Genomic DNA, 238138 nt, shown 5'->3' on the forward strand with positions numbered 1-238138 from the left:
TATTTAATACCTAAATGGCATATGATTCATCATGCGTTACCCCGGGGTACCGTAGTACCCCGGATTACCGCGTTGTGTAGCGCCACCTCACGTCCACTCGAGGACAGCCAGAGAAAAACGCATGCACTGTGTGTGCGTGTACATAGTAATTCCCATACCACTGCATGTTATACTATGTGTGCATGGCACGTTGAGAAACCCCTAGCGTGTGCTTTAGTGCAGTGCAGTGCAGTGGCTAGCGCGCGCTAGCTCCAGCACCAAAATAATTCCCTCTTTTTGGCACCCAGGGTACAACCTTTTAAAAAAAAAAAGAATAATTCAACAAAATGGCTGATTTTTATTTGGTACCCCAGGATACCATTTATGTCATATGTTGCACACTTAACTATACTATTGTATGGTGTTAGAACATTACTGTGACCTATAATTTCTGTCATTCGCCAGATCTGTCTTGAACTGGTATCAGGGAATTTCTACGTAATGATCTTAATTGTGCCAATGTTACGTTTGATGGTTGAGAGTACCATAGGATGTGTTGCTGACCCATCCAATTAAATCTTTCATTGAAAGAATTCATACACACACACACACACACACATTTGCAAATATGTTATTATGACAACTTAGTAAGTGATGTGTCAAGTGACATTACATGATATGATCCTCTTCTTGTTTCCCATTGCTAATTGATTTACATACAGTTGAGGGCATCGTGTGAATAGTGTTGACAATTTTTAAATGGGGGGCAGTGCTCAAAGAATTAAAGCAAAGGTGATCACATTTTGTACAAGTTATTAAAACATGTAAAGCACTACATGTATTTTCAATGCAGACGAGTTGCAATTAAGTCTTGCATAATTCAGAAAAAGGAAATTTTGACATGTGCCTTTTCATTTTCACTGAAATTTGTTCTTTGCTGTTGAAATATTTGTCATGCTCTATTAGACATTGTAAATCCAAGTTGCTGTCATGTTTGAACAGACAAGGGGCCGAATGCATAAAACAAGCAATTGCTCGTAAGCAATTGCTTCAAGCAAAAGCACAAGCTCGTCTAGCAAAAGGTCTAGCTCAAGCAATTGCTTAAATCCATATGCATAACCTTTTGCTAGTGCTTATACCTTTTGCTTGCCCCGCACAAGCAATTGCGTGCGTTTTCAACAAAAGGGGCGTCACGTCTGTGCGAACACAAGAACAAAGGCGAGTGTGGCAGCATGTACTTGAAAGGACATGTGTGTGCGGAAACATTTCCTGACATAGCAGAAGAGCTATGAAATGACACTCATAAATGCACACACAGACGCACAAACACATCTATAGACACACACGTACTGGCTGATTCCCATCACTGCTTATACAGTAGAAGCCTGGATCTGCCACACGCACGTGGAGAGAGGTCTCCTCCTCCACTGAAGTGAGACATCCTACCTGCTTTTCATCACATTTTGCTTGCTAACCACTGGACATCCCGTTGTTGAAACGACAAAGTTTCTTACACTAATTTAGGAGTAATTTCTTGAAGATTGATATCACTCCTGCGCAAGTGTGGTCTTTCTTTTATGAATATGAAAATGATACTTACACAAGGGAACGTCCCAGTTAAGCAAAAGCTCAAGCTCATTTTACAGAGCTTGGCAAATCGTGAGCAATTGCTAGCAAGAACAAGCAAAAGGTATGTTTTATGAATACGTTTTTAAGTAAATGCTTGGTCTCTAAGCAATTGCTTGCGGGCAGCAAGCAATTGCTTGTGCTTGCAGGCAAAAGCTTCTGCTCGCAAGCAATTGCTTGTTTTTATGCATACGGATTCGAGTAAAAGGCTAGCACAAGCAGTTGCTAGCGTTTATGCATTCGGCCCAAGGTGATAAACATGTTTTGAATGACAATTATTTCATCACATTTGAGAAAGCTGAAGAAGCAGTGTCTGTTCAGGGCTTTGCATTTTTATTGAAAATGTGCAAGTTCTGAGGGTAGATGTGAATTGTTTTGTCATTAATATGTACAGTACTTCTACAGATCTTCATATATGGTCACACTTTTGAAAAAAGCTCTGTTAGTGTAGCAATTTTACAGTTTGCTGTCTGTTAAAGGCAATGTTTTTCAGTCATTTTCTTTGTAAACACTAATTCATATTAGGATCAATTGTTCCAGCACATTACACAGAACATTAAACATATCTGTTCAATATGCCATAGAAAATAAAATTGTGTTACATACTTTCCTTTTTTCCCCTTTTTTTCCTTTTGTTATCCTAAAAATCTAAAAGCACCATGAGCATCTCTTTGATAGATTGTTGTGCTATAGAAGTGTACACCATTATTATTATTGTCATTATTAATTAATATTGTTGATATGTGTGTAAATTTTAAGTTGAAAGAAGTACTGGAATTTGTGTTTCATAAAGCAAACAATTTCTCTTTTGATTAATTTGGATTAGGTTTTGTCAGTAACATGCTGTCAAGGCTGTTATATTTGTGAGGGTTTAATTTTTTACGAATTTTGCAAATCACTGTCGGGCTGCGAATGCAACAACACACGAAAATATCACGAACAGACAGGCTTTAGTGCACTTGCAATTTAGTCTCGGTATCAAATCGAAAAACAACATTTTGCAATAATGTCTGTGTCCTCATTCGCAAAAATATCTGTACATGCAAAAATAACAGCTTTTACAGTAGACTTCAGAGGGCATGCTTATTGTAGGATGAGTCATCAGTAGGCAGCTGTAATGGAGTTCCAACTGATGTGGTATTTTTTCATCTTATAGATACCCTCGGTATGGAGCTATACATTCCCCCCTAAAAAAATAAAAAAAAATCAATGATAAAAATAATATAGTATATGAATATCACCTTGGGCCCATAATTTTAACTGTGCCCCTCATAGCAGTCATTATTTGTATACTATTGTATGGTGTTAGAACATTACTGTGACCTATAATTTCTGTCATTCGCCAGATCTGTCTTGAACTGGTATCAGGGAATTTCTACGTAATGATCTTAATTGTGCCAATGTTGAGTTTGATGGTTGAGAGTACCATAGGATGTGTTGCTGACCCATCCAATTAAATCTTTCATTGAAAGAATTCATACACACACACACACACACACACTTGCAAATATGTTATTATGACTTAGTAAGTGATGTGTCAAGTGACATTACATGATATGATCCTCTTCTTGTTTCCCATTGCTAATTGATTTACATACAGATGAGGGCATCGTGTGAATAGTGTTGACAATTTTTAAATGCGGGGCTGTGCTCAAAGAATTAAAGCAAAGGTGGTCACATTTTGTACAAGTTATTAAGACATGTAAAGCACTATTTTCAATGCAGACGAGTTGTCATCTTGCAATTAAGTCTTGCATAATTCAGAAAAAGGAAATTTTGACATGTGCCTTTTCATTTTCACTGAAATTTGTTCTTTGCTGTTGAAATATTTGTCATGCTCTATCAGACATTGTTAATCCAAGTTGCTGTCATGTTTGAACAGACAAGGTGATAAACATGTTTTGAATGACAATTATTTCATCACATTTGAGAAAGCTGAAGAAGCAGTGTCTCTTCAGGGTTTTGTATTTTTATTGAAAATGTGCAAGTTCTGAGGGTAGATGTGAATTGTTTTGTCATTAATATGTACAGTACTTCTACAGATCTTCATATATGGTCACACTTTTGAAAAAAGCTCTGTTAGTGTAGCAATTTTACAGTTTGCTGTCTGTTACAGGCAATGTTTTTCAGTCATTTTCTTTGTAAACACTAATTCATATTAGGATCAATTGTTCCAGCACATTACACAGAACATTAAACATATCTGTTCAATATGCCATAGAAAATAAAATTGTGTTACATACTTTCCTTTTTTTTCCTTTTTTTCCTTTTGTTATCCTAAAAGTCTAAAAGCACCATAAGCATCTCTTTGATAGATTGTTGTGCTATAGAAGTGTACACCATTATTATTATTGTCATTATTAATTAATTATATTGTTGATACACTGTATGTGTGTAAATTTTAAGTTGAAAGCAGTACTGGAATTTGTGTTTCATAAAGCAAACAATTTGTCTTATGATTAATTTGGATTAGGTTTTTTCAGTAACATGCTGTCAAGGCTGTTATATTTGTGAGGGTTTAATTTTTTACAAATTTTGCAAATCACTGTCGGGCTGCGAATGCAACAACACACAAAAATATCACGAACAGACAGGCTTTAGTGCACTTGCAATTTAGTCTCGGTATCAAATCATGAAAAACAACATTTTGCAATAATGTCTGTGTCCTCATTTGCAAAAATATCTGTACATGCAAAAATAACAGCTTTTACAGTAGACTTCAGAGGGCATGCTTATTGTAGGATGAGTCATCAGTAGGCAGCTGTAATGGAGTTGCAACTGATGTGGTATTTTTTTCATCTCATAGATACCCTCAGTATAGAGCTATACATTCCCCCTAAAAAAGTCAATGATAAAAATAATATAGTTTTGTTGTCGCCATGTAGGTCATTGTGTTATGCTTTAAACATGCACACTGCCACATGTTGTATTTTCCATGTGTTGTACAATTGAACAATTTGCTCCTGCTGTGCCGGGACATGCAACTTGATGGTGTTGTACAATTATGTCATGACACACCAAAGCCAAGGAAAGTTTGCCATGGGCTTTTCAAGATCAATCCAAAGAGGTACAGTATAAATGTTATTGTTCTAATTGTTTTAGAGGATTATTTTTCCCACAATAATGGGGAAGATTTTTTTTTTTAATTTATTTATTCTTTTTTTAGTGGTCCTTCTTGTATGTATGTATGTATGTGACTACATCATTTTAAAAAAGTGATTGTCACTTATGTAATTTTGTGTTTGATGTTAAAAATTGCCTTAAATTGCTACATGTTTGGATGTGAATAATACTTTATATTTTACTTTACAGCCATATTTTCTAATTCCTGAAATAAAACTTTGATTGCTTATTTGCAGATGAAAATGTTATTCTCGTTTATGTGGTTTCGTGGCTTCACTGTAAGGTTGATATATCTGGCAGTATCTCTGTACAGACTCTACTTTCACCTGCCACAATGCCCAAGAGTTGACATAATACACTGTCGATCCTCATCACCTATCTCATCATCCTTAAGAGGACCATGTGTTGATCTGTCACACATCTGCTGAAAATTCTTAATCCATTTAAGATATTCTACCCAGACATGACTGACAGCGAGTCATGATATTTGGCTGAAACTCCTCTGATATACACTTCCCTGGAGCTCTAGTACTGCAGCAATTAAAAAAAAAGAAAAAAAAAAAGAGCAAATCTCTGCTCCCTAATGAGAGCTACATGTATTTCAGAGATTTCATGCTGCTCAAAAACAAAATTACCCTAATACATGTGTACATGATGTACTTGGTATGTAACTTGAGCTCATGCAACCTCACACTCACTAGCACTCACTCTCTCTACCTCAAACTATTAATTATGACCTACTTGCATTTGTGGAGGGAAAAAAATTGTGTGTACAATGTACATGTATTGGTTCAGCATTGCAAACAGTGTAGTTTAACAATGGTCATAAAACCAACTGAGCTCATGACTGGGTAATATATGCATTTTCATGTGAGGACTTTGGCTGATCTCTATCATATTGGCAACAGTGCATAGTTCAAATTTTATGGGTAAAATTGAAATAGCATTTCACGGCCATCTGAATTAACCTAGTGGAGCCTGCATCTTGGTTACGCCATTATTTGCACAGGGGAACAAGAGGAAAAACTTGATCCCAATCCAGCTGACTCCTTTCAAAATTTGATACAAGCAAATTTGAGAAACTGCAGTGCAGCAGATACCTACAGTTTATTATGAAGATTTTGATCTTTTCCTTGGACCTCTTTTAATGTTTACAACCTATGTACATTATTCATATAATTTCACCAGTAAACTGCATGTACCAGAATTTTGATTGACTCTTGTCTGACTTAATAAGAAATCTTGAAATACAAAAACATAACATATTAAACCAAATTATGCATGTGGATATGTGAACACTACCTGATACAGTGAAAGGAAAACCACTACAACACACCTCCAGCAGCCAAACAGATTTTATTTGGGGGCAGATGAGAGGATAGCGTGAAAGTTACCTAGGTTAGTACAATTTTGAGCCATGTGTAGGTTGTCTTGTCTTATAATTGATCTTACAGGGCTCGAAATAAGATTTTTGAAAGTCAAGGCCATTTTTAAAGGGGCAATTGGGTCAAAGTGGCCTTAGATATCCCAAAATTTCAAGGGCATCAAAGCCATTCAAAGGGCACCAAGACCATTCTTATTTTAAAATGAAAAGTAGCGCAATATGTAAGGCACTTCAGTACCAGAATTGCAATAAAACACACACACATACACATACATACATATATATATATATATATATATATATATATATATATATATATATATAGTAAAATGTTGATTAGGTAATCCACGTGTTAAAAAGATAAGTAACAAAAGGGCGGCGAGACGCTCAAAAATTTGTGTGCAGAAATAAACCGTTGGCGATACAGCATGAACTTTGTTCCAGTTTTGTTACTTATGTATATATATATATATATATATATATATATATATATATATATATATATTTATATAATAGCAATATCATATTTAGGTAAATCTGAATAAATTCGCCGGTCTTTCGATTTGCGTGATGTGACAGAGAAACAAAAGGCCTAAGAGAAAAGGGGCATGACGGCTAAAAGAAAAAGGGTAGGTAAATTTATTGTCTTGAGAAAATGATTCTTCTGGTGGGTGTCACTGCCAACCACAGGACTGATGGCCAAGGCCATTGAAATTCGTGCTATGATCTTATCAGTATGAGCACAAACAAGATCACAAAATACTGTGCACTGCAGGCTAAACAAACAGGCAAGAAGGCAGGCTAATTGAGTTTTAAAGAAATTTACTAATAGATGATTCCATTTAGTAGAGAAGAGCTGCAAAAGACACATACAATGTCAAATAAAGCACATAGAATATACAGTTACAAACTGTTGCAGGAGTGCACTGTACGTATAATCACATTGAAATAACATATTGTAACATTGCACACAAAAATACACTGTCCTACACTGCTACCATTTGGTGGAGTATGTGCCACCAGTGGAGATGCATATAGAAGCACTGTTGAAAAAAAGATTTTCAGAAAATTCAGTAAAATTATTGGTAAACTGAAATTTATGACGTTTAGAATGTTGGTACCAGTATAATGTCTACATGGCTTTTCAGAGTGTACCTACGACAAGCTACTGCTAACATGTGACTTGGATGTTGTGTATCATTCCTCATGCTTTGTCTCGTTTTCATTTTTTTATAGGTTTTTTTTTTCCATAGGAAGCAGTGACATAGCCACATGACCACAAACAGCTTCTCAGAGCTCTCGTGTAGCATCTCATATCAAATATCTCTCTGGCATTTATTAAAGTTCTCCTAGTTTATCCATTATTTGCCAGCAACAGTTTTCAAAGCATGCTAATCTGTAGCTATGCTGTGATGACTTATGAGAAGAATAGCATTCTTTTTTTCTGCATATTACCCACAAGGCCAGGACAAAGACACCTCACAAATAAAACATAAACACTCGTCGGTGATCATGTTGTGGCAGGCTGAATAAATTGTGGTTCCGTTGTAATTTCCTGAGGAAGGAAACTTCTCCATTCTCCAAGTTTCTCCCCCTTCATAACTAATCTTGTTTGATGTGTGCCAACATGGAAAGCTGAAGACCAGCAGAAGAGTGCACAACAAGGAAGTTTCTGAGTGAAATTGGTAAAGAAAGCTGCAACAGTGTGACTATTAGTCGGGTATTGCAGTGTTCAATGAGCTCTCTGAAGTAGTTATTAATGGCAGGACTATGTTGTGATTTGAATTACACATTAGTGAAGCGATCTATTTATTTATTCATTTTTTACTTTAAATTGCCAAGAATTGTAAGTTTAGGCAAAAACACCTCTGGAAAGTGGCAAGGAAAATAAAAAAGAGTATGGTATTCTTTATATAGGTCAATAGCATTATTTCTCTCAGACCACATTAAAAACAAGTACACATATTTTGCCTTCACACAGAAATTTCTGGCTTTCTCTATGAAAACAAACTCTACAACATCTTATTACAGAAGACGGGTGAAGTAGAAAACAAACAAACAAACAAACAAACAGACATACAGGGCTTGTGTAAAAAACAAGGAAACATATTAAACAGTATTTGTACTGTACAACATTTTGAAAAGCACCTTCCACAGAACTGAATCTCTGCAACATACGCTACCTATCCATTCACGGTCCAAAGACTAATTGTCATATGCAACCACTCAAGTCTTGCTCCCAGAAGAGCAGCCCTGAATGAAGGAAAAGAATTCTAAGACACCCACACCCCACACACAGACAGTCCAAACTTTGTCATAAAAAGGGGCATTTACTTTACATACACAGTCAACTCTACATAAATCAACTGCACATGTAGCAAATAATCAGTTAAGTTGATTAAAACAAAAAGTCCCAATTTACATTCATAGCCATACATGTGTATTCCTCTGTAAATGCAGAAGTCAAACATTGCCTAAGTGGATGCGTTTTCCCCCGTCCCGTCAAGGTCAACTTACACGAATTTGACTGAACCTATACAACATCAAGCAATGTAGCAGCTGCAACCACAAGCAGCTTCAGAACAGAACCAAATTTTACCTTTACTACATCTCGTTACTCCTTACGTTTAGTGAAGATTTGGGGCATGGAACACAGCCAAGAATATAGAGTCATATGGGCTGCACAAAAAAAGAGAAAGAAAAGAAATTGCAAGAAGTAATAAGTGCTACAAGGCCGCCTGTGAAATACAAAAGGCTAGTATGAAACCTAATATAGCTGACTAGTAGCTCTACGTGTTGGTGAAATCAGATAGTATCACGACTTTTACTTTTTCAGACCTACTTTGAAGCTCTGGTGTTGTGTTTTAGCACTAGCACTGGGCTTTAAGATTCTAAAACAACAAGGTGAAAGGTCTTTGGTTATCTAATGGATTGCCCAACAACTCCAATGGGTGGTAATTCTGCACAATTTTTTTTTCCCCACATGTTTTACCATGCTGGGCTGATCAAAGTGTCATAAGACATGTCAACTTAAGTCTTAAAGGGACAATACAGTACTGGTTGAGGTGGGGATTCATGTTTTGAACATTCCTAAGTGAGATAATGAGAAACCTCTTATGAAATATGAAAGTGCATGTAATTTTAAGAAGGATTCAACGTTTATTTGATGAAAACTGGTTTTCAAATGGCTGAGATATCCAAAAAAAGTGATAATAATAAAAGGAGACAGGCCATGCCTTTTATTAGAATCTCTTTGTTTCACCTTGTTTTTGGATATCTCGGCCATTTCAAAACCGATCTTCATCAAATAAACTTTAATACCCCTTAGAATTGCATGCTCTTTGACATTTCATCGAATGGTTTCTGAATATCTTGCAAGACGTTGAAAGCTAAATCCTCACCTCCACCAGAACTGTACACACCCTTTGAAATAAAAAAAAAAAAAAATCAAAAATAAAAATCAGTAACTGAACTTAGCTAAGTGTAAAAGCTGACACTTTTGTATGATTTCTTTTTGTTTGTCACATGGCCAATTTCAATGAATTTCAACAGTTGCTTCTTTTTTTCCCCCCACAACAGTACTTTTGCACATCAACAAATAATTGCAAAATATTCCACACTAACTGTAGCCATAAATACTCTGATTTTCCATGTAAAAGAGTACTAGTATTCAGTGATATTGTTTGGAACATGACATGTTGACCTTTATACTATCACTAACATTTTGATGTTTCATGTGAAAACCTGATCAATTCATTGTTGTAAATATGTGGACGCTCTACATTTTCCAAATTGTAAGTTCAGAGGTTGATACATGTCAATCTTAAGATGTAACAATTCATGCATATAGATTGATGCTTAGAAAGTTTCACTAATCTCGCATCACTTCATGGAGAAGTAAGTATACCTTGATGTCTGTCTACTTTCGGGTGCAGAACCATGTCAAGACTATACCTGGATTCACTTTATATGTGACACTTTATCAAATAAAAAACACAAGTCATTTCAGTCTAACAAGATATTAATACATGCCTAAGGGCAAAGTGATTTAATCTAAACAACTTCAAATCTAATTCAACTGTATAGAGCCCTGATACAAAATAATTGCAAATATATATTTAGAACCATGTCTCTCTATTCTAGATGGAAGAAATTCAATATGTATACCTGTCTGTTGGTTGAACATCTCAGAATTTTGTGACTCTCTTAAATTTTCTCCATCTGCATAGCCTAGGTTGAAAGTTGAATAAAGTTTTAAAATACTTTCAGACATGGACTTAACTTTCTATCTCAAGTCTGTCCCGTAGGACCTTCTTGTGTGGACAATAAATGCATAAAAAACCACTACAATCATTCCAAAGAGAAATCTAAAAGTGCACACATTTGTATCTGTCAATCACCAATGCAGTTAGCAGGAGTGGATCCAGGAATTCTGTAAAGAGGGGCGCCTTTACAAAATTAAAGGGGGGTCGCACGCACCCCTCCCCCTTTTTTTTTTCTTTTGATTTCTTTTGTTTTCACAAAAAATAAAGGGGGGCGCCCAGTGCGGTCCTCCCTGGATCGGCCACTGGGTAGTTTACATGACCTGAGGTCCGTTTCATGAAGTCATCACAAAAAAGTCTTTATATAAATCTCAGAAATGGCCACAGTCGCTCATATGTAGCTATATGAGACTTTCAAATCCACTTCATGAAGTCTCTCATGAGTGTGTCTTACGAGCGAAAGGTCTCTGTTAAGGCTTTCATGAAACGGACCCCTGGTTGATACATCAGAAGCTAGGCTTCACCATTGTTAGTGGCATAAATCAAACCAATAATGTGTTCCTTCAATTCAAAAGGTTTGAGAAGACACTAATCATTACCTGGTCATAAATCACATCTTGAGCACACAAACTCAAGAATATTGTCTATGCAACACATAATGGAAGAAGATTGATGGGTGAGAATTACATGAGACCAATCAATTGCAGCTGAAATAAGATGGAAAAAAATGATGATAGTGACTATGTGATCTGTGGATAAAGTAAAATAAACTGATAACATAAGCCTTTTCGCCACTCGATAAGCTGACAATCTGGATATCCATTTTTATCAATCACTAAAAATTTCACCCAATCTGAACACAAACAGCATGTATACTCAAACCAGATATAATATGGCTGCTAGTAAGACTGTAATATACACACAGGAAATGCAAAAATCTATTGCTCTCATATCATTCAGTATTCTTTGCCCTGTGGGAGATAGAGAAAATATCATTTTTATCATTTGCCTTCTGTAAAGTGTGTGGACACACACACACACACACACACACACACGACACACATATGCAATGACTGTTTCTCTCTCTCACTCTTTCTCATCAACCTTACTATTGAAACTAACAGTTCTTTACAGATATGTATACAGATATGTATCACGACTGCCTCACATTCTGGTTGAAACATCAATAGAATGTCATGTTAGAGGCTGTGAAAAATCTTTCACTCTGCTGTAATCTGTCTACAAGATAGACTTTAAATTTTGTACAAGATATACAACCCAGAAGATCATCAACTCCTTTTTCTGGTTGATGAACAAATCACAATACACAAAAGTGTGAGGTATATGGTGATAAGAAATTTGTATCTACATCAGTTTACTTTACTCTACAATTAAAGTTGGCAAGGTGAACAGTTTTCACTGATTAATACACGACCACAAAAGAATTACATTCAAAAAGTACAGAACTATGATAAAACAATGCTCTACACATGAAGACTACAAAAACTTACTTTCAGTGACCGCAATAAAGTATGTTGTGTTCATCAATACATGACAAATAAAACATGTTCAAAGTGTACCACATAAATTTGTCTTCATAAAAACCCAAAGGCAGGGCAGGGATATCTGATGAAGTAGAACACCATGCAAACTGGCTCACTACACATTTTCTGCTTCCAGCTAACTATTCAGTAAGTGTAGATAGTACTTCATACATTACACTATGAAGGCTGTTGTGAAGGCTCAAGTGCTGCCTTTCTACCCAGGACCGTTGCTATGACAACATGGGACTCGCTTCTGATGTCGATGCAAAGGAGACCGCACTCAGAGAGTCGGGAGAAAGAGTCTACAATGAAACCAATCACAAAATGTATCATAAGTCAATCTTTAGCAATAATATTAAAGAATACCACTGTTAGTCTGTTTTTTTTTCATATTTTGTCTTTCTTTGTTTCCTCTTGAATACCAGGTAATATTACAAGACCACATTACATTTGTACTTCAAGAAGTGCATGCTAAACAAATGCTGCTCATCATGTTTAGTTAGCAGTACTGTAAAAGTGGACATTTTCGTGCAATTCGTTCAACCCGAAACTAGCAGGAAAATAAAAGCACGCAGATATTTTTGCTTGCCATATGTTCCAGTAGTTGATGTCTTGATTCTGCCGAATTAACTACACATAAAACTCTTCTTACCCCACCAAGCGCAAAAAATTAGTCGTGCGAAAATATCCACTTTTACAGTATTTGTTTTGCAAGCACTTCTTGGCATACATGTTTAGTGGGATGGGAGATGGCAGCTTTTATGTGGTCCACCCTGTATGGAAGACATTCTAATTAATGCCATCACTCTCAATCATTAGTTACCCCATTCTTGTTCATGTATTAAGACATATACAAGAAATATCTATGCCTTAGATTCTACAGTCTGTTGCCATATTCCAAGAGGCCAAAATACCTATGGTTTGCTGCCATTCCTTGAGGCTGAAGGCCAAAGGGAACACAGCACCAGATCGCAGATATTTCCCGCATTATGTAAAAACGTGGAGGGGGCAACAATTTTATCATTTAGTATGATGACTGGACACTACATCGAGATCATTGGTATTTTTTTTTTTGTGTCAATTTCTTCTCGCGACAGATGTTATCACCACTTAACTCGTTGAGAACGAGTCCCGAGTATACTCGGGCAGGTGTCTATGGGAAATACGTGGTGTAGCAAAATCAAACTGTCCTCAACAGGTTAAGCCATGTTTGCCATCCACACAAGACTGATCAATGCATGTATGTGCACACTGAAGTCAAATTGTAACATGCGAAGTACAACGCGGGCAATGACCTCATCCACATAATACAGGGTTATATTGCGTGGCTGATTGAAAAATCAGAGTACAAAATTTGCCATCACTAAATGATAAATGCACAGCTTGGCTGCTTGTTTGCTTCATTATGTGTGGCATAATAGTATGTATCTTCAACCTTGGAGAAGAATGTGAAAAATTGGTACAATGGACATGCATATCTTGCACACATTACTCTCAAATTATGTTGATACTCCTTTAAACCACCGGATCAACAAACATGGTCATCTAAAAGAGGACCAATGCATTACAAGTTTACAGATGAATAATCAGCTCTACAGAAACACAAGAACACATGATAAAGTATTCTCACCCTGGCGTTGGTAAGAGGTGGTTGGTTTTCCGAGACACCAGAACTGCTGGTTTCAGTCGATCTAACACTGATAGCACTGATCTGTTGGAGGAAAATTGATAATTTACATTCATGTTTCTCTGTCCCAGACACACATAAGGATAAAAAAAAAACACACACAATAAACAAAACATTCATATGCTCTTCCACGAATTGACCTCTGTCATATCGACCTAACCGTATCTATAAAACAAATACCCCTCTATGTTCAAGCTGACTTTGACTGACAGAGTAATGATCAAATAAACCGGATGGTAGATGTTTCTTTACATTTTTAGCTTTGAATACTTACTTTAAATGAAATGGATTGTTTTCCTTGAGATTGAAGAAACATTGTTACTTGACTGTGCTTGCAAAATTGCATCAAAGATAAATCAGAAGTGCCTTCAGATTTAATGTGAATTGTATTAAGTTCACCACCTTCCACCAAATCGACACAAAATGTTTTGATAACAATTGTTTTGTTTTTTTTCACTATAGAGTTTGGGTCATATTGCTGCTCTAGCTAATTCTATAGAACTATGCAGATTGATACAAGAGAAAAAGTTCCTTAGTAAATTTCAATTTCCATGCAATCATTGACTGATGCAAAGTCCTAACATATAAACTGTGTTCTTTTTATTATTATAATTTGTTCAAATTTCATCTTTTAAAAAAATCTTAATAGGATACCTAAAAAAAAAAAAACCAACAACTTCTAGTTGAAGTCAATGGTTCCAATGATCTACAACTTCCAAATTAAGTATGAGGTAAATAGTTTCAAATAACGACAAAGGGCCCAAGGGACCTCCCTTGATACTTACCTGTGAGGTGAAGGAACCAGCTAAGGCTATGAGAGAGGGCGTGTCCTCTTTCTCCTTGCGTCCCAATCTAGGTATGGAGTAGGGTACCGTCTTTGTATCCCCACCCCCTTCCACTGTCGAGACCCCAGACTGAGTGGACACTGGACTCACTGACCGCTGGACATTAGTTTGATCAATGCTCTGCAAGCTCGATCTACATCAGGTTTTTTAAGAAATGAAGAGAAAAAAAAGGACATAGCACCTAATGCTTTTGGTGATTATCCTACAACTGCCAGTTCTCTGATTTAGTGATCAGATGTCTAAAATTTGAGAGAAATAGAGAAACACCTTATTTTGGTAAATACAGCAAATGCAAGGCTCGACACTAACTTGTTTCTTTTGGTGGCCTGGCAATGAAATTTGGTGCCCTGATCTTTTCTTAGAAACTTGTGGCCCAGCATCTATTTCTGGTGGCCCGCGGCCATCAGGCCACCGCTAATGTCAGATGGAAATGTTACAGAAAGCACCACTCATGTACATTGTACTTCGCAGTCTGGGTTCCTGCGATGAATCACGTAATGTTTGAATTATATGCCTCTATGAATTCAGAGTTCATCATTTGTTTGGTTCTTTATGCACGAAACATGGACCTTTGAAGTTTAATAAGACATGATTTCTAGAACTTTGCTACTGTTTGTTCAAACTTCAGCATCAATACAACTTCACCATGTACACATGACTTTGAATTATCTAATAGATGGATTCCTCCAAATTTCCAAGAACATCAAGATTTTTTCAGATTTAAATGAAGGAAGAATTGGGTAATAATCAGCATGCACTCTTCATACTGTGTTGACAACACAATATTGTATATTTGAGAATTGCATTTCCATTATACATCCTACTACAAGAATGATACAGAGTTCAGCTGAAATGACTTGCCAAATCCTGAGATCTGGCCATCGGGTCAACTACAATGAGGCAACTCACTGGTCAAGCGAGGTGGACGAGAGGCGAGGGTGATGAAGGCCAGAGATGCTATCCAGCGCTATCTCATCCTGCTCCGTTCTCATCATCATTGGGTGTGTCCGCTCCTGATGCTGCAACTGACCAGCAATGAGGTGCTCCTCCAACTCTCGTCTTGACATCAGCTGTGCCTCTTTCAGGTTGGCACTACTCATAACATTCAAACAGATTGTGGATGCATATTTTCAAGTATTTCAGTATTGGTCCTATGAAGCATGTCTAAAGTCTGTACTACTATTTTATTCACAGTTTATATTGATTGTAGATGCATACTTGTAACAGTTGCAAGTTAATTTTTGCCTTACATTAAAGCCAGGCCAAATCAGTAACATGGAACATAAAATGTAAACTTTACCAGAGATTGCATCCACTCATCTGTTGTAAAAGAACAATTCTTGGAATCCTGATACTGTCAAGGTTTCAATAATTGGTACCAGCTAATGCCTTTAAGAACTTTATAATCACATCTTACTGTAACAGTGGATATTTTCACGTGAGTGATTTTTCACACTCTGCAGAGTTGAGATAAATTTTCCATAAAAATTCCATACTTGTACATACAACAAGTAAAAATATTTATCTGATTTTAGTTTCGTGCCAGTTCCTGATAATGCAAAATGCGTGACATTTCCACATCGCAAAAATTTCCATTTTTACAATAGCAAAATATTGTATATTAAAGGACTGCACAAACTTTGTGACTATACCAAGATGATCATGAGCAATGAAAATGACTAGAAATTAAATAATGGTGAGACACACAACAAATGTATCTATAGGGGAAAACAAACCCCCTCCATCACTCTGTGCTGTCCAAACATGCCCACCACTTGCACTGCTTCTAACTGACGCATCAGTTAGAAGCAGTGCATGACGGTAGAACAGCTTTGGACAACACAAGCGGAGTTACTTGCACCCAAACACACAAATACATATACTGGTAATTTATATCTAATCAACTTCTACGTACAGGCCCTACTGAAGTTCCAACCAGACAAGACTACATGGATAGAAATTTGCCCATATACACTAACAACCCATGCATACTATAGGACAGGTTCCCAAAAGGGTGATCATTGACTACAAAGGTTTAAAGCTTATCATCTGTTATCATTCAGTGAAAGAGGTTAGGAATGTAGATACATACTACAAAGATTGCACAACTTTTCCATCCTTCTGAATGACAGTATGAGCCTGTGTTGTATAAGTGACAATAGGAGCCCATTTATCAAACCATTAAGGTAGAGACATATGAAGCATACATACACTTGGTCAGTCAGGTGCATAATCATGGTCTCCAGAGACTGAATTCTCCGTCGACTCTCAGCCAGCTGTTGTTCCCTCTGATTCACCACGTCTTCCAAGTAACCCTGCAGAAGAGAACAAGACCAAGCAGATTAAATATCAGTCCCACATCCAGAACACAGTCGTCCAACTAAGGACAGTAGATGGAAGTCTTGTTTTCTCAGGCTGTGGTCTATACCTTGTGTGTGTACACAAGTGAGTGTGTATCTTGATTTGACAATATTACGTTACTTAGACGTGTGGATTATTGAACTAGTGTTGAGTATTGTGATCAGGTTCTTGGAAGGTGCACTTAAGAATGACTTGTGAAACACAGTAAAAATATTGCAAAGTGTGCATGCATATTATTTGAGAGGTCTCTTATGGTGTGTCCTCTCACTCAAAGTGTCAAATTCCAAGTCTTTTTTTTTTTTCTTTTTAGTCTCACATTTTACAAGATACAGCAATAATACACAACTACTGTAAAACGAGGAATGTTTGCATGCATTTTAATTTCGTGAATTCCGCGAGAGCCAAGATTCGCAAAAATAAAAACGCATGCAAAAGTTCTTGTCTACACTATATGCATTGAATGTTAGAGGCAACTTGCAAAAATATCATAACTGTCATGGCTTTGTTTTATATTTATTCATATTTTAAGTATGTATATTGAAGAAGCTGGGTCACATCTGCTTAACAGAAAAAAAGAAAAATAATGATAATGAATAAATACACAAATGAAATATACATACAGCGTGTCCCACAAAAAATGCTAATGGCACTCTAGATGAGTATAGCATTAAAATCACAACATGATATTGTTTATATCTTTACAACCGTAAACTACAATTCATTTTCTACAAATGGATGACATTTTATGAGATATAGTCTAATAATCACAAAGATATGAGCATTTTTTCATTACACATCAGGACACCGCTCCATCCAAGTTTTGTATTAAGTAGTATGTGTAGTCAGGTTCAGCTAACAAAATTTGTTATCTATTCAAGTGGGGCCAATAATATCTATTCACGTTCAGCCACGGGCGTAAATCTTTTCTTTTGTTCAGGACTTGGGGATGACCTATTCATTCATCCCTCCCTGATGCGTTCAGCGAAACATGACGAAATCTGATCGAAATCTGAAAAGGGTACAAGATGAATTCGAGGCAGAATTCAATCAACGAGCACCATGCAAGGCGACAATATTCAGAAATGTGCTCAAATACAGGGAAACGGGTACAAGCAAAAACCTTAAAGGGAAGATAAACCCCAAGAACAATGTGGATTGAGTGAAAGCAGCAACATCAGTAGAACACATCAGTGAAAGTTTGAAGAAAATCGGACAATCGATGCAAAAGTTATGAATTTTTAAAGTTTTGGTGTTGGAACCGCTGGATGAGGAGACTACTAGAGGTTATGACGTATGAGTGGACTACAATATCAAGAAAATATAAAGAAAATACTACAAAAATCCATTTTTCATGAAAATTACAAATTCCATCAACTTGATATTGACATATGTTAAGGGTAGCAATTATTCCCCCTGCTTTCTGAAAGCGGTTGTTCCACTGCTCTTTCATAATTCTAGAAAAGTGAATTTTTGTTGAATATCCTTTATATTTTCTTTGTATTGTTGTCCACTCATACGTCATATCCTCTAGTAGTCTCCTCATCCAGCGGTTCCAACACCAAAACTTTAAAAATTCATAACTTTTGCATCGATTGTCCGATTTTTCTCAAACTTTCACTGATGTGTTCTACTAATGTTGCTGCTTTCACTCAATCCACATTGCTCTTTGGGTTTACCTTCCCTTTAACAAGGGCAGATCGGGGAGAAGAGTAAAAGTTAGAACACAAGAAAACATTGACATGGTCCACGTGAGGCAAAGCCTCATTCAAGAACCGCGACAAAGTTGCAGGAGAAGCAGCGTTCCACACGTAATTTGACTACGTACTTTATTCAACATAATAACGAAACTTGGATTGAGAGGTTTTCTGATGAGTCCTGAAAGAAGGCTCATATCTCTGTGTTCAATGGACAATATCGCATAAAATTTAAGCCAGTAGTATAAAATGAATGCTAGCTTGCGATTATAAAATCATATACAATATGATTTGGTAATTTTCAAATTATACTCATTTAGAAAGCCATTAGCATTTTTTGTGGGACACCCTGTATATACATCTAAAAGCAATCTCATAATAAGACTGATAAGGATTGGAAACAAAGAGTTAGATGAAAGTGTAAGATATAGACTCACTCTGTGCTTTATGTCAGTGGTTATATAATGGGGTTACCTTTTGGGCTGCTGCAACCTTATACTGTGCCTGGAGCTGGGTCAACTTGTCCGAGGGTGAGGACTCGTCCAGCTGGTTTGGCTGAGAAGGAGCAAACAGGCGTTGCTCTTGCAGCAGGTTGTCCTGGCTTTCCTCATCACTAATAAACCATAAAGTATTCAAATATACACACATCATTCTGACAGTTTTCTTTTTGTAGCATTTCCACTCTTCAGCAGCAGGTCAATAACATTTGATGCAAGCTAAGAGTCTTGTACCTGATGAGGGGAATACTTAGTACCAGAGCAAACATAAGCCACTCACTCATTTATTCATCTGTTCTTTATACAGAGTAACCCATTGACTATGATAAAGGTGATCTTTCCTTGGATCCTGAATCTCAGCTAACACATGCATATAAAATACATGTACTGCACATACCTTGATATCTGAACAAAGGTGTACAGATGCTAGATATGTTTTTCTTTTTTTAATCACACATAAAAGATAGGAAGAAACAATAAAATGATTCTTACAAGCATTACATGAACATTGAATACTATCACAAATATTCATACATTTTTAATATGCACTTGCAAGTTGCGTATATCATTAAATATATCAAACCAATCCTAGTTCAAGTACATGGAATAAACAGCATTCAGAATGCATCTACCAAGTGCCTAAAAGACAGTTTGTTTTGGGTTGTTACTCTTTTTGAGGTGTTTGTTTTTTAATGAGGAGCTGGTTTTATTTTGGCATAAATATCCTGTTCTTTCTAGGATTAAAATGATGTTGGTATTACTTGACACATAAATAGTTCAAGTTACAAAGACTTAGTATCTTTAAAAGAGCTGCACATTAGCTGACAATGCTGGCTAAGGCAATGAACTTTTCATGAAGCTCACTGCCATGGGATATGTTGGCAGTGATTGTAGGTTTACACAATGCATTTTCTTGTTAAAAGCTCTTGGCTGCAGCTTTTTAAAAGACAGGATACTTGAACAATGCACCTGAGCACAGTAACAGCCATACAAATTAAACACTGAAAATGAAAAGCTGTCACCATTTGCAGCTGACACGGAATTCCACCAAACATTTGACATGTTACAGATTATGATACATTTAAATTCACACTGAAACTCCCCTTTTTATGATTGCTCATTAGGTTACTGCTTTAAGAAAGTCGTAATTGTATGTTCTTGCTTATACATACATGCATAGAGAGGCTATCTTGTGATATTATGTGTTTCTCAGGACTGACTATTATCATTATTATTGTGGGTCAAAAGTCACAACAGCACAGATTTTCAAGCAGCTTCCTGCTTGAAAAGAAGAAGTGGAGGAACACAAAACCTCACCTGATTTGAAACCTAAGGTAAGGAGTGTAGTCAATCACACTAGCTACTCCTGTTTCAAGTTTCTCTCCCTTCACACAACAACTGCAAAAACAATGGATGTTAGAGACACAGGGTTTATATGCATGATATAAGAATACAATTGTAAGTAAATGCATGTTATTGAACTGAAGAACAGACTATCTCATGCATGCAATCCCTGGGACAAATGTCTGCTCTTGGGACAACTTTCAAAGCTCCTTGCACCACTATCCAAAATATGTGAGGCAAAAAGAAATATTGCATACCAATACATATGATGTATAATTTGAAAAAAAAAAAAAAAGAAGAAGAAAGAAATACAGCCACTTTTAATGTTAATTGTGCATACATCTGACAAACGTGACTGAGAGATTGGTTTAGTGGACTTTGGTCTTGACAGTATCTAAAGTTTATTATTATTATTATTATTATTATTATTATTATTATTATTATTATTATCATTATTATTATTATTATTATTATTATTATTATTATTATTATTATTATTATTATTATTATTATTATTATTATTATTATTATTATTATCATTATTATTATTATTATTATTATTATCTATAAAAAAAAAACAATAGCTGTGAGGGCTGAAGATAAACTTTGATATTTCTTAGGTATTGTAATGTCAGTTAAAGGACAAGTTCACCTTCATAAACATAAGGATTGAGAGAATGCAGCAATGTTAGTAGAACACATCATTGAAAGTTTGAGGAAAATTGGACAATCGATGCAAAAGTTAATGAATTTTTAAAATTTTTGTGTTGGAACCGCTGGATGATGAGACTACTAAGGCTCGTGATGTCATACGAGTACAACAGTATAAAGAAAATGTAAAGAAAATTCAAACATATTTTCATGTTTTTCGCATAATAAAAGAGCACTTGACTTGCCTCTTTCTAAAGGCAATGGAAATAATATTACTCATAACATAATACATGTCAGTAACGAGTCGAGGGAATGTGTACTTAACTGACATTACAATACCTAAGAAATATCAAAGTTTATCTTCAGCCCTCTCAGCTATTGTTTTTTTTTCTATAGATAATAATAATAAACTTTAGATACCGTCAAGACCAAAGTCCAATAAACCAATCTCTCAGTCATGTTTGTCAGATGTATGTACAATTCAGAGAATTTTTTTTTTTTTTTTTGGGGGGGGGTGGAGGTTAGGGACTCTGAGTGATACCTTGTAGGGTGCACAGGCTATGAGTTCTCTGTCCATAAGCACAGTTTCTTTAATCTATAAATAGGTATCCGCTCACCTGAAATCTATGCAATCAAGATTCAGTAGTGCCTTTACCAAGACTGGTGCCTCCTCACTTCTCATGAATGATCCTTCACCATAGAAAGCTCTGCAAACCAGAAATGACCATTAACCAGACTTTATATCAGAAGAAATGATAGGGTAGACAGGGAATGGTCCTTGATGCTATATCAAATGGCACTCTTGTTTGTGTCAATTCATGTAAAGCTCAAAGTTTATTCACACATGGTACTTTCATCACTTTCCACACTATGCATAAATTTGTTTGACGAACATACATACAGATACTTCTGTCATCTGTCCCTCTATATCTCACTTCACTCAGCTTGACTGACTTAAACCCAGGTGCGTAAAACAGGCATCTGCACTCAGCTTATGGAGTTTCACCAAATGTTTCCCCTAGTTTTTGGTATCTTTGACCGGCGAGACATGAAACCTAAAATCTAAACAACATACACTTTAAACTTGTGTGAGGCCTTTTAGTTTCATCATTTGTACCTTAGACATGCTCACATTTTTGTTAATGACTTTATGCCGTTAACTTCCTGATGTTCCAAAACTGATTTATTCTTTATATGACAGCATCTTTGGTACCTTGGAGTACCAACTAAAATTCACCACTTTGTTGATTTATTTTCCCCACTGTATCCAGGGTTACCCCAAAACGGTGAAAGCAATCTAGAGTGCTTTATGTGGAAAAAAAAAAAATTGTTGAGTTAATGATCTTTACCCAACACCAAATGAATGCTAAAATACATCAAATAAATGCTGCAATATTTTTTTTTCTCTCTTTCTCTGCTTACAGGTACCAAACAGTGTAATGCTAATGCCATGCCACTACGATGGTAGCTTAGCTCAGTTCAGCTGCAGCACTCAGCAGCCGCATTCAGCAGCAGCACCAGTACCCCTGCACTATACATTACAAGTCCTCAGCTGAAAATAAGTACTAATGGGCAGAGTGCGTGGGTTAAAATGATCTCTTTCTGAAGCACTGTTAAAACTTTAATAAACATTTTCATTGAAACAAAAAAAAATGTTGAAATATAATATATCATTATCATTATGATTATTGCATTGTTTACTAATAACAGAGATGAATTGGCATTGGGATCATTCTCCCAATAGTTAAAATTTGGCCACCATGATAGCAGTGTGTAACTGTACATCTTTTGAACGTGAGATGGTGCTACACAACACCTTAACCTGAGGTATGACAGTACTCTGGTTTATACTGCATGCAAACTCATACAATTATATCAGGAAATATTAGCGTATCTCTTTCTTTGCATGTATACTGTTATGTATGGTGCAATATAAAAACTGAAAAGTCTGTACCTCTGGTTAAGACTTTGTCTAACTTTGGAGAGTAATCAAAGAAAACAGTTATATCTCATAAAAAAATTTGTCTAATTTGAAGGAGAAATCAAATTGACCAGTCTATAGCTAATGTACAGATTTTGTCTAATTTGAGAAAGAAGTAAGTCAAATTGAACAGTCTATATCTCACAAAATTACCAGTAGTTTGTTTGTGTGTCGACGATAATTATTTGATCTCGTTCTAGTTAGCGCTGTTCTCAGTACCACAGCTAACTTACCGAAGAGCTTTGCCATTCTGAAGAGATGTCATCAAGTGCTTTCCTAGCTTCTTTTCCATCAAAGCCAGCCGCAACCACGCTCTACCCTGAAACATTGACAAAAATTACACTTGTTAAACATTTTTTAATCAGCAACTTTTTTTGCTGAGTCTGAATGTTTCTAGTGGGGCAGTTTGGGGAACTGACTCAATTCAATGATGTTATCTAAAAGTTGGTTGATATGAAACATAGAAACTGTTTGGCAGTTTACGTTTTAACTGGGACCTACGCTCAACAAGCTCGCTTCTAAGTAGGTTCCTTCATATTTCTTTAGCATTCATTCACAGATTCCAAACTTAACAGATCGACCACTATTATGTTTTATATATTTGCAATATCTTATGTATGTCATGCATTTCATTTAATTTTCTAATATTTGATGTAATTTTTCATCGAGAAATATGAAAATAAATTGAAATTGAAATTGAAATTGACTTAACTTAGAGGTTGGACAAAGGACAAGAGTACGAACTATACAGACCTAATTAGAGAAAACAATAATAGAAGACTGACCAATTCTCGTGATGATTGTATAACATGTAAATAGTCTCATGTATCCCCCCCTTTTTTTTTTTTCTAGTAGCATATAGATTTCCAGGCGAACTATCAAAAAAACTAGAAATGTCGCTTTGGCGACTGGTATGCCTCCGCCATAATGCATGATTTTCCCAACCGGTGTAGATAGTACATGTGGACACTGTGTGATTACATTTTCACAAAATTGGCAAAATATTGGAATGACAAGTTTGTCACAAATGTGTTGAATGTTCACCTTCCTTGACGTAGGTTTAATTGGATGAATAGGAGAGCATGTATCTAGGGATTTAAGGACTTTAACTTGACTTTGACCCATTCATACATTTAGGCATTGAGTAATTTTCAAGGTACAGGTGTGGAGAAAAAGTGCAATTTCTGAATTGAATAGTAAATTGTTACCATTTTCATCTAGCCCTTGACCCTAAAATTCATAAGATAATTACTTTCAGGTAGAACATGCATAATATGTACTAAGTTTCAAGGTAACTTGAGCCACTTCCGAGATATGGAGGAAAAAGTTAGTTCAGCACTTTCACTTGATCTTTGACCTTTTGACCTTTGAGGCAAAAAGAGAAAAAAAAAACTTTCCAGAGAATTTCTATTAGGTTACACATGCATACACCAAGTGTAAAAAAATAACCCTGCTGGCATTGCATAAATATGAGGGTAATAGTAAAATTTTGAAGTCTTGCACTTGACCTTTGACCCCTGACCATTGACCCCATGAACCCTACATTCTTTAGATAATCACTTCCAGTCAGTATATGTATATACTATGTTCCATGAAGATACCTTGAACAATTTTCCAAGGTACGGAGAAAAAAAAGAAGTTTCAATATTTTTACTTGACCTTTTGACCTTTGACCTTTGACCTCATGACCCAAACTTTCACCAGAGAATCTTAATTGGGTAATACATGTATACACTAAGTTTCAAGAAAATCTCTTCAGGCATTCAATAGATATGGTGGAAATAGTGAAATTTTATGTATTTGACCCTGACCTTTTGACCTTTGACCTTTGAACTCATGACCCAAACTTTCACCAGAGAATCTTAATTGGGTAAAACATGTATACACTAAGTTTCAAGAAAATTATTCAGGCATTCAATAGATATGGTGGAAATAGTGACATTTTATGTATTTGACCTTGACCATATGACCTTTGACCTTGAGCATGTGCACTAAAAAGTTGATAGGCACAACTTCACCCCCTAATACACATACATGCCAAGTTTCATTAGGATACCTCAACAGGTTTCGATAGTTACCTTGTCCACAAAATTCATTACGGACGGACGGAAGGACGGACGGACGGACGGACGGACGGAAGGACGGACGGACGGACGGACGGACGGACAACCCGAAAACATAATGCCTCCGGCACCACTTCGTGGCGGAGGCATAAAAATCATATTGTTATGTTATGTTATGTTCTTATGTTATGTAACTTCCTTTTAGTGTGAAACATCCTTTTAGTGTGAAACATAGGCTATGTTAGGATAGCCATCTTATCCATTAAATGTTGACTTCGACAATCTTTTGCAAGACAGTATGCTCAGTTTTGAACGATATTAATCATATATGGCATCAATTTGATGTGTGACGAGCTTGAATGTGTGCTCGTTTATGACATTAACAAGTTTGAAAGTACTTGTTCAATCGTTCGTCAATTTGACATTAGTATGGGAGAGTATGGAAGGAAACCCTTACTTAACAGGATAGGATTGATAGTGAATTTATTCTATGTTGATTCTTCAATATGAAGTACATGGGCCCCTCATAACATACAGTAGACGCTATTAATACCTTGAGTATACCTGTTGACCTTCCACCATATTAATGAGATATTCAGTAGCATGTTCCATTAAATTTGAAGTTATTTCAGCATACTCTTTTCGTGAAAGATTTGATCAAGTATAGTTCAGCGTGCATGGATGGATGACATTTGACTCAATTTGATTGTTTCTAGTAATATACATGTGACATGAATACATACAAGTTTGAAAGTACTTGTCATGAACGATCCCAAGTAGCGAAACATCCGCTACACAACATTACATCGTATTCCTTAGCACAATTGTTCTATTCACAGATTCTTGAATGTTTTAGTGAATTTCAGTATTCAAATGGAAGTGATATGTCCTTCAAAATAAGTTCATTGTTCCAGCTATTTCTCTACTCTTACTTGATGACTAAAATTTACAATCAGGGGACTCAAACGTAACATTTATTCCTCTATGAATGTCCTGCAGGTAAAACTAAATCCATAGATAAATGACAACAATATTTAGAAAGTTCTGTTGAAAGGTTTTCTAAGTTGCTAAATATTTGATGTCCAGACACTACAGAAATGACAATATCATGTCATCTCCTTTGTCATCATCATCGTCTCCATGATATAAACATCATCCATTCCTCCCCTAATATCTGAACGTTATAAATTCCTCTACAATTACAAGTATATCACTCTGTCTCTCAGCAGTTGCCCCACATTCTATCCATTCTATGGTCTTTTGCAAAAAATACCTTAGCTTTGGGTGAGCGCACATCCTCCATTTGAATGATGTTGTTGATACAGCTCTCATTCCCACTACTACATACTGCTCTGATGAAATGCCAGAAATCTCTTGGCTCCTCAAGTCCAAACCATGAAATCTGACCTGGAAAGTAATTGATACAGACAATTCAATTAAATTGACACAAATACTTCAATGCATAATACAGAGCAATTAAAAAATACATAAATAAAGATATATGCACAAAAAGTTACACCTTTTATGACCAATATGAAACATAATTATGCTTAAGTACCTGTAGAACTATGATACTGAAACAAATTTACAGAAGTATAACTGCTTGTAAGTGAGTACTCTCAGTCAAAGATTCTTACTATACTCTGTGTTGAAGGGTTGGAAGCATTTAAAAAAAAAAAAAAAAAAAGTTAATGAGTCCATGCTTCACAGAACATTGATTCTCATCAGTAACATTGGGTGATTTCAAGTTCGGTGCTAGTGCTAGTGCTAGTGCTATCTCAGCACTAGCACCGGCGATAAAACCGAACTTGAAATCACGTCGGTGTTGGGAGTTGACCTCAAAATTATGACGTATTTCCGGTAGTTGGTGCTGGGCTCGGTGTTGAATGTTGTCTGCTGAACCCAGCTCCGCCGTTTGTGTTAGTGATTTACGTGCTTTTTCCCCATTGACTAACACTAACCCCTAGGGATTATCATTTTCTTCATTTCAAGTTCGGTGCTGGTGTTAGCGTTGCCGTGCGAGATCCGTATTCACTTCCATAATAGATGCACGTTTTACATGCAAAGTCTATGCTAATGCAGTGGTTGCCCACGTAAACGTATATGAACACTCCAGACATGGCTATATAAATCTGAGCCTGGGAGCAAAATTAAGACAGTTGTATTTTGGGAAATGGATGAAATTTGTAGCATTTTAATCCATCTTCCTTACTATATGTCTTAAACTAAGCAGTTTTGGCAACATCTTTTAATATTTGACTGTAATCACGCGCCATCACTTTTTTCGTTGCGCAATTCCAGCAGAGCTCGCGGTGCTGTGATTCCAACACCTAGTGCTGGTGATCGATAATTTTGATCGGTATCGCCTCGTTAATCTGACCGTCGGTGTTGGAGCTCGATTTAACGCTGTTATTTGGCGGCTAGCACTAGCACTAGCACTAGCACCGAACTTGAAATCACCCATTGTTACTTACCCTTTAGCCTATGGCTGAGGATATGTTCCATGATAGTAGCAAGGTTCTTGAATTCTGGGCAGGAGTCATCGATGGCTTGGTATTGTGACTTTCCAATTAATGATTTGATGGCCAATCTGGAAAGCAAGATCACTGTATGAGAACATTTTATCTGCCATTCAATACTTCATTTAATATTGTATGATACGTCATATATACATATATTTTGCAAGGGATTCTATTTTCACAAATTTTGCTGGTCGCGAAATTTTACAGCGCACAAGCCATGCAAGCTGGGGGATTTTCAGAGCAAGCTTGCAAATGCACGGGCGCTCTATTGCATGGCTTGCAAGCTGTCTGCCTTGGATGCCATGGGACGCTTGCATGAAAGGCACCTGTAGAACATGTACCTACAAAGTGATTAGTGTGCTGACAAATTTGAGTGTACCCATCTACTCTGTCAGTGTGGAATGGCAATTTGGAATAAACGCACAAAATCAGATCAGGTTAGTTTTTATTTTATTTTTCTCTAAAATGTCAGATTTCACAGTTTTAAGGGGATGGGGCTGATTCGTACGTGGAGAGGTGAGAACCACAGGAAAAAAGCACCAAAGATTGTGACACAGATCAGGCCAATGTATGCAGCAGCCTTGCATTGAGTGAACCCGCTACACACTAGCATGTACTAGCAAGTAGCAACCATGTGTGGGTGCACATTGGCTGATCAAAACTCATTTGTTGTCAAAAAGCGCAGACAAATTTTTTTTTCTCATTTTTTTCATCATGAAAAGTGGACATGTGTGTGTAAACTAGTGTAAACGAAAGATCGTTGTGCGACGCGAACTTACAACAATTTATATAAGTTTACCCATAACTACGGTAGGGCCGGTATTAAATAAAACTACACAGTTTAGATCCTAGACTATACATTCCTACTGTTTATGTCAGATGTGGGCTGGATGAGCTGAGAAGTGAACAGGGATGAGCACTGCACTGATTGATTGACATGATTGACGGGGCCTCATGACATGGAGCATGGTTGGGATGCGGCGCGGCGAGGAGGAGGGATCCGAAGTTATAATTATGAGCAGACCAGAAGCCCCCCTCCCTTCCTTCCCCCCCCCCCCCCATGAGCATGAGCGAGCGGGTTTCCTGACTGCTGGAGTAAATTTTAGAACTCAAGACTCTAACCAGTTAACTAAACGTCAGCTATTTTTTGATTCTACAGAACTACGCCACAATGTAATGTTACAGGTTTGTAGGCCCTACAAGCTAACCACAAGCACAATAACTAGAAAAGTAGGATTAAAAAAGAACCCTAATTAGAAGACTAGGCCCAGATATTATCTAATTGTTTTATTGATACGATATTTATCCTTTAACGTTAGATCTACGTTACGTTTTGTGTGTTTGTGGGACTTACCTTCCAACGCACAAGAGATTTTGACGATGGACTGACATCTGATACTTTATTTCCTCCATTTTTGCACCGTTTATACTTGTAAAGTTCATCCTGGATGATCTTTTGCTTCAGAACGTATTATTAGACCCTACTTTGCTTCGTCCATCCACGATCCTACCTCCTCCGTCGACATGGACAGTGTAATACCAATGAATACGGCGGTGTCCAGCTGAGCCACTGTACTCTACCTTACCTACTAGACCTACCTAGAATCCTATTTTGCTGTAGCAGCAGCTAGCATGCAGCAGCATAGCAGAGAAGGGAATACACCGGACTGAGAGAGCAGCGATGCGATGCGCGCGATCGCGAAAGCATAGCAGAGCATGCAGGGCACGATGAGCTAGCACTGTACTACTGGGCACGAGCAACAACAACAACAGAGGTGCCTGCAATCTCGACCAGCCAGATATTCGGCCTGCCTCTCAAAGTACTACGGACTCCGAGTACTGAGTTGTACTCTGAAACCGGTCTTCTGGAAACATGCACGTACACAATGTATTATAAGTTCATTTATGGCCTGGAAGGTTGGAATCCCTTTCAAGGTTACAGTAGGCCCTATCCTGTATAGACTTTCAACGACGGTCATTGTCTGTATAAATTAATTTCACCTTTCTTTCACAACATCAAAATGCAATTATTTGAATGTTCATAGATTTTGAGATTACAAGGTACATCTAAAGGACCATAATATTGGGGGGGGGGGGTGGTCATTTCACAAGGGATCTTAAGATGAGTTTGAAGTTAAAATCAACTTATTGAATTATGGTATGTCATTGGTTTGTCTGTTCAGTTTTGTTTAGTGTTGTCAGAAACCACTTCAGATTGTTAATAATCAAAATTTACAGGGTTTTTGTGACTTATATGATTTTGTAAATAAATGGCTTCATGAAATCAAGGATTCTCCCAAATTTTCATTTGCATTTAAAAGTTAGAATGTCCTTGAAGACACACACAGCAGATCATCACCTTAAACTGATATAGATCCTTTGTGGGACATCCCCCTGTTCACCAAGTCAAGACGCCTTACCACATGCCATCGATCAATCAGTACTGTCTGATCACATGCCGTAGGAATTTTGCCATGCTATCACGACTCAAAAGGGGACAGAACTGCCATTGCAAGTTGGACTCAGGGATTGACTTCCAGACTTTTGAGTACTCACTCTGTGTCATATTGTGGGTAGGCCTATTGATATCACAAACTTTGGGGTTATGGGTTTTTTTTTTCAACAAAATCACAAATATCTGAGATTGTGAGTAAAGCATGATTATAAATACCACTTGAATATACTTTGCACATTTTCCAAACGTTTTATGCCAAAACCCAAACCTTGGAAGACTGTGAAGAAAATTCAGAAAATCCATTTTGCCTTGATCAAGAATTACACAACCCACGGCCATATGAACAATTCCACAACAAGGGCGATTTGTTCGCCGCCGTCGAGGCTCTTTTGGGTGTGTTTACCTATGGACGAATGGTCTGGTTTGCAATTGCAGTGACCTCAGACATTAGCTGACCCGGATGTCGAAAGAAGTTGCTCTAGATTCACAAAACTGTATCATCAATGGGCTGTTGTTCGCCGCGGAAAAGTTGATAATTTCTCATCTCTTTTGCGGGTAATGAGTCATTAATGCGATCTGAAAATCGGCGTTGCAATGTAGACGGTTTGAACGTATGTTTGTTCCGTTTTACAGGATCAAATTTCCCGTTATTGTGAGTATTTCAAGTACCAAAATATACAGAATTGGAAACGAAGGTCCTTCACGCACACTGGTCTGTACAGACTGTGTAGTAGAATAGTGTGGTGGCCTGCTGCCTGTGTGTTGTGTGTGTGTGTGTGTGTGTGTGTGTCTGTGTCTGTGTGTATGTGTTTGTGTCTGCTGCGTGCATGGAAAGCGGTGTGCAAGGAGCCCGGACGAGTACGAATGCAGTAAAAGTTACTTAGAGACAAGATGTTGAAGAGTTATATTTATAGGGCTCTAATTAAGATAGGCCCCTCAGATTCAATATGAAAAGTAAGTTGCCAGTTGTTTTGACCATCACTGTCAGTTAAGGAGTTTGACGAATTGCCATTTCGGCGCTCTGCGCATGCGCATTCGTATCTGCTAACGTTAGTGCTAACAATACATGTGAATTGAAAACCAGGTAACAAAGATCTAGCGTGTTATTTGTTAGAGTCTAATGTAACGATAATCAATCTGTTGCAGGCAATTGTGCACTTTACGGCCCTATATTAGGGAGTTTTCGATTGGGTGAACGAGAAGGACGTGCCGCTGAGCGCAACCGTACGTCAAGGCGTCACGTCTGTACGTTGAGCCGCTGCTAAAACACATTTCGATTTCGGGCGTCACGTCTCGTAGCGTGGCGTGTGCAGGAGGCAACCTGTGCCTTGGGTGCATTATGCATTATTTGTGACTTGTTTCTGTACTTGTAGTATTTATTTTGTCTTTGACTACATGTCGAATAAGTATCCTGAGCATGGTAAGACTACACGGTAAATGCACTGCACCAGCCTAAGCACCGAGATGTGATTGCGTACAGCATTACGTGTAAATGCATGTGTGGGACTACGGTATGCAGTTGCAAAGTGCGAGACAGTGAAAGCGGGCAAATAAATTGGGTAACAGAGGCTGTAGTTTGTATGTCAGCGCTGCTGATGTGACGTATGAAGATCATAAGCTTTCATGTAATTAGAATATCAATATTCTCTCGAAAGAAAAAGGAAAACAAGTGAACTGAGCACGGATTTCCCGAGAGTCATCGTACTCTTTCGAACGATTTTCGTCTATCGCGAGAGGAGTGTGACGTCATAGATAAGGTGGGTTGAGCGCGGCGCAACCCATTTGGGTGGACGGTGATAACCGGGGTGAACGCGTTCGAAATTTGTGCGATGAGCCGAGGGTCGACACTCGCGCATGCGCAGTACGTAAAAACTGCGTCATAACAGGGTGACGCCTGGCTCAACGTGCAAATCGAAAAGTCCCTAATATCGGTGCGAGATTTTACCCTAATCGAGCAGTGCATGCGAATTTGAATACCTATCAGGCACCGTGGGTTCGACAGTGTGTCTTCCGGCACTGTACTCATATATGGTACTGTGTGCATGTGTGTGAGATTTCGCGTAGGGATGCAGTGTGTATGTACTGTATGAATGTGTCAACGTGTGTGTGTGTGTGATGAAAGCACTTACGGTACGCCACATGGTTGCTCTAACGCCCTTCCCTGCGCGGCGGCGCGGCGTGATCGAGCGCGAGCAGACCCTAGACAAACAGGGTGCTGTGCATTGGCACACAACGGAACGCAAAGAGTGGTAAACTTCCGTGCTTCAATCATGATTTTAAATGAATGAATTCTGCTTTTATCTGTAGCAGGGGATCACTAATTAACCTATTGCAGAGGAAATATGTCCACTCGCGGCGTTGGCGAAATTATTCTGTGAAATAATAATTAAAAAAACAAAATCTTATCCCGATTCGTCAGTCTGTTGGTGTTTCTTTTGTCTACATATTTACCATTTAACGAGCCCGACCAGACGCCGTGCGAAGTGTGAATAGCTACCGATTTACAGGCAGCCACCACAAGGACACACACACACAAACCTCGCCCGCGTGGTTGGTTTGCGCGATTTGTGATGGGGTCAGATCGGGATGGATGAAGGAGGCATACAGTAAACTATTATTCACGTAACTTGTGGCGAGCTGGCGCAAGCTAGGATATCCAAAAATGGAATCTGTTGTATCACAGACTACTGCCAACTTTCTCACACTTTGCCCCATGATCATGGCAATTTTCTGCGATGAAACATTATGTAAACCTCGATAATCCTGCCCCGGAGAGCAAAGGCACGCAAAATCGCGATCGCTCAGTTCGATGTGATCAGCTCCGCAGCAGAAGTGCAGTGAGTGAGGGTGGCTTTTAGTGACCTTATCACTTAAATAGCATACCAGTTTTGACGAAATTAGTTCGCAAAAGCTGAAAACGAAACTTTGAGTTTGAAAATACTTGATGTTGTCGATTCGCGTGATGTCTCCGTTGTGCGGAGGGCGCCATTTTGGGAAATGTTCTGCTAGACCTTTGAACTTTGACTCCGTAGGGGTACCCTTCGAAACGTTTTTATGCCTCCGCCACAAAGTGGTGCCGGAGGCATTATGTTTTCGGGTTGTCCGTCCGTCCGTCCGTAATGAATTTTGTGGACAAGGTAACTATCAAAACCTGTCGAGGTATCCTAATGAAACTTGGCATGTATGTGTATTAGGGGGTGAAGTTGTGCCTATCAACTTTTGGGTGCACGTGCTCAAGGTCAAAGGTCAAGGTCAAATACATAAAATTTCACTATTTCCACCATATCTATTGAATGCCTGTTCAGAGATATTTTCTTGAAACTTAGTGTATACATGTATTACCCAATTAAAATTCTCTGGTGAAAGTTTGGGTCATGAGGTCAAAGGTCAAAGGTCAAAAGGTCAGGGTCAAATACATAAAATATCACTATTTCCACCATATCTATTGAATGCCTGAAGATATTTTCTTGAAACTTAGTGTATGCATGTATTACCCAATTAAGATTCTCTGGTGAAAGTTTAGGTCATGAGGTCAAAGGTCAAAGGTCAAAAGGTCAAGTAAAATATTAAAACTTCTTTTTTTTCTCCGTACCTTGGAAAATTGTTCAAGGTATCTTCATTGAACATAGTATGTACATGTACTGACTGGAATTGATTATCTAGAGAATGTAGGGTTCATGGGCTCAAAGGTCAGGGGTCAAAGGTCAAGTGCAACACTTCAAACTTTAACTATTTTCCTCATTTATGCAATGCCCGTAGGGTTATTTTTTTTTTTTACACTTGGTGTATGCATGTGTAACCTAATAGAAATTCTCTGGAAAGTTTTTTTTTCTTCTTTTTTTCCCTCAAACGTCAAAAGGTCAAAGATCAAGTGAAAGTGCTGAACTAACTTTTTCCTCCATATCTCGGAAGTGGCTCAAGTTATCTTGAAACTTAGTACATATTATGCATGTTCTACATGAAAGTGATTATCTTATGAATTTTAGGGTCAAGGGCCAGATGAAAATGGTAACAATTTACTATTCAATTCAGAAATTCACACCAATTCTCCACACCTGTACCTTGAAAATTACTCAATGCCTAAATGTATGAATGGGTCAAAGTCAAGTTAAAGTCCTTAAATCCCTAGATACATGCTCTCCTATTCATCCAATTAAACCTAGGTCAAGGAAGGTGAACATTCAACACATTTATGACAAATTTGTTATTTCAATATTTTGCCAATTTTGTGAAAATGTAGTCACACATTGTCCACATGTACTATCTAGACCTATTGGGAAAATCATGCATTATGGCGGAGGCATACCAGTCGCCAAAGCGACATTTCTAGTTCGAAATGCATCGTGTACTCGAGACATTGCGCTTTCGAATGATACCACTTGCAGCATACATTGAAACTTTGTTCATTTTTGCCTTGCAAGTTGAAAGATTATTTTGATGAGACTTTTGCACCCATTTTTACGTCAATAATTCTGTTGGAAATCATCCAAAATCTATATCTAGAAAGCGGATAAGTAGTATGTTTGACAGTCTGAAGTTTTCTGAGCATGTTGTGCTGTGCGTGTAGTATCTGCACTAAGCTGCGATTTTCCGATGGAAAAAATTGTCCATGTGCCGATTTTAATGTTGTCGTCCATCTTGGGATATATTGCACCGGCGGTGTGCATATGCGGTCTGAAAACGAAGTGGTCGGGCCGCTACTAGTAGCTCCATGCTGAACTGTTGCACAGAGGATTGCAAAAGTACAGTGGAAGTGGCCATAAAGCCTAGTAGTACAGTAGTAGCCCCAATTGACTCCTGGACGTTGCGTTGTGGCTATCAATTTTCTAGACATAAACAATAAAATGCACAAAATTCCAGCCATAGGCTGGCTACAGTGGCTATAGACAAATTGAAGACGTTTGAAGTGGCTATAGACAAATTGAAGACGTTTACTCTGAATGATGGATGGTCTGAAATTATTCCTGTTCGTTTCCAAGGACGAGTCTTGGAAACAAAAGCACATGTTTTTCGTTTTGTTAATCTTTGCTACATACTGTACATAATGGCTTGTAGACAAAAATACACTGTCATAAAAACATGAGCAAATTTTAATATAGTCTGTAACTTATCTTATTTCCAGTTTTGATCAAACTTCTACCATACTGTTCTTTTTGTAACTCGGCAAAAGGCTCAAGTGAGCTATTGCGATCATTCATTGTCTGTCGGGCATGAACTTTTTTATGCCTCCGCCACGAAGTGGTGCCGGAGGCATTATGTTTTCGGGTTGTCCATCTGTCCGTAATGAATTTTGTGGACAGCGTAACTAAAAAACCTTTTGAGGTATCCTAATGAAACTTGGCATGTATGTGTATTGGGTGGTGAAGTTGTGCCTATCAACTTTTGGGTGCACATGCTCAAGGTCAAAGGTCAAAAGGTCAAGGTGAAATACGTAAAATGTCACTATTTCCACCATATCTATGTAATGCCTGAAGATATTTTCTTGAAACTTAGTGTATCCATGTATTACCCAATAAAGATTCTCTGGTGAAAGTTTGGGGTCATGAGGTCAAAGGTCAAAAGGTCAAGTAAAAATATTAAAACTTCACTTTCTTTCTCTGTACCTTATAAAGGAAATTGTTCAAGGTATCTTCATGGAACATACATGTAGCATATATTGCTCTTGTTTAGTTATGAATATCATTTCTGACATCTGTCATATGGCTGCCACTTATGTTATACAAGACCTAGGGGGTAAACACCAAACTGAAACTTACAGCAGCATCACCAGGATGTAAATGTTGATGTTTCACTGTGCATATTTGAAATACACTTCCATGAGTTGATTTTAGCTACACAATTTGAGGAGGCAGTTTATTAACAATAATAACAAAGTGTCCAAAACTACATCTTTTTTATTGTATACCCCATGTACCAGAGCAAAAGAAAGCATTGCAGTTGACTCAATTTTATCATCTATGTATACGATGTACTATCTCTTCCACGTACATGCGTCCATGTACAAATGTACAAGTCCAGTCAACTTCGCTTACCTCGACGTCGGTTTAGCCGAATATCACTTACCTCGGGGGCAAAATGAAAGTCCCGATTGTTCTGTGGAGTTTCCGTGTATTAAAACCCGCGTAGCTCCAAAAAACTTAACTCAAAGTTCGGTTACCTCAAAGGGAAATCTAATGTCCCGATCCTAATCAACTTATTGTTTTTCCCAGCATGTTGCTCAAATCGAAATTGCAAACATCACTCAGCATTTCCGATTAAGCGCGCGTGGACAGCGAAGACATGTCACAAATCTTTTCACACTTGATTGTAAATATTCTGAGACCAGAACGACAGTGCACCCAAAGAAATACCCAGTACACAGCTGACAAGAAAAATCCTGCACACCTACATTGTACCTACACACGTACACAGTATGCACATAGCACCCATGCTAATGGAGTGCTAACGATAGCACTATGCTCTGCCCCAGCATTTTCTTTTTTTTTTATCACTGTGTTGGTATTCTGATTTGCGATCGTGATAGTTATGCCTTGTGCGTAGATTTCTTAACCGTCATGGCGCACCTGCTTTAAGTGTTTGTTACGTGTTGATAGTTATATCTTTGGCATTAATCAGGGTCCACTGTCCAAACATCAATCTCCTGCTTAGTGCTTTTCTAACATTTTTCCTTTCACGAAGTTTGTTTCATTAGTTTTCCCCTGAGAATGCAAGCACTGAATACCTTTTTTTTTTCAGGGAGGCGATTGTGAATGTATTGTGGTACACTGTATATGATCTGGAAGTACAGGCCTAGCATAATAAAGAATAGATATGATTTAACAACAGCTTATTCTGATAAATTTAGATGTTACGGAATGATACGCTGTACGATTTTCAGACAAAAAAAAAATATCATTAACTTTACCCCTGTTTTGACTTGAATCTTATTTGAGTTTTCGGTAATTAATTTTTTTCTTTTCTAGCACAATCGTATAGGCCCCCTAGAATTGTTTCTCTTTTATGCGAACAATCCTCTTCGGTAAATGTTTATGATTACAGTAATAGCACTGTACTCAGAAGTTGTAGCCGAATCTGATCGTGCAGTATTACTCACTACTGTTTTTTTTTTTTTTCTTTTTCAACCAAGTACAGTAGCCCATCCTTTGTGTGCTGCACTTATTACTGATTGCAGCTGTATTATTACATGTTAATGCATCTGGTTTTGTTTGAATTTGCGTTGAACTGTTTGCTGTGAGTCGCCCCACTATGCAACCGTTATTCTCCCAAACACACATCTGTGCACGCATACACATACACTGTATGATGTTCGCCACGTGCATGGTGCGTTGCCGTTCTCTACATATGATATTGCGCCAATTTCTCATCCATATAACCACGTGTTCATCTTGTCAAAACAGCATAGCTAGCTAGGCACTGCTTGCTGACTGTGAGTGCTGCTGGTAAACACACAGAAGACCGATGCGTAGCGGTGAGACATTGCCGTCGCTCCCTGTAGCTCTAGATGTTCTTGGTGAGCTACATGTACACCCACAGTTGTGTGAAATATTAAAAGTTTGCAAAGCTAAGAATGTGATTCTTGTGATTCTTGTGTAACTGTCTGCTTGGTAAATTTAGTTTGTGTTTCCACGGGTTTCTCCACATGACGTGTACGAGTATTACGCAAATGCATACACAGTATTCTGTAGACACACCATGGTCATCCACGCGCAATGTACATTCAGCACGCATGTTCTGCAACCCCGTCTTGCACTCGATTACGTACCGGTACACGTGTATTTTCTTTCTTTTTTTTATGGTGATACATGTAGGTTATTTAACTGTCTACCAGAAAATAGTATTGAAAGAAGAACATCAATTTCCATTCAGTTCATTCATATTAAAGTCAATTCAATTCCAATTGACAAGCATGCAAACAATCGGTAGGCACTATAACAGATACCATGTTGAACATTGATAAACGTCCGATATGTCAAAGAAAATTTGATGTACGCGGACCTCGAAGTTCGCGTACATCAAACCATTTTCTTCAGTCCCGCCTTATTCGAGGTATGCAAGGTTGACTGTATGTTGTAATTGAATGATTTTTTTGAGAAAAAAAAAAATTACCATAGCTGTGTTTGAAACAATGGAAACACAACATTTATTTGAGTCAACATTTATTGAGTCTTCCATCTCTCCGGTATTGTAAAAATGCACATATTGCAAATTGTATCATCAGATGCGTATGAAATGTAGCAGCCGTCAGTCATGCAGAAGCCCACTACATTGCTGTTTAATGGGATTTCTTGTGATTGAAAATCTCTGTTTTATTACCAAAAGCTATGCTTGCTAGGACTGAACACACATGTAATCAAGTTTTATTGATCAGTGATGTTGATCAATAAGTTCACATACAACTGTAGATCATCGGATGAATCATTCATTTTCATGTTGTTGGTGAATTGCATGATGTGCTATTCATTATCCAATGTGTGCATTCTTAGATGAGTTTGTTAAAAGAGTTGTTGTCATCTCAAGTATTTGAACCTTGTCAAATACTGAAAGAGAGCAAAATGTATACGTGTACTTTCCTGTACTATTTTCAGCTTTCAGTTTTCCTCCCTAAATTGCCTCTTCCTGCACAGCAATTGTTTCATAAGAATAGTGACTATAATTGTTCCTAGGAAAGTGCTGATATTTTTTTTTTTCCTGTCCTTTCCACCAGACATTGATGTAACCGCTGTGGAATTCCCCTCGGTTTGCTGGACCATCTGCTCCTAAGAGTGTGCTCTTCAAACTGGCGACGTCACGTGTGCCGAGTCCTCCTCCGCCAGAAGTCATGTCGTGTCCAGTGGCAGAGAACTGGTGTTACACCCAGGTGAGACAACTCTCATAAAACACTTGTTTTTTATACCCCCGCCACACGTAGTGTGAAGGGGGTATATAATAGGAATCACCGTGATGTCGGTCGGGCAGTTGGGCGGTCGGTCGGTCTGTTGCAAAATCTTGCGTCGCGAACTCCTTCTACAGTTTTGAAGCAATTTAAATGAAACTTAGGGTAAATGATGATATTGAGGTATAGATGTGCAAGACATGTTTTTTGTGTTTGTCTGGTGTAAAGGACAATGCGTTGCCATGGTAACCATAATTTTACCAAAACCTTGTGGATTGAATAACTTCGTATTTAAGCAATCAATTTCAAAATTGGTATCTATGATGATCTATAGGTGTAGTTATGCAAGACACTCGTTGTGTTTGTACTTGACAAAGCATTGCCATGGTAACCGCATGTTTTCTCGAAATCTTGTGGAGTGAACAACTTCCACAGTTTTGAAGCAATTGAAATCAAATTTGGTAGGCATTATGGCCTTGAGGCATACATGTGCAACACATAATTTTTGTGTTTGTCAGACAAAGCGTTGCCATGGTAACCATAATTTTACCAAAACCTTGTGGATTGAATAACTTCCACATCATTCAAGCAATTAAGGTCAAATTTAGTATGTATGATGATCGGGAGGTGTAGTTATGCAAGACACCAATGTGTTAATATAAGAAAAATGTGTTGCCTTGGTAACCACTCATTTTTGTATCAAATTGAACCGTTTAATCCATGAAGGTGAAATTTGGTGTGTATGATGCTCTTTAAGTGTAGTTTTGCAAAGTGTCCTTTGTATTTGTATCGGACAATGCGTTGCCATGGTAACCACATTTAAAAAAAAAAAAATCCTGTGGAGTAAACTTCTTCCACAGTTTTCAAGCAATTGAAATCAAATTTGGTAGGCATTATGGCCCTGAGGTATAGATGTGGAACACATAATTTTTGTGTTTTGTCACACAAACTGTTGCCATGGTAACCACAATTTTACCAAAACCTTGCAGATCAAATAACTTTTCCATCATTCAAGCAATTAAAGTCAAATTTAGTATGTATCATGATCTAGAAGTGTAGTTTTGCAAGACACCAATGTGTTAGTTTAAGGAAAATGTGTTGCCATGGTAACCACTCATTTTTGTATCAAAATAAACCATTCAACCTATGAAGGTCAAATTTGGTGTGTATGTTGGTTTTTAAGTGTAGTGATGCTGGGGGAAAGCATGTTTCCATTTGCTGTAAGTTTTATACTCGATGTCAACTCTGTAATTGTACAGTAAACTAAAATTATTCTGTTTCCATTTCTACAAGTGCACAAACTTGGTATTAACGTCATTGTCCTCATGACATCACATACTAAAAAGCAACACTAGGGGCGGGGGTATTAATCACCTTCAGTGATAATTCTAGTTTTTTAATGAAACATTCCTGTCACTGGGCCACAGGGGATAAACCTTAATCGGGTCTTCAAACATGTTTGAAGTGACTATGTCATAGTAAGTGATGAACATTAGTTTGATGATAGTGCAGTTATTGCAACATCTGCCCTTTCATTTTTACCATCCAATGAGTAGCAGGAGGCGTATTGAGCCTGCAGAATAAAGCTTATTTAAATGGGAAAGATTACCATGTTCCTACTTTCCTAATGAATAGTAATTTTATCTCTAACTCACAAATTTGCATCTTTCCTTCCATTCTATAGCCTATACTCGTCAAATGTAAGATGTATTATTTCCTTGGACTGCTTTGTACAGTTGTATGCCCAAAAAAGAAATAGTAAATCAGTGACACACATTGTACAATGTATGTATGTATGCTTGTATGTATGTTTTTAGGATGAAAGATACAATGTATGTTCACTTTTATGCAGGAAGCAATGTAAACATATTGAAGTCAGCCGATATCTAAAAAAAGGAAGCAAACAAAGCCCTATGCTTATTTGAAAGTGCCCTAAAATTTATGAGTGCCCATTGTTTAAATCCTAATGTTTCAGGTGAGCTTATTTTGGCTGTGGCATTTGTATTTACTAAGTACTATGTACTAAGTTATCAAATTGTTTGCTGGTACATGAATAGTGAAAACTTAAAATGTATCAAATTTGCTATGCTGTATCAAATTGTCTGCTGGTAGATGAATTGTGTGACTATGAATTTTGTCAAATTATGTCATGAGTCACCAAAAACCCTTGGTTGTTTACCTGGTACCTGGATGTCTTTTGTCTGAATCAGTAAGTCTTTAGAGGACTTAACTTACCACCATGAGAATGTTTTGTACAATTATGGTAGTGTTTGTTCTAGCAGCTGATTAATGAAAACCAAACTTGATATTTGACAAGTAATGGGCGAAATAGGATTATTTGATTGCTAGTTTTTGACCATACAAAAGTAGCATGGCTATTATGTTCAATCTAATGTAATGGATAAGAAAAAGATGCTCATGTACATGTACATGTATGCTACTTGCCATATGCTACCCAAGAGTGGAAATTTTTTGTGGTATAGACAATTTCACACATTTTGTGCGTCAAGAAAGTACATAGCACAAAAATAAAAGTGGGCAAATGTCTTTGCTTGTTTTATGTAATGATATTATATCTCTTTTATTCTGCGGAATCGAAAACACACAAGATTTATTTTGCCCGTCATAACCGTAACTGGGCCCCTACATGTAGATGAGGGGCCTGGGAGGGCCCCCCCCCCCCCCCTCCAGATCTCGGCTGTCGACAGTGCGATCGCGACGAAAATTGGCACACACATTGCCTGTGACTTAATCTAAAGTACCATGAAGTTAATTTTTTTTTTTTTGATTATCATTTATGCTAAATTATGATGCATGAAATCAGACAATTCGGTATAAATCACTAAGTAAAGCTCAAAACAGGCACATTTTCGTGTAAATATTCTTTTTAGTGTCCTTTTAGTGTCCAAATGTAAGAGACAAAAATTGTGCCATCAGAAAAAAATTTCTGAAGTATTTTATTGTTTTTGAATTTCTTATGTATTTCTTTGTTTTTTCGATGAAATTTGTCCGCGACATTGTTCCGAACAAGAAAATACAGTGTATGTTATTAATTGATTTTAATCAATAAAACCCCAAAATAATCATGCTTTTAAATATAAAATTTGCCTGTAGGCACAGTTTGCATTGAAATTGTACACAAATTCACGTGTTTGAGCAATTTTTGGTCTGACATGCACGTACATATTTACGCGCAACTTCGGAACCGCGTGCCCGGGCATCGCAAATTTGGTGTCAAATGATGCAGGAGACTCGAAAGAAAAAAGTCATGAAACATCGCGGCGATAGCTTTTCACGATAGCGATACATCGCACAGAACGTCGAGGGGAGAGGCCTAGTTAGGTTAAGTCTTAACAATTTGTCTTAGCCATTTACTTACAAGTCTAAGAAAGCTGCCCTAATGATATTCTATAAACTTTAGGGCATTTTTTTTTTCAAGTTTACGAGCTAAGCAAAATCTTGAACAGCATCCCCGCTGTAAAAAAAGTCTAGATCATGTATTTTATGTGTTTAAAGGTGCATAGTCCCAGTAGTGTAGAGGGCGCTGTTGATGATACTGCCGATCACCGTTAGCACTGATACGAAGATTGCCGAAGTTGAGCTGTCATCAAGAGTAAAGCGCGTAGGTGTTGCTAAGTAACGTTGCCTTCATTGTCTTCTCTGCGCATTACGCAGTCTGTAGTAATGCCAGGGTGCGTACATATGTGCTTCTTATTATGACATCACAAAAGAAGTTTGCTAAAGCTGTCATCCCCCTCAGCCGCATCATGAGCCGAACTTGGATCGGACTTCTTTGGACTCGGGGAAGTGGGCCACAGCGTAAGTGCCTAGAGAAGTCGATAGCATAGGTCTCTATAGGAAACTTGCACCGTGCGCCCGCGTACGCATTTGACTATAACACCGGGACCATGCACCTTTAAGTAAAAGTCACAACAACCCCTAGCCACCCATTGATAGGCCTGTGCTCCATGGTTAAAAATTAAAATTAAAAAATGATCAAATAAATGCTAGTGGTAGAAACCTAAATAGAGGTTAACCAGTCAAGCTAAGATAATGAATGTGAAAGAAAATGTTACGTACTAGTCACAGCAAAATCATGCTGTATAAACTTATTTTTGAGAGGGTTTAATTTTTCGCAATTTCACGAATCACTGTCGGACCGTGAATTTAGTAGCATGCAAAAATGTCATCATGCACTCAGGTAATAGTGCTCTTATGAATGCCTCTGTCAATTCGCGAAAACAACATCCCGCAAAAAAGTCTATGACCTTCTCATTCACGAAAATATCAGTATGCGAGAATAACAGCGTATACAGTACAGATTACATTGGTATTATAATTGATACTTCTTCCCTGTCGAATGGGTGGCTAATTCTTCCAGTTAGTGCTTAAGATCTTTTGGGGTTATGGTTGCGGACATTTGAGTCAAGACTCACTGCAATCGCATCACACCACATTATCACACCGAGTGAACATCACTAAATCATTTACCTGACTTGATACACAAAACTACACATACGATTGCTGCACAAAGGGTCTGTACAGAGTGCAACACAGCGTACAGTACCATGTACACTGTACATGTACGTGTACGCTACACAAACAGTATGAAGACGGCCACGGATAAGTCAGATCATCACCGCGCACTGTTCCTAACATGCGGAACAGATACCTGCACACAAGACACTAATTCTGAACTCATTTCATTGTGGATGAACTCGTCTTTGCTAAATATTGTCAGATTTTATGTTGAAAGCAGTGGATTAAAGCTAAGCAACTGCCATTGATCTTTTAATGAAAATTTCCTACAGCAACTCACGTTAAAACAACTCATAGCTCACTGTTAGGGCAAATTTCTTGGACAAATGTAAATACAGAATACTGATGGCACGCCTTTGAGAAAATTTGCTTACCCAGCAAGCCGAAATATGTCTTAAGATGGCCAAAAGTCTTAGCCAAGTTATGATAGTGATAATGATAAGGTCTTCCTTATCCAGGGTAGCCTCTTCAGTGTTGACACTGTTCTACCAGAGGGCCCTGCCACTATTATTACCCTAGCATTGCCAGGTACCTATTTATACACCTGGGTCGAGAGGGACATTGTAGGTAAAAACATCTTGTCCTAGGACGAAAGCACTGGGTGGGCATTGAACTCAGGTCCTCCGACAGCGCCCACAGTTCTTAGCCTAATCCTGAGACAAATTCTTAGCCAAATCTTATGGAACAAGCACTTTGGCCAAAAATAAGAATAATGGCTTAGATTTTCTGACTTGTGCATGCTTATCCCGTTTCTTGAATACCGGTCCTGGTATTGAATAGAAGCTTTATCAATGTGTATATTAGTATTTTAGTGATTACCATGTCGTATTTGAGTGGTTACCATGTCAGACATATATATTGTAGTTCACTGCAGCTAGAAGAGTGCTGGTACAATGTTGTACATGTAGGTCTCAATTGTACTTTTTGAGCATTCAGATTTTGAGAAACTTGACATGCTGTTTTTATCCACTGTGGGCACACATGCTGGACTGTACAGTTCCATTGGCAGGAATATATGCTGATTGACAAATGTAAACAGCCCCGAGTGCAATATTGGATTTTGAAGGAGTCTGATATTAGGTTTTGAGAGAGTGAGGTATTTCGACGGGAGATCTCTTTGGCTGATATTTGGTTTTGAGGGAATTCAATCTGCGGTATTGGGAACAAGGCAAGTGCTCAAGTTGCAGCAGTGTCTGAGAAAATGCAGGACGTTGGCATCGACTGCTGGCTAGACTTCATAAACAGCCTATTAACATTGACAGCAAAGCCCTCCGACCTCGTTGGGCAGCAGACTCACAATTACATTGCAAGTCTGCATAAAATGAGGAGACTCCTGACTTCAACATACAACTATACAGTACATGATGTACAGGAATACTATCCCACATTTGTCATACAATCCAGTGTCTTTATTCTGAGGTATGCTGAATAAGCTGCAAGCCTTCTACATTATTTTTTTCTACATCACTCACAAATTTGTTCATTCCAGATTTCTAGTTCAATAATATCTTCATGATTAACAGAAGGACTCTTATGTAAACATATTTAGGAACATGGTCATGCTAATCAAGTACCAGTAATTGTGAGTCTAAAAGTAAAGTTCAATCACTCTATCTACAAAAGTTTGTAATAAATGTGTTTCCCAAATCATGTGTAGCTAATAGTGGTCTACAATCATGAACAGTTTATCTCTAAAATGTGATAGAGAAGATGATAGCTTGACCTAATGTAGTGATCATTATTACCAATGCCATGGTGCATGTATTAGGCGGAGGTACAATGTACATGTACATATATGCATGTGACTGTACAAAGTGTAGTAATACAGAGAAGTATATCAAGAGTTGTGTGGATTGTTGAGCCACAGTCGAGATTTATGTTTGTGGAATGTTGTACAATCAGCGAGGAGACTAATTTTAGTATCTGACCATTTTGTGACTCTCAACATGTTTAGAAATAAATGCATTTTTGGAGTGTGATTACAAAAGAGTTGTTTGTCAGTCTGAAACTCTTTTGTAAGCATTAGAACCATCATGTATGAAAGCAGATTGTGAGTGGAAGATCGAAGTCCAATTATTATTTAGTATGATTCCAGAAGAAGTCTTGTTGAACCACATGTACAATGTTGCCATTCATGGTAATTATTGGTTCGCATGTACTGTACATTCTAGGAAAACAAGGGGGTGATGGCCTAGGGCAACTGAACATTTTTATGCAGTTTATACACACATCTCACAACCCATGAGTCCAAGTGCATTAATTTTAAATGCACTTTTTAAAAATTAATCTTTTGTAACATGTTATACTACAGAAAGATATTTCCTTTGGTGAAAGTATCATCTAGAAATGTACTGTATTAAATTATCACAACATTCACCTAGACATGATACAAAGTTTTGAACATGGAGTACAATACACACAACAACTTTATTCCCATAGAGTGTACAAAATTGTATCTGTCCAGGTCAAATGCAAAGTCTGCAATTGTAAAGAGTTGCTGTTTACATATTAACCATGTAAGTTTTCTTCAATTTGTTTTTGTTTTTGATTCTCAGAATGCTGGTCATGAAGTTTTCAAACTGTATCAAAGAGTAAATTTGCCAGACATTTGATTGCCTACTGTTACATTCACAGTACAGCTTTCATTATTTAATTTTTTACTATTGATATTGATTTTACAAATAACAGCTTGGGACTATGGGTACTTGCAAAAACTGTCAAAAAGATATGGACTCCTGCAAGAACATCTTTCTGTCATAGCTCCATTTTTGAATAAAGACCATTTGATATTACAGCAAGGAACCATTCAAAGGGAAATCATGATAATGCTTCAGATGTTTTAATGCTCTGCAGTGATTTTTTTTTTCATGTAGTTGTTAACTACAACAAACCAACTATAGTAAAAGGGATTCTGTGGTGTTGATGCTGTACAGTGGATTAATGACCCATATGACAAGATATTCATAGAGGACATCTTAGAATGCAGACTTACAGCTTGCCATCACAGATCCTTCAGACATTTCATTATACTGTCTAAGCTGTTGAATCGCGAATTTAACAACACGTGAAAATGTTGCGTTGCACTACAGGTAATACTGTATTTATGATACCATTGGTGTCAATTCGCGAAAACAACATCTCGCGGAAATGTCTCTGACCTCATTCGCGAAAATGTCTGTACGCGATAATAACAGCTTATACAGTACCTCACTGAGACATTTATAGTGCATTTATTGATTGGCAATCTGTGCAATTTACTGACATCTACAGGTGAAGGTGGTGAAGTTCTCATACATGTGGACAATCAACAACTTCAGCTTCTGTCGAGAAGAAATGGGAGAAGTTCTCAAGAGTTCAACATTTTCATCAGGTGCTAATGACAAGTTAAAATGGTAGGTATCCTCATTTCTTTGAGGAATTATCAGACAAGTAAATGACATGCAGCAAGATACTGAGGTGGATCATTGGTGTAGGATCAAGTACTATGTTATACAAATGATGATTCCAGTGAAGGCTATCTTTAATATGTGCAATAGCAATAACAGGAACAATTTGCGCTCTCTGTCTCTCAGCAACACTGTGAAAGCAAGTGGATAATACATGTGGGTAATTCCGTGAAGTTGGGGCACAAAGTGTTACATTTTAGCATAACTCAATACTAATTATGCTATACATATATTCTTTATAGGCTTTACATTTGTATTGAGACCATACATTTTCCTGGAAATTTTGTGCCATTCAGACTCAATTTTGATGAAGTTATTTTTAAAAAATGTAACGGTGTCCTGTAGCATCGTGACGTGTCCATGTAGCATCGTGATAGTTAAAATCTGGTCCTAGAAGACAAATTAATGCAATTAGCTTGACCAAAATTTGATATAATATGCATAATTACTAGATTAGTCAGATAGCTAAATATCTTAACTCTGTTTTCCACAGTTTTACTTTTACAAGAAAATTACACAATGTGTCACTATGCTACACGGTGTCCACCAAATGTAACAAGAAAAGGACACCGCGTAGCATCGTGATACATTTTGTAATTTTCTTTTAGAATTAAAACTGTGTACAGGAAATTCGAGATATTTAGCTATCTGACTAATCTAGTAAATATGCATATTGCATCAAATTTTGGTCAAGCTAATTGCCATAATTTGTCTCTTAGGACCAAATGTTAAAATTTCACGATGCTACATGGACACGTCACGATGCTACAGGACACCGTTACATATTGTTTAATAACTTCATCAAAATTGAGTCTGAATGGCACAAAATTTCCAGGAAAATGTGTGGCCTCAATGCAAATGTAAAGCTTACAAACAATAAATGTATAGCATAATTAATATTGAGTTATGCTGAAATGTATTTTTCAAATATCACGATGCTACATGGACACTGCCCCAACTTCATGGAATTACCCATGTACATCATTTGAGAATGACATGCTGGACACAATTGCTGTTGTGTGCAATATTGAAGTCTTCTTGTTTTATCATTCTGTTCATATGCAGAGATATTTTCTGACAGAGGCATGATAAGTGCATATATGTTATTAGATGAACATTAGAACCAGCACAGACATAGAATTATGGGACCAATCAAAGTAGATTTGAATAGACCTTGCTGAAAACTTGTGGTAGCATCCATTCTTTGAGGTGATACTGAGACAAATCAATGTCACAATAGTACTTCTGTGGTTCCCCAGAAGTGTACCTGTGCTTTAAATTGATGACTCACCTTGTAAGCATGGGATGCGTTTAGCTTCCACATACATGACTAATACAACATTTTGCATTGTGGTGAATGGAAGAGACCATGAGCATTCAAGGGGGGGGGGGATATTTGTATACATCTGAGGACATTTTTGTTTTTCATTTGCCAAGCAAGAAAAAAAAAAAATCATGTAATTTGATATTTGACACCTACATATACTCTTGTATGCTCATCAAAGTCCACATAAAACGTAACAGAATGTTTTGTGTTAAATTGTTAGATGTGAGGTGTAAGAGATTGTGATACATATATGTATATTTTTCCAGGTGTTTGAGAGTAAACCCCAAGGGTCTGGACGAGGAGAGCAAAGACTACTTGTCCCTTTACCTACTCCTGGTGTCCTGCAACAAAGCTGAAGTCCGGGCCAAGTTTAAGTTTTCCATCCTCAATGCCAAGCGGGAGGAGACCAAGGCCATGGGTGAGTTGTCACTTCAATTTATCAATTGCCACATGTCTAAAAGGGGATGGGATACGGAAGGACAGCATCATAACAGTCAAGCTTTTCATAGCTTATGACGATCCACACAAAATGTATTAATAACATATCTCATGTACAAACTATGTGCATATTTGTGTGTTGTTATGTATTTTGTGAATAAATCAAATCAAATCAAATCAAATCAAATGACCTGTTTGATATCGAAATTCAGCAACCATTACACTGACCATCAGGAAAATTTATACCAATTTGGGAGATATTATCTTCATTGCACAGACACATGTGGACATCATCAAAGGTTTCCCGCAACTATGTTTATCTTTTATTAGTGACGCAAGTTAAAGAGATGGTACAGTTTTGGTTGAGATGGGGTTTCAGGTTTCTAACTTTTTTTTGACGATGATTTTTTTTTTGGAGATAATTAGAAACCTCTTATGAAATATGAAAGAGCATATTAAGATGAATTCAAAGTTCATTTGATGGAGAATGGCTTTGAAGTAGCTGAGATATCCAAAACAAAGCAATCCTATTAAAAGGTGGGACCCACCGTTTAATGAGGATCACTTTGTTTTACTTTGATTTTGGATATCTCGGCCATTTCAAAACTGATTTTCATCAAATATACTTTAAATCCCCCTAAGTATTATTTGCTCTTTAACGTTTCATAAAGTGGTTTACAAGTATCATGCAAAAAAAAATAAAAGCTGAATCCTCACCTCAACCAAAACTATACCATCCCTTTAAAAGTTCTACCCTGGAGGCAATTTGACGTTCACATTATCGGGAGAATGAAGATGAAGATTGTTTCTCATTTCTTTCGTTTATCTTGCAGAGAGTCAACGGGCATATAAGTTTGTGCAAGGAAAGGACTGGGGCTTCAAGAAGTTCATTCGCAGGGACTTTCTCATGGATGAGGCCAATGGTCTGCTCCCTGACGATAAACTGACACTCTTCTGCGAGGTGAGTAGTGGACAGTCCACCAGTGTGTGGTGTGTCAAGCCATGCTTGATTGGAATGCATCCCAAATGAGTGCTACCTTTGGCAAACAACACTTTTATGTTGTCGTGACAGCCTAGTGGTCCCTGTTAGGACCACATCATCACTCTGCAGATGTTTGTTTTGATTAATTTCTCATTTCTTCTCTCCTATTTTATGACAACACATTGAATTATTACTTTCTCTCCCACATTCCTTCTTCCACAGCAGTCCTTGTTAGGACTAACCTCCCGTTTTCCATTCATTCGGAATGTTTGAATCTGCATTCCTTTCCGCGCTTGCTATCATTTATCAGCTTTATTCTGTCATTCTATTTTTTCAAACATTGTTGAAAAATTCACATCTTCATTACTTCTCTCTCTTATCTCCATGGTCTTCCAACCTTCTCTCTCTCCCCCTCCCCCCTTTTTCTGGGGGGTGTTTCATCAATTTTGTCAGCGCCGACAAGTTGTCCGTCACTGACAATTTCAGGAAAATCCTTGGTTTTGATTGGCTAAGAAGCTCTGGTCACTGACTGTTACTATGGTGATTGTCGGAGAATGACAACTTGTCAGCGCTGAATAAATTGATGAAACACCCCCCTGGTCCATCTTTCTCCACCCACCAACTTCCAAACCCTTTACTTGATTCTCACTCTCATTCTTCCTCACAACTGTCCCTGTCTCTTATCAGCCTGTCTCCCTCAGTGCCTCAACAGCTTCCAGCTCACTGCTGCCTTTTGACAGTCACTATTTGCCTCCCTATGTCGCTTCCCTCGGTGTATTTTTTCACAAACCAGACTAAAGTGCAAGTGTATTTTTCTCTGTGAACATGAAAGCAAAGCTGCATTTTCAAATAAACAAAGAATAATTACTGTCACAAAGGAGCAGTAGAATGGTAGATTTTACACATTTCTATGCAGTGCATATGAATTTTGGGTCACTCTAAAGCTCATGCAATGGAGCATATGTAGTCTCTTCCAACTTCAGTAGTCTAATTCAGTTGTTGACAAAAACAGATAAATGGTAAAACACTTCCAGAAGTAGTGGAAAAATAGATGACAATAAAGAATGAGTATCTATATTAAGTCCTGAAATGCTTCAGGCTTTGAGGAGGGGTTTTTTTGTTTTTATTTTTGTTTTTTGTTTTTCACCAAAGCTGCCATTTGTTTGTGCTCCATGCTCTCCCTTGTCTGAATCAAATTGCATGAAAGAATGTCCAAAGGCAAGTTAGTTTTTATTTGTGTATACTTTGGGCAAGAAAGAAGATGTGTGATGCAGCATTTATCAGTGACACAAGTTAGCAATTTTGAAACAACTGTGTAAACTCATTGCATTTCGCTATGTATTTAGCTATGATCCTGATGTATTTGTAACATTTATTGTGTTTTGCATGTAGGTCAGCGTTGTTGCTGATACGGTCAACATTTCAGGGCAGTCCAACCAGTCACAGCTGAAGGTTCCAGATTGCAGATTAGCAGATGACCTGAGTGCATTGCTCGAAAGATCGGCTTTCAGTGACGTCACCCTCTGTGTCAATGGTCGAGAATTCAAGGCCCACTCAGCAATACTTGCAGGTTGGTTTTTAGCTCACCTCAACCTTTACATTTTCATCTTCTTCTCTAAAACCCTGAAAGGGATTTTCACCAAATTTAGCAGGTGGGGGGGGGGGGGGGGGGGGAGAGAATCTCCCTTTCTTTTGCAGAGTAGGTTCTATAACCCTTCAATTTCCAGCTCTTTTTTTTAGACCCTTCCAAATTACAGCACCCTTGTGATGACCCTTTCATTTTGCAGAATAGTTTCTATAGCCCTTTCAATCCCAGCTCTTTTGTAGCCCCTTTCAAATTATAGTAATTTTCTAGTTGCTGGAGTTTGCTGTATTCATCGTTGGTATTAGTCTGCCAGGATGCATGAAAGGTGAACTTGCAATATTCAGTGAGCCCTAGATCCAGTGGGCTTGTCTGAGATTCATGGGCCTTGCACTTGGTAGACCAATAACACTGTCTGCATAGTGCCTTCACAGCCAAGCCACAATACTTCAAGTGTGTTGTATTTGATGGTAAGAATTTTGTTGATCTTGAAGAAATCACAAACGAGTAAGCACCTGTATGATTTGTGGCATACATTACTCTGTTGTAATTATCTCATTTGTACCTCATAATATTTGTTTTATTGGTAGTGTCCTCGTGCACTCTTTGTCTGGCATTGTCATTCCTCTGTAGCGCCATGAGCATTTTTGTTTGACAGAACATGGGCTCTGTAAGAAGTTACTGTTGTTATCGTCATGATATTATCATAATCATTAGACAATTTAAAATGCACACAGTGTAGCACCCATCTGTTTTTGTTTTGGTATTGCTAAAATTGGATTGAGAGACCACAATGCACTAACATGAAATGAGCTCCAAATATCATCACACAGGATTAACCCTTTAAGTTTTTTGATGATAATTTACACAGAAATGAGAATTTAGATATGATACATTAGTGTGCTTTGCCATACATGCTCACAGTAGTGTTAAAAGCAGATCAATTGAAATCGCATCAAATGACATTGTATGTTGTTGTCATTCTAGCGAGATCACCGGTCTTCAGTGCCATGTTCGAGCATGAAATGGAGGAAAAGAAGCTTGGCCGGGTGGAGATCACAGATGTCGATCACGAAGTCATCAAGGAGATCTTGAGGTTTATCTACACAGGGAAAGCCCCGAACCTGGAAAAGATGGCCGATGACCTTCTCGCTGCAGCTGATAAGGTAGAGTTTTGCGAAATGAAATTTTCAACAAAGTATGCAGGTACAGCTGTATCATGGAAGTGAGGATCTGCCTAACTGTGAATGTCTCTCCCTCTCGACCTGACATGAAATCATTTTTCACAGTTAGGCAAATCGTCACTACCATGATCTGCCTAACTGTGAATGCCTCCCCTTTCAACCTGACACAAAATCGTCCCAGAACTTCTCAGCCCCACGTAATTGCACAGAAGTAACACTTTTCATGGAAGTGTCACAGTTGATGAGCATAAATCTTGCAGAGAATTGTAAGTGATTTACCAAACATTCCTCCTGATGCCATTTCCAGCAAGTTTGCTCAGCATTTTATCAGCAATTACCAGATGGTAATTTCTCTTACATTCTCTTAAATTCTCTTACATAATCTGTAGACTCTTATTTTCACAAAGCAGAGATAGAGGACTTTCATATTGTTTTATTATTACCCAATAGATTTTGTCACACAATCTCATGTTGAATGAACAGAAAGTGTGAGAAGAGTTCATGTCAAAATTTTATTTGCAACTCTTTGTTGGACAAGAATTGGGTAGTTTTACATTTTGTATCAGTCTTTTGGGGTATTATGATAATCTGTAGTAATACTGTATATGGCATTGTTGAACATAGAGGACTCTTTACGATGTGGCATAAATGTTCATGTGTAAACTGGTTTAAAGAGAGGTTAAATTGATATGTAGCTAGACAAATTGTTACAATAATGTGGAAATAACAAAACAAAACTTGTGTCTACTCTTCTATGGTACACAGTATGCTCTGGATCGACTGAAAGTTATGTGTGAAGAGGCTCTGTGCTCCAACCTGACAATAGACAGTGTAGCTGACATCCTGGTTCTAGCTGATCTTCACAGTGCCAACCAACTGAAGGCTGTAGCCATCGACTACACCAACAGGTATGCCTCATGGCGGTTACTCTGTAGGGATAGACACTAGCATAAGGATATCAACTTGTGCCGTATCAGTTCAGTTCAGTTTATTTTCATTCATCATAAAATACATAAAAATACAAAGACACATACAACTACAAACTTAGAAAAACTACATATCAAGCTAATTTAGGGGTTTCCTTGTCATATGATAAATATGTGTGGAAGAAAGTGCAAACTAAGCTCTCCATGCAGTCATTACGCATTCTTACAGTCGACTTTAACAAGTATATGTATTGAGTTTGATTATGTTTTGTTTTGTTTTTTGTTAAGCATGGGCAAATGTGTATCCAGGGGGGCATTTCATGAAGGAACTTGTCGGATAAAATATCTGACAAGTCAATTATATCCGACAAGTTTTGAGAAATTCTTTAGTCTGATTGGCTGATTTCTCTGAACTTGTCAGATACAATTGACTTGTCGGACATTTTATCCGACAAGTTCCTTCATAAAATGCCCCCCTGAATGTCTTTTTTTTTCAGTAAATTTAATTGAACCATCAGTGTCAAGCAGGATGTATATCAATATTCTTTTAGCACTATACTCACATTTGAAGTACTGATTTTAACTCGCTAGTGTGTACCAAAAGCAATGTTGCTTGGTTTGGGGAATGGATATAGCTATCAGATGGCTGCATTGTGACTTTCTTTGTATGTTTGCTACTCCCCCACAGCCATGCAACGGAAGTCATGGAGACAAGTGGATGGAAAACAATGGTCCACAGTCATCCAATATTGGTGGCTGATGCATTCCGTGCGCTTGCCACATCACAAAGTCCACCTTTTATGGGGTTGCCTCGAAAGAGACTCAAGCAGAATTGAACTGGAGCTGCACTTCACAATCGGACACTGTAGCAGCAGAGACTCTTATCGCCAAGTTGAACTTGCTGTGTGAGAAAGCAACTGAGAAATAGAACTTCTGAAACATTGTAGGATTATCATCTGTAGCCTGATACAATTGGTTTGAGTTGTTAAAACTGCCAGCCCTGAAGTAACGTCCACATCGATGGTGTTATTTGCCACAGAAGACCTTCATAACTGTCAGTCTGCAGACAAGGGGAAAATTACTGTGGATTTTTTCATTGACCCCCAATATGCTTGAATACCATCCTGTGACACTGTTTGCTGTGCTGGACCTCTGCCATCTGCCTGCTAAGACTTTGGGATGACCATAGCGCAGGACATTGTTCTGATTGAATGCCAGTGAGGTCTTTCACCTGGACAAGCGCATCCATCTGATGCTTTTCAGTGTATTGCCTGGACAAGGAAGCTATCTGAGGAGCCAATATATGGGGACAAGATATAGAAGACCAATTATGCACAGGGTCAGTTAGATCTCAAGGAGACCAGAGATGTGTGCTTGTGGCATTGTTGTATTTTTTTTTTTTCATTTTAATTTTTCAGGAAAGGATAGTGTATGGATTGAGACCACAGTTTACACAAGTATTACAACAACAGAAGACAGAAAATACAGCCTGTGTGATAGCAATGTTTGTGTTTGTTGATTTGTTTCTTACAACGGCATTAGTTTGTCCATGTGTGGTATTCTCAAAACTATGGGGCTAGAAGTAAGATGGATGCATCTTCTTACACAGTTTGTGGTGCTAAGCTCTAACTAGTTTCTTTTTTTTTTTCTTTGAGTGACTTCTTTTGATTATTACTGCAATCATCTTTGTAGTCAAATTGTCTCAGTCAGCAGGAAGGGAACTCATGATGTTTGGTTTTTCATGATTTAATTGTCTTTTCAGAGAAATTAAATACCAACAACAAATAAGCACGACAATTTGCCAAACAGCATTAAACCTTACCATCCTATATTCATGCTCAGAAGCAATAGACGGGTGAATATTTTGAGCAAGAACCCATCCTGGCCGATTTTATCTTTGTCATTGATTTACAGATGCCATTTCTTAAGTTTTTGACTCATTTTACACAAAACAATAGAAGTTCAATAAAGAACTCAAAAGGTAGGCTCTCATAGCATCAAGATGTTAGCATAAAGGGATGTGTGCTGGAAATGAAGCTTTGGACAAAGACAGACCTGCCCTTTATTTTTTTTAAGGACCATGTTTCATAAAGATGTTTGCAGTCCTGTGTAATGAAAGTTCAGTGATTGTAGTTACCATGATGGTGATAACTGAATTGGTCAAAGTTGATTGTTGAAGCTGCTGGCATGGAAACTGCAATGATTGTGAGTTGCAGCTATATGACAGTGCTTATGCAACGGGGCCCAGGTAGAGGTTGGAGTGATGAAAGCCCTTCTTGATTGAATTCAGCTCAGGCCTTTCAGATATGTGTTGGTCGCCATGATCTGTCATGTTCAATTTCTCATTTTATTCAAAGCTAAAAGTGACAGGTGAATTACTTGTTTAGGTGTTTTTGTCATCTCATATCAGATATGATCATTTTACAATCCACAGAGCTTAAATAAATAACCTTTTGACAAAGATTAGTTGGGTGGGTTTTTTTTTTCCCCGTGAAATTTCTGAGAGTATTCAATAATTCTTCATTAACTCTGTTGTGTTATTTGTCTGCTATATGAAAATTGTAGACATAAATTTTAGACTGTATAGGTTCTTGACAATAGAAGCATAGACTCTTAGTTTAAAGATTTGTCAGTGAAAACAGGAACTTTCAAGGTTGTCCTCAATTGGTAAACTTAACCTTACATCTGTAGTAATTGTCAATATTGTGAAATTATATTTCACCTGTTTGATGGAAAATCCTTTTTGTACATTTTGTGCATTGCAGATTACAGCACTGAGTGTCCACTGTTGAAGTCTATCATGTAATGTACAGGACATTGTGACATAGACTTTTCTACTATTTGGTATTTGTATGTGTAGATATTGGAATAGTTATTTATTTGATAGAGTGAGCTCTGAAAAAGAAAATAAGAGTCTTGTCGCTGTGTATCTCTGCAGGAGTACAAAAAAATCCTTCCATTGCAGTTCATGCATAGAAATGTTAAGATTGTGCTCTGTGAATACAAGTTCATGTTATCTGCAAAATAATCTCACCAGCTTTGTTCTGCCAAACAGTTTTAATAATCTTATATATGGAAAGTGAGCTTAGCTAGAGATCTTATAGGAAGAGCTGCTTGCAATTTATCAGCAAATAAAGTGATTCTATGATACATTAATGTCATAATATGCATGGATCAGAATTAGGCAAAATGACCTTAACATTTAGGGAGAGACATGCTTGGGTCCAATTATAAAACAAATGGTTGCAAACCTATGGTTGTAATGCCATGTGGTTTCAAGTGTTGACAAATATTCATGATAAAGTCTCATGTGCTAATTTGATATGGAGGTAAATATATGCAAAATAGTTAACTTTTCTCTATTACAAAGAGATCAGTCAAGCCAATGAGTGTGGAAGCCACATTATGCTGTCAGTTGTGATTCTCACATTTGCAGGCATCGTCACCACACCCCCATGACTGCCACCGATCCTCTGCAACACACACATCATCTACACATCAATGAATGTGAGAAACTGACTTTTGACAAATATTTTGTGAAAACTAATCAGAGACAGATCACCAGCATGTAATTCGTAAACATGCAGTTTTCTGTCGGATAAAGAGTTGACTTAAACTAGAAGTAAAATGAAATTATTCTTGACCCCAACCAACCTACCAATAGCTGTCTTTCTCTTTATTCAATGCCAGTCACATAAACTACTGAGTGCTCAATCTTTTTTCCTCAGTCCTCTGTCTGTTCTGTTATTGTTCCAGAGTGTGTCAACTTGTGTGCAGCAAGAAATACGGTACTTCCGTGTTGTTGGCTAGAAGGGCTTATGTATACATGTACAAAGCATGTCTGGTAATATCAACTGGATTGTACATGGTTTCTGTGTATCAGAAGTCCAAAAAAAAAAAAGTATCTACAGAATGTCCAAAAGGTTCGTGAGTAATAATGGAAAGAAAGAATTGGTTCTGAGTTCAGAATTACAGGGGGTTGCTCATTTCAAGTTCAGCAAAGTTCTTCCCTTTTGTAATCAGCAGTGGGAACAAACAGATCAATCAAGTCAAATCTTATGGAATTTTTGTCCAGATCTCAATTATTTAGATAAATTCTGAGGGATCACCAGTGATCTTTGTGAGGGATTGTGGTATGCTTGTTTCTAAGTCCTCCTTTAAGATGGATGGAAGAAGATGGGCATAAAATAGGGATGAGGGTTTGAGGCTATTCATATTCCACAAAAGCTGCATTCATTTCATTTTACATTGCTCCTTCGCTGTTGATGCTGTATGTGCATGTACATATAGAGATCATTGCATGCAGATACAATACACAAACTGATCTGAAAGAATGCTGGACACTACTTGGTTCCCTGGAAGTGGATTGGAAACTCTTTGGGCTGTGTTTCCTCAAGGCTCCTTACTGCACATTTGTAAGATACTCAATAAAAAAAAAAAAAATGCTACATAACGTAGAATAACAGAATGCCTACCTGTCTGTTTCGTCCGATTTCCTTCTATTATCAAATGATGTGTACCCAATATATGATAATTTATGAATGATTTTGAGAATGTGTGGAGAAGATACAATGCAATAGAATGAATGATACATGTACAGAACAAGGTTAGGTGAGAGGTACAGAGAGTGAGAGAGAAAGATAGTTTGTACATGTAATCAACTGACATATCAAGTCATGTACCCTGTATGCCAAAAACAGATAGTGCCGCTGTATGTATGACATGTGATCTGAATATGCTTGTTTTCTGCAAGAGTCTTTGTGTAACATAACAGAAAGAACATCTTGTGATTCAGTTTTCACTTTGTCAAGTCCTTCATGAGTATGTGAATTTGTGTATTTGCATTGGGATAATGCAGCGTGATAATGATTGTATATGTACATGTACAATTTTTGCATGCTTACTTGGACTTATTTGCAATGTGAGGTGCACAGTAGGTAATCCACATCAAAAACATTGATATATACAGACAATGTTTTGTAAAACAGGAGAGACAAATTTTCCTTAATTTCACAGGATTGATTTAGCAGAGAAGCGATGTCACTTTTAATTGTCTCTAAGCCTTACCAATGCCATGATCTTGCACTGTCATTTTTCATCAAAATGAAACGTCTACATTCATTGTACAGTAAGTTAATTGTATGATACAGTTTCACAGATATTACTCGTAAATGATCTACATAAATACTGGTCGGTGATTGGTCATAATGCATTCACTTGACTAATGCAGTGAGGATCGAAATCATTATACATTGTACATGTAATATTGCAAGCAGTGGCGTCAAATAATCAAATAATATAATTCCTGAATTGGACTGTCTGCATACGGGGCTAGAATAAAATGTGTATTTATGTAGATGATATAGTAATATCAGTATAATGTCATGTCCGTGGTTGTAATATAGCCCTTGACAATTCCTTGGGAGTTATATTACACCTCTAACAAGGCAATATACATCTGAAAATCACTGGCTTAATACGTCCTGGGGCCTGTTTCATAAAACATGTTATCAGTGACAACTGCCACATTTCTATGACAAATTTGCTCTCAGCCAATCAGATGCAAGGATTTCAGTAGCTTGTCACATCTATGACAACTTGTCACTGATGACAAGTTTATGAAACGGGCCTCAGATTTATTATGTGCTTTAAGCCACCTCAAGTAGGGCTCGTATGAGAATGTCTTACGTAACCATATTAAAAAATGTTGGTTCGCAAGATCTATGATCCATTATCATTGACGCTGCACCGGTGACACGTGCGGATAGATTATTTTAGTAGATTAATGATTCGCCCCTGCCCTTTGGCCTTCCCAGCCAAGATAAACTGATCGTGATGTAAAACATAATTATGAATAACGAAACAAATCTGCAGCACTCCTCTCGACTCCAAAGGGACAACACAACTTCAACCCACACTCTGATCACGGTTAGTAGGAATACATTGTACTATTGTAGCAAATCGTAAATGTTCTTAAAATTCAACAACGAAACAAACACAGAGAGGCGAAGCTAAATGAATCCACATGAGAATTTTGATATACTAAAGACGCTCTATTCAACATAATTCTTTCAATACAACGTTTTTCGGCATTATCGTCACACACACACACACATACTTGTATGCGTTGAAAATGAAATAACTTCTACTTCTATGGTGCTTCTCATCAAAGCCTGTTCAGCAACTGGAAGCCTGTTCAGCAACTGGATAACCATAATAAATTGCTGAGATTAGCGTTTTCCCGTAATATTTTCAGTAGGCGCTTCCTCAGTGAGATATGAGCACATTCGAAAACTAATTTACTACATTTTGGCGTTATTTTTACTTTGGGGACACAGGGAAATTCCCTTGTCCATGTGCGCGCTTTGCGTAGCTGTTCACGCGCCAGTTTACGCACACTGCGCTCAAGTTTTCGAGCGCTACTATATTAGTATTCACTGAAGCAGAATTATTTTCAAACTCACTGGCACTTGTGTTGGCATGTGCACGTTTTACTTCACTGACAACTTGCTCTTTTTGACCAGCTTCCTTGATATGAACTTGGACTGAACATGTTACTCTACATTACGTTTTCGCATCTAGCGTTGCTCTTCGAAAGTAAGTAGGTTCTTCACCTGTGATCCGGCCTCGATCTTTAATCTTCTAATGATCATGTTGGGGAGGGTTAGCTTTGTGAATGAACCTTTTTTCCATTTTCCCGTGTTGATGGAAGCGTCGTTTTAATTTGATCTTTAATGGTGTGTTTTCCAGTGTTTACCCATGGTTTACCTAAACGCGAACGTATTATCCGTATAGCATTCCACTGCAGCTGCCCATCGCGGATTTCTTTCTAGTTATTCAGAAATTGTCTAAAATCGTCCAATCTTTATATGGTTTCATTTTGTGTCGAAATAGTCAGTGTTACTTTCGGCGCGTCGGGGAGAAAATTGATTCTGCGCACCACTCCAAGCCCCTCTAATACCAGCTTGGTTATCGACCACGGCTTGGTGGCAGAGCACGCTAAACGGGTGGTGGTAAAGAGATCGAGACGTGGCAACAGTGATGAGGTCGTAGCCGGATTGGATCCTCATCAAGTCGCAGCCCCCGGAATCTATGTGAGTTAATTCTATCGTCGAAAATTCTATGAGGAATCCCGTGGACGATTACTTCATAAGCATGCAAGCATAGTAATAAGACTAAAAATTAGGTATATTGCCTAAACTGCATATAAATGAGAAATGTTTAACTAAAGCTTTCACAGTGTCTTTTCTTTTTCTTTTTTCTTTTTTGGTTATTTTCTTTGAAATTGTATTCGTTTCTTCTTAGAAAGTTTATTATTAGGTACTCAAAAGTCATGTTTCGGGGACAGTACCACTATAAGACAAGCTTTGAAACGAGGCTTCCGAATTGTAGGCTACACAGAAATACAGTGTAGAAATAATTAGCATTATAGTTATCATGACGTCATTAATTGCACCATGCATGTTCACACGTCTGCTCATGTCAGAGCATTCCCGAACCTCCAGCGAATGAGGGTAACAAAGGAGATGGAAACAGTTTCTTCTGGGACTGGACCATCTTCTACTGCTCCATCATCATCGCCTCCTCTTCCCTCATCACCTTCTGCCTCGTCAAGAACTGCCTCTGCGACGGTCTCGCCGACGACTGCCAGAAAATCCCCTGCTGCAACAGCTGCTGCTGCTGCTGCTGATAAAAGATATAGAAAGAGTATACAGGGAGAGAGAGAGTCAAAAGAACGATGCAGGATCGAGAGTGAGGGCCTGTCAGACAGGCAAGACACGCAGGCAAAGACAGAAATAATTATAATGATTGAATTATCAGGAGGAACGTCAAGCATTCATAGATCAAGGCCAGGAAACATCATAGAGGAATAAAAAAACAGATTTCCAATTTGTATTATACTAAACAGTATAGCATTCGATAGCAATCTCCTAGATTACGTAATACAGTCTGCCAAAAATGTGGAGAGCGTTTGTCATTGTTGTTGCTCCATTACTTTTTATTGATAAATGTGTAATTGTCATTGGCATTTCTGGGCCCTGACCAATTTTCGCTGGTTGGGGAGGGCAGATTTAAGAATGCAGTTGTAAATAATAGTTTGTATACCTTTAAATCTGTGTAAATAACGAGAGAAAGAACACTTGCATAAAACGCGCGACCAGTGGTGAACCACTTTATAATGGAGAAAATATGCGAGGAAAATGGTGTTACAAACTTTTTGTATAATAATCTGTACTGTTACGAGGAATAGGATCATCAGATACAAAACGATCATTCTTCAAGCTCTTTCGAATACGCTGTTATTTCGTACCATCGAATGACGTTTTGAGCCAATAATTTCAAAATACTTTGCTGGGTAAACATCAACTAATTATTTCGGTTTGCTGACAATGAGAAGCTATAAGCTCTCCTCTAATTGTACACATCGTAATCATGACGTCAGAAGAAAAAAGACGAATACGGTAATCCGAAATATTGAATAGAAAATCTTTACTAGTTATTAACTTGTCTTTTCGCGCCATGTTGAAAATAGTATCTCACCGGAATAATAAGTTTTAAAAGGAAGACACATAGAACACGAACGAGAGAGCGTATCCATCTAGCAGAAAAAGCCTTGCACCGGACTATGATTCTCGAATGAAGTAAAATCAAACGAACAAGCCTAGCAAGAAAGGTGTAAGTATGATCGAAACTTTGAATACCTGTCACTTATCACGCCTTGAATTGTTTTCCAACTGTAATCATTCATTTTTTTTTTCTTTGTCAAAACGAAAGCATCTCAAACGATTTGTGCAGAGCGTAAGAATCTATGGCAAGCAGGAGGTTTAATAATTTGTCATACAGTAAATATGTGAATCGGATCTTTTAATGTTGGAAATGAAATTAAAAGATGGTTTGTATATTTGTTTAATTTCTTTATACAGTGTAGTGTAAAAAGGGAATGGAAGGATATTTTCACATTGGTATAATGTCCCATTGTAATTGGATATCAATATATTACCTTGTTGAATAAGTTTCTGATATGACCCCCCCCCCACACACACACACACACACACACACTACATATAGGTTTAGAACATCCGCAGGTGACCCGTTAACTCGAATCGATAGTTTTGATTTTAGTATGGAAAATCAAATATCTGGAATATATTTGGTTCTTATTCATTTATTATGTCACATTTATATTGTGATTTAACATTTTGTATCAACAATGTTCAAAATTTTAATGGTTTTTACAAAATCAAAACAACGGGTTTTGCTAGGCCTCTATGTTTTTGTGTTGTGAATTGTTTTCTACAAACATATATAAGACCAGTCTTTCAAAGAGGTTTGAAAACTGATATTATTAGAAAGAAAACATTATTGTCCTCTTGTAAACGAAATATTTGCCTATACCTGTATAAACTGTTGATGCCTACATTCTCATATGACAAAAAGTGTTGGTATAAAGATTATAATTATGTCGTGTGTCATGCCTGTGCTTGTTGCCTGTGTTTTAGTGTTTTCAAATCCACCATGTATCAAATATATTTCATATCGTTGTGGTGTGAATTGTTTTTGATTCTTTGACCAGAGTTATTTTTTTTTTCTTGTCCTATCACATACTATATATAGTGAATAAACGCAATGATATAAACAAGAAAGGTGCTTTACAGGCAGGATAAATGTACGTGTCTGTTATGTGTCTATACCGTCTTAGCATATTATATTTTGAAGCATTACTTTCATTAATGGATGGAGAATATGAATTCTCGGAATACATTGACAATGTAGCCTACTGATCCCGCAACCACACACTCCTCACCTTGTTATTTCATCCTTCTGTCCCATTGTTTGTTATATGAGCATGACATGGGAATCTGACGAAGAATAGCAATAAGTGGCAAAAGACTCTGAATGCACAGGTTTATTTAGATTATTGCTAAAACGTATCAATGCTAATATTTTTGCATATAATATTATCCATACGCCCTAAAATCCAGGGTGCTCACAGAGTCGAAAGTGAGGGGATTGTAAACTGAGAAACTGTGGAAACTGGAGAACGATAAAATCACCACTGTGCTTAACGATAACCGGTAAACCATATCGCTGCACGGAAGTCGCACGGTGTCTGGTCGGGCTACTGGGCTCACACCTATAAATAAAATGGAATGTCCCAGACCCCTTCACAAATTCGTACCAAAGGTACCAAAATAAATGAAGAAAAAAATTAATTAAAGATCTAAAAAATAAAAAAAAATCTAAAAAAAAAATGACAGCTTTTCTCATGGAATTTTTTCAATTCAATTCAATTTGTTTATTTCCATTTCAATCACAATAAAAACAACATGAAGCATTCGGTGTTACAGATGAACATAAAAAACAATGACATGTAAAAGAAACCACAACAACATCATAATTACAGTCATTAATTGTTCCAGATTACAACAGGCAACAAGTAAAATGGAAAATGGTGTACACATAAAAAGCCAATAAGGCCTGTAGAGGCGCGTACACCGTTGTTACAAATCATGCAGAATTGGAATCTAAGTTGTTTTCAAAAATCATAAATCAGTTTTATACAGAAGATACACAAAAGAACATCAGACAAAAAACAAAACAAAAACGAAATGAACATAAAAAGAATTGTTAAATACATCAATGTAATCTTAATAAAAAGGAAAAAGATGTCTTTTATACTGCTTCTTAAATAAATCATTATGTTGCTTATTATAATTATCTGGGTTAATTGCATTCCAAAAAAACTGGTCCTATATGACGAAGAGTTTGTTTTAATTTCGTACTAGGACATTTCCATTGATGAACTTTATTGCAGCTCCGTGTGTTATGAGTGTGTTTTGAATTTAATGTGAACATATTCATGATGTAAGGAGAGAGTGTATCTGTGTGGAAGCGTTGCATCAAAGAAATTATTAAGTTTATTTATATCATGCAGCTTAAGTGTATTCAATCGTTTAAATAACTGAGAGGTGTGAGCTAAATGTGGAGATTTTGTAACATTACGAATTGCTTTCTTTTGTAATTTGAATAACTTATCAAGTCCGGAATTAAAAGTGTTTCCCCATACGACATTACAATACAAGAAATGGGGTAATATAAAAGAATTGTAAAGAGAAAATAAAACAAAAGATGGTAATTCAAACTTCAAACGATTTAAAACACCTATATTTTACAAACTGCGCAACTTTTCTGCATACATTTTCTATGTGTTCATGCCAGTCAATATTTTCATCCAGAATAATACCTAAAAACTGAACTGATTTACATCGAGTTATTGGCTTTCCATATATTTTCATGTCATTTATGAATTGCACATTGCCTTTCTCCTTTTGAAATAACACATAATTAGTTTTATCTACATTTAATGAAAGTTTATTGCACTGAAACCATTTCACAATTTTAAACACATTTTTATTTACAATATCATATAAAGTATCTAGATTACTATGTGAAGCAAGAATAATGGTGTCATCAGTATACACAATGAAATCAAAATCAGGGCAAGAATTAACAATATCATTGATATAAAGCAAAAAAAGCAAAGGACCTAAAATCGACCCCTGTGGGATCCCGGTGGAAATCGTTTTAAAATCAGAAGAAACAGAATAAAAAACAGTATATTGCATTCTACCAGAGAGATAAAACAAACAAATACCTCTAATACCATAATACTCTAATTTCTTTAATAAAATAAAATGAGAAAGAGAATCAAAAGCCTTTGAAAGGTCCATAAATATTCCAATTACACTTTTATTAACATTTATTTCTTATTCGGTCTTGTATTTCAGTAATAGCCATTTCAGTTGAAAAACATTTTCGGAAACCATACTGACTCGGATATAAAACATTTCTGGACAATAAAAACTTATAAAATCTATTATACATTACTCTTTCAAGGATTTTAGAAAAAACAGGGTAAAATTGAAATGGGTCGATAATTACTAAAAACTTGAGAATCACCTTTTTTAAAAACGGGAATCACTATGGCTATTTTCAACTTATCAGGTACAATACCGTTAGAAAAAGATTGATTAAAAATATAAATTAATGGTTCAATTATTGCATTGATTACCCTTTTAACTACTTCACCATCAACATCATCAAATCCTGAACTTTTCCCGGATTTAATTTCTGCCCATATATCCAGGATTTCCTTTTCTGTTACAGGCTTCAAAAACAAACTTTCATTTGTGGGTCTATTCATATATTCAGAGAAAGCATACTGGTATTCATTTTCAGAAAAATTCTCATTCATTTTCAAACCAATATCAACAAAATATTCATTAAAATTATCTGCTATAATATCAGGGTCATTATCATCTATCTTAAATGAATTACATAAAATTTGATTACTCTGTTTACGTCCAAGTACATCATTTATTAACGACCATGTCTGCACGGATTTCGCACGGTGTCTGGTCGGGCTACTGTTCACTACAAAGAAATGAGGGAGTGAGCCCTCTCGTCTTGAATCCAGACCCAAAAGCGCCACTAAGTGGTATCGATTCATATTCTGTTATTTCAACTTTGGGATATCTTGTAAATACGAATATTAATGATTTCAAATAAGTCATGAACCTCTCCCTCCGGCTTAAAAATGTATACAAGATGCCTATATAAGATGTATAGATATACATAACATATGCATTGAGAATATTAGTATGATATATTATTTACAACACATTTAGCAAGTTATCTCAATAACCATAATATAATTTTTTTTTTGATAAATATAAATGAGTTGTTGTTACTAATTAAGTGAACCACATTACTCGGGTGATTATCCTGTTTGGTACTGATTTAATTTTGTAGGGGAAGTGTCCAGTCTGACGTCTTCCCTATACTTATCATCAAAATTAAGCAAGGAAAGAATGTGATGAAAGAACGTACAACCCTAAGAGGACCTACTCGCGCGACTCTACACGTAAACAGGTGGAAGTACGCCATGCAGATGGAGCCCAACGGCGGCCATTTTAGGAAGCAAACCGCTGGATTATCGCGAGCGCCGAAATACGTGACCTACAAGGAGTGAATTCTGCCTCCCCTTCATTTTCTCTCTTTAAAGGGGGCAAATAGCGGTTTAAGACCTCAAATTCCCATTTAGAAGCATCATTTATACCTAAAGATAAAAAGAAATGAAGAAATGTCCATTATTTTCGAATCTGTAGTCCCTCAAAGTTCGAGCTACTGCCACGCCTTTCTCTCCATCTTTTCCTCTCTCTCTCCCTCTCTTTCGCCAATGTCCTTTTGGCCTTATGAAACATCTTTGGGGAGGGGGGGGGGGGCGTGTCCCTTGGATTTTTTTTTCTGAGGATCATCCCCCCTGTATTTTCAAACTTCGTATTCTTATTTTTCTTTTCTTTTTTTAGCACTCTTGATAGACCTTGTCACGATGATATGCAATGCGAACACGTTGAAGATTACAAATATTTGGTTGAAAATTCTCAAATATTCCACCAAAAGTGTGCATCCCTGGTTGAATTTTAAAGGGACTGTACAGTACTGATTGAGGTGAGGATTCATGTTTTGAACATTCTTAAGTGAGATAATGAGAAACCTCTTATGAAATATGAAAGAGCATGTAATTTCAAGAAGGATTGAACGTTTATTTCATGAAAATTGGTTTTCAAATGGCTGAGATATCCAAAAAAAGTGATAATAATAAAAGGCGACAGGTCACAACTTTATTAGGATGTCTTTGTTTCACCTTGTTTTTGGATATCTCAGACATTTCAAAACCGATTTTAATCAAATAAACTTTTGCTACCCCTTAGAATTGCATGCTCTTTTACGTCTCATAGAGTGGTTTCTGAATATCTCGCAAAATGTTAAAAGCTAAATCCTCACCTCGACCAGAACTGTACACACCCTTTAATTTTGAAAATGCATAGGCTACCTCCCCGGCCCCTTCGGTCCACCTCTATGAAGACGCGCATGTCGATCTTGGATGAAGAGGTCGCGAATGATAACGAATTTAGCCACATTTTCCCTACTCATTTCCTCTCTTTTTTAAAATCAAAAATTGCAAATATTCCCCCTAAATGTGCACTAAAACTCTGAGAATACAAAAGCTCCCTCATGTGGGAGGGAGACATCGTCTAAGCCCCCCCCCCCCCCCCGGGCCCCACTGTCGACTTCCAACACACATAACAGAGTGCACCGGGAAGACCGACAACGTCAAGAGGTGACAGATACCATGATTCAGTCAATCACTGTCCCAGAATCTCTTTGAGTAAAAACAATATCATTCCACCAAAGTGGGCACCCCAAAGATTGTTGCATTCTTCTTGAGAAATGCAAAAGCTCCGACGGTACATAGAGGGGGCAGTGGCGTATAAACAAGTCCTCAGATTAGACCTGTTATGATTTGCGGCCGAGAGACGATCTCAATGTATTACGGCCAAGAAAGGCGCGATAATGTCCGTTCAACGCCCCTCCCCCCCCACACACACACACAAACACGGGTGCTGTTCGTTATTCTGAAGCTTCGTTATTCCGAAGCTTCGTTATTCCGAAGGTTCGTTGACCCGAAACACACAAAACATTGATTTGTGGCGTTATTCCAAAGGTTCGTTAATCCGAAAATGAAATAGGGTTCGCTATTCCGAAGGCTCGTTTATCCGAAAATGAAATATAGGGTTCGTTATTCCGAAGGTTCGTTGATCCGAAAATGAAATAGGGTCCGTAACGAACCTTTGGAATAGCGAGCTTTGTTTCATTTTCGGATTAACGAACCTTATTTAATTATCGGATTAATGAAACTTCGGAATAACAAACCTTATCACATTTTCGGATTAACGAACCTTCGGAATAACGAATCTTCGGAATAACGAACCTTCGGACTAAAGAACCTTCGGAATAACGAACTGTAACCCCCTCCCCCCACACACACACACACACATCACTATACTTAAACACATGACCACTTTACCCACGAATATTTTTCTATTAGGGCAAGAATAATCGACATTTTTGTTACAATAACAAGACACGTTGTTTTTAGGGATCAGTAATGTGACAATGTATAAGGTGATGTCCGTGCATCATCACACTAAAAAAAAAAAAAAAATCATAATACCATGCACTACATTCGTTTGGTCCATGTTAATTCTAATTCCAATTCAAATTTAGATTCAGGTTTTATTTTCACTTTTCAACAAAATGTAAGAAGAAATATGTGAAATTTGACATGCGTGTCGTTGAAAACACAGCGACCCGGTCTATGCAGAGATACCTTATGTTCATGTCTATAATTATGATTAGTACAAAAAAAGAGACATATTTATTCACAAATTTAAAAAGTGCAACACAGCGAAGAAGATCAAGATGTCTACACTAGCCCATCCACGGTATCCCCCCCCCCCCACATCAACAAAAAAGAAAGAAAGGAAGATAACCCCCAAAAAGAAGAAATAGAATAGTTTTCTGCAGCTTTTCTGGAAACGACTGTACAGAAAGGAAAATTGTATTGACCGCCTATGATTTCTATTGGTTGTTCTAGGGAAAATCATGGTATATTAGCCTACATCGTTGACCAAGAGAAGAGTTGTGAGGGAGGGAGAGAGAGCGGAGTGTGTGGGGGGGGGGGGGGGAGGGGGCTCTGAAGTTGTGAGCACCCTCATGCATATCACACAATGATACATCGACGATGGTTTAGGTATACTCCCTATATATCATTAGGAGTTAGCTCAAATTTTGAGGTACTAGGACGAGGGATTCATTTATATTTCGTTCTCAGGCAGGAATGATACTTATAAATGCCGTAATGAGGTCCGAAGTTCTTCTTTTACCCTGTATGCCTCCCTAAAAGGGAGAAAATGAAAGGGAGGCAGATACCTCTCCATTGAGGGTCACGTAAAAATCTCCCGCTATCGATCGCTTTGCTTCCTAAAATGGCGCTCGCACCTGCCCGTCAGCGTACTACGCAAAATCGACAGAGTAGACCCTCTTAATAATTATGATAAGGGTTGTACGCTCTCTGGTTGTGATGTTGTAAGCCTTCTTGCGTCAAAGATTAGGGTCATTGCTAGCGTCTTGAACGCGGAGAAATCGAATTGTAAAGGCCGTGTCACACCTCTCCGGGCAAGCTAGGCGGGCTTGTGGCGAGGAGGTATTTTCCAGCACGCAGGAGATTTTCCGCGGGCGAACAAGAATGTAAAGTTTCGCACTTGTTTCTTACCTAGTAGACGCATACTACTTAGCTTCTACTTGCGTAGCTTGTGACCTGCGTGAGAGCTTTGAAACCGATCCGTTTTCTGTTACGAGCGACTTATGGGTACTGAGAAGTACTTGCGTTTGCCTGCGAGGTATGCTGCCGGTAAGGGTCTCCTACTGGTGTTCTGGGTGTATACCACTGCGATCGAACCCCCACGACTCACTCGGAACAAGTCTTGAGCATGCTCAAGGCCTTGTCATACCGTATCTGGAGAAGTTTTGCGGCTTGACTTATGGGGAAACAAATTTGCTATCCGGAGCTCTCCGCAGTTGCTCCTCACCTGACAGTACATGTACCTAGCGCGTATCTCGCCTGTAGTTGCCCGGAGGTGCGCACGCAAGTCCGATTTGCCAGCAGCCAAGTTTTGAGCATGACCAAAACTTTTTTTTTTCCGGGTGAGTCGCAGGGATGCCCGGAGAGGTCCACGCAGAACGCCAGTAGGAGGCCCTTAGCGGCAGCACTTCGCAGGCAACTCCCACGCGGCCACGCAGGTACTTCGCAGTCCCCGTATGCAGCCAAGATAATGACATTCCGTGGGACTTTTGCCATTCCTTCAGAGGAATTCCTTCACTGAGATGTCACCCCCCTCGCGACTGGTACAGAGGTCACACAGTATACCCGCAAGCTATACAAGTAGAATTTAAGTAGAACGCGTCCAGCAAGTAAGACACATGCACTGACTCGCCCAAATCCTTGTCCGCCCTCAGAAATTGTCCGGTATGCTGGAAAATCCCTACACGCAACAAGCCCGCGTAGCTTGTCCGAAAAGGTGTGACAGGGCCTAAACGTGGTTGCGGGTAAAAATATTTGCGTGCGCACCTCCGTGCGACTACGGATGAGATACGTGCTAGGTACTGTCATGTGCGGATCATCTACGGGGACCTCCGGGTAGTAAAAATTGTTCCTTGCAAGTCGCACGCAAGGCTTGCCCGGAAAGGTGTGACACGGCCTTTTCGCTCTGCAGGCCAAAAACGGAGATAATGGAGGGCGGTTGTCAAGATTCGTGAATTTTTCACAGATCGCCGTGAACGCAGTCATGAATAGAGGGGGGGGGGGGGGGGGGGGGGGAATGAGGGGAGGGGGGGGGGGGGGGAGAAGGGGCACCACCGGCGCCACGTTTTCAAAAGTGTATGTGTGCGTGTATGTGCTGGGGGGCACTTTAGGCACCGCCTGCAAGGTTTCTAGTGTCTAGTGCCACTTCCGCACTTCCGCGGTTAAAAAAAAAAAAAAAAAAAAAGGGGGGGGGGCAAAGTGGTGACACCTTATGTATTCCTTTGTATGGTGCAAAAAAAAAAGTGTGTGTGTGTGGGGGGGGGGGGGGGAGGGGGGTTGGGGTTCTGTAGAGTTCTGTGCCCCCCGGTTCAGCCGGCCTCGCGCAGTGCAATTATACAGTGTTCGATGGACGTCTATATCTATCATCAAATCGTTTTGTCCTGGAAATGAAGCCTGAACTACATTTTTCCACATGTAGAATTTCTTTTTTTTTAATGATTTTTGGTGATTTTTCACATGCCTCCAGGTTATTTTGTTCTGTATTTGGGACCTAGCAACGCTGGTACGGACGTGTTGGATGGGCCACAATGGGCATCGCACTACCCGAGGGTTGGGCAAGATGAGAACATTGTGCTACAAATAGCCGTTTTCTTACGCCATTAAGGACGATAAAAGGACTAATTCATAATTATATTAGTCATTTACTTACTTCTCGTCTTTTCTCTTCCATAAAAGACAATAAAAGACGAACACTAGCTCATGACTGCATTCCGGTGGCAAACCTTTGGATACAATAAAGTTCACCACCAGCAGAAGGCTCCGAGTTCGACTCACCATTTAGTTCGGTGGTACGACTGCACATAGCGCCAGCTTGAGTTGAGTTATTGTAAATACTAGTAAGCAGCCATCCCTTTACATTGTATTTACTACACACATACGTTGTACATACACTGACTGCCTCAGCACGGCGCTACCACTGCGGAGTACGATCCAACGACGGGCTTACAGTATGTAAATGCGCTATGGAATGAATCACCCCGTGTGCTGTATTGCAGAAACTCGTGAGGAATTGGTGTCACTGCTGCACAGATATCGAATTTTACAAATTACCTATCAAATCAACGGCGTATGATGACAACTTATTAAGTGTCTTTCTTTGGCTGAGGATTTTGGAGGCGTACAGGTCCGTAAGTCATCGGTAAATTCTACGCTTTCGTGAATAGTGAGATGCCGCTGTACCTGTTGTATATTAGCGGTTTGAGTGTGTTCTGTCTACGGAGAGCTACTGGCATAGAAGACTCACATGAAGGGTCGGTCGCTGCCTGTGTGTAAGAAAGAAAAAGGGAAAACATTCGTCCTCGGACTCGGGGAGCATGGTATCTTGTTCGCGCTGTAGCAGCAGCACGAGCTGGATGAATATCTGCCAGTGGCGGTGCAAATGCCGGGCCGAGTATTTATTGATAAACGGCTGTTTTAATTAATGAGTTGAGTCTACTTTGTCAGAGTCGTTTGATTATAGAAACTTAACCAGGCCTATGAGTATAGGCTATATATCACGTTACAGGTACAATGACTATGCCGTTACTGTTAGATCTAGGCCATAGTCTACATTTGTATGTTCTGTGCCTATGCGCCTATGGACCTAGTGTCTGATTTGCTTTATAGTTCTGTGTCTTTGCTGTGTTGTTTTGTGTTTAGTAGCATTTTCCATATTATTATTATGCCAAACACTGCTTTCCATAATTTCCTTTCCTCTTCTGAGTTTTTTTTTTCTTTTTTTTCCACAAAAAAGGTAAAATATTGTAATGAGAGTCCTTGGTCAGCTGTCAGTACGTTTAAATTTATTTGCCTGCTTAAAAGTATATCTTCTGCGGTTCTGGCCAGTCTTGCTCTTTCATTGTTGGATGGGTAGACTCAGACCACAACTTCCACAAGGAGCGAGGTGGAGGTGACTATGAGCAAGCTGTCCATTATTCGACCATGACGGCGTTCAAAATTCGACCACCCACCTGGGGACCATTTCATGAAAGTTGTCAGCCCAGACAAGTTGTCAGTCTCTGACAATCACCATGGTAACAGTCAGTGACCAGAGCTTCTCAGCCAATCAAATCCACAGATTTTGCTGAAATTTTCAGAGACTCACAACTTGTCAGTGCTGACTAAATTGATGAAACACCACCCTGGTACATGTAAAAACCTTAACCGCACCTGCAACCCCAGCACATACCGTGTTACTAGTTATAGCGCCCTGCGCCGGGGTTAGTGAAACCTAATTATGCATTTGTGTGCGGTTGAATTTTGGCACAGGAAGGTCGAACCTTGGCATTTTGCTTTATCTACTGCTATTAGGACTAACCCGACTGGACGGCGTATCATACACTGGGAACAGCAACAGGGTTGTGTTAGTATAAATTAGTTAAGAAGGTGACTAATTTCATGGGACGGACTAATATAGGGTCCTAAATAGATTCATGCTGTCACACCATAGCCCATCACATTGTCACTGATTATGGGATAGTGTCATATATTAATGCCGATAGCAGGGTCGGCAGAACTGAACCGGTATTTAAAGGCCTTTGTTTTTGTGCTGAAGATTTTTTTGTTTTTTGTTATGTGTGTTTGTATGTGTGGGTGGATGTGTGTGAGGGTGTGTGTGCAAATGAAGAAGATTGTGAAAAATGTGGTTATAAGAAGGGTGAAAGAATATAAAGAGAAAGGATAGGGAAAGGGGAACAGGAAATGAATGAAATCATACTAAGTACGTTAAATTAACTTACTAGGTAAACCTCGAAAAATGAAACAAAAGGTTTACAAAATAGAATGAAGGCACATCGTGTACTCTTAAATGAAAACAAATGATAATGGAAGGAAAGAAAGAAGAGACATATCTTGCATTATAAAGGAAAACAGGGTAGAGATGGATATGTTGAAAAAGAAGAGTGAGAAGCAAAGAAGAAATATAGATTGAAAACAAAGCACTAGGTAGACTAATAGAATGAGAGATGAATCAAAACTGGGTGAAAGCAAAGGTGAATAGGGAGGAAAGAAAGAATCATACAGGTTGAAAAGGAAATAAAGAAAATGGATACATCGGAATGAAACATAAGAAAAAGGTATTGAAAGGGAAAGAAAGGAAAGGTAGATAGAGGGAAAGATAACTCTGAAGAAACAAAGAACAATTAGGCAGAAAGAATGATTGAATGGGAAATTGAGAAAGACAAGAGGAAACCCACAAAGAAATTAAATAGGAAGGAAAGGGAAATTTAGGAATATACTGAAATAAAAGAAGAAAAGATAGAAAATAAAGAGAAAGATATAAAGGGCTGCACACATGCACGCCCAACCGCTCTGTAGAGAAGCAACAATCACTGCCACAAGACTTAACTGAGGAAAAGGGAAAAACTAATTTTAGCCTTCCAAAGACAATAGAAAAGCTGCTGTGATCACTATATAAATCAGATCAAATGATCGAACACACACACACACACACACAACGACGAAAAACAAACAAACAGGGATTTTGTTCTGATCAAAATTTTATCACTTTCTACATTATTTTGGATAAGAAACTTTGTTATTTCTTCATGTTTTTGTGGGTTACTGTACCTAACAATTTATTTGTGTTTTTATGCCTCCGCCCGAAGGGTGCCAGAGGCATTATGTTTTTTGGATTGTCTGTCCGTACGTCTGTCCCCATTTGTTTATGCGATAACTTGAGTAATACTGAGTGGAATTTTACCAAACTTGTTCCAAATGTAAAATATGATGGGCCAATAACTCGATTAGATTTTGGGTGAAATCAGCCAAAGGTCAAAGGTTAAGGTCAAAATATGTTTACGCAATAACTTAAAACTGGATTAAGCAAATTTCACCAAACTTTGTCCAAGGGTGACATATTATGTGGCAATAACTTGATTAGTTTTTGAGTGAAATCGGCCAGAGGTCAAAGGTGAAGGTTAAATCCTAAAATTTATCCATTCATGTGATAACTCAAGACTGGATGAAGCAAATTTCACCAAACTTGGTCCAAGGATGAAGTGTGATGGGGCAATTAAGTAAGTAGTTTTTTTAGTGAATTCGGTGAGAAGTCAGAGGTCAAATGCTTAAAATTTTACTATTTCCCCCATATCTATGCAATGCCTGAAACTTAGTGTATTCATGTACTACCAAATAAAGATTCTCCAAAGAGAGTTTCAGGTCAAAGGTCAAACATCAAACGTCAGGTGAAAATATTTTACTTTCACTTTTTCTTCCATATCCCGCAAATGGTTCAAGTTATCTTCGTGGAACTTGGTACATATGCATGTACTGACTGGCAGGGATTATCTCAGGAACTAAGTGGCCATGGGTCAAAGCTCAGAGGTCAAAGGCAAGGCCAACTCCTCAGAATTTTACTATTTCCCTCATATTTACAGGTATGCAATGCTTGCAAGATTTTTCTTGAAACTAAAAATATAATTTGTTTATTACCTAATGGAGATTCTCTAGGACATTTCCTACCAAAAGCTCAAAGCTCAAAGCTCAAGTGAAAGTGCTCTATTTTACTTTTTCCTTCATATCTTTAAAGTGACTCAAGGTATTATGAAACTTAGTACATATCTATGCATGTTCTACCTGACAACAATTCTCTTGGGAATTTTAGGTTCATAGGATCAATGGTCAAGGGTCAAAAGCCAGGCTGGAATGCATTTTGTTTAGTACTGAAATTACACTTTTTCTTCATTGCCAATTATGTGATACTCATCACACATTGTCAAGACATTGTAGTATAGACCTATTAGGAAAACCATGCATTATGGTGGAGGCATACCAGTCACCATAGCGACATTTTTTTCTATCTTAAATTTTTTCAGAATGATGCAAAGTGCTGTGGTGAATTGGAATGATATTGTAGTGCATAATATGAAGAAGAAGTCAAGAATGACTGAGCATGTGTGTGAAATACATGTAAACCTCTTGTAAGAAGAAGCATGCATGTTTGTGTATTAAGTTCATGCACCCTTTGTAATCGCTGAGTATTATTATGTCTTCCTTCACACACTATTCTGGGTATTACATGAGATGGTGCTACATGCACATGTAATTATATGCTAATATTGTGTGATGTGTGCAGGGCCGAGTTATTGTAGGATTGCAAGTGTCGCCACGGTAGTAACTAGATCATGCTTAACTGTGCTTTCTATTTGAGACTAAATGTCTTCAGAATTGGCGTGGAAACAACGCAATACGTAGGTTAAAATAAGAGATAAACATATCAGTTGATTGCCGAACATATCATCGCCTGTGACATTGATTAATTTAGGGGCTTTGCAAATCGCATTGCTCATTGGCACATTGCTATGTCCCATACAATTGTACATTATGATTAAGTGTGTTGGTGAGGCTGGTGATTCTTCCAGTAGGAAAGACAATAATTTTGTTGTGTTGGCATATCAATAGACAGCTAGAGCAAACTCAATAATATTGACAATTAATAAATAAAATCCACAGTTAATGCATTTCAAAGAGAGAGAGAGAGAGAGAGAGAGAGAAAGATAAGACTGCAGGCTAATATGTTAATGCTGGATGCACATTACAGTTTGCATGTCAACTCTTGATAAGTATGCGAATGTTGTGTGCTTACCAAATGAGCAAAGTCTTGCCAAAAAGAGCTACTAACTTTTGCTGTTTAGTCTTGCTAAGCCCCTTTGTTGTATTCTGTTGATTCTGTCCTTATGGATGCAACATGAAATGTAGACGTACCAATATTATATAATAATTTGGCAAATTCCCTGAAGGTCAAAAGTCACTGTTCTCTGGCAAAACATGTCAGTTTTTAGGCCATAGTTTTTGCCAATAAATAATGGTATTTTCTGTGATCAAGTGAGATAGTGGAGGTACGGTATCCTACATGTAGTTGACGCATAAAATGACAAAAGGTTTAAAGGCATAATTTACCATTTGCACATGAAACAAAAACTCAGCATCGATGCTTTAGAATAGTCCTAAAATGCGAGTAAGGGATAGAAACAACCACTGTAAAAATTTGGATCCGTATAATCAATGTTAAGTGTTGTTAAATACACAAAAGGTAAACAATAGTTATAATAAGAATGTTTCCCGACTAAACCGTATACAGTTACGGTTTATTGAGAAAAACACTAATATCTCCTTGTATTTTAAGCTTTATTGCAAAAATTTTATATGGTAGGATGTTTTGTGACACAACAGACCTACACATATGCATCAGATGTGATATCTTGAACATTTTTGAAATCACTGCTCCCAAAGGTAAACAGGACCTTTAAGTCTTCATCTCTGTACTGGTATCAAAATAGATTATTTCTTTCTCAGTCACAGTGTTTGTAGTTCTTTGTAGCCTTCATTAAGACTGGTTTAAAGATTTTTATGAAAATTGATGGCATATTTGTACTCAAGTTTCTGTATGGTCTTTTAACTTGACTTTTTATTCAGAAATGTGGCTTTGAAGGAAAATGAATACAGTTAGCTTTATGAATCCTCCGTAGTACACTTGTGTGTGACGATATATGAAAATTAGCAGGAAAATTTGTAATATTTGTCCAAGGACAGACTGCAATGAATTTGTCCTCAGAGAATACCAATTATTGCATGGTTTAAGCATTCTTGTTTGTATCAAAAGACCACCACCAGGAACAACAAAGGCATGATAGTTATGTGAGTGGTTTAGAGCCATACATATGTGTGGAATGTGGATTTGGGAATTTCCTAGCTACAAGTGTGTATATCATAAACAAAGAAAAGGGGGGGGGGGACCATACTGTCCTGTGGTAATAGCAAACAGTGTTTGCTTTGTGTTTACATTTAGGTGTCAGATCGGTAGATGGGAAGGCATAATCTTGTGTATTTCAGAGGCTGAATGTTGCCGAATGGCTTTTGTTATGCCAGCATACCGGGTATTTTAGCCCTTTCCTAACCACCATCAGCTCTACAAGCTTCTGCAATGAATGGGGTTTTGCCTTTGCAAATTAATTAAAAGTATTCACAATGCCATACAACGTGTAGTACATCATAAGTGGAGGCTATGATGATGACACTAATGTCTTTCATGTTTCATAAATGTTAAATTTGAGTAAGGATTGGAAAAAAGGGAAATGGTTTACCACATACCAAACACAAGCTAAGGCCCCTTGTTGGTGCTTTATATTGAGACAGATATCAATTAAATCTGATAATGTAGTGAATGTCGTGTTCAACCCTGTGAAATCATGGGCTATTTACCTCCAAATTCTTGAGCTATAGAATGCAGTACAGGCAGTTGATATGTTGCTACCTGAGATCTGTGATCAATGCTTTCTCAAAATATTGTGTTATATTAAAGAAGCAGTATCTGTGTCATTGTTAGAGCACAGTTTTGTTAATTGTTTGTGTTTTACAGCTCACATGGATGATGGTGAGTGTTTGTCAGTTGATTCTTATGGCTGGGCAGAGTGTAGAAAGTTTACAGTTGAAGGTTTTCCCTGCCCTATGACTAGACTGAGCACTTTGGCAAACAGTCTGCTCAACCATTCACTGCCACTTTTGTTTGCCACACAATGTCTGCATCCAGACAGAGAGAGAGAGAGAGAGAGATGATGTAATACAGGTGAGCTGATTGTCAAAGGATGAAGAAGGATAACAGTCTTTTGTCTATTAGTTGCCTTCTCTCGATTGACAGATACTGTGGAAATGGTTTATTTTCATTCATCAACAAAGTAGTGTTTACAGGCCAAACACTGAATACTTGATAAGGTGCAGATAAGGTGTAAATAAAATGTATTATATTATACTTTGTTTATGTTTATGATGTCTTTGTATATCATATATAAATAACAACTTTTACATTTAATATTTATTGAAATTAGTATTCTGCACTCTTTTGGACATATCTCCATTGCTTTTCCCTAGTTTATTTTTTTTTTACAAACCAAACTGATAACAATTTTTAATATTTTGTTGATGCAATGTTGAATTGTTCTTGTTTTGTATGAGCCTGTATGTTATCTTGATTATGTAATTTCACATTAAAAAAAAAAAATCATTTGCAAGTCAGCCTCTGGCTGCGATCAATAATTTGTTAAATAAAGATACCATTAATGATGATAATAACTTATTCATAAAGGAGAGACTTTAATTCATAAAGATGAGTTGCGTTGTGTCAGTGCAACTGTATACAAGTACAGATAAATTATTTTATCATTAATATTTTTTGTAAAGTTAACATGTTGATTGATGTCATGTCATCATGCACACCTGGCATGGGATTTTGATAATATTGCCATCTAATCATGGAGTAGTTCCATGAGTGGAACCTTGAACCTTGAAGATTTATAAAAACATCTATAGATTATACTGGCTACAGAGTTTCAGAATTTTTTATTGTGCTTGGGATAATGAAAGCTAAGAATGTTTTCAAAATTCACAACAAATCACAATGAACAAGAATAATACCATAGCAGCTTCACACGAAATGCATGATTGGGTGCTCAAGGCAGCAGAACAATTTTTATGTCGATGTAGGGCAATTTGTCAATCAGTTGCAATGAAAACATCTCAATGGAAGAATTTCATGTATTTGAATAAAAGCAGTATGTATGCATAAATTCTACACAGGTGGACATGACATTAAAGCAAGTGGTGGTATTGTAATTTTTATATTAATTGCTACATTGCTGGAATATGTGAGCCTCCTGTCTGCACATGAGAAAAACAAAACAAAAAGGAAATGCTTGCAGTTCTGCATTGGGAGATTACTGGTATGTACTGAGTTATAAGAAGTGGAGATGAATATGTATAAATACACCAGTTGACTTGTAATAAAAGGACCCCAGGGAACATGAAAATAATTTTTATTGGGACTGGGGATGAGGGTGGGGTGCAAAGGGTCATTCAGGGGTGGCCATGCAGCTTACAGTGTACATTGTAGGTTTTTAGAATATAACAGCATGAATCACATTGTGCAGTGCACTGTCCTGTAAATTGTGACAAGTCACTTGTAAAGGTTTGGTAAAGCAAGCGTTCAGGGAGGTTTATTGATTGGTGATGTGACTTTCAGGAATTCCTTTGGTCTGAGCTCATTGGAGCAGTGAATGTCCCAATCAATAGTCCTTGATTGTCCTTCCAGCTGATCATACTGGCTGGCACTGGCTGGAAAAGGCATGCAGGTGTAGAGTAAATGTCTTGTAAACATACTTCTTTACTTCACCATGCACTGGCTGATTCTTTTATTTATGAGACTGTATTGATCTGCTTGATATCAGTGATACAATGATGACAGTAGATAAGAAAGAATGACATAAGACATCGTTATGTTTAATGGTTGCACTGATGCATAGTGCTACAAAATGCTTTCCCTGGGATTCTATGGCTAGAATGGAATCAGAACCCTGTGAGGAGGAGGAGGAGGAGGAGGAGGAGAAAGAGAAGAAGAAGAAGAAGAAGAAGAAGAAGAAGAAGAAGAAGAAGAAACAACAACAACAACAACAACAACAACAACAACAACAACCCATCTGACATCTTGGTGGTTGGTGATGTACATACATGTACACTGTTGTACCAGGGAGGTGGGAAGTCCCACCTCCCTGGTTGTACATATCTGCACTGGATACACCTCCCTGATATGGACCATAGATTTGACTGTAATTTAGTGTGAAGTCATTCATCATGATTTCTGATATGATTTTTCGTGCATGATAATAAACAGTAAGGATAAGAACATTAATGAAAGCTGCACACTAATTGGGAGTTTTGTTGCAATAATGACTATGATGGCAACTTGATTGATGTGCTGGAGGTACACATGATTGGTTGTCCGTCCCTAGGTCCATCCATATGCCTCATAATATGCAGTATAATACAGCTTATAGGCATCTCATACTACTGTGTGCCCTGTCAAATTGCTTCAGGTTACAAAGTCTATTGTAAGTACTGGTAAGCATATTCTGTGCAGACAGGAGTCTAGCTTTTGGACCCAACATTACTACCATCATATTGTGGATTTGAAGTTAAAGGACAAGTCCACCTTCATAGACGTGTGAATTGAGTGAAGGCAACAATAGTAGTAGAACACGCCAATGAAAGTTTGGGGAAAATTAGACCGTCCGTTCTAAAGTTATGAATTTTTTAAGTATCTGCGCAGTCGCTACTGGATGTCAGAGAAGACTACCACAGAGTATGTTGTCACATGCGTACAATGATATAACGAAAATAAAAAGAGAATTTCACAAAACTTGACTTTTTGAATAAAGTGCACATTTCTTCGACTTGTTACTGACATACGTTAAGGGTAATATTATTCCCCCTGCCTTCTGAAAGAGAGAAGTCGAGTGTTCTTTTGTTATGCGAGAAAAGTAAAAATATGTTGAATTTTCTTTAATCTTCCTTTATATTGTTGTACTCGTGTGACATCACAAGCCATAGTAGTCTTCTCATCCAGCCTTTAGTAAGCAGAAACTTTAAAAATTCATAACTTTTGAACGGATTATCCGATTTTCCTCAAACTCTCACTGATATGTTCTATTAATATTGCTGCATTCACTCTTCCCACATGTCTATGAAGGTGAACTTGTCCTTTAAAAAAAAAAAAAGAAAGGTGGGGGGGGGGGGTGAAGAAGGAGACCATAAAGGTAAAGAGAAGAAAATAAGCAGAGAGGGAGAACAAGAAGTGAAGCTAGGAAGAAAGAGTGGAAGAAGGAGAAAGGAATCGCTCCAATTCGTTCAATTTTCTGCTCTGTCTGCTGCAGACGTGGGAGACAACACGCTTTCTCCCAGGCTCAAATTGGAAACATATTTCCAGTTAGCTGGACTTGATCTAATGAGAGGGGTAGAAAGTTTAGCTTCCCACACCCGCTGGTGGCTACGTACATGGCCCCTTTCTGAAAGACATGACGACGGGTCTTGCCCTTATTTGTGGCAGGTGCTGCGGTGCCAAGGTTATATCTTGTGACTTTCGTCTGAAGGACGCAATTTGACATAATTTAATTTATTTGATGCCAAAACCGATTAATTAAAAAATTCTAGTTGTGATTCATGGTCAAATATATGATTGACTGTGAACTGGACTGTGTTCTGAAACCAAACACGACACACCATAACAAGGAGCTTATAGTACAGTGTAAAAGAGGTGTGGACTATCAGCAGAATGACAATTTTAAAGAGAATATTGCTTTTTTTATCATTTACAACTTGATGTACTGACACTATGTCTTGAATTATATTGTTTACTGCACAAATAAATGTGTAGGTGTGTTTTATATTGCATTTTCCTTCAAGACATGTTTCATCTGATAAATGAAAGGACCAATGAGATGTATGGCAAAATGATAATTTTATTCAACACTATAAAACCTGTAAATTCATTGATTGGTAAAATACAAATATGCAGCTATTAAGTGAGGACATGTGATGCAAATAAAAACAGTAGTGCAGTTTACATGTGTACATAAAGGGAAAACTGAAGCATAAGTTGAAAAAAAAATAACCCACTTTGTTGACTGTGCAACTAAAAATGTCAACAGTGATACAAGTACTGTATCAATATTTACCTTTTTAAAGTCTGTGCTTAGCCTATTAGTACCTTATGGAAACAATGGTTTTGTTGTCAATGCTAAAAGTTTTCATCATAAACTCTGAAATGATAGCCATTGTAAAGCAGTCCAAACTTCAAATAAACCTTATCAAGGGTAACGTCACCTGATGCTGAAGTCGGTTTGGGGATTGTACTTGAGCCCATGTCCTGCCTCTTAATTTGGCCTCTCTTCAAGACTTGATGATATTTTACTTCAAGACTAAACACTGTTTGCTTTCATAGACTGTGCAGTACATGCAATGCATGAACTATACCTGAGAAAAATATAAATAATAATAAAAAAAAAAGAGGAAGACATCATGTTTCATTGCCATTTTGTTAAAGCGTGATCCATAGTTGCATTTGCATTTTAGTGAAACTTCATATTTTGTAATTGGAACTTATTTTAAATAGCTTCGCCGTTATACACAAATGTTCTCAGATAGCATGTACTTACTAAATTTTTTACAAGCTAATTGTCCCCGCCGAACGAGTTCGAGCAGGGGACTATGAAACGGGCTCCGTACGTGTGTGTGTGTGTCCTTGTGTGTGTGCGTCCGTGTGTGATCAAAATGTTCAGTTTGCTACTTCTCTGTCATTTATGAGCCAATTTTGATTCTGTTTGCATTATATGATAGCACTACATGGGAGCTTTGAAATTTCTACACAGAATTTCAGTTGTGACCTTTGACCTTGACCTTTGACCTATATTGTACATTTTGCTACAAAATGCTACTCCTTCGCCATTTCTAACCCGATTTCAATTCCGTTTGTTTATGTGATGGCACTAGGTGAGGGCTTCAGAACTTCTACACAGAATTTTGACCTTTGACTTCTTTGACCTTTGACCATGATTTTTTACCTATATTGTACATTTTGCTACAAAATGCTACTCCTTTGCCATTTCTAACCCAATTTCGATTCCGTTTGCTTTATGTGATGGCACTAGGTGAGGGCTTCAAAACTTCTACACTGAATTTTGACCTTTGACTTCTTTGACCTTTCACCTTGATTTTTGACCTATATTGTACATTGGCTACAAAATGCTACTCCTTCGCCATTTCTAACCCGATTTCGATTCCGTTTGCTTTATGTGATGGCACTAGGTGAGGGCTTTGAAACTTCTACACAGAATTTTGACCTTTGACTTCTTTGACCTTTGACCTTGATTTTTGACCTATATTGTACATTTTGCTACAAAATGCTACTTCCGGCGGGGACATATATTACGCACCGCGTAATTTCTACTTTTTCTTGTTTCATTTAAAATGATGTGTTCTTCAGACTGTTTGGGTTAGTTGTTGGCAATTGAGGTATAGAAAGAGACTGATCAGCTCAAAGACAACAACAAAAAAAAAAAGACCCGTAACTTATCGCAATATGATGTAGATCAGCATAGCTTATCCAAAATTTCATTTAAGAGAGCTGCCTTCAAGGCAGCTGTATCAGAACTGGGGGGTGCATAGAGGCTTGATAAGGGAATGCAATGATCATATCTCATGTTGATAAGACCTAGAAGCGGAGATTCAGCATTTTCTTTGATGCTGTCAAGGGTCATGTTTGTTTCGTGGTATTGCCTTCACCAATAACAACTAGACATGTTCGTGTCATTGCCACTGTAAAAATTGTGCGAGAACCATGTGTTGGTGGTAAAGGAATTGTGCGTGTACATGTAGGTCCTCTGCTGTCTCTTATTGGAATAATTGTCATGGATGAGATAGAGAAGTGTTTCAGGTAAAATCTGATAACTTTTATTTTTCCTGTCAGTGTTTGCATTGTGTGTGTGTGTGTGTGTGTGTGCTGTTTTTTTTTTTTTTTTATGCAGCATAATTGAATGTGCTTCCTCACTTCACACACAGAAAGATGATCTTATGAAAGAGCTTACTGACACACCCTGGAAACAAATTTTGACTCAGGACTTCATAGAAACAGGGAATTTCCTTTATGGTAAAACCACCACCATGATGAAACTACCATATTTAACTATTTTATCTGTTTTTTTTACCCCATTTATTCTGCAGCCCAAATTTGGAGCCTCCCTTGAACCATTTTGAAGACCCTTTCAAAGAAGTGGTCTCTTGTCTATTCTATACTGCTCAGGCTGCCGACCCTAAACAGGCCACGGCTAGCTGCGTTTTTGTGGTAATCGAGTATGCCTTAAAACGGCGCATGCTTTTAAATTTCTTACTGAACTGCATACGTGATTTTGCACAAAAGTGTGCAAAGTTATGCAGCATTTATCAGCTGCATTTGGTCACACCAGCTTGTTTATGTTCGCTGGCAATGACCTACAGTGGTTTTCTTCTGGATCGGCAAAAAGCTGCTTCTTGAAACCCTGTAGCATTTATACCGCAGCCAACCCTCTTCGAGGCTGCTATAGGAGGCTCTGAAACCACCCCTTCACATGGTTTCAGAACCTGATCGGATCGGAGCTCCTTTTCCAAATTCTGTATGTTTAGAGTGAGCAGAAAGGCTACTTGAGGAGGCTTCAGAACTTGCTTTTTTTCTCAGTATACATACGGTATATGAAATATTGAAGGAAAACATTATCGAGGTTAAAGGGACTGTACAGTACTGGTTGCGGTGGGGATTCATGTTTTGAACATTCCTAAGTGAGATAATGAAAAGCCTCTTATGAAATATGAAAGAGCATGTAATTTTAAGAAGGATTCAACGTTTATTTGATGAAAATTGGTTTTCAAATGGCTGAGATATCCAAAAAAGTGCTAATAATAAAAGGCGACATGCCACAACTTTATCTCTTTGTTTCATCTTGTTTTTGGATATCTCAGCCATTTCAAAACCGATTTTCATCGAATAAACTTTTGATACCCCTTAGAACTGCATGCTCTTAGACATCTCATAGAGTGGTTTCTGAATATCTCGCAAAACGTTAAAAGCTAAATCCTCACCTCGACCAGAACTGATGATTTCTGTATATTTGTATTCTAATTTTCTAAAGTAGTGTTAAAAAAATCACTTATCATTCACAAATATGATGGAACGGTTTTTGTTTTTGCCTATGAAAATAATGATCAATGTTATGGCATATTGTTTGAATACATACATTGTACATGTATGCACATGCCTTTCAGCAATGCCCTTTATATGGATTTGCGACAATGGTTCTTATTTTTTCTTCTCCATTGTTCAAGCTCAATCGTCTGCTCAAAAGGAAGGCTTGAAAGAAACTATTTGTGGTGGTGCATTATGCGTTGCATTTGGCAAGAGAGCTAGCATTACATTCTAGGGTAGATTGTGAGGCAGATTCTTTTGGTGAATTCCTCCAGGCTTGGATTTACCTCTCCCAAAATTCCATATATGAGAATATGAAACAAAAAAAGACAAATATGTACTGAATGCTCTTGTTTACTTTCCTTCAGTATAACTTCCAAAATGAGATTGTCATTGAGGTCATATCTCTCAAGTCTAAAGACAAATCCACATATGAGGATATTGCATTCCTTGATGTGCTTACAGGCTTTGAGATGGATTATTTCAAGCCAGTTAATGGTTTCCCTCTCAAGTGGGATAGAGGTAAAATGGCTTCACACAGAGTGATTTAAGTTTGGATATGGGTCATATATGCTTTCATGGTCATAGCAAATGTTGTTTAGATTTTATTTTCAATATCATGATAGAACACAATAATACATAGTATCAAAGTTGAAGTGGAACAAGAAACTCTGTAATGCAGATTTAAGCATGGAGTAGATGAAACAAGTTTTGTGTTGAAATTGTTCAGTGAAACCATGGACCTAGTAGGTCCATGGTGAAACCAAGGAGCTTTAAACACCTCCTTGGTGAAACAAGAAGTACACTGTAGCTGAGTGAAAATTTGAGCAAATCTGGACAAAAGAAAAGTAACATTGCAATCATTCGAATGTCCCCAGAAATAGAAAATATATGACCATGGTACTCTTTACTTTTGGTCTGAAATTTTTTTAACTTCATTTTTTTTTCTTGAAGATAAGTAAACAAAGATTGCCACAGTGCAATAATCATTCACGTACCATGAAGGTGTATACATTGTACATGTTTATGAATATACTCTCATATTGAAGAGTATTAAGGGTATCAGTTTTTGATTGACAACTCAAGGAGTCTGAGACACAGCTGTTGATTGTCTGTGAGTAGACTCAATGTTGTGTCCCAACACTTCTATATCAAATTGCAATATATTCATGGCTTCAACTTGATACGATGCTAGAGATTTTTACATTCAAATATGTTAAACTGGTTAGTGATCATATAAATGATCTCTCCTATCTCCATGATTTTTCCTCTTCTATCTCCATGATTTTCCAACAATCAACTCCTCCCTCTTCCTCTTCCCTTCTATTTCATCTTTCTCCTAACGATGTCCGATCATCCTACTTGATTCTCACTCTATTCTTCCTTACCACTCTCTCTGTTCCTTTCTCTACCGTCTCCACTAGTGCCACTTCAACTTCTAGCTCATTACTGTCCCCAACTCTTCACTTTTTGCCCTCCCTACAACCCCCATATGTCGCTTCCCTCTTCAGTTCTCCTCTTTCTAGGCTCTTCTGCCAAACAACGATCCGGTTAAGGGACAAGTTCACCTTCATAAACATAAGGATTGAGAGAATGCAGCAATATTAGTAGAACACATTAGTGAAAGTTTGAGGAAAATTGGACAATTGATGCAAAAGTTGTGAATTTTTAAAATGTTTGTGTTGGAACCGCTGGATGAGGAGACTACTAAGGCTTGTGATGTCATATGAGTACAACAGTATAAAGAAAATGTAAAGAAAATTCAACATATTTTCACTTTTTTCGCATAATAGAAGAGCACTTGACTTGCCTCTTTCTAAAGGCAATGGGAATAACATTACCCATAACATATGTCAGTAACGAGTCGAGGGAATGTGTACTCTTTTCAAAAGATGAAATTTTGTGAAATTCTCTTTATATATTCCTTATATTGTTGTACGCATGTGACATCGTACACTGCAGTAGTCTTCTCATCCAGCAGTGAATGCACAAAAACTTCAAAAAATCATAACTTTTGAACGGATTGTCCGATTTTCCTCAAACTATCAATGATGTGTTCTACTAATATTGCTACATTCTCTCAATCCTTATGTTAAAGGTAGGGAATCCCATTTGCATGCCTTAAATGAAGACTTGTATAAATACAGTGCTATGTTGAAGAGAGTATCATTTTAGAAACTCCCATAAAGTATTGAAAGTGAAAGGTAACATTTAGTACATTTTATTGACCGTTAGATTTTGAATTGAATTTTTTTCGGGGCTCACCGTAAATTCCAATACATTACTAGGCTACCTTTGCAGACCCATGCAATGCATGTGTGTCCATCATGTATATTGTGTGAAGAAAGTTCATCAAAACTTACAAACATTTCTATTTTCTTGCCACACACTCTATATGTTATTACATTAGCTCTTATACTTTTAGATTTGTGTTTATAGATAAAAAAAAATACAGAAGACTGCAACAAAAAGGTTAAGTGTGGCTGACACACAGAACTACTGAGTAGTTGAGTTTTGTGCATTATTCAAACTGTAGATAATTGTTGACTTCCAAATTTCTCAGTAGTGGCCTAAACAAGTCCCCTGAGGTTCATATTTAATGTTTTGCTGCATTTTGGGAGGTCTGTAAAAGGTATCCCCTACCTTTAATGAAGGTGAACTTGTCCTTAAAGGACTACATACACATGGTGTCACCGCAAATCTTTCTCCCTCATTTACAAATGTACTTCTCCATGCAAACCTTCAAACAACACACATATAAATGTGCTTGTGAATTCTCATAGCATTGTTTAAATGCATCTTGTAAACCATGCACATGCATGCATGCAGTCCTCTTTATAAAAGGCAACTAGGTGAAGTCATTTCTTGCTGCAGAGTGCATAGACCTATAAAATCTTGAAACAAGGCATTTTCAATGATATACGGTATCCTATGGCCTGTATATCAGGTAAGGTCAGACAGCATCAATATTGATGTTATATAACACCCCCTTGGTGTTTCATCTAACAAGCCTTCCATATAGCTGCTCAGACCTGTCAAACCCAGTTGTCCCCGCATAACAGCTTACGACTGGAAGTTTTGGGGCCATAGGGGTTAATTTGTTCTGGCTGCCTTAGCACACACCAGTGGTATCCCCTCAGTGTGCTACCCAAGGGGTGGGCATCCATCAATGTGCCAGACAAGTGAAGGGCACAGGAAATCAGATACATATTAACTGACTGCCCAGGGGGGATAGGAGAGAATCATTTGGTCCCAGCTGATAGACCTGTAAGACGATATGCAATTACACAAAATTTGCTACATGGGAAGACATGTGAATGTGATGAATAATCCAAAAAGTGCTTCAAACTTTGGAAATTCCTCCTTATAACATGTCGGTTGTAACAAATGGAGTGAATCTGATTTTCAGTATACAGCTGTATGTATGCCCAATCGTATTTGTACATTTTAATGCAAACTTGAGAGATAGAGACTGAAAATATTTTTACATATTCCAATAAGTGAGAGAGCAGTTGCACCAGACAATGTATTGACCAGTATAAAGTCAATACAATTAATACACTGTTCATGTTTTACATCTATTTCATCTTCTACAGGGTCTAGGGCAATTACCCCCTGGGCAATTACCCCAGACTCCCCTAACCCTAACCCTAATCCTAATCCTGAACCTAAACCTAATCCTAACCCTAATCTTTACTCTATCCTTATCACTAACCAGTATTTGGGGGGGGGGGGGGGTAATTGCCCTGAAATGCATAGATACGTACAATACATTTCTCTTGTGTGAGCCTAAATGTAGTCATGTTATCAAAACTGATATCCTTTCTTCATGATATAATTGCCTGACTTACACTGTATCTACATTTACTGTATATGAATTGTCATACCAAGTAATATGTAATCAATATCAATGATATGGCCATCTTATTGAGATTATGAGGAAATTGATGAAAAACAGATTTTTTTAATAACCATTTTACATTAGATTTTTACCATTTTATGTGAGATTCAAAATGACCAAAAAAAAAAACAAAAACAAAAACACGTTCCTGGTCTTCCTTCTCTCTGAATGATTTGATTTTGTGTTTAGATAGATCATGGACCCTACCGTGGTAGGGTCCATGGATAGATCATTTGATTTAGGAGGCAGTGATAAAATGACTCTTGGACCAAATATTAATTTGATTTTGAAAACCTTTATATTATCAAAGAAATTAAACCTTTTTAGAAGTTAAAGTTGTTTTTTTTCTTACGATGTAGAAGAAGTGAAAACTTCTGATTTCATACAACTAACTATGCAACATTTATCAATAAAATTATAGACACTCAGTGAGCAGCTTGAGAAAAAGGAAAGATGGTATTTTTTAACTTTTATGATGGGAGAAATACAGGGTGGCTTAAAAGCTGCTTTCTGAAGCACAAATAAAAGTATAAAATGTGCAGCAGTCATGAATGGTGATGGAGGTAGTGAGTCTACACAGAACACAATGAGATGTCTAGTCTAAGTGTTTAAGTTGTGCTGGTAATACTTGTGCCGGTAACATTTGTGCCAACTAGGACATCAGCCAGATTTTTCTGCAGACTGGAGTATGTGATTGCCATTATTTGTGCAGTTGAATTCAGATGAGTCATGTAGATTGTTGTGCATGCAAAGTAGCTGCAGCTTTTGTTTTGTTTTTTGCTGTATCTTCATTTTGATGGAAAAATATACACTGTTCATGCAGTTATGTAGGTTCTTTCATTTCCCAGAGAAGACTAGAAAATATGCTATGAAGATGTAATGATAAAGAGTGTAAAAAAATAAACAACCAAAGCTTCAGCTTCTCAAACAAAAATATCTCTATCAATGAAGCTACTGCATCATACATTTATTTGTGTGATTTCAATTTTGTCACTTCGATTATCGAAAGAAAATTAACCCGTTCCTTACGGGAACCTGGTGGCCTGTGTATTATGTTTAATGAGGATTTCAGAATTTAGCAGGGAACAGCTTAAAAAAAATAAATGCTATAAGTTGATGTATCCTTGGCAGAATGACTAATGATAAAAAAAAAAAAAAAAAAGAATCAAAGGAATAGAAGGGAAAACCAGCCAGTCATACACAAAAAAAGTGACATTTCATGAAAGGCCAGTATAAAGATACTCCTGTCGTATAGAAATGCAGAAATTGTCAGGTGCTTTGAATTTACAATGACTGTGTGAGAGAGTTGTTGAAAGATGAATGGCGCCCTCTTTGTCAGCTTCTGCTGTTGACTGCCATGGCTGAGACAGTCTGCTCTGCATGTGTGGAATGTATGGACTTCACATTGCAGTGGGATTCGTCGCAGTGGATGATCATGAATTTATGAAGTCCTTTCTGTACAGAGCTATGCAATTACCAGTGTATTTGACTTTTATTGAATCCATATGATGCTATACACGTTATATGTATGTCTTTTGGTCCTACTATTATCAGTTGGAATATCTTTTTTATTTAAATCATAAACTGACATTTTCAGATGTGTTGTTTTCACTTCATCATTCTCTTTTCTTCACTGCCCCTCCTCCCTCAGGGCAAAATCTGATAATGATATATATTCTCATTCGTTTCTCTTCGTATTTCTTTTTCAAAAGGGGGATTTATTTTTGCCAGCATTGGTTTGTCTGTTTGTCTGTTTGCAAACTAACTCAAAAAGTTGTGAATGCATCTTAAAGCTTTTTAGATAATGATGTCATTGCTTCATCTGATATGCATACTTTATTCATTTTTTTTTTTTTTTTGGGGGGGGGGGCAATGTTGCAAGTTGACTAATTGTAAATAGAAAAACAATTCTCTTATCACTGTGTTCATTAGTTGGGTTTTGACATTATAGCTGTCTTTATGTAATTTATGCATATTCAGTCAGTATTGCCCTTGTTCTGTGGCATTAGTTTGATATCACAAGGTAGGTTGTGGCTTACTGCCGATGATGTGGTCGTGTTTATTAATCCAAATGCCATGTAGCGGTAATGGGACTACAAGATGTGTGTGTGTGTGTGTGTGTGTGTGTGTGTGTGTGTGATATGTGTGCTACAAGAAACCCAAGTGTCTGTAGCTGGGCCGGCTGAATTGATAGTAAGTCCCACCGACAGCTTGCTAATCTTGGAGAAAATCATATCTAATGAACCATCAAATATCAAGCGCATGACTCATATTCGGCCTAACTGGTCACGTAGAGCGCACTGAGTATGTGCCGTTGGAATATAAAGTTTATGTCAACAGTGGAAAACAGTCCATGAAAAAAAGATATCAATACAAAAATTGCATAGATATGCTGACACTGCCAGGTATCACTTGTTTTTTCGTCCTTTAAAAGGCTGAAAATTCCTGAGGGCATTGATTCCAATTTCGTGTTTTGTTTTGCTTTAATTTTTTTTTCTGCAATAGGGACAAAAGCAATTCTACTTGGAATTATTACATACTGCATACACATGATATTTACAGATGGTCATTTTCAAACGTGAGTGACACGACAATCTGAGAGTTAGAAGGGCACATATCTTCCCACCTGGAGGTTATGAATGGATCATGACTACCATTTTAGGTTCAGTGTAGGACTGGCATGTACCATTACCAGTTGGATTTGAATTCTCCAATTAACAAGTAAATTATGATTAAAAAACGATGCGTGAGTGACACGACAAATTTCGGACATGGGTTTCTGACCATTAACGGTTACAGCTGGATTCGTGCCAAAGTAGTGCTCCAAGAGAACCATGAGTACTAGTGCATGTACATCAATAGTGTACCTATCTAACATATATAGTCACAAGCAATCCCTCCATCTCTGTTGTAAATGGTTCACCCTTACGTGCCGTGAGTGACACGACATCCAAAACGTGAGTGACACGACAAGTGCAAAAATTCCACAATTATCTCAACAATGTAACTTTTTTTGGTATTATGTTCATGGTAACTCTGCACTAATAAACAATTTCTATTCTAATGAAAACTAATGCACACATTGTAAGACTTCAACAAATGTTCAGTATGTAATTTTGCACTATGAAGGATTTGTTTTACTTTATTTCTTCTACACAATCCTTTCTAGGATGAGAAAAGTCTGTTTAGAAAAAATCGTTTGTTTGCTTCCACATCGGCTTGAAGCTACTAAAAGTGTTTAGTTGTTGTTTTTTCTTGTTGTTGGTTCATTGTGGGAGAAGGACTACTGCTGTGACTTCATTCTGTTCTAAAAATGGCTCTCCTTTGCTGCACTCAAAGCAATTTTGATGGATTCTTGTCTTTTCAGAAATTTCATACTCCTAGCACTAGCCTCTTAACAGATCACTTAGTAAAGTCTGACCACAGTAATCACTTTTCTGGATTGCTAAAAAAATCAAGACAATAGACTGCATGGCACATGAATGTCTTTGCTTGTTCAGTACAAAATGATTTCTAAAAGTACAAAACACTTGATTCTTTTGCAAAGTAATAGTAATTCAGGACGTAAATGTTGCTATGATACAACATTATATTTCTACAAACCAAAATACAGTTGCTAGAAGGAACAAACTGTAGATTCTGAGGAAGGGGTATTTCCAGTCACATTCCTTTTCAATCCACATTATTTGAATGATGAAACATAAAATTATCATGTAAATAACTGGATTGAATAGTAAATTGATAATGTCTTTTGTATGCCCCAAACACAACTTGCAGAGAGTGTCATGTTTGAGCACATCTCTCTTATCTGACAAAATGTGTCGAGATGGCTACCAGTCATGACATGGTCAGATATTCACAATCTGAGTTGGAATGTGTTTCACATGCAAGTCAGACAGCAACTGACCATAACAGGGATGTTTCTGTTTCTCTTCTCAAACAATGTTTCAACTCACAATCTTGCCAACAAAGTGTAATCGCTCAGCATGATATGCTGTGGCTGTTACATACAGAGTTGTAGGTTACAGCAATTGACTGAGAGTTTCATGGTAAAAATATGTAGATCTACAAGCTTGTATAGAAGATCGTAATGGATGCAGAAGATTGGTCAAAACCTTGTTGAATGGTGCACTTATTGCTGATGAAATTTAGTCCCACATCAATGTTTGATAGATTATGCAAGGGCTCGGGCATTCATTATGACAGATATCAATATTGCAGTGTAGAATCCAAACTATTACTCTCAATCATAACTTTACCTTTAAATACTTTTTCTACGAATGTGTAATGTCTGCAGCATGGCGATGTAAGTAATGTCCATAGCACTTTTTTTTTTTAAATTGAATTATGCAGGTTTTTAAAGAACTGTGTGGATGTGTTGTGTGATATCACATTTTAGCTTTGCATTTGAATTTACAACAAAATTTGACCAAAACACTGTTTTTCTACCAAAACTTGTATGTCAAAAATAGGATAGACATGGCACTTTAAAAGGGGTTGAAATTTGAATATTTGTATATATATATATATATATATATATATATATATATATATATATTATTATCATATTTTATCAGATACCAAGGAGGATTAATCAGCTGAAAGTCATTTTATAGTGAAAATTTCTACTTTAGAAGATCTACCTTGTACATGCAAATTTTGCCAAGTATGAATATTTTCAGCAAAAGACACACTATTTCAATAGCTGAAAAATGCTGTTTTTTTCCCCCCAAATTGGACCAAAAATTGTCGGTTTGCTATGACCCTTCCTAAATACTATCCACTGTGAAACAAAGTTGTTTCTGGATATTTGTTCATTACTTTTGTTTTTTATTCTAGGGATTTTTTTTTTTTTTTTTTGGGGGGGGGGGGATGCCCACATGTAAAAGATATGGTGCCGATTTCAAACACAAACACACTGTAACATGCAGATGAACTCATCATAACCAGACTATTCCTGTTGCAATGGGCAAATTGGAAAATAAATAGGAAAAGCTACAGGAGGCCTACTCTTACCAGGGATGTATATTCATAGTTTCCATTTAGTATAATGTTTTAATGATTAGTCTCTGTCCTGATTTGTGTACAATATGATATCGTGAGTGACACGACATTGTGAGTGACACGACAGAACTTTGACTGTGGATTCTGGCTTTACATATTACAAATTGGACAAAGTTACTACACATGAAATAAGGTATGGTGAAACTGTATTTGGTCCTGTATTGGGGTAATTTGATTTTCAAAATACACAGCTCTAGAAAACTTTTTATGTTTAAAACGTGAGTGACACGACAACCATTTTTGAAAACTTTGAAGCCCTCATTTGTTCTCAAAATGATTTCTGAGAATATGTAATGCTATTCAGGGGATAAATACAATACTAAGGTTTTATCTTATCAACAAATACTCTTCAAATACAAATATTTTATCATGATTTGCAGTATGTGAATTTTGATGCAAAAATACACATTTTATGACATTAAATTACCCAAGTACTAAATTTGCTATATTATGAGATATAATAAATTATTTTACGTAATCTTTATGGAAGAATATGGTCTAAGATATCTAGTTTCAAAAAATATTGAAGCCTACTGATTTCTTCCAAGTTTTAATTTTCACCCTCATGTCCACTTTTGTTTGAAAATGGCCAGATCGAAGTAATTTAATTTTGTTCTGTCTATACTGCTGTAGGTGAGCCTCTCCTAAAAAAAAAAGAAAAAGATATTTAAAGAAAATACAAATACAGTCAAACCTGTGTAAGGGAAACAACAAAAGTGGCTGCTATAGACAGGTGGCCGCTATAGGCAGGTTGGTGGCCATTTTTTTTTAATTCATACACTTGCATTTTTTAATAGCAGAAATATTGTAACGTTATTCATAAAAAACAACAACCAGCAAATAAGTTTGCATGTGCAGCTATTATGGGGATTTTTGTTGTACAATTCACTATATTTTATTTCATTTTATTTGCCTGCTTCTGTTCTTTTGATTTTAAAAACTACATTTCGGGCCTGAGGAACTGCTCTGTTTCGAACTGGTTTGCATGAATGGGGTTCACAAGAACTGAGTTCGATGGAGATTGATAATGTGTGAAGCATAACAACAAACAATACCCACACAAGTACCATATTGTCCTTATTCAAAGGAACTTAAACACTAACAGTTTTAGTCGGCATTGTAGTAAAATTCTAAGATGTTATTAAGAGCTGTCTTTGCCTTTGTAGCATCTATTCAGGGCGGTATTACTGAAGCCTAGATCTAATCTAGTCCAGTTAGTGGTAAGATGGCTTTTCGTGGCAAAGAGCTGCATTAATTTTGTCAGTGGTGTCTGTGTGATTGTTTGTGACTGAGCTAGGACTCTGTAGAATTCACGCAATGAACATAAAAGACATCGTATTTATGGCTGATTTAACGATTCCGCTAATTTTTTTGTGGCAGCTTTACGCAGGTAGATATTTCCCACGGGATACAAAATGAGTGGCCGCTGGCCACGTTAGGCAGGTGGCCGCTATATAAAGGGTCCATAATACAGTAATTTAGTCTGGGGGATTTTTCAGTGACCACTATAAGCAGATGGCCGCTATAGAGAGATGGCCGCTAAGACAGCTTTGACTGTATTAGCAATATTTACTATATATTTTTCCCTGGCTCACAAAAAAGTGTGATAGGATTCATGTAGGTGAAATTTGTCATGTTCAGTTGCACCGGACGGGTGCAATTAGCTCACTGTTTTCATTTTGACCTGACCTCGCTTTCCTCTTGAATGAACATGTTTCGCACGAAAACCGCTAGGAAAGTGTTGCAGCAAAACTGCTGTAACTTTACTATTTATTCATATTTTTTGATAATCCAAACGGTTATGAAAAGTAAAAACCTCATTTTAACCTGCCATAATGTTACCTTTTTTAAATAACGACAATAAAATATTCCAAAATGGAGCATAACTTCACTCTCAAAACGGAAAATAATTGTCAGATATCGTTGCTAAAATTTCACATTTTGACTTTGTGAACAACAAAAAACTTTCAAGTATGTTACTTAGTATGTATTTCTTTCCGGAACTCTAAAATATCACATTCGAGAAGTCATGCGTCCGGATATGTCTGGAAATAATCGAAAGTGGTGCACTTTTTCTACCTTCGTTCCGAGCACAAAATTTCATAGTCATTCGCACACGGGAAGACAGGGTACAGTCCCACGTACCCACATCTTTTCTCACGTCACCTGTACTTCAGTGCCATATGGCACTGCTGTACTCTGATCGTAACTCGTACTGGGAATTCATAGTTGTAATGTTACTTACTAGTGCAGTAAAATCTGCGTAAAGTCCGAATAATCCAATGTCATGAATTTGCAACTGGTATCATAGCTGATAGATATTCAAATATTTGCTACATTCTTTTTAATAGGCCAGTTCTGATAACGAAAGTGCTTGTTTTTGAGGTGGCGAAGTCCCCTGCAGCGCACTGCTACATTGTACTTATCGACACCCCGCGTCGCTCTCTCATAGCGTGCATGTGCAGTGTACTAGGCATCCGCAGCAGCCACCTCGCATCGCACAGTAACAGTACGCTGCATTGTATCGACCAATCAGCTCGCTGGATCGAAGCAGCGTGGGAAAGTCCTTTCATTGCGCAAGCGCAAATCAGTTTTTCTTAGAATATGACGTCATTATTCTCGTTTGCTGCTCCGAGATTTCTGACTAGATACCTCATTTATTTTCACTTGTAACTTCAAAAATAGGTCTTCGGCAAAGCGAACAGGGCTACATTAACGTCCGCACATGTCTTATGAATATGTATGTCAAGTTTCATGAATATTAAGTGGTGCATCCAGATGTGTCTGGAAATAATCGGACGGTAGTTTTCCGAGACAGCGAAACATGAAATGTTGAATAACTTAAAAAGTTCTCAATCGTTTCTCGTGATTTTTCGTATGTAGATAGAAATCATGATTTTCCATTGATACTGAAAGTTTGAGCGATTTTGGTCAATATATAGCGGAGATATGAGAAGGTGAAATTTTGGTGAAAATGAGAACGCCCTATTCGCACTACCTCGATGATGGTTGAAAATTCAAAACGTTTCGTGGGTTTCGGGGGAGTTAATTATAGTCGTCCGCTGCGACTGTGTTCTTCTGCAGCACACACACAGGAAATGCAGCTTTCAATATAATGAATAAAAGTTTGATTTCTATCTAGTAAAGGACTGCTACTTGTATGGTGGTAAGAAGAATTCTATAAAAATAGAAATTGGAACAAGAAAGTAAAATATAAAAGTCCTACTTAATATCACAAACTGGGATGTATAAATATACATTAAAATCATTATCATTTTTTATCATTATTGTAAGTAGTTCCTCTACTATTTTAGTGTGGATTTGCAGTGGAAATCAAAACAGTTGGGCTGATGGAGATATTTAGAGCGAATCAGACCTAGCATGCACTAGGACATGCTGCTACATGGACCCCTTCTTATGTATCTGCCATATTCAGAATGTCCAAATAAAACAGATTTGCACATTGAGTGCAGGTACAGAAGTCTCCACTTAATTGGGTAGTGTCTGGCAGAGCATAAATTTCTTATCTGATTAAGCGGAGTACTTGATTAACCGGAAAACGGATTAATTAATTCACAACACAGATACCACATACTAATCACACACTTCTCTGCATCAGAAACACAGCACAATACAGCCACAGCTCATGTAAAGTCATACAACAGCCTCAGTTAGTTTCTACAATGTCATTTTGCAAACAATCTGCATGCAGCCCCGAGCCCTCATCAAGCCACATGCACACTGCTAAACACCTGTTATTTGAAACTAGATTCAAATGCATAATTATGCAGCCAAATGCTACAACAAATTCTGCTGCGTTCCTGTGTGTGTGTCATTGTGACCGTAAATTTGTTTTCAATTAATGGCCTGAAGAAAGGTTAAGAGTTTCAATGGAGTAAGACCCCGCTTCAGTGTAAACGCGCAAAAGGCCAAATGCGAGGCCAAAATTGGCCTCGCATTTGGCCTCGCTCTGGAGGTGGTCTTGGCCGTGGCCGAGCCGCGGCTGAGCCCGGCCTCTTCTTGGTGTAAACGCAAACTGGGCCAAATGCGCGGCCAATTTTAGTCTGGCTTCCAGACCCTCTGCCCGTACTATTTCGCTATTCACGATATTGACCCCCTCAACGTGGAAAACTAGTATAGTTTAAGGTGGTTTTGTCCTGCAAAGGATTTTTCCTTCGGCAAAGGCCTTTGCCCAAACGGGGACTTCGTCGCCACAGAATCCAGTTGGCAAAGGGTCTGAAAACCAGGCTATACCAAATTGCGTTTGTTTACAAGCAGAGCGCCACTACGACAAAATATTGAAAGGTTTGAATTAAAAGCGCGGCCGAGCCCAGCAGTGTAAACGGACAAAATTGCGAGGCTCGGCCGCGGCCGAGCCGCTGCCGAGCCCGGCCCCGCACTGTAAATGGGGTCTTAGTTTATTCTTTGTTTTTCTTTTGAGCTAGCCAAAGCTCGTAGGCACATGTATAGTGATTAGTGTGTTACTGTATGTGTGTGTGTGGTGCTGGTGCAGTTTGTACACGGCATACTGTAAAAGTGGATATTTTCGCGAGGGTGATTTTTCGCACTTGGCTTGGTAAGATGGATTTTGCTTGTTTTTAATTCTGCGGAATCAGGACAATAACTACTGTAACATATGGCATGCAAAATATTTGCACACTTTTATTTTCGCGCTAGCGTCTGGTTGCGCAAAATGTGTGAAAATTTCCACTTTTACAGTAATCAGAGACTCCAACTCTCCCACTTTTGACGGGAGATCTCCCGCCGAAAGCCCATTTTTGCAAAATCTCCCGTTCTCCCGCTTGAGATTTGATTTCTCCCGCCCTGGCTCTGTGTCTCCCGCTTGAAATTATTTCTTACTTTGTGTCATAGTATGTTGAAAAATGAGCCTTAGATAGCACAAGAGAGCATCTAGAACCCCAGAGTTTCCCCGGCCGCAAGGAACTTTGTGCTCGTGATGTGCGCTTCACGCCGCACATCAAATTTGAGTCTCCCTATTGCTAGGGGTTTCAGGCGGGAGAATCTCCAGATCAGAAGGTGCTTGGGGTTGGAGTCTCTGAGTAATGCATCAACTTGTACCAGTGATACAGTGAATAGATCTTACGTTGTGCATTTAACAACCCAAGGTCTCTATCAACTTTCAGCAACTTACAGTTTCTTCAAAATTTATATTTACACAAATTCTAAGGGCTTTTTGCGGGAAACTATGGAAACAAACCAGGTTAATCTGGAAAATCCCTACCCATTTATCTGGAGTGTCTACAAGATTAGCCAGGTAATATAACATGCATCAGGAACTGTTTTTTTTTTTTTTTTCCAGGTTGAAAGTCGATAAAGTGGAGTACCCGATGAAGTGGAGATTACTGTATGTGGAAAATGGGTGAAATAATGCAATCACGAGTTGTCTCATGATTTCACTGCTGTTCCTGGCTTATTCTGTCTAGCATATGGATCCTTTGAAGAGATAGTTTGTGCTAACTGGCTGTGGAAACTTGTGTGCAACTATGTGTAACAGCTATGCAGTAGTCATTGTTGTTTGAGTATAAGACTAGGTCTCGATCTACTTAAGATCAATGTGAGAGGTCCAGTCCATCGTGCACATATACAATTTTACTATTCTGACACTAAATACAGAGAATCATGAATGACTATTGAACCTGTGCAAAAGAGAGCACATGCAATATGCACTCATGATCTTTTTTGATTGACAGTACACTAGCTTTACATTTTACAGTTTTTGAATATTTTGTAATAAAGATGGTGCCATAATCACGCCATTAAACAGCGCCCTCTTAAGTCCCAGGTCTGTGTCCCTTTAAAACTCTGCACCCATTGCTGAAATTTAGGTGAAATATTCACATATCTAAATATCTTTATCAAAGCTTGGGTTAAATCTCAACAGCTCTTTTTCAAATTTACATACAAAGAGATTGGAGGCTGAAATGTCAGTCTACAAAAATTCTCTCTTCAGAAATTGTACTACACTGTATGAAGAAAATATTTCTTCTGCTGTGTGTTAACCCGTTGGGGACAAACTAATTTTGCTATAACACACATTTCCCATAGACACCTGCCTGAGTATTCTCGGGACTCATCTTCAATGGGTACAGAGGAGCTACAGACAGTCGGAAGTACCTGTTTTTAACCAGTGGTTTCAACTTGAATTTCCTGGGATGAAAAAAATCACATGACATTCTTGAAATAAGCACTTTGACATGATCATTATAAATCATACAAATTATTGAAATATTTTGATTGAGGATTGGAGTCCTTAGCGATTGTACGGGATGATTAAAACTTTATTGTACATTTGATCTGTAAATAATCAATAGAAGTTAGTGTGATCTGCAGTTTGACCCATGTCCTGCAAATTGTACAGTGCACTCCCATTTGTAACAAACACAGTTATAATGAAAATCTTTTTAAAACAAAGTAAAGATTCAGTCCCCAAAAGTTTTATCCATCTATCTTTAGATATGTTAATGTTTGGCTGTAATGAACTTTTGACATAATAAAAGAAAACTGCCAGTCCCGAGGACTTTGTTATAACAGGAGTCACCTGTGCTTTAGTTCAAAGTGGAATACCCCTTTGGAAATTGAAAATACATGACTCAACTGAAGTAAGAAACAACTAATAGTCATAGAGATCTGATGTCATCTGATGCCAAAAACTGTTGTTTTTACCATAAACACATTGTCATGATTTCTCTTAACTCAGTAAAGTCTAATCACGCACAGCTTAGCTGAGAAGCAAAGAATGGTGAATGATACCAAGGAAAAGTACAGTGAGCAAGTTTCATTTTTTAATGTCTGTTTCAACTATGTAGGTATTCACTATTTGTACTTTGCTGGTAGATAATGGTATATTTTTCTATTCAAAATAATCAGTAGCCTTTGATTATATGCCTACAAGGTCCTACCAGAGGCATGATGTGTCTTTGGGATGTTCGTCTGTCTCACCATATATGCAGGTGATTATTTCATGTTGCCTCAAGGAATTGAGACTGATGCAAGACATTGTTTTACATGTATGAATTGAAAAAAAAAACCTTTGGTAATTTCCGTCATATTTTATGGCTCATTATGATGATTTCTACCTTATCCATCAAATACTTCTTACAAAGTTACATATATTTGTGTGTGTCTGTGTACCATAATTTGTATGATTAACCCAAATAAATGATAAGTAATGCTATGGTAGCATTGTAGGGTGCTGCAGATATCTATGCAGGGAATAATTTTCCAACTCAAATTTGATTAGCAATTTCAGCTGATGAACAATATTTCACATGCTATCCTGTACATTTCTATGGAAGAAAACTGCTACACAAAAGATAGTTTGAGTAGCAGTGGTGTAAAAGTGCATAGCAAATTGCGATGCGATACCAGGAAAATTATTCCCAGCTATGAATATGACAAGTCATTTGCTTGAATTTTAATGAGATGCATTCATTTAGTTATCTTTTTCTATGTGCGATGTGATAGAGACCTTGGATACATGGTATCTTTGAACTGAGCAAATTCTGGAGTGACTTGCTGCAACAGAAAAAGCTGCATCAAATGTGTTATAAGTTTTACAATTGCATTGCTTTGTAGTAACTTTCACCTGCTGCAGTTGTAAACATTGTCAGAGAAATTGGTCATCATCTACTAGTTGTCCATATCAAGAGTCTATTAAAACTCCAAAACTACTTTGTAAATGAGATCACTCTAGGATCTTTGAAAGAGGTGTATAATCAGAAAATAACATCAAGAAAAACAAAATTCTACAATGCATTGATTTAATATATTGATACACATATGGTGCAATGGTACACATGACCTTTTCCTGCTCATTAGGGCAATGTGGAACTAATCATGTACATGGCTGTCTTGTTTTCCATTGTCTGAAGAACAGCTATCCTTGTCATACAACATATATTGCAGTTGGGCTATTTTAAAGCCATATTTATGTTTTCTTTATGTTTGAATGATCCCTAGAATGCTATTTAAGCTGAAGTACTAATATTTAAATAATTATGCCTTTGGTATTCAGATATTAGATTTTGCTTAGATATTAAACAAAAATATACATGTTCCTCAGGGATCAATTATCCCTTCACTATTTAGATAGAAAATAAATCCAATTTTGTCTGCAATGTTTCGGCAACAGTATTGGCATATAATGAATGCAAGGGGGCAAAAACGTATAACTGTTTGAATTTCGCATCCCTCAGGGTAGCTCTTGCTATTAAAGATAAGATGCCTCACGATGGCTGCACAACCTTAGCATAAATGTGGGACCCATGTGTATGTGTGTGTGTGTATGTGTGTGTGTGTGTGTGTGTGTGTGTGCATGTGTGTGTGTGTGTGTGTGCATGTGTATGTGTATGTGTATGGATGTCTGGACTCAGGCATGATGGGAGGCAGAGCAAGCCTTTATGGTATAACCTTACCACCAGTCTCACACATTGGTTGTCAGTGGTAAAACATGGCAGAAAAAAAAAAATCTATAGAAGAAGTAAAAAAGAGATGCTCTTGAGAGAGTAGATACCGCAGACCACCACAAGAGCACTCTAAGAATATCGAGAAGTAAAGAGAGGATGAGGAAGACATGAAAGCTATATAAGTTGAATGAGGGTGAGAGGATTGTAGCCATAGGGTAAGAAGGCTGGATCTGTATCACTTGACCTAGATGCTCTCATTTTCACACTCTACTCACGGGTATCCAGCATACATTTTTATCACCATCTCTAGGCAACATCAAAAGCCAAAAAATTTTTTCAAGCACTTGCCAGAAATAAGCCTCTCAGGGCAAGAAAGGTGTCAGTCCGTTACATACAAAGGGGAGAGATAACCCACTGTCTAAACAGCGACAATCGAGTCGGGCTGGATAACCAAGAGGGTATAGTATTACTGTGCATCATAAGCTGGCAAAATGGCACACTCTATGTCGATATGCAGTTCATCTCCCTTCACTTTTGACCAGCGTCCATTTCTCTGTCCTTGTGTGTTGTCGTGAGGAGGTGGCATTGCAGAGCAAACCCATTAGCCATCATCAGATTCTGTGTGTTTGTACACCATTCTTCTATCATTCAGTGGTGACTAAGTATGCCATGCATTACATTTTGTTCTCTTTGAATAATATCAGTTGTGTTTCTTGCTACAACTGACACCAGCCGGGGCGGCATGTTATCCCAAAGGATAGTGCAAGTACTATGGGGTTTCTTCCTTCCATACTTCTTCAAGAAGGTCCAAAAAAATCTCTATGATGGATACAACGATTGACTAGTCTGAATAGAGAGTAAGCAGCTGTGAATTCATAGCTTCTTTTTGAGTAGAAATTTGCAAGCAAAAGAAAACAGAATTACAAACCCTGTGAAGCAAGAAGCAAATGCAGGTGATATCTGAGACAAAACTTGATACATTGAATGGCAGCAAGTTACTGGGTACTGTAAAAGTGAAAATCTCCACGGTGTGGACATTTTCACACATTTCACGTGACCAGAAACCAGCGCGAAAATAAGTGCACGCGAATATCATTGGCATGTCATACGTTCCATGGATAGATGTCTTGATTTGATGGAATTAAAAACATGCGAAGTTCACCTCACCCAGCCAAGGACAAAAAATTACTGGCACAAAAAATAACCACGTTTACAATATGTAAAATACTTGCATCTTATAGTGAGGGTGCCTCAAAATATCACTTAAAATAGGATGATATCTACTTGTGTTTTCTGGTTTGCAGTGTGAATAAAATCTCAATGAAGTGACATTTTTGTGACTTTATTTTCAAAACTACCATCAAGAAATAGCTTCTGAAGATGACCTTTTTGCACAAAGACGTCTAACTCCAGCCACCATGAAATTATAACACATAATGACAGTATTATATAAGCTGTGTCATTGTTATCAAGACTTATGCATACCAGATTCCAGATGTGACATAATGTATTTCTCTTGTAACATTGATACTTAAGACATAAATTGATTCACCTCATTTGTTTTCTATCCCTCCTAAATTTTTTTCTTTCATTGGGTTTTACATTCAAAGCTTATTCTCTCTGTAAGACAAATTCTCCTTGCAGCTCCAAATGGTCATTGAGATGAAGGATATCCCTGAAGATACTAGGCCGAAGGCAATTACTCTGTACCCTATCCCCAGAGATGTTGGGGGGGGGGGGGAGGAGATGGGGGAAAGGAGATGGTATTGAGGCACTTAGGCAGAATCCAATTAGTCTTCATTATGTGACATGTCCATCAAAATTTGCATGGAAATTAAATCCAGCACCCATGTGTGACAGGCCGGTGCGAGCTTCCTAAATGTGCTCTAAGTGAGGGATATTATCCAAGAAACTTTCCTCGGGGAATTAGTTAAAAGTGACAAGGAGATGTTTATGAAGAGTATGGTATAAAATTCAGGCCATAAATGCTCTCCTTAAGACTGTACTTTTATCCCCAAGGGGTTTAGTAAAAAAAAAAAAAAAAAAAAAAAATTGAAGCGGTATGTTTTTGTATCAGAGATTTAGCAACTGCCACCCGTTACCCAACTCTGAAAGTTATTATTGCTTGGTTATTTACAAGGCAAATTAAACAGATGTGAAGAATATAAGCCATTCTTTTTGAGTTCATTACTGAGGGGCATTTGGTAAAGATGCTTATATAAATTGATTGGACACTTGTAAGCTGCTGACACCATCACCTGATCTCATTTGCATATTTGGTTGTAACATGTGTTACTGTGTCATGATAGCATGTGGGATTGAAAAATTTGATAACTTTTATGTGATGATTAATTTTGATGGAACTTCACTGTTTGTCATGAAGTTAGTCATGTGGTAGAACATTTACTGTAAAAGTGGAAATTTTAGTGGTGTTAAAATTTCCGTGCATTTTATGCAACCAGAAACTAGCGGAAAAATAAAAGCATGCAAATATTTTTGTTTGCCATATGTTCCAGTTGTTGATATCTTGATTCTGAGGAATCAAAAACACTAAAAACTCATCTTACCTAGCCGAGCGCAAAAAATTACTCATTACTTTCTTTGGAGTAAATTCTTGGCCGTGTCTCCGACCATAAGACAAATTGTATTCAACTCCTCTGTTTCATATGACATACACAGATATATGTGCATAGAAACATTTAAAAGCATGTCTGCTTGTGAGTTTATTGAGATATGAAGCATGTTTTAATACTTAAACATACCAGAATCATTTTTGTCATGGGACATGATCAATGAAGATTTTGTTGTTGTTGTAGCCATTTATGAGAGTGATTCAGTGAAATAGTACAGCTAGAGGTCCATAGCAATCAGTGATTTTTATCCATGTGTTCATTCCGCAGTTTGTTTTGTTATTGCTAGGATCTATATTTTGCTTTACACTGTGCATTGAATGTCATTAATTTTTCATTAACCCCAAAAAGACAACAAAAAAAAACCCAACTTAATATTAACTTAAAGATTGGTGTAGATCTATGGACAATGTCAGTTATATGGTTGATAATGCTGCACCATCAAATTAATGCTTCCCGCACAGTAAATAACCTCATATTTGTAAAAGACTTGACAGTGAAGATGAATATAAGTGAGTAAAGAGAGGGAGGTGGTGACTGCTGATGATGAAGAGAGAGCAGAGAGGGAGAGGGAGGGAGGAGGGAGCCAAGGGGAGATAGGAATATGTGGATGAGCAATGATTATATTGTGCAGATTGCCGATTCAAACACGTCATAGCTTGAGCAGGTTGTGCACACGGCACGTAAGCTGGTTTCCCAGCCGCTCCTATTTGCATAGATGCACTGGGCATGCATAATTGATCTGTGCCAACCTTGTGTTTGTGTGCAGGGATGGAACGAGGTGAAACTGCTCACAGATACACACGGATACACACCTATGTCAAAACATGCTCACCCGTGTCCCGCTCAACACACTGCAGGAGGCCATCCCTGCATTCGGCCAGCATCGTTATGCATCTACACCCATTGCTGCAGAGCGAACGTCAGACAATATAATTTTCATCTGATTTACATAGCTGTATTAGTGCCCCCCTCTCTCTCTGTCTCTCTCCCCTCCTCGGGCTCCCCTCCTCCCAGCTCACTGTCTCCCCCTCGTCTCCCTCTTTCGATGAAATTGGATGATGACGAAAACGGTGCGGGAATAGTGAATGAGGTGAGTCGCTGCATATAGCCCCTTGAAGCGTAGAATGTAATGTGGAGCGTTGCACCTGTATGGCAGATGCCTGTGTGTAGCCCAGTGTGTGCGCCTGCTTAGCATTTATTAGGGTAGACCGTGCATCTTGAGTGGGGGGTCGGATATTTTCTCCCTCGCTGTCCAGAGAAGCATCCATCTCCACTTCCAAGATCACATGAGGTATAAGAATTAAAATTGCCCTGTGAACCGTGCCTCCTATCCATTTCATATTATTGCTTTTTAAGGTGCTTCATTTGGTGCGTTTTTGTGTGAGTGGTGGTGTGTGATTTGGATTGCACCCCACACCCTCCCCACCAAAGCTGCCTTCCTCATTATCTTTACGTGGAGAGGACTCACTCCTGCCAACTGACTAACAGGTTGTTTTCTGTGCATAACATTGGTGGCCGGTGTGCCTAGCGGTGTGTGTTAGACAACAGATAGAGATTCCCCTCTCCAGCTGGGATGAGCTGCTGGCGTGTGCGATTCTGTTTCTCGCTCGGACTGTGGCATCTCATCTGAGGACACTGTTCATGGATTCCAGTATTTGAGAGATATTTCAGTATTAGCAGGTGGGGCCTCCATACTGTATACGTGCATGTTTTGATTTGTAGTCATGGAACGTCGTGAGAAGGAATTGGGATTGTGTGAATATTGTGTGCATGGTTTACAGCCGCAGACATACACGATGCCATCAAAATGTTCACATACATTGTACATGGACATATGTCATGTCTTTCCCCTTCCAGATTAGGTGGCGTCTGAATGGTCACCATTGCATCGTGTTGTGTACAGTCCCTGTTTCTTTTAATGTACAGCGTATACATTAGTGTGCATGCAATGATGTGCGTATCAGCAACATGTAAGAAGTTTAGCATTATATATTCATGTGCACGTAGAATGAACCCTACACCAGTTAGTGACTTGGTAGCAGCATGTATTTGATGACATGATTTACAATCTCATTTCATAATCCTTGTTTTGTGGAAGAAAATCTGTGATAACTGGTTTGCCATGTGATTCTTGAAAATTTTGTAAACATATAGACAATGACCAGGACCTACCAGGCTCCTGTTAATTAAAGTAAAGTTAAGAAGTGCTGTTTGAAGCCTTACATTCCAAAAAAAAAAAAAAAAAAAAAAAAAAAAACACCAAACAATACAAAATAGATTGAAACAAGAACAAGACACCTTAAAGTTTTGTCTGAGGATTGTTGCTTGGAGTGATGATCATGTGTGATATATTTATGCCAAGTGAATAAAAGAAAGAGATTATTCATTCAGAGGGGCAAGTATGTGCTGTGACAGATTTTTTTATCAGTTGTCACCCTCTGTTCAAATGTATTTGATCACAACTACGATCTACATTTGTAACAAACATGTTAAAAAAGCAACCAGCGATGGCCTGGTGGTAGTGTTGCTGCCCGGAAAGCAATGGATGACAGGTTCGAATCCTTATGGTTCCTTTTTCTGACATGTTTGTTAAAAATGTAGATCAGCAGTTGCAATGTTAAATATGCAATGTACATTTGTTCTGAAGGTGACAATTCATTTGAAAAAAAAAAGAAAAAAAAAAAGAAAAGCCCCTTTCATTTCTGCCAGCTATTGGTACATTTGTCAGTATTAAAGATATATATAAAGGTGTCCCTCAAATTTTATGTTCATTATGTTTAGCATTAGGCAGCTTACACCTGAAAGAGGTTGATTTGGATTGTCTTGAAGAACTGAATATTTTGATGCTGCACCATATTAGGTGTCACTCCAGGCTAGCTGTGGTCTGATGCTGTTCCAAATCATTCACTAAACCCCTGTCAATACCGCCAGCAACCATGCTGTGAAACATACCAATGGTAGTCGGGGAGTGGTTGTTTGAGGGTTAAGGAGTGACTTACTCCATTACAGTCTAGATGTCACCTCACACAGCTTCATTAGCCTGAGAGATAGTCAACTCTCCCTTTCAATATTTGACTTTAAGGCTCCACTTTGAGTAGCTGAGTCAATGTTGACTACCACTGGCAATGTGGCTGTTTAATTTTGGATTTAGGGCAGTTTTTCAAAGACGCTGTAATGAGATTCCACTGCTGTAACAACATGGAGGTGTGTACCATCAAGCAGTCAGGTATTACCCCTCCATTTAACTCTAGGTTGTTCAGGTTTAATCTTCCTTCATTACAAACTTACATAGAATTATGTGGTAAGTACAGGAAGGTGGAAAGAAATGGTGGTCTCTTTTGGCAAGACTTGCTTCACTGCTTCTACTAATTGTGTGCACTGAAAAAGAATATTGTAGGAGTAGTTTTACCACATTGTGAATGCTTATGGCATAATTTCCTTCATTAAAGATCACAGCATTAGCATGATGTATGTAATGAAGATCCTTTCCAAAATGTAAACAGACATATTTAAAGGGGGTGGGGTGTCAGCTGTGAAATGATCAAAGTGGCAGACAATTACACCTACAGCCTTGTATTCCATCTTCCTATGACTTGTTTCTTTTTTTCTCTCTCTCTTCTTTATAACATTCTTTTTCATTTTAAATTTATCTTTGTACTTTTCTTTCCTTCATATCATTTCTAGTCTGTTCCCTTGTTTTTACCCCTTCTTTGTCTTGTAGATCCCATCCTTTTCTACCCGTTTTTTTTTTCTTCTTAATTTGAATTCAGTTATTATATGCTTTCTTTTATTATCTTTTCCTTTGTTTTCCTCATTTTGCTCCTTGTTTTCCTGCTTTCATCTTGCTTGTATTTCACCATCAGGATGCACTTTAATTTTGAAGGTTGTTCAGCTGCCACAAAATTCCTTCAACTCGTCGATTGATAACTAGCAAGAGTGGTTAACAAACTATCCACTATAAATGAGTGTGTGAGCTGTCTTCATTAGATAGAGAAGTAGTGGGGAGACAAGACATACATGCATTCATACAGACAGACAGACAGACAGAACTAAACATGGAGCATCACTGGAAGTTAACTGTATAATATGTTTATACTACATAATATTAGATACAAGACTGCATTTCTTGATACATCTTTAGTCCATACCAGATGAGTAAACTTCATAACTTTGTAATTTTTGTGTCAGTAGATGAACAATTCTGAAATTGGATGAGATGGGATCCTCTGTATCAGTTTTGTATCTTGCATTGGGCATACATCTATGATGTAGTATTCACTATGCTACATCATCACATGCTTTAGTGGCCCAATGTGTTCCTTCATGGTAGCAACACATATTAATGTGTCGTTGTAATATCCTCCGGCAACACACAGTTCTCCCAGTTATAATACCTATGAAGCCCATACCAATCAAATTTACTCTAAACCATGTGATTGCCTTTTAGTGAGCGATATGTGTCAATCTTAATAAAAGGTCCATGAATAACACAATGGCTGTCCAACGACTACAACACAAAATTCATTCTATGGTAATGAAAGCCATTCACACAATACTGAAAGTACATTCACCCTGGATGACTAATACAAGATGCCCCACATGTGGTGGATGCTATTCTGTAAATGGGGAAAACTCATTAGCATTGTGTGCTTGATTTCTGACACCTCTGTTACTTTCTGATGAAAGTATTGAAGCTGACGGGGACAGAGATATAAAGTGTGCGAGAAAATTAAACAGTGTCATATGCTAGATAGTGATCATTCTACTAACACGAGTGAGTGTGTCACACTAAATTTGTCTGGATACATGTAAGAATGTGTTTGACATCACACATCTGCCACTTGATATATGCTGTAAATGTAGATGGAATGAGAGAGATAAAAAATTATATAAAGTTAAAGAGAGAAAGAAAAAAAATGGAGTAAACAGGATGGAGAAATTTGTTGTATTGATCCATATATGGATATTGTCAATTTGCTGATGTCATTGATTTCTCTTACCCTGCTGCTTGCATGTTGGAGATGCTTCTCAGATGGAGAGAAAATGAGGTTGTAGAGGAATGCTGCTCAAGTGACATGAATTCACAAGCCTGGCAAGCTGGTGTAAGAAGATAAGAAAAAGGGATAAAAGGAGGGACTTAAATGTGGTGGAAGACGTGCGCGGAAAGCGTGTGCAACTGCCTGATATTCATGCAGTATTGATCCAGTGCATGAGTCAGCACCGAGTGTGTTCATGCTCGGAGCGGATTCTCTTTCCAAAATCTTGCGAACACTTTGAGGTGTCTGCAGCATTGGTTTCCACACATGACAGGATAATGCCATGCGTTCAGGGGTCGGAAGCCCTGTGTTTTATTTCCAGCTTTATGAGGTGCTTTGCTAACCCCTTTAGTGGAAGGGGAAACCACACACGGACAGGTTTCTTGAATAGCCTGAGGGAGGAGTATCAATGCACTTATTTATCACCTTGGAATCTATACCTGTAGTGTACTGCAGTACGCCAAAAAGAGCTTTGTCTTAGCCAAACCTGGACAGTTCACAAAAGGTTGTAATGAATATTTTAAAGGTTATAACCATCAATGGAGTAAAAATTTGGTGACCTGATTGAGTTTGTTTGTATTTGATGATTTCTTCCTTAAGCTGAAAGAGAAAATATGACTTCGAAACAAAAAAGCGATTCTTGCTCTTATACGCTAATGTTTTTGGACCATAAGAGCAGAAGTTACACTCTAGCTGCATATGGTTACACAAAATGTTCAAAGTAATAGTTGATGTGGTTAAATTAATGTTTCAAAATTATGAGATGTGCTTTGTCATTTTCAGAGATTTGGCATAGATATAAAACACAGATAGGAGTCATAAATTGTATATTGGAACATACTGAGAAAATTTTCTTTTAAGGAGCAGTCTTTAAGTATAATGCAGTAAAATGCCTTGTGGATGTAAAATTTCTTTCTTTTATGAATATTTATCTGTGGTATTTTATTTATCCAGAGAAAACATGGGAAACACAAAGTCCTATTCATTATTTCCAAGAGGAAGTATGATTTTAAGAGCTCTGAATACTGTGAAATCTCAGTGCTGACTTATTCACATCCTTAAAAATATACTTGCTCTCATAAATAAAATGCATCACTGTATAAGCTGTTATTTTCGTGAGGGTTTAATTTTCGCAAATTTCGCGAATCACTATTGGATCACAAATTTAACAACACATGAAAATGTTGCCATACGCTATGGTAGCAATGCATTCATGATAGCTTCAGTGTTGATTTGTGAAAACAACATCTCACGAAAATGTCTATGACCTCCTAATTTGGGAAAATATCTGTATTCGAAAATAACAGCTTATATAGTATATGGCAGCTGCTGATTCAAAGGAAATCCTTCTAGCTCGGTCTTCCAAGCAGTTTGCCATTTCCCCTTCACATTACTAGCCAGGAAATGTCTAATAGTTTGGTGCATATAATCCTGGTAGAAACAATAAGGAACTCTGTGTAAGGAGGGATGTAATTACTGGTGCCAAGACTTGGCCATAAACTTGCCATTAGAGAAGCAAGAGCAATTGTGCAATATGAGTTTTTGGTCATCACCAAAATGGATCTGAGGTTTGGAAAAAAAATGGTTTGAGGTAGATGTATTTTGACAATAATCACATCCCCGGGATTAAGGCGGAGACAGACAGGCTGCACGATAGGCAGAACTGATGGGTATTCGAGAGCCATTTTCAGCGTTCTGACAGGCTGTTTGACTTCTGGAGGATGCCTGCCATATAGTTGAGATACATACTGTATTGTACATTGATCACGTACAGTTTATAATGTTTTGCATTGTTGTATACAAGGACCTATTTCATGTGCAGTCATTGAAATGTCCTGATAAACATGCCTTGTCTTCCCATGACTTTTGTTGCTTAGTCCTCAGGTCATAGATGTGTGTGGTGGGATTGATTACAATTGCAGATAACATACAGATAATAAACCGTCAACAGAATTTCCAAGGTTTTGTGGTATCACTGACATTAATGCCTTTGTCTATGTAGTCTTTCAAGCTCTTTAATGATACATGAAAGGAATACATCTGTTGTAAGTGGCAAACTTTTATGAGCTCAATATAACCAGATTAACTAGTGCAGAATAAAGTTCATATGTGATACATGTACTGCACACAATGAACCGACACACTCCCCTGCCCCTCCCCTCCCCCACCCCCAATAGGGAGCTTTAGATTTTAGACGCGCGGACGTTCAAAGGAAAAAAACATGTTCTGAGCTTGCGCAGTAGCGCGCGTAAAGTCAATCTATTTTTAGCTTGCGTCGCCTGAGTTGTTTACTACGCGTACTGGGCTATTTTCACGTCCGCACAGTTTGCGACGTAGAGAGCTTCTTTATGCACTGATCATATGGGGGCGCGATTGTATTTTTTATGCGTTGCGTCCCAGCGTAATCTAAAGCTACTTTTCCACACGACGCAGGGAGAGGAGAACGTCCAGCGCAAGCGTCGGCTCAAACGTCCGCGCGTCAAAATCTAAAGCTCCCTAATATCATACCCCTCCCCCACCCCCAATATCATTCTTCTGATATGTTTGTATGATATGGTAATTGTTAGGTTTGAGAGTACTGGTAGTAAGATTCATATGTGTTGTGCTTGCTGAAATGGAATGGCAACAAAACTAATTTCTCGACCCCTTGTCTCTCTGTTGACTTGCTGTTTGTAGGAGAGTAGCGATGTCGTCTTACGACCAGCTTCTCTATCAGGTGGAGTCCCTAAAGGCAGAGAATTCACATCTCAAAAAGGTGAGTTCAGTAGTTTCATGGAGATCTAGCCAACATGATATTTGATTCCACATGAAAGCCATGAAAACTGAAATGATGTCTTTATTTTTTCTTGTTAGTAATACCACTTTTTCTGTACTTCTTAAAGAAATGTTTTGCTCACTATTGATATACAGTATGTGAAGGATGAGATGTCTTACCACTTCATCAGACTGAGGCCAAAAATGCTGTGTTCTCTTTAGAACTTTCAGGAAATTCAATTTTCAAGTCTATGAGTGAAAAATAAAGCAACGAAATTGACAGCTGCATACAAGACCTGATCACAAGAATGCTGTATCATAGTCATGGTTTGATCTTTCGATAATTGTGAATATATTGGTTTCTTTTTAACAAACAAACAACAAAATGAATGCAATTTGCATCACTTTTGTTCCAAGTGAAATAGACCTTGTAAGACTATTCATCAAGAAGTAAAAGATGGTTTAAAGAAATAAAGATATGCTCAGTTTTTTTTCCTCTGTTCCTTATTATCACTAATTCATCCAAGCAAGAAAAAGAATTTAAGCAATGAAATATCTCGAGACATACATGCACCCACTTAAGTTATTAAGTAATGCTCTCCCATGACTGGTGAAATTTTTTATCTTTTCAGTTGTCAAGAATGTGTAGACACCAGATTCTATTTTTTACCATCCAAATTGCCATTGTATAATGTGCTGTGGCTGGCACTTCTTTGCACAAAAGAATTGTGCTGGGAAACAGCCGGTGTGCAAGACATTTCATGACATGATGGCTGGCTGGCCTGCCCACACATCACACGCTTGTCATGTGATGAATGGTTCACATGATTGATCCCATCCAATTTGTGACGTCCACTACCCGGTTACCGTTCCCCCGGCAACCGAGCAAAATTCGGAACATGCAATCAACTGCAGGAACTGCAGCGTTCGATTCTTCGCGTCTCCCAGGAAAGGTTATCAATGATGTTTCATTGTAACAGATGATGGAGCCAAAAGGAAGACTGGTTTGTATGGAGCACGATGTGATTTCTATCAAGGGGCCAACACAGGATTTCTGCAAGTTTCTCATGTATTGGCCATAATAGGCAGTAGTTAGAAGGTGCTCTAGATTTAGGTTTTAGATAAAACACCACCTATTCTTTTCTCCATTTCTTTCCAACCATTTCAACCTGATTTAGTGAGATAGCATGATTCTGGCACAATACTCATTCAACAGCATGAATGGGGGTTATGTATCATTTCTTTTCCAAGGATGGCTGTGGAAACATTTCTCCTTACATACATGTTATGTGGTATCGTGACTTTGCATGTAGAAAGTAAGTCTGGAGAATTCAAGAAATAATCAGAGAGCACAACCCACACAGCATTTCTGACTCTACACGAAAAATTGCTGCTGAAAAGGATAGTTTTTCCCATAGGTAATTTGTAGGGTTAAAGAACTTGGTCTTTTACTCAGAGACTCTCAGCATAACAGTCACAGTGTAGAAAATCAAATCATGATCACAGAAGCATATCTACAAAGTGGAGATTTTTCATTCAAGTATACCAGCACATTGGTGTTCTATGTCTTTATATATCATCATTAGATTTCAGTGATAAAACTATATGGAAGTATCATGATACATACTGAAATCAAAGTGCTTTATGTCACTGTGTGTTCATGATAGAAACCAGATATCAGTGTGAACAAAAAATGGAAGCAACAAGTCTTTTTCCCTGGGGTTTCTTTCTTTCTTCCAAATTCTGTTTCAATAGTCTCGGTTGTGAGCAGTCCCCCCCCCCCCCCCCCACCCACCCACACACACACACTCAAAAACGTCCCACAGTCCCTGTTCTGTGTGGAATCATTGACAGTCTGGTTCTAGCTTATACTTCCAAATCAAACTTACAGTTAGCATTCAAATTTTCACTTGTCGTGATGTGCCTTTCTGTCAGGTAAAAGTAAAGTAGACCAAGGCTGTATGTTCTGTTAGGTTCCATAAAGTATTCTTGGGTTTTCCCTGACCTTCAGAAGTGTGTGACAAGTTTCCTTTGATTAAAAGTTTCTACAAGGTTAATTTCTGTCAGCTAGAAATCTGGCACAAGTGTTGTGCTTTTGTTCATGTTAATATTAAAATGTAACATTGTCATTTCATGTCTGCGACTTTGTTCATTTCTGTTAGCATTTAATCTTGACCCAATACTGTAAAACGGGAAATGTTCGCATGCATGAATCTTTCCCAAATTTTGCGAGGAGCGAAGATTCACGAAAGTAAAATGCACGCAAAAGTTCAACAAATCCCTGTATTATTACTAGTATTAAGTAGTATACTTGTAAGGTTTTAATAGTTGCCAACTCCTGAAAGTTTCATGCTGCGAAAAAAGCCGTTGGCTCCAGTTTGCGAAAGTCTCATGCTGAGAATGTTTCAGGTTTTACAGTACCTAAAGCTGAAACTGTTAAGCACTTATTCAATTTGTGAACATGAACCCAGAAGATTATCCCCCTAACATGTATTCCCATGGGGCTTTTTAGCTGAGAGTGTAGAGGTGATGAGGTGACAGCATGTTAAAAGGCACACCATGCTGGGAATTTGGGTCATGGGGGTTTTGTGTGTGTTGTGAGCTTGGGAATACCTGCACATTGTGACATGTACCTCGATCCAGACTTCCACAACTTAGATTATTTGCTACACAGTAACTTGGTAAAGTTTGAAGTGTTTGTCCAGGTTGTAGTCAATTAAACCAGGGCCTTGTTGCATGACAGTTGAGATCAAACTCTACAATAGAAAATCAAGAATAAGTCTCTGAATACTCAGTTCTGATTGGCTAGTACTTGACTTATGTTTGATGTTCTGATGTATGTTTGATTGCATCTTTTTACGCAAAATGGCCCAGTTACCAGAAATAAAGCCACACTGCTCTAAGTCTCTTACACATTAAACAACATCAGTGAATACAGAGTTGCAAGCTATATATTTTCAGATCTATTTTTTTTTTCTTCTTAAGAATGAGTTAATAGGCCCTATAGATTTCTAATATTTTTTTTATTTGGTAAAGCATGAGCACTATTAAAGTATATGCAATTTTCTCATTTTGAAACCAAAATATGTTTGTCTGTTGTTTTTAAATGTGCATTAATTTATTTTATTTTATTTATTTTTTTTTTTTTGATCTGCAGAGGTTGGCAGCCCTGTGAATACAAATTGAAACTAAGATGCCTTTATTTGAAGGGTGAAAAGGTCAACATTGGACAGTTTGGGGGGGGGGGATAACAGGCGAAACAGTTTGTATCATTACACAGACTTGGGGATTATGAATTGCCACTAACATTTAAGATGGGAAAAATGTTTAGAATTAAATTTGATCATCATGCAAAAATGACATTACATAGTTCACATTTAGCCCTAGGCCTCAGGTGATGAAGCACAGTATGATCATCAGTGTTTCTCGTACGCATGATATACATTTTACAGCTACACCCTATGAAGATAAATCAACAAGTGTTGCTGATTTTGTTTTTCCTCTGTGCTCCTGTGTATGTATCTATATTGACTTTGTATGTTTGTATGTGTGTAGTTGTATTTTACTACACATGTGTCTTTTTTTTCTTTGTGTTTGTGTGGCAATGCAATCGTATATTTCCACATTTCTCACTAGAGCTGAGGAGGTTGCAATAGTAACCATGCTGATAGTTCTTGTGATGATGACCGAAGATGACATGTTTTGCTCTTGCTGGCATCCAGGTTACCCCCTCCTGTGTAACTATGACCTCAAAAACACCGGCTGTGTGTTGTGTGTAGAAATGAGCCAAATGATTGGTCGAAGCAGACATGTCATCCAAAAGAGTCATCCATCTTTTAGCGTTGGTCTTTTTTTCTTTCATTTTGTAGTTTCTTTGTTCCTTATTTTGCAAAGCACTTCACATGTTGAACTCGAGTGATGTGAACATCAATATTGATTTTTGGATACCAAACTAAAAAGCAACAAGGAGCATTTGAACTGAGCGAAGGCCATTCAAAGGAGGAGCCAGTGGAGGAGAAATTGCTCTCCTCTTCTAACCCCCCCCCCCCCCCCCAATGATGCTGGAAATATGCTTATATACTGAAAATCTATAACTACAAAGAGTGCTGGTATAAAGGGACCAAAAATCTTCCAATCTGAAGACAAAGGAATTTGAGATGACTTCCTACATTCCAATTCATGAATCATTAAAAAAAAAAAAGAAATCTCTTCTCTGTTGGTGATTGGACAGACTTTTCACTCAGTGCAGGAAAGGGAAGATAGGAAGAGGAAATTACTAAAAGCTGCAGCTGACAGCGGACATTGCTTTATGCAATCTCTCCGCCAACTTGCCATATTAAAAAAAAAAAAAAAAAAAAGATTTAAAAATCCAATATCGCCCTTGTGCATGCGTGATGTAGTAGTTTGAGAGCGGATTGTACCGGTGCCTGATATGTGTGGATTAAATTTAGGATGTTATACGATCCTACAATGGTTTTTCTCCCTTTGCTCTTAAAACCATGGAGCATCGAGAGAATCAAGTTACCCACCAAGCCCACGGCCATTGCTTCCTCTGGTTGAAATATAGGGCCCAGCTCTGTCTGCCGAGAAACTGGGGGGGGGGGGGGGGGGGAGGGGGGAGGGCTGGAGGGGGAAAGAGAAAAGTCGAGCGAGCATGATATCAAAACCATGTTTACTGGTGCCTGATGCCAGCAAGCTATCCCTTACAAATCTTAATCATTGCAAATTCCTAGACAGTGACATATTTATGGATCCAACATGTGATAAAAAAGAAGAGACTTTGTCATACATCCTCAATTCAGAGACAAAGAGGATGTGATTAGTTGTTGTCAGCATATGTCTGAAACAGAATTACAGTTGGAAAAAAGTAATAATTTATATGATTATGGTGTTTTTTCTTTTTTTTTTTTTGGTAATCCAATCTACTAAACAGACTCACTTTGGTTTATCATTATATCTTCTTAAGAATAAGCAATACATTGTGTTCACACAAAATACATAACATGTACAAAATGCCTTTAGTTCAAATCTCACCCCTCCCCCCCCCCCAAAAAAAAAAAAGAAGAAATCTACATTGAAAATTGTACATGAATGGTCACTATGCTGATATTGTTGATGTAAAAGAGCAGAAAGAGAGAGAGAGAGAGAGGAACATGAAGGAAACTTTAAAAAGTTAATGATAGTTGAAATTGCAGATTTCGAAGAAAATATTAGGAGTTCTTAGCATCAATATGGAATTGGAACTAATTTAGTGATGAGTTATTCACACTATGAAGCTACATAATTGGTAAAAGAAAAATATGAAGTGCTGTTCGTGGTTCTGAAGAATCTTGCAACTTTTTAACCCTGTTTTCTTCTAGCGCAGAGTCCTCAGGTCAGTGCAAAGGTGGTTATTGTTTCATGAAAATAAGAAGAAATTGGATTGGGGCTTTTCATAATGGGCTGCAGCAGCTTTCTGAACATGAAATATCATGTTCAAGCTAATATAGAACATTGAGCATTTCACCAAATTTACATAAAGAATAAAGGTATAAAACTTCAAAGTTTCATATAATTTGTTCAAAACAGTGATATACATTCACAGTTACAAGCGGAAATTAGACAAAACACTTCACAAATCGTCAAGTGTGTTCTGAAAAAAAAAAGAGTTGTTTTTTGGTTGATAAAGTAGCTATTATATCCCTCTTTCCCTTTAGAATCATCTGATTACAAATTGAACAAAAATTTGGTGTGAAGGATATGAGCCTGTCATGATGCCATTTCGAGGAAGGAAATTGATATGAAAATCAGTGAGGTACATTATTTGTAAAGGATTTTCCTTTAAAGAATGGAGCACAAGAAAGCAATCATACCCTTAATTCATTAGCAAAATCTGCCAAAAGGGATTTTACGACCATTTGAAGATCAGTAAAAGTGCAGTGTGACTTTCAACTCTTGTAGAGTGCAAGTTTTGTTTACGTGAATTGCATGCATTGATGTGCTTCCGCAATCTGAGATGAAATCTGTCGTTAAGGAAACCTACTTTAATTTCTTGCCTTCATGGTATCAGACCGTCTGAAACTGCAGAACTTGTTAGTGTCTTGGGTGGCTGTTTGTGCTTTTGTTATTGATTCATTTCAATTTTACCCCACATGTGTTAATGCTCTTTATGTATTTGTTGATATGGGAGACTGTTGTGTTTACTTGCCCAAATGACGGCAGGCCAATAGGCAAGGAGAGAGAGATATAGCCGCATTGTAACATATTGATTCATGACTCACGGCTTCAATTTTCCTGCATCTGGGTCATCCAATTCTCAATTGTCTCAACCCAGATACTACCCTGGTTTAAATTACCTACTATATTCTCTCCATCTCTCTCTTTCTCTGCATCTTTCTAGCCTTTTCTCTTTCTCTATCTCTCCCTTTCTCTTTATATTCATGTTAGCCCTTTATCTATTTCCCTATGTCTCATACTCTATACCTCTTGCTATATTCCGCTGTCTTTCAGGTTGCGGATCTACTTCTATCCCTCACTCTCATTTAAGAGCTCTCCAGCCAAACTGATGCGATAGTTTAAGGATGAATATTCAGTTGACGAGTGACAGTTGATTGAGTAGGAAGCATGAGATGTTGGAGTGGGGACCAGCTGTCGTGGCTGCCATTGGAGAGACGTGTGTCTTCATGAATCTATGTATTGGTTATTACAGTCTGGAGACCTGTGCAGAGTTTTTGCGTGTGCTTAAGGGTGAAATTTCACTCTCGTTTGAATATGTGATCAAGCAGACTGCACAATGAAAAGTTCATTAAAACTAGCATGGAATTGTGATTTGAAGTGTCACATACTTAGCAGAATAGTAATTATGGTCATAATCACATATACATCAGATGAGCTGATGATGTCACAGCTCACAGGTCTCCTATTCACTTGCACAGGGAAAAAAAATCCTCACTAGATTTCCTTTTATTTTGTCATGAGTTGCTCAAGAGGGGAAAAACTAATGATCATATTCTTTGCATGAAATTCTTCTTGTCCAACATTGATTTAACAATATAGTGACATTTTGAATAAGGATTATGGTTGCATAACTACTGATGATATTGTAAGTAAAATGCAGTAGGTGAGTTTTGAGGTGTGGTCATCGTAGCTCCTCTTCCAATTTACAAATTTGATTTTGTTACACAGATTTCAAAGGAACATTGAACATTTTTAAGTTCCATAACTACTGTGTCTTATTTTCATGTTTTAAATGATACCTTTGTCTTTCCATTCAGCGTTCATTTTTGTTTTTAACAGTTCTACTTGAACACGGAAAGCAGCGTCCCTTTAATTTTTGCTGAATGATTTTTCATCCACATAGGGCAGAGACTTGGCAACGGCTTTACCGTTATGGAAATATCATTGAGTGAAATGTGTGGTACATTTCCAGACATTTGCGTCATTAGGTGATACTTGATACTAGTACATCATTTGAGTATGGAGTAGTTAATACCACTGCCATTCTATTCTTATTTGTATCATGATTTCAGTTGAACTTCAATTGAAGGGTCAGGGAAATAATTTGCATATAGGATTCCTTGGAAGATGACATGAGTAAATAGAGAATATGATGGCAATGTTTATCGACTCAAGATTGGAATGATTGTAGTGCTGTCCATCTTTATACTTTCTGTGGGTTGGGGCTTTCATGTACATAGCTGCATTTCATGGTAACAAAGTTCCATGAAAAAAAGGGTCACCAAATCTCTGACATATATGAGGCTGATGATAATGAAAGGCATAATGTGCTATGCTGTTGGTTGGTTGCCTCCTTTCTCCAGGAACTCCAAGACAACTCCAGCCAGCTGAACAAGTTGGAGACAGAATCCTTCACCATGAAAGACGGCATGAGCCACCATCACTCAGGCAAGCAGGAGGAGGAGCTTCTCGCTCAGGCTGCCATGCACGGCGTTGGCATGGCAACCACCACGTCTTCAGCGGGATCAGGAGCAGGGGCCAGCTTCCAGTCAAGCAGTGAGTGACTGTATTCTCCCTGAGTTGTGTTTAGACATCCCCTGATGTTCAGAAAGTGATGGTATCCCAAACTAGTCCATTTCCTTTCCCTTAGGGCAACACTGTCATTCAAAGATGAGGATGCATGGGGACAACAAAGATTTTTGGGGGCATGTTCATGCTATCAAAGGATTCTTAAAGCCTAAATATTACTTGGCAACAAAGGGATGCTGTATGAAATCAATGACTACATGATTTGATCACATGCATGTAGCATGCTTATACATCCGTATAATGATTATTTAACTTGCATGAGATTGTTTTGATATCACTGAGTGGAAAGACAGAGATTTTCCTAGTACAATTTTGGAGTACACTGATGATTTCATTCACGATTTATCCAGTACAGTTTTGGAGTACACTGATGATTTTATTCACACAATGTAAGTTGGGAAAATTTAAGCATTTTACAAACTTGCATTCCGGCAGCATTTTCTAGATGACAAATATGTCTCCCCCCTCCCCCCCCCCCCCCCCCCCCGGAAAAAAAAAACCACACAAAACAACAACCAAGAATCAAACATTAAATTCTATTCAAGTAGAAAAGATTTTCGCAGAGGAAGAGGTTATGGTTTGCTATAAAGTGATCCCCCCCCCCTCCCCCTTAATGATCTTATGCATAGTTCAGTATTTCGGTGATAGGCCTAGCATTGTGTCACAGGGAGTGGGCAGTTTTATGTTGTTTTGATGGTTCTTGTCAGACTTTCTTAGACCCCATTTTACAGTGGGCAAAAGGCCGGCCTTCATTTTGATGTAAACGCACGAAAATGGAGATGCAGTACCAAAAGCTTTTTCAGGGTATCAACGCATATTGTGGTATTAGGGATTGTTGTGATGGTTTTTTGTCACAAAGAAATCATTTTCAGTGAATCATTTGCCAAAATCTTATCCTTAAAGCTATTACTTTACCTGTAAACTACATTTCCCTGTTGTGGTATGGCTGCCAGCTGTCATATCAGGTGACACGACATTTGCTTCTGGGACAGTTGCTCCAGTCTAATTTTCTCCAAGGACTTAGGGCTAGGGTTAGGGTTAGGGTTATGTGTGTGGGTAGAATTTATGTTTGGCATAGCATGCAAATATTTCATAATGATAATAGTAATGATAATAATAATTGCATTTATATGGTACTTTATATTGGTGTTTCCAAGCGCACTGGTGCTATTCATACAAAAAGACTAGAAAACACAATAACAGGACAACGCAAAAACCGAAATTACAGTCAAAGAAAAAGAAGAAGAAGAAAAAGCAATACAGGTGATATAGTGATACAATTATTAATATTAAATTGGTTAGTCAAATACCGGTTAGTGATTGGCTAAACACAGTCACGTGATGGAGGAACATTGGTTATGTTCGCCCATGGGAGAACATTTTTGTAATGTTCTCCCATGAGAAAACATTTTGTTGTCAGGAACATGTACCAAACGTTCCACCCTCAGGGTTTGAAATGCTATTTCGGGAGGCTATAACTTATAACCTCTCTCAATAGCATTTCAAACCCTTGGGTAAAACATTTGGTATGTTCCCTCCCCCGCCAGTCATCATCTATACAATAACTGACTCTGTGCACCTCCAGAAAAAAAAAAAAAAAACTGATTAAACAGATGAGGTTTGAGAAGGATTTTAAATGATTCATTAGATGAGGCATTCTGAATATGAAGAGGAAATTTATTCCAAAGGGTGGGGGCAAAGGAGGAGAAGGGTCGGCTTCATGGGAACAATTGTTGTGGGGCAAATGTTGTGGAATTGTCATATCATCATAGGGGGAAAATATAAGGTCCTGCAGTGGTTTTTATTGTTATGCACCGAAGTTATATTAAGTCTTTAAAAGTAGACAGTCATTGGGAGTAGGAGGGCATGTTGGAGGGTTACCATGCCTGAAGTGAGAAGGGTGCATGGAGCGTGTCTCTGGTCATATCTTGTATGTCACTCAGTTTCTTGTCATATGCTTCTGCTCCATGTTTATTATCAAGAAAGTCACTTTATTAGAGGCTCCATACCATCAGTCACAAAGGGCAGAGCATTTTGTATAGAACCTTGTTTAAGAATATTTGAAGGCCACAATTCATGTTTGCATCTTCTGATGTGATAATGTGATGTTTTTACACAATGATGCACACTGCCACTGGTCTGATGGTCCTTGACCAGTACAAAATCACCTATGCCAGTTTCATTTTAGTGCTTGATTTATTTGTTATTGAGAGAATCATATCTTATACTGACATGGTTCAGTATGAAATGTATGGAAGAAAAAAAAAACTGAAAAAAAAAACAGTTAGATGTATTGTATATCATTTAATGCGACGGTAAGCTTGATTTGCTTTCTAGCCATAACACCAAAATGTACATTATAAATGAAAAAATTACTGGCTTTTAAATGCAAAAGTAATACTTTCAGAAGGGAGAGCTAGTGAAATAGCTTAAGTGAATTTGCTTAAGCCAATGGGCAAGCTGAAATTTTTGGTTTCAAGATGGGTATCTAGAAGCAAATGTCACATTTGGGCAAGCCACTAGCAACTGCATGAAATCGCTGAAAGATGAAAGAAGTTGTAGCTTTATAGAGAGCATACAGAGTACAGTTTTCGTGTGTATGTGGTATATTGCAAGATTCCGCAGCAGACCGGCTTCACGTTCATGATGAAGCAACTGCTTGCCAGAATCTGTGTGCAAATACGCCCAATTGGGAGGAATGATGTCCCCAAGTTGCCGCCAAATGTGGGTCAGCAGATATTACAATGTAGACGCCATGTCTGCGTGGTGGCGCATGACGGAGAAAGGGAAGGGCCTCTCTCTCTCCCTTCTCCAATGTGGATTTGATGGCTCTTTGATGTTTATGAGACTATGAATAATTTGGGGCGAGTTTGACGTTGCTCGCATATGTGATGAAGTAACGACAGCAAAGCATTTTCAGACAGTTCCTTGCAGAAGAAAAAAAAAAAGCAGTGTAAGAGGTCATGCATCATGAGACAGCCTGCTGTAATTAGTTTGGCTAATTAACCCTCTCCAAGCTACTACCTGTGAATGCCACGGTTGTATCATGCAATGGAGTTGTCATTGGCAATGGCAGGAGTGATATTCAGCTTGTGATATTCAGCTTACACCAAGATATCATCAATATGTTAAAGCAATGGTCCTGTTCCTGTTTATGTGGCGTATCAGAATGTTATTTGCTAGTATTTGCAGAATACTTGATGAAATTGTGTTGAGGAAGGATAGTATCAACATCCATGATGGTTCGTTTCACATTACAGTGTAAAATAGATGAGAAAATTACGAATTTAGTACATAGTAATTTGCTGCAAGAAGGCAAAATCTTTCCAACATCTATCAGGATGACCGTTACCTACAGAGCGCCACCTGCCGTTTCCATTGCAATACGATACTGTCTTTGCGTTTTGCGAGCCAAACTCCAGCCACCACTCCTTCCATTCCACGAAGCGACAGGCCCTCCTGACCCCTTGACCGAAACACATCTATTTTTAGGCCTTCCTAAGGTTACACTCTGCGAGCTCCCCAAGGACTCTCGGCAGAATCTCTCTCCCCTTCTCCCAACTCTCGCCGTTCAGGCCTACACACACCACTTCTCCCAACTCTCGCCGTTCAGGCCTACACACACCAGAGAGACACACACAATACCCAATGCCCAGCCACTTGCTTCATTCAAAGTGTACGGTGGAACACACACCGGTATCGTAACCCCATTGAACGTGTTGGGTCGCCGATACCAGTACCCCTACCTACCTGGTTATGGAAATGATCCAAATGTCTAGTCATGTACAGCTCCATCCATTGAATACTATGTATTCACGGTTGTGCCATTGGGTACTAAACTTTGTGAGTCCGAAGAAAGTAATTGAATGATTATGGCACCGACTGTAGATATTTCACGTATGTCTGTACTTGAGAACCACCGGCATCAACGATTTTATCATATTCTATTCGAACATGAAAGTTTGAAGACTAGATACACGTGTACTAGCTACTACACACATAGAGAAAAAAAGATCCTAGATGGATTTCGATTGAATTTTTGATGTTCAAATCGCCAGCGCAGAGATACGTTTATACATGTATTTACATGACTGTCTTGACACAGGCTTGATCAGCGCATGTGAGGCACTATTGAATAATCGCGACCATAGTCACCCTATAATTCTTTCGGACACAATTCCCAAAAGTAGGAAAAAAACTCGGTAACTTCCGATTTTTTTTTTTTTTGTGAAGACATTTCAGAAAGTATCCAAACAGATAGACGACGCCAATGATATTTGAAACGCTACACCTATATTGCAGGCTGCAGCTTCACACACAACATGAAACGATATAGTTTGCATCAAGATTTCAACCTCCAAATGAGCCAAAATACATTAGTATAGACACTACATCTTTATAGAAATTAATTGTGAAGTTACAGCCCCCCCCCCCCCCAAAAAAAAAAAAAATGCTGGGGTGAAATTCAGGCAATCTATCGTCCGCTCATTTATTATCATTTTTTAAATCAAAATTTACAGCATACACTCACCTCCCGTTACAACTGCCGAAAAAAAAAAAAAAGCTAACGAGCGGATATTTGTTTACGTGAATGACCCACACATATTACGGGCAGGTATCACGGAGTACCTCCTTGGTATCACCAGGGAGGTGCTCACCTCCCTGGTATCACAACGTTTTGTACGTGAAGTATTTATAGAATATAATAAAGACAACACTTGGTTTCTTATCATCAAACGATTATTATAGATTTAGTGTTAATTTACTGTTACGGAACTATTGTGGCAAAGTCTGTATTGTCAATCACGTCATGAATAATATGACTTACCTGCTTGACAAATGGTTCATTCTGCTTTATTCTGCTTAGCGCGTGTAAACAAAATAAGAAAACACGTACCGAACGCGATGTGATGAATCATTTGAATCAAAAATATTTTAATCAGAATTATTTTTGGTACAACCCCCTCAGTGACTTGGTTACATATTTATGTTGTATTATACTTCATGGAAACTTCTAGTTAGAATGCTATACAGTATATAATATCAATTGTCAGGTTTTTGTCACCTATGGGATCGTATGTTTTGTTCAGTTTTGTTATAATTATAGTGGCCGAGATTTCACTGATTTCACTGTGCATAGCATACAAACTGACTTGCCCATGCCATGGATCGAGGTACGAGAGCTCCATCGCCGATATTGACAGAATGGAGTTATGGTTCACATTACACAAATCTTACTGAGCGTTATATTGTTATAAACAATGTATACGTTGGAGGCGATGTGATAGAACCATATACAAGTTTCGGTACGGAGGAATCAACAATGTTTTAATCAAATAATTTTTAGTAAGACCCCCTGAAAGACATTTTATTTGATTCTATATTTAGGTTCATTAATTATTCTTTATGGAAATGTCGTGTTACCATTTCAAATCAATGATAGCTTTTGTTACCAATCGTATAATTCGAGGCCGAGATTTTTGTTTACGTGAATGACCCATATTACGGGCAGGTATCGTACGTAGTACCTCCTTGGTATCACAACGTATACGTGAAGTATTTATAGAATATAATAAAGACAACACTTGGTTTCTTATCATCAAACGATGATTATAGATTTAGTGTTAATTTAATGTTACGGAACTATTTTGGCAAAGTCCATCACCCCTTCGAGAGTGAATATTTTCACTCGATCTTTTTTTTTTTTTTTTTTTTTTTTTTTTTTTTTTAGAGAGAGAGAGCCTATTATATGTTTGATAATAATGTGAGTAATGCGACATAATTGTCATTTGAAAATCAACGACACTGCAATTACCGGTAGGCCTGCAGGCAGTACTTGAGTTTCTGAAATTCAAAGTTTTTTTCTTAATCATGTCTTCTTAAAGATGGAAATAAAGAAATTAATAACTATTATATTGAATTGAATTAGAGAAGGAAAATATACACCATTTATTGGCTGGTTCCTTGATTTGGACTGCCAAATCGGTATGTTTAGCAACTAAGGGTCATCTCTATAGGTATGTTGATATTTCAATCTCACTGCTGCTTCTGAACTGTATGAAATTCATGTCCGAAATCATGCGACAAAATAGTAACAATACACGTTTGTATGAATGAAATCACTTTTTCTTATAGCTGTGTCTGATACACATACAGTCACTTCCCCGTTACAACTGCCGAAAAAAAAAAAATAAAAATAAGAGCGGGGATTTGTTTACGTGAATGATCCATATTACGACTAGGTATCATACGAAACGGTTTGTACGTGAAGTATTCATGGAATATAATAAAGACAACACTTGTTTTCTTATCATCAAACGATGGTTATAAACAAAATAAGTAAACACGTACCGAACGCGATGTGATGAATCATTTGAATCAAAAATATTTTAAACAGAATTATTTTTGGTACAACCCCCTCAGTGACTTGGTTACATATTTATGTTGTATTATACTTCATGGAAACTTCTGGTTAGGATGCTATACAGTATATAATATCAATTGTCAGGTTTTTGTCACCGATGGGATCGTATGTTTTGTTCAGAATAATTATAGTGGCCGAAATTTCACTGATTTCACTGTGCATAGCATGCAAACTGACTTGCCCATGTTTAGTGGATCGAGCTACAATAGAGCTCCGATGTATACCTATATACAAGTAAATTCGACAGGATCATGCTGGAACATTCAACTCCCTAGCAGTTATCATGATGTACATCTCTCAAACACCCCACAGTGAAATTCGACTGCAAAACTCGAAATATATTGACAGAATGGAGTCATGGTTCATATTACACAAATCTTACTGAGCGTTGTATACTATATTGTTATAAACAACGTATACATTGGAGGCGATGTGATGATCCATAAAAGTTTCGGTACGGAGAAATCAACAATGTTTTAATCAAACAATTTTTAGTAAGACACCCTGAAAGACATTTTATATGATTCTGTATTTAGGTTTACATTATTCTATAATAATATGGAAATGTCGTGTTACAATTTCAAATCAATGATAGCTTTTTATGATACCTATATACTCACGTATGAAACAAGGTGTCTTGGCTCATCTGCAGGTTGAAATCTTGGCTGTATATGGAAGAGTGCTGTTCGTTATTCCGAGGGTTCTTTATTCCGAAGGTTCGTTATTCCGAAGGTTCCTTAATCCGAAACACACAAATTCCCTATACCTAGAGGTTGGTTAATCTGAAAATGAAAAAGGGTTCGTTAATCCGAACATTTTCCTAGCGATATTTGGAAGGTTCGCTATTCCGAAGATTTTGTTAATCCGAAAATGAAATTCGGAATAACAAACCTTCGGAATAACGAAACTTCGGACTGAAGAGCCTTCGGAATAACGAGCCTTCGGAATAACGCACTTTCGGAATAACGTGCTGTAACCGTATGGAAGACGATGCCGTCAAGCGAAAACTCTTGTCAATTTATCTCCACAAGCAAAATCTATAACATGCAGTGACCATCATACATTATCACAAACTGTACAGTGTTTGACAGTGTTCATACAGAGATGTGTATACATGTGTATTTCAGTGTTGTAAATTTTGAACACCGCTTGTATATTCGCGTGTCTTTTCCCATTCTTCAGAATAGAACTGGAAATTTGAGTAATTTCGAGACAGTTTTACATATATATATATATATATATATATATATATATATATATATATATCTGTATATATAATAAATACTTGTATACATGTACCTACGTAAACCACACCACATATTTTTTTTTTTCAATCACAATGCTGAGAGTGCTAAACAATGTATCTTGTTTGATATGGAAAGGTAAGTAGTTAAGAAACAAACCTTATAATAAATAACGATAAATCTGTTGATCTTATATACAAAAACATTGTAATATTAAAAAAAATGCGTGTATTATGGTAAATAATTTTCACATATATGTAGTATAAAAATATAACGATAGGCCTACAGACTGCAGCAATTCTCTTTAAATAATAGCAAGACTCTTTTGGGCTATTTTGGAGGGGAAAACTATAAAGTATCAACATGGAGACAATTCGCAAACCATAATACAGATGAGACATTGGTGTGAACTATAGATACATGTATCATTTTATAGATTTTGTATACATCACATCCACCTCATTTTGGGCATACACAGATACATAGATGTCAATATATTCCTGAAAATACGCCTGTCCGGAGATCAGGAGGTCGTAGGTTTGAATTCTTCTCGATTATGTACATCCGTGATTTATTTTGTCAAAGATACTTCAAAAACACTGATCACATTTCTAATGCTTATAAACGTCGATGTATAAAAGGCAATTTCTCAATCGGATGCAGTAAGACGAGGGCTGAAAATGTGCGGCAGTACACCTCCCCGACCATGGATTACATTCAAATCTTTTCCGACAATTCTGATGTAAAAACTGAAACAAAACACCACGGTAAGCCTGAAACTAAGGTCAGAAAGAGAGAGAGAGAGAGAGAGAGAGGGAGGGGATATCTTTCCATTCACAGTTCCTTGCTGAAACATGAGGTCGACAAAGCTGTGAACTTGACGAACATAACAAAACAAGGTTGATCTTGTCAAGGATTATAAACTCGGTTCTAGTTTAGTTCAGTCTAGGTTTATTCACCATCATTCCAGTACAATGAAGTGCAATAAAAAGACACTAAAAAATAATTGAATTAAAAAATAAATAAATAAGAACAAAACAAGAAGAGTTGATCTTGAAGGTGAACCCTATATATATATTTTCATATGCTTTATATTCCCTGGAAGAGCATTTCAATTGTGGTTAATCAAGTTCCCTCGATTGTTTACAGTTAGTTAGTTTCTCATCAGTGTATAAAGTTTATCTTGCAAGTGCTCTGGATCGGCATCTCGCTTTATAATTATCCCTCTTGAAGCTAACCGAGCTAACCAGTATCAACGATTTTTGCACATTATGACCTCGGACAGAACCGGAGATGGTGACATCGGACCGTACATACCAACATTTCAAGGGAAATGTAAGTACAATTACAAAACGAAGTGTCAATCACTTTTCAAAATGAATATTTCTGTGATTATTCTTATCAACTCGTATAACAGCTAATGAGGCCAACGTGGTTGCGTGAAGTAATTAATGCACTTAACTTTTTTTTTTCATCAGTCACAAACACGCAGTTCGTGGTATTAAAAAAAATCGAGGCTAACTCCTGGAATTGGTATTGCCGCTTGAAATTGTTGCCTTTGTTGTTACCGTTTTTTATACCATTGTAATGATTATCATGAATACTGTACTATTATCATCATCACAAATAACTTCATTCTCTGTATAAGTTGTCATCAGAAACCTCCTGAGAACCTCTGTTTTGATTGAGGAGAAAATATGTTTTGTCAAGATTATTTTGACGATGCTCATAACGTCAGAGTACGTGGAATCCGTTCCAGTTAGTGCTAATGCTATCGACCACGTTATCTGATATCATTGGCTCCCAGCCATTAGCCTCTTCACGATTCGCGAGATATAGGCATATATAGCACACATACAAAAAAAAAAAAAAAAAAAAACACCAATGACCAGTAACAAGAACAACAACGATGGCGAGACATAATACTAATAATGTGAATATTATACAAAAATGAATTACACTGAGAATACTGAGCAGTAACATGTGAATTATCATTATCTTCGGTTCGACAGTGTTCTTCCCAGTCGTATTCAATATACGTGTATCACCTATAATAATTCCACGTCAAGCATATCGCTGTGCTTGAAAGCGCAGATTTAAACTTCTCTCTGCCATTATTTCAAAGAGGTGCGAACATTGCCTGTTTGTTAATATCAAAATTTACATACTTACCGATGTAATAGATTATTTATAAGAAACTTACGGTCGATCCACATATTTGCAAAGAAAATTCATACAGGGATAATTCACAGGGATAATACATTGTATGAGAAAAGGAAGAGAGAAAATATACCTTCGACATAAAAAAGGAAATGTCTGAAAATCAAGCTTATCCGAGGTACTAAAAAGGACAGATTACGAACATCTTGTGGGAATTTACCAGCAGGCCTGTACAGCGTTTTGCACTACCAAAGAAATTATTAACCAGCATACATGTAAACATGTGTGTATACAATGTGTGAACTAATGATTGATCGTCGAGTCAATGTTTTTACTGTTTGAACATCACAGTACAGTGTAAATTAGGCCCTACGTCCGTGTGACGGGGGATGGGCATTCAGGGTAATATCTTTGGAGTGACTGTTGCGTAGTGTATACTGAGTATAATATTATTATTTTGCATCGTAATTTGTTGTTTTGTTGAATATGACAAGGGCAATAATAAACAAACATACAGCCGAAATAAAATAAACATGAAAAATAAGTGAAAACGCGCTGGCATTCATTACCCATCTATACACGCCTATAGGGAGATTCACACGTATACAAATTACTGGGTAACAAAACGAGAAATTTGTAACCCGCTAGTAAACTGAGTTCTTTGCACGAGTGGACAAAAACCCAACAAATAAGCGCGGTCAGCAGCGCAATGCTAAACCCAAGAAATCTTGCTGTTACTATTAGCGCGCTAATCTTTGGCCCGCAGATACGTGTGAACGGTCAACCACAAAAACTCGAATCTTTCATATCCCATCATTCATAGCGCACGCCACAACAGTTTGCGCTCGACAATGTATGTGAGGTTCAAGAACAATGCTTGTAGTTTTATCAATTTATCGATAGGCAATTAGCGGGTTACTAGTATTTCTGTGAGGGAGAAAGGCTGCAAAAATAAAAACAGACAAATAAAGAAACAGACAAAAAACCCAACAAACTCTAGTTTCCGAGCGCATGTATACTCTACTAACCAATTAATTTGGAGCGTGTCAATTAACGGTTTCAATAAAAAACAAAGAAAACAAAACAAAACAAAATAAAAACTCGAGTTTCGGGGAGCTTGGTAACCCGCTATATTATGGTACGTACAAACGCGGCTACTAAGTAACACTCGTAGGCCTTATACGTACAATTTCCTTCATAATACCCTATCAGTACAATGATACAACATGCGCTTGTTCACCCGGATCGTTCGCATTCATTAATATCATGCATGTATTGATATTGTGTTTACTATTTTTCCATTCTGTAGAATACCTACGCGCCATTAGCCGGATCTACTACCCATCATTCATTTCATAGCGGGATGATGACAGGAAGCATTTTTTTTTTTTTTTTTTGACACAGTTCTCCGATGGAACCGTCAAAATAATTATTATAAACTGTTTAGAAGTTCGGTGGTCTGATTTCATTTTCAGAGGTCCCGAGAAACCACTAAAGTGCCATTTGAGATGTAGAGTATCCATCCAGCCTACTTCTTGTTATGATGAAAGTGTAAAAGGAAAAGACATTGGTTGCATTCATAACCGACAATCTATGAAAAATTATACACACATTGTTCCCAGGATGAATCCCTTTGAGAAAATCTGAAGATTATTTTTTTTTTCTCAGAAGGGATTCATCCGGGGAACATAACCATAACATCCTAAAAAGTTTATCTTTCCATTCTGTAGAATATCTACGCGCCATTAGCCGGATCCACACGTATAACAACATGGCGGGATGACGACCCAGGATGACGATTGAACTCCAAATCTCGAGATGTTTCCCCCTCTTCACGCGTTTGCATATACCGACAATATTTACGCAGCTGTCACACAGTAGTGTGATGTTGTCATTTACCCGTTATTGTGATGCTCGCTTGAATGATGGAGTATAAAATCTGGAGATTAGTAAAGTATTTTCGGTCAACCGTTTACGCGGTCACCGGGAGCAAATCAGCGCACTATTTCAGAAATCAAGTGCAAGATTTTTTTTTTCTTTTTTTTTTTTCTTTTTTTTTGGTACCGTCGCGATGCTGATCGCGCAAATTAGTGGGATTTTGTGTGCACATGTGCAAAAATCTCGAAATTACGATGGCCATGTAAATCTCGAGATTTGTATCCAGCTTTTTGGCATACGCGCGAACCCTAATAGTGGCTCTTGTGTTTGTGGGGATATAGTTGTGTGCAAAACTTAGAACAATGTACAGTACACTGTATTAAAAAAAAAAAAAAAAAAATACGACCTAATAGTACACCATGATCTAGTCTACTGCCGATTCCACAGCAGAGTAGATTACCAAAGAAACTGTTCACACAGTTTGAACAACCACCGTGGATACTCGCTTTGATGCCATCAACGTCGTTCCCCAATGTTCAACTCTTCAGACAGGTGGGCTGTGGGTAGCAGCGGGCCAGATGGAATGACAGGCCTCGGGCTGGGCATGGTTTTCGCCAGGAACGTTCAGGCTGTGAAGGGGCTCGGCCGAACTTCGGAGAGGTGGAGGAAGAAACTTTTCAGGAGCAAGACAGATGGATAAAGCGACTGTCTCTGGCGATATTTCGTGGCCGGGCATAGAAAATCGGCATGTCCGAACCTCTCCAATTCTTTTGGTGTTTTTTTTTTTTGTTTTTTTGTTTTTTTTTTGTTTTGGTTGAACACATCTGCCTGTGTAATAAAGAACAAAACAGAAACATTTTCATATATAATTTTATTACCATGGTTCCATGAATAGACATTTTCTTCAACTAGTATACGATTCAATCGCACATCCCCTAGTTTATGTACCAGAGTAAAATGATATTCACACAATGCCTTCCATTCTGACTAATAAGAAATTCGCGGAAAAATAAGCGTCATATAGGCCGATATAGGCCTTACGTGTTTTCACAATCTACAGACAAAAAACAAAAACAAAACAAAATAAAACAAAAACAAAAATACACATGCACACACACACACACACAATGCGAAAAAGAACAGGTCATGTTTGTTTATATATTTACTAGAATAACATTACCTTTGGTGACTGGCTTCTAATGCGCATTCCTGTCTTTTCTCGCTTTGCTCCTGAGATCTATAAAAAATTGATACAGTGGAATTAAAGATTCATTCTTTTTTCACGCGTGAACGTATATTGAAAGAGTAACGTCGGGTATAATACAACGTATCTCATTGACTACCATGATTCATCGCAATATCCCGCGTTCCCTGTTAATGGAATCAATTGAGTTTTCACAGCTTAATTCCGAGACAAACTTGAGTTTTATTTATTTATTTATTATTTTTGGTGTCCTGTTCGTATCGCTTACAAAAACGTTCAATTCGAATTTTGATGGCCCGAAAAAAGAAATGTATCGTGGCCTACCAATGAAAGGAAGCATTTTTTTTTTTTCGACACAGTTCTCCGATGGAACCGTCAAAATAATTATATAAACTGTTTAGAAGTTTGGTGGTCTGATTTCATTTTCAGAGGTCCCGAGAAACCACTAAAGTGCCATTTGAGATGTAGAGTATCCATAGCCTACTTCTTGTTATGATGAAAGTGTAAAAGGAAAAGACATTGGTTGCATTCATAACCGACAATCTATGAAAAATTATACACACATTGTTCCCAGGATGAATCCCTTTTGAGAAAAAAAATACATCTGAAGATTATTTTTTTTTTTCTTCTCAGAAGGGATTCATCCGGGGAACATAATCATAACATCCTAAAAAGTTTTAGAACGTGACATCAAGCTGCTCCCACTGACTGTGATAACAAATTATGAAATGGAAATGGAATTATGCAACCTGCAAATCATCTTATAGCTTGTCAAATTAAAAAAAAAAACATCATATTTCCATCTATTATAACTTTCATAATTATTCAGCACACTTCAAAGAAAAGGGCACATCAAAGCAAACAGCAATTCATCATGATGGATCTATGTACAATATGTATACGATCTACATAGATGGACAAAACTGACACAGTGAATGAACAACCTACAGTCTTCTACGGCATATAGCGTCTCAGTCAATTTAATAATAACAAACAGTAATTGAAGAGCTTTGAAAACAAAAGCAGACAAATCAAAATACATATAAAAAAGTATATAGGATACTACGCAGAGAAAATTGAATGAAAATGATACGCAAACACACGCACATAATCATGATGCATCGGACCACTGAACCTCCGCCAAACGGCCATGTTAGTCGTTATGTTGCAGGTATTGTATACTTCATTTTTATGATTATGATATGACAGATTAATTACATCATAAGGCTGAGCTATGTATTATGATGTAGAAACGGTTATTATAAATAGGGGCTACTCAAAGGTAGGGAAAAGAAAATGACACGACGAGGGTGTAATGCTGCCGCGCCATTGTGTTCCCCTGTTTCTGATACTACCTAGTAGTACAGTGTAGATCATCCCCTTCCAAATCTCATGTAAACTATACTCGACAGAAATTATAATCACCCCTCCCCATTCTCTTTGGGCACATATTATTCACTTTTAGAATTAATAACGAACATTCCTTCATTTTTGACTAACGAATCTCCTTTTTGGAATAACGAGCTTTATTTCGTTTTCGGATCGATACACATAATCTTGAGAATACTATGGACGCTTCAGAATAAGGAAATTTATTTCATTTTCAGATCAACGAACCCTCGGCATAAGGGACCCTACTTCATTCTCGTTTGGCCGATTACTCCTTGCGAAATTCATTATTTAGAAATCTATTTTTCTGAACTTTTTACACGCAAAAAACCTTGAAAATCAAGGTGAAAAAATAAACTAATCAAGTCTTTTGTGGGTCATCCTACATACATCTTTTCTAGCAGGCACAGGATATTCTTCACGAGATAAACTTCAAGCTCTCACATCATGCACTTATACGGATAAAGATGGGTCGGACTGACTAACTTCTACACTCAATGCCTGTATACTCACTTTTTCACTCAGGACATCGCGAGCTGGGGTCGGTAGATCCAGGTGTCGCGTCGGTTCATTTCTACGGGATGAAGGCATGCATCTTGTCCAGTTTCAATAATCGCGATCCCTTCGTTGTCCCTTACGCCTCATTTCGAAAGGTTCTATATTCTTTTGCGAAATTTCTGGGTCGGAGACGTATGTATACCTCGTCTTGCAAAACCTAATTGTTTTAGTTGCTCTCGAGTCGCGTCGGAATCCGTAGAGCTCTATACGCAGCATCACACCGAGGAAAGGAGACTGTGCCCTCAAGTAAACAAACGAAACGACGCGACGGCTGATATACATGTACATGTATAGCGCAGTGCGGTCACAGAACTCCACACACACGCGACGTGCAAACAGTTCTGCAAATGTGCCATGAACCCCCATGATTACGCAATATTCCCACGCCGCGCCGTCTCTCTCCCAAATTCACGGAGGTGAAAAGGTCAACCTCCCAGACCAAGCCGTGCGGTACACATCGCTCTCGTGTGCGGAAGATAACGGTTGAAAAAGCCCAAGCCCAATGTAGTCAAATTCAAACGGTAGAGGGAGGTAAGGTCGTATCACAGGGAAAGTGTGGGACCCACACTTTTAATCGGACGACGTATTTTTGCATTTCTCAGCCATTTCTAGACCAATTTTTGTCAAACAAACTTTGAATTCCCCATAAATTTCAATGCTCTTTCATATTCCATAAGTAGTTTCTCATTATCTTGCCAAAAAATTTCATCCCGACGTGCCATCATCAACCAGAACAGGACCTCCCCTTTAATACCAAATATTTAAAAAAAAAAAACCTCACAATTACCAGGCACAAACAATATTGTAACAATTTTTCCTCATTGACACGTGTTTGCAAAATATTAGGTTATCTTGTTCTGCATTTTTAAAACGTTGCATGATTTTTCATTTTTGTTTCAAATGTACTGCCTGTTCTCCATCTATGGGATACACAGAAGTATACCCCTGGTTGTTCTGTTAAACCTTCCTGAGTTTTACATATGAATATTGGCAGTCCTGCTTGTTAATTTGTTTGTTTATTTTTTGTTTTTTTTTAGGCAAGTCACTGATCTTTTTTCTTTTTTCAATAGGACAGAAGTACATTTCTGGTTTGGCTAGAATGATCTAGCTATATGCCTATCCAGTTACATTTGCATTCTCTGTTGTATTTCACAGGTAGTGCAAAGCTTGCCGGCAAAGCTCACAGTCTGCTGACGGCGATAGCATCAGGTGGGACTGAAGCTTGCCTGAGGCCCACAATGGATTTCTTCAGCAGAATAAAGGAGCTAGAACGAGACAGGTTTGTACTTAGATGTAGTTTGTATGTTTGTGTGTATGTGTTTCTTTGTCTTATAACGGACATGTTTGGTATATGTTCTTATTTGTATATGGTAAACCAGTGAACCTATCCTTGCTGTCTACCTTGGCAAGAATTAGTGCAAAATGGAGGATATCTATCAGTGCCTGGCTGACTAATGCAATATTTTTGTTGGATGGAAAAGATTGAAAAAAAAATGCAACAAATATTAAAGACTGGTACAAAGTATCCTGTAGTCTGCCTTAGATATCATGTAGTGCTGTGCATCCTCTTTGTTTTGAGAAAGGATACTCCTCTAGTACAACAAAGTGACTAAATGCACAAGACTTTGTACAAGTTTGTTTGTGTATTTATTCATTTATTAAAAGAAAAAAAGAAGCTATATTCAAGAGGGGAAAAAAAGAAGAAGAAAAAGACCAAACTGTGGCATCTTTGCTATCCTCATTTTTTTAGGAATATTTTCTCATAAACCCATACAGATTATTTTGTGCTTCATTTGGTGTTCAAGTGTCATTCTTTGTCTTCTGCCGGTATTTTCTTCCAAGAATCTGTCTTGTCCAGCAGCATTAGTCTGTGCTGCAACTTAGACATTCATGCTCCTCAATGATGTGGCATCTTCCAGCAATATCCCGATGGAAATGCATATATCCTGGGGAAAGACGTTTTACCTGTGTTTATCACATCTCATTTTCCCATGTCACCAGAGTGTCTTCCCTTCCTTCCTATCTCCATCTTAAATCGTTAATTTGCCATGCCTGCTGGACTCTGTCGTCGCCACACCCTGTGACAGACAGCTATACATGATGACATAAATGGTACCCTGGGGTACCAGAAAAAAATCGGCCATTTTGTTGAATTATTTATTTTTTTTTAGGGCTGTACCCTGGGTTACCAAAAAGTGGGAAATTAATTTTTTTGTGTGTGATTAATTCTTCAACATTCAATTATGGCCATTGTTCTTGTAAAAAAAACCCTCTTCATCCTGTAGTTTTCTCAATTAATCCCTTGTTAACGTTATGAGTAACTATTTTACAGTGTATCATTGATATTGTTTCATGCTGTTATGATACTTGTACACCCTGTATTATTATTTATATTGATTCCCCATGAAATAGCTATCTTGTGTACTGATGCTAATTGCGAAAGGATATTTTGTTCGGCACAAAGTGCACAAAGCTTACAAAATTACGGGATCGAAACTACGTCTACGAGATCGTAACTTTGGCACAGCTAGCAGGCTATTATAATAGTGCGTGTAGTCAGTGCATGAAGCGCTATACTGAGTATCGCACCGTACCACGGGTCAGTACAGTGCGCATACGTAACGCAGTAACTCTGCGGTTGTACTCGAGTGAACGTGAGATGGCGCTACACAACGTGGTACCCCGGGTTACTACGATACCCCGGGGTAGCGCGTGGTGCATCACATATCATAGTGATGATATTTTGTATCAGTAGACCCATTCACACTTTTGGTAAAGTACCGCTGTATTTGAAATACCGCGGTACGTTGTGCGATATTTCGTAATGTTAATGCACATACACTGCAAAATACTTTGCAGAATACCATGGTATTTAGGGTGGTAATTCAATCTTTGCATGAAATACGCATGTGAGCTTTGAGTGTGAATCGTGTCTCAAAATAGCGGCCATCACACTGTAGTGTACTTCTCCTCAGAAGAGATATGACTATAATGCATAGTATGTACCTTATAAAGGTGTACTTTTTGACCAGAAACAACATGGTAAATTTCATGAATGAGAACAGCACCAACTGAAGTATAGTGGTATCTATTACTATGGTATTTTGCTAGAGAACAGTGAGAATAAATTACCGTGATATTTTATACCAATTGAACTTAACCCGCTGAGGACGGACTGATTTTTCTACAACACACATTTCCCATAGACACCTGCCCAAGTATACTCGGGACTCGTCCTCAGTGGGTTAAAGGCGCATAGTCCTGGTAGTGTAGAGAGCGCTGTTTAGTGATAGTGCCGATCACCATTAGCATTGATACGAAGATTGCTGAAGTTAAGCTGTCATCAAGAGTAAAGCACGTAGGTGTCGCTCGATAATGTTGCCTTCGTTGTCTTCTCTGCGCATCATGCAGTCTGTAGTAATGCCAGAGTGCGTGCATACAGTATGTGCTTCTAGTATGACATCACAAAAGAAGTTTGCTTAAGCCGTCATCCCCCTCAGCCGAATCATGAGCCGAACTTTGATCGGACCACTGACTACAGTGGATTGGACTTCTTTGGACTCGGGGAAATGGGTCATAGCGTAAGCGCTATAGAGGAGTCAATAGCGTAGGTCTCTATAGGAAACTTGTGCCTTGCGCCCGCGTACGCATTCGACTTAACCACCGGGACCAAATGCCTTTAATTTTAATGTGAATGCACCTAATGATGATATCCTCTATCTATGGGAGTGAAAGTCTTCATCAGAGGGCAGCTGCTTCCTTATGACCAAGCCTTTTTCTCTCCACACCCATCTCATCACTCTACACAGAAATTTAAAAATCCTTCTCAAAGTACCCAAGGCACCTAATTCCAGTGAGGTGCTTCCCCCCCCCCCCCCCTTGAATTAATCCCATGACAGTGTATTCACCATGATGACGAGCTTAACAGTATAGGCATAAAGCCTCACAGCATAGAAATATATCTGTCTTTGCATAAATCTTACAGACACTTGATTTATTTTCTTCACACATTTGCACTCAGTTGATTGTTATGTGTCCTCTCCATAGTGAAGTTGAAGTTTCCAGTGATTTCTTGTTTGTCCGACACAATCAACTTTGACATTACCGACAGTGGAACCATTTTCCTGCAGTACATTTTGTATTTTGTATTTTGTATTTTGCCTAGTTAGAATATTATACAGAAAAATGTACTGCTAGTTTCATAAAGAGACAGCACAGTCTGAATGAGAATTCCCATAAAAGACAAGGTTGTATTAAATATCCAAGAAGAAAATCAATGAGGGAAATTTGAGCAAATCAGGAGTAAGGATAGAAACACTGCTATGGTCTTTGTAGGAAAAGTTATCAAATGCCTGTCAGTGAGGGCAGATTAAACAGTCTAAGAATGTTTTTAAGTAAAAATATGATTATCATTGATTTCGTGGTGAAGGACTTTCAAGTTTTCGTAGGAAATTATGAAATTATGTCCTTGACATCTCTGAAGCAGGATCCGAAGATTTGTGTTCCTATGAAAATTAAATATCATTGATTATGTCATCTACAAAACTATTCGGGAGTTCACTAAAAATGCAGCCATATTGCTGTGCCCCAGGAGTGTGTGTTTGACTTGCTGACATTGAAACGGTCATAACGTTCTTACAATACTACTAATTATGCTCAAATATCGCAGAACTGTTGCTTTTGCTACATTGCTTTATTCTCTCAAGTCATTTTTCTTTGGGAGAGGAAAGGGAGGGAGAGGGAGGAGGGATCCACCCAGTAAATCCCGAAGACAAAACGCAACAGTAGAAATTGAGACACCCTTGAGCAGACATGGAGGGACTGACTTCATGCTTGGATTTACTCTCCGTGAGACTCTGTATGCCAGCCGTATTGATAGGACTGTCATTAATAAGGCATCTGTTTTTTGTTGTCATTACCTGATGACTCATGGGAGACTGTGTGATGGAGGCATTTCGCCCTCACTTTCCCATTTTCTTGTAATTTTGTTTCATTATGGAAAGCTAGAAACATGACGACAGTCTCCTGTTTTCCGGCACTCGGGATTTTTTGTTTTTCCTTCGGGGTTTATTATCGTGATCACCTAAACAGAAATGGATTTCTGGGGGTGCATTCGACTAAGTAGGGCCCCAAAATTATTGTTAGTTTATTACGAGTGGAGCCGTGCACGCTTTTTCTTCCATGTCTGCAGTGCCTTGACACTTTATTGATCAGAAAGGTGCCGATAAAATTTTCTGGTTTACATCACAAATTGGCAGTCCTCTACATCTTACTTTGCACTGTGATGCTGTGGTAACAAAATACCATAACAAGAGCATGTCTCATTCCAAGAAGATATTGTTCAAAGGTATTCCTTAGAATCAGTAGGAAATTAGTGATAAGGAATGCTTACTGTTAGATACTATATCCAATTTTATGCTAGAATTAATGTGTATTTTTCACATTGAATTTGACAGGATATCTTCTCTATGCACTTGTGACACAAGAATTGTATATTGCTAAACAAGTGATAAAATTTGCTTTGTACGTAGAGAGATTCAATGTAAATAAAGAAATATTTTTTCTTCAAACTGGTATTTTTCTCCTTCATTAGATATGGAATGGGCTATACTTTTATGCTTCGTATTACATGAGAAAATATTTAGCGTCATCTCACAGGGACACACAGACACAGACACACACTTTTTTTGTTTTTCAATAATCTTTATTTGATTTCTATAATTTGATTTCTATAATTTCACATGACAAAAAAACACACACACACTCCATTTCTCTCACTCTTATATTAAAGGGATGCTACAGTATTGGTGGAGATGAGAATTGGGCTTTTAACTTTTTGCGAGATACCAAGAAAACACTTATGATATAGTACAGAGCATACCATTTTAAGAGGAATTCAAAGTTTATTTGATGAAAATTGGGTTTGGAATGACTGAAACATCAAAAAAAAAAAAAAAAAAGGTAAAACAAAGCGATCGTAAAAGAGTGTGGGTCCCACACTTTATTAGAATCGCTCTTTTTTGGATATCTCGGCCATTTCAGAACCAATTTTTATCAAATAAATGTTGAATTCCTCATAGAATTACATGCTCTTTCATATTTCATAAGAGGTTTCCCATTATCTCACCAAAAAATATTAGAAACCTGAAATTAGGTCTCAACCAAAACTATGCGATCCCCCATGGAGACTCGACAGTAACAGAGAAAACACAGTACGAACACATGTTGGTTCTATACCTATCATTCCAACCTGATATTGTGTGTGTCTCCCCTTGCTTGAGTGTACATAGATGGTATGTCATTCTTGTATCGGTCAAATTCATCTTTATGAGTGACTAAGCGCTTGATTTGATTAAATTCATGGCTCAGTGCCAGTAATCAGCTTGTGGGTGCCGAATTTCAAGACAGGACTCCAGAATTATTTTAGAGGGGCGCATACCCAGAAGCTCGCGGCTGTCAGGACGGGGAATAAGACCACACATTCCGCATGGCTGACAGTGATATTGTCTTGATTAAACGCCAATGATGCCTAGTATTCAGTGTCCGAGGCAAAGCTGAAATGAGTGCCTGTCGTCCAATGAGAGTGAGGGATGGCTGTGATATCTGTGGTCCGTGTTTCTGTGATGATACCACTATTTGCCTTGATTGGGCTCAATTTAGCAAACAACGGACAGCCTGACAGTGACAGATGAGATGGATCGCTAGGAGGGAGGTGCGCAGGAAACCCTAACAAATTGCTCTGAATTGCATTCTGAATGGCTTTGAAACTAACAAGAGAAAGTGTGTGGTTCTTGTTCTGTATTAACACATGGTTACTCTACTCAATAATGACAATTACATTGTGTGTGATTGAATTAGCTTACTGGTAGATTCCTGGCCAAATCGATGTACAGAGTTAGAAATGACACACGACCATTTGGCCTGTCTGGTATCTTTCTGGAATATTTTTGACATGCTTTGACATGTGAGATCAGACTCAATTCATGTTTCTACCACCTTTGTGTGACCCTGATAAAACTTTTTTTTTTTCTTTTTTTGTCTCAGGGTGGGTGACAACAGGTCCAGCCACTGTACCACAGAGGTGGTTGATTCATTTTGGTTCTGTTAACCACTAAGAATACAAAAAAGGCAGACATTGTGGATAAACCTGTCAGTGCATTTTAGGAAGGAACAGGTTAACTTCCCATGTGGTTGAAGCGTGCTGTGGAGACTCTGACTCCACGTGTGGTTGAAAGACACTGTGCGGTAGAATTTGTGATGATGTAATACACTACCCATGACAGAAAGAGGAAGTCGAGCATTAACCAAAAGGGAAAAATATATGCACCAGCTTAGTGCACAGTGTCTGGTAGAAATGGAGTGCATCCTTCTGCAAATGTCATGATGACTCTACTTTTATGCTGTGGTGTTGTGACACTGTTCACACGTGCACAGGTAGCTGGAATAGACCAGAGAGGCCACCTCCCTGGTTAGACAAAGTTTATGGCACAAGTCGTCATGGTGTCCCTGTTGTCAAGTTATAGGTGTGATACAGAAGCCCATTGCTGGCAGGTGTGGTAATCCTAGATATTCTGACAGTCTGATAGGAGGTTCAACGACATTCACATCGGTAGATATGGTGTTGTGGAAAGGAGATGGCAAATTTTGTAATGGAATCGTCAGGGATGTTCCAAACGGTGTTTGCATCCACTATAAACCACAAGACACAGGATTAATGGATTATATGTCTGTCACACCTCACCTCATTCAGGAAATATTATCCTGCAATGTGCCACATAATTTCACCTGGGTTGGCTTGCTGCGATCACTGCGCTCATGTGTCTATATTCACTAAGTAATCTTGTCTTCATCCCAGCAACATTTGATGCAGGATAGGGCATGTTTGTACATTACTGTGCATCATTCGAGGATAAAGGAAAAAGATTAAGGTGAGTGCAGGTTGTAAAATGAAAACAGGTTCTTTATAATACACTCTTTTGGTTATGGCTGGCCATTTGTGTTGTATTAAAGTGCTGTTAAGGGTACTCACAGTGTTAAGTTTCTATGAAAATCAACTCTACCTTCCAAAGATTTTAATTTGTCCTATCGATATGTTTTTTTTTTTTTTTTTTTTTTTTTTTTTACTAATTCCTTTAACTCACGCTTAATTCCTCTGAAGGCAAGTTTTCTATTCTGAAGAATAGATCTCATTGCAGTGATGATCTTATGACCATATTTTATGTGATGAAGGCATTGGTAGACAGCCCTGTAGTATTTCTGTAATGAGATCACAGGAATTTGCTTTATCTACATTATCTAATCAAGTCTGATGATGTTTATTCTGTGATTGCAAAAACAATGAAACAGTTTACAAATAGAGGTCAACAAGAGAAGAATTTCCTTCAGTTGATCATCTCACATATCAAATCTAATGTTTTACCTGTGAAATTCTCACATCCAATGAAGTGAAAATATATTTTTTAAAGGTTATTGGTACATAATCCAAATGCTTTGTGATACAGGTTTTTTTTTTTTTTGTATTTCATTTTATGGAGATGTCGCCCTAGAGACACAAAGTAAATAACTGCACTTTTTTGATGAGTCATCATTTTAAGGTAAAGAAAGTCTTTTAGTGTTCAGGATGCCTAATATCTACCCGTAAGATTGAGGGCTGTTTGGTTTAAAATTGAATTTAAACTCCATCACGTTGTTGTTCACGGTGTGAGTAAGAGGTGGCAACAAACTGGCAGGCTCCCCAGGCAGCGGCTGTTTGACGTACCTGTCCGCAAAGAAAGAGGTCATTCTCTGATATTTACCAATGGGACAAACAGGCTCTCTGTGTTTGCCGCCCAGGTAAGATGGAGCCTAGCAATCGAGGCAGGGAAGAAGAAAGTCTGCTGTTGGCAGAAGAGAGAATCTTGGTGCGCTTTTTTTCCCCCCCGCCTCCTTCCCCCTTCCAGGCAGTTAATTTTCCAAGCACGCTAGTGTGGGGGGAATATGTGTTCACTCCCAGTTTGGCCGGTGAGCTAAATTGAGTTCTGATAAGAAAAAAGGAAGAATCTTTGATAAGTGACTTGATACAATGCTGTCTTATGGGAATGCCAACGTCTCCTCTAGTGAGGAGCATTGATAGTGTTTCAGATTCATATATGGATTTACAGTGCGCCAAAGTGGGCCAAACTGATCTTTCGTGGTCGAATCTTATGACTTATGACTGTAGGATGTGACAGAAACTGAGAGAAATGTTACTGTCATCGAAATGGAGGTCGGCAGCTCAAAAGAAGGAACCAGTTTGAGTGGCTTCTCTTTCTCTGTCTATCTATGTTTTATAGTACTTTGTCCAGATGTCCGGCTGGAGTGTGGATGTAAACTGGCAGCCGTTATCGTCATCTTCAAACTTTGCTCCATCTCTCCACCGTGATCGTAGCCTGGAGGGAGTAAAAGCATCCAAATTGAATTTAGGTATCACTCGCCACTGGGTTAAACTGGCAAAGAACACATTATGAGGCGACCAGGATGAGTGAGGGTTAGAGTAGGATTGGTGAGTCTCTTCACCCTTGCGTGAGGAATGGGAGAACGAGGAATATGGGAGGGGGGGGGGGGGCTGCTGAGGAAGGGGGAGGGGACTACTAAGGAAGGGGACTGGGGACTGCTCAGGAAGGGGGCTCAGTAGGGAGGAGACTCTGTTCAATGGAATGAACAGGTCTGAAGATGATGAAGCTGGAAGCTGAAAGGATACGGAACATCAAACAGTTGTCAATCTAGGATTAAGACAAAATGAAATGAAAAAGGCAATTACTACTACTATGAAAGCCAGTAATAGTAAATATTAAAACTATCATTATGACTACCAATTCTTCCAGTGCTACGTATGTAACAGCAAATATCCTTCCCCTGCTATTCTGTATACCCCTGCTATACATATACTGTATGCTATTCTGTATACTATAATTGTATTACTGCCATAGAGATTGATGATGATAATTACAACTTGCGAGGTTGCTCCCAATACAAGGCACTTGTATACAGAGAACAAGAAGAGTATGAATACATTGTCTGGTGTTGCTGTGTGATTGAAGAGACGGCAACATTCTCACCTAGTATCAAGGCCTGTAGGAACATTAGCATGAAAAATGCATGAGGATCCAGGAGCGTGTGTCAAGAGGACCTGTTTGAGATGGATTGGAGTCTTGAGAGGCGGCAAGCCAGAGGGGACCAGAGCTAACTTGGGGTGAATGATCAAGGGAGGAGGGAGCAGTGAAGCTGGTAAACAATGCCTGCCATCATTCAGATTCAGGATATGCAACTTAAATGTAGGATGTGTAGGAGAGATTGGGAGGGGGGGGGGGGGCGGTTGGAGAGAATGGTAGTGATTCTCTCTTATTAGCATGGCTGGTGGTCTCTCCACAAGTCACATACAGTGTCCTTTACCATTGGTATGGGGATCCTGTCTGTATTGATTGCATGGGGAACCTGCTGTTAGTGCTCTGTTGGGAGAATTTGTTGCATTGAGACAGAATAGTTTTGAATGAACACAGTAGCCCGAATTCATGAAGGTGGTACAATTGAAACCATGGTTTAAACCATGGACAATTTCTATGGAGCGCCAAGAGCCTCATGGCCTATTTGGTTACAAAATTAGTCATTTCGTCGATGAAATGATCATTTCGTTAACAAAATGAACATTTCGTCTACAACACTGTCATTTCGTTAACGAAATGACTGATTACATAACGAAATAGACCATACGACACTTGGCGCTCCATACAAATTGTCCATGGTTTAAACCATGGTTTCAATTGTACCACCTTTGTGAATTCAGTCAGGCCTTTGAGTTTTAAAAAAAAGTAGATGAATAGTACCAGTCTGGTTTACAAGGTTTTCAAACACTTAGAATGGGTTTTTCGTCAGTTTGTGTTGTGTATTACCATATACAGTGCTCGGCTTTTAGCAGTGTCTTGATGGTGCCGGGCCACTGAAAATTGATGCCGGGCCACCAAATTTCCTAAAAGGCCATCTTTTGATGGTCTTATTGGGCACTATACATTCTCTTACCCTAAACTTTGCAGGTTGTCCTTACGTGGTTGTAGCTACTGGTCTGGAAATAAGACAGAAACAGTGGACATGTTATCAAAATGGATTGTTATGTTTCTGTTTATTTTGGGCCACAACATTTCCTTTTCAGGCTACCAAAAATGTCAGATTTCAAGATTTAAGTGGCACAAATGCGCCATCAGAGAAGAAAGTTAATACCGAGCCCTGCCATATTTGTGTGTTTGTGTGTGTGTGTGTGTGTATGTATGTAGATATGGTACACACACATGCACAAACTTGTGTATGTACGTATAGTGATATACAATCATTCAGCATGAAATTTTGCGCCATCCAACATAAGGAAACAACAAGAAGCAAATGACTATAGAGCTAAATAGAGAGCAGGAGGAGAGATCTGTGTCAGGTTGTTTTTCCTGTGGCTGTTGATGCACATGATGGATCCTGATGACCCCTTCCCATCATCAGCTGAGTTCTGATTAGGTTTTCGGCCACGGTTTGCTTCTCTCCGGGGTAACGGCTGCATGGACAACAGAGAATTTTCAATTAGCCATCAGAGCAATCTGCCTAATGAGGCCACTGTTGCTGTTAGTCACCATATCGGTGCATCCACCATCGGTGGATATCGGGTTTTAGAATTAGGTGGCCTCTATTTACTCTCCTTTCTCTCTCAGAAGCCGCGGTTAGGATGCATTTTACGAGATCCCATTAGTGAATGGCAGAAGGATGTAGAAGAGGATGTCAGTCGGGTATCTCATTTGCGATTTAGTTTATCCGCCCCCTAAATAATGTGTCATCTATCTGTTAATGCTTATTAATTATGAATTTTTATTGCCACTCACAATATGAAGCAACTGTGATGTCACAGGTGTGATTCATAAACACAATATTTTTCAGCATTTTGTTATGCACACGTGAATACTATACACTTGAGATTAAAAAGAAACCTTTTTGCAACGTGCGAAGGGAACATGGTACCGCTGAATTCTGAAGATTTTTAGATAAGGGAAAGAGTTCAGACAATCTATAAATTACATATCTTTTTTCTTCAATCCACTACAAACTTTCCAGATGTGAATGCTCAACTGCTGAATGTGCTAAAATTAAAGCTTTCCAGGGAAAATACATGATGCAGTAGGATGGACTGAAAATCAGCACTCATTATGTGGTTGTATGTGATAGCATACTGAGGTAGGTGTCAATTGAATGATCCCACTCCAAGTCGAAGCATAAAGAAAGTATGCAAAGAAGACTGTTCTGTCAGAGCCCAACATTAACCAAATTTAGCCAGTTCTGTATTCCTATATGAATTTTGTAGGTTCTCATTGCTGCCCTTAAGTTACAGTGATTCCATGAATATACTTGATTGTCCTTGCAGAGATCCTATGCAGTGGTCAGCTGCTGATCTGTTAAACTGTCCATTGGGAATGTCTTGATATAATGATGCAGGTGTAGGAATCACTAGTGAAAAAAGGATCTACTTTTCCTCAGCCCAGCGGAGCAGCAAGTAACTGCCAGTGGGCAAAAAACATTCTCATATCTCTTTTCGGCCGTGACGCGGTCAAGCGTGAAAATGTCAGCACCTAGTTTTGGGTGTAGGAGGGCCTCCGTGGATAATAGCCAATTTCCCCGAGTCTGTCATTAGCGCTCCAGGGTTGGAATAGGAGGCGTGAAGAGTGCTTGTTCACTGGTGTCAGCTAACACAGGGTGGATCCTGCCTCGGATGTTGTTTCATGGGAGGAGGTGGCAGAGTTAAGGGTGCAGGGGGAAAGGTGTTTGGAGGGATGATAGAGTGAAGAGAGGAGGATATTGGGATGAAGAGGAAAAATTTAGAATGAATGGCAACACGAGGAAAACATGGGGACCCCCTTTCAGTGTACATCTGTATTTTGTAAAGTTATCTAAGGAAGAAACCTGCTTTCAAAGGGTAGATTCATATCGAACAAGGTTTCATGTCCTATGCTTCATTATGTCATGATAATGGGATGCTCAAACTTCAGTTTTACATTAAAGACAAGTATCAACCCATCTACACTAACATCCATCATCAGCTGGCCTAGCTGGGCAGCAACACAACAACTGTGCTGAGCCGGATATTGGTAGTGATCTATCAGAGAAGGGACAGTTACACAGAAAATTGCCATGAATATTGAGATGGTCTAATGGGGAATTATGTGAAAGTTATTGATAAATATGTTAAAAGGAAAAAGGAAGGTTCGGAGAGAGTAGGCAGCTAAGGTTAATGGAATGATGAGATTCTCTTGAGAGATGGAATTGGTATTTGCTATGCTCTTACAGGTAATACCCAGGATGTCGCTGCACAAGATTAGGAGTTGGATTGAGGGGATATAGGAAATAGATATGTAATTGTTCTGCACGTTGTCCCAGTTACACTTATTTAATAAGTGGTTGTCATATCACATACATCAGAGAGATAGAAGTGATAGATAGTACTTATTGTTGACTAGAAAGAGATGTGCAGACTTATATCAAAACTGACAAATTGGTTGTACGGGACACGGAAGGCTAATCCTGCAAGGAGTGGCCAGAAATTTTCTTGAATTGCAAAATGTATGATCACCTCTTCTTTGGATGTGGCGTAATGGAGCAAGCTGGATGGGAGCGGAGGCAGAGGGGTAATAAATACTGTGAGCTAAGTGGGATGACAGCGAGAGACAGCTTGGGCGCCTGTCTCATCTCTCACCTGCGAGGGAGTTTTGAGCACCTAGGCTAGCCTCCTTCCAAGACACTAGGACACATTAACCATGGCTGCTTGCTTTAGGAATGTTTAAGCAGAAGTAGGATGATGGAGCATCATAGAGTTAATATTACTCGTATGAATTAAAAGAGAATGCCCCCTAGTCCACCCAGTAAGTCACTTTAACCCCATCGCAGCCAAAAACTGTCCTGTACAGATTCAGTGGCACTTTGAGACAGCGGTGCCCGAGAGGCCAAGTTTTGTTTAGCTCGGAGCGAATCGCTGCCTGACAGGCAAGACCACAGCGTTCCAGATAAGCGCGATGATTTGCATCTTATTATCGAGCAGCGACATATGGCGAGATGCTCCACGGTGAGTTGTGACCCCCAAGGGGAGGTAGAGAAAGATTGAAGGCATGGAAGAAAGGTGTGCAAAGCCAAGGTGTGTGTGGACTTCTAACTACTCGCATTGCACGGATTGTCCTCTACCCTGTGTGTGACTCATTTCACAAACGAGAAATTTGGCACGGCGCTAGGGCTTCTGTGAATTGCCGAGTTATCGCTGATCCGCTAATGTGGATATCATCTTGTGCACCGACAGTAGGAGGCAGAAAAAGGTGGCTCTATCACTCCCAGAAGTGATCACCAAGGGGAGAAAAAGGTCTTTGGCCTGATACAGGAAGCAAGGTGATTGATAAGACATGTAGGATGAGAGGTAGTGTATCTTGCTGTACATTAATCTCTGTGTGTGTGTATGTGTGTATGTGCATTTTTTGTAAATACCTCTGAATGTAGACCATTGTAGGCATATATGCACAATAGCCAACTGTGGACACACTTTGATCATAATTTTTTTTTCTGTTCTGATATGTTTGATTATATACTGGGGGTCATATTAAATATGAATTTTTGAAATTGGTCAATATTTTGTAAGTGCAGATGCTGGGAGGGGTCCATGGAGTGACAGTACACACATAGCTCTCTTTTGATCAGGTCCTCAGATTTCTAACTCATAGGCAACAGCCTGCAGGTTCACAATTTGATGGTCCACTTGCCTGTCCAGTAGACATAACCTGTTTTTATGAAGAGCTGTAGAAATACTTGTGTTTACAAGTTTATTTATGTCTTCTCTTTCTATGTGTATTCCTTCTGTGTTGCTGGTATAGACAGATTGTTTGATATGGAGTAATCAAACAAGAAGAACAAGATTACCTGGCTGAACATTAGTAAGTTGCAAAAGATGGAAATGGGTGTGTACATATATATGTAGTTTTAATTTACACACTTTTTTGCTAGTAATTTATCGTGAGTTATATTGCAACAATTTGCTATAATATTTACTTCATCATTCCAAAGGTTTGACACAAAGGTATTTTATTGTTTTATTATAAACAGAAAGAGAAGAAGCCTCATAAAGTGCCCCACTTGTTTTCAAAACAATTGCAGAGTATAATAAATGTTGACATTTCACACCAACATGATAGGATTGTCTAATGCATAACATGGAGGTGAGACAAACCTTGTGATACCATGGTATGAACCACACTAGCCTGTGCATTTGCATCATATTGCTGTTGCTGTTGTTGTTTTCTGCAAGCAGAAGCTACAGGCTTTTCTCCCCATCTTTCAGAGAAGTCGTTGCCATGGTGATCTGGCTTGAATACCAGTTTGCTGAAGGGAATGCACTTTTCAGAATGGTGATCATGAAAGGTCATCCGAGATATTGGAAACCACAACTGAGAGAAAGAGACTGAGTGCCAAACTCATTCAGCATCCTAGGTCTGTATTGAGAAATCATACTTGTACTTGGGTGTACATTGGCTTTTTGTTACACCTTGACCACATGACAGGACTTATTGGAACAGAAGGTCAAGGTTGACTTGAAAAATAAGAAGTTGACCACTCATTGATTACATTAATCAGTGACTAAAAGGTTTATGCTACACATAGCCTTGTATGTTCTACCCTAATGTTTCTTCATTGAGTGACCGTATGTTTGACCAATACTTGCAAAATACTGTTTGATTTCCTCCCTTAGATGTGGGTAAAAAAAAAATAAGAAGATCACCTTATTTCACAAGTCAATAATTTGTTTTTATTGCATAGTGTTGTATTTCTTTCTCATTCTCATTGTTTTAACCCATTGAGGACGGACTGATTTTTCTACAATCACGCACTTCCCGTAGACACCTGCCCGAGTATACTCTGGACTTGTCCTGAACGGGTTAAAAACATCTGTTGTTGCTCAATGGTCTCAATTTGTCAGTATAAGTCACAACTGATGTTGTAACAGCTGGAAAACATGATATAAATATTATGATTACTTATTTTTGCTGAGATGTCATAGGCATGGATAGTTATAACTGACTCTGTATATAGTGTGCATGATGGTGTTTAAACATATTTCCCTTATACAGGTTAAGCATTTTTATATAGTCTGTGTATTGTGCATAGCAGAGTGTATCCTTATGTTGCATTATGTATATACTCATTTTAGTAAGACATGTGGTGTGTGTTTCTGAGAGATTCTCCCATCAGTGACAGGAGAAATTGATTCCCACCCCCCCCCCCCCAAAAAAAAAGGAAAACAATTTTGTCTCTTTGCTTCAGAAGCATTAATTTATACAAATTTAAGATTCAAAGAAAGATGACATGTCAGCAGAAAGAGAAATGTGAGAGTTGGTGACTGCTACCAGCTATTAATCAAAGCCATGTTTTTTTGGCATCTCTGATTTAAGGGATGAATCACCTGTAAACATGGACATTTGTCCTGTAGTGCACCCATCTGCTAGCTATGGTGAACCAGCCAATGGGATACAGTTTTAAGAGCCAGAAGTGGATGTGAATCACTTTACCTGTCTCTAAACATAAAGGGGACTGTATATGGGGGAGGGGGGGGGGGGGGGAGCCAGAGATTCAGTAAGATAAAAGGATGAGAGACATTAACATGTCAGAAGCGTAATCTGTGAGATGGTGGAAAGAGAATATAAAGTAAACAAGGACGAGATCGAAGACAAACAGTTTCTCTCGCCTATGTGGGACTGAATTCATTGTTTGATCTGTGTCTCTCAGATCACTGCCAAGAAATGAAAGTGATAAATTTCTCATGTACAGATGATGAAGTGGTGGTCTAGATTCATTACCATTTAAGGAGAATACAAAATGAGACTGTAGGGTATCCACAGAAAATATTTATGAAGACATCAGTATAAAAAAAAAAAAACAACTCCCAATCCAGAGCAGCAATGCCACCAACAGCAAAAACAGAATTAGTGTGTATGTGTGTGTGTGTGTGTGTGTGTGTGTCGGGGGGGGGGGGGGGGAGGTTATCAATAATTGATTAGTTAGGAGCTGTTGATCTTTAACTTTAAAGTATTGTATTAATCATGTTTCTCTCTCTAATATGCTTCTATACAGTAGACTTCTAAATTGACAGTTAATATGTAATCCAGATATATGAGCACAGGACAATGATGTTTGAATTAGAATCATGTTCTAAGAGGTTGAGTTAGACAGGTCTTAACACTCATTCCAGGCAGGCAGAAAACCTGGCAACATTAATACCTTACCCTAGGAGGTGCAAAGTGCATGAATTGCGTGGTCCATGGTGTGACATTTATCTCTGCCGAAGCCTTGCCAATAAAAGTTCCCTTCCTGCAGAAAGGCTAGGGGTAGAGCCGGTGCAATCACCTTGCGGCAGTCATTAATCACGCTGGCATTACCACCTCTAGAAAAGCGAGACCACCAAAACAGTCTCAAATTGCTGGCAGGGCTCTGGCTCTAAATTTATCAAACAAAAATGCATGGAGATGGGTTGCCGTTCTCCTTCCTCCCTTTATCTATTCATTCGAAAGGGACTCGTCCCCCAAAAGTGGTGATGAGTGACCGCTTTCCTGATCATCCCCAATGGATGGCAGTAAATATGAGCTCTTGATTGGGGGAGCGGTGCGGACTGGGGATGGGGAAAGATTTGATGAAACCATGTCCGCATGAGAGCACTCTTCTTTCCAGCCAGACTTACTGCAGGCTCTACGTGTCATGAAGAGTGCATTGTGTGTTTGACATCTGATGTTTACAGCATTCGTGACATATGCCCCCAAACTTTGTGATGTCCTGCCCCTCTCTGTCTGTAAAGTTCCATTTTTAGAAACATTTGAGAGAGCTTTAACGACCCATTTGTTATTTCATGGATTCAGCTTGTTATCTGTGTTAGAATTAACAGTAGATTATTTGTTCTTTAATAATAATTTAATAGATATCATTGTTTCTGTTGACTTAGATGTATTTGTAATCAGTATCCACAGTCCTGTTATTTAACTTTCTACTTATAGTTTTGAATTAAAAGTTCTATGAAATTATCTTTTAAGTATTCAGCACTATATGAAAAACTGTGCTACTGTCATATTACTCCAATTTTGCTGTCTCAATCATTTTCCAAACTAATGTTTCAATGTATGCTTCTTATTCTTCCTTTACCTTGTACTTACTACCTCATATGAATGCACATATTTTAAAAACTGACTTTCATCTCTCAGGCCTAATTTAGTCCCCATCAATTCCAAAAATTTATATACAGAAAGGAGAAGATTCCCATCACTTTCAAACAAGAATTCAGTGCAGAACTGAAAATGTGTACTATCAGTCGATCAATTTGACCAAAAGAGGAACACAAAGTATGGTTAGAATATTTTAGTATTATTTGTGACATTTAAAAGAAAAGAAACAATATTCCATGCCTCCATCACATTCTGGGTTTGCAGGACCTTTTTATAAGAAGAAGTAATGAAAATTGACAACACATACCTCCTGACTTACAAAATCATTCCCAATTAGTCAGTTAGGATGTAATGGATTTGTGGTATCATGGACATCAGTCAGCAGACATTAACATCTAGCATTAGGAATGAGACATTCAGTTTTAATCCTGTGGAATAAAGTTCAACTGTATTTTTTTTTTTTTCATTTGTCAGTTGGTCAATGACATCATGTCAAGGATTATTATTGTAGCTCTAAGGAAATGGTTATAGGAGTTAAATTGGGCCAGAGATTATGCTGTCTGTCATTTTCCCCCTCTCTGCAGGAAATTTGTAGGAAACAGGCAGATTCTGCTATCAGTTGACCCAGTTCTGCTTTCAGGCTGGAGATATCTACTCCCTTCCCAGCAAAAGTTTTTCAGTTTCCTCCAAGAGAAGCAGCCCAGTAATCTCGCCCTGATCCATCGTTGTCTATTTGTCTCATTCTTGTGTCATGTTAAGCATCACGCAACGGCAAGGACATGATATTTATGAGACTTGAACTCTGCCTCAAGATCTTGCTGCTTGATATTATCTGACCCATTTATTGCAATCAGAATATTGAGAAGATACTGTACCTAGTACACACACAGATGTGATGTTGTATATCAATATAGACCATTGTGTGCATTGTAGTATCTTCTCCCTGTTTAATTAGTTTCTTCTTGAAGTAAAACATGGGGGAAGGGACTCTCATATGTAAATTTCATATTTCTAAACTCTGGAACCAAAGTATATGGTTTCTGATTAGTAGTTTATGGAAATTTATGCATTTCAATCATTAATTCAGGATTCTGCTGTTGAACTTTGCTCATCACCATGTTCACACCCTCCATTCTGCAGCAAAAACTCTCTTAAAATGTGTCAATTCTGTGTCCCAGATAATTTAGATTAGAAGCAATGAGCATTGAATGTTGCATAAGATTAGAAAGCAAAAAGTTGTGCACAGAATTTATATACTGCTAAATTCTGTAAACAACATCAATTATTTCTTGTTCACATCTTCACTGAAACCATAGTCATGTGGAGGGTACACTGTATTTCATTGGCATGTGTTTTTAGAGAAAATACAGATTATGAACAAAAGTCTTCCTTAGCCTCGAGGTCTCCCTAAATTGTGAGATTGAGTGAAGTTGTATCACGCAGCACCAACGTGGGATGTGCACATTGATTGAAAGCTGAATTGGACACTTTATATTTTGCTCTGCCATCAAGTGTAAGTAAATAGTGTTTTCTTCTGAGTGTATGTGCTGTTATGAATCTAACAGAAAATTGAGGGCAAATGTTTTTATTCAACAATGATTTGTGAGGAAGGCCTAAGGGTTGGAAGTGTGTGTCAATAGTGGGTGGCAGGTGGTGCCAGGAGAGACTTCACCTGACTCTAGATATTTTTTTGGGGGGTATATATATACTTTATGTGTCACGATTCTGGATGACTGTATTTCATTTGCTTGATTTCTTGTGGATGTTCAGTAGTTCACTACTGAATATTCATTTCAAGACTGAACTTCTCTGAAGACAATTCTGTTGAATGTTTTTGTAAAGAAATATTCTTTGAGGCTACTTTAAAAAAAAATGATTGTGGCATTGCAACTGAAGTTGCTTACCACTGCATATAGGTCAGGAATGGGAAACATGGATCTTGGTGAGCTTCCCTCTTATTTTACTGCATTGCTTGCATTGCTTGAGGTTATTTTTCCCTGCTCTGATCGTCACTGATGTGGAAAATATGCCACTTTCTACACACTATGCAGTGTCATAATTTTGTGGCACTTGAACTCATCTCCCTAAGATGTGAAGCTGTTGGGTACCATCCCATCTGAGGCACAGCTCATTAGAAAGTCTGTGGGTAAGAAGAGGGTGTCATGCCAGAGGGGAGACTGTCTTTGGGAGCTGGTAGCCTGATTACACTGTGGATCTACCACACTGAGAGACCCCAAACCCTGTGACAACCATGATTTCAATTTACACAGATTTAACATGTCTCTCTGTTTGATGAAGTATATTATAGCGTTTATTCAACATGGTGTGTGTGTGTGTGGGGGGGGGGGGGGAGGGTGATATGATGGTGATAGATTTAAAAAAGAAAATCTTAAGAGCCAGCAAAGAAAATATGTGTATGTGTGTTAATGTTGTGAGTGTATGTATGTTTTCAAATATGGGTTTATATGTGGATGTGCATGTGTGAAATTAAGTTGTGCCGGAAACAGTAAGTCAGAGAGGAGAAAAATTGGTAGTGCAGAGTGTGGGGAAATCACAGCAACCTGACTTTTTAAGGAGTAAACATGAATATGAAAAACATGTGTGATAATATACTCCCATTGACCAACGCAACAAAACTTGCCATATAGAATTTAAGTTAGAGGCACACAATGGAAGAAGAAACTGTGCAGAATAATTCATCAGAGACGTTGTACGGAGAAAAAGGATAATTAGAGCCTGAAAAGGGAAGTGAAGCAGATAGACTGTGAAGGAAAAAGGAGAAGGGGAGATGGCGAGAGGGAGGAGGCAAGGGGTATGTAGAAAACCTGTTGGCACAGGCTGTGAAGTGCATGAATAGATAATGAAGCTAGCTCTCCCTGACATATGAATTTTTCAGAGGTAGGTCAGTAACCTCTCCTACCAGAAAGACTGGTAACCCAATCTGCTCTTGAAATGCTGACTCACTCAACCACTCACTCCACTGTGATGCATTGGCAATTAAGAGTAAAGAGAGATGGTGCACCACGCTGTGGTGGAGAAGGGATAAAATGGCTCATATAGAGTTTGCTCAACTGAGGAATGCAGTTAATAATTATCATTCTTCATTAAAGTGTCAGGGACTACTGTGCCAGGTCGTGCTACCCATTAGATTTGTATCATTACATCTTCAGTCCTTGTCACTTTTCAGTATGTATGTTTTGTCTTATTAGGTTGGAAAAATCTTGACAGTCACACAAGATATTTTCACGGCATGAAGTTTTCATAAATTGTCACTGGCATTCAATGTATATACTGTAGACTAGAATTTTTGCATGCATTTTAATTTCCCACCTCTTTGCTCTTGTGAAATTTGCAAAATTAGAATGCATGCGAACATTCCTCATTTTACAGCAAGCATTGATAAAGAATGCCTATACTTTTTGTAGATTAATCCTGTATGCATTTGAATGAAGTAACATGAAAGTAAATGAAACTAGGATACATGTACAATTAAGTGTCATGCTTTCATTGGTAAATAATATGATTATAGATGTGATATGAAAGTGATTTCATAGTCAGTGAAATATGTAGTAATATGAATAAAAACAAACAAATCAGACAAAGAATTTACATATTTCTATGCAATTTATATTTTTCCAGATGCCTAGTACTTATGGCTATTGTGCTATAATTTCCTCTGTAGTGTAAACTCAATTTGTAAGGAGACCAAAAATAACAGTTATTATGGTAGTTATTTGGTATGCTTAAAGGCATAATTTACCATTTGCAGATGAAACAAAAACCTGGGCATCATTTGTGCTTTTAAATAGTTCTACAATATGAGTTCGGGATAGATACAACCACTGTAAAAAAATTTTATCGGTAAAATCGATGGTAAGTATTGTTAAATATACAAAATGTGAACAACAGTTATAATGAAAATGTTTCCAGACTAAACCGTCTACAGTTACGGTTTATTGAGAAAAATAGAGATATCTCCTTTTATTTTAGGCTTCATCGCGAAAATTTTATAAGATAGGATGTTTTGTGGTACAACAGACCTACACGAGATATGCATTAAATGTCATGTCTTGACAAAATTTAAATCACTGTTCCCAAAGGTAAACTGGTCATTTAAACTCTACAAGGGCTATGGCTGAGATTATTGAATGCTGTTCATTGACCTTTGATGTCCATTGGATTAAGTTTAGACATGAGTTGGGTCAATGAAATATCAATGAGGTCAGTCAAAGAAAAACCTTGGCAGGCAGACCATTTTGCAGACTTCGGAAGGAAAAATTGATCATCCATTTTTACTGACATGATATGTTTGTGAAATCATTTTGTCATTGTCTACCATCTGTATTTGGGAGCGAGGCTTATGACACATTCATGAAAGTGCAGGTGTCATAGAGGTATGCTGACTCATAGATTAGAAAAAGTCTTGTAAATAGTTTAAAGGCCACTTGCATTACCATCAAGTCTTGATAGAGTTCATGGAAATATTGAGAGTGGCCTTGGAAATCCCATTTGAGAATGTTATGACCATATCTTTCAATATTTTCATTTGAAAGCACCATCTGCCTCCTAGTACTTCCTCTGTCAGCCAACGTTCATCCATTTTTGGGTTGTGAGGCACAGTGTCATGTATGTATGAGATAATCTTACTACAATGGAGTAAGGGTTTAGTCATAATCTCATGACAGATTAATGTCAACTCTTCAAGTTAACCTTACCTTAAACTGGTCCTATTAGTCAGCTGTCCACTTAAAGGCCCAATGCAGTTTTCTTTTTCTTTTAAGGTACCTTGATCTTCTTTTAGTATTGGTGTGATTCATAATTTCACTGCATAATAGTGTATGCTATATTGTGTGCATTTTATGCTGGCTAAACATCCTACAAAGCAGAAGCTGAACTGTTATTTTATTCTGGAATAACCTACATGTATATTTAAAGTAATCATTGTCGATGGCTGCAGAAATGTTGCATGTCTGGTCAGGTAAATATGTGCATTGTTCTTTTACTTGTGACACAAAAAGGAGAGCGTGTTTTGTTATTTTGCAGTTGTTCCTTCACCTTTGTTAAAGCACCGAGAAAGTAATGGCTCTTTCCTGCCAAGTTGTGTCTGTTCCTAATGTGTTCACTCTCATTTGGGTTTACAACTCATCTTCTTGTCTTTGATGTGATGACGTGAATCTTTTCTGGCATTCCAAGGTAGCACAAGGTGACTCATGTCAGCCTGATCTAGTCAGGATCGAAGCTAGTCAAAATTTATGTATGCTTTGGGTTAAGGCTGGTGGAGAATATTTTGTGACATATTTGTACTTACATATAAGCTCTTTGCATTTTGCTGACTGTGTTTGCTCTTTGCTTGTCTATATTTATCTGTCTGTTCCCCCTTTTTTGGGCAATCCTTTTCTTGTACAGTCATCGCCATTATGTAAACACAAAGTCTATCGTGTATTTTGTCTTACTTTTCACAATACAGGTAGAGTATGCTCAAGTGTGTTGGTGTCTCTCATTGTATGCATGAGTATGGTGGCATTTCCTCATTCTTCATATAATAGTGGCACTGAAGGTGGGCTTAATTTCTGTTTTGACTCAAACATTTCTTTGTTACTCCTTTCCTCTCTCAATGTCCCCCATTTCCCCTCTCTGTTTTTAACCTCATGTTTGTTCTGTCACTTTGGAAGTCTCATTGTCCTCTTGAACATTTACCTAAGCAAGTATGTGACCACTTCCTTGTCTGTCTGTGTTTGACTAGCCAGTCCAGGAATGGTATGAACTGTGATGATATCAATACAATATATGAAGACAGAGATCATATCACGCATGATGGGGGTATATATGACTGACTGATTTCAGTGCACTTCAGTGCCTTTTTTCCCTCACATTGACTCTTTGTTATACAACCTTTGACCAGCTGTTATCATCTTGGGTTCAGGTTTGTGTGGGTAGAGCGTGTTGAGAGGACAAACTGCGCTAGGTACTGTAGGAAAGCACCCCGTCTGCTGAGAAGAAACTTTGATAGATTTGAAAGAGAGTTCTGCCATGCTTTCATTCTGGGTCACGGCCGACTCTGGATGCCGAGCTGTTTGAAGGTCAATTTGCAGTGATGGTGAATTCAATGTGTGCAGTATTGGTTGTTGTGCCTGATGGTCTCCGCGCGTTGATGTGGCACTCCTTTGACGGAGCCGAGAAGGCGATTGGAAGTCATTTAGCGAGGTGCTTTGGGAATGGAAATAGAGACGATAGAAGTTACTCGGAGTGATTGATATTCAGAGGAGACTTTTCATGCAGATGAAATTTTTGTCTGCCTTCGTATGCTACGTTCAGCATGCTGCCAAATCGCACTCTCTGATGCACAAGGAAATATTGTGCATATAAGTATCCCAGCATTGAAGGTGTGTACAATGTTATATGTTCATCCAACAAAATAGGCTTATAAATATTGAGAAAGAGTTCTCTCAGAGTCATCTAATGTAGTGCCATAAACAGATTATTCATAGTTAAATTTTGAGAATTCAAAACTAGGACTCACTTTGGATAATGAGTCTTATTCATCTATATAAAGATATATTAGTCTTTCATTCAACCTATCAAGCGTTCTGTACCATTCATTTCATTAAGATATTTGATTTGATGTTTATCTTATATGTGGAAACCCCAAACTGCAAAACAAAACTTAGATTAAATGAGCTGTACAGTAATATGTTGAAGCTGTCTTGTCCCTGAGGCCATGAAAATTGAAATTTTTGATACCTTGCTACCCCTGTAATTATGTAAAACCCATTCTCATCGAAAACTATAATGTGCCATTAAATGTCATGAAATTTGAGCTTTTCATTCACACTCAAGCAAAAATTTGCAAAGGTATAGCACTCAAGAAATTTGGGTGGCTTTTGGCACAGTTGTCTGGCAGCCACCATGTAAAATGTCACAATTTCTCTAATATCGTGACTTTTCACTGACAGTGTGAATGGCCCTGTAATGTGAGAGACATGGCTTTTAAACTCCTCAGTGCTTCATGTCGTCACAAAGCCCTCGTGTGCAGGGTGGAAAAAAGTTTGCGATGCACAGTGTCACAAATACTCTGTCATCAAATACTCACACTGGCATGTGTATGCATGCCAAATGCTATTTTCTGTCTCGTCCACATCGCCTGGTATAACATTCCCTGCCCATTAAGGCAGATACCAGATGAATGTTAATCGTCTTCCATGCACCGGACAGAACACAACACCCCCCCCCCCCCAAAAAAAAAAAAAAAAAAAATAATAATCTCCAGAGCAGTCTCTCTAGAAGGGTTCTATGGATGTGATTGCATATGGCGGGCCAATCATATGCCCAGTGCATTCTGCACAATTGTCACACATGGCAGCATTTATCAGCTGGTGAGGTGTTCCATACCAGTGTGGATAAAAATGGATTTGGCAGTCCTTTGTCATTTAACCCTCTTGCGGCCACTATCAGAAAATGTCATTGACACTAATGACCAACGAGTAGCATATGTAATAACAAAATTGAAAATAAACACTGAATATAAATAAACAAGTTCTGCTCTGCATCTGTGATAACTCTTACTTGTTCATGACTGTTGGCACTGCTGAACTTATTTCACTTTTGCTGATATATTTTATTTATTTTTGTGTGTGTGTGCAATGTAGCAATAGCAATACACTATCTTATTTGTTCCTCATATCGTCTGTTGAGAGTGAGAAGGGCGTTAAGTTGTCTCGAACACTATGGGTTTTGTGACAACTTAACGATCTTATCATTCTCAACCGACGATATCTGCGTGTTTATAATATTGTAGTTTTGGAATGGTGACCTAATCATGACCAAAAAAAAAAAAAATTATATAATAATCTGTCACAAAGTCACTGTGTAGTCATCTGTATGTTATACAGACGTAATGACTTTTTGAAAACATGTTTCAATGGAAAAACCAAAAAAAAAAAAAAAAAACCCTCCTTGAACAGTAATGAGTTGTGGAAAGATACTCATCAGGTTTCTATTCTTCCATCGTGGTTTTGGATAGGATGGTGGAAATAAGCTGGCCACTGCTTTAGAGTGAGGGTGCAAATGAGTTTAGAATTTGGCGAATCAATTCATATTCAGAGTAGTTATTTGATATCTTTCTTCCCAGTGCGGGATGATCATATGTAAGAGAGTATGAACAGGGAGAGAGAGAAAGAAAACACTGTTGAGTTGAAAGACAGTCGTGTGGAAGGGAGCTAATATTTCCACCAGTTGTTGTTGTCAGTCTGGCCTGCTGGTAAGCAGCTGTCAGAGCTGTGAGGGGGGGATGAATGTTGCCTCATTCCACAGCCTGCGACTGACTTCTCCTCATGCTCACCGAAAACGGGGAGCCTCGTTGGAGTGGGCGTGTCCTAGTGCTGGCAAGGGAAGCCAGGCAGAGACCGGGAGAAGGGAGAGACGAGCACAACAAGTGAGAGGCTGTGAGGAAGGGGTAACCCCCCCTTCGCTTCGAATATCATATTTTCTGAAATTACTAGCAATCTTTGGAGAATCATGTGGATCATATTCTGTTGGAAAACTCCGCAGCTCTTGGAGCGCAGTGACTGGGCATATGCAGCATACCTCTTGAGTGATTTTTCTGGAGAACATTGGATATACTCTGTTTGAATCTGACTGGAGTAGTCCAGGATTATCATGCTCGACGTAAGATGTCATGTTTGATGGACTGTGGTGAGTCTTCTTTGCAACATGCGATGCCTTTTCATTATATATTCATTCGGCATGATCTTGACCCGTCACATCATTGCGTTTGTGCTTCAATTGCATAAACTTGTATTTAGTGTTCAAAGAAGTGTTAGCATATGTCCCTCTTTTTACCGTATATTTCATTGTTTTCCTATCCCTTTTCATTCATTCTTGGCCAGCTGGTAATGCAGATCACCCTGATTTTTCTTCTGCTTCATTGGATATATTGATATCAATGTAATTCCGACTATTTGATTATCTGTGGCATATAGTTTAATCATAGTGGGCCTGCTTGATCCAGGGACTGTAAAAAGGCTAATTTGGCAATAGTGTGTGACTGAACCAGATATTAAAAATACCACTGTAAACAAGGTACACATATACACAATGGACCAGAGCAAAGCTTGGCTTGAGTTATTTCATGCTTCTCAAGCAGGCTAAATCTTCTCAGGACGATCTTTTTCAGAATAATTTTACTAGCCATAAATTTGTCCTGTACTACAGCTAACTCAGGTTATATTTTTAGCCACTAAACTTGGCTTGCTGCATTGTTTGTTTGTGGGTTTTTTTTTTCACTGCATTCATAAGTGTGAAAAATGCCATTCTGTAAGAATGACTAAAATTAGACCATACATTTAAGCTCAAATTATACCCATCAGCATCTAATTAGCAAGGCTTGAGGCTCCACATGAACAAAATGGAACATTTTTGTGCCATTCAGCGTATCATAAATGATGAAAGATGATGAATCCATACAATTTTAGCTAGAAGGGGAAATGAATTTTAGCAAGCATTTCCCTATCCCTTAGAATACAGAATATATGTGAGGAATACTGATCAGGAGAATGATTATCTTTTAAATGGCGAAGAGGGGGAAAAAAAGAAGCCTTGAATAAATGATTATCACATCTAGTGGTGTAAGAGAGTGAGCAGTAGCACGTCATTAGGATGCATAATGATTTGCACAGCCCCTGTGGGTGCGAAGTCGCCTGTTCTCCCTGTAGTAATTTCACATGGTAGAAGCATTAGCTGTAAATATTGCAGTACATATTCTTTTTTCTTTCTTTTTTTTTGGTAAGTCGGGCTTTTACTGTGTTGTAGAAAATATTAGGCACCAATGTTTCTATGCAGCATCATGCAATATTTAATCACCTTGTGAAAAGAAATGTGACATATGCCAATGATCATGTAAAATTTATGAGGGTTTATTCTATCTGAAAACAAAAACCAGTGATAGCAAAAAGAAAATGCATGAATGCAGATATCTGAAATCAAAATCAGGAATGAAAAAGCAGGCTTACCGCAGGTTTGTCATACCATATTGCCTCATTCAAAATTGGCAACCAGTCCCAAGGTACAGTACATTTGTTTACCAATTTGACTTGTCATGTATGGATCCAAGAGCATTAGTTCTGCCATGTATGCTCTGCCAAGCAATCATTTCTTCCCATCATTGCAAATCAACAAGGACATCTGCCTAACAATGTGTTAACAAAAAATCTGCATATTTCTCCCAAAATGCATTAGTATATTGGCAACAAGTTTATGTCTCTTCCCCCCATGTTGTGGTTTACCCCAACCTGACATCGCCATTAGCTCACTGATCTCTGTGATGTATTCAATTACCAAGGTCCCTCAAAACATAAAGTGTCATAACATGGGTCCCCTGGATGCCTCTATGACATCTTTACAGGCTGTCCAGAAACCATCAGTAAGACTGCTGATACATCTTACTGTACCCCTCCCCCACTCTATCATGCTGCAATGCTGTGTGTGCCTGTGCAACTCACAGGAGTGCAAACTGTGGTGTCAGGTGGATAATGTCTTAGACTCGTTAACAGAAGAGCTTTGATTCATGAATGTTGCATTTATTGGGTCATTTCAAGTTTGCTGCTAGTGCTTTTGCTAGTGCCATCTCCCAAACTACTGCCCTAAATTGAGCTCCGACACCAGTAACCAGTTTAATTAATACCAATCACAAAATCAATCCCCAACACCTAGTGATAGCATCAAACCACTATATAGCTCAAATAATGAAAAAGGAAAGAATAGTGTGAGGTACTGAGAATGGAAAGGAAAAGAGAGTGATGTGATGGAGACATTGGCTCTTTAATTACCCTGGGCATCTTGTCCGTTTCAATGTCAGTGTCATTTTGAGATGGAGATTGTGAAAGTCTTATGGCAAGTGCAGCAGAAGATTCCCATAAATACAATCTGGAGGCGGTAAATGTGGTTGACTTTGTGTCGTGTTGTAGCTCCATGGTTGTAGGAGGAGAAAGAGGAGAGTGAGAGAAAAGTGATGTTTATCTCGGCAGGGAAGATTTGAGATGCGCATCTTCAGGGATGGAGAGTGGACCGGAGAAGTAGAGGCCAGTGGTGGGATGAGGGTAATGCAACCATTGCTTCCTCTTGTACCGGAATGAGTCATTCTTTCTCCCACTGACCCCACCCCCCCCCCCCCTTCAGCCCCTTGAAAGCTGGGTAGCCATGTGATATCCTACAATCAATGCTGCTTCTACTCTGGTGCATGCAGCTCTGGATGAGAATTTAAAAGAGAAAGTGGGACTTGAAGGGGGCAGAGAGAGAGGGGAAGGGGAATGGGGAGGAAGAGGGGGAGGGGGTTAAGGAGGAGGAGGGGAGGGATAAGAGAAAGGGAAGAAAAAAAGAAGTAAAAGTGTGTAGCAGGTGATCCAGACTCTTTATTTTCTGTGACAAGTAAAGATTACATGGAAGTTTGCTGTCTTCCTCTGCTTGTACATGAGGCTTTTTTTTCCTTAAAGGGAACATTGAATGCAAGAAAGAAATGCTTGAATAGTTTGATTTGACTGTTCCTCACAAATGTGCGTTTTTGAGCCCGAGTGACAGGCGCTAACCATAAGATTTCTCGTGGCTCGAAACATCGAGCAAACCTCGAGGTTTGCTAACTACGAGTGCGTCTTCACGGTCCCTAACTACAAGCTCTAACCTCGAAGTTTCCTAACCTCGAGGTTAAGGGCTCCCGTCTGAACGTAACTAATGTGTTATGAAATGTTACTGACCCTAGATAGAAAAAGTCTGTGTAGGATCTATGTAAAGAAATAATGAAAACAAACAAACTTTTATGAATGGTAAAAGAAAAGAAGAGAGAACGATCAGAAAGAATACAGAATATGCAGTTGGAGCAGGCAAATGGGGGGGGGGGGGGGGGACTGAAACAGTCACCCAGCTCCCAATGCTGGAGGATAGTTGATCTCAAAGCAGATTCCTCTCAATAGTACATTGACAGGTAAGGTGACTTTCTGTGGGTATTTCACCGTGAGGTAGTAGCCACTGGTATCGAACCAAATCAGGGTCAGCCTTGCAGATAAGGGAGATTCCAGTGTGATGTAGGGATCAGCGGCAGGCGCTTGGGATTTAAGTAATAAGGATCAATAGAGAAGAAGGAGGAGGAGGAAGAGGATGGGGGTTGAGATGTAGGCAATATGCACCTTCCCAGAGGTGTACTCTTTTATCTTTTAACATGCACTTTACAGACCTGTGAGAATATGGTTAGCATGCCGGGTAGAATTCATTGGATTCTGACGGGAGGAGCTCTCACATCTTGCCAGGGGTGGGGATATTGGAGGGGACAGGTAGAGCCAAATGGCTGGGGTAGAAAGGTGGGAGAATGCACAGTCTTTATGTAGAGCTTGTGTAGCGTGTTGTGACAGCCTGCCTCCCTGTAGCGGGCAAATGGTACATGATTCCAGTTGACTTGTATCAGATGGGTGCCGAGCTGTAGCGACTATAAGCAAGAAGGTGCACTTCAGTATTTGTCTGAAATCTGCACCTGACTCAGTGAAGGAGAAGAAGAAGAAAAAAAAAAGATCGAAGAGAAGGTTGTCTTGAGAACGAGTCATTGTGTTCAAGCAAATACCAGAGATGTGACGCTTTGGAGATGTGTAAGTCAATGAATATGAAATACTAAGGGCATGCTTTGCAAAATACTTTCCTTGATATCATGGACATGAAATCCCACTTTATAATTCAGTTTCTTTTTTACTAGTGTACATTCCCCCTTCTTTCGTCAAGAAATACACATGATTTTTGTTCTTCTATTCGTTCTGAAATGGAAAGCCACTGCCTTTATAAAACATGAAAAACAATTAACCTGTAGGATGGCAATTATATGCTTATGTTAAACCTTTATACTTTCCTTGCAATGATATGTGTAATTTTGCTGTTATGGCAACATAATTTTTATTGATCTGTTGTTTTCTTTTAAGAATCATCCTGCAGATAGCTTGTACCTTAACATATCCATTCTGTGATATTTTTTTCAGCTGTGGATTACAGTGGTAGGGAGCAGATAAGGCCAGAGATTTATGCAACAGGAAATAGGAACTAAATTTCAACCACTAGGAACTAAATTTCAACTAATATGAGCTGATGATATAAACCCCTGCATAGTTTATAGTGAGAATACACATCAGGGCAATATTGTCAAACCTCTTAGACATGCAATATTAAAAAAGAAAAAAGAAAAAAGGCTGTTGGAAAGATACTGTAAAACATGATATATTCGCGGCATGAAATTTTCGCGAATTGGAGCTGACAGCCTTTTTCGTGGCATGAAATTTTCGCGAAGTGCCACTGGCGTTCAATGCATATAGTGTAAACAAGAACTTTCGCGTGCATTTTAATTTCGCGAATCTTGGCGCTCGCGAAATTAAAGTGCACGCGAAAATTCCTCGTTTTACAGTATCATACTGCAAGATTTAAAGACAGCATTAGGGATGAAGAGACAGATGACACACATATGGTGAAAGTTTTTGTGAGTGAATGACTTCTGGAGGTGTGAAAATCAAATGGAGGGCAGAAAGGTAGATTAGGAAAGAATGAAGTGTTTAAGTCCCACACACCATCAGATGCCAGATACTAAATGATGTTTCCTGTGGGTTGTTTGGCTTGCTGAGTAAGATTTGTCCTACGTCTGGAGACAGACTGTCTTTTTTTCAGACAAATTCATAGACGTAGACCATGTCAGAGTGAATCACTGCAACAAATTCAAAGGTGCTGCGCTTGTATTAATGTTCTCACCATGGAACCTTGTTTAATACTCTTCCCTTTTCAGCATGCATGCAGCAAACGTGTGTTTCATTCTCTCAGGATTAGAGGAACCAGTGCACTCAGAAAAAATGGCAAAGAAATATGATGAGTAATTTCTGGTGCTGATTTTTGCTTCCTGGTGATATACATGCATGAGAGGGTCTTTTCTTGACTCGTTGATGTGATCTAGATGTCTGGTTTCCTCATTAATTGAAATACGAAGGTCACACCCTCAATCATTTATCCAAACAATAATTATTATGATAGCGGTAGCCATATTAATTGAAGTGTTCATCCTGTTGTTTAATCTCATGTGTGTAGTGGCATTCACATTTAAAATTATAATAAATATCATCTACAAAGCGCTTATTACTAAAGTTTCGAAGCGCTAAGTGTCTTGTAATGGAGAAGAATTAGAAAGGAGAAATTAGATCATGAAGTAAATAGTAAGATGAAACACAATTCTATTTAATATGCAAACAGCATGCTCTAGCACTTGAATAGAGAAGATGTTTTGTGTTTGTTAGTAAGGATATGTAACCCGCTACAACAAAAGGATCCTAAAGTCGCTGATGGCTGAGGCGAGAAAATCGAGTTTGAAGTCACATCACCAAATTGGTCAAATCAATTAGATTTCTGTTTTTGGCATAATTTTGTAGTCTAAAGATTTGTCTATCATCTGCTGAAATTTCGAAGCTAAATGATCAAAGGAAAAGCAAGAAATCAGCGTTTTTCTGGGCCATGATTTTCCGATGTTCAACGTAACAGAAACGTGTCTGAAGATTTGGATTTAGCGCCGCAGCTAGACTCCACCCCTAGCAACGAGGGAGTGATCTTATTGGTCAGTGCTAGGCATCCTGATTACTCATTGATCGTGCGTAGACCGCTGGCGCCAAGCTTGAATGAACATCGCAGAGGTCGCTGGGACCATGCCTTCTATTGTCAAACGGTGAAAACTGTCTCGCCTGCCCTTGGTCGTGATAGCGACTTTGAAGGCATTTTTCTCGAAACTCTGATTTCCTCAACCACTTGACATGCGCTAATAAAAACATCAATATCTCCGCAACCGAGTACTTTTATGAGTTGAGTTATATATGAATTTAAAGTATGTCATGCCATTTTCAGAAAATTGTCCTCCCTCGACTTTCGGATCCTTTTGCAGAACCTCATGCAGAACAACACTTTGATGCTGCAGGAATGTTAAAGGGTTAGTAATGGCTGGTTATTGTATGGTGCAGTCCCAGTATGTCTCCTACATGTATTTGATCTTAGCCTCATTGTTACTTGTGTCTTGGATGTATGTGCTGCTGTTTATACGGTCAGATGAATAATGCTGAACATGATGATGTACCTCTCGTGATTAAGCATCTAGGGAGATTCGATCAGGGTTACTAGCCTTGATTTTATTGACTATCATCATTCCCCTCCCCCCCCCCCCCCCCCCCCCCCCCCCCCCGGTGACTCCAGCGAACTTGAATGAAAAAACCATGGTGGCAGCTTCAGCCTAATTCTGTGATTTGGCTTTGCATTATTACTGCAGACGTCTGAGCAGGGGTAGACATCAGTCCTAGACACAAGTGCTTAACTGCAGAAGCAGACAGACAGAAGTTTCCAAAACCAAATGAGCAGTAATAGCATCAATGGCCCTTTTTTCCGACAGTTATTTGGTTGACGTTCTGAATTACTAATGATGTGATGACTCCAAGCCCCCATATCTTGAAAAATAATCACATGAAGTCACGATCCTAGTCAAAACTGGTATTATTCCAAATTAATATTTCCTTGAGTGCACTTGCTCTGGATCAGATGGGAAGTCTCATGGCCCCTAACATGCCAATAGGAGCAATTACTGGAATTTTTGGAGGCATTTAGTCTGTCCTCAGTTGACTTCTAATCAGTATATAGCCTAATTAAACCTATTGGGGAAACTATCTATGTGGCTCCTTGTGTGCTTATATATGTTTGTGTAAGTTTTTTTCTGTAAGCGCTAGATGTAACCACTTTCCAAATTTGTAGTGGGATGTCGAATCTGCTCAGAAATGCATTAAGGTTCATTATAAACAATGATTTCATCTTTTCTTCCTTTTGTTTAAACTTCGTGGCTATAGATAAATTTAGTACCTAAAATACTTTTTATTCCATTTTTGTCACATTTCCTGTGTGAATTCAGAGTATATGAAATACTGATCGAAAGGATGAGATTGTATGGCTTTTTTTTCATAATATTGTGAATGTGATGAATATATAATTCTTATCAAATCTATTGAGCTGTGAAAAATGAATGCAAGTGCTCATATAGCTTCCTGTCATAGACTTTTCTCTCTGTGTGCCTGTTTCATACAGCTCAATAGTTTATTCCTTTGTATATTACTAGGAATTTCTAGCTAATTTGTCATATTTTGGATCAATTTTTACTTTGTGGTATTTTATTTAAATTAAATACCGATCTTTTATAAAGATTGATACATTTGTTAAAGAAAAGAGAAGTCAGCCTCTAAAAAAGTCACATATTTCATAGTTCAGCACATCTCCACAAATAGTTCTCATCTGGTAAAATGTGAATCCTAGAGGCGAAGTTTACTCAAGTTATATACTTGTGGATTGAATGAATGCAACAACATATTGTATAGAATGCAAAAGTGAAGTTTTGGGAAAATCAGACCATCTGTTCAAAACTTATAAATTGTTAGAGTTTTGGTGCTGCCATTGCTGGATGAGAAGACTACAACAGTTGGTGACATCACTGCAGGACAACAATATCAAGAAAATATGGAGAAAATTCCACAAAATGTAATTTTCTTTGAAAAACACATTTCCTTGTTAGTCACTAGCATATTTATCTATGTGAAAAGCAGTATTATTCCACCTGCATTTTGAAAGAGGTAACTCAAGTGCTCTTTCATTTTGCTAGAAAATATGTCAAATTTTCTTTATATTTTTATGCCTCCGCCACGCAGTGTCGCCGGAGGCATTATGTTTTCGGGTTGTCTGTCCGTTCGTCCTTCCGTCCGTAATCAATTTTGTGGACAGTGTATCTAAAAAAATGTTAGACTCCTAATGAAACTTGGCATGAATATGTATGAGTGAGCGAAGTTGTGCCTATCAACTTTTGGGTGCACATGCTCGAGGTCAAAGGTCAAAAGGTCAAGGTCAAATGCTCAAAATTTCACTATTTCCCCCATATCTATGCAATGCATGAAGCTATTTTCTTGAAACTTAGTGTACTCATGAACTACCAAATAAAGATTCTCCAGAGAGAGTTTTGGGTCGTGAGGTCAAAGGTCAAGTGACAATATTAAAATTTCACTTTTTTCTCCATATCTCACAAGTGGTTCAAGGTATCTTCATGGAACTTAGCACATATGCATGTACTGATTGGCAGTGATTATCTAGGGAATTTAGGGGTCATGGGTCAAAGGTCAGGGGGTCAAAGGTCAAGGTCAACTCCTCAAAATTTCACTATTTCCCTCTTATATATGCAATGCTTGCAGGATTTTTCTTGAAACTTAGTGTATGCATGTATTACCCAATAGAGATTCTCTTGGAAGTTTCATGCCAAAAGGTCAAAGGTCAAGTGAAAGTGCTAAATTTCACTTTTTTCCTTAACCTTATAAAAGGGTCAAAAGTCAAGTAAAAATCCTCAAATCCCGAAATACCTGCACTCTAAGACATATAGCCATTCATCCCATTCAACCTAGTTCAAGGAAAGTGAACATGCAACACATTTGTGACAAACCTGTCATTTTAATATTTTGTTAATTATGTGAAACTGTCATCACACATTGTCAAGACATTGTACTATAGACCTATTAGGAGGATCATGCATTATGGTGGAGGCATACCAGTCGCCATAGCGACATTTCTAGTCTTTATATCATTGTTCTGCTATGATATCACAAACTGTTGTTGTCTTCTCATCCAATGATGGCAGCACCAAAATTTTAAGAATCCACAACTTTTGAATGGATTGTGCAATTCTCCTCAAACTTCACTGATGTGTTCTGCTGATATTGGTGCATTCACACAGTCCACATAATATGTATTTGGGTAAACTTTTCCTTTTATTAATGGGAGCATGCAGACAGCGAGGATGTATTCCTCCCCCCCCCCTCTCTTTTTTTTTTTTTGTTGTTGAAATCCCTGTCTTCATGGTTTGGCTATCGCTTTGTCCGTGGCATTTCGGCCGATCCCACGAGGGTTTCAGTCTTGTCAGAGAGGATATACCGTTGACTCGCTCTCTAGAGTCATATCAAGTATCCCGCAGAGTATCGTTTGTTTTTCTACGGGATTGCCCGTTCCTCAGCTCATCAAATTCTCCTGCATGCGCATGTGAGCTTCAGCAGAGATGACGGCTGCATTATTATTGCTTTTTTTAATCTATTGCATGACGTTATTTGGAATGCCAAATAGAGGAAGCTCAGTGCGAGTAATTTGATCACGGCTTCTGGCAACGTGAAGCATATGGGAGTGATTGCATAGAATCCTATATGCATACCATTATGGAGATGTATGGAGAAAAGACTTTTAATTCTTTGTATCTTTGTTGTATCGAAAGGAAATTTTGAAATATCAAATTCAGCTTGAAGGAGTCACAGGAGACATCGCATGTATATTACTGGCATGAATGCATACGTGATTGTGTTCATTTCAATCTTTTAATTTGATGTTTTGTTATCATTGCATTAATAATATAATGTTTATCAATCATCTGGCTGGATATTCCACTGGGACTGTTAGTCATATGCTAATCAGTATCTTTGACTTAATTGCCGTATTTTTATTACATATAAGGCCTTACATTTGGGGCATTTGGTGAAATTTATGTCATTTACAATTACTCTGAGGCAAACTCAGTGAAACTGGGTCAGGATCTATGGAATAGGCAAATATGTAGTGTTGATTTGTGGTTGGCGTCTATGGGTGTGAATATGGATGATACGTGTAACTCTGTATGTAACAACAATTTCTTGGGCTTCTGATGTGTGTGTGTGAGGCATCACATTTGTGTATGCATGTCTCTCTGGATCAGTGAGAATCGCAAACTACCATGATTCTCAGTGGAAAAGATTGAATGATCATTTGCAGACATAGAATCATGATTGATGCAGGTACAGACATTTATTTCGGAGTAATTCTGCAATGATAGTATACAAATATACCAGGCCTGAGAGGCTCTGGTTGAAACTATGCGCATGAGGTGACTTCAGTAGCACTATTTTCTGAGGGGCGCAGCCCCGAAGAAAATAGTGCTACTGAAGTCACCGAAGGCACATAGTTTCAACCGGTGCCTCGAAAAATTGGCCTGGTATATTTGTTTTATATCCCTCCCAATGAATTTAAGAGTATTCGACTGCTGGTATTCTGTAATTTACCTCTTTTTTAAGGGCATCTTGCTTTACTTTTCAAGAAGATTGACTAGTCATTCACGCTCGGGAAAGCAGCTCAGCAGGAGGGCAGCGCGTACGCGTACTATGAAGAGACCACTGCGCGCTCAGCCGCTGAAGTGTACTCGGTGCATTGCTGTACAATTAACGTACTGGTAAACATGCGCAAACTGCAAACTCACTACGCGCTTCATACATGCAATACGCCTATCCGATCTGTCAACAAGTACGTTCGGTGGCCACAGTTGATTGTGTTTTCTGTCGTCTTTCTACCTAGCTGTCATGTCTGTACATGAATATGGACTCTCATTTCCTGTTAAAATGCAAGTATACATTGTAAATTTGGGTAGCATTCAGTAACAGTGTATAAGGTTAGATTAGGCACTGGAAAAGTTCTAGCAATTAAAGCATCGAGTGCCACTGTAAATTCGTGTGATTCGTACGGTGTTCTAACGTAAACAGTGAACAAGTTAGACTCTAAACTTACTCGTTAGACACTCTAAAAAATAATTATTAGGAATGAGATTACGGGAAATAGGGCCTACTGTTAGACAGGTAGAACTAACGTTAGGCTTAACTAGCGCTATATAACGTTAGAGCAGGCCTACTATCTACTGCAGTTTCGTTTGTCAACATCTTTTGGGTGGGTCGCTCGAGTTTAATAGTGAACTGCGAGACCAACTTTCAAACGGCGAAGCATGAACTCCCGAAAGGCCTACGGTACGTCGAAGAACCCTAGCTTGCTTATTGTTGTCTAATTATAGATCTACGATATCGCCTACTCTGTTGTAACGTAGAATGAGGGCTTTATAAGAGTCTGAGTCTGAGTCTCTCTAACGTAACCCGTGTCGCATTGCTCGAGTGTATGCGTGCCTTGTGGTTCTCGCGAAGTGCAGTGATCTAAGGCGCCGCGCGATACCCATTCATTTGTACATGAAATCTCTCGCGAAGCGAAGGTGCTGCGATACCCATTCATTTACACGTGAAATATTTCGCGTCGCGACGCGAAGCAAAAAAGGCGCGAAAATCACCAGCGTGGTATAGTTTTTACCATTTCCCTAGGGAGTATAGTCTTTTTCGCGCACTTGTATGGTAGAATTATGTTTTGTTGTTTACAGTGCTCTCGACCAATCAGAGGACGAGATGCATTTTGTGAGGGATATAAAATGGAATGAAAGAACACAGCTTGTTTATTTCCTGCTTTCTACACATGGTACATAGTCATTTTTGACGAGGTCAATGGGCTGTGTGAAAATCTTCATAGAACCTTTTTATCTCATATGTATCTCTTGGACATGTGATGTGAATGAATTGACCTTTGCTCAAAAGTCAAAAGGTAGTTAATGAGTGGTATATTGCTCCAAAGAAGGAGCGATTAGTTTAGCATTTTACAAGATATCTGCTAGCCACAGGTATTAACATTCTTTCAGTACCCGGTACTCCATGAAGCAATCTTGATGCTTTGGCAATCAATAGAGGAATGGCTGTGTGCTATCCCATCTTGAAATCAGATGCAGAGATTTTCATGAGAGCTACAATGTAGGTTTCTCACTCTATACATAGCTTTTACAGACATTAGCTGCAAGAGACTATGCTTGGTAAATAAAAAAACATATTCCCCCCATATGTGTATATCAACTTCTTCTATTCCAGACTGTCACGATTTTTGTCACACACCCATTTCTATGTTACTGTAAAACATGATATTTTAGCGGCATGAAATTTTCGCAAATTGGAGCCAACAGCCTTTTTCACGGCATTAAATTTTCGCAAAGTGCCTCTGGCATTTAGTGCATATAGTGTAGACAAGAGCCTTAGTGTTCATTTTGATTTCGCGAATCTTGGCTCTTGCGAAATTCATGAAATTAAAATGCACATGAACATCCCATTCCTCGTTTTGCAGTATGTTGTTGTATGAAATGTAGATGAGTTTGTTTAGCATATAGAGATTTACAATAGTTTTCTCTCCCCTCAGCCCCCCCCCCCCTCCCCCCCGGCATATTATTACTATAACTTTCCTTTACTATTGCTATGAATATGATGATGATCACCATTTCTATTGTAATCATTTTATTATTATCAGTACTTCGTCATTACTTTTGACAGCATCATCATGAATTATGATTTATTATCATCATCTTAGCATTATAAACTGGTCTTCCATAGATATATTTTCTTAAGTTGCCTTGGCCTGATGAAACTTGCAGCCCTGTTTGAGGGCCTCTTACCGTCTCCAGAGGAGATTGCAGTGAAACGTTTCTGGGATTGGTGTCCACCACTCGACTGATAAGCGGCTTCGCTATCTGTCATGGGACTCGCCTGACATTTTACACCCAGCGTCATCTATGCATAACAACTCGACGGGAGTATCTAGTGTATAGATGCATGCAGATAAGCAAGGTTATGGAGAAGAGAAAATATGAACATGGGACATTGCCTTCATTTCGTGTGTGTGTGTGTGTGTGTGTGTGTGTGTGTGTGTGTGTGTTTTAGTGTGTATTACTGCATGTATTCACATATGATGGGGAATGGTAATGGCTTCGAACCATCGTACATATCTTGTGCAGTGCTTTTGATGGAAGAAGGCTCCCGAACCAAGTGAAGCTCTGTAAACAAGGAATCCTTTCTGCAGGCTGTTTTTTCTGTATAAATGAAAATTGGCTCTACATGCAGTTTTTACACACGGAAGATTTCATCAGGAGAGATGACATATGGTCTCTCATTGTGCCTTTCTTTTTTTCTTGCTGGCAAGTGAGGTGCATCATTACTTGTATCCTGTGCAGGACTAGGGAAGCTGATGCTACCAATGTTTCATGTTTCTTGCTGTGAAATGTGATGTTGGCCCAGCCTGGTGCCCTCTATGGTGGAATTCCCCCTAATGTTATATACAATGTACTTTCTTAGTCATTGAGTGTTACTCACTTTCATTTGCTCTTCAGGAAACTGCTTGAAGGAAAACAATTATCTTAAGAGAAAAACACATTCTATAAAAAAGAGCAAAAAAATCAAAATTTATCACATTTTATGAATACAGCATCACTTTTAAAAAGGAAAATTGGTTGAGGAAAACTTCAGTGAACTTATTGGACAGATGATTAGAAAATATGTGACTATTTGCAACATGAATCATCAAACGCAGTATTCAAGGTATGCCTTGGTTATGTGACTGTAGCATTGGCATTTGTGTAACAAGATAGTAGCATGCCACAGTTGTTCAAAATAGATGCTCCCAGACAGTTAATGCAAAGAAATAGAAATGACAAAGAAGTAAAGAAAAGACAATCCATTGAATGTTTTCTCATGAAATGTGCGACAATGTGTATGCACATACGTATCATTTGGGTAGGGGGCATTGCAATAAAGCTATCACCCAGTTCCTGAAGGTCAAATCTAGATCCAATAAATCCAAATCCAATAAATACAAACTCTTCAGCATCCTCCGTGAAAATCATAGAAGGATCCTTGATAGACCCTGATAAGGTCAATCAGTGGGCATGATGCATTCTGTGAATGGGTGTATAGTTAGTTTTTATCAAGGAGCTTCAGCAAATTGGGGAGGTCTAGAAATGCAATGTACAATCATTACAAGAAATTTACTGCACTTGTATGACTTATTGAGATCTCATTTATTAGTTATGACAATTTCTGTACCTTCTCAGCAAGAAGTTTTTTTGTTTTTTGTTTTTTTTTTTCCAAAATGCTCTGTCTATACATCAGTCACTCCAGGTGCCCATTTCATAAAGGACTTTGCAAGGATTAAACGTTGCTATAATTGCAGTTACCATGGTAATGACTCCAATAATCACATTTGATTGGTTACTGCATGGCAGCTGCCATAGCGACAGCAATTTTGCAACTTATGATAGTTGCAACGACCTTTATGAAATGGGGGCCCAGATTACCTTCTTGACTATTAAAATCAAATGACTTCTCATCTATAATCAATCAACAGTTCATGTTTATCATATCTAGGGACGTGATGGTGGTTTCCCCAGTGGTAGTCACATAGAGTTAGATGACAGATAAATGAATGGATTGATGGATGGGGAAATGATTTCAAATAGAGAGAAACAAAGGAAGATGGGAGACCTTAAGATTAAATATGATATTTCTATCTGGGTCATTAATTTTGTCTGCCAGCTCAGATATGGTAAACTGTAGACCACCTAATCATTTTCTTTAGATGGCGATCCATTACTTGAAAGGCCTTTGTGATCTGCCATCAGTAAATGACTTTGATGAAGATGGAGTCAACTACGTAAAGTGATGTGTGTGTGTGTGTTTCTGTCTGTGTGTGTGTGTGTGTGTGTGTGTGTGTGTATGTGTTTCTGTCTGTGTATGTCTATGCACTGCTATATGCTCAACTTCACATTGAAATTTCTGCAGGGAACATAGCATCACTTCATTTGTGTTGTCCAGTCACCTGTATTGTGTGTCAGGTCAATGTAGTGAATTTTTAATTTTCAATCAAGTTTGCAAAGGACCTGTGTTGGGGGTACTGGATGTAAACTTTATTTGTAAATTATGCCCAAAATATGTGACTAAAATGAAAGAATGTTACATATGCATCTTATCAAAATCACATCACAGCTTAGAATATCTCAATTTTGTCCTTTTAAACATCTTATGGATTGCACATTCATGACTGAACTCACAGATATCTCACACTTCTAGAAGGAATAGTTAGTGTTCAGATTTTTATAAACTAAGTGCTGTCTATAGTGTGTTATTTTGTGGTGGCAATTTTTTCAAGTCCTTGGTGCAGCTAAACCTGTGATTACTGTCACTGATGAAAACGCAGTATAAGCCTTCAAACTTCCGGTACTATGTGAAATCATTGAGTCAAAGTTCATGTCATCTCTGTTCGTGATTGTAATTTGAATTGCGTGTGATACATTGACCAGTATTTATCATCAAGTTAATTTGCGTTATGTTGAATTCTAGGAAAAGTACCTCAAAACATTGTGTATGAAATGCAATTGCAAAATGTGAGTAATTTGTTGTTATCAGAAATGCTGCAAGATATGAAGAATGCTTAACAGTTAAAAGAAATAGATTTAGTATGTCGGGTAAGATTATCAATACCAAACATGATCTGCACACTGCATAGCAAGGGACAGACGTCCTCAGTGAAGGCCGGCTCATAAGCTGTCTCTTTGGAGGGTTTGATGATGTAGTAATGTTGTGAATTCCGGGACTGTGTTGTGAATGAGAGGAATGCTGTCTTTGGCATCCAGGAAAAGGCATCTCCCTGCTACCATGGTGTGACATTACACCCCTCCAGGCTTCACAGTTCCCCTCTCTGGTGCAGTACTCTTCCTCTTGTCTTACAGAGTTGCAGGGATGAGGGTTTGACAAGCTGTGAATGTTGGCTGGGACAAACAGACAGCACCTTCTCATGGCATCCCTCTAAAAGCCAGATCAAGAGTCTACATGATGAGATAAATACAGTGAAGACTTCCTTACTAGCACTTATCTGGTGGACATTCTTTGGCATCTATGAGTTGCTTTTTTCATCCTTTCTTTCAAACTTGATTTACCTTTCAGTCACAGCACTATTGATACACTAATCTGTGATTACTAATGGGACAATTAAAAAAAAAATTCTCTCCTTGACTGAACACTGAACTCTGATGTCTGCAAAGCTGAATGTTCATGTCATGTCTCATACACTGCATATTTCTCCCCTTTTCCGTATCTTTTTGTTCTCTTTCTTGTGAAAGAGCAAACAGCATATCACAAGATGTGATGAGCACCTGAGTAGCACATTATTAGAGAGTTCCATGAAATTTGTTGTTGTTATTGTTGTTGTAATATTGACAATGTTGTTATGATTGATGAGACCATCTTTGACACCAGACATTGATGTCCTGTATCTTCAGCTATCTGTCCTTATACAACACCTAAAAAGAATATAGCTATCCGATTGGTCGATTGCCTATCACGTTACATTCATACCCCTTTCATATTGGCATCCTCGGATGTCACGCCAGACTTGAGTCTGGGATGAACACGGCATGACTGGCCTCCCAAATCCTTATGTAAACACGAGGTACAGCCCGTGGTACCCTTTCATATTGATCTCGAACACGGCACGAACTCGGCGCACGTTCCCATAGCAACCCGCTGGGGACACGGTCCGTGGTTACTTGCGGCCAGCTTCCCACGCCTTTTTTCATGAAAGCGACAGTCTGGCAGTCCACCAAAATGCCGAATCCACAAATTTTTCCAAATGCATTAAAACAATACATACATTTTACAGCTGACAGCAATCAGTACAGTGTATGTATAGCCACAGATGGCAGTCGTCAGTAACCATGTCAATCACTGATGTCAATTACAAGCGCACACTGACCCAATTCTAAGCAGGCGCACCTAATCGTTTTGCAATTTTACACGTGAAATGAGTGTAAAAATTGTTTAGACATAAATGATACATAAACTATATTATTTTGTAGTCAACACATATTTTATTTTGTTTTGGTATGAATTAATCATTTGTTGTTCTTACAAATTTGATATCTCTGCAAGTCGGCAAACAATTTGCCATGGTATATAATATACGAAAAATAAACGAGCATTGTACGTTGACAAAGCACACATGTAACTGTATACATCCTAGCGCGCGCTCACAGTTGTGTTTATCTGTGATTTTCGGTTCCGGTTGTATGCCGTGTCCGTTCATATTGGCAGCGTCTAGCACGAACTTCACGCCGTGTTCATCCACTGTTCGTGCTGTGTTCACGCCGAAAGGGGTATCAGTTAAAAGTTCCATCGCACTCTGTGGCTGTCAGCCGTGCAATTTTGTTTGAACAAAGATGGATAGTGCATGGCTGACGCCACCCATTTCCATTGACTCCCGTGTTAAACTCATGATTGACTCAAAGTTTTTGTTCCATTCCATGGCTCTGATGTCACAATAAACAAACATTTGCCGTGCACACTCAACAATTACAAAAAAGTTTCTAAACTGAGTGGATTTTTTTTTTTGTCTCTTATCTCTCTTGCAGATTACTCATCCTAAATGAACAAGCCAAGGAAGAAAACCTCCGCAGCCAATGTCTTGCCCAACTTCAGAGTTTGACCAGACGCATTGAAGACTTGCCAATAACAGACAATGTAAGTGTGACAACGTGATCATCATCATCATCATTGTTATTACTGCATTGTCATTTATTTTCATGCAGGAGATTTCTGTTCAGTAAACTTGTTATACACTTTTTTCAAAAGCACATGCCACACAGACTAATATGTTTATGTCTTTATACAGATGCTAAAATGTTTTCACCAATGTCTTCTTTGAGTGGCCAAATATTTTGTGGATGTGTGTGTGTGGAGGGGGGGAGGGGCTATTTATAGCAGCCAGTGAAAAGTCACCATATTTGGGTTTTAGTAAGAGCACTGATTGAAATGTCTACAAGCTTTCCCCACACCATTTGATTTCTCATCTATAAAAGTCCTTGAAGGGAGGAGGGAAAGAGGAATGGTTTTGTTGACTCTGTATTAAGCATGTGAGAGAAAGAGATAGGTAGATGGGAGGGGGGGGGGGAGAACGAGATGGAGAATAATTCATGGTTCCTACTCTTCAATGAGGGAGAGAAATATATGGATGAAGTACAGCAGGCTGAGAGTCCATTGTGGCAAGCATGTAAGCCATGCCAAGTATTTCCGCTGCCTTATCCATGTTGACGCATGACGTGATTCAGAAATGGCCATGAAGCATGCCTCTTGAGTCGCCTCCAAGCGGGCATTCCTCTTGGAAAGTTATCTTTTTGAGTGTTTGCAAATGGTCCTCTAAATAGTCGGAAAGACCAGCTCAGCTCTTGCAAGTATCAAGTGGAGAACAACTGGTCAGGAATGAGCTGAAGGCTCACAGCTTTTTCAAACCTCTTGAAGTGTGACTTCCTGTGTGAGAGTCAACTCTATGTGTTCATAGATTTCTTCATCCTGCTTGCAAAAATTGTGACGACTCCTTTACTGCTTTCTTTTTTTAAATCTTAAAAGAAAACATTTAACTCATATTTTTGGGGAGGAATCAGGTATTAAGTCTTCACGAATTCAAGTGATATAATTTCAGATGATTAGGAAAAGGACCCATTTTTACATGGATGGGCAGATATCATACAAAAATTGAGTTTTGGGTGTACTGGTGTATGTTTTGTTCTGCCATTTGTTTATTCATCTCGATAACCATATCCAGCAAATTGAACAAGCACACACCCACAGTGTTCATAAGTGTGGTTACACAATGCATTAGATGTACAGTGTAGGTGTGAGTGTCATAAGGCCTCGCATCTCAGTATTTTGGTATGTAATTGCTATGAACTGCCCAATACCCCTTTCATAAACTCATCCTCCTATTATCCGCATAAGAATAATGCGGACAATTCAATAAAAAATGCGTTCACAAACTCTGAAAATAATCCGCATTATTTTTACGAGCGCCCGTCCTGAAAAAGGCGGATAATCGTCATGGTGACTGCACACGTCCCTCCTGCGGGAAAGATAGGTGACGTTTGACCGCACCCCGGCAATTATCCGCATTATTTGGGTTTGCGTTCATAAACTCAAAATCTGGTCCCGACGCTGCTATTATGCGGATAATAGAAGGGTCGAAATAATGCGCATTATTCTATCCCCGCTCCGATTTTACGACCAAATGTTGCGGATATTATCCGCATTATTGAGTTTATGAAAGGGGTATAAGTTGCACTTATCATAATTTGCCCAGTTACACAATGTGCAAATGCATAATTGCTATTTGAGTTGTTATTGATGTATTCTTCCTCTTCTTTATCATCATATTTCATTTACTTCCAAAGCTGATATTAAGGCAGTTAGCATTATCAGAGACTTTACTCTAAACTTTACTCTGATATACTTTTTGGGGGACTGTATTTACTAGTATGAAACTACACCCTACTCTGTGTGAGCCTTGCACACTAACCACTAAGTAAACATTTCCTCTTCATAATGAGTGGCATGCTCTTTCGTGGAAGTCATGCTGTAGGTAGAATGTCCTACCATTATTGCAGATTAAGTTCTGTAGCATATTCTTTTGAAGAACAGATACTGTTACCTGTGGGATTTGTGTAAACAGAGTTGAAACAGTTCAATCAACATGCTCTTAATTTTTTGCTGTCTGTCCCTTCTTTTCTTTTGGTATTTGACTAATAATTTCCAAAGCTAGTTTGATAATGACAGTGCGTATAATGGTTAGACTGTTGAAAGGTCTCAGAACTTTTTTCTTTCCCTTTTTTTAATTGGAGGATTCTTTATTCATGTTTTTTTTTTCTATGTCATCGAGAAACTTATCAATCCTCCAACCTTCTTGGTTAGTGTCAGTGATAATCCATGACTTATGCCTTTTCCTTCGTGTCCACCACAGTACTCCCTACAGACTGACATGTCTCGACGTCAGCTGGAGTACGAGGCCCGCCAGCTGCGAGAGTTGATGCAGGAGAGGTTGGGCTCCATGGAAGACATCGCCAGCCGCCACCGTATGCGCATGCAGCGGCTCAGTGCCATCGAATATGAGCTGAGGCAGGTCCAGGAGCAACAGCAGCAACAAGCAGCGGCTCCAGCCTGGAATCAGGGTGTACAGGTAAGTATCTCACACAGAGCCATGAAAGACAGACCTACCCAGTCTCACACCTTGGGGGGTTTTCTCATGTTCATAGGCCTGAAATTTTTTATTTTTTTTTCTCACACCTTACAAAAATCCCATACCAAAAAAAAAAAAAAGAGGAAAAAATGATAAACATGGATTTCCGACTTCCAAAAATGTCACTTTTGAGACAATTTTTTTCTTAAAGTAAGATAAGCCAAAATATAGAGTCTATTAAGCATGCACCATGATTTACAGCGTACAGATGCTAAAGCACCTTGCTGCTGGAGAGACCCTCCCACGCCCTCCTCCTGCTCCAGACTGTTGTTCTCTTGGGCGACACTGATGCAAGGCAAAATCTCATGCCTAGCTGCTCTGTGACATCTCTGAAAAGAAAAGACCGAGACCTGAAGTACAATCAACTCACACACAACTGAGTCGCACGTAGACAATGGAATAAAAGAACATTATATCGCATCGCTAAGATGAAAAATATTCACTATAATCCTCAAAAATTAAATGTCAGTTGTGTAATGAACTTTGCAGTGTAGAGAGTGCTTGTTGGTATGAAATGGAGAATTGAGTACATGTAAAATGAAAAGACAATCTAGTCCAAGCTACCCTCTGTAACCCTACTCAATAGCTCTGACTCCTTGACTGGAATGTAGCTACACAATCCAGCTTTCAGTGACAGTATAAAATCTCAATCTCTTCCTCTCTTTCGAACCCGTAACAGCCATCACTTCCTGATGATGCTCTGAGGTTAGCCTACAGCCAGGGTCTCAATGTTGGCGGAGGAACAAGCAGCAAGCGATCCTCAGCCAGCTCGCATGACTCAAACTCACACGGTAGCCCAGCCGCCGGTCGCCGTGCCAACAGCCTCGCCCTGGATGGCAAACTGGAACTTAACCTCAGCAGCTCTCCCCCCAACGGCCTCCACCAGAACCACCCTGCAGCAATTGCTCAGGCAGTGACAGACAGCCCCTACATACACCTCTCCAACGATGGCTCTGTGCAGGCTGGTAGTGGGATGCAGCAAGGGCAAGGCAATGGTGGTGGCGGTGCCCCGCCCTGCCCTCCAAATTTCTTCCATGGGGCGTGGCCCTTTCTAAATAACCTGCATGGTGGCAGTGGGGCCGCTGGGGTGGAGTCCATGGAGCAGGCCCTGGGAAAGATTGCTGGTGCTGGGGCAGGCAGCAGTGGGAATGGGGAGCAGGAGACATCAAGCGTGATGAGTTTTGGATCCTCCTCGTGTTCTGGGACAGGTCCAAGGAAGGGATCAGGAGCTGGAACGCACAACACTCAACTTGGGGTCAAGGTATGATCCATTGAGAGCAGGTGTCTACTTGCCATCCTATTAGTTGAAGTCGATGTTCTGTGATTTGAAAGAGTCTTGCTGCTGCACATACTGCACAACAATTGCCTATTTTGTGGAAGACAGTTTCACATCTGTATTTGCAATCAGAACAGCATTTTCTGGGATGTTTTTCCAATTCAAAATCCAATAAATGTGATGAATCTGATTGAAAAATTGAAATGCTGCATGTGTGAAGTCAGTAGTTAGTAGGATAACATGGCAAATGTGCAACAAAAATCTGGTTATTCCTTGTAATATAGCATTGAAAGTGGATGAAAAATTGAATATATTAAAGTGGTTTGTCGCCTTCCTTCCAGGTTGGATTTGTGTACTCGCTGCTGTCAATGCTGGGATCCCATGACAGGGATGACATGGCCAGCACACTCCTGATGATGTCCAGGTCTGCAGACAGCTGCCTAGCCATGAGGCAGTCAGGTATGATAGTAATCAGGTGAAAACGAGCTTCACCACTCACACACAGCACACACACACACATACACACACACACACACACACAACACACACAAAGACACACACATAATTACATGCAACATCAAAGCCTTTGATAGTCCTTGTAGATAGTCCCCAATAGCACTTAATTGCAAATTCCCCATTGTTTTCTGACAGTATGGGTGTTCCTACCATTTCGTTTATGGTGAAAGTCAAATGATACAGGTACTGTTTCTCAATGTAGAAATAAAGCTCCATGAAAAACAGTAATGTGTAAAAGATAGCTTGACTGACTGATTGCCTGAGCTTGGAAATTGCACCCACTTTACTTATCCCGAAGTCAATTAAGGCAGACTCATAAGATTTATAAGTGAACTGTTCGATTTCAAACTAAGACTTATGCGAATAAACACTCATACTTCATTATCATTCTGTGTCATACATAACATCCTTCTCTTCATTCCAATACTTGCCTACTTCCTGCCTATCATGCCTTTTGTCGTATAGGGTAGCCAGAACAATAAATCTCCACTCATGACAATCTCGAGTTGTCTAGTGAACAATAATTAACAACGTTCATTCATAGACTGCAACCATTTTGTATCTGATTCCATCTGATGTCCAGTCAGGGCTCTTTTGTTTGCATGTATTTGCTGTAGAGTTCATCATGGCTTCGAAAGGATGACTAACAGTTCTCATTATTTTTTATCTAATTTTCCAGGATGCATCCCACTTCTGATCCACATTCTTCATGGCACGGACCAGGAGTCGGTACTGGGCAACTTCCGGGGCAGCCAGAAGGCGCGTGCCTGTGCTAGCACGGCCCTCCACAACATTGTGCACCTCAACCCAGATGAGAAGCGGCGGAAGCAGGAGGGGCGTGTGCTGAGACTCCTGGAGCAGATCCGGGCCTACTGTGACTCCCTGGTGGAGTCAGAGACCAAAGAAAGTGGTGGGTACACCTCTCTCCCTCTCCTCACCCATACCCGAATCTTTCAAATGTTAACCAGTTGAGGACTAGGCCTGAGATACAAAAACCAAGAAATTATTTCAAAGTCACATTGTGTGATATGCACACGTTCCATCTCCAAAGCTTTAGTGGTAGCACATTTGCTGCCGTAGCAGAATTATGATTGCAATATGTAACTTGATGTTTATAACGATGTTTGCAAAATATCAATATGTACCTTGTCTTTACCAAAGTCAGAGCTACTCATTCAGATGTTGAGAAACCAATCATTAGACACATGTATAATTGTGACAGTATTGATCGTAACTTTGCATTTCTAACATGAAGTTTAATCCATGCATTGTTTGCATCCTTGATACCCGTTGTAGTATTCGCAATTAGTGTTGTAGTATGTACTGTTTCCAGAAATGTAAGGGCTGAAAATGCTCATTGTAGGTTTTCTATATGATCTTTTGTTCTATTTATATATCCTGTTAGAAACCTTTGTGGTAATCTCAATTAAGTTAATTTCTCAGTGGAAATATGAGCAAAGGAAATGTGATTCCATTGGGATTCGAACCCGAGACCTCCGGATTGCCAGCTCGGTGCTCTACCGACTGAGCTATAGAAAGCTGTAGTACAGTGCTCATCTCAGAAACCCTTCATTCTCAATGGAAAATTACAGTGTATTGACATGTGAGCACAAAAGTGCCAAATATTCACAGAATGTATGTAAATTCATGTGATGTCATCTATGACACAGACTAACTAACAATGGAAAAAAGTTATTAGAACTAGAAACAAAGATTTTCTTTGACAGGAGTGAAGAAGAAGAAGTGGCTGGATTACCCTGACGATATTCTGGTGCTGTGTTATTGCAAGCCACATTGTATTATCATTGATGAATGAAAGCCAAACAAAAGACCAGGAATTTGGGAATGGTTTGACGACTTATTCAGAATGAATGGGTGTCTCTATCACCATGAAGCAAAGCCCAGCTAATGAAATGGGTATAGCATGCAAGTTGTTTAGCCCCTATACAGCATTGCATAATCATTGACGATTGAGCAACGCTCATCAATATTGTTCATTTTCTTGTTCCTAGCAGCAAATACCCAGAAGCCATTACCGATGGATCACAACCCAGGACCAGCCATGGCTGCCCTTATGAAGCTCTCATTTGATGAGGAGCATCGCAGTGCAATATGTCATCTTGGTATGTATCTTATCCTCCATTTTCAAATCTATGTAAATTGATTTACTGGTAAATAGACTGTCATGGCTCATTACTGCAAAAAGTTGGTTCTTCCATCAGAGTTTTTCCCATAGAAATAAACATTTAAGTTAGAAATATTTGAACAGTTGAGTAAAAGCATAAATGATTATCACATCAAATTTTATATTACAGTAGAGCTTCATGAAATTTTAGATAATACCCAACACTTTTCTAGACTTAAGGTAGTGCATAATATCAGAGACAGAGGTTCATCTCCAAGTTTATTTAATTCTTCAACATTTAACTTGCAGGTGAGTGAAATTTGCATTTCTAACACCAAAACTTGCGCAGCAGTCTGACCCCGTTTACAGTGAGCGAAAAGGCCGGCCGCGGCCGAGCCTGGCCTTCATTTCAGTGTAAACGTGCAAAAGGCCAAATGCGGGGCCAAAATTGGCCGCGCATTTTGCCACGCTCTGGAAGAGCCCGTCCTTTTCTCAGTGTAAACGCAAACTGGGCCAAATGCGGTACCAAATTTAATCTGGCTTCCAGACCCTCTGCCCGTACTATTTCGCTATTCAGGATATCAACCCCCTCAACGTCAAAAACTAGTATAGTTTAAGGTGGTTTTGTCCTGCAAAGGATTTTTCCTTCAGCAAAAGCGGCGACTCTGTCGCCGCCGCGGATTTCAGTTGGCAAAGGGTCTGGAAACCAGACTATACCAAATTGTGTTTGTTTACAAGCAGAGCGCCACTACGACAAAATACTGAAAGGTTTGAATGAAAAGCACGGGCCAAGCCCGGCAGTGTAAACTGACAAAATTGCGGGGCTCAGCCGTGGCTGGGCCCAGCCCCGCACTGTAAACGGGGTCTCTGTCACCATCAATCTCGGAGAAATTCACAGAATAAGAAGAATAATTTGAATAAATATGCAGTACCCGCTGTTATAAGAGATTAGAGCCATCATTGGCTAACAGATGAGAGCTTCTTAGTCGAGTGGATATGACACCTGTCCAGCAATCAGGAGTTTGTTGTTTCGAGTCCAACCTGAGTATGTATTTTTTTCTTTTCATCATGGCTACTTCTAAAGAAATTTATTAATGGTGTTTATTTATGCTGACAAAGAGCATATTGTGAATGGAAATAATTCAGTGTAAGAATCATTGATTTGAATAATCTCAAAGAAGGATGGGGTAATGACACCAAACTCTTTTATGTACTTGACAGGTGGCCTTCATGCAATAGCAGAGCTTCTACAAGTGGACTATGAGGTTCATGGCAGCAGTAGTGACCAGTATACCGTCACCTTGAGGCGGTATGCAGGAATGGCTCTGACGAACCTCACTTTTGGGGACGTGACCAACAAGGCCTTGCTGTGCTCAATGAAGGGCTGCATGAAGGCCCTGGTGGCTCTCCTTGGGGCGGAAAGCGAAGACCTTCGGCAAGTAGCAGCCAGTGTTCTCAGGAATCTGTCGTGGCGTGCGGACATGGCCAGCAAAAAGGCCTTGAGAGAGGCAGGAGCTGTTGTGGCACTGATGAATTGTGCACTAGAGGTGAAAAAGGAATCAACATTGAAGAGCGTTTTAAGTGCTTTATGGAATCTCTCAGCACACTGTACTGAAAACAAAGCAGACATCTGTGCTGTGAGTGGTGCACTGGAATTCCTCGTAAGTTCACTGACCTATCGTAGTCCCACAAGAAACTCTGCGGTTGTTGAGAATGGTGGGGGTATTTTGAGAAATGTTTCGAGTCACATAGCAACAAATGAGAAATACAGACAGATTCTTCGCAAACATAATTGCCTCCAGATTCTTCTACATCACTTGAAGTCATCCAGTCTGACTATTGTCAGCAATGCCTGTGGCACCCTCTGGAATCTGTCTGCAAGGAACAAGAGTGACCAGGACTTACTCTGGGAACTTGGTGCTGTCAGTATGTTAAAGAACTTGATCAACTCCAAACACAAAATGATTGCCATGGGAAGCTCTGCGGCCCTTCGCAATTTGATGTCTTCTCGACCTGATGTCCTAGCGACATCAGAAGGACAGAAAGATGGTACACCAGGATTACACGTCAGGAAGCAACGTGCCCTCCAAGCTGAAATTGACAAGAATCTCAAAGACACATATGCTGAATTGGAAGGACGGACAGACCAGCATGGATTGCTCCAGAACCAGCAGAGGGCCTCCCTCAGAAATCGCCACCGATCCAGACAAAGCGGGCCAGATTACTCCCCTGTTCCTCAGCGCATCCCAATTTGGAACCCCAATGCCACCCCACTGCCAGACTCTCTCATGAATAGCCAACAGAGGGCGCTCTCTCCAAGCAGTCGGCATCATGGCAATGTCCATACCCCTGAAGGGAGAGAAGAACATTCGTTTGAAGAAGGGAAAACTACAGGGGATGGCAAGGGAGCGTCAAGTCAGCCTGGTTCAGTTGAAAGTAGCCCAGGAAGACCTCATGGAACAAGTCGCATTGCACAGGTATGACATTGCATATGTCAGCTTTTACGACCCCAGTACACATACTCGAATATCCATCCTAAAAATGTGATGGCAAATTTCACTTTTATTCCACAGTTGTAAAGAGAGAAAAAAAATGATAAAGGAAAAAATATGTACACCACAGTTTTCATAGTTCTGTTGAAGTGATTTTGTTTTTCAAGTCACACATTCCATTTCTGATCTGAAATACCAATATCAAAGTTGTTAGTTATTAGCTGTCCTGCAAGTTTCTCTCTCTCTCTCTCTCTTTAGTATCTTGCCTATCCCCTCAATCCTGTCTGTGTGAAAGTTTTCATCATTGTTCACAAAAAGATATATATATATTTTTAATGGAATATTCTCATTTAAAAAAAAGTGTATGGAAAGTGTCTCTTCACAGATTTATATTTCATGGTAGTGTCAATCATGAGTCTTGAGAGATATAAGTGTAACATGGCCATAATAGTAACTTAAAAAGTAAGAATGTTTCAGATATGAATTGTTTTGAAAATCTTCAACATGCAAAGTGCTCTGTGAACATGCAGATATTTAATCACATGGAAAGCTTGACTTAATGTGCTCTACTTGTTTATCATTTCACAGATTATGCAAGAGGTAGCTCAAGCTGGTCTTCCAAATGAGTCAAATTCAAGTGGTGAGAGTCCAAGGCGGGTGGAATCATTGGAAAGCAGGCTCCAATCTCGCAGTGGTCATCAACCAAAGCCATCATGTCCACGTTCAAGCTCTTTCACACACATGCCTCCAGAGGGCTCTAACCTCTCCAGCCGTTCTAATTCATACTGCTTTGGATTTGAGGGAGGACATGGCTTGGGAGCGAGGCGGTCATCAACAGAGAGCATCAATAGTATATCCAGTGATATATTCCCGGCAGGAATTCATGAGCGGTTGGCCCACAACAAGTCTCAAATGGATCACTCCCAGTCAGCAGACAGTTCCCTCAACATGCATGGAACTGGTCGCAGTCTCCAGACATCAGCACTAGGGCATTCTGCTGATGAAGCCTTCGGCACAAATATGGACTCTACCACAAATTACAGCTTGAAGTACTCTGAGGAAAACATCCCTCCAAGTGTTAGTAATCCTGAGAGAGGTGGACATGAAAAGCACACTTGTGATGGAACCGATTTGCATCAGGAGCAGAATGAAGAGAGTAACACGCAGCCATGCCAAAAGTGCAATTCTCCCCATAGGCCTCGAGAGGGCCTAGCCATTGCAACCACATATATCGCTTCTCAGCACCCCCGAGCCTTCCCTCAACAGTATTCTGAGCAGTCTGTGACCCCTCACAACAATGTATTGGAGTCAATGCAGGGGTCTGGGATGTATTCCAGTATGGACAATTCTGAGCCCTATTCCCATGATGATGAGAGACCAACTGATTTCAGTCAGAGGTATGCCAACGATATGTCGCATGGAGAAGATCCAGAGAGATTTGGATTTGTCCAGACATCCATTGAGACTGGCACAGGAGGAGCAGTCTATATGAGTAGTGAGGAGCCAACCAGTTGTGAGAGAAACTACAATCCCTCATCTAATCAGGAGATTCCATCCAGCGTAGTGTCCCAGTTTGGATCAGAGCATGGAGGTTCTCACCATTCAATAGCTTCCAGTCACCATGAGGAGGAGCCACCCCCAGCCTGTAGCCATGATGACAACACCAAAACCTACTGTGTTGAGGGAACTCCAGGGCCCATCTCACGGTGCTCTTCTCTAAGCTCACTGGACCTAAACGATATGGAAGAAAAGGTTATAGAGGAAGACGAGGCATGTCCAGGCAAAGAGCTGCAAAGCACAACCCCTCCAAATGAGCCATCTCAGGAAAAGCTTGAAGACAAGCAGATGTTGCTGCAGCTTCCATCTGATGTCCCCCACCACGAGGAGGTCCAAGAAACACCACTAGTCTTCAGCCGATGCAGCTCTGTATGCTCTCTGAGTAGTGATGATGTGCCTGACTTGTGTGATGACAGAAGTTCTATATACACAAACAGCCGAGCTGCAAGTGGCTATGTTAGCCCCAGTGAATTACCAGACAGTCCCAGTGAGACAATGCCACCCAGTCCAAGGAGAGCTTCTCAGAGTAATGTCAAGGTTGAACCACCAAATATCCCCAAACTGCCTGATATGGATGAAAAACCCAAAACATATGCAACAGAGGGAACACCCATTGACAACTCCTGTGCCACCAGTCTCAGTGCACTGACGATTGATGAAGATGTAAAAGCCACGGTAGTGAAGCGCCTTCTACCCTCTGACGATACAGAAACATTAAATGACGTTCAGGAAGCTAATGATGAGGAGGGTGATCTAGGGAAAACTGCAGATCAGGAAGGCAATGAATTCTCTGAGCAGGAGCAAAATCTTTTGGATGAATGTATAAATGCTGCTATGCCTGTCAGGAAAAAGGGAATACCAAAGGCCAGTAAATCAAAAAGCAAGAAGGTCAATGCTATGAAAAAGGTGCCGACTGGACAGAAGACAGCATCAAATAAACATGTGAGCTTTGAAAAATCTAATGCCAATACGGATGCACCGAAGGCCTTTTGTACAGAGGATACGCCTGTAAATTTTTCAGCAGCAACTTCTCTTAGTGATCTGAGTATTGAAGACATTGAAATTGAGAGCTCAGGAGATGGCAAGTTGAGGATTTGCAATCCAGACAGGAGCATGATGGAGAAGCCAGAAGGTGTTGAATCTGATGATCAGGTACAGAGCTCTAGCGATCTTCTTGCTTGCATGGATGACGCCAAATCAGACACCAACTCTGTCACCAAGGAAGCTGAAGATTCTATGTTGCTTGAGTGCATTAATTCTGCCCTTCCAAAGTCAAAGTCTGGCAAGCCGCGCTCATCGCTCCTTGCAAAGCACAGATCCCCTAGGCACATAGGAAAATTTAGGTCTCCAAAAGGCATTGCTCCTCGCAAGAAAATGCCAACGGCTGATGTAAGGCATAAGAGTCCTTCACCAATTCCTGAAATGGGTTCAGATACCCGATCTACCTCAAGTCAGGAGAGAGGTCAAGACTGGGGCAACAATCCATCTCCGCCTCCTGATACTGTCACAACATACTGCATGGAAGGAACACCAGGAATATCAAATGCTACGTCACTCAGTGATCTTACATCACCAGTCGATTCACAAGATGTCAATGGTAACATCACAGTACAGAATGCTCAGAGTCAACGCGCCTGTCAAGATGTTGGAATCAGTATTGGAAGCACCCCTTCAGACACACCAAGGGTCTTTGCTGTAGAAGGAACACCTGTCAACTTTTCCTGCAATGGATCCCTAAGCTCCCTTAGCTGTGATGAAGATGCAGATTTATCTGAAGCCAAAGCTCAAATGAAAGAAGCAAGTAAAAGGAAAAAGGTTGAAGGGGGTGTTGTGAAACAACAATCTCGTATACCCAAGCAGAGGTCTACATTTTCTAATGCAGCACATGAGCAACTGGAGAAGTCTGAAAAATTCTATGCCATGGATAATTATAATGACTCTGACATTTCTAAGAACATGATATCTCCACTGGATTCTCCAAGAGTATTTGCTGTTGAGGGAACACCAGGCGTTATCTCAAGGGCTGACTCACTCAGTTCCCTGAGCTGTGATGAAGAGGATGGACCTGGAAGAGTGCCTCAAACCTCTGATAACAAGCCGTCTGAAAAAACTGCGAAGGAACGATTAGCAGAGAAGACACGTAATAGTAGAATTGGCAACAGTAGAATGCAGCAACTTGCTGAAGGGTCAATGGCAATGAGACGACTGAGCTCAGAAGAGGCTCCACTTAGTTATGCTGTGGAGGATACTCCAACTTGCTTCTCACACAATTCTAGTTTAAGTGCACTTAGTGACAATGAAGATGAAGAGAGACCAGATGTTACAGAACAGTGGCAAGCTGAGACAGACTATCAGCAACAGTTGGGTGAAGGAGGCAACAGTGGAATTGAGAAAGATTCTAGGAGGGTGTTTGCAACAGAAGACACTCCTGTGTGCTTTTCCAGAAACAGTTCTTTGAGTTCACTTGATGCAGAATCCGTTGAGGATACAGCAAATGAACAAGCCTTGTTGGATGAATGTATCATATCTGGCATGCCTCAGTCCAAGGGAAAGAAAAACATCAAGAAAATAAATGGCAAGATTATCTCAAATGGAGCATCTTTAGACAGTGAACAAGCCTCTGAGGAGCTTGTGAAAGAGGCAGAGGGGGAGGAAGCTAAACCTGTAAGACGGGGACCTCGTATCAGCAAACCATCAAGCAGCATGGATGAAAAATCTGTAAATGAGGAAGAAGAGGAGCCTAAGGGGGTCAGAGGTGGCAGAAAGATCTACCGCAGCCCAATAACTGGAAAGATACGATCCATTACTCCCCCAAAGAGTGTGATGCCTCTCAAGAGTCCTGCAGCTTCCAGAGGTGGTATAGGAAAGACCAGTCCTACTGTAGCAACCAGGGGAAGGGGAGCAATACGAGGTGCAAGAGGGGGTGTAACTCGCAGTGCCTCCACAACCCCACCTAGAAATACGCCCACTGGTCGAGGAACCCCACCCAGGTCAGCCACACCACCTCGAACATCATCACCACTTTCTTCCTCCAGATCATCAACACCTCCAAGGGGCACTGGTGTGTCTACCCCTCCTAGAACAAATACTCCTCCAAGATCTGGTTCACGTCCTGGAACTCCTTCCAAGTTAGCAACACCCACTAAATCATCTGTTGGGAATAAGGCTGTCAGTGAAACAAGAGCTACAAATTCAGCAAGAAGCATTACTCCACCAAGAAATGCAAGAAAGTCTTCTCTTGATTCACAAAAAGATTGCGACACCAAAAGCGACACATCTTCCCGAAGATCTTCTGCCAGTAGTACATTCATCAGAGATAGCCCAACAAGGGAAAGTGTGAGTAGTATTCCAAAGCCACGGCAAATAAAACCACCAAGTACCCAGTCCAAATCTCCTGGAAATGTAAATAGCATATCCTCCAAGCCACCAGTAGGACGTGGCTCTCCTATTAACAAGTCCTGCACTACAAAGACACCATTGAGAGGCAGATCAGCAAGTCCAAAGTCTAAGATGCCTGTTCCTTCAAATGCTTCTTCGGGACCGAGGTCAAACATAGGTGCAACAGGAAGTCCTAAAACAATGCAAAGCAAGGAAACTGCAAATGGCAAGCCTGTGGGTGAGATAGCAGATCAAGTGGATGACTTGTCATCAGGAGTAGAGAACCTAAACCTGCAAAATGATGAAGAAACTGAGTTTGATGACCCAGATCGCCCAGTTCTCCTAAAACAATCAACGTTTACTAAAGACAGTGCATCTCTTCCAGAGCAGACACCAGAAACCAATCCTGTAAGTGAAGATGACAATTTGTTATCTCCTGTTCAGTCAGAGGACACTCCATCAGTCACAGAGAGTGAATCTAGTGTAGGGGTTTCAAAAGGTGGATGGCGAAAAGGCAATGCCACAACAGCCTCACAAGATGTTAAAAAATCCTCTACACAAAACAGATCATCTAGTAAGCCCCAAACATCATCAAAAATTGCTGTTAAACGTACCATGCCAAGGACAGTTGCATCTACTGCCAGTGCTGTGAACAGAAGAGGGAATTCACCAGCAAGGTCAGAGTCTCCGTCTAGAATGTCATCAACTTCTCAACGTTCAGAGTCACCATCACGTCACTCAACATCTTCCCAGTCCCAGAGCTCAGTCACCAGACAGAGGATAGCGTCACAGACCAAGACAACACCATCTGCGTCAAGAAATGGCTCGCCTGCAGGGAAAGTCAACACAGGTCTTCAGAAAACAGGAAGTGTTGGGCAACGAACAGCCTCACCAGCAAGACCTAAAACCAATAGTGGTGCTCCTTCTGGTCGTTTGAATTCTCCCAAACCTGCAGCCAGTAGAAGCAGCTCAACACCTGCTAGGACGAGCAGTCCTTCTAGTCGAACAAGTATTTCATCAGTGAGAACTGGCTCCCCAAGTTCCAAACCCACAGTCACTTCAAGTGCTAAACCAGTTTGTACCCCTAGCAGAGGAGCCGGCCAGAAACCATCTTCCAGACCCTCATCAGCTGAGGGAGGCAGATCACCTGCCCTCAGAAGTTCCCCGCACCAGAGCACCTCAGCTCCACAGACACCCTCTAAATTTGGGACTTTCACAAAAAAGAAAGGAAGCACTGATATAGAAATTGCCCCTGATGATGCTGAGGATACTGAAAAAGAAAAAGAAGGAACCAGCAATGGGTTTCGAAGCGATCAGAGTGAAGCAAAAGGAGGCAACCGAAAGTCGAATCTGTGTAAAGAATTGAGTATTCCTGTAAAAAACTGTGGAGGTAAAATCACATCACCATCACGGGAAACTGCTGATGGGGATGGCATCTGGATGAAGCGGGCAGAAGGGGATTCTTCTGCTAAAGAGAGCACTGCATCAAGTATACAGTCATCATCAAGACACAGCAGCTCATATAGTTTAAGTAGCGTTTCTACAAATCATCAAATTGCAAGTCTTTCTCGGCAGAAATCAGCTCAGCCAGAGCTAGGCACTACAGATAGATTACCTGTTGTGTCAGCTAAGAAGAATATTTTCCCATCTCTGAACAAGAACTCAAATTCCAAGTCATCAAGTAAATCCAGTATTGATTCATCAAAAAGTGGGGGAAAGTCAACACCAAAACTTTCCTCTAAGCAAAAGCATGAAAAAGATGGTGCTGGTGATGTCAAGAAGTCCGAAAAAAAGGCTGAGAAAAAGCGGTTTTCCTTCCTGAAATTGAAGATTGGGGGCAAGAAATCTGAAAGTGATAGTGAAGGGAAGGAGAAAACTAAAGGCTTTTTTTCAAAAAAGGACAAAAAGTCACCAAAAAACTTGAAATCTGATGAAAAGAAGCGAACCGCATCTGAGTCATCTGGAGAGCAGATGTTGCCAAGCCCGCCAATAGCAGAGTTGGAACCGGAGCTGGACATTTGTGGAGCAGACCTTCACTTTGATAGGAGACTGGATGAACTGGAAGGATGGGACAGTGATAATGACATTGACAAGGAAGTTATGCCTGATGAGTTTGTGGAGTGGGACAGTGGGAGTGACATCATGAAAGAAGAAATGCCAGAAGAGTTCATTGAGAGCTGTTCAGAAGTGGACACAGATGCAACTACCCCCATCAGCCCTGGGCTTGTGTCCAATCCTCGAGCCGGACATCACCCAGAATACCCAAACGGACAGCTGGGGGACTTTTCCCCCAACTCTGAATCAGGTGGCCAGACCCCAAACGGACTGTCGGGGGACTTAGTGTCCCCCGTTAACAACACACACTCTGCTGCCGTGGAGGAACAATACTTTTGCTCTGAAAATCGACTCAACTCATTCATCCGGATTGGCAATGACAGTAAAAGTGATGTCAATGACACAGTAGGGGAAGGAGAGCTGGGATATTCTCACAGGAGAGCTCAAAACCAGAGAAGTCGCAGCATGTCTGACACGATGGGGGAACATTCTCCTCACCGGCCACAAAGACTGAAGCTGCCTCAGAAGCCCTTTGGGGTCCATCGTAGTGACACGTCTCCATCATCCAATGTCATCCCTGTTTTAGTATCACCTTACAACTACAGTCCAAACCCAAATAGGAAAGGGGAGACAGACACGAACTGCTCTAGTTTTGGGGGTGGATTTCAAAAAGATGATAGTAGCAGGAGTAGCTCAGAAGTTGTAAGTCCTACAGGGTCAACAAGAGTCACAACTGTCTAATGCTGCATAGATCTACTGTAATTCTAACACAACATACCATCAAAACATCTACTTTGTATTGAAGCCATTTACAATTTTATAAAACCTGATAGTAAATTTCACAGACACTTGTACGTATAGGAGTGTAACCTAAAGATGTTACAATCAACTAGTGCTCCTTTCTTGTGTACAAAAGTCATGATCCATTCTATGCAAGAAGCGACCAGCCGAAAATATTGCAGCAGCATGTATGTTGATTATTTTTTAGTTCTGAAAGCAGACAACTGATTTACTCAAAGTGAAGCACTCAGACTTGACCTAGATTTTCATATCCTTCCTTTGATCTTGCTAAAACTGAGCATTGTTGTTCCATTGTATTTTTACTTTTTCACCGTGGAAAAACCATTTGTGCCACTTGAAAATTGAGAATGAGTTGGAAAGATGGTGAAAGTTTTAGTATGTGGATGTAGTAGTAAGTATTGCAGCATTTAGCTGTCACTCTCATGTGTAGCAGTTATCAATATTCAGATTATTTATGTTATTCTTCTATAGTTTGTATCCATATAAGCATGCAACGTTTGATTTTGAGATAAAACTTGCAATATATTTGATGTAGAATTCTCTCCTCTTCAGACTACACTGGCCATGATATCTTTTTTAAAGATTATGTATTATGCTACATATCAGTTTGTGGTGAAAGAGAACTGTATTTTTCACAAAATCATTAGTGCAATGTTTCTGTGGTTATCCATAACAGTATGTGTGAAGCTAGTCTTTGTCTTTTCCTGTTAGAGAAAATTATTATTAAGAGACAGATATCTAGATTTCTTGGTATTTTGCTGTATGTGTGTACTTCCTTTGGATTCAAATTAAAGTATTCCTGTATTTTTGTGCCACAGTAGAAGACTTTGTATTATCCCTCGGTTTTTGATTAGGTAGGAAATACACACTTGCTATTACATTGTCCATGATTTATGAGAAGCAAGTGGATACATCACTTGCACGTTTCAAACAAGATAAAATTTTGGGGTAAAGTCTAGGCAGTTGCACCTGGAGTTGTAATATGGCATCTTTGGTTGTTCCATGAAATTTTACTCTTTTTGACACTTGTTAGATCTTTCTTTATGAGATGATTGTTGGCAGAGATAGATACCACTCCGTAGTAGAATTTAGGAACAGTTCTTCATTTTAACACAGTGTATGTAGTTGCAATATATAGAGTTGATGATCCTAGCGTACACAAATACAGGATTCTAGTTTGCAGCTCCATAAAGCTTAGGTCACATAGCCTTCCGGATGTGTTCCTGAGGCACTTACCAAAAAAAAAAAAAAAATATATATATATATACTTATATTGCAAGTATTCTTCCAAGCCACACATTGTATTTTGCACATCATGCAGTGCTGCAATGGTTTAATTCATAGCAATTAATTCAGAGCGGGCCAGAGAAGCATTGTAAATCTGACTCAAGCATCTTGATGAACCCTTGCAATAGATGTATGATTTGAACAGTCATTAATTTGCGCAGACTGCCAGGCTGCATATGATATCACTTGACTCACCCACCCAAGCTGCTTATGAGCCTCATTTGAGAATTGAAATATTGCCTGATGCTTGTAAGATTATCTGATGTATTTGTTCCAGTTGTAGACTGTCATTTTCAAACTTGGGACTCACACGTACTGCATGTATCAAATGAATGAAAAAATCAGTAAAAATACAATGTTCAATGTTGTCACACCCTATGACTTTCCACTGCCAAAAAACTACCACATGAGCCCCCTATCCTATATGGCCTTGGATTTATGCTGGGAGATGATGTAACTGGTGAATACTCATTTGAACTGTTCCCATGATATAGCTATTACTTACAGGCTGTCCTTAGCTAGCCTTTGATACAAATATCGCACCACAGTAGCAGTGCTAAACTGTCAAGAGAGAGATCCACACTCGGCTGTATGCACATCCGAGTAGAGTTGTAAGCCACATGGTACAGTGGACCAAGCTTTAGATTCATAGATACAGGGTTCCGAGTTCCAGTCCTTCCCAGTGCAAATGTCTTTGGACAAGACGTTTTACCCTCAGTGTCCCTCTTGACACGGGTAGAGATACAGGTGTGTAGCAGTGCCGCGGTAATGATGCAATGCACTCCTGTTATCTATAAACATGGTTATATAACAAAATGCCAGTTACAACGAAATAAAGATTCAGGCCGCAACATTATCCTCTCTATGTTTTTATGTTGTTTATTTGTTTGGTTATAATGAAATTTCGATATAACAAAAGAAAATTGCTGGTCCCGAGGACTTCGTTACAACAGGAGTCCACTGTACCAGCAGGACCCTCTGAGACAGCAGTGCCCCTGCCATAGAGTGGAACCTGCCCTGGGTTAAAAACACCTCATCATTTGTTCTGTATTCTTCATTTATTATTTAAGTATCAATCATAAGTGATTTTTATGATGATTATGATTATGATTATTATTAATGTTCTTATTATTATTATTACTACTACTACTACTCCTAACGCTACTACTACGACTACTACTACTATTATTATTATTAGCAGTAGAAGTAGTGATAGGAGTAGTTGTATTACTTTTTTTTTTTCTTGCGAAGATAGAAAGTTTACTCTGTGTCGTGGCCATGTTTTGAATAGTGAGGAAATTATTTGAAACATATTTACCTTGAGAGGATTTAACTTGACAGTTATCTTCTCACTGTAATCATGATGAAATTGAACTTAAAACCTCAATGAAGGTAACAAATTTCTTGTGGTTAATATCTACTTGTAAGAAATGAAAAGTAGAAAACCTGGTGCTTGTGAAATGTACAATCATGTAAATATGTAGATTATTCTTGGATTATACTAATGTTATGAACAGAATATATATCCTATTCTGTACTCAAATCCAGAAACTTGCCAGATATCACTTTTGTATGATAGATTATATTGAAGTAAAGCAAAGGGAGACGCCTGCTTTGTTATCCATTCACTTTGTGTAGATACTTCTATATATCTGTGTCACATTTTGAAGTCCAGTTAAAGAGTTTAAGGGGAGTATAGAACACAAATGGTATTGTTTCCGGTGATTTTAAATTTGCTAGACGTTTTGTAACCAAAGAGTATCTCCCGTAAGAAAAGGAGTTTGGCATGTTTCCAGGAGTGGTACATGTATACTTTGTAGTCCAGACATTAAAAAACATATTTGTGCAAGAGTATGTTCAAATCTATCAGAGCCATACCTCTGTTCTTCTGTGAATGTGATGTCACTGGAAGAAGTATTGAGAACATATTATATGTGTAAAAAAAAAAAAGACTTATCTTACAGTACTTTGTGTTAACATGTCTGTCATTTCATGTCTTGTTAAGTACATAAAGCTGCTTGTCCATGATTCTTTCACTGATTGTGCAAAAATGAGAGAAAATAAATGTGAAGAAATATCATCATGTTTCAAGGAGTACAAAAAGGCATATCATCTGATTTTGTAGTTTGTATGGATTTATTTTTGGATATATGTGCAATAGATATGTGAAGATTATTATAAAGAATGAAATACCTTTATGTACACTGTGCAAACAAACCTCACATCACCATGGAAGAAAGACTCAGACTTCTGTGGTGTATAACTGGCTCCTAAGTACATTGTTTATTAGCAGTATGGTAAAGGGCTTAGATAGGTCAATATATCTGTACATATGTACATATCTATGAATGTGTATGTATATATATATATATATATATATATATATATATATGTATATATATATATATATATATATATATATATATATGCATACGTATGTATGTATGTGTGTGTGTATATATATATATATATATATATATATATATATATATATGCATACGTATGTATGTATGTGTGTGTGTATATATATATATATATATATATATATATATGTATATGTATATATCAATAATAGAACAGAAACTAAGTTCATGCTGTCATTACCAACAGTTTATTTTGGCACACAAATTTCGAGTGATTCACTCTTTCCAAAGTGTTCTTGATTCTTGAGAAAGAGCGAATCGCTCAAAAATTTGTGTGCCGAAATAAACTGTTGGTAATGACAGTATGAACCTGGTATCTGTTCTATTTTTGATATAATTGCACAAATAGGTGGTCAACTTACTCAATATATAGTGTACATGTAGTGCGAGAGATAATTCCCTTCCCAAACGTACACGGTGCCTCATTGTGGGTAGCATATACTGAAAAAAATTAGACTGAGAGGGATTTGTGTATATAAAGGTAATATTTCAGAAGATTAGCATTATATGTTATTGCATTATATTATGGCACATCAGATTATTTAGATAATAACTATTCTGTTGGTAGATCCTGATAAAGGCCTGATGACGGGCCGAAAGCCCGACTGATTAAAAGGGAGACTCAAGATCGAGAGCAACGTCCGCCTCAGTCTAATTTCTTTATATATATATATATATATATATATATATATATATATATATATATATAGCACGAGAGATAGTTCCCTTCCCAAACGTGCGCGGTGCCTCATTGTGGGTAGCAATTATACTGAAAGAAATTAGACTGAGGCGGACGTTGCTGTCGATCTTGAGTCTCCCTTTTATTCAGTCAAGCTTTCGGCCAGTCATCAGGCCTTCCTCAGGTAGATCCTGAGGAAGGCCTGATGACTGGCCGAAAGCTTGACTGAATAAAAGGGAGACTCAAGATCGAGAGCAACGTCCGCCTCAGTCTAATTTCTTTCAGTTTTTATATATATATATATATATATATATATATATGTAACATTGTGGTTTTTGTCAAAACAAAAGGAAAGAAAGATTTCTAAGAATCAAAAATTAAAACAAAAAGTAACATAAAAATACATTTTCTGGAAAATGAGTCACCCTGCGTCATTCAGAAAGTCCAATCCTTCCGGTCACATTCTCCACTTTTACTTGCCAAATTTGGGCATAATGTCCACTCTCTGCCCTCCTTGGGTCAAGCTATGACCTCATAGCCAGACATAGCCCTCCACCCAAACAAAGTGGCAGTAAAAGTGACGTAGGACTGTGCGTCGGTGGATTGGAATTTAAAGTTAAAATATATCTTTGGGAAGGGTCCTAAACCCAATAAATAGCGAAGTTTTCCTCTCCTCACTTCATATTGGAATCTTTGACAACGAAGAAGCAGCAAGATATTTTGAAGCAGAGCGAGTGATCGGGAGTCAGCTATCTTTGTCTCCGGCAGGGGTAAGTTATCTTCTTGTCAAGTTAAACTGTGAAGTCTAGTTCGAGTCTAGTATGTTGTCCAGATAGTGTTAGGATTATCTATGAGCTGCTACTTGCGCTATAGATCAGTGATAACATTGTTGCTATTTCAAATTGAGTTGAAATAGGGATCCTCTGTTATGTTGAACAGAGTGATGCGAATGTGCATGGGCACATCATGAGATTTCATTGTCGTTCATATATATCTGACTTCTGAAATGTATGGCTCAGACCTGCCTCAGACTCAGATTGGTTGATATGACATTGTTTATCGGTTATCGAGCTCCTACATTATGTGAGTGGCCGTTGAGTTAAGTTGAGATGACAAATAGGAAGAACTTGTTAGAAAGCTGGTTAAAAGATAGACTTGACAATTTGAAGATGTATGTTCATTGCTGCTTTCACAACATCTTGATTGGTGACATTGTGTGTGTGACGACATTGTGGAGTAAACACTCGTGAATGTAATGTTCTAGTCATATTGGAGTATGCACTGGCTAGGAACCCCCCCCCCCTCTCTCTCTCCTTCTTCTCCTCCTTCTTCATTCTTCCTCCTAATTCCTTTCCCTATTTCCATATCTTGCCTATTGAAGATGATAGGAGTATTTAACGGTATAAGGCCCGGTATTGAATGTATACTGGTGGTTCTTTGAGAGAACATAGAATCTTGCTTTATTATGTTGAGTTGTATAAGAGAATATTGAGATGTCAATATCTATACTTTGAAGTTTGATTCATGTTGATTCTTTGATGTCTGTTAATTACATTTGCTAATAATTCAGCTTTAGATGCATTACTCTGATTTAACATATAATTACTTGCTCAAGTTAGTTAGCGAGACATTCAAGAGCAGTGTAGAACAATTCATTCGCGCAAGAAACACTGTGACGTCAAGATTCTAGAAAACAGAGCAAATTCACTTTAACCCAGTGAGCGGACTTTGGACCTAAGGTCATTCAATCCTCTCTGGTCAGTGAGAGAGCATTCTTGACACATTTACGACCTAGGAGCTTTCACATGGAAACACCTGTTAGAGAACAGTAGAGCTACAGTTAAGCCAATGCAAACGCTTTCACATTGGAATCTGTGCCAGAACTTCTGACTAACTTTAGAGAGAAACCTAATGCGAATTAGAGATTTGCTATTGTAATATCTGTAATGGAATAGCTATAATCATGCAATCGCAACGAGACTCAATGAGTATAGCATGAATTATCAGAAGTAACCATTCACTGTTGGAATGAAATGTCAATAATCAATGACTATGTGCCAATTACAAGTTGCAGAAATTATGCTAATGAATGTCGATACAGAATGTATAACGATGCAATGACGCAACAAAGCATAACGAATAAGAGTGAACACATCTGAATTATAAGACTGTGTATGCTATATTAATGTCAAATATTCATTCATGTATTCATTGACAATACAATGTACTCATTATCCCTTGTACATAATGTTTACATCTTTCAGGGTTTGGGTTCAGTTGATGATCAGAACCTGCGAATAATAAAGAACACCCGTAACCAACATTGCGAGTCCCGGCTCCATTTGTTGTCGTTACAAAAAATTGGCGTCACGGACAGGATTCGCAGATCACTGTTCACCTACCTGCCCCTTTGCTGGAGAAAATGGAGAAATCGGAGATTGACGCCCTGAAGGAGAAGGTGGCGGAGCTGGAAGCCAAGCTTGAGGGAGAACGGGATGACACCAAGGACCAAGCCCCAGCAAGCACAACTACCGGCATCCAGCCCATCTTCTTGACACAAGGAAGGCGGCTGGAAGTCTTCAAAGGGAAACCGGTGAAACCAGGAGATCCAACCGTCCAGGACTGGATCATAGACATGAAAAGCCAGCTTGCTGTCCGGAACTTGGGTACTTCAGAGCAGGCTGCTTTCGTCCGTGATCACCTAGGAGGGAACGCCCGGAGGGAGATCCTTGGTCGTGGTGATGCTGTAGCCGAGGACGTGAAGGAGATCTTCGCTACTCTGGAGAAGGTCTTCGGGAGTGGGGACTCTCTTCCGGTTCAACTCCAGAAGTTCTTCAGCTACCAGCAGGCTCCAGCAGAGGGACTGCTTGAATGCTCACTCCAACTGGTGACCCTCTATGACCGCATATGCTTCCTGGACGGCTCCTACAAGGGCAGCAAGACGGAAACTCTAAAGGGACGGCTGGCGGAGACTGTTTGTGATGAGGGGTTGCGGCGAGAGCTCAGACGACTGAACACCGAGTCTCCCGACCTCGACTTCTTTGAACTCCGAGACCGTGCCCTAAATTGGTTTGGGCTGTCGAGGAAACCTAAGGCAGCCACCTTGCAGGAGACCTCGACGAGCGAAAAGGCAAGCATCCTGGATATCCTGAAGAGGCAGGGTGACCTTCTGGAAAAGCAGCAACGTCAGATTGAGGCGTTGACTGCTGAACGTTCCAGCCGACCAAGGATCACCTGTTACTACTGTGGGAAGACTGGCCACATTCAACGTCAGTGCAAGAAGAGGATGGCAGACTTGAATCGGGCCAATGAGGGTCAAGCTATCACCAAGCAACCGGCGTCACAAGCCCCAGCTGAGGCGCCAAAAGAGTAAGGCCCACCGTTGAGAGCCAAACGGTGGGTAAGGAATGTCATGGCTCAGCAGTTTTCGAGAAGGCGGTGGGAAGCTGTCCGGAGGTGTCGGTGGATCTCGCAGGGGTGAAGGACGTCAGATGTTTGCTGGACACTGGTGCCCAGGTGTCTACGATTACAGAGTCCTTCTTCAATGAGCACCTCGCTCATGAAGAAATTGTTGACGTTTCAGAGTTCATCTCTATTACAGGTGCACAAGGTCTGGCAGTTCCCTATCGCGGCTATGTTGAGTTGCCACTGGAGGTCATGGGAAAGAGGTTTCCGGAGATGGGTTTCCTCGTGGTGCGTGATCCTGTTCACCCGCCCATGGCCGAGCGTAAGAAGCTTGTTCCTGCTGTCATCGGATCTAACGTCCTTCGAGATGTCAACAAGGCACTGAAGTCCACGTCAGAGAGCCAGTTTCAGCAGACACTAGCAGAGTCCAGTGAGGGAACTGCATGGGTCCATGTCCTTGCCCTGTATGAAGAGGTGATGGCCCGGAAACCCCAAACGACTACGGAAAAACGTTATCAAGTTCGGTCTGGTGGAAAGAAGCCCATTCTTCTACCAGCAAGGTGTAGTATTATGGTAGACTGCACTACGCATATGCCTAGACAACCTTGTGTCGCAGTTGTTGAGGAGAGGGATACCTCAGCACTACCAAATGGACTCGTTCTCCTACCTACTCTCGTAAGGGTGCCCTCCTCAGGAAGAGTTCCTGTCCAGATGGTAAACTTCAGCAACAGCGACATCTATCTTCATCCTAGGACGCCAGTTGGTCTGCTGGAGCTGTCACCAGGCAATCTAGAGTCATCATCTGAAGAGCATACTGTTGGTCTGGAGGAAGCATACAGTTCGCCCTCCTCGACTGGAGCTATCAAGGAGATGATGGAGAGGATGGAGGTAGACGAGGAGATCAAGACGTCCCCAGAGCAGCTTCAGGCAGTCGAAAAGCTAATCCAGAAGCACTTTGACAGGTTTAGCAGAGATGACATGGACATTGGGTACTGCGACAAGGTGGAGCACAAGATCATCCTCGATGACGACCGCCCCGTACGCCTACCCCACAGGAGGATTCCCCCACATCAATGGAACGAGGTGAGGGAGTACCTTGAAAAGTCCCTAAAGCAAGGCATCATCAAAAGGTCATCGAGTCCATATGCATCTGCAGTGGTTCTTGTTCGGAAACGTGATGGTAAGCTACGACTTTGTATTGACTACAGGTCCCTGAATGCCAAGACTCATAGAGATGCCTATCCCCTCCCCCGCATCGAGGAAGCCCTGGATGCTCTGAAGGGTGCTAAGTACTTCTGCAGTCTAGACTTGGCACATGGCTTCCACCAAGTTCCCATGGCAAAAGAAGACAGGGAGAAGACAGCATTTCGAGTGGGGACAGGAGGTTTGTATGAGTTCTTACGAATGCCGTTTGGACTCTGCAATGCTCCTGCAACCTTCATGCGGCTGATGGACCTGGCATTCGGCGATCAGAACTTCCAGTCTGTCCTCATCTACATGGATGACATCCTCGTGTTCGGATCAACGTTTGAGGAGACCCTTCAACGTCTTGACATGGTGCTAGGGAGGCTGGCTGACTTCAATCTCAAGGTAAAGCCAGAGAAATGCAACCTCTTCAAGAAGGAGCTGCGTTACCTGGGCCATGTAGTTTCTGCAGGAGGAATATCACCCGATCCGGAGAAGGTCAGAGCAGTACAGGAGTGGAACACCCCTCAAACTGAGACTGAGCTTCGCGGATTCCTTGGTCTATGCAGTTACTACCGGCGCTTTGTACCAAAGTATGCTGAAGTGGCGGCACCCCTGCATGCCCTACTGGGGTCAACATCAAAGAAGAAAAGGTCAAAGAGGACTGCAGAGGTCAAGGCTAGGACTCCACTGTCTGAGGCGTGGAATGCGGACTGTTCTAAGGCAATGGAGGACATGAAGCATCATTTGACGTCAGCACCAATACTGGGGTATCCAGACTTCAGGGAGCCGTTCATCCTGGAGATAGATGCCAGCCATCTTGGACTGGGAGCTGTGCTGTCCCAGCAGAAGGATGGTAAGAAGGTGGTCATTGCATATGCAAGTAGAGCATTGAGGCCGAATGAGAGGAACATGCAGAACTACAGCTCAATGAAGCTGGAGTTGCTGGCATTGAAGTGGGCCGTAACCGAAAAGTTTAGGGACTACCTGATTGGAGCTAGCTTTACGGTGTACACGGACAATAATCCACTTAGTTACCTCAACTCTACTGCAAAGCTGGGGGCCACAGAGATGCGCTGGCAGGCAGAACTAGCTCAATTCCAGTTCCAGATAAAGTACAGGCCAGGGAGGATCAACACCAATGCTGATTCTCTCAGCCGGAAGACTGACCATGGACGTCAACGTGGGAGACTGGAAGAGATGGAATGCTGCCCTGAGACCACGATCCCGGAAAGAGGCACCATTTTGCCGGCTGCACTGAGAACGACAATCGAAGAGGTGGCAGAGTTGCAGTGCCATGATCAAGTTCCTGACAAAGAGGTGGGTTCAACATTCACCCTACCGTCCATCCCCAAGGAAGATCTTGTAAGGATGCAACATGGCGACGCAACTCTCTCTAAGGTCTTGGCTTACAAATCCAAAGAAGTTCAACCTTCACAGCGGCAGTTGATGGCCGAATCAAAAGCTGTCCGAAAGATTCTCCGTGAGTGGGATCGCCTTACCTTCAGAGACGACATCCTTTATCGCAAAGTCCTGATTGCTGATTCAGAATGTTACCAGTTGTTCGTTCCAGAGACCTTGAAAGGACAGGTGCTTCAGGCTGTCCATGACCAAGTTGGACATCCAGCCTCGGAGAAGACAACTGCTCTTGCCCGTCAAAGATGCTACTGGCCCTCCATGGCTGATGACGTCAAGAAATACTGTGAAAACTGTCAAAGGTGCCTGCTGTCAAAGTCCAGTAACCCCAGAGTGAAGACTACAATGGGAGCGCTCATTGCCAAGAAGCCACTCGAGATCCTGGCGATTGACTTCACCACGTTAGAGCCGAGCGGGAAGATCGAGAGCGTCCTGGTGATGACAGACGTCTTCACTAAATTCACCCAGGCTGTACCATCTCGGGGCCAGAAAGCCTCAACTGTGGCCAAGCTCCTTGTCAACCACTGGTTTGTCCGATTCGGGGTGCCAAAGAGGATCCACAGTGATCAAGGAAGGAACTTCGAAAGTCACCTCATTCGAGAACTCTGTGCCCTTTATGGTATCCAGAAGACCAGGACAACACCATATCACCCAGAAGGTAATGGTCAGTGTGAGCGATTCAATCGCACGCTTCACGATCGTCTTCGCACTCTCCAACCACGGCAGAAGAAGAAGTGGACCGAATTCTTGCCGGAGATTGTGTACTCGTACAACTGTACACCGCACTCTAGCACAGGGTATTCGCCCTTCTATCTTTTCTATGGTCGGGAGCCGACATTACCAATTGACCATGTGTTAGGAGCAGCCACGCAGCAAGATGAGGATACAGACGACTGGTTGTCATCACACCACCACCGTTTGCAGACTGCTTTCAATTCTGCTGCTAAGATGACGGAGAAGCAAGCTCTACGACGACAGGCACGGGCGAACGCCAAAGCGACTGATGAGGGCCTGCGTATAGGAGCCAGAGTCTTCCTTAGGAACCGAGTGTTGGGAAGAAACAAGATCCAAGATGTTTGGAGCGACATCCCCTACAATGTTGTCGCTAGACCAGACCTGACAGGCAATGTCTACATTGTGGCTCCCCTACATGGTGATAAGGCACACGAAGGAAAGGCTATACACCGCCGTAACATCCTGGACAGTCGGCAACTTGTCCCCGACATTGCACCTGACGTCCCAACGGAGGCGGAGGCATCTCCAGCTAAAAGTCCAGATGTGCCACAACAGGAGAGCGACGACAGCACACCGATGGTAGTCCACGTGAAATTGACAGCGGGACCAGAAACGACAGTCGACGCTACGCAGGTGCAGCATGAAGGAGGCGAGAACGATCGTGACGGCACCAGTGACGACAGGAACGACAATCAACAAGGCGACAGCGACTGTGTGCCTGTGGCGGATGACGGCGAAGCAGTCATCATGAGGGAGGATGACCTCCCTGCTTTGGAAAAAGCAGGGGAGCGCCCAGAGAATGGACCGGAGTCAGCTCCACCACTGAGGCGTTCGGCTAGGCTGAAGGGAAAGCCGCCGCCAACCGTCACTGAGGAGATTCTCGCAGATGTTAGCAAGTCGCACTTGCTACTACTTACTCTACTTTCGGGTAGAAATTAAGTGTCTCATTTTATAATATTGAATAATTATGTTTATTGGTATGTTGTCAGGGATGCCAACATGAAGCAGGGGAGAATGTAACATTGTGGTTTTTGTCAAAACAAAAGGAAAGAAAGATTTCTAAGAATCAAAAATTAAAACAAAAAGTAACATAAAAATACATTTTCTGGAAAATGAGTCACCCTGCGTCATTCAGAAAGTCCAATCCTTCCGGTCACATTCTCCACTTTTACTTGCCAAATTTGGGCATAATGTCCACTCTCTGCCCTCCTTGGGTCAAGCTATGACCTCATAGCCAGACATAGCCCTCCACCCAAACAAAGTGGCAGTAAAAGTGACGTAGGACTGTGCGTCGGTGGATTGGAATTTAAAGTTAAAATATATCTTTGGGAAGGGTCCTAAACCCAATAAATAGCGAAGTTTTCCTCTCCTCACTTCATATTGGAATCTTTGACAACGAAGAAGCAGCAAGATATTTTGAAGCAGAGCGAGTGATCGGGAGTCAGCTATCTTTGTCTCCGGCAGGGGTAAGTTATCTTCTTGTCAAGTTAAACTGTGAAGTCTAGTTCGAGTCTAGTATGTTGTCCAGATAGTGTTAGGATTATCTATGAGCTGCTACTTGCGCTATAGATCAGTGATAACATTGTTGCTATTTCAAATTGAGTTGAAATAGGGATCCTCTGTTATGTTGAACAGAGTGATGCGAATGTGCATGGGCACATCATGAGATTTCATTGTCGTTCATATATATCTGACTTCTGAAATGTATGGCTCAGACCTGCCTCAGACTCAGATTGGTTGATATGACATTGTTTATCGGTTATCGAGCTCCTACATTATGTGAGTGGCCGTTGAGTTAAGTTGAGATGACAAATAGGAAGAACTTGTTAGAAAGCTGGTTAAAAGATAGACTTGACAATTTGAAGATGTATGTTCATTGCTGCTTTCACAACATCTTGATTGGTGACATTGTGTGTGTGACGACATTGTGGAGTAAACACTCGTGAATGTAATGTTCTAGTCATATTGGAGTATGCACTGGCTAGGAACCCCCCCCCCTCTCTCTCTCCTTCTTCTCCTCCTTCTTCATTCTTCCTCCTAATTCCTTTCCCTATTTCCATATCTTGCCTATTGAAGATGATAGGAGTATTTAACGGTATAAGGCCCGGTATTGAATGTATACTGGTGGTTCTTTGAGAGAACATAGAATCTTGCTTTATTATGTTGAGTTGTATAAGAGAATATTGAGATGTCAATATCTATACTTTGAAGTTTGATTCATGTTGATTCTTTGATGTCTGTTAATTACATTTGCTAATAATTCAGCTTTAGATGCATTACTCTGATTTAACATATAATTACTTGCTCAAGTTAGTTAGCGAGACATTCAAGAGCAGTGTAGAACAATTCATTCGCGCAAGAAACACTGTGACGTCAAGATTCTAGAAAACAGAGCAAATTCACTTTAACCCAGTGAGCGGACTTTGGACCTAAGGTCATTCAATCCTCTCTGGTCAGTGAGAGAGCATTCTTGACACATTTACGACCTAGGAGCTTTCACATGGAAACACCTGTTAGAGAACAGTAGAGCTACAGTTAAGCCAATGCAAACGCTTTCACATTGGAATCTGTGCCAGAACTTCTGACTAACTTTAGAGAGAAACCTAATGCGAATTAGAGATTTGCTATTGTAATATCTGTAATGGAATAGCTATAATCATGCAATCGCAACGAGACTCAATGAGTATAGCATGAATTATCAGAAGTAACCATTCACTGTTGGAATGAAATGTCAATAATCAATGACTATGTGCCAATTACAAGTTGCAGAAATTATGCTAATGAATGTCGATACAGAATGTATAACGATGCAATGACGCAACAAAGCATAACGAATAAGAGTGAACACATCTGAATTATAAGACTGTGTATGCTATATTAATGTCAAATATTCATTCATGTATTCATTGACAATACAATGTACTCATTATCCCTTGTACATAATGTTTACATCTTTCAGGGTTTGGGTTCAGTTGATGATCAGAACCTGCGAATAATAAAGAACACCCGTAACCAACATTGCGAGTCCCGGCTCCATTTGTTGTCGTTACAAAAAATTGGCGTCACGGACAGGATTCGCAGATCACTGTTCACCTACCTGCCCCTTTGCTGGAGAAAATGGAGAAATCGGAGATTGACGCCCTGAAGGAGAAGGTGGCGGAGCTGGAAGCCAAGCTTGAGGGAGAACGGGATGACACCAAGGACCAAGCCCCAGCAAGCACAACTACCGGCATCCAGCCCATCTTCTTGACACAAGGAAGGCGGCTGGAAGTCTTCAAAGGGAAACCGGTGAAACCAGGAGATCCAACCGTCCAGGACTGGATCATAGACATGAAAAGCCAGCTTGCTGTCCGGAACTTGGGTACTTCAGAGCAGGCTGCTTTCGTCCGTGATCACCTAGGAGGGAACGCCCGGAGGGAGATCCTTGGTCGTGGTGATGCTGTAGCCGAGGACGTGAAGGAGATCTTCGCTACTCTGGAGAAGGTCTTCGGGAGTGGGGACTCTCTTCCGGTTCAACTCCAGAAGTTCTTCAGCTACCAGCAGGCTCCAGCAGAGGGACTGCTTGAATGCTCACTCCAACTGGTGACCCTCTATGACCGCATATGCTTCCTGGACGGCTCCTACAAGGGCAGCAAGACGGAAACTCTAAAGGGACGGCTGGCGGAGACTGTTTGTGATGAGGGGTTGCGGCGAGAGCTCAGACGACTGAACACCGAGTCTCCCGACCTCGACTTCTTTGAACTCCGAGACCGTGCCCTAAATTGGTTTGGGCTGTCGAGGAAACCTAAGGCAGCCACCTTGCAGGAGACCTCGACGAGCGAAAAGGCAAGCATCCTGGATATCCTGAAGAGGCAGGGTGACCTTCTGGAAAAGCAGCAACGTCAGATTGAGGCGTTGACTGCTGAACGTTCCAGCCGACCAAGGATCACCTGTTACTACTGTGGGAAGACTGGCCACATTCAACGTCAGTGCAAGAAGAGGATGGCAGACTTGAATCGGGCCAATGAGGGTCAAGCTATCACCAAGCAACCGGCGTCACAAGCCCCAGCTGAGGCGCCAAAAGAGTAAGGCCCACCGTTGAGAGCCAAACGGTGGGTAAGGAATGTCATGGCTCAGCAGTTTTCGAGAAGGCGGTGGGAAGCTGTCCGGAGGTGTCGGTGGATCTCGCAGGGGTGAAGGACGTCAGATGTTTGCTGGACACTGGTGCCCAGGTGTCTACGATTACAGAGTCCTTCTTCAATGAGCACCTCGCTCATGAAGAAATTGTTGACGTTTCAGAGTTCATCTCTATTACAGGTGCACAAGGTCTGGCAGTTCCCTATCGCGGCTATGTTGAGTTGCCATTGGAGGTCATGGGAAAGAGGTTTCCGGAGATGGGTTTCCTCGTGGTGCGTGATCCTGTTCACCCGCCCATGGCCGAGCGTAAGAAGCTTGTTCCTGCTGTCATCGGATCTAACGTCCTTCGAGATGTCAACAAGGCACTGAAGTCCACGTCAGAGAGCCAGTTTCAGCAGACACTAGCAGAGTCCAGTGAGGGAACTGCATGGGTCCATGTCCTTGCCCTGTATGAAGAGGTGATGGCCCGGAAACCCCAAACGACTACGGAAAAACGTTATCAAGTTCGGTCTGGTGGAAAGAAGCCCATTCTTCTACCAGCAAGGTGTAGTATTATGGTAGACTGCACTACGCATATGCCTAGACAACCTTGTGTCGCAGTTGTTGAGGAGAGGGATACCTCAGCACTACCAAATGGACTCGTTCTCCTACCTACTCTCGTAAGGGTGCCCTCCTCAGGAAGAGTTCCTGTCCAGATGGTAAACTTCAGCAACAGCGACATCTATCTTCATCCTAGGACGCCAGTTGGTCTGCTGGAGCTGTCACCAGGCAATCTAGAGTCATCATCTGAAGAGCATACTGTTGGTCTGGAGGAAGCATACAGTTCGCCCTCCTCGACTGGAGCTATCAAGGAGATGATGGAGAGGATGGAGGTAGACGAGGAGATCAAGACGTCCCCAGAGCAGCTTCAGGCAGTCGAAAAGCTAATCCAGAAGCACTTTGACAGGTTTAGCAGAGATGACATGGACATTGGGTACTGCGACAAGGTGGAGCACAAGATCATCCTCGATGACGACCGCCCCGTACGCCTACCCCACAGGAGGATTCCCCCACATCAATGGAACGAGGTGAGGGAGTACCTTGAAAAGTCCCTAAAGCAAGGCATCATCAAAAGGTCATCGAGTCCATATGCATCTGCAGTGGTTCTTGTTCGGAAACGTGATGGTAAGCTACGACTTTGTATTGACTACAGGTCCCTGAATGCCAAGACTCATAGAGATGCCTATCCCCTCCCCCGCATCGAGGAAGCCCTGGATGCTCTGAAGGGTGCTAAGTACTTCTGCAGTCTAGACTTGGCACATGGCTTCCACCAAGTTCCCATGGCAAAAGAAGACAGGGAGAAGACAGCATTTCGAGTGGGGACAGGAGGTTTGTATGAGTTCTTACGAATGCCGTTTGGACTCTGCAATGCTCCTGCAACCTTCATGCGGCTGATGGACCTGGCATTCGGCGATCAGAACTTCCAGTCTGTCCTCATCTACATGGATGACATCCTCGTGTTCGGATCAACGTTTGAGGAGACCCTTCAACGTCTTGACATGGTGCTAGGGAGGCTGGCTGACTTCAATCTCAAGGTAAAGCCAGAGAAATGCAACCTCTTCAAGAAGGAGCTGCGTTACCTGGGCCATGTAGTTTCTGCAGGAGGAATATCACCCGATCCGGAGAAGGTCAGAGCAGTACAGGAGTGGAACACCCCTCAAACTGAGACTGAGCTTCGCGGATTCCTTGGTCTATGCAGTTACTACCGGCGCTTTGTACCAAAGTATGCTGAAGTGGCGGCACCCCTGCATGCCCTACTGGGGTCAACATCAAAGAAGAAAAGGTCAAAGAGGACTGCAGAGGTCAAGGCTAGGACTCCACTGTCTGAGGCGTGGAATGCGGACTGTTCTAAGGCAATGGAGGACATGAAGCATCATTTGACGTCAGCACCAATACTGGGGTATCCAGACTTCAGGGAGCCGTTCATCCTGGAGATAGATGCCAGCCATCTTGGACTGGGAGCTGTGCTGTCCCAGCAGAAGGATGGTAAGAAGGTGGTCATTGCATATGCAAGTAGAGCATTGAGGCCGAATGAGAGGAACATGCAGAACTACAGCTCAATGAAGCTGGAGTTGCTGGCATTGAAGTGGGCCGTAACCGAAAAGTTTAGGGACTACCTGATTGGAGCTAGCTTTACGGTGTACACGGACAATAATCCACTTAGTTACCTCAACTCTACTGCAAAGCTGGGGGCCACAGAGATGCGCTGGCAGGCAGAACTAGCTCAATTCCAGTTCCAGATAAAGTACAGGCCAGGGAGGATCAACACCAATGCTGATTCTCTCAGCCGGAAGACTGACCATGGACGTCAACGTGGGAGACTGGAAGAGATGGAATGCTGCCCTGAGACCACGATCCCGGAAAGAGGCACCATTTTGCCGGCTGCACTGAGAACGACAATCGAAGAGGTGGCAGAGTTGCAGTGCCATGATCAAGTTCCTGACAAAGAGGTGGGTTCAACATTCACCCTACCGTCCATCCCCAAGGAAGATCTTGTAAGGATGCAACATGGCGACGCAACTCTCTCTAAGGTCTTGGCTTACAAATCCAAAGAAGTTCAACCTTCACAGCGGCAGTTGATGGCCGAATCAAAAGCTGTCCGAAAGATTCTCCGTGAGTGGGATCGCCTTACCTTCAGAGACGACATCCTTTATCGCAAAGTCCTGATTGCTGATTCAGAATGTTACCAGTTGTTCGTTCCAGAGACCTTGAAAGGACAGGTGCTTCAGGCTGTCCATGACCAAGTTGGACATCCAGCCTCGGAGAAGACAACTGCTCTTGCCCGTCAAAGATGCTACTGGCCCTCCATGGCTGATGACGTCAAGAAATACTGTGAAAACTGTCAAAGGTGCCTGCTGTCAAAGTCCAGTAACCCCAGAGTGAAGACTACAATGGGAGCGCTCATTGCCAAGAAGCCACTCGAGATCCTGGCGATTGACTTCGCCACGTTAGAGCCGAGCGGGAAGATCGAGAGCGTCCTGGTGATGACAGACGTCTTCACTAAATTCACCCAGGCTGTACCATCTCGGGACCAGAAAGCCTCAACTGTGGCCAAGCTCCTTGTCAACCACTGGTTTGTCCGATTCGGGGTGCCAAAGAGGATCCACAGTGATCAAGGAAGGAACTTCGAAAGTCACCTCATTCGAGAACTCTGTGCCCTTTATGGTATCCAGAAGACCAGGACAACACCATATCACCCAGAAGGTAATGGTCAGTGTGAGCGATTCAATCGCACGCTTCACGATCGTCTTCGCACTCTCCAACCACGGCAGAAGAAGAAGTGGACCGAATTCTTGCCGGAGATTGTGTACTCGTACAACTGTACACCGCACTCTAGCACAGGGTATTCGCCCTTCTATCTTTTCTATGGTCGGGAGCCGACATTACCAATTGACCATGTGTTAGGAGCAGCCACGCAGCAAGATGAGGATACAGACGACTGGTTGTCATCACACCACCACCGTTTGCAGACTGCTTTCAATTCTGCTGCTAAGATGACGGAGAAGCAAGCTCTACGACGACAGGCACGGGCGAACGCCAAAGCGACTGATGAGGGCCTGCGTATAGGAGCCAGAGTCTTCCTTAGGAACCGAGTGTTGGGAAGAAACAAGATCCAAGATGTTTGGAGCGACATCCCCTACAATGTTGTCGCTAGACCAGACCTGACAGGCAATGTCTACATTGTGGCTCCCCTACATGGTGATAAGGCACACGAAGGAAAGGCTATACACCGCCGTAACATCCTGGACAGTCGGCAACTTGTCCCCGACATTGCACCTGACGTCCCAACGGAGGCGGAGGCATCTCCAGCTAAAAGTCCAGATGTGCCACAACAGGAGAGCGACGACAGCACACCGATGGTAGTCCACGTGAAATTGACAGCGGGACCAGAAACGACAGTCGACGCTACGCAGGTGCAGCATGAAGGAGGCGAGAACGATCGTGACGGCACCAGTGACGACAGGAACGACAATCAACAAGGCGACAGCGACTGTGTGCCTGTGGCGGATGACGGCGAAGCAGTCATCATGAGGGAGGATGACCTCCCTGCTTTGGAAAAAGCAGGGGAGCGCCCAGAGAATGGACCGGAGTCAGCTCCACCACTGAGGCGTTCGGCTAGGCTGAAGGGAAAGCCGCCGCCAACCGTCACTGAGGAGATTCTCGCAGATGTTAGCAAGTCGCACTTGCTACTACTTACTCTACTTTCGGGTAGAAATTAAGTGTCTCATTTTATAATATTGAATAATTATGTTTATTGGTATGTTGTCAGGGATGCCAACATGAAGCAGGGGAGAATGTAACATTGTGGTTTTTGTCAAAACAAAAGGAAAGAAAGATTTCTAAGAATCAAAAATTAAAACAAAAAGTAACATAAAAATACATTTTCTGGAAAATGAGTCACCCTGCGTCATTCAGAAAGTCCAATCCTTCCGGTCACATTCTCCACTTTTACTTGCCAAATTTGGGCATAATGTCCACTCTCTGCCCTCCTTGGGTCAAGCTATGACCTCATAGCCAGACATAGCCCTCCACCCAAACAAAGTGGCAGTAAAAGTGACGTAGGACTGTGCGTCGGTGGATTGGAATTTAAAGTTAAAATATATCTTTGGGAAGGGTCCTAAACCCAATAAATAGCGAAGTTTTCCTCTCCTCACTTCATATTGGAATCTTTGACAACGAAGAAGCAGCAAGATATTTTGAAGCAGAGCGAGTGATCGGGAGTCAGCTATCTTTGTCTCCGGCAGGGGTAAGTTATCTTCTTGTCAAGTTAAACTGTGAAGTCTAGTTCGAGTCTAGTATGTTGTCCAGATAGTGTTAGGATTATCTATGAGCTGCTACTTGCGCTATAGATCAGTGATAACATTGTTGCTATTTCAAATTGAGTTGAAATAGGGATCCTCTGTTATGTTGAACAGAGTGATGCGAATGTGCATGGGCACATCATGAGATTTCATTGTCGTTCATATATATCTGACTTCTGAAATGTATGGCTCAGACCTGCCTCAGACTCAGATTGGTTGATATGACATTGTTTATCGGTTATCGAGCTCCTACATTATGTGAGTGGCCGTTGAGTTAAGTTGAGATGACAAATAGGAAGAACTTGTTAGAAAGCTGGTTAAAAGATAGACTTGACAATTTGAAGATGTATGTTCATTGCTGCTTTCACAACATCTTGATTGGTGACATTGTGTGTGTGACGACATTGTGGAGTAAACACTCGTGAATGTAATGTTCTAGTCATATTGGAGTATGCACTGGCTAGGAACCCCCCCCCCCCCCTCTCTCTCTCTCCTTCTTCTCCTCCTTCTTCATTCTTCCTCCTAATTCCTTTCCCTATTTCCATATCTTGCCTATTGAAGATGATAGGAGTATTTAACGGTATAAGGCCCGGTATTGAATGTATACTGGTGGTTCTTTGAGAGAACATAGAATCTTGCTTTATTATGTTGAGTTGTATAAGAGAATATTGAGATATCAATATCTATACTTTGAAGTTTGATTCATGTTGATTCTTTGATGTCTGTTAATTACATTTGCTAATAATTTAGCTTTAGATGCATTACTCTGATTTAACATATAATTACTTGCTCAAGTTAGTTAGCGAGACATTCAAGAGCAGTGTAGAACAATTCATTCGCGCAAGAAACACTGTGACGTCAAGATTCTAGAAAACAGAGCAAATTCACTTTAACCCAGTGAGCGGACTTTGGACCTAAGGTCATTCAATCCTCTCTGGTCAGTGAGAGAGCATTCTTGACACATTTACGACCTAGGAGCTTTCACATGGAAACACCTGTTAGAGAACAGTAGAGCTACAGTTAAGCCAATGCAAACGCTTTCACATTGGAATCTGTGCCAGAACTTCTGACTAACTTTAGAGAGAAACCTAATGCGAATTAGAGATTTGCTATTGTAATATCTGTAATGGAATAGCTATAATCATGCAATCGCAACGAGACTCAATGAGTATAGCATGAATTATCAGAAGTAACCATTCACTGTTGGAATGAAATGTCAATAATCAATGACTATGTGCCAATTACAAGTTGCAGAAATTATGCTAATGAATGTCGATACAGAATGTATAACGATGCAATGACGCAACAAAGCATAACGAATAAGAGTGAACACATCTGAATTATAAGACTGTGTATGCTATATTAATGTCAAATATTCATTCATGTATTCATTGACAATACAATGTACTCATTATCCCTTGTACATAATGTTTACATCTTTCAGGGTTTGGGTTCAGTTGATGATCAGAACCTGCGAATAATAAAGAACACCCGTAACCAACATTGCGAGTCCCGGCTCCATTTGTTGTCGTTACATATATATATATATATATATATATATATATATATATATATATACATACATATTATATACAGGGCTCAACATTAGGTGTCGCCCGGGGAAAAAAAAAAATTGACGTCGGGCCATTAAATTTCCTAAAGGGCCACATCCTTTGTTGGCCCAATCAGACACTTAAAGTTCAAATTGGATAGTTATGTTTCCTCTTATTTCTGGCCACCAAAATCTCAAATTTAAAGATGTAAGTGACTCTAATGGGCCACCAGAGAAAATAGTGTTGAGCCATTATATATATATTATATATATATATATATATATATATATATATATATATATATATTAATTTATTCATTTAGTTTTTTATTTATTCTATCAAAGGTATTCCGTCCATTTTTGCACTTTTAAAAATCAATTTTAAAGACTTCTTTTTCAAATTCCTCCTGAGAAGCACACAACATGCAAATCCTAATTTCAATTTAGTCAATTGACATTGTACATTGTAATCCGTTTTTCGTCAACCAGTTTTAAAGACAGCGCATTCAAAATCGTCAATTGTCATTGAAATTCGTTCCCGCCGCCCATCGACTGGAGAATGTAATGATCAATTTCGTCTTTGTTTGCATAATGTCATGGAACTTTTCAAACATATCAGATGGTATTGGTGGTACAATCATGCTCAGACGTACTTGGTACGATGCCTTGCACGAGAGGAGACTGAAGGATAAACGGTAGTTAGAGAACATTAAAAACGGTAAAGACAATCTTTAATCATGCACAATTTACAATCATTTGCAGTTCAAATCCGCCAAAGCATTTTTGTCAAATTTTTCTTCAAATTTATTTCACATCTTTTCTGTTGTGATTTCTTGGTTTCCTGCAACCGTTCACTTTTTCCACATTTAGGAGTAATATACACACACGTATGATCAGAACACACACACACACACAAACACACATACAAACACACTTTATCAGAGTAGGACCTACACACGGAGACAAAACTTGTTATATGTTCTGTCACACAAACGAAACAGTGATCCACGATTTCAAGGCACATATAACCATGATTAAAGACAATTTTACATAGTGTGGAGTTTAAGCCCGTTTCAATGTAAAAAAGAAAAAAAAAACATTTTTTGGCCCCCCCCCCCCAAAAAAAAAAAAAAAAAAAAAAATCATAAGGTGCCTGGAAATCGTGGATCATTGTTTCCGTTTCTGTGACAGTACATATAACCCATGTTTGTCACCGTATGTACTCTGATTAGAGAGTGTTTGTATGTGTTCATATGTGTGCGTGTGTGTGGTGTGTGTGTGTGTGTGTCTGTCTGTCTGTCTGTGTCTGTGTGTTTTTGTGTTGGGGTTGGGTACACGTGTGTGTATGTTACAATTGTGGAAAAGTGAACGGTTGCAGGAAAAAATTAAATAACCAAGAAATGACAACAGAAAAGATATGAGATGAATTTGAATGAAAATTTGACGAAATGATTGCTAATAGACGAAATTGCTTTTGCTTTTATGCGTGCAGCGAGTGTGACGGACGAATTTGATTTGTAAATGACGAGGACGTGTGACAAATGACTATATTGAAGAGACTTTTTTTTTCGAAAATGATCGACAAAAGACGATTTTGAAACTAGGATTGGCACATTCCAGATTTCTCGGGACGAAATTGAACTGCAAATCTATAGAATTTAATAAAAACAGTTTGAAAATGAACGAGAAAGCCTATATAATATTCAATGTATACACAATGTTACTTTACCATCCCCACAGCTTGATACACTGTACTCAGTATGTGTCTTCCAAAATTTTATGGAGTATAGAGTATAACATTGACAATAACAGCTTTAGCACTTATTGACAAAGGGACTGATACACCATTAGACAAGTTACTCTATACATAATAGTAATGCTAATGAAGTATTCATGCGCTGCTGTTTGACACATGTTTTCAGCAATACCACAGTCATATTTACTCCTCTTTGTCAGTGAAAAAAAGCACATGTATAATATTTGGTAATACACCCAAATATCTCCCTCTATCTTGAATAGAGCACACAGACACAACATAAGCAATTTGGACATTTGACGATTTCCTTTGCGTTGTGTTTATCACTTGACATTAAAGAGTATGGAACAATAACAAAATTGGTTTCCCATCTTTCTAACTGAAAGAGTTTCCTATACATGTATATCTCGCTAAATGAAGAAAGTTTCCGATGAAGTTATTGTCTCCGTGTTGTCCAGGCTGAAGTTCAAGCATGGATGTTTCTGCAAGCGGAAGAGAGTTAATGCCATTCGAAGTGATCATATGAAAGTGACGCGCACCCACAAAACAAATAAATGTGCAAACACTTAACTTTGTCGGAGAGGGAGGAGAAGCCAAAAAAAAAAAAGCAAAAAGACGAAAACAAAAGATGAAGAAGAGGAGAATAGAAAATGAAGATACTGTGCTCAGGTACCCTTTCAAACAATGATAAACCGTAGAAGCAGGTAGACGTGATAGAATGATCACAATTATGAATATATCACCGAATTTTCCAAAATGTTGAGACATAGCTCTTCTATTTTTGATGGATGTGAGCAGAAGATAATATGTGCTAATGAAACTCCGTCGGCCAGTACATATGCTACACTTAGTAGAACGATTATAATATTATGTGATGGAAATCACGCTACTTTTGGATAGGTTCTGCCCCGTTATTGTGCATACGAGCATGAGTGTACAATTTAAGTGTCATACAGGAAAACCTACTCACTAACACAGTGTGTTCCAGGTAACATTGAAATACGCCATGGCGCATTGTATATACACACTGACCAAAGTACTTGGCAGGGAGGGGGTTAATACTTGTGCCAGTATAGGATGCCATTAGACGGACGTTCATAACTTTTACCTATAGCAGATGACAAGAGACAGAGAAAATCACCGAAAATTGTCAGGTGCAATGTGACCCTGTTTCAGCGGGCGGTCGGTTCTAAAAACTGTGATCATTCCTGTAAGTACTACTGTGGTAATCAATAGCCAGTCATCATAATGTGTTATGGTGATGGTTGCCATTGTAGTTGTGCTCATTTAGCCAATTCCTTTAATTGATGTATTTCCTGTTCCAACTCAAAAGACAAATGGTGCTTCATTGTTTAGTATGTGCACTGCTTTGATCAGTTTTTATTCGTAAACTTACTGCAAATGGGATAGATCTGTCTATGCTGTGAATTATTGTTATTACAAGCCTTAAAAAATGACCAGGTCGACGTGTAATCTCCTGAGCAGATAGCGGCGTTACAAGTCGAGTCGTCTGAGTACCTTTAGTCTTGCCCACGAACGAGAGATTGTCTACGAGCCTGCTTGCGAAGACTGATAAGTTCCTTGTCGCGTGCGCTCACACCGGAAGGGGATTCTTCTACCCGTTTTGTTGCTGACTGTGAAGAACAATCAATAACGCGTAAATATTGGGGTCGTCTTAGCCGATAATAGTCATAACTTATACATGTACAGTAAGTTGTACTATCAAAGATGATCAAGAAAAAAAAAATCGAACATAAGTGAGGTTCAGCCAATCAGAATGGAGCATTCAGAAACTTAAAAATGTTTAATCTTCTGACTTGTGATTGATCTCAACTTTATATGCAACAGGGCTCTGGTTGTGTGAACTCGACGCAGTCAGTGCAGCCATCAGATGCAATGATGAGTGATTTTTTTTTTCTTAATTTTTAATCGAAACTGTAACCATCTTTTTTCGGATATTAAAAGTACATTGTACTTGTTGTAGATTTCAAGCAATCTTCTGCTTGTTGCACGAAATTTCAGATAAGAACAGAAGAGGGTCTTTTGTTTGGGACTTCTAACTCCTGATCCATTGCTCACCGGGTCAGCTTTTTCTTGGTTGATCTTCTTTCCGTTGAATTTTTGCAGAAGCATCTGCTCTTGCACGAGACGAACAGCATCGCGCATGCGCTCTTTAGCAGGATTCACCCGAGGGTCTCGTGACTCCTTCTCGGCCTCTCTGATTCGCCTCTTACGTTCCTCTGCGCATGCGTCGTCCACCGCCTTTATTTTGATACTGTGTGCGAAAGTGAAAGGCGACAATCCAAAGTAAACGGTTTAGTCTTTCGTCAAAGTGATATATCATGCGCAATCCGCGTACAAAACGACATTCCCAAAAATACTCCAGCAGAATTCAGTTTTACATCGAATACTCTTCCGTCAAGTCTTTGTATAATAAACACTCTTGACTATTTTCACCCATCTTCAAATTCTTCAAAGTGCTTGTATTGAGATTGACTTGATACACATAATATCAAATACAATTGTATCAATGAAAATCCTACACGCCGTGGAGTATTATCGATGCAGACTTTGAATGAGCCATGACATTCGATGAAATTTTGAGACCTATCGATACACGAGCTGTTCATCTGGAAAGTTGTAATTTCCTCACTCTTGCTGGTCAGTTTTGATCGATGTTCTTTCTCCTTTCACAGAACTTGTTCCACATTACAGATACTTCGTCAAGATTTCATAACAATTTGTTTAAGCTACTTAAAGTGCAAGTTAATAAAGAGAGTAAAAGCAGCCGAGCAGAATGTTGAAAGTGTCAGTATTGTCTGCCGTAAAAAGGCTGTGCCAGGGACTAATAGACTTGAGCATGACATGTTTTCACGTAACGCAAGCAAAAGATTTGGCGATCTTGTCATCATCAAACAACATTACTTTCCCATTGAATCGAACGCACACACACACAGACACACACACACACAATCAAAATCATGTCGAAAATGTAGCAAAACAACTGCAAGTCTGCAACCTCCTTCCCCTAAAAGTCGATAGTGGTAGACTATCTTATGGAAAGGATACATTTTATTTGATTTCATGTCAAAAAGGGAAACGTGACGAATGTTTGTATAAGGATGCTATTGTTAGGTGATGCGTTACCACGTTACCACGGTACACTTACGCATGAAGCATTTCATCCAAAGCATCAAGCATCAGAAGTTTTGTTCTCTCACGCGAAGTCTCCTCTTCCTCATCCTCGGCCAGCTGGGTTTAGAAAGAAACGGCAAAAGCCAAAGAATGGTCAGAAAGTTTCAGGGAGAGAAATTGAGTTTTAAGCACATGATCTTAAAACATGGTGTCGCAGCCCTGCTAAGCATGATGTGTTTGAGCTGCAAAGCAATGACAAAATCTTGCAAGTACCGGAAGGTCACAAGCAAGAAATGCTGTATTTTCTTTTTTTTTACGACACAATGCAACCAGCCTAATATCCTACTTTTGGTTAGATTATCTTATTGTTTATGTATGTTTGTGCAAGACTTTCATTATACTGGTGATGACGTTTCGACGATGGTCGCTGTCTGATGAATGTGATTTTCTAATATGCATGCCCTCATTATAACTGCTTCGCTAATTATTATTACCAGTGATTTAAAACCACCTTCCTGCCAAAACAGAATATAGTGTGTGGAGTCGGGGCAAAATGTGTATAAATGTATCTTACAACAAGCCAAATTACTAGATTTTACAGTAACAGAAAGAAATGTCACTGCAATATTACGTTTTTAGATTTCATGGTAAATCACTCCAAAGAAGATTATTGAGCCGTTTTATAAGAAGGTTAAACGTATTTGTTTGTGGGTCGGTGGGGGGGGGGGTGGAGGGAGTATATAGGGAGGGGTAGAGATAGGTAGGCAACCTTCACGAGGGCGAACGTCCGCAGGAGCTCTTCGTGCACCGAATCCTTCGCCTCCAGGCTTCGCTGATGGACAGGGTCGACAACTTCGCCGCCTTCCGACAAACTCTTCATCAAGTTCAGACGGCGACGTCGCTCTGTTTCCTCCTTAAGAGAGCACGTGATTATGAGTGATTACAAGGACGAATTAGACAAGATCTCTAAAGCCGTAAATGTATGCATATTATATAACACAAGGCTTTTGTCCTTTAAATTCTTCATGTCTTGTGTATAAGCTACAGAAAAGAAGAATTAAGTACAACCTAACATGTTCATTTTGTTTCTCCACTTCAATTATAAATTCGTTGTGGGAGAAGGTATGGATAGATATGTTATTTCTTTAGTCCACTTTTAGAATTGTGCTCTTTATCATGCTGACATTATACACACGTATTTTCAACTCAACAACTCCGCAGACATTTGGCCTAAAAACAAAACAAATAAACAAAAACCTTTGATATGATTGTACCTATAGTTCGCAGCGCTTTATCGTATTTATGGATCAATGCTCATGTGAAGTCAAGATGGGGATGGGTCATATAAATTCCCTCTTCTGGTTGTGATTCATCCTTAATATTTTTGCCTATTGGGTATGGCTATTATCAAGCAGAACGCCAAATTGCGCCGGTCACCATCATCATTAACCCAGATACACGAACATTGAAGATAAAAAAAGTGCTTTGTGTTATATTTATCGATTAATTTCTACGACTTTTTAAGATTTACAATGGAATTCTGCTGGACTTTCCTTACTAAGATATGGAGTTTCATGCGATGCGTTGTCCGTTTGAACGACAGTACGAAGTCATCTCGGAGATCCTGATATAGGTCATCTACTGCATGGTCTACCTCGTCATGAACTTCTTCAAGATCATGGAAGGCCCCTTCGAGTTCCTGCCGCACGTTACACCAGACTTTGGCCGTGTTGGACATCGCTTTTACTTCGGACAAGAGATGCTTGTCGGCTGAAGACTAAAATGATGGATTTGAAGTGGCAGAACACGTTTATTTTTTTTTTTTTTTATAATGTATACGCATTATAAGTTTTCACTAAGGATGTGTAATAGTGTGTAAACCCTGACTCATGAACTATAGCCATTAGACAAAGTCGCAACGAGAATGTTTCTTGTTGACATTAAATTGAAGATAAAGAACTAAGAAATAATTTGAGCACGGTATCTTTCTCTCGTAATGTGAGCGAAAGTGGGGGGGGGGGGGGATGGAACCGTGCTACTGCTTCTGATGTCGACAGTTGGGGGAGTCTCTTATGGGAGTGGAGGGGGATAAGGAAACCTGGAAAATGAATCCTTAGATTCAAAATGTTCATTAGGGTTGTTTGTCTTTACATGTCATGTATTATATCTCCCTTCTTTCTGCATCCAATTTTTCATTTAGTTTTTGTGGCCAAATGTATGGGTGTGGGTGTGCGGTGTGTGGGTGGGGGTGGGGGAGGGGGGTGGGGGGGGGGGGTACAGCCTTCTCAGCCTCCCAGCTCATTTTGACTCCATGGTCTATAATGTACAGAGTGGAAGTATTGATTTACATGCAGTCGTACGATTAGCGCTTTAATTCTTCTCATTGATTAGTCAATATAACTTTCGTGTTGCACATAACGATTGCAAACCCATTTCTTCCAAGGTCCCTGGTCTGTAATAGAAAAAAGTGAGAACAGAGTGAGAAATGATGCGAGTTTCTCATCAAAGACCACACCTTGTCGTCGTCTGTCAGTTCTTCCATCCGCCGCATTCGTCGTTGTCGCTCCTCCTCCTCTTCACCCTGAAGTTCTTTGAGATGTTTCTTATGTAGCATTTCTTCCATTACCATGTTCTTACTCTCCTCCACTTTCTGTATATTTTTCTTTTCTGTTTTCTTCTCCTCTTTCTACTCACAGAAGAAGAAAAAGAAAAAACACGAAAATTTAGTGTACTATATAGGTGAAAGCATACTTTGTGCTCCTTGCGACACCATTTTAGCATTGGCCCTTGAAGTCAAATGAATTTTCCTTTATCATAATGATATCTGTCTGCTTCCACTGAACAACAAAAAAAAAGAAGAAAAAATTATAAAGATAAAGTTCCACTTTAGAAAGCATGTTTTCCTTCTTTTTTTTTGTGGTTTATGTGTGTCAACATCCTTACAAAAGAGGATAATTACCAACTCTATTACAATCATTATCGTCACTGGTATACCTTTTGTACATGTCGACAATCATCATCACCGATTCAGATCTTGTCAATGCTGAAAGCACGCACGTTTGTTACTGGTTTGGTACGGATTAAACAAATTAAAAAATATGCCCGCTTTCCCGCTCTCTTCAGATTCTCTCTTTCATACACAATGTCATACGCACACAAAGTCTCAGGTAACCATGTTGACTTCATTAACACTTTTTACTCCATTTCATGTAAATCGTTGCTTAGCAGAGGGAATAATTTACATCGCACATGATGCTTCTATACCAGGATTTATACCTTGGATTTATGAACCAGGGATTTCAATTCCTTGTTGACTGGTGATAGGACGGAGCGGGCGCGCTCCTGATCACGTGACTCCGTTTGAATCCGCCTCAGTTGCTCGATATCTACAGCTCTTTGAGAGAAAATTAAGGGAGATATAAATCCTTGCTTTGCCTGATTTTTGATCAACACGATAAACGTAGTTAGTTAGCTATGACACAACAAACTCCGGGTGTTCTCATGACGGTGACTATACGCGTAGTTCCACTTTGCATACATGTCACTATTAATGTTTGCTCTTTGGATAATATCTTCTGTTTCATCTATTATCTTTAGATTTGGAGTTTGTAAAGAATTCCAAAGGACACTAAGCCTCCTTTGCCTACCAATTACACATACGGGGCAGTCGACTGGAATTTTCGTATATGGGCGGCAGTAACATAATGTGGCAGATGACAAAATATCTTTGAACTGGACTTTGTTTTACTTCAGGTTAAACATTCAGATAATTACAAATTAAAGCATTCTCTTCGAGGACCGCCACTATAACGCGAGAGAATTTCCTATTCAACACTCACTCGTCCACAGCTTGGATTGTTAGTCGCCTGGTTGTATGTTCGAAATTTACTGGCGGGCTGCAGGATGGCTCGAGATCAATGGCATCGTCACCTTCATTCGGTGATGAAGCATTCCCACCAACGTCCCAATGATGACCGTGGTAGAAACGTTTTTCATTAGTCTGAACTGATCGGCGACGGGTAGGCAACTTATACGAAATGAATGAGTCAATAAAAGATGTTAGCTAGTCATATCATCCAAAGTTCTAAAAGTCCCCTGAAATCTCATAGGCCTACCGGTCCTGTGAAATCACATATCTTGATGACTTCTGCTTATTGGAATATGTTTTCTCATCACCATGATAAAGTTATGCATCAAATATTTTATCATATAACATTTTCTCTCTTTTCTTCCTTCTATATCTCTAAATTCCAACCCTAATTTTTCCCTTTCATAAAGATTCGTGAAGAACAGTTTACATAAAGCCAGCTCACAAACTCACAAATTCTCTATACCTGGATGTTTGTCAATCCGAATATCTGTGGTATCATTCCAAAGGTTCGAAATTGCGAAGGTTCATCAATCAGGAAACGAAATGAGGTTCGCTTTTCGAGGGTTCGTTAATCCGAAAAAAAAAAAGAGAGTTAGTTTATTCCAAAGATTCGTTTATGCGAAAATGAAAACAATGTGCGTATAGTAACGAACAGTCGAATTATACGAACCTTATTTGGTTTTCGGATGAACGTACCTTCGGAATAACGTATAATGTGAACCGTGGTTAACACTGATACAATTTTGATGTTCATGATTTCAGCCGACTTTACTTTATACATGTCATTACGAAAATTAGAAAGTTTACATCTTTTAGGACAAAGGTCTGTGGAAGAGGACGAAATGCTATGCATTCTATGATATAACCAAATCAAATTCTATGTTCTTAGATGTATTTCGATTAAACAGGTCGAGATTTCAAGATTTTGTAGACATATTCACATCCACAAAAGTCAACATCACAAGAATTGGATGTTAGGGGACCTATAAAAAGGTTGAAGATGACGATAATATGTTTATATAGGCCTACACCAGACTTGTTCTAATAAAAAAAAAAGTGTTCTACGGAGTTGTCATTGATAGAGTGTATAGTATATTAAAACTTTACTGCTCATAAAGACTTATCGTTCAACAGGTCTACTCTACAGCTATTCGTGTATCGATCAATGCCATTTCAGGGTCCACACAAAGTTTATCTGAAAAATGGCATGACCCCAATGGGCTTACATCAACAAGATCAACATACGATGCACTGTCACCATCGGAGCATCTGTTACAAGGCCACATTTAAAGTTGCCTGGCATCTATACCTCGTACATGCCCGGTTTCCGTGGCAAGCGGTGTTTGAGGTGTCGCTTCAGCACTTTCTCGCGGACTTCGTCTGCCTGGCTAATCATGAACACTCGGTCGTGTTTGTCCTCGTCGTACTGGAAGTCACTTGTGGTCGAAGTTTTATTTGACAGGTTCTTTTTTGTAAGAGGGTAATACACAAAGCAAGTCTATATTATGTATTCATGAAAAATGTCAAAGTTCAAAGTTCAAACCTATTTTTATTTCAATCAAATAAACAGAGAAAATTACATTCAATGTATAAGCAAAACGTGATTATTGTAATAATTGCGAAAACGTAAACTAACAAAATACATGCGATAATGAGTAACAAAATGATGAAAACATAATTGTATTTTATTTTAGATATATACATATGCATAATACAAATTAAATAAGGATGGGAATAGAAATGGAGGTTCCCACTAAAAAGCAAATTTTGTACGATTTGGGACCCTCAGAAAATATATAAGAGAACGAATAATGAATTAATGAAACTACAAACTGATACTAGTATATAAAACAAAATAAAAGGAACCAATGTCAATGTCTTATAAATCTAGGAGAAAGTTCTATCAATGTAACTGCTGATTGTTATAGCGGGTAAGATGATATTAGCCACAATGTGGAATTCGACTTTAAAGGGATCGTATACTAGTTTTGGTTGAGACCCAATTTCAGGTTTCTAACATTTTTTGGTGAGATAATGAGAAACACCTCATGAAATATGAAAGAGCAAGTAATTCCATGAGGAATTCAACGTTTATTTGATGAAAATTGTTTTTGAAATGGCCGAGATATCCAAAACAGAGCTTCTAATAAGTGTGGAACCCACACTTTTTCACGATTGCTTACTTTGTTTTACTTTGTTTTTGGATGTTTCAGTCATGCCAAACCAGATTTTCATCAAATAAACTTTGAATTCCTCTTAAAATGGTATGCTCTGTACTATTTCATAAGTGTTTTCTTGGTACCTCGCAAAACGTTAAAAGCCCAATTCTCATCTCTACCAATACTGTATACTATCCCTTTAAAACATTGTATGGAAGCATTTTTTTTTTCTCTCTCTCTCTCTCGTGTTTAACGTTTCTGAAACACACTGAATCACGAAGATCAAATAGGGCCTTTGGGACTTACACGGCCTACTATACGCAGAGCAGTTATATATATAGCTCTCTTGTAGATACAGAGTGTATAGAGAAATTTGGAATTACAAGATCATATTCGGGCACAGCTGCTTCAAAGGTTGAAAGAGAGAACGAAGTAAGTGAAACGCATGTATGCAGGAAGATTGCATAGAAATTAATGAAACCACATCCCTATTAGGGCCTATCAAAATTCTTTCTTGCCTTGTTACTCGGGTCATCATGTGCTGCCGCCATCTTGAGATCTTGCAGGGACAGATAAGTTCCGTTTATTGCCAGGGCTTGGTGCAGTTCATGCTGTCTAACAATGAATTCCAAAGAGTAGCTTCTATACTCTTTGATGAATTCTGCAAAGATAGATATTCCCAGCTCTATCATCAATACTACATGATTGTTTACCTGTTGTTAGTTCTATTGTTCCGTCACCTTTTGACAGTTTGTCGCGCACATGACATCACAATGAGAGCGCGCTTAATACACGGTGCATGTTGACTTGTGCTCATTGATAAGACCCTCAACATCACTGATATGTAGCGAAACTACAGTACATGTACATAGGAGAGAGACTCTTATAAAGCGCTCATTCTACTTAAAAGGATACTCATGGCGCTGTGGAACAGAATATTACGTTGCAACAGAGTATCACAGACATGGGCGTAAATCCCGGGGGGGATGGGGGGGATATATCCCCCCCTGAAATGGAGGAGGGGGGGGGGATGGCCTGTACAATCATCCCCCCCTGAATTTTGAAAAAAAAAATGGAGGAAGCAGAAATGTGATTGTATCAATTTTGGCATATTGCATGACGTTTGTACGCCGGCCTTCAGACAGGTAACAGAGCTGAACAGTATTCTATCTTGTAGGAAATCGAATGCATAATTTTCTCAAGCGCTCGCTCGCTTCGCTCGCTCGCGGACATGGACATACACTGTAAGGTATGGCTCAGACGTTGACAACGTCAAATAGTGTAGGCCTACATGTAAACATGCTAAGACGAGAGTAACTTGGGACCATCTGCAAAATATGTACGAAAACAAACAAACAATCAATAACAAAACTATATTGCCATAATTGAACCCCTCCATTTCCTGAATCATTCATGAGGAACGACAGTGACTGATAATTCAGTCAAGATACATCTATGGGTATACACAGGGAAGATCAGGGGCGTCGAAAATATCTCGGGGGGGGGGGGGGGCAAAGGCATTTGCCCCGCCCCTACGAAAGTGTTTAGGCAGGCAAATCATTTATCCCCCAAGCAATATCCGAGATGAGGACAAATTTCGAACTTTCTTAATGGAATTATTGTCCAAATACCGCCAGAACTATGCACCAAATCGTTGAATTCCAATCATAAACATGCAAAAGTTCCGCTATACTGGATCCCTTTCGATAAGTACACTGTTGAGATTGACGTATATTTCCCTAATTTGTCAAAGAGTGTGCAGCATATCTTTCACTTAACAAAAGCTCCCTCATATGCAGAGGCGTCGATGGGGGGGGGGATGGTTCCCCCATAAAAGTGGGACAAACCAAATCGCAAAAATATAGCTAAAAACGGCAGTTTTTTGGGTGTAAAATGTCAAAATTTTAAAGCTCGCTCGCTCCGCTCGCTCGCATTTAAGCGCTAAGCCATTCCCCTGATGTTGCTACCAGTGATTGACAGCAGTTGCGCCCGGTGCGCCCCCCCCCCCCTAATCTCCAAAGCAAAAAATATAGCTACAAATGGCAGTTTGGGGGACTGTAAGATGTCAAAATTTTTCAAGCTCGCTCGCTTCGCACACTCGCATTTAATCATTATGCCATTCTCATGATGTTGCTGCCATAAATTGCCAGCAGTTTTCGCCCGGTGCTCCCCCTTAATTTCCAAAGCTAAAAATAAAGCTACAAACGGCAGTTTTGGGACTGTAATAAGTCGAAATTTTGAAGCTCGCTCGCTCCGCTCGCTCGGATTTAATCATTATACCATTCTCCTGATGTTGCTGCCAGTAATTGCCAGCAGTTTTCGCCCGGTGTGCCTCCCCTTAATTTCCAAAGCGAAAAAATACAGCTACAAACGACATTTTCTGGGATTGCAAAATGTCAAAATTTTAAGGCTCGCTTGCTCCGCTCGCTCGCATTTAATCGCTATGGCATTCTCCTGATGTTGCTGCCAGTGATTGACAGCAGTTGTGCCCGGTGCGTCCCCTTTAATTTCCAAAGCGAAAAATATAGCTACAAATAGCAGTTTTGGGGACTGTAAGATGTCAAAATTTTCAAGCTCGCTCGCTTCGCACACTCGCATTTAATCATTATGCCATTCTCATGATGTTGCTGCCAGTAATTGCCAGCAGTTTTCGCCCGGTGCTCCCCCCTTAATCTCCACAGCGAAAAACATAGCTACAAACGGCAGTTTTGGGACTGTAAGATGTCAAAATTTTGAAGCTCGCTTCACTCACTCGCATATAATCATTATGCCATTCTCCTGATGTTGCTGCCAGTTATTGCCAGCAGTTTTCGCCCGGTGCTCCCCCCCCCCCTTAATTTCCAAAGCGAAAAATATAGCTACAAACGGCAGTTTTGGGACTGTAATAAGTCAAAAATTTTGAAGCTCGCTCGCTTCGCTCGCTCGCATTTAATCATTATGTCATTCTCCTGATGTTGCTGCCAGTTATTGCCAGCAGTTTTCGCCCGGTGCTCCCCCCCCCCCCCCTTAATTTCCAAAGCGAAAAATATAGCTACAAACGGCAGTTTTGGGACTGTAATAAGTCAAAAATTTGAAGCTCGCTCGCTTCGCTCGCTCGCATTTAATCATTATGCCATTCTCCTGATGTTGCTGCCAGTAATTGCCAGCAGTTTTCGCCCGGTGCTCCCCCTTAATTTCCAAAGCGGACTGTAAAATGTCAAAATTTTCAAGCTCACTCGCTTCGCTCGCTCGCATTTAATCGCCATTCTCCTGATGTTGCTGCCAGTACGAACTGCCAGCAGTTGCGCCCTGTGCGCCCCCTTAACTTCCAAAGCGAAAAAATACAGCCCAAAACGGCAGTTTTTTTACTGTAAAAAGCCAAAATTTTCAAGCTCGCTCGCTTCGCTCGCTCGCATTTTATTGTTATGCCATTCTCTTGATGTTGCTGTCAGTAATTGCCAGCAGTTTCACCCGGTGCCCCCCTCCTTAATTTCCAAAGCTAAAAATAAAGCTACAAACGGCAGTTTTGGGACTGTATTAAGTCAAAATTTTGAAGCTCACTCGCTCAATCATTATGCCATTCTGCTGATGTTGCTGCCAGTAATTGCCAGCAGTTTTCGCCCGGTGTGCCTCCCCTTAATTTCCAAAGCGAAAAAATGCAGCTACAAACGACATTTTCTGGGATTGCAAAATGTCAAAATTTTAAGGCTCGCTCGCTCCGCTCGCTCGCATTTAATCGCTATGGCATTCTCCTGATGTTGCTGCCAGTGATTGACAGCAGTTGTGCCCGGTGCGTCCCCTTTAATTTCCAAAGCGAAAAATATAACTACAAATGGCAGTTTTGGGGACTGTAAGATGTCAAAATTTTCAAGCTCGCTCGCTTCGCACACTCGCATTTAATCATTATGCCATTCTCATGATGTTGCTGCCAGTAATTGCCACCAGTTTTCGCCCGGTGCTCCCCCTTAATTTTCAAAGCTAAAAAAAAAGCTACAAACGGCAGTTTTGGGACTGTAAAATGTCAAAATTTTCAAGCTCACTCGCTTCGCTCGCTCGCATTTAATCGTTATGCCATTCTCCTGTTGTTGCTGCCAGTACGTGCCAGCAGTTGCGCCCTGTGCGCCCCCCCCCCCCCCCCGCCCCTTAATTTCCAAAGCGAAAAAATACAGCCCAAAACGGCAGTTTTTTTACTGTAAAATGTCAAAATTTTCAAGCTCGCTCGCTTCGCTCGCTCGCATTTAATTGTTATGCCATTCTCTTGATGTTGCTGTCAGTAATTGCCGGCAGTTTCACCCGGTGCACCCCCCCCCCCTTAATTTCCAAAGCGGACAAAATACAGTCACAAACTGCAGTTTGGGGACTGTAAAATATCAAAATTTTCAAGCTCGCTTGTAACAGTTTGTCAGAAATATATCACTCTCCTCCCACTTTATATTTGATGCAAAAGAGTGAGACATCCGATCCCTGTAAAGTGTGTGTGTGTGTGTGTGTGTGGGGGGGGGGGGGTTACCAAGCTTCTCTCACCCCCCTCCCCCCCCCCCCCCCCGTCCCCCTCAAGGCTGCGCCGGTTCGGTTATGGGCTTGTAATCGTGGTGATGGTGACTGTCGCCGATCATCCCCCCCACTCCTCAGTATGGATTTACGCCGTTGATCACAGAAGATATAAGAACAATAAGCGAACTAACAATATATACATATACGTACATGTAAACAATAACTTTTTATTGTCAATTTGAATAAAAGAGGTACTTATATACGTTTTGAGGATCTTTTTGAAAATTGATGCATTAGAAATTTGATGCATTAAATACGTCCATATATTTGATAATATTTTTCTTCAAATTACTTGGATACGACCACAAAAGCCTTCTAAACTAAGATTCTGCTTCTGACCTCATCTGTCAATCATTGCTAAAAATAGGCTTACTAACTTGACGCAGGTAACCTAGAAAACGAACATCGATGAGAGTCATAATTGCTGCATTGGATACAGGGAACGATGCTGCGGTCAGCTCGGTTATCTGCGCGGTGTACTACACCGCCTAATACGAGAATCGTCACAGCACATCCTTATGATTAATTTCGAAACAAATAACTGCTGTTATAATACGATTAGGTTATGATCAAATGTCTCTATGAAAATGTGATTGATGAAGGAGCAATCATTGCGGAAACAATTTAAATATCGTCAAAACTACTTACAAATTTTCGTGATGGTTTACTTACCGCGTCACTCGGATTCAAGATGATAGAGAGATGTTGCTTTGCTTGATCATCGTGATCGTGGGGTCTTTGCGAAAAAGGGGGGGGGGGACGAGGGTGCTTTCAGACAAAATGTGCGGCCATCCGAGTCCAAGCACCTCAAAAATTGACCCTTTTAATGGCGTCTTTTTCCCCTATCACACGTCATGACGTCACACCTGTGAAACATAAGACGGCGTCACCAGGATCCTCATAGTCCCATCATTCTGCAATGGCGTACTGGTACATTATTATTTAGTTATGGTATCAAGCAGGTCTACGTGACAAATGTATACCTTAATGGCGTTTTGACCAAACGCTGCTTACACTATAGTCAGAACATAACTAGAAAACAACGCTGTCCTGGTATACAAAAGGAATTCAGTTCAGGGATCTTTGTCAGATTCACTTGTGTTTATTCCACAACGTAAGGTGACACCGAAAAACATCAATTTTGTGAAGGACCCATGAATGCGGCGATAGAAGAAAAAAAAAACAACAACAACAAACAAACACCACACACTCCTTTTAAGGAAAAATGTTCACGACGAAATAAGTACAATAACAGACCCTTACGTAAAACAACAGACCCTTTTCGACCTTTTATCTATTGTTTATCTATCTATCTATCTATCTATCTATCTATCTATTCAGCCCGCGGATGCGTTATACCAGCCTAATTATGGTCATAACTTATTGTTGCAAGATATGAATTACTGATATCTTTCTATCATAAATAAGGCATGAAAGAAAGGATAACTGCAGGCTTTAATTACCATGTATATGCTATAGGAACGGATGCTTAAGTCGGGACTCATTATATATCGTCGGCATGGACGTGGAGTACAATTCCTGCTTCAGATTAAGTGATAATAAATGAAGAGATACGTGTGAGATCCCTGATCAGCATTAGTCAGTGAATGAGTAAGTGCATTCGCTTCTATATTGACGTCTCAACATTCAAACATCGCAGAATTATTGTGATTGTGATGGTATATGCGGGCGACGAGGTGACGTCACGGCCTGAACAGAGTCACAGGAAAAGCTTAAAAAAGCACACACACACGCGCGCGCGCAAAGAGGTTAAAAGGCTTAAAAAAAACTAAAACAAAACAAAGACAAAAGTAAAAAAGTGAAAACATAATACAAAAAACATACAAAGCACACACAAAAAAGTTATGTGAAAAAAAGAAAAGAAAAGAAATGATACGTTCTTAATGTGTTGTGTGTTGTGTATGGCCGTAATAAATTGCAGTGAGAAAGTTATTGAGTGACTGTATAATATCCGACTCCCTTATTCTGTGAAAGCATGTGTAGAACTGTGAGATTTTGTTTGTGAGACTGATTTTGTTTCAGATCCGTCTGTGCTAGACCTTCGAACATTCTGCGTGATTTTACTGTAGGCCTACAGGCTAGTTTTATATTTACAGTCGCTTCCTTGAACATGGACTTGACAGTTTCATAAAAAAAAAAAAAAAAAACCCGGAATAATAGACCCTATAGGCCTAGGCTCCTTAAAAAAGTTATGAATTTAACCCCCGCCCCCTTCAAGTGATGACATAAATCGTAAATGCATGGTATTATGGACATGAGAATTGCGATAATGGCTCTTTAACTATCTCACATTGAGTAACCTAGGCATCGGCTCTTATCTCTGTTCTAGAAGCAAAATAATCCTATAGAAATAATGAAGAGTGATGCAGATGGGTCAAATTTTGATAGTGCATGTGGTGCAAGGCTTTTTCTAAGTTTTTAAATTCATATTAATTTTGTAAAGAGATATCAATTAAACATGTATGTTAAATCAATGCACATTTTGTGTGTGTGTGTGTGTGTGTGTGTGTGTGTGTGTGTGTGTGTGTGTGTGTGAAATACAGGACTTGGCGGATCCAGAGGGGGCGCACCCTCTAAATAATAATAATAATAATAATAGTGGCTACTTGTATAGCGCACAGGTCCACTTTTCAGTGCTCATGGCGCTTCAAAAATGAAAAAAAAAAATCATATATTTACATGCATATACATATTCAAACATTTCAACAAAGAAGAAAATGGTAAACAAAAGCAAATATATACCAAATAAAGAATACAACATATATATCAATTAAAAATACAATATTTATCCAATATTAATGACATACAGCAAGTACAGTCCTCAGTATGAAAGGAACAGTAGATAAGTTTTAAGTTTGGATTTGAATGACTCTGTAGATGACAGTTCCCTTAACTGAAGAGGTAATTGATTCCACAATTTTGGTCCCATAACGGAAAAAGCACGATCACCATACCCATGTTTTACTGGGTGTTTGGAGTAAGAATGCATCTGATGATGAACGTAGCCTTCGTGTCGGATTGTATTTTTGAACAGAATTTTTGAACAGAATGTATATTGGGGAAAAAGAATAAACTGAATGATGTACTAATAACAGAATCTTGAAAATAATCCTTTTTTCTACAGGTAACCAATGTAAGGAACGGAGAACTGGTGACATGGAATCAAACTTATTAGTAAAAGTTAACAATCGGGCAGCAGAATTTTGCAACCGTTGAAGTTTTGTGTTAAAACAAGAAAAATAAAAAGAAAAATGCAAAGGTGCCTCCCCTTTACGGCATTCCTGGATCCACCCTAGCTGGAAATACAAAAATAAAATTAGCAATGTGAATTCTAGAATACAATTCTGACAATGGAATCCATGAATATGCATATCCAAACAAATACGTGGACGAAGGACATTGGGTGGATGGACGGTGGACACATTACAGAATTGGTCCTTCCAAGCATAGGGCCTAATTAATGCGAAAACGATGTTATACCCTATCGATATGAACTATAAAAACAACAACAACAACAACAACAACAACAACAACAAACTTCAGCGCAACTGTCTTACCTATAGTGCCACTTCCGGGGTAAAAAGAGGGGAAAAGTGGGGGTCCAAAGTGGTTACGCCCTATGTATTCCTATATCAGGGCCCCGGGCCCGTTGCATAAAAGTTACAATTATGGTAACTTTGCCATCCAATGGTAACTTCCATGGAATTCTTGATTTTGATTGGCTGTTGAGTATTGTTACCATGGTAGTTACAATAATACTGGATGGCAAAGTAATTGTAACTTTTATGCAACGGGCCCCTGGTTTAAAAAAAAAAAAAAAAAAAAAAAAAAAAAAAGAGGTGGGGGGGGGGGTGAGCCCCTTCCCCCAACCCCCTCCCCGGTTCCGGTTAATCTAAAGTAAATTTGTTATTCATTTTGATCGATTGATTGAGTGATTGATGGACTGTGATGAAATAAACCGGCGTCGTAGATGTGTGGCCAA

General features: G+C 39.3%; 6 protein-coding genes across 7 annotated transcripts in view; 4 read left to right on the plus strand and 2 right to left on the minus strand.

Annotated features, from left to right (window-relative positions):
- LOC140238006 (uncharacterized) overlaps positions 1-275 on the plus strand; it is a 5268-nt gene extending 4993 nt beyond the window's left edge. The window contains exon 3 of the mRNA XM_072317934.1: positions 1-275. This exon is cut by the window's left edge and continues 548 nt beyond it. The gene's annotated coding sequence lies outside the window, so the exon portion shown is untranslated.
- Positions 276-12103: 11828 nt separating this feature from the next.
- Positions 12104-29093, minus strand: LOC140238013 (RUN domain-containing protein 3B-like). The gene is made up of 12 exons (XM_072317942.1): positions 28918-29093; positions 27516-27631; positions 26315-26448; positions 23212-23297; positions 21615-21704; positions 20320-20400; positions 18980-19118; positions 16662-16765; positions 15360-15542; positions 14391-14583; positions 13549-13629; positions 12104-12220 (listed from the first exon to the last, which is right to left on the minus strand). The coding sequence occupies exons 1-12, from the start codon at positions 29004-29006 to the stop codon at positions 12149-12151; spliced, it is 1368 nt and encodes a 455-aa protein (XP_072174043.1). The 5' UTR covers positions 29007-29093; the 3' UTR covers positions 12104-12148.
- Positions 29094-30511: 1418 nt separating this feature from the next.
- Positions 30512-57028, plus strand: LOC140238101 (speckle-type POZ protein-like). 2 transcript variants are annotated; one of them, XM_072318029.1, is made up of 9 exons: positions 30512-30670; positions 38723-38875; positions 46700-46821; positions 48469-48620; positions 49474-49601; positions 51015-51192; positions 52192-52370; positions 53154-53296; positions 54003-57028. In XM_072318029.1, the coding sequence occupies exons 2-9, from the start codon at positions 38837-38839 to the stop codon at positions 54148-54150; spliced, it is 1089 nt and encodes a 362-aa protein (XP_072174130.1). In that variant the 5' UTR covers positions 30512-30670; positions 38723-38836; the 3' UTR covers positions 54151-57028. The 2 variants fall into 2 exon arrangements, with proteins under 2 accessions (XP_072174130.1, XP_072174131.1); XM_072318030.1 differs by lacking the exon at positions 30512-30670 and adding an exon at positions 37416-37528.
- A 14571-nt stretch (positions 57029-71599) lies between these two features.
- LOC140237538 (adenomatous polyposis coli protein-like) lies at positions 71600-199459 on the plus strand. Its single transcript, XM_072317474.1, has 12 exons — positions 71600-71706; positions 112838-112916; positions 120715-120907; positions 136953-137076; positions 180189-180297; positions 182567-182782; positions 183522-184103; positions 184460-184577; positions 185314-185544; positions 186650-186757; positions 187981-189236; positions 189840-199459. Exons 2-12 carry the CDS (start codon positions 112848-112850, stop codon positions 196980-196982), a joined length of 10149 nt encoding a protein of 3382 aa, XP_072173575.1. The 5' UTR covers positions 71600-71706; positions 112838-112847; the 3' UTR covers positions 196983-199459.
- Positions 199460-203853: 4394 nt separating this feature from the next.
- LOC140237930 (uncharacterized) lies at positions 203854-204804 on the plus strand. The gene has a single exon (XM_072317860.1). The coding sequence runs from the start codon at positions 203854-203856 to the stop codon at positions 204802-204804; it is 951 nt and encodes a 316-aa protein (XP_072173961.1).
- A 15812-nt stretch (positions 204805-220616) lies between these two features.
- On the minus strand, positions 220617-230278 carry LOC140237939 (uncharacterized). The gene is made up of 11 exons (XM_072317869.1): positions 230121-230278; positions 228753-228908; positions 227412-227599; positions 226849-226966; positions 226088-226258; positions 225131-225349; positions 224342-224485; positions 223607-223689; positions 222517-222712; positions 221956-222071; positions 220617-220919 (listed from the first exon to the last, which is right to left on the minus strand). The coding sequence occupies exons 1-10, from the start codon at positions 230151-230153 to the stop codon at positions 221958-221960; spliced, it is 1422 nt and encodes a 473-aa protein (XP_072173970.1). The 5' UTR covers positions 230154-230278; the 3' UTR covers positions 220617-220919; positions 221956-221957.
- Positions 230279-238138: the final 7860 nt, after the last annotated feature.

This window comes from Diadema setosum, chromosome 14 (assembly GCF_964275005.1).
Source record: "Diadema setosum chromosome 14, eeDiaSeto1, whole genome shotgun sequence".
Classification (NCBI taxonomy): Eukaryota; Metazoa; Echinodermata; class Echinoidea; order Diadematoida; family Diadematidae; genus Diadema; species Diadema setosum.

Excerpts from the sequence above, each read along its gene's own strand:
- LOC140237939 (XM_072317869.1), bottom strand. The coding sequence starts at position 230,153 with ATGGCGGCAGCACATGATGACCCGAGTAACAAG. Across the intron at positions 227,600-228,752 it reads GGAAACCGGGCATGTACGAG|TTGCCTACCCGTCGCCGATC; the intron begins GTATAGATGCCA and ends ATTTCGTATAAG. Across the intron at positions 225,350-226,087 it reads AACTGACAGACGACGACAAG|TCTTCAGCCGACAAGCATCT; the intron begins GTGTGGTCTTTG and ends CCATCATTTTAG.
- LOC140238101 (XM_072318029.1), top strand. The coding sequence starts at position 38,837 with ATGTCGTGTCCAGTGGCAGAGAACTGGTGTTACACCCAG. Across the intron at positions 46,822-48,468 it reads GCTAATGACAAGTTAAAATG|GTGTTTGAGAGTAAACCCCA; the intron begins GTAGGTATCCTC and ends ATATTTTTCCAG. Across the intron at positions 51,193-52,191 it reads CCACTCAGCAATACTTGCAG|CGAGATCACCGGTCTTCAGT; the intron begins GTTGGTTTTTAG and ends TTGTCATTCTAG.
- LOC140237538 (XM_072317474.1), top strand. The coding sequence starts at position 112,848 with ATGTCGTCTTACGACCAGCTTCTCTATCAGGTGGAGTCCCTAAAGGCA. Across the intron at positions 180,298-182,566 it reads ACTTGCCAATAACAGACAAT|TACTCCCTACAGACTGACAT; the intron begins GTAAGTGTGACA and ends TGTCCACCACAG. Across the intron at positions 184,578-185,313 it reads CCTAGCCATGAGGCAGTCAG|GATGCATCCCACTTCTGATC; the intron begins GTATGATAGTAA and ends CTAATTTTCCAG.
- LOC140237930 (XM_072317860.1), top strand. The coding sequence starts at position 203,854 with ATGGAGAAATCGGAGATTGACGCCCTGAAGGAGAAGGTGGCGGAGCTG.
- LOC140238013 (XM_072317942.1), bottom strand. The coding sequence starts at position 29,006 with ATGAACTTTACAAGTATAAACGGTGCAAAAATGGAGGAAATAAAGTAT. Across the intron at positions 20,401-21,614 it reads CTTGATTGCATAGATTTCAG|TTGTTGTGTGAAGGGAGAGA; the intron begins GTGAGCGGATAC and ends TTGTTTTTGCAG. Across the intron at positions 16,766-18,979 it reads AGGTTGCAGCAGCCCAAAAG|GGTTACTTGGAAGACGTGGT; the intron begins GTAACCCCATTA and ends TCTCTTCTGCAG.